Source organism: Armigeres subalbatus, chromosome 1 (assembly GCF_024139115.2).
Source record: "Armigeres subalbatus isolate Guangzhou_Male chromosome 1, GZ_Asu_2, whole genome shotgun sequence".
NCBI lineage: Eukaryota > Metazoa > Arthropoda > Insecta > Diptera > Culicidae > Armigeres > Armigeres subalbatus.
The window spans coordinates 242,146,917-242,414,597 of record NC_085139.1 but is presented as its reverse complement, the minus strand read 5'-3'; the positions used below and the strand labels follow the sequence as shown (position 1 = coordinate 242,414,597).

Genomic DNA, 267,681 nt, shown 5'->3' with positions numbered 1-267,681 from the left:
AATTGATTAGTTGGACAATAATATGCTCAGATATCTCTGAGGTTAATTCGGTTATTTTAAGTATGGAAAACATGAATGCTCAGATTTTTCTGAGGTTAAATCGGGATTAGGTTAAAACACTGCTCAGATATTTCTGAGGTTTATTCGGAAATAGTTAATAATATTACTTCATTAGTAAATTTTTAAGCTGAATGAAAGATAGTTGAATGAATTGAGTTCATAATGGCATAGTTGAAACTGTTCAATGTTAAAAAATATATATATTATTCGCTTTTTATTTCCAAAAACAAGATTTGTCGCGTAATCTGATCAATAAAAATTTTGAAATTCTATTTCAAAATTTTTATTTTTAATTCGTATAGGCGAAAATGTAACGATCAATGTTGTATTTTATTTCGGGTTTCCACCTTTGAAATTATTATCAATAAATATTCCTACATAGAATTATTTTAGCGTGCAAAAAGAAACATTACGGCTTTAAAGTTTATAAAAGCTTATGCTTCAATACGCCACCTACATATGGAAACCGTAAACTGTGATTCAAATTTGCATGAGAAACTTTCGAACTTGTATATACGGCAGGCATATATTTAGGCGACGTTTCACCTGCTAGAAAAATGATGTAATGGAAAATTCCACAAAGAAAATGCGTAGTAAAGGAAATTTGAAATGATCAAATAGCCCATTTCTCTATAATTAAATCACCAATCAAAAATATACTTCTACGCTCTCAGTACACTTTCGATTGGAAATTGCGTCGTAATTTGAAATATAATACCAATTCAGACGCGGTCGACCATTATTCTGGTGGAGTTTTGAAATAGTGAAGTTCGAAAATCAAAGTGGTGAATTTTTAAAAAAGCTTATATCGTTAGATTTTGCTATAAAGTAAAGCTTAAATAACTAAATTCGAAGTAAAGTCGCGATTTGAATTTAATTAATTTAAATAGTTCTAATTGTGAATTGAATTTCAGATCATTCTTTTTTTTTGAGTTCGGTTAGTTCTTTCTATAGTTGAAAACTATCACTCGTCCACACGTGCTTAAGTGTGTGACTTGAACCAGGTAAGCACTAAATTATGACCTGTAATGAAGACCCAATTAGTGACCAAGATCGTTGTTTAGGCCAAGCCCAAGCAACGAGGGCAGTCGGTCTGGGCTAGACCAAATCCAAAGGATAGACCACGTCGCCAAGGCTTATCTCGAGCTACTGAAACTAGTGCTTCTCCGTTAATCAACCGGAATCGGGTGCCGAGCTACAGTTTCGTCTTCGTCCGACCACGTGGACGCCATTGAACCTATTAGCAAGGCTGCGGTATTCCCGTGACCGTGAGACCTAGTCAACGGTTGGTACACTGGTCAACGGTTGAAAGCGACATCGTGGGCAATCGTGTTTCGTTGGTGTGCATTTTCACGAATTGGTACTCCGTCAGATAGAGCAGTGCGATCCGAGTCACGTCAATTGGCTCGAACTCCACCTATTCCGGGGACGTTTTACCCCGACGGCATTCGCACATACGGGACCGATTCGTTGCCTCCAGAAGCCCAAAGGTATTCCGACGTGGGAGTGGTCGTAAGTACGGAGCATGCTAGCCATCGTCAACGAAAGACTGCGTGGGAACCAAGTTTGGTGAAACAGGTCAGATAGATAGTGGATAATAGTGTTCTCTAGGGAGAGCTTACCTAAAATTAGAATAATAAATTAGTTTCATTTCCGTGACGTCACAAGAATGCAGTCAAGCGCAAATTTCAATAAAATTTTTAACTGCATTTGCTTTTCGCTGTAGTCTAAACTCATGTGAGGCTCAAAAAAAAGGTTTACTTCATTAATTAAAAATCGAAATAAAATGGAATGAGTTGAATTACTTCTAATTTAGTTGAATTCCACCGTTTTTTTCGTGCGTTTAAGCTTGTGACGATAATTGAATTGGTTGTATTTTAGCCAAGACACAATTCGTGATCGATTGAGTCTGAGGTGCATTAGTTAATGAGTTGAAACGTAACTGATTGGGCTTTTCTTGGTCTGTTCAAATTTGAAACATAGATTTCTGCAAACACTATAACCTGCCCTAGGGAAAGAAGTCTCATGCCGGGATTTGAATTCAATTTACGGTCCTTCGATTGACGGAGGTGGCGCTTAAGCCGTAGATTGTCGAAACAGAAAGAAACGTTTCACACACATCATCTATTCATCGACTTCAAAGCCGCATATAATACAATCGATCGGGACCAGCTATGGCAGCTAATGCACGAACACGGATTTCCAAATAAACTGACACGGTTGATCAAAGCGACGATGGATCGGGTGATGTGCGTAGTTCGAGTTTCAGGGGCATTCTCGAGTCCCTTCGAAACCCGCAGAGGGTTACGGCAAGGTGATGGTCTTTCGTGTTTGCTATTCAACATCGCTTTGGAAGGGTAATACGAAGAGCAGGGATTAACACGAGTGGTACAATTTTCAATAAGTCCGTCCAGCTATTTGGTTTCGCCGACGACATAGATATTATGGCACGTAACTTTGAGAAGATGGAGGAAGCCTACATCAGACTGAAGAGGGAAGCTAAGCGGATCGGACTAGTCATCAACACGTCGAAGACGAAGTACATGATAGGAAGAGGTTCAAGAGAAGACAATGTGAGCCACCCACCGCGAGTTTGCATAGGTGGTGACGAAATCGAGGTGGTAGAAGAATTTTTGTACTTGGGCTCACTGGTGACTGCACAGAAAAAACAAACATGGTTCTATTAAATATTTTGTCCTTTTGATTTAAAAATTATTTAATTTTAGTGAAAATAAAAGTAAAATTTTTAACCGTGAAAATGATATATTTATTTAAAAAGTGTTTTTTCACGATTTAGTGTGTGCGTTTAAAAGTTGTAAATTTCAGCACAAAAATTGTACACACTGAAAATATTCTACAAGTCCGTATTAATGGTTTCACACATGAATTCTCACTAATTGACATACATGTCGAAGTAACGTGTAAAACCAGTCTCAAATGTCAAAAAATGTAACGCTCAATAGACTTGGTTTGCATTATGGATCCACTTGTAAAACACGTTGAATTGCAATGGTTCGTTTGTGGAAATCTACGGCAATTTAATGTGTTTTCCACATCTATTCATCGCGCCCTTTTCGAAAATATTTGGATTCACTTTCAATCTTCAAATAGCATTCATCATAAATTGAAATTTAAAGGCTAATTTCTGAGATAGCATTATTTTATTGATATCGCTTATGGTTCGCCTGAAAATATGTGCCTAAATCGTATTGAAACATGGTTCCTCTGCGGTGACGTTAGGTATTAAATTTAGAATTTGTTTCCGGATTACAAATAGTTCTATGACACTGGAAATAAGTAAATGTATGCTTCCCCTTTACAATGTATAATTGTATTTCCCGGAGCTGCTGCAGGCACATAATGATCCTTCATAATTACAAATTTGGCAATCGAGAATGAAACACCTGCAAATTCAATTGCTATTGGAACCAATTTCTTTAAAAATACTTGATTACAGCTTACCTTTCCTTACCTTTTTATTGTAGCAACGCGTTATTATTTTTTAGCTACGCGAAAAAAAGCAAATTAAACTACGCAAAAAGCAAAACAAATCATTTTTTTTAATCTACGCAAGTATATATGAGTGCATTCTGCTTGGCGCCATATAAATACTTTCCTATTCTATTCTAGTTGAAAATGATGTTCAAAACACGTTATATTGGCAGTTTGATCTAAAGGTAATCCAACAAAGTTTCCTATAATTCCAACGTGGATTGCTAGTGAAATCAGTAGTTAAGAAAACACGTTCGATTCACGTGAATAAGAACATTAAATAGACGTTAAGATTATTTTCAGTGCAAGAGTCAGACCATTGGAAAAAATGTTTTGTTTTGTAAGTGTCAGAGTTCGTGTTTGATTTTGTCTGATATCAGGTTTTTGATCTCAGATTTTTGTTATGAAGGCCCTACAAAACGAGCTGACGTTGACGTTAGCACGGTCAGAAAGAAGAAGAAGAAGTCAGGTCAGATTTTTGTTTGCCAGCGCTGCAGCTGTAACGCGAAGTCTGGAAAGGATCACGTCTGGTCCAACATCAGTCCATGTGAAATGACTCTCGGGATGGATCTCGGTGTGGAATATTTCCTCCACTGCCTCTAGCAGAATATTGGCGCATGTAAGTTTTTCCAACATCCTATTATTTACCAGCGATTTCTTATCAGAATTCGATTTGTATACATAAGGTGCTTACGTATCTTTCTCGCATATTGTTTGCCGTTGCTAGATCCGGCCTGCCATGGATTTCTTGTTTGGTCTTGCCTGCAACCCATCATTGTCATTCCAACGTTTTTAAACATGGGTCATCTTGCTGCCATCGCGGACAGAGGTAAGTTTTCGGAACATAATATTCATTCTTGTATTCATTGGTGTTTTATTTGCACATGAGCTTTACTGATTCACCATCAAATTTTCGTCTACTTTGTGTACCAGATCCTGTACCCGTTCGCCCATTACCGGATTAGAAATGGCTCTCACGCATCTATACTGATATGTATTCGAAATTATCATCAAATTAGAGGACATCAGAATCATCGCATCGGTTGGAATGGTTCGACCAGGCTAGCTCTTCCCTAAATAAGGCTATAACAATAATCTCGATAGTAATAAATGTTTTCTAAAAAAACAATTTTTTGGCAAAAAGTTAATTGTCTGGAAAATCAGAAATATAAGCTGGGTAGGAGAAATGGGGTGGGAAAGGGGGTGGTTTTTGGGAATTCTCTTGGAAAAAATCAATCTTTATTCTAACAGTGTTATTATTTAAGTTTGACAGTTTTACAATTTATTTCAAAAGTACATAAACTTTTATTTCAGGGGTTGCGTACCGAGTGACTATCAACTAACAGTTTTCTAACTTTTGCTCTAAAAATACACAACTCTCTACGAAAAAGAACCAATGCAACTTTTTATTTTTACCAATGGTTTTTTCAATAATACCAATGAAATTTCTTTCTGTGTGCGAAAATGACACCAGCAGAGAGATTCGGAGACGCATAGTGGCTGGAAATCGTACGTACTTTGGACTCCGCAAGACGCTCCGATCGAATAGAGTTCGCCGCCGTACCAAACTGACAATCTACAAAACGCTAATTAGACCGGTAGTCCTCTACGGACACGAGACCTGGACGATGCTCGTGGAGGACCAACGCGCACTTGGAGTTTTCGAATGGAAAGTGCTGCGTACCATCTATGGTGGGGTGCAGATGGCGGACGGTACGTGGAGGAGGCGAATGAACCACGAATTGCATCAGCTGTTGGGAGAACCATCCATCGTTCACACCGCGAAAATCGGACGACTGCGATGGGCCGGGCACGTAGCCAGAATGTCGGACAGTAACCCGGTGAAAATGGTTCTCGACAACGATCCGACGGGCACAAGAAGGCGAGGTGCGCAGCGAGCAAGGTGGATCGATCAGGTGGAAGATGACTTGCGGACCCTCCGTAGACTGCGTGGTTGGCGACGTGTAGCCATGGACCGAGTCGAATGGAGAAGACTCTTATATACCGCACAGGTCACTTCGGCCTTAGTCTGAATAAATAATAATAATTGTCACACGGACGTGATTGTACCAAGTCGGAACGAAAAGTAGCCGAACCTCGTGTGATGGTAGTACAAGCATCGGGTGAACCAACTTATCAGTGGGATTAAACAATATCTTACCCCTCCCCTTTCCCTAGCTCCGTCTCCAATCGATCTTGAAGTTCCTGAGCTTCGCAAAGCAGCTGGTACTGAAGTCGGAAAGCCAAGTATGATCCGATTCGTCCCACCATTTGATCCGTCGTTACAATGAACCGGGTATCTCAGACAAACCCCTCTCGCCCCCTTAGTAATGGGCGACTTTGATGTGAAGATCAGCTCGGACAACCCGGACCATGAGCGTATCATGCAACGTCAAGGTTTCGCATTAAGAATTCAGAGAATTTTGAAGCAATCATTCGAAGCATGAAATCCAACAAGACGATTGTATGACATTTGTCAGAAAACCATTTGCCAGAATGATTTTTGCTAGAAAAGAAACTCACTTGCCAGAATGGACCATATGCCAGAAAGTCATTCCCCAGAATAGACCATTTTCCAGAATGTAATTTGTCAGAATGTACCATTCCCCAGAAAAGTAAAACTGGAAATTCCGATTATTGTTGATGGCTTAAGAACAGAAAAAGAATTATATAAAGAAGGTAATTTTGCATAACGGGGATTCGGCATTATTTATTAATGAAATTTTTTTCGGTATGATTAATTTTCATAAAAGGGTTTATTTAACATATTAGACTATGTTCAGAAAGATGGATACTATTTATCAAAAAAAATCATATTTGTCTAATACCAAACAAACTGTTTACGAATGAATATCATATTTCTTCGCCTCATTCCAGACGCAGACTTCATTTGATTGAATCATATCTACAATAAGATAATATCACTTTAAATCATACTAGACAGCTGTTCTCAACCTGGGGTACATGTACCCCTGGGGGTACCTTTACTGGTCTCAGGGGGTACCTTTGCCAAAAATGAGTAATGATGGAAAAAATATTCAAATATGTTATTGTGAACATTTAAAAATAGTCCAAAATAATTCTATTTTATTTTGGGTGGGGTAAAATGATCAGGCGGTGGGGTAAAATGAACAATCTTGTAAATAATGCGAACTACTATTCAAAATGTTACCTGATAGGTATAAACTCTTCGTTCTATCACAGACAAGCAGACGTACCGGGCTTGGGAAAAATGATTGGGCGGATTTGTTTTTCAATATTCAATTGACGCACAGAATTTTGCTAAAATCTAGCTAATAAAAAATATTTCATGGTTTAAAATAGCTCGTAGAGTACGACATGCTAAAATCATGGTGTAGCATGGAAAATAATAAGAAAAATCCATCAATATGGGATAAAGAAGCCGTTGCCCACGTTAGCCTCGCTACCCCTTCTAATTCTATAGTTCTACTATAGTCGTGATTATCTGTTTGGGCCATAATCTCCACCTAACTAATTTATGTATTATGTTTTCATTTGAGTTCACTGGCAGCCATTTGAACTATGATGAACAAATAATAAACAACGATGAAAACCTCAGAAATGATATCCAGTGACGCAAAATCCCATTTTCTGAATTCTTATTGCATTTCGATATGGAAGTGTTTTTAGTTAGGTTGTGGTCCAAACAGTTGTGGCCTAATCATATAGTGACCCGTCTATCAATATCCAAATCAGCTGCCATATAGTTGGTGGCACATAAAAATATAATGGGTTTTTCTACTTGACTATCACGTTTCGTGAAACTTCTTGATTAAACATCAGATAATTCTTGTAACAAAATCTAAAGCAATTTACTTTGCAAAGTCCAGAGAACAGTCTGAATGAGACTCTTAAAAAAATATCTTATTGAATTTATTGAAGAATCCATGAACAAATATTTGATAATTCTTTGGCTGAATCTTTGGATAAATTCCTTCAGGAGATTGAGAACCGCTGTACTAGACAGCTATTTGCCCTTATTGAAGAAGTTATATCTTCAAATTGCCATATTCAAACACGGGCACGGGCAAGCGCCTAGAGATAACAACTACCCTTGCCTTAATCAGAGCAAGCGCATTTAAAAAAATGACCATTGCTTCATTTCTGGGAAACGCCTATTTTAGAAGAAGGGATCACATTCACTATTGCCTTAATCCTGACAAGCGCCTACTTTTAAAGAAGCGGTCACATCCACCAAATGTGAGATGACCAAATCTGAGAATTGTGCATTCTGGCAAACGGCTTTTTGGGGAATGGTCCATTCTGGCAAATTGATTCTGACAAAAAGCCTTGTGGCAAATGACTTTCTGGCGAATGTCATACAACCCAACAAGACTACCGGGGTTTAACGCAGAAATGCTTAGGGGCTGTCCATATACCAAGTGTACGGTTTAAGGTTCAAATGTCATACATCAAATCGACTTCTTTTTCTTGCTGTTCGCTTCTTTTTTTTTGCGGAGAGCCTACTCATTCGCTCAGATCTGATTTTGTACAAAGTACACAAACATTTCAAAAGATATCAAACTCTATATATTTCCACAAAATATTAACGTCCTTTTCAATACCTGTACAGCGCACAGATTATAGTGATACGCATAAACAACCTCAAACATGCATCTGGCATTGATTTGTTGTGCATCCTTCTCCTAATTACACAATTTCCTACATGCATTTTACATGAATGTAAAATTATGATGTAGTTGACTACCTTCTCAAATGTTCATCCAGATTCAATATATTGTTTACATGACCATATGATCGGTCTTCTCTCTGTGTACATGAAAAGTGATGCCGTTTTAGCATTACATTATTATTTTAGCATTACATTACATTATCAACACTTGAATTATGAAAAAATAAATAACCTGCGTTGCTTATGAATGCTTGCGTTTTTACAGTTCTGGCTCACATCTAATAGGGGAACTGCTCCTTGAATTCATACCATGTACCCAAATCAATACCATTCGAAAACAAAGAATTGGAGCGCAAATTGTTTACTTTCTCATTTTTGTGATTTTTTTCAGCAGTGAGCACGCCGGATAACAACAAAACACGACACAAATTGAGCCTAAATTGCCTGTTTGGCGAATGTTATTGATATAGGAACATGTTATTAATAATGGAACAGATACCCTATTTAGTGTCAATATATTGCATGAAAAGCATCATTTTCATAGATTATTGCTTGATGTTTACGTACATATTCGAGAAAACAAGCATAACATATAGAACAAATCAACACGCAACACTGAACGATGATTTTCGAGTATCTGCAAAGTATAATGCTACGTTTAGACAAGGCAAGTGAATTGAGCAAGTCGCTTGAATCGAACGCGAACTGAACGTGTAAACACCTTAATTCAATTCACTTGAACGAAAAGAAAGTTGAACATGTTCAACTTTTGGCACGTAGCATTATGCTACGTTTTGACAGGGCAAGTGAATTGAACAACTCAGTTGAATTCAATTGACTTGCCAAAAGTTGAACATGTTCAACTTTCTTTTCGTTCAAGTGAATTGAATTAAGGTGTTTACACGTTCAGTTCGCGTTCGATTCAAGCGACTTGCTCAATTCACTTGCCTTGTCTAAACGTAGCATAAGAGAGCGTGAGAGTAAATCGACGGTTTCCCCTCCTGGAAAAATATTTTTTCAACTTTGCAATATTTTCTGCAAAAGGCAGTTTTTTCAAATAATATTACGAAATTCATCCAAATGAAGCATCCCACGGATGTATTGAAGTCACCACTATATGTTGATGTAGTTTTAAAACAAGAGTGCTTCCCCGATTCAGCTGGGGAATGCATTTTCTCCTCAGTGGGCGGATTTTTTCCTGGGGTGGTACAAGCACGTGGCTGTTTTCTTGTCAATGACTGGATTACGGTAATTTGGGCCTTAAGTGTATGGCGAAAGTCCACGGTCCATACAAATTTTTGAAAATTTATATGAGCAGTGGTCCACGCTGGGGAAGGGGGTATCTTAAACCGACCGGAACATGTCCACGTGGTTCATGAACAGACCCTTGAAGCTTTCGCGTAAGAGGGGGAAGGGTCGTTTTGTAGAAAGCCATTTGGCCGAAGCCACTAGGCCGAACAAACCATTAGGCCAAACCCATCTGGCCGAAAGTGTCATTTGGCGGAAAGGGTCATTTAGCCGAAAGGGTAATTTGCCCGAAAGGGACATTTGGACGCAAGGGTCATTTGGCCGAAAGGGTAGTTTGGCCGAAAGGGTCATTTGGCCGAATAGGACAATTGGACGAAAAAGACATTTGGCCGAAAGGGTCATTTGAATTAGAAATTGGGAGTGAGAAGAGAGACATCTCTTCATTTCTCACTTCTCACTGCAAAAAGCGAGAAGTGCGAAGTGAGTAGTGGGACGTCTCACTACTCACTTCGCGCTTCTCACTTTTACAGCGAGAAGGGATAAATGATGAGTGAGGGGTGAGACGTCTCACGTCTCACTCCTAATTTTTCACTTCTCACTGTAAAAAAGAGGAGCGCGAAGTGAGTAGTGAAACATCTCACTACTCACTTACACTTACTTCTCACTCACACACAGTGAGCAAGTATGTCAAATAGCATATGATACAGGCTTGGTTTTCAATTCTACGCTTCATGGCATTCACATGGATTGATGTATACCATAAAGAGGATTTGTTCCTGCGAATTCCGAGTTTGACGATGTATGTGGATCGCAACCGCTACATGAAAGGCAGCATGCAAGCATTATGTAACCAGGGATCGAACTTCTGGATTGGAGAGCATAAAGCAGCTTCAGTTGAAAGCAAGGATCAAAATACTTCGATGATGTCAGTTTCAAAACTTTGGCATATCAGTTTAATTTACTTGTTCGTGATAAGTTGTGTCACGGTTCATTTTATCTTACCTATAAGTGACAAATGTTTGAGTGGATTTGTGAATGTTCCATATCTGAATGTTCTGTGTTTGGGCCTGAAGATAGGCAATTAAAATTATAAATAGAGGAATTCCCAGACACAGACTTTATATTGCTGGTGCCACATGGCACAAATTAATTCGAGGATCTAATAGGATCTGAATCCTAATACAAATCCAGCTATGAATACAGCAGTTGTTTGCTGAGCATGAGCATGAGCCAGATCAGCTGTAATTAAACAGAGAACCAACAGATGATGTTTGGGACTAACATATTCTTCAATGTGTAAAAACTGGTGACCCAAAATTAAGCAATACCAGCACCGGCCGTGTCCGAATGCAGGTCAATTAGGGAGAGGGTAGGAAATTGTGATACTCGCTTTAATGGAAGCCGACGAGTCATCTGCACTTCCACGAGATCCCCCTTCATCCCTTCCAACATCCCAGTGATTATGTTGGATATATTGGGTAGGTAGTGTAGCAGGGTTCGTTTTGGTAAACGGTTTGCCGGGTGTAGCGTGTAGTTTGATCAAGGCTAAGCAAAAACACAATCGAGCGCGCACTAATTAAATTACTTACCGACCGCACAAAGCAGAACAAAGTATTCCGAAGATCGTGCGATCGTTCTGCGTGGTCAACGAAACACGATCGGACGCGCACCTTTCTTTTTTTGCTAATCACTCGCACAAAGCAGAACAAAGACACTATCGAACGCGCGCCAAATAATTTGCTTTACGACCAATTGAATGAGACAATCCGAACTTCCCGAACATTTTTTGCACATTACAGAAACACGACTGCGTAAAGCGGATAATCTAGATTCCGCAAAAATTCTGGGTCCTTACGAAAATACGATCAAACGCGAACTCTATTATATAATTCACTATTTTATAAAGAATAGAAACGAGTATTTGACTTATTTCCAGTTCTAGCAGTGCTAGAACATATGGAAAGTTACACATTTTGAATACAGTTCATACTACGCTAGAAAAAGTCATAGAGAAAGAATTTTAGAGCGATAGATATAATATATGAAACATTTGTAGATAATGGGGTTATATGAGATTTCGGAAGACACACAAGAATAAAAAATCCTTAATTTCTAACACGTTGCAGAATTGTCTTTTTTTTGCTATCAAAATTTGTGAAACTAGGACCAGTAGTAAGTACCATAAAAGTTTTAGTTTTAACAGATTGTCATGAGAATTTAAATTTAGCTTGCCGGAAACCAAAACTATTGAAAAACTGAATCAACATAATTTAGGCATGCCTTACAGTAACAAAATGTATGATTTTTTCTACTACGGATCATCTATCTAGGCCGTTGATCGGAACAAAAAAGTATGAATTACACTAGTCAACAGTGTTTTACTCCCTTCAACCATTCCTAGTGTACTTGAAAGATTTTTCTTCGCTGAATTCAGTCATGTATTCAGATTTTTTGTAACACGTCCAGTTTTTGAGAAAATTCACAAAACTACGTATTCTTATGGGAATTTGGTTTCTCTGTTCTGTAAAGCTGGTTTTCGGTTTATAACTTGAAAAAAAGGTTTGAATTATATAGAAGAAATCTTACAAGATCTAAGTAAGTTCTTGAATCTTATTTTACACGTTCAATTGTTGTGGAAAACGGAATTCACAAAAGTACGTATTTTCATAGGAATTTATTAACTATCCTACGCAAAGTTGAATTTCGGCTCCCAACTTTTAGAATAAAGTTTGAATTTTGTAGAATGGGCCTTGTAGAATGCATGTGGCTTGTTGCATTTCATTTGGCACGTACATTTGTTGTGAAAAACGGAATTTCATTCACAAAAGTACGTATTTTCATAGAAATTTGTTTTCTCTCCTCTACAAAGCTGAATTTCGGCTCCTAACTTTCAGAATAAAGTTTGAATTTTATAGAATGGGCCTTGTAGAATGCATGTGGGTTGTAGGATTTCATTTGGCAAGTTCATTTGATGTGAAAAACGGAATTTCATTCACAAAAGTACGCATTTTCATAGAAATTTGTTTTCTCTCCTCTACAAAGCTGAATTTCGGCTCCTCACTTTTAGAATAAAGTTTGAATTTTGTAGAATGGGCCTTGTAGAATGCATGTGGCTTGTTGGATTTCATTTGGCACGTACATTTGTTGTGAAAAACGGAATTTCATTCACAAAAGTACGTATTTTCATAGAAATTTGTTTTCTCTCCTCTACAAAGCTGAATTTCGGCTCCTCACTTTCAGAATAAAGTTTGAATTTTGTAGAATGGGCCTTGTAGAATGCATGTGGGTTGTTGGATTTCATTTGGCACGTACATTTGTTGTGAAAAACGGAATTTCATTCACAAAAGTACGTATTTTCATAGAAATTTGTTTTCTCTCCTCTACAAAGCTGAATTTCGGCTCCTCACTTTTAGAATAAAGTTTGAATTTTGTAGAATGGGCCTTGTAGAATGCATGTGGCTTGTTGGATTTCATTTGGCACGTACATTTGTTGTGAAAAACGGAATTTCATTCACAAAAGTACGTATTTTCATAGAAATTTGTTTTCTCTCCTCTACAAAGCTGAATTTCGGCTCCTCACTTTTAGAATAAAGTTCGAATTTTGTAGAATGGTCCTTGCCCTAGTAGCATTTTAGTTTTATGCTGGTCTTATAACACTCTTGAAGAGTAAATTATAGACTTCAAGAGCGTTATAAAACTTAAAATGTTACTTGGGTGTAGAATGCATGTGGGTTGTTGGATTTCATTTGGCACGTACATTTGTTGTGAAAAACGGAATTTCATTCACAAAAGTACGTATTTTCATAGAAATTTGTTTCCTCTCCTCTGCAAAGCTAAATTTCGGCTCCTCACTTTTGAAATAAAGTTTGAATTTTGTAGAATGGGCCTTGTAGAATGCATGTGGCTTGTTGGATTTCATTTGGCACGTACATTTGTTGTGAAAAACGAAATTTCATTCACAAAAGTACGTATTTTCATAGAAATTTGTTTCCTCTCCTCTGCAAAGCTAAATTTCGGCTCCTCACTTTTGAAATAAAGTTTGAATTTTGTAGAATGCATGTGGCTTGTTGGATTTCATTTGGCACGTACATTTGTTGCGAAAAACGGAATTTCATTCACAAAAGTACGTATTTTCATAGAAATTTGTTTTCTTTCCTCTACAAAGCTGAATTTCGGCTCCTCACTTTTAGAATAAAGTTTGAATTTGGTGAAATTGGTCTTGTAGAATGCATGTTGGTTGTTGGATTTCATTTGGCACGTTCAATTGTTGAGAAAAACGGAATTGATTTCACTAAAGTACGTCTTTTCATAGAAATTTGTTTTCTCTCCTCTACAAAGCTGAAGAAGCTACAAAGCTGAAGGTAAGAAAGGTCAGCAGTAGAAGAAAAGCTGAAAGGCAAAAAAATATGGTAAGCCTCCGAAGTGATAATATGGCAAAAAAAAAAGATAAGCTATGATTGGTGAAGGCAAAAAATAGTGGTAAGCCTCTGTCTGAAAAAATGGCAAAAAATAATGGTAAGCCATGCTATATAAAAGGCAAAAAAAATAATGGTAAGCCTAAGTTGGAAAAGAGAACGGCAAAAAAAGATAAGCCATGATATGCTAAGGGCATATAGAAAGCGAGAGAGAGAGAGAACGCGAGAAAATAATATGGCAAAAAAAAATTAAGAAGAGTCATAAAAAAAATTACACACATATGAAAAAAATAAGGAGTGTCAATAGACGAGAGAGATTTTTGACAGAATAGTGATAAAAGAAAAAAATAGATTGTGTTTCAATGAGCAAAATAAGCAATATTGATAATAAAAATAAAAATAATAAAAAAAATCATTTTAAAATCAGTTATCAGTTATGTTTGGAACTCATCCGCTATGCAGCGCGTTAGATTGACAGTTACATTGGCAGTTCGGTTGAATATCTTGACATCTGTGAGATTTGGAAAGTTGTCTTCTACAGAGTCGTTGAGAAAACCAAAATCAATGAGATGAATATTTGTTAAGTCTTAAATTTATCTGATTGACGGAGCTGTTGTTCAAGATAGTAGGTTGAGTTGAATATCTCTTTGTCGGTGAGATTTGGAAAGTTTTCGTAATCTAAAAAGTTGTGGAAAAAAAATTAAAAAAAAAGCTGAATTGAAGATGGTTTTGTTTGCAATTCATCTACTTGGTGGCATCAAATTGCATAAGTTTGCCAATTCGGTTAAGTATCTCAAAATCTTGGATTTGGATCGGATTTGGATTGAATATAGATTCTAATCTAATCTAATCTAATCGAACACAAACGCAGCCAGTACAAAGAAAGCATCCTGGAAAATTATTGAGTTAGATGACGCCCAATAATTTTTCTTGTCAATATTGAGGCTCACAACATACCAGTGGTATGACATAAACTTCAAAGCGGCCAGGCCCACTGCGTTGTGTTTGCCGCAGAGATGATTCTTCGAGATGTATCGTGTTCAAGTAGCCACTTCAACATGATACATATCACGAATCTACAGGGGTTGAAGGATGCGTGGACATACCGTACCATACGCACCGCGTTCTTTTTAAGTTCTTATTTTGGTAGTTGTATATAAATAAATATGTAGTGAAATGAATAACATTATAAGAAATTATATCAAATACAACGTCAACTAGGAGCCGAAGTTGACTCGGGATGTACATCTCTTGTAGAAGAAGCTGGAAATTGTAAAGAATTTATTTATTATTTAGAATGTTATATATCAGATAGCAGTTTATGTGCCAGGAAGTCGTCTACATAAAGGTTACATGGCAGGTTGTGAAGCTTTCCTTCCTGGGATGTTTTGTAGTGGGATATGAAAATGTTAAATCAGTATTAAGGTACATAATACAATAATATAAATATATAAAAGCATAAAAATATGATTTTTTTAAATATGAAAATAAGAAACATAAAAATATAGTGTAATAATAGAATAAAAATTGCTATATGAAAATTAAAAAAATATGAAAACATGAAAATAAAAAATGAAGATACAAAAATATGAGTACATAAAAACATGAGAATATGATAATATTGCAAATGTTAAAATATAAAATGTGATATTAAAGTATTAAATTTTGAGATCTAAAAATAAGATAATATAAAAATATTAAAACACAAAAATATAGAAGATGGAAATATGAAAGTATAAAAAAAATATAATAAAAATATAAAAATACAAAAATATGAAAACGGAAACATGAAAATATAGAAATATGTAAATATGCTAATTAAATTATAACAACATGAAAGTATGCAAATATAAGAAAGGCAAAAAAATTAAAATATGATAATTAAATATTTCAAATTACTACAACATCAAAGTATGATATGAAAAAATACAAATATATGAAAATACAAAAGTATAAAAATATGAACATATACAAGTATAAAAATGTGAAAGCCAAAAAAAGGGCATCATAATGTGTATATGAGTATAAAAATAGGAAAAATATAAGAGTAAGGAAAATATGATAATATAAAAATATTATAATATGAAGGTGTAATAACCCTCCTCCTTAGCCGTGCGGTAAGACGCGCGGCTACAAAGCAAGACCATGCTGAGGGTGGCTGGGTTCGATTCCCGATGCCGGTCTAGATAATTTTCGGATTGGAAATTGTCTCGACTTCCCTGGGCATAAAAGTATCATCGTGCTAGCCTCATGATATACGAATGCAAAAATGGTAACCTGGCTTAGAAACCTCGCAGTTAATAACTGTGGAAGTGCTTAATGAACACTAAGCTGCGAGGCGGCTTTGTCCCAGTGTGGGGATGTAATGCCAATAAGAAGAAGAAGAAGAAGAAGTGTAATAACATGAAATTATATAAATATGAAAATACAAAAAAAATAAAAAATAAAATATGAAAAATATTAAAACATAATATATCAAATTTGAAAGTGGAATGTTAAATTTAAAGAAATAAGAAAATATGATAATATTATAACATCTTAATATGAAAATTTTAAGACGCAAAAATAATAAAATGTTAAATATGAAATTATAAAAATATAGAAATTAAAAAAAATAAAATGTAAAAATATGAAAAATAAATATAATGAAATATGAAAAATAAGTATAATAAAATATGGAAAATAAATTTATTACGAATATATAAAAACACGAAAGCATGTCATTGCTCCGGTATATTTCGTGGACTGGAAACTAGTGATACTCATGTTTCCTTTGAAATCTCTATTCAGATTGCTATCAGAAATCAAGGTGGGTGTAATCCTTAATTTCAATCTGTGACAAAAATGACAAAAGCATTAGAATTACTATTCCTGGCCACGCTTGTCTGTACCGTTACTAGGGAAAGAAGGAATAAGTACCACGGAGATGGATATTGGGAAGGTATTCGTTGGGTCAGGATGTGCCTGTAGCTGGCACTGTGACCATGGTAGAACTTACCCCGTAACACACCACGAAGAGGTATCTACCCAGCATTACGGGTAGGATTTGGATTGAATATAGATTGGATTTAAATTTGATTTGGATTGGATTTGGATTGTATTTTGATTGGATTTGGATTGGATTTGGATTTGGATTTAAATTGGATATGGATTGGATTGGATTTCGATTGGATTTGGATTGGATATGGATTGGATTGGATTTGGATTGGATTTGGATTGGATTTGGATTGGATATGGATTGGATTGGGTTGGAAGGATTTGGATTGGTTTGGATTGGTTGGTTTGGTTTGGATTGGTTTGGATTGGTTTGGATTGGTTTGGATTGGTTTGGATTGGTTTGGATTGGTTTGGATTGGTTTGGATTGGTTTGGATTGGTTTGGATTGGTTTGGATTGGTTTGGATTGGTTTGGATTGGTTTGGATTGGTTGGATTGGTTTGGATTGGATATGGATTGGATTGGTTTGGATTGGATATGGATTGGATTGGTTTGGATTGGTTTGGATTGGTTTGGTTTGGTTTGGATTGGTTTGGATTGGTTTGGTTGGTTTGGATTGGTTTGGATTGGTTTGGATTGGTTTGGATTGGTTTGGATTGGTTTGGATTGGTTTGGATTGGTTTGGATTGGTTTGGATTGAATTTGGATTGGTTTGGATTGGTTTGGATTGGTTTGGATTGGTTTGGATTGGTTTGGATTGGTTTGGATTGGTTTGGATTGATTTGGATTGGATTTGGATTGGATTTGGATTGGATTTGGATTGGATTTGGATTGGATTTGGATTGGATTTGGATTGGATTTGGATTGGATTTGGATTGGATTTGGATTGGATTTGGATTGGATTTGGATTGGATTTGGATTGGATTTAGATTGGATTTGGAAGACGGATTTGCTTGGCTACGACAAAATTTACGTGCCAAATGAAATCCAACAACCCACATGCATTCTACAAGGCCCATTCTACAAAATTCAAACTTTATTCTAAAAGTGAGGAGCCGAAATTCAGCTTTGCAGAGGAGAGAAACCAAATTTCTATGAAAATACGTACTTTTGTGAATGAAATTCCGTTTTTCACAACAAATGTACGTGCCAAATGAAATCCAACAACCCACATGCATTCTACAAGGCCCATTTTACAGAATTCAAACTTTATTCTAAAAGTGAGGAGCCGAAATTCAGCTTTGCAGAGGAGCGAAACCAGATTTCTATGAAAATACGTACTTTTGGGAATGAAATTCCGTTTTACATAACAAATGTACGTGCCAAATAAAATCCAACAACCCACATGCATTCTAGAAGGCCCATTCTACAAAATTCAAACTTTATTCTAAAAGTGAGGAGTCAAAATTCAGCTTTGCAGGGGAGAGAAACCAAATTTCTATGAAAATTCGTACTTTTGTGAATGAAATTCCGTTTTTCACAACAAATGTACGTGCCAAATGAAATCCAACAGCTCACATGCATTCTACAAAATTCAAACTTTATTCTAAAAGTGAGGAACCGAAATTCAGCTTTGCAGAGGAGAGAAACCAAATTTCTATGAAAATACGTACTTTTGTGAATGAAATTCCGTTTTTCACAACAAATGTACGTGTCAAATGAAATCCAACAACCCACATGCATTCTACAAGGCCCATTCTACAAAATTCAAACTTTATTCTAAAAGTGAGGAGCCGAAATTCCGCTTTGCAGAGGAGAGAAACCAAATTTCTATGAAAATACGTACTTTTGGGAATGAAATTCCGTTTTACATAACAAATGTACGTGCCAAATAAAATCCAACAACCCACATGCATTCTACAAGGCCCATTCTACAAAATTCAAACTTAATTTCAAACGTGAGGAGTCGAAATTCAGCTTTGCAGAGGAGAGAAAACAAATTTCTATGAAAATTCGTACTTTTGTGAATGAAATTCCGTTTTTCACAACAAATGTTCAAATGTACTTTTGTGAATGAAATTCCGTTTTACATAACAAATGTACGTGCCAAATGAAATCCAACAACCCACATGCATTCTAGAAGGCCCATTCTACAAAATTCAAACTTTATTCTAAAAGTGAAGAGCCAAAATTCAGCTTTGCAGGGGAGAGAAACCAAATTTCTATGAAAATTCGTACTTTCATGAATTAAAATGCGTTTTTCTCAAAAACTGGACGTGCTACAGAAAATCTGAATACGTACCTGAATTCAGCGTAAAAAAATCTATTGAGTACATTAAATATGGTCGAAGGGAGCGAGAAAAAGTTCATTTTTGTTGGATAGTGTTATCAGTATTGAAATTTGAGATGTCGAAAACCCTGCGTGTGTAACCATAATATGCCATATAGAAAAAAAAAAAACAATAATTCACATGATAGTGTTAGGCAATAATTAAATCTATTTAATTTACTGAAGTGCCATTTTTGACCTTATCGATGTCCTTTCCAACTACACTCAAACAGCATATGTCAGATTCTTCCACAATTCCGTATAGGAATACACCGAAATCCGTACAAATATTATCTAATGCCTTACAATGTAAAAAGCTTTTTTTTTTGCAATTTACTTATATAAGCTTAGATTCCTCCAGTAGCCTTGCGAGCAAAGGCGTAGGAATGTTAATCCGGAGATGGTGAGTACGACTCTCTGTCCGGTCTAGGATGTTTACGGGTTGAAAACCCTTTCGAGACCCCGGGCACAGTGCATCCACTGCACCTGCCATACAAGATATACACTCATGCAACGGCGGGAAAAGAAAAGTTTTCAATTAATAACTGAGGAAATGCTAACAGAGTACTAAGCTGAAAAACAGGCCAAGCTACAGTTGGAATGTAGATCCATTGAAGAAGAAGCTTACATTGTTAGCTTAAAAATTTCACAATCTCTCACATGCCAAGCCTTCACACAGATTGCGGCAGGCATACAGAACCAAAAAACTAACTTCCGCTGATTGGGTATACCTTTTATAATATACGAGGAGGACATCGCCACTGCTGGATGAATTAAATTGTATTTTGTGGCAGTAAATGGATTTGGAACAGCTTTTCTTAGATTTGTTAAGTTGAGTTATCTGATCTAAATATAAATTATTTCAAGATAATTGAAGCATGAAAAAGTATGCCAGTAAAGCTGGAGCCATATGCTGTTTTAGAAATTTTGCGCAAAGCTTCCAATTTCAAATTTATGCCCAACTTAGAAATCGCGGTAGAAATTGAACATTTCTTCACTACTGAATTGGAAATAATTAGTACGTACCTGCATTTGACTAAAATCCTACCAAATTATGGATCCTGAGATATGGGCCATTCTCCGGAAGTAGAAGCGGAATGTTAAAACGTCGATGTTTACCCGTAGCTAAATGGTTAAGGTCCAGCTCCAATGACATCAAATTCTTCATCCTTCGAGTACATTTTTTATCATAACTACAAAATATTTCACAACTTTAGAAAAAAAAATAAGAAAATTTTCAAATTTTTTGGCGGATGAAACTTTTGGCGAAGACAAACAAACACGTCCACCCAACACCACGACATACTTCGATCTCTCTATGAATACAGCAGTTGGTTGCTGCAGACAAAGAGCACAAAACGCGATAAAAATATGTTTAGTATAGTGATCAGTATCCCCGCCTGTCACGCGGGAGACCGGGGTTCAATTCCCCGTCGGGGAGCCATATTACAATAAAATTATTTCACAAACATACAAAAATAAACACTTAACAAAACATTCAACAAATTAAAATATTTGGCGATCTCTCTGTGCCTGAGAGAAGCGTCCAATGTGTTTGCCCATTGCGAGATATGACGAGGTTTCCTTTTATAAAGATTTTGGTCAATCTGTCAAATCCCGTAAAATATATTTTCTCGCGTTTTGTGTTCTGCTGCATTTGTATTAGGATTCTGATCCTATTTGGGCACCTGGAATTAATTTGTGCCATGTGGCACCAGCAATATACAGTCTGTGTCTGGGAATTCCTCTGTTTATACAAACAGGCAAAACAGCTCATTGTAGTGAGCGGATCTGATCCGTTCAGCTCATTGAAAAGTGTCAACTCCTTGGATCAGCTCTTCAGTTCTTTAGTGCTACATGTATTAAAACATAATTGCTAATATTATTATTTTATTTATTGTTCAAAAATTTGAAAAATTTATGTCATTCATTAATTAATTCATTCATTCATCATTCATCTAGGGTAAATGATATATTTTGGACATGTACATATTTTGGACAAGCCTGAGCTTCTTCGATCAATTTTAGATAATGTGTAGGAAAATTTGTATCGAAAGTATGATCATTGCATACTTTTACCTCAACTCTAGCGGCTCCTAATGAGAATTCACAAATCAACTATTATTTATCTTTAAAATTACCTAAAATGTAAAGCTTTCTACCACAGTGCCTGCTGGGCGCCAGGATGCAGGAGAACATGCATTATCGGCAATCTTGAGGTCTTGCGGCCAAAGTTTGATTGTAATTGAGACACTAACATATTCCAATCGCTTAACATGAACTTGAGACGGATGAAAAAGGAGTGACCAAAATGAAGTTATGTTTTTATGCATCAGACATTTATTGGTCACCAAGTACAGTACATGGATGAACCATTAATTGCCAACTTTCAGGCTGTTTTCAATGATATCGATAAGATTGCGAAACAATGTTATTTTCGGGTTAATCTATGTCAGTTAAGCAAATAAATGCATTTAAATGAATGTGGATACGTGTAGGTAAGTCATACCATTGAGATCTGTAGGTGGCCATTTTTAAATTAGGAGAAAATGACTCTGTCCAAAATATATGCATTTTCCATGTCGAAATTATATATTTGATTGAGCTTGAGCTTGAGCTTGATGACCGCACAATTCGTAGTTGCTACTCCGTGATTGATCAGAACAATCAAAATTGCACAGGGAACCAATAGTTGGGGCTTGGGATTAGCTGTCCAACCTCAATGTGCACAGGTTGAGAGTTCAAGATATTAAAGGACCAATAACGGCGCCGGCCACGTCCTTACGGTCATCTAGGAAGGGAAGGAATGTTGGTGTGACATCCGTTGCTGCTAGAGACCGAGAACACCTCTGCATCTCCACAGTTGTCACAGGAAGGATTTTGGTTAGTTGGGACAGGGTACGTTATTACATGGATCAGGATTCACCTTGGTAAGTGATGCGATCCATGCAACTATTATTAGTTAAAATTAGAACAACCAATAAATTAATTCAACTATTTTAGAAAATTACTTACACATGTCGTCATCTTCGATGACGAACTGTACAATGTAAAATGTAATACTAATGTATATTCCAAAATATTATTATTCTTACTGAGTTCTTATGTGAATCTGATAGAAATATGTGTTACTAGTGTACGTCGACACATGTTGTGACGAACCATTCAATTTTTATAAATTAAATATGCAGTGATCTGCTTTTTCTTGTTCGTTGACACCACATAGCCATCGGAATACCACCGCCCCGCAATTCCGGTTTCCCCTTAGCAAATCCCCAATCAATAACTGCGAAGACTCTAGTTAAAGCTAAGCTACCACTGCACTATGGGGCCTCTCCATGCAAACTCGCGGAAAAAAATATTTTCTTCCTTTTTCCGAGTTTATAAGATGTTTTTCGTGTTTTCATAGCGATGAAATGTTATTAAACAACAATTCCAGTCATTTCGCGATTTAATCTTGAAAAGGGCCTAATATTTTGACTCTTTAATTAAAACTATATATAAATTTTCAAATGACATCGCATTTTTATTCGCAAAATACCAAGAACAAATAGGCGATTTTCGTTAGTAGCTCTTTTAATTATCTTTACAATGCTATATATAAACCTCGGTATCGTAACAGAAAAAAAACTCTTTAAGGTCACTCCTGACAGAATCCAAGCCTCAAAGTGCTCGCGTTTTCGGGGGCACACCACTCGACACGGAAGCAACGCACAACTGTCATTTTTGTTGATTCAGCTTTGCTACGTCGCAGCATGCGTGAAAAAACAAAAATGACAGTTGTGCGTCGCTTCCGTATCGAGTGGTGTGCCCCCGCAAACGCGAGCACCCCGAAACTTGGATTCCGTCAGAAGTGACCTTAAAAGCTGATTGAAGCGAAGCAAGATTTTGAAGAGAAAAAAAACGAGTTTTTTACCTTTTCTCAAATTTGATAACTAATATCTCAAAAACTATAACTCGTAGGGACCTGGAATTTTGGGGTTTTCTTATCCTGTGTATCAACTTTTGAAAACTTCAGCGCGGTCTTGCTCTGCAGCCTTACACACTTAACCCATTTCACAGTATTCGGTAAATTTTACCGAAATCTCAACAGCAGAACTGTTCGGTAATTATTTTACAGATTTTTTTGTAATTTTTAGTATTGATCAACTGTCTACATCACCGACAATCAGTAAAATTATTTACCAAACAGTTCCGCTATTGAGATTTCGGTAAAATTTTACCGAATTCGGCGATTTATTTTAAGTGTGTACATATTACCATAGAAGGCTACAAAACCGCTGAAAGTGCGCGCGATGCGCATCTATTCACTAATGAACCACATCAACATTTCACAACCATACCTACAAAAAACTATCTGGTTTTATGGTATTTCGCATAAAATAAGATCATGAAACTGCTGACTGATTTCGTAAGAATATAAACCGCGTAAAAACAAGCTTCGTAAATACAAATCTTAAATTTCGTCTGTTCTCCTTACTAGTGTACTACATAAAATAAGAAACAAAACCATAAGTTATCTTACCTTTGTTCCTAATAGAATGAATGAATGCGTTGAGAAATGATTCTTAGGAAATATACTTTTCATATAAATCCCCAACATTAACCAGGTATTCCGCAGCTCAGAGATAAGACATGTGGCCCCGGGCACACCATGCGAAAGGCGTTGTTTTCCAGTCCGCTACATAAAATTCCCGAGTGAAAACCCTTCATTGGGCTAATGAATGTTTGTGCCAGCCGCGCGTAATATGAATGCACAAACAACAACCTTTTCAGAGACCTCCATGATCAACAACCCACAAGGCGGCAGTATCCCAGTTGTGGAATGTGATGCAAAAAAAAGACGATATGATAAATTTCATATCAAAATCAGATTTGTCTCACCAAAATAAATGTCTCTGTTTCGGACACATTGAACGTTAGCTAATTCTTTGGGAAGTAAAGAATTGATTGTATGCAGTACTGTCAACAACTGAAATTTCTTGGAATCGAAACAGCTTCATAAATAAAGGTTATCATAAAACACCGTAAAACACTAGTATTGCATTTTGAAAAGCAAAAATACAAATAAAGGAAAAATGGCTTGATCTCACCAACTTTGCGAAACATCGTCCGTTTCCTACGAAGTTTGAAGGTTTTTTTAGGCCAAATTCGGCCATCCAAATTTATCCTTTCCGCCAATGATTAGCGACGCAAGATTTTGACACCAGATCACTTTCTCAAACACACTTTCTCACAATGACAATATTATTTTAGAACATTTCTAAGCACGCTTTACAAACTATGTAAATAGATTTTTGTTTAGGTATAATTGAGAAAAAATCGGAATTCGCAAAACTTTTAGCAGTGATGTCGAAATTATATATTTGATGTCCAAAAAGAAAATATTTCAGTTCGCAGTATATCACAGCTTACACCTAGTAAACGTAATTTACTCAAAAATTGGGCAATGGAGACACAAGACTAATCATAGGTTATGTATTTGGATGAACCTAGTGGTTTTCAATTGTTTTATACTATTCAATCTCGATATATTTTCTAATGAATGTCCTGCGCTTGTCCAAGATACATCATTTAGCATGCATGAGCATGAGCATGATTGACCGCCCACGGTTGCTACTCCGTTATCGCCAGGTCAGCTGTAATTACACAGAGAACCAACAGATGAAGTTTGGGACTAACATCATCTTCAATGTGTAAGAACTGGTGACCCAAAAATAAGCAATACCAGCGCCGGCCGTGTCCGAATGCAGGTCAATTAGGGAATAGGTAGGAAATTGTTGACGTGATACTCGCTTTGATAGAAGCCGACGAGTCATCTGCACTTCCACGAGAGATCACTGGGATGTTGGATATATGGGGTAGGGAGTGTGGCAGGGTTCGTTTTGGTAAACGGTATGCCGTGTATAGCGTGTAGTTTGATCGATGAAAAGAACACTATTTTTTTTTAAAGGCCGCACAAAGCAGAACAAAATTTCGGTGATCGGCTGATCATTCTGCTTACCGCACAAAGCAGAATAAAACTATGATGACCGGCCGATCGTTCTGCTTACTGGAGAAAACATGTCTAGACGCGATTTAAACTTTTACTTTCTAATTAGTTTACACACACGCACAAAGCAGAACAACATTTCGGTTACCGGCCGATCGTTCTGCTTACCGCACAAAGCAGGACAAAATTTCAATGACCGGCCGATCGTTCTGCTTAGTAAAGAAAACACGTCTGGACGCGATCTTCGATCGTTCTACGTCCAATGCAAAACACGAACAAATCTGCACTGCACTGATTGTTTCACTTTCCAGTTTACTCGCCCACACAGCAGAATCAGATATTTTGATAACCGCGCGACCGTACTGCGTCCAACACAGAATACGAACACACTTACACTCTTTACGATTTAGCCGTGGATTATCCCACGACGAAGAAAAATCTCACAAACCGACGCGCACTTCAACATGATCTAGCAAACACTGTACATTTTGTATCGCAACGATTGCTCCTAAATCTTACCCTTACCCACCTTCAGCATATACTAAATATTACTCCACTCATTCTTTATTTTCATCCTAATGCTCAATTACATATCTTACGCATATCATTCTTCTACTGATAAAATATCATTATTTAGTACTGATTCCGGTATTCGCACAGTTTTTTTCTAGATAAGAAGCGGAATTGAAAATAAGGAGATATTTAGCTGTTGATAGTAATCGAAAAGCTAATGTCAATCAGCAAACCTTATTTTATCTCAATTTGAGGTTAAATAAGAATGCACAGCCAGACGTATTTTGTTAATTTACGTTTCTTTTACATGTCGGTTACTTTTCATTACTTTATTTCATTTTATTTCTACTTGTCCAAGATACATCATTTACCCTATTTACCACACTTTGAATTTTTTTAAATGTTAAGCTACAGTGAGGTAATAATTTCTATTGAAAAACCGACAATTTTAAACTAATAACATTTATTACGCTTTTTCTGATCGTCTAGTTTTGAAGTCTAGGAGTTCATTTTGAACCATCACATTTATTTCCATACAAATACTAGCTCAACATTATTTTCTTTTCATAATTCTAAGTTACAATTTGTTGATAACGTTTCTCAAATCGTTAATTTGAATAATTCAGTAATTCAGTCCCTAGTCTCTGATATGTATATGAACCATGTCACGTATCATGAGTTTTCTCTACATACTGGGTGCAGTAATTCAATGCCTTGTTTGCGCGCGCTTCTAGCCTTTCTAACCATGCGTAGTTGTCATTTTCATACAAGCGAACACATGTAGCAGTATGCTGGCAGGAAAACCTGTCGCAAGTAAAAGATCCGCTCCGAGCAAGACACAGCTCCCAGTTCGGTTCGTTTGAACCACACGGTTCGCTCGCTAGAATCGGTCGCGACTGATCCGGATCGAGATCCGTGTCGCACGGATCTGAGCTGGTGGCGCAGCTCTCGCTTCCATGTCACAGCAATTTCGAGCTGTACGACGACATGTGCGGAACTGAGAGTTGATCGGATCTTCGGATCTTTTGCTTGGTACGGTTCGATCGCTACCGCACTACTACACGGAGAAAAATATATGGTAAACATAAACAAAAGTGAGGTTGCTTCAACCTAAAGTTTAGGTTGAATTTGGCCCAAACAAAACTTTGGTTTGAATCAACTGATTACTTTGTTTGAAACTAACTAAAATTGAAAGTTGTTTTTCTCGAGCTGTTTTACATAAGTTCAACAAAGGTTTGTTTGAAACAACCAAAATGTTGGTTGTTTTGTTTTGACAGCTACAAAATTAAAGCAAATTGTTCCCGAAGGGAATCCAAAATTTCTGAAGCAGCACACTTTTTTTGTGGCGATGCTCAAAACTGTAATTATTTATTTTACTCAATACAAATTTACAGCTTAATCTTATCAATGACTTACAAGTAGTGGTTTCCTTCTACCCACTAGGTTCGACTATACTTCCAGGTGTCAACTATAGGTTCACCTACCCTACTTGGATCTCGCGAATTTGGTCGGACAGTTGCTGTTCAAATGGGTTATAAATAAGCTATGTTTTTCATTGCATTTCGTTTTAGGGCTTACTTACGATTTACTCAACCGTTACAGCGATTCTACGGCGGTTTTCCAAAAACTTCCTAAGGTCGCACTCTCCAATAATCACCGAATCTACAGGTAAGTATTTACAATATCAATATTCATTCTTTCTAATCATATTCTTCTTTTTTTACAGGTCCTACTCACTTGGTTCTTTCGATACCACTAACCGACGATTTATCCGGATTATTTTGTAGTATTTTTCACTACCAAGCTCACAAATTCAATTTTGGAATAAAACTTAATTATCACCGAACTAAACACTCTCAACTTTACTTTTCGATCGCAAAATCTTTATTTACCTTTTCTGCCCTTGTTTGCGTCTTTTCTCTCTACTACTTCTACATCCTACACTCACTCTCCCTCTATCTACCACTACTATTGCGCGCAAGCTGTCATGTTGCAGCTATGTTGCGCGTTAGGCCTGTTCACCGCTAGACCTGTTCAATGCGGCGTCGCAACACCCCAGCCCGTAACATCCGGCATTTCCGGATTTACTTAATCTCTAACGCCGCTAAGTTCACTACACCTCGTCTTTGTACCTTACCGTCAGCCATCCTTACGTCCGCTTGTCGTACTCGTCCGTCCGTACCTTTAATCACCGATTCGATGACGCCTCTCTTCCAAGACTTCCGGTTCTTCCCATCGACCACGAAGACCAAGTCGCCCTCCTGGAGCGGCTTTTGCTCATCGAACCATTTCGACCGTTGGTTGATCGTTGGGAGGTACTCTTTACTCCATCGTTCCCACATTCGGTCTGCGAGAAACTGTGAGCGCTTGAACATGTTCCGCAGAGTTTTTGCGGGATCTGTTGGCCTTCCGTCCATCTTCACATCTGCACCAGACACCGTTCCCCGAATAAAATGGTTCGGCGTCAGTGCTTCCGTTTCGTCGGAGTCCTGCGGCAAGTAGGTAAGCGGGCGCGTGTTGATTATATCGGCCGCTTCTGCCAGGGTCGTCACCAGGATCTCGTCCGTCAGCTTTCTTCCATCGTCGAGTGCCCGCATTGCCTCTTTCACCGACCGCACCATTCGTTCCCAGACACCTCCCATGTGTGGGGTTCCCGGCGGAATGAAATGCCAGGTGGTAGTCGAACTGCTTACGGCTTCGGCGCACTCTTCGTTGATCTTCTCCATATTGATCATCTCATTGTTTGCTCCGCGGAAGCAAGTGGCATTGTCGGAGAATATATGACTTGGCCTGCCGAACTTACTTTGAAAACGAGTGATGGCCATTCGACACGACTCGGTCATGTGGCTGTGCAAAACTTTCAGGTGCAAGCACAGCCAAGCAAGTGAAATCTGTCACCCAACGTTTCTCTTTACGCTTTCCAACTGTAACTTCCACCGGACCCAAATTGTCGAGGCCGACGGAGCTGAATGGTCGTTGATGAGGCGTGACTCGTTCGACGGGAAGTGGAGCCATCCTCGGTGAACGTGGTCGACACTTGTTCACTCTACACCAGACGCATTTGTTCACTACCTGTTGTATCGCCGGACGCATTTTCGGAATCTGGAACCGCTGCCTCATCTCGTTAAAGACGGTCTCCGAATTGGCGTGTCCGAACTGGTCGTGGTAGTGCTGGATTAATTTGTGTGTGACGTCGTGGAACCTTGACAAAATGATCGGGTGCTTCTTATCGAAGGAACTCTCCTCGGAGTTCGCAAGCCGACCATCCATTTGCAGAACGCCTTCGTCGTCCAATACCGGCGAGCTTTTGTATACCGGGCTGCCCAACGTTTCCATCCGTTCTCCCGGTTTGCGCTTCAGGTTGTTCGTGAGCGCACTCATCTCATCCGGGAAACTATCCCATTGAGCCTGTCGCCAGAGAACCGTTTCTGCTTGCTGGAGCTCTTTTGGTCCGAGTGGAACCTTTACTGACACGTAGTTTACTGCAGTCGCTTCAATCAGTTGTCGTTGCTTCGCCGTAGCTCGTTTGGTCACTATTGGCTCTCCTCTCCCCTTTTGTCGGCTGTTGCCGGTAAACCTAAATACGCTTGCGGTCACTCGCAACAGTTTCGTACAGCTAGAAATCGGTTCGGAGTCGATCACTTCGTGGAAAAGTACAACCCCTCTCACTCCTACCTCCATCTTTTTGGTCTCCGGTTCATGCGCTGGCCACTCTTCTTGCGGCCGATATAGGAAAAACGGCCTGTTGAACCACTCACCTTCACTTTGCAACGGTGGACCACCTTTCCCCCAATTTGTCATCATGTCTGCGATGTTGAACTGAGTTTGAATCCATCGCTAATCTGCCACCTTCGTCAGCTCTTGGATTTCTGCGACCCGAAAAGCAACGAATTGCTTGTATCGGTGTTGGTCGGATTTGAGCCAGCTGCACACTGTGCTGGAATCGGTCCAGAAAACGGTTCGGCTAATACTGTAGGAGCGAGTGCCCAGCACGGTTTGGCTCATCCGGGCTCCTAGCACAGCTCCCATGAGCTCCAGACGGGGAATTGACTGGCGTTTTATCGGTGCCACTTTTGCCCGCGACATTACCAGACTGCAATGGACTTCTCCTAGGATTACCGCTCGCAGATATGCGATGCAGCCGTATCCGTGTTCGCTGGCATCGGTGAAAATATGCACTTCCAGCGAATCAACTTCGGCGTACCTCGCACCGCCGAGATAGCATCGGGGGATCCGGATCTCCTCTACTTGCGGCAACAGTTTTGTCCACCGCTTCCACAGATCCCAGGAATCTGTGTCGATTTCTTCGTCCCAGTCACATTTGGAGCGCCAGAGATGCTGGATGATTATTTTGCCGTGAATGGTGAACGGCGACAACAGTCCGAGCGGATCGAAGAATCCCATCACGCAGCTTGCGATGAGTCGTTTCGTAGGACGTTTTTCCTCATACAGGTACGGCATCATGTCTTCCCGGCTCTTTGTTGAGAACGAGAATTCGTCCATCCTCGGGTCCCAGATCACTCCCAGAACTCTTTCCTTCAACGTCTGTTTATCGCAGCCGAAATGCACCGGCGCCGCCGGTTTTTTCTCTCCAAGACTTCGTAGAACTTCGGGCGAGTTGGACACCCAATTCCGGATCTCAAAACCTGCTTTTCGGTGGACTAATCTAACCTCTTGTGCTAGGGAAACCGCCTCTTCTACGGTGTCGACACTGTCGAAGTAGTCATCTACGTAGTGTTTGTGAATGATGGCCGCCAACGCTTTAGGGTATTGTGCGGCGAACTCTTCGGCATTCCAATTCTCCATAAATTGGACCAAACAGAGCTTATCGATCCAAATGTCGTCACGTCCATGACGTAAATGCTTGAGGAATCCTCCGGCGTATTCCGGAAGATGAACCGCTGCTTCTGTTTGTCCTCTGCGCGTATCTTCAGGTGGTGGAACATCTCCTTCAAATCTTCACCGAACGCAATCCGCCGTTCGCGGAAACCCTGGAGAACCTTGATCAGCGGTACGAGCATGTCCGGTCCTGTTAGCATCTGATAGTTTAGAGAGACTCCTTGCACCGTCGCTGCGGCATCCAAGACGAGATGGATCTTCTGGGGCTTCTTTGGGCTTTGGACGACATTGATCGGGAGATACCACTCTTGGTCGGCGGCAGTGCCCGCTAATTTCTCAGCGGTAGCGAGATGTGTGTACCCTTTCTGCTGGTATTCCTTGATATGTCTGCTGATGCTTTCTATCAGCTTTGGACACTTGTCAAGCCGCATTCTCCGCAAGGCAACTGGATAGCTGTCCGGGAACCGTGGGTCGTCTGTCTTCCACACCAACCCGGTCTCATAGCGATTGCCGATACGTTTAGTGGTGCGTTCCAGTATTTTCCGGGCACGTTTTTCCTCTTCCGTTTCTTGCGGTATCATCACCACCGACTCCTCCAGCGCGTAGTGGCTTTTGAGAAGCTCATGCAGGTCATCATTGGTGATCTGTTGATGGTACCCGAGGTAGTTGCCGGCCGCCACCGTAGTGGACTGTCTGGGTCCGTAAACCGTCCAGCCGAGGTTGGTATGAACAGCAATAGGCTCCATTGGTGTCCCTACTTTTGCCTCCAGTGGCGCGAACGAATGAGTATTGTTCGCCCCGATTAGCAGCTGCGGCTGTCCATCGTAGGACTCGATCGGCAATCCTCTCATGTGGCCGTACTGCGCAGCAAGTTCCTCATGGTCCAGCTTTTGATGCGGCAACATCAGCTTTCCAACTGTATGGACCGTATGCAGCAACAATTTGTCGCCGGCCGCTGGACTTGTACCCGACGCCCACAAACTCATTCTCCGGGACTCTTCCACACGCGAGACATTTCCCGTCCATTTGATGGTCAGCCGCTCTCGTACTCCGATTGCGCCCAGGCGATCAGCGAGCCTTTTTTCCACCAACGTGACCGAAGCACCTTCGTCCAGGAACGCCAACACCGTCGCCGACTTTCCTCCGCAGTGTAACTGGACTGGAACAATCCGGAACATGACTGTGCAGTTTGTCCTTATGTGCGCACTCAACCCGACCACATTTCCCACCGGATGCATCAGTGGATTGTGGAATGCCCTACATTCGCCAATGTTGCAGCGGATGTTGAATTTGCACTGCCCTTTGTGCTCGTTGAGACAGACGTGGCACAGCTTCTCCCGATTCACCAACTTCAGCCGCTCAGCATATCGCAGCTTCCTGAACTCTGTGCAGCGCCGCAGACGATGATCGGTGGCTCGGCATTGTTGGCACGGTTTGAGCCTCCTTTCTTCGTTCAAGTTAGCCGCCGGACTGCTGCCTTCGCCATGGCAGTACAGCGCACCCTTCTTGGCTTCACAGGCGTCCACCACTATGTCCATGAGGAAATCCGTCAGCGTTCGCAGCGTGGTTTCGCCGTGGCCTCTCCGGTAATGAACCCATTCACGCTTCTCACGATCCGGAAGCTTGGCGACCAGCGACTTAATAAGCAGCGGATTGACGAGGTGTTGCTGTAGACCCGCAGCCTCCAGGTGCCCGCAAAGTTGTTCCACCGTCTTTCCGAAAGGAACAAAACTCCGGAGGTTGTCCGGTTTCGGAGGCTCCAAACGATCCACCTTGTCCAACAGACTTTGTAGAAGCTGCTCTGGGCGGCCGTAGTGCCGTTGTAGCTTCTCGATGACCCTCGGAATCGATGCCGGCAGAAGTAGCTGCCCCGACACTAGCTCGAGTGCATCCCCTTCGAGTGCTTCCTGTAACCTCATCAGGTTTTCGTGGTTCATGTAACCACAGGCATCGTTGGAGGCATTGTACGCTGCATAAAACAATGGCCACTGTGCCGGTTTGCCCGAGAATTTGGGAAGTTTGTAGGTCAACTCCTTTCTCGCTGCTAACTGGACCTTTGTCGGTCTGACCTGCTTAGGGTGGTCGGTATTGGCCATTTTTGTCAAATACCGGTTTTCGGTATTTGATGGAGTCAAAACCGGTAATACCGGTAAAATACCGGTTTTTGTGAAAATTACAGGTAGTAAAAGAAAAACTTTTGATTTGGACTTCTGGATGAAAAACAATATTTGTTGACAAATTTTAAATGTTAAAATCATTGCTTGTTGAGCTGGGCAAAGCGAAACTTAAGTAGACATTACATACTGAGCGACTCATCTCCCAATCCGCATTGGATTTTGTTAGCAGCCAACTACTGAGAATGCCCTCTCTGGTTCAACCGAAGTAGGACGAATAATTCCAAGACCGTCGAAAATCAGTGTCAAATACTTGCCCTTAATCCCTTCCGATTCATGTAGGAGAATTCTTTACGGATTAAGTGCAAGAATCCTGGAGTCAACGTATTTGCCACCAGCAACGCAAGTGTTTTGCTTTGCTACAGTCTCTTCACAAGTTGTTTTTCAACCGATAAACCAGAAACATATTCAAAGAGGCATCTTCTTCGTACCGATCGTCAGGTATGGTCGTTGTCTCAGTTTTAACGATCGCATCAGGAATGATTAGACGCTTCAAGATACCATACGCTTGCCTTATCAAAGTAGCTCTGGATGCCTTGAAGAAAATGCCAAAATCGTTTCTGATCAATTGCTTCACGGCAGAATTATTCAAAAAAGCAAAAAGATCGGCGTATTTGGATCGTCTCTCTTGGATTCATTCCTTAAAAGCATCGAAATAGTGGCGGAAATTTCTGTGGCTTGATTTGATAATAGTTCCAACGTAAATTGGAACGGCACGTCGACTTCATATAGAGAGCAGAACTCACAGAGCAGTAGTTCCACAACAGCTTGAACAGGTTCGAGGGCATGAATTATTTCAGCGTGCCTTGGCATCAGCCACTAATTCAAATTCTTTTCCGAATTCAGAACGGATATATTTTTGCAGAAAATCGTTTTTCACAGGTGATCTACGGAAAAGAACTACTACGGCTCGTACAGTTTTTATAATTTCTTACATTGCGGAAAAATTCTGGACGATATCAACAATGTTCATTGAAGAAAAAGTCAGATTTTTTATACTGACAGCAAAATTTGAAATACCGAAAATACCGGTATTTTCCGTCTCTAATACCGGTATTTTCGGTACTCAAAATTGGCCGGTAATACCGGTATTACCGGTTTCGGTACTACCGGTTAGACCACCCTAGACCTGCTGTTGCCCCAGCCCGTCTTGGCTCACGTTGTCGACCATCCTCCTGCTCGATTGCAAGGCGCCCGCCTTTGCGCTTTCTTTTGTCGCGACGGTGGCTCGTTTATTCAGCCGCTTTCCTCCATCGGACTCATCGTATTTACCCTTTTCTTCTTCGCTGCTTTCACTTTCGTCGACGTCTTCATCATCCTCGTCGCTATCGTCGTCGTCGTCCTCTAGCCGTTTGACGTTTTGCTTTGTTAGCTCCAACACTTTCCTATTAGTATTGCCGGAAGGACCCGCCCGTAATCCGCTAACTACGATCTTTGACTTCAACTCATTCGACGCCGGACTACCCGAAAGCTCCGCCAACCTTTCATCCATGGCCGCCATTTCCATCTCGAATGACTTCTGCCTCGCCTCCATCCGCTGGATCTGCTCCTTCTTCTTTCGCAGCATCTCAGCTTGCCAGGCCATCCGCTCCTCTTCTTCTTCAGCACGCATCTTCTCCTCCATCTCCATCTTCTTCCTTTCGTATGCGCGCTGTATCTCCTTCTCCTTCCTTCTCAGCTCCATTTCCGCCTCCAACTCCCCCATTTGCCGCTTTTGACGTTGTTCCAGCGCTCGCACTTTCGCATCTACGCTAGACGTCCCGGTGCGGGAAGTCGTGCTGTATTTGTCGGACTCGTCCACTTGCTTCCTGGGACGGACCGACTTTTTGGCGTCCTTCTGCTTCTGGTACTCCTGAGCCTTCTGCATACAGATTACATTTTGGCAGTACCACATCTTCGGTAGTCCCACGCAGCGTATGTGGAACCACGCGGAACGTCCATCACAACCGACCATCTTTTCGTCGCATGTTGATGGACCACAGATCCCACACGGAGTTCCCGTGAGGTCCAACAGGGTTTTGTCAACGGATTCGGAATCGGAACCCATTTTGTGGACGGACTTCTCACAAGCGACGCTTTTGTCACTACTTTTTTGAGAATGTTCCCGAAGGGAATCCAAAATTTCTGAAGCAGCACACTTTTTTTGTGGCGATGCTCAAAACTGTAATTATTTATTTTACTCAATACAAATTTACAGCTTAATCTTATCAATGACTTACAAGTAGTGGTTTCCTTCTACCCACTAGGTTCGACTATACTTCCAGGTGTCAACTATAGGTTCACCTACCCTACTTGGATCTCGCGAATTTGGTCGGACAGTTGCTGTTCAAATCTTCTTATATATAAAAATGAAATGGTCTGTGTTCGTATCCGCATAACTCGAAAACGGCTGGATGGATTTTTTTCATTTCTTCAGCACATATGTTTGTTATCGTTTCCGACGGGTTTATATGATATTTCCTCATGTAAAAATCACGAATATGGTTGAGTAAATAGTGAACAACTAAAATTAGGAATCGTAAGGAAATTTCGCATGGGCAGCTAAAACCGCGCATATTCGCCTACTATGCAGGACAACGTCTGCCGGGTCGACTAGTGGTTTATAAATAAGCTATGTTTTTCATTGCATTTCGTTTTAGGGCTTACTTACGATTTACTCAACCGTTACAGCGATTCTACGGCGGTTTTCCAAAAACTTCCTAAGGTCGCACTCTCCAATAATCACCGAATCTACAGGTAAGTATTTACAATATCAATATTCATTCTTTCTAATCATATTCTTCTTTTTTTACAGGTCCTACTCACTTGGTTCTTTCGATACCACTAACCGACGATTTATCCGGATTATTTTGTAGTATTTTTCACTACCAAGCTCACAAATTCAATTTTGGAATAAAACTTAATTATCACCGAACTAAACACTCTCAACTTTACTTTTCGATCGCAAAATCTTTATTTACCTTTTCTGCCCTTGTTTGCGTCTTTTCTCTCTACTACTTCTACATCCTACACTCACTCTCCCTCTATCTACCACTACTATTGCGCGCAAGCTGTCATGTTGCAGCTATGTTGCGCGTTAGGCCTGTTCACCGCTAGACCTGTTCAATGCGGCGTCGCAACACAAATATTAGGTTGATTCAACCAAACAGGTTCGTTTGAAACTAACAAAATCTACTTTGAAGCAACAATTAACTCTAGTTTGAATTAACCTGCATTATGGTTATAATTAATACCGGATGATTTCAGTTTCTTTTCATATCTAATAAATACATACAAAAACAAATCAATCATAATATCATAATCGAGATCATAATTTTATTCAACATCATATGAAATAATGTATGTTGTGATTTTATGAAACCACTATATAAATATTTATTTTGCCCATCGGTCGCCCGGAAAACTTGGGGGTTGAATTCCTGGTTTAGTCATACAATAATATTTGCAATTCAAATATGTTCCTATACTGTTCCGGATCGATATGATCGGGCTTTCAGTTTTAACATTCCAGGAGCTTCCGATTGTTCTCTCTAGATCATAGTTTCCCAAAGTGGTGGGTCGCGACCCCCCAGCCTGTGTAAATCTTATGGAAGGGGGTCGCGACCCCCCAACTTTGGGAAGCTATGCTCTAGATTCCTCAAATCGGGAGATCATGACATTAAAATAATATTCGTCTGTTATGATTCTAAGGCAGTTTTACTTACATTGATAGAGAGTTCCAGGAAGATGTACATGACTGCACTTTATTTTTTATGTCGTCTGAAACATTTGAAAATTTACGTACGAAACACTTACAGACCGGATTTCACGGCAAAGCTACAGACAAAATTAAATTTTCAATGCACTCTGCACGATGGTAAATAAAGAACAACCTAAAATGTAAGCTCATCTCAAACTAATCATCTGGTTCTTTTTTGATCAAACAATCATTTTGTTTGATTCAATATGTCAAATTTATTGAAATAACCTAATAACGTTGTTTGACATATAAAACACACCACATTTAAATTCAACTCGAATAATGGTTGAAACAAACTAAAATATTTGTTTGACATAAACATAATTAATGTTGTAGTAACCATACGTTTGGAGGTAGAAACAAGCTTAAAAAGTTGTTGTATCAAACTGTTCTTTGAAATTTGAATCAAACAACTCAGACTTGAAAATAACCAAAATTTTAGTTTGTAATTCAACCAACATTTTGGTTGTTTCAAACTAGATTGGTTTTTCTCCGTGTAGGTATCTTTTGTGTGTCCGTTAGTAGCGCTGAGTATGTGGGTATGGGTTAAGAAATAGACGGCAAGCTAGATTATTTTTGCTTGTGTATTTCTTATTCCTCTCTGCAGCAGAAATGATTTCTGTTGCTTGGCTAGATGGTGCTTGAGGTGCAAATAATAAACGATCAGCACGTGTGCGGTACTGGACTGGAATGCTCATACAAGCTCGCTTGTGTTGTGTACCGCGAGCGTGGTATTTTCGTTTGTGCTGTACAAAATACAACAGCGCGCGTACTCGAGTGCGTAGGCTCGAGGGAGTTTCTCTATGCGCGTGTTTGACAATGATTTCATCAATTTAAAGTGAGCTGCTGAGCTGCATGGGCTTCTTTAAAAAAGATTCATGGCTCATCAGCTCAATGTAAGGAAGCGAATCTTTGGAACAGCTCCCATCTCTAATTCAGATATGCAACATTCACAAATCCACTCAAACATTTGTCACTTATAGGTAAGATAAAATGAACCGTAACAGTTGTTATGTTACTTTTAATCAAGTATGTGTATGTGGCCATTATGTTAGATTAGGATTTAGCACTCGAGAAATTATTCGTATGTTGACGAAGGTCAAAATCTTTTGTTTGTATGTACAAACATTTCTGAAAAGGGAGAGAACTGATGTGTTCTACCTGAATGATGAATTACATTGCGCGTTTGAGAAGTGTATGTGTGTAGAGCAGACATGCTATTAATAGAGTAAACTCTAAATAAATAGTTCAGTTGACTCTGATCTGAATGCCTAACCAGGAAAGAACTCTTTACCCTTTCGATGAAGCTCAATACTATCACCGTCTTTAAGATTTATAAATATTAATAACTTTTACATATATTAAACTAGGGAAGATTAAGAATACACTTAACAGCTAATCCTGTCCATAAATGCATCAGAGGCCCATGTAGGTCTATTATGTTGATACTTGTTTTGCCTAACTTACATAAATCTAAATTTTACGTCAATTTTTTTGTGGAATGGATACGGGGAATTGACTGATATCCCATCGTTATTAGCTGGTTATGGAACAACTTCTTGCGTCCGTGTACTTAATGGAATAGTGTGGGTTCAAGTCCCACCGGCGACCGAATCTTTTTTCGCAATATCTCATAAAAAACACCTTAAATGGCAAACTTAACTATGTACATCTTTAAAAAAAATCTGACTTCCCTCACAAGTCATTAATTAAGAAAAAGTTACGTCCATCTTAATCACGGTAAATACGAAGGAATACCTAACAGGTCTTTTGCCTCGTTTTGCCAGTCATTAGACTGAAAGTGAGTATGCCTGAGTTAATTAGAATAATTTTCCAAACTAAACCATCCGCTCTTGAAAGAACACTGAGCTCATGCGACGTAGTGCAGTGGAAGATTTGGAAACCAGCTATTTCCCACTGGAGCCGGACTAGCGGGCTAACACAGTATGCCCGGCTGTAGAACGTGATTCTTACGGTAACGGTTTAACTGCTAGAGATCTTCCGTGTATTTTACGCCTGGTAAACTTGCTCGGTATCGGTCTAAAATTTGTTATTTTTATGATATTTCGGTACAAATTTTGATTTTCGATGCTTGTCCTTTTTGTTCTAATCTCAAAAAAGTTCTTTCATGTTTAGCTATTAAAGTCTTGGCTCCTGCTCGAGGTAGATATGTATGTTATTTCTCAGCCCATGAAGCCCATGAAGAACCTCACTGTTAGCTGCATTAAATTGCGGAGAGTTTCAGTAATTGCAGCAATTCGACTTATCTGATTTATTTTTACACAGATCAAACCACAGTTTACACCTTCCAGAATTTCATCATCCAGGATAATGTAGAAATGCAAATCCTAATTATGATGCATGATGATAATCTGAGTAAAATTTTGCTTTACAAGAGAGACTTTTTTGCTCTTAGAGCTTGCACCACGAATAGCACGCTATCTATCGTCAATGTTTTAAAACTGATTTTACTTTCGGTTGCAACCATTCTAGCTATTCGCTTTCAAGTGTTGCTTCTACACCCCTGCCTACCACGTGCGCGTTCACTGTACCACTCTATTTCCAGCCAGCAGAACAGCATGGTGTGCAACGACGCGCGAAAGCATTCACCTTTTGGGCGATAGACACCGCATGTCTTATGCTTTTGTTCATGTTTATTTCCAGCATGGCGATGCTGCCTTATGTTGCCCTACATTCGCGGCGTGCATTTTTCGGTTGCACATGGCAACGGCGCGAGTCAAAACAAAGTAGACGCCGTTGGAGTTGTCATTTCTCGGTGAGTTTATTTCCGTCCGCAATTTTCTGTAGATGTTATTGGCTTGAAAGTTTACTTCAACAAAACCAAAAAATATGGACGTGGATGTGGACGATTTTATACGGCGATCATCGACGAGCTACAACTTCCAGGTATGATGCTAATGCATAACTCTTCCATAACCAGTGAATGTTCAGATATGTCGTCTTTTGAATTGCAGTACATCAACGTGACCAATTTGGACCGAATAATTCGGAACGTTCAGCGAAATTCCGATGCAAAGGTCGATTTAAAATCCGTAAATGAGGTTCCTTCGATCCCGCAACAAAATGGAGCCACTCGACTGTTGTCCGAGGACGAGATCAACGATATTTTACGTGCAGCAGAAGAGGATCTGCAGGATCAAGGCACCGGATGCGTTGAATCATCGACGGCAGACGATCAAAAAGATTTGGAGCTCGATCGAGAGGATTGCGATAGTGATCATACCGTGACTTCGGTTCCTTCGCCTGTTTCCTCCATGTCTTCTATCATCATGGTGATGTCGTCCAATGAGTTGAGAGAACGCCACTCAGATGAAGCGGCCGACATTGAAGATAATTTGAGATTCGAAGACGACGAGTACACTCTGAACGAATTCGCGTTCAGTTCCAGTGAATCCCGTTTACATATTGAAGACGATAGACAAGTTCAAAATTCGATAGACACGTGTTTTGAGTTTATGGATTCGGAATCGATCATTGAAGAAGTGATATTGGATAATGACGAAGAACGAGATGGCGACTCTGAAGGATCCGTTAATGTAGCGCCGATTATTAGAGTTCGATCGCCAGTCAAACCGGCATCGGCAATGATAAAGACTTATGAACAAGAGCGCGAAGAACCCATCAATCAGGTAGAACCCGTGTTGGATTTTGCTGAGATTGAGCGGAACAATTCGAAGCGAAATAAAACGCCAATGAGACAGAAGATCCCTTCTTTAGAACGAGTACGACCTCCTTCGAGAAAATCGCTTGTGGAGGAGTTTGATACATTCATCAAAATCACTGAATTGCAGAAGAAAATTTGTTTTATGATCGATGATGTACGTCATTCTCTGGGAAAAGTTGACGAACCTGAAGATGAACTTGAGTTCAAAAAGCGGGAAAAACGAACAGCGGAATTCCTCATTCGGTTTCAACGAAATTACCTTTATCAGATCAATAGACTAGAAGAAGACGTTTGTGTGTTATCCAAAAGCTCCTCGGAATTCGCTCAAAAGGTTTACCAATTGTACAAATTGATATACCAAGGTCTCAAATTCTATTTAAAAAATATGAAGTATTTTGTGATAAGTGTCAGTCCGGAAAAATTGTGGTCGCTTGTAAAACAAATTATGAGTTCAACAAAGTTGTGTGTGCAAAAAGAAATCTTCGACGAAGATGATTTGATCGTAGAAGAAATTTTTGAAAAGTGTCATCAGCTGAGAAGAAGCCTAAAAGACGAAGCCAACAAGCTAAAGCGTAAATCCAACCGGGTTCAGTCTTCCAAATCACATCCAGTCAAACCAGCCGCCGCCATGCAAGTTCCAAAACTGTCGATGTATGGAACAAAAAATGCTACACAGAAGCGACGTGTGCCGCAGCGGAAAAGCGCACCCACGCCCACCAAAACTGCCAAAAGTCATAAATCGGACTCCCCAAAACCCCCGTCCTCCAAAGATGTTCTCAAAAAGACACCTCGAGGTCGAATAATTGCTGTTCCGATGACAAAATCCAGCTCTTCCTCGCTTGGGCAAACAAAGAGCGCAACTCGGGTTCGATCTGCTGTGCGAACGCCTGCGAAAACATTAGACGATGTCGTCACGCTGATCCAGCAGCAAACGGACCCGTTGGCCGACTCTCGCCTGTTGAAGGAAGTGTCCAGTGCGTTGACGAAGATGTCCTCCAGCCGAGATGCAGCTATAAGCCCGGAAGTGAATCAGCAGTTGCACCAACTCATCATGGAAACCATCCAGAACATCACCAAGCAGCAGCTGAAACAGCTGATCCCTTCCCTCGAGGTAAGTCATCCAAATTAGGGGTTTTTGGTTGAGTATTTAAGACTTACAGTGACCCCAAGGTCATACCAAAGATAATCATTTATTTCGTATAAATACAAATTGATGAATTAATACAAATGTTGTGGGTCTGAAAGCGGATTCAAATTAAAAATTAAAATACCGCGCACGCAGTCGGAAGCTTTCCATTGTCGTTAACCTCGTTGTTCTTGTTTAAAGATATTGTGAAGAAAGAGAGAGAGAGAATTTCCTAAATCATATAGCTATACATGCAGTGGGTTAGGATTGAGAGATGAAATCGACATCGCCCTTCAGATTCCACACTTTTCGCAGATGGGTTGCTTTTCCTTGTCCGAGCGGAATTTGGAATCAACGCCGATTGGTTCCTTACAGAGCTGCAAAAAAGGATAACTTGTTATTAAACACAGAACAACTTCATTCGAGCAAAACTAGCTACCTTGCACTTGAAGCATTCCTTGTGCCACTTGCCTTCCAGGGCGGAAATGGCCTTCTCCGAGATGGGTTTCTTACAACCGCCACACTTGGGAGCGTACAGCCGCTCGTAATCGGTCGTGCAGTACGGTTTGCCGTTGCGCTCAAAGAAAGTCTGTCCGGAGAGCTGCTGCTTGCAGGGGCCACCGCAGATGAAGTGCTCCAGATGCCAGGTTTTGCCCATCGCCTTTACCACTTTCTGGAATAGATTGGATCAAGAGATTAGGGGATTAAAAAATATTCGTTAAACATTGGAATAATGATTTGATAATTTTTTTTTTTTGGCGCCATACTTTTGACGTTGGACAACGTCATACCCGAAGGTACTGGGTGTCAAATCCAAATCTAAAATTTTGGGACCATCACGAAATCATGTAAGATTTTGAACGTTAATAGCGCTCTTATCTCTCGATGGATTTTGAGGATTTATATATCAATCGACTCGAAAACTCTCCAGAAATTTGTCAGTTTCATTAGAAATTTCAATTATTTACAGTAAACTGTATTTTGAAAATTTCAATTCTTGTCACACCTTGTAAAAATTTCAGAACCAACCAATCCCTTTCATGCATTCCCAACACGGACATCAAAATCATGTACGCTACGGTACGACCACCCATAGAAAAGGGCATAGAAAGACCCGTGTTTCGCCTCCATTCCAAGTTTGATTTTCGATCTGCGAGGACGTGTTTTTCCGAGTGGAATCGAATCGAGAATTTTCCCTAGCGCGTGTTTTTCTGACGATGACGAGTGAGTGACTTGCTTAGTGCAGTGGTTTTTTTTTCGGTTGAAGGTTGGTTTGCGGTTGTTGAAATAGTAAGACGAAGGCGATGAGTTCGGGTGGGACCCCGGATTGTCCCCACAGCGGTAGATGGAAAACCAACAGTGCCGGAATGGATGAGCGGCGTTTGCATCGGCCAGCTGCACTGCCCATGATTTCATAGTTGACGTATCAACCATTACACTTTTGCATGTATTTGAGATGATTTAGGGACAAATATCGCAAATCTGAAACATTTTAACCCGTTGACACTTGAATGAGGCTTGAAACATGCCACATATCAATATTACAAGTCAAACTCGTGAATTTTGGAATGGTTGTTACGTCAACTATGAGATCATGGGCAGGGCAGTTCCTTCGCTGTTTGCTTCCCAACTATCCTGGATAGTTCACGATGATTGTTGTGGCAGCGATCACCTCCCTCTTGTCATCTCTCTGAATCGAGCCACTCCAACGCTGTCTACTCGTCCTGGAAATACGAGTTGGCGGACTGGAACGGCTATCAAAACCAGGCATATGAGCAGTTCACAATTAAACCTCCAACCTCACCAGATGACTTTGTTTGATATTGCAAAGCCCCCGAACCAGTGGTTCACCGGGGAAACATCAATTCCATGGCAGAACCCCACCGTCCGTTCAGCCGTCAAACTCCGTCGCAAGAAATGCGTGCTCTTCAGAGAGTGGCAAAGGGGGAGCGTAAGGATTCTGTTCAACTTGCGGAGTTCAAAGTCCCCGGGAATGCATCGAGAGTTGTCATCAACAAGGCCAAATAGGATAGTTGGGATGAATTCATCTCATCCATTAATCCGGAATGCTCATCAAATGAACTGTGGGAACTGTGTCCACATATTAAATGGAAATAAAAAGCAACAACCCACCAAAATCAGAATCAATAACCAAATCACCGACAACCCATCCCTAATTTCCAAACACCTTGCTGACCACTTCTCCCTCTCTCTTCATCAGCCAACTATTCTAATCAGTTTTTGTCCCTAATAGCCTAATAGCCTTTTTTGATACTGTCAATAACCCGGACTACAACTTTGTATTTTCCCACGAAGAGTTAGAATGGGCACTGCAGAGAGTCAGTGGGTCTGCTGGCCCAGACGACGTAGGCTACCCCATTTTCAAAAACCTTCCACCCATTAGCAAATCGATTCTCCTTTCCATGTTCAACATTATTTGGGAAAAAGGTGAAATCCCACAATCCTGAAAAGAAGGTTTAGTTGTCCCTATCCCAAAACCTGACAAAAATGAATATAGCGCCGACAGTTACCGTCCCATAACCCTGCTAAACTATATTGGGAAGATTTTTGAGAAGATGGTCAACATGCGACTCATCTCTCTCCTGGAATCACAAGGACAACGATCATTCGGATTGTAGATGGCTAGTTATTGCCTAAAATGTTTTACGGTGTAGGACTTTTTAGTAGAGGTGGTGATCTTATGACCAAAAAAGCCTCTGGCCACCTCGGCCATTAGGTCTGAATGTGGTCAACTTCCTTTCGAGCACTTCCTGACGGTCGGCGTGGTGAATCCCGGCGTGGAAATCCCGTAATAGAGCAAATAACCTACTCAAATCCCTTACAAGCAACGAACTCTCTCCAATATCCATCCTCTTTAGAGCTGAAAATAGACCAAAGCCACTGTGCGTCACCGTCGGTTGTAAACAAAATTCTTGCAGCAACTCCGCCGATGTCGATGCTGGGTCCGCTCTACGGCTTCTTGAACAAAATGGCTCGCGCGCGCGGGCAAACAGCTTACTTATGCCCAATAAAGCGAACCCAGTGTCCCCGCCCCTTTGGGGAGTGTTTCGGTTGCACATAATATTTTAACCCATACCGATAACCAAAGAGGCGGGACTTCTTCACTGATTACAAGAAAGCTACTTTCCCGTACTGGCGAGCCATTTGGTTGAAGCTGTCGTGTAGAGAGGAGGTTCCAGCATCGACATCGGTGGAGTTGCTACAGGAAATATTATTCCCATCCACGGCGTGGGTCGTGTGGTCATCGTCGTCAGCATCATCAGCACTCCAGTATCACGAGCGGGCGTCAGAGGAAGATGCTTCACAGAGAACCAACAGAGAACCACAGAGAACCAACAGATGTTTACTTGGGACTAGCACTCATCTTCAAAGTACAAGTACTGGTGATCTCATTTGTTAGGTCACACTGGCGCCTCCCACGTCAGAAGTCAATGTAGGGAAGGAGGACGAAATGATTATGCAATCACTCGGCCACTGCAATCCGAATATACCTCTGCAATTTGTTGGAATTTTTGGGTTAGGTTCGAGGGGCAGAGGTTCGTCTTGGTTAACGAGCTGCTAATGTGACAGATAGGAGAAAGCAACTGATACACGCAAAAAAAAGCGTTAATGAATTCGTGAACTAACGAGTTCACGGTTTATTTTGCGGAAACAACAGTCACGGATTCGGGAATACAGTCACGTTTTCTGCAACGTTCTCGAAAATGTGACTGGTGTTCCCGAATCCAAGAGTTATATCACGGTGTATTTTTGCTGGTTCATGAAATCGGAAACCCTTTTTTTGCGTGTAGAATTTCTTATTGGATGTAGGAAACGAGCTTTTTCGTTCCTTTTCAATTCTAGCAGTTTATATTAGAATAGTCAAATTGAAGGTATAGCATAGAAAATGAAAACGGTATGGAAGTCCATTTCCAGTTGTAGCGATTGCTAGAACATGAGAAATATAGAGAAAGATACAAAGTAGGAGAATGGAACGGACCTGGGACGGACAGGCCTGGTTCCTGATAATGTATTCCTCCGAAAGTGTACCCAGAAGAATTGCTGGACAAATTCCTGAACCAAATACTAAAGGAAATCCCAGAGAACTTCCTGAAGAAATTTTACCCACGATTTCGAGAAGGATTTCCCTGCAAATTCTTCGATTATTCCCTCCAGGGATCTCTCTGAGAATGATATCAGCGAGTCTCCAAGTCGCGAATGCCTACAGCAATTCTTCCTGCGATTTCTTCGCCTATTTCTCCGAAAACAACTCCAAGATTTTTTCCGCGAGTACCCTTTTTTATGATTTTTTCTGGGAATTCTTCTGGAAATTCATTCGGAAATTTCTCCTTGGAATTCTACCGGGAGTTCCCACATACATTCCTCCAGGAGTTATTCCTGCAATTTCTCCAACAATTCCTCCGAAAATACTTCCAAGAGTTTTTCAGCGAATGTCTCCGGGAATTTCACCTGGTATTCCTCCTGGAATCTCTCTAAAAATTCCAAATAGAATTCCACCAGGAAGTATTCCGGGAGTTCGATCAGGAATTCTCCCAGAACTTTCCCCAGGAATATTTCCGAGAGTTCCCTAATTAATTATTCCATAAATTCTTCCTACTTTTATCGAGAATTCCTCCAAAAATTCCGCCGGAAATTCATGCAGTAATTCCCCGCGAAATTCCTTCCAGTTCATCCAGGAATTGCTCTGCACATTCCTCGGGGAGTTCTTACTGGAGTTACTTCACGATTCCCTCCAAGAATTCCTTCTCGATTTTTTCCACGATTTCCTCCGAATTCCTCCAAGAATTCCTCTGGAAATTCTTCCAGGGATTCATTTGGAATTTAACCTTGTAAGCCTCCTGGAATCTCTCTAAAAATTCCAAATAGAATTCCACCAGGAAGTATTCCAGGAGTTCGATCAGGAATTCTCCCGAAACTTTCCCCAGGAATATTTCCGAGAGTTCCCTAATTAATTGTTCCATAAATTCTTCCTACTTTTATCGAGAATTCCTCCAAAAATTCCCCGCGAAATTCCTTCAGGAATTCGTCCGTAAGTTCATCAAGGAATTGCTCTGGACATTCCTCGGGGAGTTCTTACTGGAGTTCCTTCACGATTCCTTCTCGAATATTTCCACGATTTCCTCCGGGAATTCCTCCAAGAATTCCTCTGGAAATTCTTCCAGGAATTCATTTGCAAATTACTCCAAAAACTCGTTAGGAACTGCTGTGGAAATACCCCCAGGATTTCCTCTGAAAATTCCTCCTGACATTCATCTGGAAATTCTCCAGGAATTCAGAAATTTCTCCAGTACTTCTTCCGGAAATTCCTCAGGACTTCTTCCATAAATTTCTTCAGGAATTCCTCCAGAAATCTAGAATACCTCAGGGAATTCCTCCAGGAGTTACTTCCGTAAACCCCTTGAGCATTTCTTCCAGAAATCCTCTGAGAATTTCTTCCGAAAACCCTCGGTAATTCGTTCCGGTAATTCTTCGGAAAATTCCTCCACGATTTTTTTCAAAAACTCTTCCACGATTTCCCCCGGGAATTCCTCTAGGAATTCCTCTGGAAATTCATCCAGGAATTCCTTTCGAAAACCCTCCGAGCATTCCTTCCAAAAACCCTCCGAGAGCTTCGTCCGGAAATCATTAGAGCATTCCTTCCGAGAATTCTTCGAAGAATTCCCCCATGAATTTCCTCCAAGATTTTCTCTAGCAATTCCTCCAGGAACTCCTCCAAAATCCTCCAAAAATTTTTACAGGAATTCCTTCAAAAATTCTTTCAGGAATTTCTACGAAAATTCCTCCAGGAATTCCTCAGAGAATTCCTCAAAAACTTTCTCCTGCAATTCTGGAAACTCCTCCAGGATTTCTTCTGGAAATATCTCTAGGAATTCTTCCGTAAAAAAAATATTCCACCAGGAATTTATCCTGGATTTTTTCCAGAATTACCTGGAATCTCCGGAAACCAGAAACCCTCCAGGATTTTCTCTCGAAAATTCTCCAAAAATTCTTCCCAGAAACAATCCATGAATTCTTTCCGCAGCCTTTCGGGATTTTTTTTCCGGAGATCTTCCAGGAAGAATTCCTGGATTAATTTCGGAGGAATTTCTGCCCGGAAGAATTCCCGGAGAAATTCCCAGAGAAACTCTAGGAGGAATTTCCAGAGAAATTTCCGAAGGAAATGACGGAGGAATGCCCGGAGGAATTTCTGGTGGTATTCCCGAAGAAATTCCCGAATAAATTTCCGGAGGATATACTGAAGGATTTCCCTGAGAAATTTCCAAAGAATTTCCCAGAGTAATTCTCGAGAGAATTCACAGAAGAATTCCCGAAGTAGCTCCCAGAGGAATTTTGAGAGGAATTCTCGCTTAACTTTTCAAAAGGACCTTAGTAACATTTTTTTCAAGAATTAATTTTTGTACTGCAATCGAAAGCTTTCATGTTTATCTGTTGATTGCGCTATTCAAATTAATTCATGAAAAAATGTTACTTAGGTCCTTTTGAAAAGTTAAGCGAAAATTCCTGGAGGAATAGCAGGAGGATTTCTTGTAGAAATTTGCGAAGAAATTCTTGGAGGAATTTCCAGAGCAACACCTGGGGGAATTCCCTGTATTAGCGACGAAACTCCTGGCAGAATTCACAGAATTATTTGTGGATTTCTCGCAATAATTCAAAGAATTCACAAATATATCGGAAATATTTCCTGAATTCTGACATTTTTTCAATAATTTCGAAGTTATTCCTAATAGTCAATCTGCTACTACCACAATTCTTTACGGCTATGGTTTACTTGTCGTAACACTTGGATAACAGAATATCTCGGAGAATGCATTAAAATAAATGCAAATTAACGCTATTTTGACCTTTTCTCATTGCGTGAGAAATTACAATTGTCGTTAGGTGCATTAATGCTGTCTATTCGTCTGTTCGAACATTATAAGTGTGCGTGCGAGTGTGCCTGTATTCAATTTAGCTGGCCGTTTCCGGCCCGGCTCGGGCACAATGAGAATAGTCCTTAAGACGGGATTGGTCTGTGCAGTAAATAAAAGTCTTCTCCATTCAACTCGGTCCATGGCTGCACGACGCCAACCGCGCTGTCTGGGGAGGGTCCGCAAATCGTTTTCCACCTTATTGATCCTCCTTGCTCGCTGCGCACCTTGCCTTCTTATGCCCGTCGGATCGTTGTCGTGAACCATTTTCAGCGGGTTATTGTCCGACATTCTGGCTACGTGCCCGGCCAACCGCAGTCTTCCGATTTTCGCGGTTTGAACGATGGATGGTTCTCCCAACAGCTGTTGCAATTCGTGGTTCATTCGCCTCCTCCATGTAAAGTAAGTTGAAATCAAATGCGCCAGCTTATGCTCCAAGGCTGAAATTTTCCGAGATTGATCTGCACCTCGCCATAGATAGTGCGCAACATTTCTGAACACCCCAAGTACACGTTGATCCACGAGCATTGTCCAGGTATAGTATCCATAGAGGACTACCGGTCTAATAAGCATTTTGTGGATAGTCAGTTTGGTACGGTTGCAAAGTACGTACGATTTCCTGTCATGATGCGTCTCCGAATTTCTCTGCTGGTATCGTTATCGGAGGTCACCAGTGAGCCCAAGTACACGAATTTTTCAACCACCTCAATTTCGTCACCACCGATACAAACTCGTGGTGGGTGGCTTGCGTTGTCCTTTTTTGAGCCTCTTCCTATCATGTACTTCGTCTCCGACGTGGTGATGGCTAGTCCAATCCGTTTAGTTTCGCTTTTCAGTCTGATGTAGGCTTCCTCCATCCTCTCAATGTTACGTGCCATAATGTTCAACTCATAGAGGGATCGGTTCCCCCCGATATGTGGATCAAGTCTCCCGCAAGTTTTGAAAATGTCAAATTTTTGACCTCATTAAGCACTTCCACAGTTATTAACTGCGAGGTTTCTAAGCCAAGTTACCATTTTTGCATTCGTTTCGTATAGCATGAGGCTAACACGATGATACTTTTATGCCCAAGGAAGTCGAGACAATTTCCAAACCGAAAATGGTCTAGACCGGCACCGGGAATCAAACCCAGCCACCCTCAGGCCAAGGAGGGTCCTCATAAGCTGAAATTATAGACAGTTATTATCCAGGTTGATGACATATTCTGTTGAAATATTTCTGAAAATGTATCAAACAAAATAATATGGCCAAAGTTTGAATGCGTCCGAAACATCAATTTTCACTAAACAAACTGTAGAGTTCCTTGATCCGAAACATTTGCTCGAAGCCATAACAATGCGTTTTGTTGTTCTAATGTTGAACGCCATCCAAATTAGTTAGATACATTTTCACATCTTTGGCATGTGCCATTCACATTTCTACTGAGTAAAGCAATCCACCTGTTGGTTTTTATTTATACGCTTTCCATTGAGCTCGTGCGTGGCATTATGGTAGCTATGCCACGTAATAATTGGCAGCTCGCTTGATGAGGTTACGAACCTTCTGACACTGATCAGCAGTGCTGATCACTAGTCGGTTCCTTTATGATCCGGTATTTAGTAATATTGCACGAGCACGATTGATTTAAAGGCTCCCCCAGACCTAAGCGATTTCATCGCCGCGACGGCGACAACTAGTCGCCGCGATTCTATCGCTGGGTCGCTGCAGGCAATGTTCCATTTATTCTTCCATACCAGCGACGACAGAATCGCAGTCGCCAAGCGATAGAATCGCGTCGCGACTGTCGCGTCGCGTGTGTTTGGGGGAACCTTAATGCATGACTCACCAACCCACAACCAACTTGTCTGTCGATTATTGTCGGTCGGAAATTTCAAACAGTTCATAAACTTTTTGGTTTAGTGTATCGGATTGAACATTTCCTTTCTGCAATTACGAAATTCAAACATTTGGATGAAATTTAAGAGCCTAGTGTTTCGTTTGTCGGTGTGTAATAAATATTTAGGAAATATTTGGAATGAAGCGGAGTGGCCGTAAATGGATTCTGTTATATTTATTTCATCTAATATTCAGGTTGTTGCGTGAATCTATTTGCATTCAATTTAATATAATATTATGAAATTAGGACTGAAATTAATGTTGATGTTGATTTGATCAGATTTAAGGAAGATAATTCCATACCAGTTATAATTTCTCACATAGACACATACGCATCCATTAGGGCTTAGGGCTCCCCTGATAAAAATACATAATTCCTTAATGTCACTTTTTGTCCGAATCTAATTTTAAAACCCCCACTTTATGGCGTTAAACTTTTGTTCACGAGGAACAGAGCTCTTTGCTGAAGGAATTCAAAACAACTAAACCGCATATTATACGGCGGCAAAGATATCGCATTGATTCTATTTCTGGAATCACTACGACGCGAAATGTCCAACCGGTAGATGTTTTCTCCCACCTCGCGCTGAGACACTATTCGTGGGTGGGGGCGGCAGCGTGTAAAAGATGCACACGGTTCTCAAGTCGAAATCACGCTTTTTATTGCCGTTTGCAGCCTGATTCACGCGACCCGTTCCGCTCCACTGACCGTACAAGCCAGTTTGATGGATCGCGTCAAATGTTGTGTTTGTTTTCTTCGCCATCTGTAAGAAACCCACTCACTGACATCTTGTTTTGATGTCGACGTAGAATATTTTCATATTTTGGAACACCTGTGTAACGGTTCCATTTGGACATGCTGCAGCTTACCTCGGTTACCATCTTCCGGCAGGCGGCGCAGATGGCCTGGAACTTGGATTCAAAGCACTTGGAGCATACCGGAAGGCCTTCGCTTTCGTGGAATTTGTTTTCGACGATGCGCTTTTTGCACTCCTTGCAGGCAAAATGTTCCGGATGCCAGGACTTATCCAAGGCCTCCAGCATCTTGTCCTTGATCTCCTCCTTGCAGCCAAAGCAGGTCGACTAGATGGAAAGAAATAAAAACATGTGATCAGATTTTCAAGTTGAACAATTGTTTAGACAAGTTGCAAAAAAACATAGTTATAAAAAACAAAACGTCCAAAAATTCATTGCGTATAAAATTGATCAGAGGCCAACAAAACACCCCCCACGATTGTCTACGACAACGCGTGAGCAATAATTTCCTCTGAACGGTTGTGTTTCCAACTGTGCAGCAGTGGATAACTTTCTTCAAGTGCCGTGTGAAAAAATGGCCCGCGCCAATGTATTAATCATAACAATCTGCCACTGTTGAGTGTTGATCATATTGGTTTGTATTTAAGTGGCCATGGAGTATCGGATTTGAACGGACAAGATTTCCAGATTTATGATGTTTTGTGTTATTTATACGATCGGATGTGTTCATATTTCGATTTGGATTCTGAGTAATTCTCCTATAAGATACACGGGCATGTAGCTGGTGTGACATGGATTGAATGCTAATTTTGTATTTTGGTACTATAAATATGTATATGAATGCTTGAGAATTAGTACCTAGTGAAAGTATTATCCATCTCAGCTTATTAAAGTAAGAGAAAAAATAGTTTTTTTTGCAATCAACTTGGTGTGTAAAAATGATCAAAACGCAGATTAGCGGACTAAGCTCAGAATACAGATGATTCACTGCGCAAAACTTGACCCTAGAAGTGGCGACATTTTCTACGATGGTATTAAATGAATAACATGAACCAGTTCAGTTCCATGGGAAAAAGAACCTCATAAGGTGTTCAGTTGTTCTTAAAGAAATGATGTACAATTATGCAGCTCCAAAAACTAAATCCTCACCCCTGTTTAGCTGTTCTAAATCATGTTGCTGGAACCGGAACAGCATAAAACAAGCATCGGGAAGTGACACTGCTCCCCGACTCGGTCGCGGGCAGAGATGGCTTTCGACATGCTTCTCCTGACAAGGATATGTGATCAAATTAATGAAAGTTCGATATCTGATAATTACTTGCCTTCCAGCCATTGTCAAACGATGCCGGATGAAAGTAACTAAGAGTGAAATCAGTAGTGATTCAGTTTTGTTGCAAATTTTCGAATACTATTCTATTTTGAATATGAGCCAAAATAGAACAAACTCACAGGCTTCCTCAGCAATGTTCTATTCATGTTTGATTGTTTTTCCATTAAATTAAATGATTATGTTGATGCTGAGGAGGTGGTGCGGTAAATGCAAAGTGGATTGATCCGTACATAAAATGACGCATTCATGCACCAAATCAATTGAAAAATATTTAAATCTCGTGATTCATTCGTGGTTCAAATCTGCAGAAAATAGAACTGAGCGATATAACAGTTTTAAACTTTTGAATCTCAACTGTTATAAAAAATGAATCTTGAGCCACTGCTGGGAAAGTGCATCATTCAGATTCATATTCAAACTGACAGCTCCGAACGATTTGAATCACTGCTGATTTTACTCTTAAGATTGACAGTCTGTTTTAGGCGGTAACGGGAAGTAACTACGATGTGATTATGCCAACAGGATTTTTCGATACGTTACTTATTTGCACTGATGGAATTAAACTGGGGTACGATGACCACGTAGAGCACGTGGCCCTCCAAATCGAATATTTTCACTGAAATTTAATTATATACGCTAAAAACTTCCTAAAGTAAATTCCAATGAAATTCATAAAGAAATTTATAAAAGAATTTATTAATCATTGTTAAAGAATACTCGAAGGAATAGCTAGACAAATTGCTAAAGGAAATTCTGAAGGAATATTTGAAAAAAAAAAATCGAAAGGAATTTCCGGAAATAATTGAACTTTTCAAAGGAATTTTTGAAAAGAATCCTAAAGTCATATCGCCAGGCTCGGTACGACACTGAAGCTGACAATATGACGCCCCCAACCACTAATCCCAAGGTGTCATGTGACCCGTGCCGAGGGGATGAAACAATTAGCCAGGCAGTTAACGGAGCCTGTAATGCTGGATAGACACTTTTTCGTGGTGCATTACGGAGTAAGATTTACCACACTGTGGTCTAGTTCTTACTAATCTTGTTAATACTTATGAGTGATGGTCGGAAGAGTATAGAACGACTATAATTTGCTTTTAGATGACCCATCTTTTCCTCTCTTTGGATGGAGTCAATGGAGTAAATTATAAAAACGTAACTCAATCTTAGGCTGGTTTCGAAGCCGACGACATGAATCTTCAAGCTCCAGAGCGCTGATTAATTAGGAAAGAAGCGGATACGAATTTGGTGGATCTGCTGAACCCTCTGACTGATTAGAACTCTGTGTAAAGGTGAGATTCAGAAATGCCAAAACGCAATGAAATCAGATCTCTGTACAAAAACGAATTCGGAACTCATAAGAAGAAGCAAAAATATGTTTGAACTTCAGTACCGATGCATGGCCAAAATCAGTATTATCCCACCTATTGTTCACAGAAATAAATAATGAAAAGTAAACAGCGCGTAAAACTTGAGATGCGGAAATTTACACTATTCTACGCGGAAATGGACCTCTTCGTAACAATTTTGCTTACAACTTGCAAGCAATATTGACGATTCACGTCAAATATTGTATACATTTAGGCTAAATCACGCGTGGAATTAAGCTAATAATGGTGTTCCATTTATGTGCATCATCTTTAGCGTAAATTTCAGTGAATTTTTCTATCTGTGTTGAGCCGAAACTGATTGAGGTATAAGGTTGGTATAAGCCATTTCTCAAAGGGTATAAATAGCGGAACCCTAATCTAAAGAGGCCTTACCTTAAGCTTGAGAAAATAAAAAACGACTGCTTCATTTCTTCTCAATAGCAATGGAGCAGAAAGACATGCACTAAACAAATGACACGGGTATACTACAAATGTTCAATGAAATGGACGCAGTGGTTCATCCCGAACAAAAAAAAATACTGTACTACAGAGACAAATACAGAAATTCCTTTGAAAACCCGTTCAGTTATATTCCTTCGCAAATTCAAAGAAAGAATTATAAAAAATAGAAAACTCATTAGGAAATTCCTTTACGATTTTTTTTTACGAATTTTTTCAGAAATTCTTTAAGAAAATCTTAAAATTGGGGTCAATTAGTTGTTCAATCGGCAGTTGTTCAATACCATCATACTGCTTCGGATATTCTCAAGAATTCCGTTAGAACTGTTCTTCAGGGATTGCTTCGAGAAATTTCTTCTAAGAGTTTGGATAGTTCTCCAGACATTTTTTAGTAAAAAATACCCCAAGGTATTAATTCGATAAGTTATCCAAACATTCATTCAGGCGTACCTTCAAAAACTCCTACAAAAATTCTATCGGAAATTCCTCCTGTAAATCATTACCAAATTTTATGAGGAATTTCTTCGCAAATGAATCTAGAAATACCTTTAAAAAGGTTTCTATGAATTCTTTTAGAAACTCCTCTGGAATTTCCTTCAAGAATTCCTGTAGCAATACTTTCAGAAATTCTTCCAGGTGTTCCCTCGGCTCCCTTATTTCCTCCGGAATTTCATTCTTGAATTTCTCTGGGCATTCCTTCAAAAATTTCTTCCTCCAAGAATTTCTTCAAAATTTTCTCCAAAGATTATTTCGGAAAATTCTCAGGAAAATACTTTGCAGATATTCTTTAGATATTCCTTAGGAAATTTCTCTAGGGATTCCTTCAAAGAATACTTAACAAATTCTCTAAAGAATTTCCTTGAAAATTCTTTTAAAAATTCCTTCTTAAATACCTTCAGGAATTCCTTTGGAAATTCAGTTGGAATTCCTACGGAACACTCTTTAAAAATACCTATAAGGTACACTGGGGGAAGTGGAAAAGGAAAAATCGATAGTGCATGTTTGAATTAATGTAAAATTAGTTTAAATTATTTAAATGCGTTCAATCAAAATGGACTATCAAAAACAGTCAATTTTGCACCAACTGTGCGATAATTCATACCATTTTGGTCGCTTGAAATTTATGGAAATAGATTTTAAAGTTAGAAGTTGTTTTTCCACTTACCCTAGTGGGATGGGGTAAGTGGAAAACCCATGTTAACTTGACCTTCAATAGTGATGAGTAGTTGCATATAACTAAAATCAAGACGATAATTGCTCTGAGTATCTTTTGTGGAATAATTTGGTTTTGCTGGTTTTTCCTTTTCGAACACTTAGTGCACGTAAAGTCTGGTTTGCTGGTTTGCTGGTTTTGCCTTCTCGAACACTTAGTGCACGTAAAGTCTATATGTTTGCCCCAAAGATGAACTTTTTAAAGGAAAAATGGGACTTACAGGGTTATAAACTAATCAACTTGGTTTAACGAATTAAGATGATGGGTGTATATGCGTATTTGTATGTTTGTGTGTGCGCAAAGCACGTACAAAATTATCAGCTATTCTTAAGCTCTTGTCCTCAAACAAATTTGTTCGCAAAAAAATGCATTCAACGGCGAAACTTGTTATGAATAAAAATTAATGTGAATTGTACAATATGTTTACCTATAAGTGCTATTTTTAACTTTCTTATACATTTTTTTCATATGTAAAACATGAGAAAGGCATCAATACCGATAGGTGGATTTATCAGGCATTTCTGGAATCACAATGATAACAAAGAAGGAACATATTAAGATTTACAGATATCGAAATAAACCCTAGAGAGAAGAATAAATTGCGTGATTAGAACATTATCCACTTCCCCCGCAGTGTTTGATACCTGGGGTAAGTGTAAAATCTTTGAATTATTTGCTTTCTTGGTACAAACCACTACCAATTGAATTGGATTAGTTTAATTGTATTAGAATGGTCACCTGTGATATAAATTCACTTGAAAAAAGAACAATTGGTGCAAATAAGAATTGATTTTATGAATGCAAAAATCAACTTTTCGCGAAACCTAAAATTACAGTTCAAGCGTTAACCGTGTTAGTGTATGTATTATACAAATTTCAACATAGTATTAGTGTGAGCATCAAAGTATATTCTTGCATAATGTTATGATGTGGTAAAAACTGTAAAGTATGTACAATTCCATTTTTTCGAGTCGATTTTTACACTTACCCCCTTTTTCCACTTCCCCCAGTGTACCTTATATATTTTGTTCCAGAAAAACCTTCCGAAATTCTTTCCTTCGGAAATTTCTATGAGAATTCCTATTGAAAATTGCCTTCGAGATTCCTGCGAAAATTGGTTTATGAACTCTTTCGATATTTCTTTGAAAAATTGCTTCAGTTATTATTTCAGGATTTTCTTAAAGAAACTCTTCCAGTGATTCCCTAAAAAGTCCCTTTGGAAACTAGGAAGAAATTCTCGAAGCTTCTTCGATTTTTTTTTTAATTTTCATCCATGCTTCCGATTTTTGAGGAATTCCTTCGGACATTTCTTCGGAAATTCTTTAAAACCTTTGGAGATTCCTATAACATTTTTTTGAGTATCACTTTAGAAATTCTTTTTGGGATTGTTCGGAGATTACTTCAATAGTGTTTCCGGATAGTTCATCAGGAAATTCGTCCACCGAAATTTCTAGAAAAAATTCTGCAGAGAAATTCACGATGGCCTTTTCCGAGAGTTTTCCGAAGGAATTCCTAGACGATTGTCAAAAGGAATTCGTGTAGTAATTTTCCTGCAGTGAACTCCTGGAGTGTTTCCAAAAAGATTTTCCGAAGGATTTCCTAAAACATATCCCGAAGAAATTTCTAGCTCATTTTCCGAAGGATTGCTCCTAAAGAAATTTCGGAAGGTATTCCGAGAACAATATGTGTATGTATTTTTAAGGGAACTTCCAAAGGATTTTCTTCAGGTATTTCCGAAAAAAAACTTTAATTACTTTCAAAGGAATTCCTGACGAAATTTCTCAAGGACTTTCTAAAAGAAGAAGAAATTCCCAAAAGAATTCCAAAAAACCCCAAGTTTTCAAAGAATTCCTTATATGAATTTAAAAAAAGTCTTGAGGTAGATTCCTTAAGAATTCTTGGAGATATGTATTCTAGGAGAAATTTTAGAATGCAAAAAAATCTTTCAGGAGTTTCAGGAGTTTGAAAATTCTTTACATTTTGTCCTGGAATTCTGGAAAGATTTTTTGGAGGAAATTCAGGAAACATCTGAAAAATTCTAGATAGTAGGGGAAGTGCATCGGTTTTGTCCACCTTAGTGCCTAATTCGGCCAACCCTGAAATGAATATTTTCAAAAACTTTTAATATGGGACGCACATGACTTGGTGGTTTTTTCACTGATGGGCATACAAAATCGCAATATTTATTATAATTTATGAATGTATATTAGAAATGAACCCTGTTCATTGGCTTAACACAAAAGTGACGAAAAGTCAAATGGGACTGTTATGGAGTGGAGTGAACAGCTGTGACAGCTAATAAATCCCTCGAAAATTGCTTGATTTTTTGAGGAATGCGAGAAACTGGCCAAATTAGAAACATGGTGTCACAAGTGTTCAGCTTCTGATAAATCGCACATTATCATTCGTAATAAATTTAAGATTTGTTTTAGTGCAATCGATTTTTTTCTGTTTCGCTATGTCGCAGCATGCGTGAAATAATAAAAATGACAGTTGAGCGTTGCTTCCGTATTGAGTTGTGTGGCCTTGAAAACGTGAATAATTTTAGGTTTGGATTCTGTGAGGAGTGTCCTTAAACATAAGGCTATCTGACGTTTATCATCTTTCTCTTGCACGCGCACAGCCGAGATAGGGTTTGTTTTCATACGGAAACGCTTCGGAAGCGTTCCGTATAAAAACAAATCCTATCCTTTCCGTGCGCGTGCAAGAGAGAGATGATAAAACGTCAGATAGCCTTATGGTCAAAGCTTCCATTTACAGGGTGTCTGCAAATTATCCGTACAGATTTTGGAAGTTTGCTTCTACAGAGCAAAAAAAGATAATAATTGACTCACTCAGTAGTTATATGGGTTCTACAGCTCAGCAAGTTATAACAAATGTATTTTTTTTGGCCTCTGCTACACTGTTTCATTCGGTGCAAGAAAAATGCTACACTGGTGTAGCACGAAAATCAAAAACGAACATTTTCGGTGCAAAAGTGTAGCACGAGTGTAGCTACACCGTAAAAACGAAAACGACATAAGTGTCAGCTCATAGGCAATAAGGACTATGTATTAGTATTTATGGATTCTTTTTCCAGGATTTTTGAATAAAAAGACAAGACCTTCCAACTCGTAGGTTTGAAGCAAATTTATCATTCGGTATGGTCCCTCCTTAGCCGTGCGATAAAACTCGCGGCTACATCGGATTGGAAATTGTCTCGACTTCCCTGGGCAAAAAAGTATCATCGTGTTAGCCTCAAGATATGCGAAATAGTAACTTGGCTTAGAAACCTCGCAGTAAACCCTTGTGTGACCGGCTGGGTATTCAGGTACCTTTTTGGAATTCAATTCGCGATATCTGAATGAATTTTCATAGTAGGAGGTTGAAACTCTGTTACATCCACAATAATGACGGTCAAAATCGATTGTACGGGTTAACTGAAATTTTGATTAAGGAGGGTGGAGGGAGGAGTTCCGACATTGTTTTACCCTTTAAATGGCCGGAAGGGTACCCGGGTACCCACGATACTAATGTGCTTATATCTTAGGCAATTTTTAATCGTTTTCTACCAAGTGGGGCTCATTCGGTTGGCCAAAAACATTTCTCATTGGAACCCCAACAAAATGGGTGTCAAAATTCTTGAAACTTCCACAGCAGGCTGTTGTTTATTATCTTGGGTCCAACAGATGTGTGAAAATTTGAGTGGCCATTTCGGAACAGGTTCCCAGTGGGGCCAAGAATGGTCATAAACATTTTTCAATGGAACCTCAACAATATGGGCATCAAACTTCTTGAAATTGCCTCAGCAGTTTGTTTCTGATTGTTTTAGGCCCACCAGACGTGCTGACCTTATAGTTTCCATTCCAGGACAGCTTCCCTGTAGAGTATTAAGTGGCCATAAATGGCCCTAGCATAATGGGTATCAATTTTTATAATAAAATATAAATAAAGGAATTTAGAAAGTGGCAGTTTTTTGTAACCCGTTTGTTGAGAGCAAAATCATTGCAAGGACAACCCTTTGACCTCAGAAGGCAACTAAGTAGTGAATCGAAAGCTCCGAAACATCCGGAGAAGTTGCCGATTCTGAAAGTTTATCCTAGAAAGCTTAGAATTTTTAGAATTTTAGTGTTGTAGCAATGAGCGAGCAAAATCAGTACAAGGACTACTCATTCATCCCGGATGGCCACTAAGTGGATTTTAGAAAGTTCTGGAACATTAGGAGAAATGACCAGATGTAGAAGATTGTATTTTGACGCCGCGATTTTTTTTTATAAATCTATTGTTGGCGTAATGCTAATTCTGGAAATCCGTCCTAGAAACTATTACTTACGGAACACCCAGAGTAAAGACAAATTCTTGAAAATCGTCCTAGAATACAGTGGTTTGTTATGAATGTGAGAGTAAAACTCCGCTAAATGGTCCTCCGGGAACTCCGGAACATTCAGAGAAAAGTGCCAATTTTCAAATTCATCCTCGTAAACCGTACTGTTTCACAAAACGATTTATGCATCAAAATGAGAGCAATATCATTGCAAGAACCAAATGTTGACACTGGGGGGCCATTAAGTGGTGCTCCAGAAGCTCCGGAATAGTCGAAAAGGTAATCAATTCTAGAAAGTTGCGACTTTTTTTTGTTTTGTTTTTGTTTTTAACCTAGCTTAGAAACCTCGCAGTTAATAACTTTAGAAGTGCTTAATGAACACTAAGCTGCGATGCGGCTCTGTCTCAGTGTGGGGATGTAATGCCAATAAGAAGAAGAAGAAGAAGCTCTAAATAACCTACGACTGACGTATTGTAGAGCTCCATAATTGCCAATCTTGGGCGATGTTCCTCCAGATTTCCTAAACGTTTAGGGTTCCCAGGTCCGATTCCACCGCGTGCAGCAGCCAGTGTGCTCGTGACCTTCCCACGAAGTCGCTGGCCTCTATCCGGATTTCTGGTGAATATTGCTTTTGCTATTCTTTCTTCCGACCTCCGCACTAAGTGACCAGCCCACTGGAGTTTCCCGTATTTTATTCGATTCACAATATTTTCTTCTTTATACACTTGATCCAACAAACATCGGAAGCTGATAGATCGCTTATTCAGCTTTAATTGTTTGTTGGGGATACAGCTCTTGATCCATGGGTCTGCGCCACACATATTTTTCTAGTTTTCCATCGAGAATTGTACGTAGCACTTTTCGCTCGAAAATCCCAAAAGCTTTCCGGTACGCTTCTTTTTACATCGTTACAAATCAAAGCAAATTTCGCTTCCAATATTCGAGGAAGCCCCTTTTTGCAGCAGCAATACGTCTTTTCAATTCACAGGATACATCATTGTCACATGTCACAAGTGTTCAAAGATAAATAAATTCTTCAACAGCTTCCCCATCAAGCACTACCTCAGCACTAACACCTTTATCTTTATCCGCAACCATGTACTCCGTCTTGGTAGAGTCGATGGTTTAGCCTATCCTCGCCGGCTCCCTCTTCATTAGGGCAAAAGCCTCCACTACTGCGATCGTTACCAATGTAGTCAACGTCGTCCCAAAGATCAGGAGCATATGCGACCATGTGATGATTAGGGTGGTCGGTATTGGCCATTTTTATCAAATACCGGTATTCGGTATTTGATGGAGTCAATACCGGTAATACCGGTAGAATACCGGTTTTTGTGAAAATTTCAATTTGGACTTTTGGATGAAAAACAATATTTGTTGACAAACTTCAAATGTTTAAATCATTGCTTGTTGAGCTGGACAAAGCGAAACTTAAGTAGACATTACATATTGAGCGACTCATCTCCCAATCCGCATTGGAATTTGTTAGCAATGTTGTCAACTACAGAGAATGCCCTTTCTGGTTCAACCAAAGTAGGACGAATGGTTCCACGACTGTCGTAAATCAGTGATTCATAGAAGGAGAATTCCTTACGGATTGTATGCAAGGATCCTGGCGTCAACGTATTTGCCACCAGCAACGTTTAGTGTTTTGCTCTGCTACAGTCTCTTCACAAGTTGTTCTTTAACCGATAAAGCAGAAAAAATCCATAAAGACATCTTCTTCGTACCGATCGTCAGGTATGATCGTTGTCTAAGATCCCATACGCTTGCTTAATCAAAGTAGCTCTGGATGCCTCGAAGAAAATGCCAAAATCGTTTTTGCCAAAATCGTTTTCACTGCATAATTATCCAAAAAGGAAAAAGATCGGCGTATTTGGATCGTCTCTCTTGGATTTATTCCTTAAAAGTTTAAAGCATCGAAATAGTGGCGGAAATTTCTGTGACTTGATTTGATAATTGTTCCAACGTGAATTGGAACGCCACGTCGGCTTCATATGAGTGCAGAACTCATAGAGCAGTAGTTACACAACAGCTTGAGCAGGCAGTCACTAATTCAAATATTTTTCCGAATCCAAAACGGACATATTTTTTGCAGAACAGGAGGTCTCCGGAAAACAACTTCTACGGCTCGTCCCTTTTTCACAATTCCATACATTATATATCAACAATGTTCATTGGAGAGAAAGTCATTCGCAGTTTGACAGATGGCTAAGAGAATAAAGCAACAGGTATGATTAATGACGATGTTGATCGATTTTTGTTGTAGCGTAAACTTCGGAAATGATGCTTACTTGGGCAAAGTTACTCATTGTTGTATTTTATGCTCGATGAGTCTTGTTACCGAATATTTGTCCCATCTATGCTGGATTTCCTGTTTATATGGGACAGATATGCAATTACAGGCAGTTGAGCTGATAAAAGTAGGTGAAAATTATTCGAGATTTTTTATACTGACAGCAAAATTTGAAATACCGAAAATACCGGTATTTTCCGACACTAATACCGGTATTTTCGGTACCCAAAATTGGCCGGTAATACCGGTATTACCGGTTTCGGTACTACCGGTTAGACCACCCTAGTGATGATAGTGCCATTCTTCTGCATGCCCTCGAGTGCAATATTTACAATAAATTTGAAAGCGCATCACTCTGCTTCAATCTCTCCACGGTCACAAACGCGGTTGATACGTCGTCTGTAACCCAAATACTTTATTTCGAGCCATCAAGCGTTGCACGTATCACCGTAAGTAGCTTCGTAGGAGAACCATGTTCAGACATTATCTGCCACAGCTAATTTATTTTCCCTAAACCGTACGCTGCTTTGAAATCAATGAACAGATTGTGGGACTGCAAGTTGTACTCCCGGAATTCATAATTCATTTTCAGGCCAAACATCCAATCCGTCATTGATCGGCCTTCACGGACAGACAGGTAGATTTTGAAACTGGAACGACAAAACTGATTAGACTAGCCAGTTTCTTCATCTACTGAGGGAGCGCATCTAGTTACAGTTTTTTTTCACACAGATTATCAGTGGATTCAGATTGCTATAAAAAAAATCAAAAATTGAACGCTTCTCCGGATGTTCCGGAACTTCCGAAGGTCCACATGGTGGCTACCCGGAATCAATTAGTGGTCCTTGCATTAATTTTGCTCTCACAACAAATGACAAATTTCAAGAATTGACCACTGCCCCGGATGATCCGGAGCTTCCCAAGGATAACTTAGTGTCCACCTAGAGTCGATTAGTGACCCTGGACATTACTTTACAATGGAGTAAATTTCTAGAACAAACTTTCGTAGTATCAGATAGAGGCCACCTAGGATCGAAGAGTAGTGCATGTATTGGTTTTAATGTGCCAATGTTAAAACAAACGGTTTGTAAAAAGTCACATCTGTCTAGAAGAATTTCTGGAATTTATCATATCTCCGAGTGTCCGGAATCTTATGGTGGGTCTCCTTCTGGTCACCCGGCGTCAATGAGTGGTGCTTGCATTAATTTTGCACTCACATTGCTAGAAAAATTGATTTAAAACCACGAAATTGGAAATCCGTGGTGAACTTGTTTGATGAGCCCAAATAGATCAGAAATAAACACTTGAAATAATTTCAAGAAGTTTGACACCCATATTGTTGGGGTTCCAATAAGAAATGTTTTTGGGCAACCCCGGCTCCCGGGGAACCTGTTCTAAAATGGCCACTCCGGAGTCAACTTGTCTGGTGAGCATAGGAGCATTAAGGACATGCGCAAGAGTTAATTTCAAGAAGTTTGATACCCATACTGTTGATGTTCCATTGAACAATGTTCATGTCCACCTATGACCCCTCGAGGAACCTGTTCTGGAATGGCCATCCGAAAGTCTGCACTTCTGATGGACCCAAATTAATAAAAATCAATCTTCTGATGAAATTTCAAGAAGTTTGATACCCAAATTGCTGATTAGCTACCGAAATCCACGATCAGTATCATTTATGCAGGACATGTTCTTGGAATTGGAAGCACCGCAACCGCTGCACTAGGCGCTGTGGCTCCGGATCAGAGAAACGACTGGTATGACGGCGAATGTGAGGAGTTAGTTGAGGAGAAGAATGCAGCATGGACGATATTGCTGCAACACCGCACGAGGGTGAACGAGGCACGATACAAACGGGCGCGGAACAGACAAAACTCGATTTTCCGGAGGAAAAAGCGCCAGCAGGAAGATCGAGACCGTGAAGAGACGGAGGAACTGTACCGCGCTAATAACGCACGAAAGTTCTATGAGAAGTTGAACCGTTCACGTAAGGGCCATGTGCCACAGCCCGATATGTGTAGGAACATAAACGGGAACCTTCTTACAAACGAGCGTGAGGTGATCCAAAGGTGGCGGCAGCACTACGAAGAACACCTGAATGGCGATATGGCAGACAACGGTGGTGGTATGGTAATGAACCTAGGAGCACGCGCGCAGGACATGCGACTTCCGGCTCCGAATCACCAGGAAATACAGGAGGAGATCGGCCGGCTGAAAAACAACAAAGCCCCTGGAGTTGACCAACTACCAGGAGAGCTGTTTAAACACGGTGGTGAGGCACTGGCCAGAGCGCTGCACTGGGTGATTACCAAGGTTTGGGTGGATGAGGCTTTGCCGCAGGAGTGGATGGAAGGTGTCCCATCTACAAAAAGGGCGATAAGCTGGATTGTAGCAACTACTGCGCAATCACATTGCTGAACGCCGCCTACAAGGTACTATCCCATATGTTATGCTGCCGACTAACACCAATTGCAAGAAAGTTCGTGGGGCAGTACCAGGCGGGATTTATGGGTGAACGCTCTATCACAGACCAGGTGTTCGCCATACGTCAGTTATTGCAGAAATGCCGCGAATACAACGTGCCCACATATGTATAGTCTATTTATCGACTTCAAAGCCGCATATGATACAATCGATCGTGACCAGATATGGCAGCTAATGCACGAAAACGGACTTCCGGATAAACTGATACGGTTGATCAAGGCGACGATGGATCGGGTGATGTGCGTAGTTCAAGTTTCAGGGGCATTCTCGTGTCCTTTCGAAACGCGTAGAGGGTTACGGCAAGGTGATGGTCTTTCGTGTCTGCTATTCAACATCGCTTTGGAGGGAGTAATACGAAGGGCAGGGATTGACACGAGTGGTACGATTTTCACGAAGTCCGTCCAGGTATTTGGTTTCGCCGACGACATTGATATCATGGCACGTAACTTTGAGAGGATGGAGGAAGCCTACATCAGACTGAAAAGCGAAGCTAAACGGATTGGACTAGTCATCAACACGTCGAAGACGAAGTACATGATAGGAAGAGGCTCAAGAGAGGTCAATGTAAGCCACCCACCACGACTTCCTTTGGGGGGTGACGAAATCGAGGTGGTTGAAGAATTCGTGTACTTGGGCTCACTGGTGACCGCTGATAATGATACCAGCAGAGAAATTCGGAGGCGCATAGTGGCTGGAAATCGCACGTACTTTGGACTTCGCAAGTTCGCCGCCGTACCAAACTGACTATCTACAAAACGCTTATAAGACCGGTAGTTCTCTACGGACACGAGACCTGGACGATGCTCGTGGAGGACCAACGCACACTGGGAGTTTTTGAAAGAAAAGTGTTGCGTACCATCTATGGTGGAGTGCAGATGGCGGACGGTACGTAAAGCAGGCGAATGAACCACGAGTTGCATGAGCTGTTGGGCCGTCGTTCGCACCGCGAAATTCGGAAGACTGCGGTGGGCCGGGCACGTAGTCAGAATGTCGGACAGTAATCCGGTGAAAATGGTTCTCGACAACGATCCGACGGGAACAAGAAGGCGAGGTGCACAGCGGGCAAGGTGGATCGATCAGGTTGAGGACGATTTGCGGACCCTCCACAGACTGCGTGGTTGGCGAAGTGCAGCCATGGACCGAGCTGAATGGAGAAGACTTTTATGTGCAGCACAGGTCACTTCGGCCTTAGTCTGATAATAAATAAATAATGTTCCTGGTTATCCGGATTTTCCAGGTATCGACCGGATCGGTTTATCTTGATAGAAGAGAAAATTATGAATCGAATAAGCCCATCATTGTTGAAATCGGTTGTAAATTTCCAGAGATATAAGCATTTCAGTTTCGTGGATACCGGGTACCCTGCCGGCCTGTTAATGGTGTTTTTGCCGGCCACACAACGGTTCAAGTATTTTTTTTCCAATTTTCATATACCACTGTTTCCAAGTCCACTGGTTAGGGTCAGCTATATTGAGCAGATGGGGTTGCATTCTTCATGAGGATCAGTTGCTCAAAGAAAGTATAGAAAATTGACCAAGGTACTCGGATCGATACTTAGGACATCGCGGATACTTCCCGGTACATTAAAAATGTTACGGGTGTCTTGATACTGAGACCAGTCGCATGTAAAATTTTCTGCTGAATTGGGGGATGTTGCATATCATGTAAGTTAATGGGGAAAATTTCTTGCTAGAGATGCTGTGGGACACTCGAATTTGAGAGCGATTATTGCCTGGGTAATCTTTTATTTTTTGAATGTAGAGTTCATTGATTTCAACCATCTCGCTCCAAGCCTCTTGACCTGGATTTTGTAATTGTGTGTATTCTATTATTAATAAGAAAATTATTTTAAGATTTTAGTGGAATGTCTTTGATTGTCTTTACTTGATCAACTGGTGGAATAAAATGGAATTGTACGAACTCGTCTTATGGACACCCCTCACGGAATCCTAGTTTCAAAGTACTCGCGTTTTCGGGGGCACACCACTCGATACGGAGGCGGCAAAAACTGTTATTTTGGTTGATTTGACTTTGCTGCGTCGCAGCATGCGTGAAATTATGAAAATGACAGTTGTGCGTTGCTTCCGTATAGAGTGGTGTGCTCCCGAAAACGCGAGCACTTTGAAACTTGGATTCCGTAAGGAGTGACCTTATGACAAGTGTATCTACTTTTTCTCGCAGTGGCAGAACAGACATACCAAGCAAAATGACAGTGATTTCAACAATACTATTCTTATAACTGGCCCTCTGCTAAAATTTCAATTTCTTCATACTGGTCGCTGGCTTGCGATACCTATACCAATTATCCATACTGTTTTTCATTACTGCGGTAGCTCTCTACTTGATATTGTACTTACCGATAAATACCAACAAATCAATTATGATCAGGGTTTCGACTTTTCGTTTCGATAATACCAAAACAAGCGTTTTTCGGACCCAGGGAGAATTAATTTTCGTTGTTTATATAACAAAGAAGATAATTCACCTATAAATCTAATAAATTAATTAGAAAAAAATGGGCTTGGACGCGTAAGAACATTATTCACAAGCGACGGTTCTTCAAAAATGTTCCATCTTCTGGAAGGGAACAAAGCAGACATTTAGAAAGTGAATATTCAACTCTGTTAAAAACATGCGTATTCTGTAGGTGCCTTCTTAGGTACTGCAACCATTTTCCTAGGGTAATCACATCTGGATTTTCCAAATTTTAAACTATGATCCATTTGAGGATCAGGAGATGACCCTGCGTCGGGCTGAAAGTCTTGGTGATGAAGATAAATGAAACTAATTCATTAACAGTAAAGAAAAGTAAAGAAATTTCGTATTCATGTTTCTTATTATTGTAAACATAAAATCTTCAATCCTTTCCCTGGATCAAAATAAATAGTAAAGGAAAGCGTATATTAGCATTTGGTATGGTTATTGTTTTGAATTTTCATTTCATAGATCCCATATCCATTATATGGAAAGCAAAAAAAAGAAAAAGTTTGCCAATTTTCATTATTTCAATATTTGTAATTGAAATGGACCCCCTTCCCTGAATTTTGAAACCATCGAACTTCTTCATACACTTTCTTGAAACACAATTAACGCAGATTAAAATATAATGCTTATGAGATGATCTGTAATATTTTCTACCACAAACTTATATACAGGAAATTATGTAGAAAAATTTGTATCTCAGTTTTTTTAATCATTTTTATAGGGTTTCCAAGAAATATTAAATTTTGGTATCAACTTGGGGCACCTGCTCTTCTACTTTATCGAACTTAAATTCATATTAACACATACCATTTTGTAATGATTTGATATCACAATGCCTTTCCAAGAACTAATCAAATTTCACTGTTCACTAATTTTCACCCAAGCGTGCTACTGCTGCCAAGTCTAGTAATCACAATCACCAAAACGATCGAGCCGGCACGACCGGAGAGGAACCATCCGTAGCGACCGAAGTTACGGGTGCAACTGACCAGACCAACCGTGTGGAAAAACGCTTTTCCGACCAGAAACCTAGCTCCGCCGATCGGAGGAAAAGCAAAGACGACAACGGCAACGGCCACGGAGATGGGACAGGCAGAGGAAAACGCGCGCAGTGCACCCCGATCCGTGATTGCGTGGGCGACAGTCAGAGTAGCGATTCCGGTAAGATGGTGACGCCGGCTGCAGTTCCAGCCATCCCGCCCAAAGGTGTTGATTTGGAGATTAGCGGTGGAAAAATGTTCGCCAATGAAATGCAAAATGAACTAGCGACGAATAACTACCGCAAGACTGTCGGAAGTATCGTGTCGTCGGAGACCGTTAGCAGGTTGACCGGATCCGGGGAGACGCGCAGTGGGCGGCTCGAGGATCGGAAACGAAGGTGAGGTTTTGTTGTTTTCTGATGTAGGTGGTATTTTTGCAGGAACAACTCACGATATGGACGGTTTCGCTCGTGGTGTGGGTGGGCACACTTTCACGATGGTGGACAGTTGATGCCAAAATATTGGGATGGTGTGCTGAAAGATAGATGTAAAATGCAACTTTGGCACATTGCTGTCAAATGTTGGGAATCAGATCTGGTTCAGATGCGCTGCATTTGCATTGGGACATTTGGAGAAATGATTTTGTTCGCAACTTCTAGCGCAGCAGTTTTCAATCTGAAGTACATGTGCCATATGTTGTATTTTTACTCACTTTTACTCAAATTTACTTGAATCACCCAATCACTTGTTATTTAGTCGATTTATCTAAAGTAATTGCATGATATTGGAGAAGCGGACACGTGCCAAGGCATGCATTTTAGTTACGAACTTTTTTACTACTTGGTGTTTGCTCTCTCACAGTACGCATTGAAGATAATTTATTGCTTCATCACTGGAATTGCATCTTACAACTGAGGGGTCGCTGCTTCTGTCAGACATCCATGTCGAACCCTTCTCAGTTTAATAGATGTCTAGATGACACTGACCAATATTTGTCATCATAACAAAAAGTGGACTACGGGCATTACTATTCGTTATTCTCTTCTTCAGTTATTAACTGCAAGGTTCCCAGCTACTACGTTAAACAGATCACCGTGAAAATGTCGCTGAGATGAGATAATAATACGCAGAATTTTTCAAAGAGTCAGAGCATCACGGAAGTGAAGTGTTGAAAACCGCTGTTTTAGTCCATTTGGCGGTGATGTATGATGCCTCGTGCAAGCGGGTAAACTCAAATACATAAATGAAGCTACTTTGAAACAGCTGAAACGAATTTAATTGGAATTATAGAAGCTCAGAGCATATTTGCTTACACAATATCTTGACAAACGGGAAAACATTCAGCTTGGGAGAAGAAGGGTTTGTTAATTCCGTCAATAACGTTGCTGATATATCTCTCGCGAATCAAACAGAAGGATGCACGTAATTAAAGCGGCGCTCACGAATTACCGCTCTTGATCCAGATTATTAGGCACATCGATCAAACATTACGTGACGATTGTTGGCATACGATCTATAGCACTTTGAAACCTCCATTAGGGTAAGACCACTATTTCCAAATCGCAAATTTACTATGCAAAAATAAAAATGAATAATTGAAAAAACACTGTAGCAATCTTGTATCAATTAAAGGTGGAAAAAACATCATATTTTACATTATTACAAACAGAATTACAGTTGGGACTGTTATGCTGCAATTGATAAGATGGGACAAAATGACTTGATATTTTTTCAGAGTTTTGTAGAACAAACTTCCCCTTTTTATTAATTTCTTATAAAGTTTAGCATAAGTTCTGATGATTCCAACAAATAACTCAAAATCAATGGAAAATCGAATGGGACAATTATGCCGCACACAGCAGACTAGTAATACACAATATTATTAATAAATATGAGTAATTTTCGTTCGAATACTTTTTGACTTGACCCCAAATTGCGCATCTATTTTATAACGCCATGAACACAATTAGAAGGCGCGAAGTAAACCATCCATGCCGAAGATAGAATACGACGACGCCCGCGATGTTAATTGCTATTTTCTACACTTTTCCTCGTTTTCCCCGTTTTTAGTTGGGTGGAAAACAAATCTTTGTTGCAATTAACCGTTTTGTTCGTAGGTGGGTAATAGATTTGAATTGAGTGTCGTGCCAGGTTGGATTGGATGAGTGTTGTGAACTAGGTGGACGCCATTATTCCGATACACGTCCCTCCATGCTAAAGCATTTACTTTGGCGGTGATTCAGAAAAGGGTGCGGTTGAATTTCATCGTACACAGACAGGTGGTTCGTGTGCCGTGATGCATGATTCGATATGATCAATTTAGGTTCACAATGGCATAATGCTTAACTAAGAATATCTATCTCCATGACTGATCAGAATCAGTAAAATTTTATTGAATCTTATTGGAATTGATCATTCATTCTTGCTGTTCAAGTTTCAGTGGCTCCAATAGCTTAGCTTAGCTAAGCTTTGACTGACTACACATATAAGGTTGCTACTCCGTGGTTGACCAGAATTAATGAAATTGCACAAAGAATCAACTGAATGATTGACTGGGATTGTTCAAGCATTCTCAGTGTCCATGTTTCAGTGACCCAAATGTTCAATCGATCAATAATCTCCCCAGGCCATCTGCGAGTTGTGGGGCTTGCCTAGGATGTGGTGGGGTTTGACAGTGGGCCCTGTTAAATTCCTATAAAAAGCTGCATGTATCCGCAAGTAAGCCCACCAAAGCGACCGTGTGCCGCTCAAAGCGCACAAGCCCAAGTCTTGGTGTTAGGTGAGACGCTAAACAGCCCTGACACGACGGCCCTGCGACGAGACAGAAGGTTTGCGCAGGCCCAATAAGCCGCCTGGAAAACCAATAATTACGAACAATATAAGAGATAATGCGACTCGATATAATCGGCAAAGACCTACGCGACGAATAAAGGATCACGATTGGAAGCTTGGAACATGGAACTGCAAGTCGCTAGGTTTCGCAGGTTGCGACAGGATGATCTACGATGAATTACATCCCCGCAACTTCGACGTCATGGCGCTGCAGGAGATTTGCTGGACAGGACAGAAAGTGTGGAAAAGCGGGCATCGGGTGGCTACCTTCTACCAAAGCTGTGGCACCACCAACGAGCTGAGAACCGGCTTCATAGTGCTGGGTAAGATGCGCCTACGCGTGATTGTGTAGCAGCCAATCAACGCAAGGATGTGCAAGCTGAGGATTAAAGGTCGTTTCTTCAACTATAGCATCATCAACGTGCACTGCCCACACGAAGGGAGACACGACGACGAGAAAGAAGCGTTCTACGCACAGCTGGAGCAGACATACGATGGATGCCCACTGCGGTACGTCAAAATCGCCATTGGTGACATGAACGCACAGATAGGAAGGGAGTAAATGTATAGACCGGTCATCGGACCGGATAGTCTGCACACCGTATCGAATGACAACGGCCAACGATGCATAAACTTCGCAGCCTCCCGCGGAATGGTAGTCCGGAGCACCTTCTTTCCCCTTAATAATATCCACAAGGCCGCATGGAGATCACCTAACCAAGAAAGGGAAAACCAAATCGACGACGTTCTAATCGACGGTAAATTCTTCTCCGACATCACGAACGTTCGCACTTACCGCAGTGCGAATATCGAATCCAACAACTCCCTCGTTGCAGTATGCCTGCGCTCAAAACTCTCGACGGTGTACAACAAGCGTCGAAGTCAAACGCCGCGGCTTAACATTGGACGGCTACACGACGGTAGTTGATCCGTTCACGTAAGGGCCACGTGTCACAGCCTGATATGTGTAAGGACATAAACGGGAACCTTCTTACGAACGAGCGTGAGGTGATCCAAAGGTGGCGGCAGCACTACGAAGAGCACGTGAATGGCGATGTGGCAGACGAAGATGGCGGTATGGTGATGGACCCGGGGGAACGCGCGCAGGACATAATTCTACCGGCTCCGGATCTCCAGGAAGAGGAGATTGGCCGGCTGAAGAACAACAAAGCCCCTGGGGTTGACCAACTACCAGGAGAGCTATTTAAACACGGTGATAAGGCACTAATAGGACCCTCCTTAGCCGTGCGGTAAGACGCGCGGCTACAAAGCAAGACCATGCTGAGGGTGGCTGGGTTCGATTCCCGGTGCCGGTCTAGGCAATTTTCGGATTGGAAATTGTCTCGACTTCCCTGGGTATAAAAGTATCATCGTGCTAGCCTCATGATATACGAATGCAAAAATGGTAACCTGGCTTAGAAACCTCGCAGTTAAAAACTGTGGAAGTGCTTAATGAACACTAAGCTGCGAGGCGGCTCTGTCCCAGTGTGGGGATGTAATGCCAAGAAAAAGAAGAAGAAGAAGAAGGTGAGGCACTGGCTAGAGCGCTGCACTGGGTCATTAGCAAGATTTGGGAGGAGGAAGTTTTGCCGCAAGAGTGGATGGAAGGTGTCGTGTGTCCCATCTACAAAAAGGGCGATAAGCTGGATTGTAGCAACTACTGCGCAACCACATTGCTGAACGCCGCCTACAAGGTACTCTCCCAAATTTTATGCCGTCGACTAGCACCAATTGCAAGAGAGTTCGGGGGGCAGTACCAGACAGGTTACAGTGCCCACGCATCATCTATTCATCGACTTCAAAGCCGCATATGATACAATCGATCGGGACCAGTTATGGCAGCTAATGCACGAAAACGGATTTCCGGATAAACTGACACGGTTGATCAAAGCGACGATGGGTCGGGTGATGTGCGTAGTTCGAGTTTCAGGGGCATTCTCGAGTCCCTTCGAAACCCGCAGAGGGTTACGGCAAGGTGATGGTTTTTCGTGTCTGCTATTCAACATCGCTTTGGAAGGGTAATACGAAGAGCAGGGATTAACACGAGTGGTACAATTTTCAATAAGTCCGTCCAGCTATTTGGTTGCACCGACGACATAGATATTATGGCACGTAACTTTGAGAAGATGGAGAAACCCTATATCAGACTGAAGAGGGAAGCCAAGTGGCTCGGACTAGTCATCAACACGTCGAAGACGAAGTACATGATAGGTAGAGGTTCAAGAGAAGACAATGTGAGCCACCCACCGCGAGTTTGCATCGAGGAAATGGTAGAAGCTCACTGGTGACTGCCGAAAATGATACCAGCAGAGAAATTCGGAGACGCATAGTGGCTGTAAATCGTACATACTTTGGACTCCGCAAGAGCGATCAAATAGAGTTCGCCGCCGTACCAAACTGACAATCTACAAAACGCTTATTAAACCGGTGGTCATCTACGGCCACGAGACGATGCTCGTGGAGGACCAACGCGCACCTGAAGTTTTTGAAAGGAAAGTGCTGCGTACCATCTATGGTGGTGTGCAGATGGCGGACGGTACGTAGAGGAGGGTCTTCCACGAAAGGCTGAAAAGTGAAAATCTCACATAATGCTGAAATAACAAAAGGCTGAAACTCGAAAGGCTAAAAAATCGTGAGAAAACAATATTAGTGGAAAAAATTACATTTGACGTTAAAAGGGGCACAAACTAAAATGATCCGCAACCTTCTTGTGACTTCCTGTTGTCTTTAAATTTTTAAACGGAATTTTTATTTTTTAGTTTATACAAAATTTTGAGATACTGTCGTCGGGGGTGAGAATGGGTCACTGTTTCAACTACTTAGAATGCTTGTAGAATACATTGAATGTATCTGAGGGCAAGAAGACTAAAATATAAGAGACCTTTTTGAACTATTTTTCTCTACGACCTCCAGACTGCCGGTGAGAGCGATGACCCATTCTCACCCCCAGACCCATTGTCACTCCCGATGGCGGTAACATAGAAGGGAACAAGACTTAATTGTTCTTGGTTCTTGTATTTAGTTTTTGATTCTTGCTAAATTGCTTTCTATTTTTTTATTCTTTATTCTTCTCTCTTCTGTCTTATTCTTTTTTCTTCTGTATTCTTTCTTCTTTCTTCCTACTCCTGTTTTCTTCTTCCTCCATTTTCCTTTTTACCTTTTTCCTTTTTCTTTCTTTTTTCTTCATTCTTGTTCCTTCTTCTTTCTTCCTTCTTCATTCTTCCATCTTTATCCTTCCTTCTTCCTTGTTTCTTCTTGCTTCATCATTATTCCTTCTTCCATCTTTATCTTACTTTTTCCTTCTTCCTTCTTCTATGTTCTTTCTTCAATCTTTCATCTTTTTTCCTTCTCCCTTCTTCCGTCTTCTTTCTCTCTTCTTCCATCTTCTTCCTTCTTCTTTCCTCCTTCCTTCGTCTCTGTGAAATTTTTATTCTTTATTCTTTATTCTTTATTATTTATACTTTATTCTTTATTCTTTATTCTTTATTCTTTATTCTTTATTCTTTATTCTTTATTCTTTATTCTTTATTCTTTATTCTTTATTCTTTATTCTTTATTTTTATTCTTTATTCTTTATTCTTTATTCTTTATTCTTTATTCTTTATTCTTTATTCTTTATTCCTTATTCTTTATTCTTTATTCTTTATTCTTTATTCTTTATTCTTTATTCTTTATTCTTTATTCTTTATTCTTTATTCTTTATTCTTTATTCTTTATTCTTTATTCTTTATTCTTTATTCTTTATTCTTTATTCTTTATTCTTTATTCTTTATTCTTTATTCTTTATTCTTTATTCTTTATTCTTTATTCTTTATTCTTTATTCTTTATTCTTTATTCTTTATTCCTTTATTCTTTATTCTTTATTATTTATTCTTTATTCTTTATTATTTATTCTTTATTCTTTATTCTTTATTCTTTATTCTTTTATTATTTATTCTTTATTCTTTGTTTTTTATTCTTTATTCTTTATTTTTTATTCTTTATTTTTTATTCTTTTATTCTTTATTCTTTTTTCTTTATTCTTTATTCTTTATTCTTTATTCTTTATTCTTTATTCTTTATTCTTTATTCTTTATTCTTTATTCTTTATTCTTTATTCTTTATTCTTTATTCTTTATTCTTTATTCTTTATTCTTTATTCTTTATTCTTTATTCTTTATTCTTTATTCTTTATTCTTTTATTCTTTATTCTTTATTCTTTATTCTTTATTCTTTATTCTTTATTCTTTATTCTTTTATTCTTTATTCTTTATTCTTTATTCTTTATTCTTTATTCTTTATTCTTTATTCTTTATTCTTTATTCTTTATTCTTTATTCTTTATTCTTTATTCTTTATTCTTTATTCTTTATTCTTTATTCTTTATTCTTTATTCTTTATTCTTTATTCTTTATTCTTTATTCTTTATTCTTTATTCTTTATTCTTTTATTCTTTATTCTTTATTCTTTATTCTTTATTCTTTATTCTTTATTCTTTATTCTTTATTCTTTTATTCTTTATTCTTTATTCTTTATTCTTTATTCTTTATTCTTTATTCTTTATTCTTTTATTCTTTATTCTTTATTCTTTATTCTTTATTCTTTATTCTTGTTCTTTATTCTTTATTCGTTATTCTTTATTCTTTATTCTGGATGATTTATTCTTCATTCTTTATTCTTTATTATTTATTATTCACTCTTTATTCTTTATTTATTTGTTCTTTATTCTTTATTCTTTATTCTTTATTCTTTATTCTTTATTCTTTATTCTTTATTCTTTATTCTTTATTCTTTATTCTTTATTCTTTATTCTTTATTCTTTATTCTTTATTCTTTATTCTTTATTCTTTATTCTTTATTCTTTATTCTTTATTCTTTATTCTTTATTCTTTATTCTTTATTCTTTATTCTTTATTCTTTATTCTTTATTCTTTATTCTTTATTCTTTATTCTTTATTCTCTATTATTTATTCTTTATTCTTTGTTCTTCATTCTTTATTCTTTATTCTTTATACTTTATTCTTTATTCTTTATACTTTATTCTTTATTCTTTATTCTATACTAGTTTATTGTGGACGCAATAGCGCCCGTGGCAAGTGTTTTTTTTTAATTTTTATAAGTGATAGGGGGAAATACGGCTTTGGCAGGTTTTGTTCTATTATTGGCAGGGGGGTTTTTGTCGACCAAATTTTATGAAATTTGGCCACAATATTCTTTGATATGCAAAGAATGTATAGGCCAAATTTGAGCATAGCCAGATATAAAAAAAACCTTTGCCAATAATATAACAAAACCTATATTCTTTTCTGCATTTGAATCAAAATTTTCAACGTCTGTTGTCTGTGGATTTTTTCATCAAATGCTGTGTCTGGTTGTCACTGGTTTTGTTTTCTGCATATTATAGTAAAAAAGAATTGACGTGACGTACGAGATATGACGTATAAAAATCGCTTCCGTTTTTTTCTTCTGTCATTTACTAAAAAAAAAGTTTTAAGTTTATTCAAATTAAGTTTAAGTGAAACAACCTAAATTTAAGCCCTTTCAAGAATTAGTTAAATACTCTGAGTCTGGATTGAGTAGAAGCTGAACATTTGCCTAGATACGAGAAGAACTGGACCAAATTTTTAAGCGGTAGAGTTACAACGTGCTCCAGAGCTTTCAACGGCGGCCGAAGGAAGAACCCAGGATCTGCTGTGAGTAATCAGTGGTGCACCATCAACGACGACAACATCGGACGCTCGGACCGATCGAGATTGGATCATAGCAAAAGTCACATCGCGTGACTCAGTCAAATTTAGACGATAGATAAGCGTCATTTCAAGGTAAGGGCCCCTGCGTAGCGGAGTTTGAGGTAAGAAGTTTTGTTTTTTCTCTTTAAGATTATTGAGCTAAAAGTTATACTTATACCATTTCACGATCCCAGAATTTTCATATGTATCGCAAATAGAGCAAACATAGTATAAAACATTAATGCTTTTATTGACTCTTTTATTACACACTACTTTACCGATACATATTATTAGCCGTTTATTACTCCTACGCGTATGAAAGTTTCGTTTTTGAGCTCCTGCTAAAGGCTGCCTTACACCTTGGGAAAATTTTCCGCCGGAATTTGGTCCCCGTGTATTTTAAAGGGGGCCGGGATTTTGATTTTCCGTGTCCAAATTCCAAAAACATCCCATATGCAAAAATGCATGGGGGAAAAATCCGCGGATCAAATTCCCGAGGTGTGAGGCTACCTTAAGTAGGTCTGAAAGGCATTTTACAATTTAAAAATATTCACTAGAACGTGGTCAAATAAATAGAAAAGCTCTATTCTCAGAGGTAAACCAGCCGGTGAAGTTGAGCCAGTGTTAAAACCCATTATATAATAAGAATAATTGAAAGAAAGATGACTGTGGATGAGTTCCACCGGTCGAATTATTTCTATATTTTATGGCAATTATGGGACGATGCTTTCTAGTGTACATTTATATTTTTTATCCCTCTTAAGTCCTAATAAGGATTCTAAGACCTCTTGAAAAACCGACTTTTAATCCGAAGCTCGAAGAGTCGAGTGTTAATCGACTCAGCTGAACAAACTGACCACTTTGTATGTGCGTGTGTTTTACGGTAAATATGTTTTATCAAGATCTCAACAGAATGTGAACCGATTTGAGCGCTTTTATCTTTAAAATATAGCATTGTCATTAATTATTTTGCAATCGAACATTGGGTTAAGCAAATCAATTCTGGAAATGAATAGGGGGAAGGGACATTAAATTCAAATTATTTTCTTTCTCGTTTCGAAGAGCGAACAATGGCACTTAAACCTATGCTGATTAACCAAGGCAAGTTTAAAAGCTTCCCCCCATCCTACAATAGGAAAAAAGGAGTTATTTTTGGCCAAAATTTTGACCAATTTTTGGCATAGTATCGATTTTTGTCATATTCTACAAAACCAACGGAATTTGATCACTTTTCGGCTTCCAATACTTATGGTCATATGAAGGTTTTATCATTATATTTAAGTCACAATTTGATGCAACACATTTCCTAAAATGATAAAAAAGCACTATTAGCTTTTGGTGTTGAAAATTCACTAGGTAGAACTTCTTAAACCAATAAGGAATTTCTTTTATTTGATATTTCGTTAAGATTTGTTTTATAATTATATAATGTATTTTGGCAAGGAGTTATCCAACACACTATTCATCCAACACGTTATGGTCAAATATACATTTCGCTTCTATTATGTAGTAATGCAAAATTGTAAATATAATAAATTGTAAATATAATAATAAATATAACGGGAATGGTTTTCGATTTATCATTTATTCATCCACTTAGAATTCATTTGTTGATCAAAATCATTATCATATCAGGGGGGAAGGGGAATTTAATTTCTTTTTGCTCTTTTTTCGTTTCAGAGAGCGAGCAAAGGCGCTTAAACCTAGGCTATTAGCCAGGGCAAGGCTAATACCTTCGCCCCATCCGAGGAAAATCATCGGCAAGGATAATGGAGTGACATAAATTTCTTAGCAAAGTCACTCCCAACGTATTTCCACAAATTTTCTATCATTTGCTTATAATGATACTCCTAAACCACATACCCTACCAACTATCAAACTCCTTGAAATCTATGAGGGCGTCGGTGGGTCGCTGGCCTCTCGTTAATTGGATGTCATATCATCATTTCCTTCCCTTCCCTAGTAACGGAGAAGATGGGCGTGGCCGGCAATGGTAGCTTCCATGCTTTATCATTTTGAACTCCCAATTGGATTGCAAGCCGGTAGTCCTCTACTGACATGAAACATGGACAATGCTATAGGAGGACTTACAAGTACTCGGAGTATCCGGGAGACGGGTGCTTAGGGCTATCTTTGGCAGCATGCAAGAAGACGGTGTGTGGCGGCGAAGAATGAACCACGAGCTCGCCCAACTCTTCGGCGAGTCCAGTATACAGAAGATAGCTAAAGCAAGAATGCCGGCCTTCCGATCCGGAATGTACGAAACGGCGTGGAGCGCAGCGAGCGAGGTGAGCTGACCAGGTACAAAACGACTAGGCGAGTGTGGGGCGCATTCGAGGATGGAGAGATGCGGCCTCGAACCGTGTATTGTGGCGTCAGATGTAAACTAAATAAATTAAATGAGCTTTGTGCTTGCGCTTTTGGTTTTGTGGCATCCCCACGATCGCCGACTTCGCTGACAAGAAGGTGTGTGAAGCAAGTGCTCACGTGCACGTGCTCAAAATGCAGCGAGTTCCGTTCCCGAAAGTGTCCGACTCCAAGACGTCGACAGTAATGAACCTCGTTTACACCGATATATGTGGTCCAATGCGGTCGAAAACCATTTTTCCTGGTGTTTATTGACGACTCTAGCAAAGATATAGTCGCTTACGTTATGCTGTATAAATCCGAACCACTGCAGAAGCTGGAAGAAGAAAAAAAGCATCCTCATTCCCGATAAACGACGAGAAGGACAAGCTGGCCAGCACCCTGAACAGGAGTTGAAAATGGGCATCCTGACTATCTGCCGGAAATCGGTGGAAGAATCGTTTTTATTGACGCCCCCGGCTGGATGAGGGGTAGAGGAAGACGCACACACACAGCACTGCAGAAGCTGGAAGAATAAGTGGAGACTGCGAAAACCCCATTCCACCAGAAACCGAAAATCCTCCGATCCAACAATGGAGAGTACACTGGCAAGCGTGTGAAAGCGTATCTGAAGCGGAATGGGATTGTTGACCAGTTTACTGTTCCGTATGCTCCGTAGCAACACGGATTCTCTCTGTGGAAAGGCAGTGGTTACAGCCAACTACTTTCGATATCGACTGCCTTCTCACCGCATGAACGATGGGCTGGTAAGAAACTGGGTCATGCACAACGATTCTGAGTGAATGTGTCCTGCCATGTGCCTAACGAAGCAAAGAAGTAACGCTCAAGTTCGTTGGATACAGTGATGTTTTGAAAGCGTATCGTTTGCTAGATCCAATCCGAAGGTCTGAAAGGATCGATCGAGGTAAGCCACCGGACAGGGGTCAGTGCGTTGCTGGATCGCTGGTTCAGGAGGAGCCGAAGAGTTTCAAAGAAGCAATGTCCAGTTCTCAAATCCAAAGCAACCAGAGAAAGAAGGCGATGTTGGTCGAGATAGACTAAATTAAATCCAACGGTTGTATTTGGTTTTTTTTAGATTAAACGGGACCAGAACGGCTTAGTAATCCGGTACAATGCGCGATTGGTAGCTCAAGGTTTTAGCCAACGCTATTAAACCGACTATGACGAGGCGTTCGCGCCGGTCGGTGGTCCGTCAAACTACCTTCCGGACCTTGATGTCTGTTGCGGCGAAACGAAAAATGATGATGTTTATGGTGTTTTTTATGAGACAGCACCTGAATTTGCAGTTGCTGGTATGAGAGCGTGGAATCATTGTCTTCAAGAGGACCTCAAATCTCCTCCCTAGCCCCTTAGCCGTGAGGTAAGACGCGCGGCTACAAAGCAAAACCATGCTGAGGGTGGCTGGGTTCGATTCCCGGTGTCGGTCTAGGCAATTTTCGGATTGGAAATTATCTCGACTTCCCTGGGTATAAAAGTATCATCGTATTAGTCTTATGATATACGAATGCAAAAATGGTAACCTGGCTTAGAAACCTCGCAGTTAACAACTGTGGAAGTGCTTAATGAAAACTAAGCTGCGAAGCGGCTCTGTCCCAGTGTGGGGATGTAATGCCAATAAAAAGATTTTTTTTGTGTGTCTTTATTAAGGAGACTTTCGCATAAGAAGAAGAAGAAGGTCCTCAAACTAGCTGGTTTACAATAGTGTGATGCGGATCCTTGCTTGTATCGAAAGCAGTTTACAGGAATGTGGTGTTACTTTCTCGTTTACGTTGATGACCTTCCTGCAACCCACATGGTAGACACAATTGTGTTCCACAATTAATGGTCCGTTTGTGGATCACACCATCAATTCCACACTTAGGGTTCGACAAGATATGGTTCTAAAAATCCCGGCGTTCTACGATGAAATTTACGAACTGTTCATTTTTACGGATGTTTTGGATCTTCCATAGGACCGCCCGTATGCCAAAATGGTCCGTGTGCGGGTCACAACATCAATCCCATATTCAGTGTTCAACAAGAAATGCTTCTAAAAATCCCGGTGCTTTACGATGAAATTTTTGGATTGATGGATTTTCCGGATCTTCCAGTGGACCACCCAGTGGCCAAACTGATCCGTGTGTGGGTCACGACATCAATTCCGTACTCAAGGTTTGACAATAAATGGTTCTAAAAAATCCCCCCGCTCTACAATAAAATGTTCGAATTGACCACCCAATGGCCTATAAATACAAACATTCCTCTAAAACATGTATATACAGAGCGACACACACAAATATACACACATACAAACGCCCACATCTTTATAATTCAATCAGTATTATTTATTTTATAGTAAAATAATAAAATGAATAAGACAATGCATTTTATCATTTTGTACTGCCATGGGTCTCTGGGCTTTCTACGGAAAGACAAAAACTCTCTTTTTGCTCCTGGATATTGGAAGTGGAAACCAGAAGAGTTGAAAGCAACAGTGTTGTACAACAACACTAAACACAATGCAACTTGGTTGTACAACATTTGACTCCGCGCACCAGAAGTCTGAGCAAAACCAAACAGTTTTGATTTCATCCGACAAACTTTACAACTTTGAAACCGTCTGTCCTACAGTCGTATAACTTGCCCACAGACGGTCCAACTTTACTTCGACTGAACCAAATTTGCTGGGGGCGCAGTCAAAGTTGTACAACATGTCGGAACGTTGAACGCCCCAACTTCCACTCTTTAAGTAACTTAACACTAGGATTCATTCGTTCAGAAAATCGTTTTCAATTTTCAAATGGCCATATCTCAGTGATTTTTCAACCGATTCCTCAAGTTTTTCACCAATATCTTAGCCAATCTCTCTTAGGGTAACTCAATGAGGGTAGCATAGGCGTAGAGCAGTAGAGCACCCGTCTAGCGTATTGGATGGTGTGGGTTCGAATCCTACCTGTAGGAAGTGGATATTTTTGCATATTTCATTAATATTCTCCTCCTCAAAACCATGATTTGATCCTCAGACTTTAGACAGAAAGTAAATTTTCGAGCAACAGGATGACAAAACAGACACATGGGGAAACGTCTTTTTGAAGTCATTGTTTCCATTGATCAAACGTAAGTCGTCATTGTTCCTTGTTAAATAAGCCTACTGTCTGCAAGCAGATAAGGCTTCCCGTGACCCAATTCGGTATGCCGAAAGAGTTGCGCTAAAACCAATTACTATAAACCACAACGCGATCAAAACAATTTCTTACGAATGATCATTATCCCCTCTCCCAGGACAATAACAATCGAGTTCTACCACCAAGATATCAGACAGCTTAAGGGCCCGTTGTGTGGCTTATGTCCGGCTCATGCCCTGAATGCTTATTCTATACAAGCTTATCATTCTTTTATTGCAAATATTAGTGTTATTAATTAACGACTGGAATTAGGAAATCTTATGTCGAGGATAGTTTTCTCAGTCGCTGGGTTGATCAACCCAATTGACTTTCAAAATATGGCCGTTTTTTGACAAACTTGTGATATTTTGTTTGTAGCATGAAAACCAAAAGTAATTCATATCATTTAATAATTAATTATTCGTGCATTTGTTGTTGGATATCCTCGGTTACAATTATTCCACTACCGCATCAAATATCGAAGTTTCATGCATCAAATGGATCTGCTACACTAAAATTTGTGGAAGAACATTGGTAATTTTTCATTGGTGCTTGGTGCGATTTGGCTGAACCTCAAACAAATATTAGCGTAAATAATTTTCAAATTCTATTTCTAAGGAATCTAAAGGAGTCCAAAAAATACAAACTCCTCAGTTATGTATTTTTTCAGAAAGCCTTCTGAATCAAAAATAATCTTGCACTTATTCGCAATTAAACTATCACTAATATGTTTGAGTTTAGCAAAATTCTTAAACGATGCTATTTCGGCCAATTGACTATAAATAAACTGTAAAATATTTAATTCGCTTCCTCGATGGATATTTCCTTTCATCACGATTCCATTTTGTAATGCCGCAAGCAAACAAGATTCAAACGACGTACTCGCAAATTTGTCAGGCTCAGGCACCGTTTACTATTAATTAAAGTAGTAAATTCCTCCCAAGTAATTTTCCCCAACGAAAACCGATTTCTCTTAGCTGCTGAGTCTTGTACACTTTCGTGCATCTTCGACATCTGCCAAATGGATCACCATTAGGCCTTGTATAGTGGAGGTAATTAATGATCCGAACAACTTGTTTCTTCCTTTCCTCCCGACAGCACGACTGGTGGCGACGCCCGTCAGCAGAAAATAAACTACTCCCATAATTTGCAATATCTGGAGATCGTTTCGCCACCGGAGGACGAACGGGCCGTGCACGCCAAGCCGGGCAGCATTCCGGAGGTCCAGTCGCACATGAATCTGGCCGAAGAGGTGGCCCGGAGGGAACGTTACCAGCGGAGACGGGAGCTGTACGGACAGCTCAAGAAGCAAGTATGTCGCGATCGGATGCGCACACTACGGCGAATGGCAGAAAACCCTATCTATGTGAACGGTCACTTCGATAAACCTTGGCAGACGGTTTCGCACATTTCCGATCAGTTGGTCGACGAGCTAACGGAGGAAACGGTCCGCCAGGGGTTGGATTTTGGGGAATCGTCGTTCGTGGAGGAGTTTCTGCGTATGCAGCTTGATGGATGACGGCAGCGGTGAAGGGTGTGCGAGGCCGATGGTGATAGAATGTGGGAGTATTTATTTTGGTAGTTGTTTTCTTGTCATAGGAATTGTTAATTGAATAAAATAGCAAAAACTATTATGTTTTAAGTTTAATATTTCGGAATGTACTTCGTAATCGTAGTCTTTACAGCCGCCTGTGTCGAGTGTGTAATGTGTATAGTGCCCCTCTTCGCATGTCCGTACCATAGCGCAAAACAACAAGCGGAGAAAATGGCGCTTGAAATATTTTCTAAATTTTCCGTCATTTCACGTCGGCAAATAATTTTCAACTTGTTACTCGTTACTAGTTGGTTTGAATAAGCCAGTTTGATTGAATTGCGTTGAAAAAAGTAACAGATTTTATTTTCCACCACCAAAAACAGCAATGTTACATACATGTCAATAATTTTCGATCAAATCACCTAAACATTCGCATATCCGTCTTGCGATCAATTTTTTTTTCTCCATTATTTCCTGTGTCCTTATTCACCCTGTATCTTGACTATAATTTGAAAAGCAGGCCATGCGTAAACTTTGCTTGTTTGGTGCGTGTGTTTAGTTTTGGAGTACCGTTCCGGGAACACAATAACTCAAGTATTTCGGCAATATGGCAATGTCTGCGTTGGAATTATTGAAAGAATACGGTAGTGACGTTAGTGTGAAGGATTCCGAAGAAGAATTTATCGGATTCGATGATGAACCCATGGTTACAATTTTCCATTGAAAAAGTTCCTTTTGGACAAATATGGTGAAGAGGTGATTCAGACACCAAACGGGAACTCTGTAGATGAGACGGAGAGTGCGGAGAAGTGTTCTTTTTCTGAAGAGGAAGTGCTGGACTCAGACGGAAGTTTTTTTGAAATCCAAACCAGAAAGCGGAAACGAACAAAAAAAGTAATTTTGAAAGCAAAGATCGCGAAGAACCGGCGCCTGGCTCACAAATTGATCATCGAAAAATGTGGTTGCAAGAAGAATTGTGACCAGATTGTGTCGAAGGACGAACGGGTAATTATACATGATCAGTTCTGGAAGCACGATAAAACGGGTCAAACCAATTATATTAGAGGAACCGTCCATCGAAGCTCAAAGCCACTCCGACGTAAAAATCGATTCACTGCAAATGATCCGAAAAAGACCTGTTCGTACATTTTCTGCCTCCGTTTGTTAAATGGAAGCGATGAACGAGTATGCCGGAAGTTCTTCTTGAACACTATCGGATATGGAGAAAACTGCGGGTAAGCTGTGTATAACAGTATGTGTAAACAATGATATTGATTGTTGTCTATTGTTAGGAACCTTGTGTATCGTTGCCTCGATAGCGATTTCGAAGGGAATCCAAAGCCTTCCAAGCGTGGTAAATACGAGCGAAACAAACTGAAACAGGAAGCTGTTAAATCGCACATCTTGTCATACAACCCAACTGTATCGCACTATCGACGAGCTCACGCTCCGAACCGATATTATCTACCATCTGATCTAACAGGAGTTTCCATGTATACAAACTATCAAGATTCGGCTCAACCAGACTTAAAGGTCAATTATTCGTTTTATTCCAATGTAATGTTACGCATGAATATTTCACTGGTAAAGCTTGGCCACGAGCAATGCGAGGCATGCGTTGCGGCAACATTACATCAGAGTGCATCCGGACACATCGACGAAGACAATTTCATTGCAATATGTTCATTATGCAAATCGCATATGGAACATTTACGTTTGGCATCTTCCTCCAGATTGATGTACCGTGCTGATGGCGACAACATTCGAACCAAAGAAATCGTTTTCGCTGTTGATCTTCAGAAGGTACAATTTACTTGGAATGTTATTTTCAAAAATATAAAATCATTGAATCTGCTTTATTTTGCATTTATGCATTTATTTTTGATTACAGGTCATTCAGCTTCCTCGCTTAGAAAGTCTGAAGTCCATCGTTTTTGCCCAGCGCTTATTAGCATTTAACGAGACGTTCGCCCCGGTCGGCAGCTATGCCAAAGCATTCCCCGTTATAGCCTGCGTCTGGGACGAGTCTACTTCTGGAAGGTCAGCCGCGGACATTACAAGTTGCTTTGACAAAGTTGTCAACTGGTGCTGTAGCAACGGAGTGGAACAAATTACTTTCTGGCTAGACAACTGTTCTAGTAGAACAAAAACTGGAACTTGTTCCTGTACCTAATACTTTTGTTGAATGCAAACACTACTAAAGTAAAAAAAAATCATTCTTAAGTTTTTTGAGTCCGGCCATACATTTATGGCAGCCGACTCCTTCCACGCGGCTGTAGAGAAAGCCATGCGACATGGTGATCCCACAACAACGTTTCCTGAATTTAAGCAGGTGGTCAAAAAAGCTAAACAGAATGTTTTTGTGGTAGACATGGTTGCGAATGATTTCTTCGAGATGAAGATGACTGTGTCGCAGTACACATTAAACCACTGCAAACCACGTCCATACATCGAAGACATCAGAAAGATTGTTTTCAATAAAGGCAGCTTTGAAATGAACTACAGCAGCTCAGTAGATGAGAGCGGGGAAATGCTGTCTTGCTGCATCATGTCCAAGAAACAAATGAAGACGATTGGTGACAAGAGTTTCAGTTTAACTGACATTTTGTCCTGTCATAAGACGAGTTTAAACAATCCCATTGAATTCCACCACTTAATTGTATCCTGACAGATACGTATTTCGACCTCAACAGTAAGGCCGTCTTCAGTGTCTCGTACTTGACTCGACTACGACTAAGTACTAAGTACTAAGTACGAGACACTGAAGACGGCCTTACTGTTGAGGTCGAAATACGTATCTGTCAGGATACAATTAAGTGGTGGAATTCAATGGGATTGTTTAAACTCGTCTTATGACAGGTGAAAACATTCCACTAAAAAGCTCAAAATAATTTTCTTATCAAAATGACATTTTGTGTCGCAAACATCCAATCGGTATAAGTTCCGATCGTAAGCAGGCGCTCCTGAATGTTATTTTTCCGGTCATCAAAGAGGAACAGAAGCAGTTCTGGAATGATCTACCTGAGCAAAAGGGATCGTAATATGGTAATTGATGAAGCATTTTAAAATAAATATCAATAAAACAAATTAAACGAGCAAAATATGTTTTATTCTGATTTAAGATTCAAAAACACATGAAGGACCAAAAATTTTGTTTTTTTTTCTATTGAAGTTATGATTGAATAGAGGAGGGGGTTGAACCCCATCGCTACGCTTGTACTGTTCGATACACATTTATGCAAAACATGCATATTCTTGAACAGTTAACCTGGACGATGTAACGAAGTCACGTGACTGTTATGTGAATATTTTCGACATGGGACAAAACAAACGGGTTTTGATTTTCCATATGTAAGGAACAAAGTTCACTTTTTTATCAGTTTTTCTTAAACTACAGATAGTTTAAAGCTAATTCCCACAAGAAAACCAAAATCACCAAAAATCGATATGGGACGGACATGCGAAGAGGGGCAGTATAGTGCTTGACTCTTCTACAAATCAATATGCAGAAAAGCTGACAACATGTCTATATTTAAAGATAACAATCTCGATCAATATGAATTCTATTTAGCTAATATTTTCCTTTCAGTTGGCCCTAGTCAAATTTAAGCCTAATCGTTATGAATCAGCATTACCATACCACCCATAGCATTTTTTTTGTAGTCTAGTCGTGCATCGAATGGCACTGGCGTTTGGATTAAATTAAATTTTACAGTTAATTAGTAGTCCACTTTTGGAAATATTTAGAAATGCCTTAATATTGTTTGGTCACATAATTGACTTTGTACCAATCCTGGGTTCGCCGCTTGAAATTATTGATTTGAAGCCATTGAGGTCACTTACATGCTCCACTAGGCTTCGCTGAAAATTCTTACGAACTCGAACGGGCGGCTCGTGGTTGAAAATATTGTGGAACTTGTAAGCGGTGTAGTGAGTCAGTAATAGCTGCCCAGCTTGCGTTATTAAAAGCATTTCTTACGTCTAATGTACCTAATACCTCTTCTGTTCTATCCACGCGCTATCCTAGCCGTATCCATTACCAATAGAATTGCTTCAACGGTAGAACGACCTTTACAAAACCCATACTAGTTGTTTGATAAGCCGCCAGCACATTCCGTATAAACCGACAATCTATTCAGGATCACCCTCTCCAACAACTTACCAGTTGTGTCGAGCAGGCAGATTGGTCTGTATGCCGAAGGGTCTCCCGGGGGCTTCCCGGGCTTAGGCAACAGCACCAGTTTCTGCCGTTTCCAACGATCTGGAAAGTTTCCATCATCCAGGCATCGTTGGAAGCAACTCCTGAACATATCTGGATTAGCAAGAATCGCATGTTTAAGGACCAGGTTTGGGAATCCATCCGGACCGGGTGCCTTGTTCATTTTATTTTTTTTTTGCAGCGACGATACGCTCGTCGTTAATCACTAACGATACCACGTCAACTGACTCGTACGGTGTAACGGGTCAGTCCGATGAGTCATGCTTCGGAAACAACCCTTCGACGATCCTGGCTAACATCTCCGGGACTTTTCAGAAGGTGTTCTATTAGTCCTAGCCATCACTATCCTGTATGCATTCCCCCATGGAGTATCATCCTACACAGCACCTCAAAGCAGGCTCTCTTACTACGATGGATCTTGTAATTCAGAGCTCTGCATGCTGTCACCTGAACAGCTGGAGTCTTTCGATCCTGTCCGCCTCGGTTCTAGCATATGTCGCAATCTTCTTTTAGTCCTAAGACAGGTGCTGCGAAGATCAGCAATCGTGTTCGTCCACCAATAAACCGGTTTGCGGTTGCCGGTTGGCTTAGTCCTCCTTGGCATTGTTACGTCACAAGCTCGTATCAGGACATCGGATAACTCGTCGCTGCTCAGGCCAAGAGTCCGATTTTCTCATCGTAATGATTCCTCTAACAGTTCCGGATTGAACTGCGAGATACGCCATCCTTGGTCAACTGTATTGGCCCGCCTTGTGGTTCTATTGGGGGTATAATTGACCCAAACCGTACTTCCTGATGCTCGAAATATACCCTTCATGAACCTTATTATAAGTTATTTCGTTGCTTCGTGTTTTGACGTAGGACTACGTCTGTGTTTTCTATATTGGGGTACACTTTACGATTGCGAAAATCGGGGACCGTCACGAAAATATGATAGACTTTAAACTTTAATATCTAAGCCGTTTCTCGATGGATTTTCAATTTTTTTGGACCATTCGATCAAGGATGAGTCAACGCTTCTTTGTATTTATTTGAAAATACTGATTTTAAACTATTTATTATTGATAATTGATATAAAGTTTAGAAATAGGTAAACTAACCAATCACGTACATGCATCACTAGCACAGACATCAAAAATCAATCACTTGCGGGTTTGGATCTAATCCTCAGTTTGAACAAGATTTTACGCATAGCAGACGCATCAAAGCGATCGTAGCGGAGCGGACACAGCATCACGGAGGCGCTAATAACATTTATAAAGGAAAACCATCGCATTAGTGGTGGTGGTGCTCGATGTGTTGCTGCCGATCATTCAACCTCAACGAACCAGAACCAGAAAGAAAGAGTTAATTGCGAAAATGGACTGTTTCGGTGGCATTGGGTTTGGCGTGGTAGCTTGGTTGCTGTTAGTGATTCCATCCATTAAAATTCACTACATCATCTCCCTCCGACACGCTATCAAATTCGCTATTTACGAATGAGTTTTGCACTTGAAAAAAGTTTTTTTCGGATAGTCGAACCAACCTTCTTTTGTATAAAATCAATGAAGCCACCTCAGTGGAAACTATCTACAGCAACCACCCATCGGTGAACGTCGCTCGGACAGACAGATGCCGAAAAATAATGTTTGGTAATATGAAGAAACTTCGTCTTGAGTCAAATTTCTGTTGTCATTCCTCGCAACAATACGCATCTCAGATAAACAACATCTCATAACCAAATTCAGAATCTTGCGAGAAAGTTTCATTGGATTCTTGGAATTTGTCTGCGCGCCGACAATCGGGTCTGCGGAAACCCGATCGAAATGGCTCGCGCGCGCCGGAAAGCAGCTTTCTTATATCTAATGAAGTATTTCCATTAGCCCCGCCCCTTCATTAATCGTTATGAGTGCGCATTTTATTTACACCCATATCAGATCACAAAGGGGCGGGGCTAACGGGCTTAATCTATTGAATACAAGAAAGCTGCTGTCTAGCGCGCGCGAGCCATTTTGATTCGAGCGGTTCGACATTCGATGCAGCGGAGCGGACACAGCAGCACGAAGGAGTGGGTGGCAGTGTGGCAATGCTGAAAATTTATTTCAACTTTTGGAGGCTTGGCGAAAAATCATCAAGTGGTGGTCGGACAGTTTCAACGCAAGGTGCCGGCAAGTGTTTGGATACAGTTAGCTATTGGAAAGTCGCATTGAGGAATGAAAAATGGTTCTGCTCAGGACCAACGTTTTATGGAAAGAAAGAGTTAATTGCGAAAATGGATTGCTTCGGTGGCATCGGGTTTGGCGTGGTAGCTTGGTTGCTGTTAGTGATCCCCTCTATTCAAATTTACTGCATCATCTCCCTCCGCTGCGCTGTCAAATTTGCTAGTTACGATTGAGTTTTGCACTTTGAAGAAAGTTCATATCGGATTGTCGGATCAACCTTCTTTTGTATAAAGACCTTTTTGGAGGACACCATCCTCAAAAATTGCCGAATCAGAAGTGGCGTGAAACCAAACGCAAATATATTTATTTGCAACGTTCGGTTTTCGCCCGCGATGTAAGCGTACGTGGCAAAGTAAGGATTGTGATGTCCCCGACTGAAAGCCAGTCGATTGGCTTCAGCGGCCGATGAGTCATGTTAATTCCACTCAAAGTCCATCTAACTGGGAACAACTATTCGACTTCTTGATTCAGTTGGCCTCCGAGCAGTTTGCTCAATGTTAATAAAACGACACAAGTTATTATGGCAAATAAATTTCGAATAGCTATGTAGTCCTACGTCACCTTTGCGTACAACCCGATTGGGCTGCACCTTTGAGTTTTTGGCCTTAAGATCGACCTTTGTATTGTGGGCAGCAGGGACTATGTCCAAGGGCTTGACGATCCCTTCCCAGGCCATCTGCGAGTTGTGGGGCTCGCCTAGGATGTGGTGGGGTTTGACAGTGGGCCCTGTTAAACCTCTATAAAAAGCTGCATGTATCCGCAAGTAGGCCCCACCAAAGCGACCGTGTGCCGCTCAAAGCGCACAAGCCCAAGTCCTGGTGTTAGGTGGGACGCTAAACAGCCCTGACACGACGGCCCTCCGACGAGACAGGAGGTTTGCGCAGGCCCAATAAGCCGCCTAGAAAACCAATCATTACGAACAATATAAGAGATAATGCGACTCGATATAATCGGCAAAGACCTAGGCGACGAATACAGGATCACGATTGGAAGCTTGGAACATGGAATTGCAAGTCGCTAGGTTTCGCAGGTTGCGACAGGATGATCTACGATGAATTACATCCCCGCAACTTCGACGTCGTGGCGCTGCAGGAGATTTGCTGGACAGGACAGAAAGTGTGGAAAAGCGGGCATCGAGCGGCTACCTTCTACCAGAGCTGTGGCACCACCAACGAGCTGGGAACCGGCTTCATAGTGCTGGGTAAGATGCGCCAACGCGTGATTGGGTGGCAGCCAATCAACGCAAGGATGTGCAAGCTGAGGATTAAAGGTCGTTTCTTCAACTATAGCATCATCAACGTGCACTGCCCACACGAAGGAGACACCCAACGACGAGAAAGAAGCGTTCTACGCACAGCTGGAGAAGACATACGATGGATGCCCACTGCGGGACGTTAAAATCGTCATCGGTGACATGAACGCACAGGTAGGAAGGGAGGAAATGTATAGACCGGTCATCGGACCGGATAGTCTGCACACCGTATCGAATGACAACGGCCAACGATGCATAAACTTCGCAGCCTCTCGCGGAATGTTAGTCCGAAGCACCTTCTTTCCCCGCAAAAATATCCACAAGGCCACATGGAAATCACCTAACCAAGAAACGGAAAACCAAATCGACCACGTTCTAATCGACGGTAAATTCTTCTCCGACATCACGAACGTCCGCACTTACCGCAGTGCGAATATTGAATCCGACCACTACCTCGTTGCAGTATGTCTGCGCTCAAAACTCTCGACGGTGTACAACACGCGTCGAAGTCGGACGCCGCGGCTTAATATCGGGCGGCAACAAGACGGTAGACTAGCCCAAGACTACGCACTGGAAGTGGCACTACCAACATAAGAGCAACTAGGCGCAGCGTCTCTTGAAGATGGCTAGAGAGATATTTGATCCGACATTGGAAGCATCGGAACCGCTGCACTAGGTACGGTGCTCCCGGATCAGAGAAACGACTGGTATGACGGCGAATGTGAGCAGTTAGTTGAAGAGAAGAATGAAGCATGGGCGAGATTGCTGCAACACCGCACGAGGGCGAACGAGGCACGATATAAACAGGCGCGGAACAGACAAAACTCGATTTTCCGGAGGAAAAAGCGCCAGCAGGAAGATCGAGACCGTGAAGAAACGGAGCAACTGTACCGCGCTAATAACACACGAAAGTTCTATGAGAAGTTAAACCGTTCACGTAAGGGCCACGTGCCACAGCCTGATATGTGTAAGGACATAAACGGGAACCTTCTTACGAACGAGCGTGAGGTGATCCAAAGGTGGCGGCAGCACTACGAAGAACGCCTGAATGGCGATGTGGCAGACGAAGATGGCGGTATGGTGATGGACCTGGGAGAACGCGCGCAGGACATAATTTTACCGGCTCCGGATCTCCAGGAAATCCAGGAGGAGATTGGCCGGCTGAAGAACAACAAAGCCCCTGGGGTTGACCAACTACCAGGAGAGCTATTTAAACACGGTGGTGAGGCACTGGCTGCACTGGGTCATTACCAAGATTTGGGAGGAGGAAGTTTTGCCGCAGGAGTGGATGGAAGGTGTCGTGTGTCCCATCTACAAAAAGGGCGATAAGCTGGATTGTAGCAACTACCGCGCAATCACATTGCTGAACGCCGCCTACAAGGTACTCTCCCAAATTTTATGCCGTCGACTAGCACCAATTGCAAGGGAGTTCGTGGGGCAGTACCAGGCGGGTTTTATGGGCGAACGCTCCACCACGGACCAGGTGTTCGCCATTCGCCAAGTACTGCAGAAATGCCGCGAATACAACGTGCCCACACATCATCTATTCATCGACTTCAAAGCCGCATATGATACAATCGATCGGGAACAGCTACGGCAGCGAATGCTCGAACACGGTTTTCCGGATAAACTGATACGGTTGATCAAGGCGACGATGGATCGGGTGATGTGCGTAGTTCGAGTTTCAGGGGCATTCTCGAGTCCCTTCGAAACCCGCAGAGGGTTACGGCAAGGTGATGGTCTTTCGTGTTTGCTATTCAACATCGCTTTGGGAGGGGGAATACGAAGAGCAGGGATTAACACGAGGGGGACAATTTTCAATAAGTCCGTCCAGCTATTTGGTTTCGCCGACGACATAGATATTAATGCACGTAACTTTGAGAAGATGGAGGAAGCCTACATCAGACTGAAGAGGGAAGCTAAGCGGATCGGACTAGTCATCAACACGTCGAAGACGAAGTACATGATAGGAAGAGGTTCAAGAGAAGACAATGTGAGCCACCCACCGCGAGTTTGCATCGGTGGTGACGAAATCGAGGTGGTAGAAGAATTTGTGTACTTGGGCTCACTGGTGACTGCCGAAAATGGCACCAGCAGAGAAATTCGGAGACGCATAGTGACTGGAAATCGTACGTACTTTGGACACCGCAAGACGCTCCGATCGAATAGAGTTCGCCGCCGTACCAAACTGACAATCTACAAAACGCTCATTAGACCGGTAGTCCTCTACGGACACGAGACCTGGACGATGCTCGTGGAGGACCAACGCGCACTTGGAGTTTTCGAAAGGAAAGTGCTGCGTACCATCTATGGTGGGGTGCAGATGGCGGACGGTACGTGGAGGAGGCGAATGAACCACGAATTGCATCAGCTGTTGGGAGAACCATCCATCGTTCACACCGCGAAAATCGGACGACTGCGATGGGCCGGGCACGTAGTCAGAATGTCGGACAGTAACCCGGTGAAAATGGTTCTCGACAACGATCCGACGGGCACAAGAAGGCGAGGTGCGCAGCGGGCAAGGTGGATCGATCAGGTGGAAGATGACTTGCGGACCCTCCGTAGACTGCGTGGTTGGCGACGTGTAGCCATGGACCGAGCCGAATGGAGGAGACTCTTATATACCGCACAGGCCACTTCGGCCTTAGTCTGAATAAATAATAATAATAATCAACCTTTGTATACCATTGAGCTCAGTAGCAAAAAAATGCTATGACAGTTTTCGAAACATTTTCACGCGTAAAATAATCGACCGAGTACTTTTCCCATAATCTTTGTTTGCTTGAAAAATTTACAATGCTCACCGCAGTATTTCATGTTTCCATTGCATTTTGTAAGCCTTGTTGGAGTCAAAGTGTGTGTGCGACAATTCTAAGGATTCATTCACATAAAGTAATATTTCTATGAAAGCGTTATTAGTCTGATAGAAAAGTATTGCAAGGTGTGCAAGAAGACGGTGTGTGGCGGCGAAGAATGAACCATGAGCTCGCCCAACTCTACGGCGAACCCAGTATCCAGAAGGTAGCTAAAGCCGGAATGGTACGATGGGCAGGACATGTTGCAAGAATACCGGACAGCAACCCTGCAAAATGGTGTTCGCTTCCGATCCGGCAGGTACGAGACGGCGTGGAGCGTAGCGAGCGAGATGGGCAGACCAGGTGCAGAACGACTTGGCGAGCGTGGGGCGTATCCGAGGATGGAGAGATGCGGCCTCGAACCGTGCATTGTGGCGTCAAATTGTTGATTCAGTGTTATCTGTTTAGATGTTAACTAAATAAATGAATGAGAAAAGTATTGAAGTATTTAATTCCAATTTTTCTTTGCCTCGGCTTTAACAATAGTTGCCTTCCCTTTGTCCCCTCAACTAAGGAAGAAAGATGCGCCCTTTCGCATACGGGCGTTAACCTTCTTGGCAACCGCTCCATTCTCTCTTTCAGCCGTTTTGTTTGCGGCTTCCTTTTCCACTCGTTTCTCTTTTTTGGGTTCACGACCTCCCTCCATGAAAGGTTTTCCTCAATGTGAACTTCAGAAGGTCTTCCTCCATGCGAACTTTAAGTGAGGACACTTGCCCCCGACGCTTCTTGGGGTCAGCCGTTTTCCTGACCTTCTCCCGACGTATCCTTCCTCTCTCGTGGTACTGGCTTGGCGCTAGCTTTTTTCTGATCGGCTTCCAACCCGACCTTACTGACACAGACTTTTCTGAGCTTAGGAGTTGCACCAGTGACAGCCATGCGTCTTCGGAGTTCTGCAGTCTCCGTCAGTTGTTTTTCCTCAGTAAGGAGCCGAATCTTCAAATCGGCTTCCTTCCTGGCCTCCGTAGCCTGGCTCACTACCAACCCCTTCTCCATAGTAAGTAGGCGGATCTTACTTGCCTCCAGCAGGGACCTCCATTCCTGCTTTGCCTCTATAACGATGTTGCAGAGGGTCATCACAGACATCTTCAGATCCCTGCTGTATTTCTCGCGTTTATCCAGAAAGGACATGATCACGTCCGAGATGTTCGTGATCAGCTCCATTTTCTCCCGAATGACCTTGGTCAGAGTGGCGCAAACCATTTTGATCTCTACTGACGCTTCCTCTACCTCACCACGCTTCTCTGTCGGCTAACCCTGGCGACCTAAGGGGCGACCGGTTGAGGTCACTAACAAGGATTCACCTTGTTGTCGGACGCTACACTTAATGTGTGGTAGTGTTTAGACTTCATAGCGATTGGGTCCCCCTTGCCGCTGTCGTCGAATCCAATCCAATTCAGAGCCAGATCAGGGCTAGTCAGGAATTACCATCTGAGCCTACTCCAACCCAGTTGGCAAAACTGGGTGGCATGATTGGACGGCGTGCTACAAGACCCGCCAAGGTTTTACGGGACGGAAGACAGCATAGCCAGCAGGCCGACCCGCCGTTTCAAGTCGTTGTCACTCGGCCTTACTAAGAGAGTAGAATGTCTCGACTGCCAGCCCTTGCATCCAAAATAATCGAATCAAAGTCCATTAACGCGTGCTGCCAGAACCATAATTGAGACATAACTGGAATCATTCTCAATGCAATTCCGTGGTGGGACGTCATATTGTCAGCTGCAGTATTAAACCGAGCCTGATGATATGACCAGATTTACACCACTACACACTACTACAGAGTATATATCCCAACCAAGGCTGATAATACAAAACTGTATGCGAAAAACAATCGTTTTGGATTTGAATATGAATCGACGGCTACAAACACATGAATTCAGAAGCGACTAACATATAAATAACTAATGAAGTCCTGATGATAAATTTTGAACAAACCAAACTGTGTTATACGAAATACAATGTGTGTATGCCCCTGTAATGCGAGTTTGTGAACGCCGCAAAAACTGTTACACAAATCACAAACACGGTCCCGACGCATTGCATCATACGAAAGATAACTTTAGTATCTTCGTATATGGACAACGCCACGTATCCTTGGAAACTACCGAGTCATAACATATGACTTTCCAACAGGAGTCACGCAATCGACCGAACACCTATGACGTGGTACGGCACTAACTGCTGGCTCACTAGCTGCACCGGACGTATTAAGATTGATTGACAGTTGCATCAGTTCTGAAGTCGGTGAAATTTCGGACGAAATTCAATTTTAAATTGTTTACCGTGCAAAACAATGAAGCACCAACAGGTGGTTCCGGATTATTCCGCTATGGTGCAAACTTCCGGCACCGTACTGTGTTTGGTGTTTTCCGGCTGGGTTCTTTTCAGGTACGTGTTCATTCGGTGTGGGAAAAACGGAGAACAGACATTGACTGTTATTTGTATCTTGCAGGCTAGTGCAGGCAGTTTTCTGGTTACCGGGATATCTCGAACAAACCCAGGGAAAATTGTATGAAAAGATAGAGAGGAAGCCAGCGTCGGAAAAATCGAGCAAAAAAGCCAAGGCCAAAGATTCGGATGTCGAGGAAGACGATGGCTTAATAGAAAACGAAGAAAAGGGAAATGACGACGCAAATCAGCGTGAGAAAACAACGAATGTCGATTCGGACAAAAAGAAGCAAAACTAGAATTTATACTTTTCTATTGGTCATTGTTGTTCCGTTTATTTACATAAGGAAAAGTTAGTCTAGCTCTATTCCGCTAATATCTATTCGCACTACTAAAGAGTACACAGGCCTCAACTAGATTCCACTTCTTTCTACTATCTATCTATATGTCTTTGATAGGTTTGCATTAAATCTGTGCTGGTGCTCTTTACTATGAATCACAAATTAAAATAAACTAACGTCAGAACTGATGCCTAGTTTCTACAGCTTACTGATGCTGAGTTTGTAATACAAACGCACAAAGTTAAAATCTTTAATCGTTAGGGTAACACAATTCGAACAACATCGAAACGAAAAATGCAATAGAAATGAATTCAATGGGTGAATATTGAACAAAACAAAAATACTTAACAGATAGAACCAGGTAAGAACTTAACTACTTGAACTGCTGAGGATTATGGTTTCCCTAATACGAAAATCTTTTCAGTTTGGCATGCAGCATGTCGGCCACATTCATGGATTTGGGTGTACTGCTCGCTACGGGTGAGGATGATTCCGGCCGTTGAGATGGTGTAGATGGAGATGATTTTTCCTTGGGCGTTGCGACGCCATTTTGCTCCTGCAAGTAGATGACAAGAAAAAAAAACTATTAATACAATGAAGACCTCTTAGATGGTATTTTAGTTTGACATTTTATAAGGAAAGAAATATTCCATATTGCATGATATGCAGAATACACCAATGATACACAAATTAAAAACAAATTATTGAGAAGCGGCTTTAATGTCCGGTAAAATACGGGACACTGAAGACAACTTTACTGTTGAGGTCGAAAAACGTGATGAAATGCCCTTTTTTTGATACAGCAACAAACACATCCTAGCGATGAATAAGCAACTAACCATCAACGTAGAAAAATTAATTACCTGCATGCGTTTGGTGCGATTTTCCTGCAGACGCTGCATCAGGGTGATGCGCTTCCTCGGTGAAACCGCTTCCAGTTCGGAGGCCAACATCGCTGCTGCCGCTGCCTTCGATGCCGCACTGCTCACATCGTCAACGGTGGTACCGTTCGGATTGGCCAACGACATCGTCTGCCGGTGGTCCTTCAGGTTTGCCTCGATGAGCCGCCGGAACTCCACCTCGGTTGGGCACTTAACCATTACCGGGGATTCAACCGTTCGCACCACCTCCAATCCGGCGGCCGTTCGCGATGCATTCAGCTTGTTGAGAATTTCGACGGAAGCGGACAGCCTCTGCCGCATGGGAATGACACTGTTCCGCCGGGGAATGGTTTTGCGTTTTTCGCGGATCAATTCCGGAAGCAAAGTATTCGTCATCGAAGACACTCGTTTCGCGTAGCGATGCTTAATCTGAATGTCCGATTGATGTTTGGTAATCGATCCAATTTTCCGGTCTTTTTTGATCACTGGCCAATCGTGGATAGTGGTTATTCGGCGAGGCGGTGTTACTTGCGATGGAATAAAGGAACGCTCTTGGGGAAGCTCCGGTGGACGATGGAAGGCGGCCCGTCCCAGCTCGACCTGTCGGGTAGCCATTTTCAATGCGGAACCCCTGACTAGATGCACTGGAATGGACTTGGGAGCGTGCGATCGTAGGGATTCCCGTTTGCTGGGAGAGATGGTATTCACCGGTGGAACACGACTAGATTCGGTTTTGGGTTTACTCGGTGGCGGTGGCTTTTCCTGGACTAACTCCGGCAGAGGGAAGTCATCGAGATCCTCCTCTTTATGGAGGAGGTGGGTAAGGTCATACACGAAATCTTTGTCCACAGGTTTCACGCGATTCCGTATCGGTCGCTTTGAGGTAGGGCAAGTACTGTCCCCGAGTAGGTCATCGCTAGGAGGTAATGGCTTCCTGTTGATTTCTTCTGGAGGCATGACACAGATAGATTGGCGAAGAGCGCGAGATGGTCTACTTCGCTTCTTGGGGGAGTCATGTGAAAGTGGCTCGGGTGTTGGCACTCTGGTGGAAGAACTATTTTCCAGCGATATATTTACCGACGATGTTCTGCTTTCTAGCGTTACAGTGCTGGCACTGACTTCCATGAAGGATATATCAGTCGAGCTGGTATCACAGTTTCGATTCATAGCCTCGATGATTGAATTGATTTGTACGTTGCTACCAGGAACATTTGAAGAAGCGGCGGAAGTTTTCTTCACCTTTTCTACCGGTTGCAAATTGATCAACGAGCTAATGTCCTCCACATCGCCTTGGTATTTGTGTTCCTAAAAAAATCACAAAAAAGTCAATGTGATACTAATTTATGACCGTCGATAAGAAAATTGGTAATTTTTGGGAGTGGGAACCCAAAGTAAAAAATAATCATATCGATCGCTTTTAAAAAATCTTCATAATAAAACTATCCCCCTCATATTTACCTGCATCAAATGATTTATGGTGTCCACCTTCCGGTAGCCCTTGAATTCACAAACAGCACACCAGAACCGCCTTTGCCGGCTGTGGAAAACTTTCAAATGATGTTTGTACTTCTCAGGATCATTGTACTTTTTGAGACAGCGGCAAACTATCTCCTCTCCCAGTTCTAACTTCTCAATCAGTTCCCGATCGAGCAGATCTTCTTTCTCGTCGCACTTCTTTTTACGACTCCGCGGCGCTTTCTTTCCCTTCAATGCTTCTACTACTTCACTACTTTCGAGCACTTCCTGTTTGATTGGCACATTTGGCGAGACACTTACTTCAAAGACACTCTCTTCCACCACTTCTTCCGTTTCCCAGCATATATCGTCAGTAGCGTTTCGTAGCAAAATCATCGGCTTCTTTCGCTTTCGCCTGTTGCTCGATTCTAAATCATCATGCAACGCAAGCTCCTCCGGTTTGATCGTTACAACTCTTTCTACCACTTTTTGTTGCTGCTGCCTTTCGGAACCCTTCCCTTCCTGAGTGATGCGTGCCTGCAGCGTCGACAATGGCACATCATAAGAATTCGAGTCGTCACTGGCCACCGGTTCGACCGGTTCCAGCTTGATCTTTGCCACCGCTGTTGATGGCTCATCTTTGGTCCTGCTCCGCCTACTGCTGGATGACGTAGTCGATGCCGCCGCTGGTGGAACTGAACCATTTTCAGTCTGTCGCAGCTTGTGCACACACGTCTGCATGTGGGTGCTGAGAACGGCCTTGCGCTCGAACGTTTTCCCACAATACGAGCACATGGGTCCCTGGTCGAAGTGTTCCAGATTTTCCATCCAGGCACGGGTGGCAGCCGCTTCGTCGTGATCCATCATACCGGAAGATGAGTTGCCACCGTCCTGAGATGAGCCGGTGGTGGACATACCGGAAGCTGCCTGCAGAAGACGGGATACTTCCCGCGAAGGACCCTTGACGACCACTTCATCCGCCCGGACCCGTCGTTTGAGAATGGAGTCGCGCATCAGTTTGATGCGACGCATGGATTTTCTGAAAATATAAATTAAATATGTTTAGATTATGAAATACAATTTTACAGTGCGCAAGGAAGAAAAATTTAAATTACTTAAATTAAGATGAATCGGATATTCAATTAATGAAGATCGTTGATGACGTTTCACTTCGGTAACGGGACAAACATACAGCTTATCTGGAGACAACAACGAGAGGAACACATACGAGAGGGGTTACTGGCAGACGTTGACATTCACAACGAGAGAAAGACATTCGTGAGGGAATACGACAGAAAATTGGCCGGGTGGACCGCGGACAATGATTACTGTCTAACATAAGAAACTTTCAAGAATGTATGGACAAAGGACAAGTAACATTGGAGATCAAGACTCACTTCCCCAATCAGAACGTAAATATCCCCTTCCGCAGCACCCACTTTAGAGAGTCCGCTTCCTCATTTCTCGGGATCGAGCAATGTGGACTCAATTCCGACAGTGGAATTGACGGTTTTTCGTATAAGCCCAACCGGAGAGAAGAACTTTGTCCCTAGCAATTGTTAGGCAAGTTGTTTCCGTAGTGATGAAGTGCTCTCTCGTGAAAATTTCCCTACCACAGTCCACTGTATGATTTCGACGGAGGAACCAACCTCCGTAAGCTATGAAACCTGTACGTTTTTCGGATTCGCCGAGTGGGAAGCAACGATGGATTAGGAACCAAGAAGCAGTACGAGAAAGCAATTCGGCAGCACAAGTTAAAATAAAGCTGGTTAGGATCAAACGTACCTACATTGATCGGTAACCAGTCGAATAGGTTGGCACAATTGAATGTGTTGTCCGGAGGAGGACACTTACACTGAGTACCGTCAACTGCACACCAAGGTTGTTGGATTAGTGCGGGATGAAGCGACGGAGGATCAGGAACACGAATATACAGATAACGACGAACTGATTTTAGCGTGTCTAACATTGTTGAAGAAATGACACGGGCCACAAGAGCTTCCAATAGCAAAATTAGCTACTCCGCCAAATCGTGTTATCCCGCAAGTGGTTATTACGAAGTTTCTTTTTTCAGACACAGTGCATAAAATTCTTCTCCATTCAGCTCGGTGCCCATGGCTGCACGTCGCCAACCACGCAGTCTGCGTAGAGTCCGCAAGTCGTTCTCGACTTGATCGATCCACTTTGCCCGCTGTGCACCTCGCCTTCTTGTGCCCGTCAGATCGTTGTCGAGAACAATTTTCACCGGATTGCTGTCCGACATTCTGGCTACGTGCCCGGCCCACCGCAGTCTTCCGATTGTCGCGGTGTAAACGATGGATGGTTCTCTCAACAGTTCATGCAACTCGCGGATCATTCACCTCTTCTACGTACCGTCCGCCTTCTGCACCCCACCATAGATGGTACACAGCACTTTCTTTTCGAAAACTCCCAGTGGGCTTTGGTCCTCCACGATCATCGTCCAGGTCTCGTGTCCGTAGAGGACTACCGGTCTAAAATACGTTTTGTAGATTGTCAGTTTGGTACGGCGGCGTACTCTGTTCGATCGGAGCGTCTTGCGGAGTCCAAAGTACGTACGATTTCCTGCCATGATGCGTCTCCGAATTTCTCTGCTAGTATCGTTATCAGCGGTCAACAGTGAGCCCAAGTACACGAATTCTTCAACCACCTCGATTTCGTCACGACCGATAGAAACTCGTGGTGGGTAGCTCACATTGACCTCTCTTGAGCCTCTTCCTATCATGTACTTCGTCTTCGACGTGTTGATGACTAGTCCAATCCGTTTAGCTTCGCTTTTCAGTCTGATGTAGGCTTCCTCCATCCTCTCAAAGTTTCGTGCCATAACATCAATGTCGTCGGCGAAACCAAATAACTGGACGGACTTCGTGAAAATCGTACCACTCGTGTCAATCCCTGCCCTTCGTATTACTCCCTCCAAAGCGGTGTTGAATAGCAGACACGAAAGACCACCACCTTGCCGTAACCCTCTGCGCATTTCGAAGGGACTCGAGAATGCCCCTGAAACTCGAGCTACGCACATCACCCGTAACAGTTTATCCGGAAATCCGTGTTCGTGCATTAGCTGCCATGGTCCCGATCGATTATATCATATGTGGCTTTGAAGTCGATAAATAGATTATGTGTGGGCACGTTGTATTCGCGGAATTTCTGTAATACCTGACGTACGGCGAAGGTCTGTGGTAGAGCGTTCATTCATAAATCCCGCCTGGTACTGCCCCACGAACTCTCTTGCAGTTAGTGTTAGTCGGCGGCATAAAATTTGGGAAAGTACCTTGTAAGCGGCGTTCAGCAATGTGATTGCGCGGTAGTTGCTATAATCCAGCTTATTGCCCTTTTGTAGATGGGCTACACGACACCTTCCATCCACTCCTGCGGCAAAACTTCCTCCTCCCAAATCTTGGTAATGACCCAGTGCAGCGCTCTAGCCAGTGCCTCACCACCGTGTTTAAACAACTCTCCTGGTAGTTGGTCAACTCCAGGGGCTTTGCCTGGGTTTCCTGGAGATTCAGAGCCGGAAGTCGCATGTCCTGCGCGCGTGCTCCCTGGTGCATTACCATACCGCCACCGTTGTCTGCCATATCGCCATTCAGGTGCTCTTCGTAGTGCTGCCGCCACCTTTGGATCACCTCACGCTCGTTTGTAAGAAGTTTCCCGTTTATGTCCTTACACATATCGGGCTGTGGCACGTGGCCCTTACGTGAACGGTTCAACTTCTCATAGAACTTTCGTGCGTTATTACCGGTTCTAGAGATAGACACCCGATATTGGCCAATTCCATCCGGACTAAGATTTGCTGATCCTCTATTTTCTTCACCTGGTGAAATAGACATGATCATCGGAAACGAATTGTTTTTCGACATAGTCAAAAACGGCCGATTGAAGCTCGGCATCGACAACGAAACGTTAGCGGAAACGGAATTAGGATGGATCGTGGCAGGATCAGCCCAGTCGTCTCGTTGTGTTTGTCAACTTAATCGGAATGAGGAGTTACTCAACCGCACAATGTCAAGATTCTGGAAACTGGAAAGTGTACACATGGAGACCGCTACAACTGCAGCTGAAGATTTAGTTGAGCAGCATTTCAAAGACACTCATTACCGCGAAGAATCTGGGCGATATGTCGTGCGACTACCATTTAATGGTATGGAACATCAACTTGGTGATTCCTTTGAAGTGGCCAGAAAGCGGCTAACTAGACTGATGGTCCAACTTGCTAAGTATCCAACTAAGCGTGGTGAGTACTACAATTTTCTATCCGTTTTCTATCAGTTATATCGACGATTTTTTGACTGGTGGTTCGTCTGTCGAAGAAGTTATTCGTATCTTTTCGGAGCTATCGGAATTGTTGCGTCGTGGTGGCTTCGAAGTACACAAATTTTGTTCAAACAGTGTGGATGTGTTGAATGCAATTCCCAAGCAGCTCCAAGAGCAGCAGATTCGCTTTGACGAAGCCGATCTCAGCAACAGCATCAAGACTTTGGGATTGATATTGAACCCTCAGTATCGTGCGAAGCTCCTGGCGGAATTGATGCAGAAGGTAATAGCTGCAACAAAGATGAGTTTTGATCATGTGAAACTGTGGTGTGATTCCCAAATAGTTCTGTGCTGGCTTAAGAAATCGCCTCTAGCACTAAATCCGTTCGTAGCTAACCGTGTTGCTGCAATTTTGGAGATCACGCAATCTTATCAATGGGGTTACATACGATCCGAAGATAATCCTGCTGATGTAATATCAAGGGGTGAGCTGCCAGAAGATCTGCTGCAAAAACAATTGTGGTGGTGCGGTGCACAAATTCTTTGGGAAATACAGCTTACGTCATGTGAACCTGAATTGTTGTGAAGGTGAAACCGACGATAGTGCTCAACAGACTCAGCAGTTATAGAAGGATCCAGAGAGCATGGGCGTATGTTCATCGGTATATCGATTGTAAGGTGTACAAGAGCCTGGTGTCTGGTGATATTACTGTCGACGAAATTATGAGGGCTGAGAAATTTATATTATTGCTTGTCCAACGCGAATCTTACGGAGATGTTTTGAAGTCACTTAAATCTAATAGCAACACCCGTACCGAAACCTGACACTCTTTGTGGACGACGATGGGTTAATACGAGTTGGTGGTCGTTTGGAATATTCTTCTATTCCGTATGATGGCAAGCACCAGGTGCTCCTACCACAGAAGCATCCATCACATCACGAATCCATTGTTCGTGGGCTGCATCAAGAACATTTTCACGCCGGCCAGAACGGGCTTTTGGCAATCGTTCGTTAACGTTATTGGCCTGTCCATGCTAAACAGTTGATTAAAAAGGTGGTTACGTCGTGTCAGGTGTGTGCACGCCATCGTCCCATATCGGGCATCCAGTACATGGGCAACCTTCCCGGCTGTAGAGTATATCCGTCACCGCCATTCTCCATGGTAGGAATAGACTATGCCGGTCCATTTATGCTGAAACTTGGAGGACGTAGTACGAAGCTGTACAAAGGGTACGTAGTTGTGTTTGTTTCCCTGGTCGTTAAGGCCATCCATTCCAGTTTGTCGACCGACAACTTCATTGCGGCGCTAAAGCGATTTTCCAGTCGTCGTTACTTACGAGGAGATGACACCTTCCTCGCTCAAACGGAGGCCATTCTCAACTCGCGACCATTGTGTCCAATGTCAGACGATCCCAGCGACTACTCCGTTTTGACTCCGTCTCATTTCTTGATCGGTCGTTCTGGGGTAGCTTTACCAGAACCGTCTTACATAGATGAGAAGGTGTGACGACTTGATCGGTATGAACACGTTCAACAAATGCAGCAGCACTTCTGGCGCAAATGGTCACGCGAATATCTACATCCTCTGCAAGGCCGCCAAAAGTGGAACACGAAGGTGAACTCAAGTTTTAAGGTCGGTGCATCGGTCTTATTGATCGAGGAAAATCAGCCGCCGCAGCAATGGAAACTTGGACAAATTGCAGCTGACCATCCGGGTGACGACGATGTTGTTCGTGTGGTGACAGTTGTAACCGATGGTTTCAAAAATGGAACTTGTGACTTGATCACAAGATATGATTATTCCGCCTCGCGGATACAACCCTGGGTTATGCTCACGCAGCGGAAGAGAATGGTACTCTTTCTCCCAAATCCTACCCGACTCCCACGGTGGCACTCTCTCCGGATGTATTTATTTCCAGCGGTTTGAGCGACGGCAAAAGAAACTCAGCCGAAAGCAGCTATAGGTAGGGCCAGGGGCGATGGTATGCACAAATAGGATAAAAATACAAATACGGCAAAATCGGAATTGTTCGTATTTCTTGTGGGTTTTTAGAGGAACGAGCTTGGCATTCTAGCAGCACCAAGTCTGTTCTGTCCCGACAACATCAGCGAGCAGATAGTGCGCGCCGTGAAGTAGATGTTAATTTAAAAACGGTAGTCGGAAAAATCATACCAAAATATCCATATCGCTAGTGTTAGTTGTGTGCTGAAAAAGTTGTTCAAAAGTTGGTAAAGTGATCTTTTCGGTCATCTGTATATCAACACTGCGATAAAAGTTCAATTGCTCAGAAAAAGCTTTTGTCGGGGACACACACAACGTCACGAAAAGCGCTCCGACAAAGACACGGGACAGACAGAGACGACGCAAACCGTTCAAACCCATAGCGGGCAGGCCGCCATTTTGGAGAATACCCGGTGGCAAGAAACGTGAGCATTACGCGTTCGCGGGCCTCGAAGCAGTTTCGGGAGAATTTGGAGACGTGGACGTCATTACACTTTCGGCGCAAGCATTCCAGCGGCCCGAGGGAAATCTTTAAGCCCCACCCGACGATAATACTCCACTAGGGCTTCGTGCCCATTTTCGGCACCAGCGGACGCTCTCTATTACTCCGTCTTCTGGAAGGAATACCCTAATCCATTTCCGCCGAGGAAAATCGAGTCGATTAATTCGCGAGAACAACTTTGGAAACCAGCAGGCCGCCAACCCATCATCTGCATAAAAAACCGCAAGTAGAAGAAAATCTGTGACGTCACATGTTAGGTTAAGCCATGGCAAACAAAACCAATACCCTTATAGTACATTGTTAAAATTAAGTGTCCTCAATACAATGTTGCGCATGTTAAAATAGAGCATAAAATCGTTTATAGATGTTAAAAATTTCACTATTTATTCTTGATTTTTCATTCGTTACTACCGGACTCAAACGAGAGTCTCCAGGCCTTCCTCACTGTGTTGTTGGTTCAGAACATAATTTGTGTTGCGGCTTTTGAGCATTGGTACCCATAAGGTTCTATTTGTGAGTGCTATCAAACATAGGTTTGCTTATGGATATGCTCTAACATAGTGAGTTCCCATTGGAGGTGAGTGTACCGGTTGAACTGAGTTGCCGTGGATGTTGTACCGTTTCACCCGATTCCGACCCTGTTGATCCCCTTTCCGATGAGCATAGCCTAGGGGGTTATACAGTCAAAACCGCAGGAGGTGAATATAAACGAGCTGTGTCGAAGATTGCTTTGATGCCTTCTGTTCAGCGCCGGATTTATGGGGGCCGGGGGGCGCCGTGGCCCCGGGTCCCCACAAATCTTATGTACCAAACCCAACCTTTTTTGTAAATTTTGGGGCCCCCACATACCGTCGGCCCCGGGGCCCCCTTCCGACTAAATCCGGCCCTGCTTCTGTTGAAAGTGAATTTATCAACGGGGGTGAATGAACGGTAAAACATTGGGTTAATTTTAATTTGTTACTTTAATCTTCTTTTTTTGTTGTGTAAAATTACATTTTTTTTAATCATTACCAGCAACACTACCAATTCAAATCGAGTAATAAAGTAAACCTTAATCAAATCGGAAGTGTTTTTTGTGAGCCGTTTCAAAACGTCGAACCATCCGAATCACCGGCCGAATTCACCCTGTCTGAGCTATCGGTGGACAGGTCCAATTCCCGGTTTTTCCCCGCTTTTCCCGGTTTTAACGACTGTATGAACAACCTGAAGCCACTCACCCATTCAGAACCATGATCATGGTTCTGCTTCATCTTGTAAATATAGTGTAATTTCCTTTCAAAGAGACAAAAAAATCTCAAGCTAAGTACCACGGGTTAACCAACAAACTTCGCAATAAAACAGCAAATCTACGTATTCTGCTTCCATTTTTGTCAACATAATTTGGAATTAGTGGAGGTTGAGCTAGGTAAAATGATTTTCTTTATAATGAGCGTAGTCGTTTTCCTTCATTGGAATCAAAGCTGCAATTTCTCGGTGATTTGAAGATGATCATCTATTCCCCTTATGAATACAGCTACCTGTGCCATGTTTTTTACATAATTAAGTATTTTCATCGATTGCGAGCAGGTACACAAGATATCACCAACAGCCGATATGCATTCTCTAACAAGTTCTACGTCCTGGAAAGCTTTCACCCGTATTGCCATAATCTCATTAACAGCATTATTCGTACAGCATTATTCGAATCCGTGCTTGATTTAATGTTTTAATCAGTAATAACCCACAGTATTTATTAATAAAAAATGAATGAACTTCTCGAGCCAGATAGGAAAGCTTTCGAGCCAGTTATGAAGTATTTTTTCTTCCACAAAAAAAATAAGGCGGGAGCCGTTCGTTAGACCTATAGATAGATGATTATTTATAATGCATAAATAAATAAAATAAAAATAACACTAAACATTCTTTAAAAACGCTTGAATTACAGATTTTTTTTTTTAATTTTACGTCCGTTTCAAAATAGGTTTTCTATACAAAAATAGGCTACGAATGTGTATATTTTTAATTTCGAGGTTATTTTGCTGAGGTTTATCCATTGTCTTTTCATACGGTAAATTTGAGAAGAAAATCGCCAATGAAATATTTTGAAACACCCTTTTCCTTATTTCTAATAACCTTGTGAAAAAAATCGGAGGTACATGAAACTACGATAGTATGTAATACCGTGCTGTGCCCTTATTCCAATCAGCGCCTAATTCCGTTCACGTAAAACAAAATAATAAATAATGAAGAATTTTTGTCTAAAAATAACAGCCAAATATTCTTGTACTTTTCTATGGTTATGTATGCATAAAATGCAATGGAAAGCAGCGTCAGTTTTAGCGATTATCAGTAAAAATTTGAACAAAATTTGTTGGTCGTCACTACAGGCGCCATTTTGACTGTTTTTATTAAACCACTTGCTAAACACGTCTGACTATAGATAGTAGAATCTATAGATGAGCGAAAGCATGGCTGAGTCGATTTTTTTGCCCGTGCACACGCACATATGACGTCACAGCCCTTAACGTTTCCATTGAAATCGTGACGTCATGCTCGTTTGGAGACACGTTTGACAGTTCGTTTGGAGACAGAGGATTTATCTTCGCTCATCTATATATTCAACTATCTATACGTCTGACATAATATTTAGGCATTTTTAGGTGAAACAGGATAACAAGACATAACAGGTAACATAATAGTGTATTACCAAATCGTTGTCTATATTTTACCGATATAAAATGCTGAAAAGTGAGAAATGTGTTGACCGGAATAAGGGTACCTTTCTCGGTACTCGTTCCTCATTCCGCTCTCTAGGTTTGGAGGTTAAATTCCGAAAATTCCGTTTGTGAGAATATAATTTATGAAGAAGAAAAATGACACCGTACACGTGTGAGGTGCATACCGGTCTTATTACGTCAGTTTCCTTACCCGTGGGGAAAAAACACAAAGTCAACTTTATTATGTTGGTATCACTGACTGTCGCAAGTCGATCGCGAGCAAGCCGAGGATAACCATATCGCCGGCCGGCTTCGTCCGACCCGGCATCAGCAGCCAGGGAACGCAAGCGACGCGTCCCGACCAGTCATAGCAATTCGGTGCGCAAATAGTGAATTATAATTTGTAGCGCATCTACAACACGAGTCCATATAAATGGTGGACTTTAGAAATTATACCCCGCACGCTACCAGACCGAAAGGAATTCCGTTTACGATTCTACGTGAAAAGGTTATGGGGCCGTTTTGCAACTCATGCCAGGAAAACACAGTTTTTTTTTGTTGATGGTGTATAACAAATATATGGTCATGTGGTTGCTGGACAAGAAAGGGTTTCCGAAAAACACGAACAGTTTCAAACAGCACAACCTATTTTATTGTAACGTTCTTGTTCTTAAAGCTTTATTTGGAAATTTCTTAGCGAGTTTCGAGTCCCAATCAAAACACTGCCGTCTCTGAGCTACAAATAAGATTATGTTTTGCCGAAATCCGAGAATGATTTGTAAAATTTGGGTTATCCGGTGTTTTAAAGAACCCTGTACAAATATTCATATTGAACAAAACATCGGTACGAACAATTCCAAACAAACAAACAGAGACATTAGTGCTGTCCAATGAGCAACTCGAAGTAGCTCGAAGTTCTTCTCGCCCTGCTCGTTCTTTTTGTCAACAAATGGGCATGAGCAGGACAGGGAGAAACTTCGAGCTACTTCAACTGTCATTGGACAGCACTATATGTTGTAAGGTCCAAACAAAATTAAAGGTCTAGCCAAGATGAATGCACCACTAGGTGTGCTAACCTGACAAATTCACGATTCCGCTATCTTGGATTTTCGTATGGGATAGCCAGCCGGTTTGTTTTCGTTTTGTACTGAAAATGAACTTTTCACCCCCGCCGTCTTCTCTTACATAAACTTGGCAGATTGGAGCACCTAGTAGTGTATTCATCTTGGGCCTAGGATCCAGGCTCTAGTCAAAATTACGTTGAGGATAAGATGAAAAACTCCGATAGGGAATCATATTTGTCTTTTCTATGGTACTTAATACTACAGGGCAGCTATAGGGCACTGCACGGACTGCTTTGTCTCTTTCTCGCTGCAAAGAAATTAGAAAACAACAAGGCCAGTAAACGTCAAAATTTATGAGGAACGAAAGAGAAAGAGATGTTTCCGTGCAGTGCCCTATAGCATCAATGTCCATGTAGATTTCGTACAAAATCTCGAATGGTAAGTGAAACAAACGAAAAAAAAGCCAACTTGGCCAAACTAAGGAAGTATCATTTTAGTTTAAATTTGAAAGAAAATAAAATTTCTAGCTTTTTATTTGCAATCAAAATGAATAAAAACATGAATTTGTGAGAAAAATGTTGTCTGGCATTAACATCTCCAAGAAATTTGTTTTTCGGGTGATTGGAATTAGGAACACGAATGAACGGAATTAGGAACAATGCCATTTTAGATGATTGGAATTATGACCATATAATTGCTCAAGTTTGTTCTGACTATTGGAACCAACTATAGTCCTATGACTATATGACTATGACTATAGTCCCAACATATTTTATCCCCGTAACGCTGGGTAGACACCTTTGCGTGGTGTTCTACAGTGTAAGATCTACCACGGTGACATTGTCAGCTACAGGCAAATCCTGACCCAACGAAAACCCTCCCTATATCCAACTCCGTAGTAATTATGAGGGTGTCGCTGAGTCAGGGCCTCTCGTTAAGTAAGTACTACATGAACACTTCCCTCCCCTCCCAAGTTACGGTGAAGATGGGCGTGGCCAGGAGTAGTAATCCTCATGCTTTTGTGATTTTTATTCTAGATTTAAATCAAGGACCACACCCACCTTGATTTCTGATAGCAATCTGAATAAGGATTTCAAAAGAAAAACATGAGTATCACTAGTGTCCAATCTACGAAGTACACCGTAACTATGATATGCTATGCTATGCTAAGTCCCAACATATTTTATTTTCAATTGTTTTTTAGAAAATGACACTCTGTAGCGAAATTGTGGTTTCAAAATACTAAACGGGTATTTTTTAGAGTTTTAAGACATAGTGCATTGTCTTAGGTGAACGGCATAGGGGCACAGCACGGTACATTTTTTTACAACGTGCGCTGTTTACAATAATATGAGTAAGATCAGGACAATTACAGTAGCAACACTGTACGCATTATCACTTCTGCTATCGCACAACAAAAGTGCAAACAGCTTGAACGTAAGGGTTCACGGCTGGTCGTTCCACTATCACTACTAATAATCTGCCATGTATCTTTCACCACGAGAAACGTAGCTGGGAAAGCGCAAACGAACAATAGCCATCGACTTGAAGTAGCTTCCGGCAAAACTGCTTTAAACCAGAACCAAACTAGAGGTACATTTATAATGAATTATAAAATCATTAACCAAGTTGAGGTAAATATTTGTAATAAATCTTGACTAGGTACATTATTAATATCACAATCGTGATTGGCTTAATTTTTCTACAAAAAAAATGAAAGAATTCGTAGAATACATCTCGTTTCCGGGAAGAATCTGTGTTTGGACCCACTTTGTATTTAAGCTATATGAAAAATCTGACGAAGATCAAGAATCATTTTCTGGCAGGTAACTCCACGAAAACAGATTCACATTGTTAAATGTTTTTTGGAGATTTATAGAGCTAGAAATTTCCAAACCCTTAGAACATCAAAGGTTCATACTCACTTGTGATCATTGCAGAGATGTCGAATAACAGCTCCTGGTTGTAAAAATGTCTTAGGGCACGAGGGGCACGTATACACGTAGGTCGACGGTGTATGCTTCATATCGCTGTGCAGCTTCAATGTCTTCTCCGTATCGAATTGGAGATTACCTTTAGAAGAAATTTAAAAAAACAGTAAATAACCCATCCTCATGACTCACATTTCTTGACCATACTCACATTCCTGACAACTATAAACCGCCGTCTTATCCATGCTCTCATCATCTCCCTTCGTCTCTTTCTCCAACTCGATTGGCTTGAAGTACTGTTCCGATGGTGCCCTGATGACAGGAAGGGTAGACTGCGGCCGGGACTGAGGTTCCACCACCTTCCCATCCGGTCCCAGCACCGTGTTGTTGTTGTTATGGTGCAAATTGTCGAGCTCGCCCACCTGCGTCCGCATGCAGTCCACCACACCCAGTCGAACGGTTTGGAAAACAGCTGCCTCCGAGGTTGGTACCCGATCCAGTTGCAGTACGTGCTGCTGCCGGCTGAGATCGTCCTGTGTTAGCTTATGGTTAACCTTATCGTAATAATCAGTCATGCTCAGTTCGGCGCTGAGCTTGTGCTGCTTCCGCCTCAGTCGTTCGATAATGCTGGAGAGGTCCTTGTTGAGGATGTCGGCGTGCACCTTCTTCGCCTTGTTTTGGCTGTCCTGCTCGGCCTGCAGGATCGTCGCAATGTCCTGATCCAGGAAGCCATCGTTTTGGAAGTGAAAGTGTTGGGCCGCGTTGAACAGCTTCCGGCAGTAGACCCGCTTGTGCGATATGAAGTTGGTCAAGCTACGGAAAATATTGCGACAAACCCGACATTCGTACAGCACGTCACACTCGCTGGTCAGGAGTTTCCGGATTTCCTCGGTGCCCGCTTCGTATGCTTTGAAAGCTTCCACGAAACCGGTGACGGCGGTTAGGATCGGTTTTCGCAGCACACTCAGGTCGATGTGGCGCTGGGCGGTGGCACTGGATCCTCCACCCGAGGAAGACCGCGTGGCATCATCATCCGACTCGGCAATTGACTTGCGAATGGAGCGCATTTCAAAGGCAAAGTCCGTTGTCTCTCCGGTTATTTATGTTACTAAGGTACGTTTGTGATAGCGTATCGTATAGATAGTTTGATTAGCTGCTAAACAAATTTGCCATTTCTTTCAGCCGAGTAGTGACCGCTCCGGAAGCCATGGTTACGATGGGACATCGTTTGAACTGAATTTAATTACCCATCGTTGCGACTCAAAAGCGAATCTGGAAAGAGTGAAACAAGCAAAAATCGATATTAGTTTGACTATATAATGATGAATCATGCTTTGCGTCTTAGGCAAAATATAGAATGAAATTGTTGAAAGTCGAGTCAGACCTTAAAGTTGAGGTCGAGATACTTATTTGTAAAGTTTACAAAGTGGTGTAGTTAAATGGAATAGTACTAATTTGTTTTACGACAAGTATATTAAATATTACGCTGAGCCTAGCTGGAAATTTGACTCGATCGGAAGATACCATAGGTTAGCTCGCGGCATAGAAACGGATGAAATAAACGAGTCGGGATACATGAAACAGGACCAATTCAGCAGCTCTCGAATGGTGATATTAATTGGTTCCCCGCAATTTGATATATGACAGTGAAAAATAACATATATGTAAAACATCGTAGTCTGTATCATAATAAGTTATTTGACGATAAAAGAGAGTCACAGCTTTTACGAAATTATGAGAAGCAAAGAAATCAAATGAATTGCAGGTTTGCAGTCTGATACAAGTGTGATTAAAACAGAAACCAAAAAGCACCCCCCAAACTAGGCTTTGATAAACGACTTTTTGCACAGCTGTGTAAAATAACTTGAAATACATCATCAGCACCGGTGCCTTCTTTATTTGAAGCGTTTCTACCGGATTTTCTCATGGAGTATTGTTCCCCAAAAAAAATTTTTTTTGTTTCAATTTTAGATAGATGTTTGTCATGCTATCTATAGTAAGTGTTTTCAGAATTATGATGATCACCAGATTAGAATCATGATATCGAATGGTAGAAATTTTATATGGTAAAATTTATAAAATCAATCTTCAACTTACTATTGAATAGCTAATATAGTTTCGTTGAAAATTTATTTTCAAAATTTTTCAACCAATGCATCCCACTCTACATATTTTAATCACAATCAGGGAACAATAGTGGTCAGGACTATAAATCAGAGCATGCGACTATATGCCGCAGATGCACATTACCTTATGTAGGTATGCGATTGTCGATGTCGAATATGTGCACATTTTACCCCACCAATTGTGGCAACTATAATTCGTTCAGTAGTTTGCTGCATTTAGTACCTATAGATTTATTTTAACAAGCACTCTCAACTGACCATTACCATCTGTCAACCACTAGTGTACGGTTTGCCACGAGGGCACAGCCTAATGAACACGTGTTCGTCCTTCTGTATGAGCGCTAATAGTGGTTATTGAGAGAGGTATGTATTTATGCAGCTGGGAATGAAGAACATTGATTGACCTAGAAAAAGTTGGCAACATTTTAGTTAAATAGTATGTACACGTGAAAAAATTTAATGTTGTTTATTATTAATATTTCTAATACTTTTTTGCCAAAGCAGGCGCTTAATGACATGAATAAGAAAAAACTTATACATCGCATTAGCCACATACATTCGGAAACTTATACTTTTCATTAACTTATGAATGATATTAGCTTTTTGATATGGGACCATTCATTAGGTGGCATAATGAAGAGTATAAGTATTTTCGAATGGTTTTTTGCCATAACATATAAGGTTATTTTTTTACGTGTACGTATCAGGGTTTGGAGAAATCTCTCTCAATAGATAACGAGCAACGACAGAAGGAAGGCAAAAACTGTTCCGTATTATAACAAGCCATGATAACAAATTTGTCAAATTTGTATACAAGTGCGAAAAAACATAATCGGTTAGGCAGCATACAGCTGTGTAAAACAAGTTGAAATCAGAGCGAGTGTCATTTATAGTAGCAACCCTATAACCAGAGACCAGCGGAGTGAAAAACTGACGAAAATGGCAACGTATGAAAATGCATGAAATCGTTTAAATTATACTGGCAGCACTTGAACTTTTGCTTGCTCCTTGTGGAAGATGGATATGAAGGTGGCTGGAGAGATATTCGATCCGCATTTGGTAGCATCGCAACCACTGCACTTGGCACGGCGCCCCCGGATCAAAGAAACGACTAGTATGACGACGAATGTGAGCAGTTAGTAGAAGAGAAGAATACAGCATGGGCAAGATTGCTGCAACACCGCACGTGGGCGAACAAGGCGCGATATAAACGGGCGCGGAACAGACAAAACTCGATTTTCCGGAGGAAAAGTGCCAGCAGGAAGATCGAGACCGTGAAGAGACGGAGCAACTGTACCGCGCTAATAACACACGAAAGTTCTATGAGAAGTTAAACCGTTCACGTAAGGGCCACGTGCCACAGCCTGATATGTGTAAGGACATAAACGGGAACCTTCTTACGAACGAGCGTGAGGTGACCCAAAGGTGGCGGCAGCACTACGAAGAACACCTGAATGGCGATGTGGCAGACGAAGATGGCGGTATGGTGATGGACCTGGGAGAACGCGCGCAGGACATAATTCTACCGGCTCCGGATCTCCAGGAAATCCAGGAGGAGATTGGCCGGCTGAAGAACAACAAAGCCCCTGGGGTTGACCAACTACCAGGAGAGCTATTTAAACACGGTGGTGAGGCACTGGCTAGAGCGCTGCACTGGGTCATTACCAAGATTTGGGAGGAGGAAGTTTTGCCGCAGGAGTGGATGGAAGGTGTCGTGTGTCCCATCTACAAAAAGGGCGATAAGCTGGATTGTAGCAACTACCGCGTAATCACATTGCTGAACGCCGCCTACAAGGTACTCTCCCAAATTTTATGCCGTCGACTAGCACCAACTGCAAGGGAGTTCGTGGGGCAGTACCAGGCGGGTTTTATGGGCGAACGCTCCACCACGGACCAGGTGTTCGCCATTCGCCAAGTACTGCAGAAATGCCGCGAATACAACGTGCCCACACATCATCTATTCATCGACTTCAAAGCCGCATATGATACAATCGATCGGGACCAGCTATGGCAGCTAATGCACGAACACGGTTTTCCGGATAAACTGACACGGTTGATCAAAGCGACGATGGATCGGGTGATGTGCGTAGTTCGAGTTTCAGGGGCATTCTCGAGTCCCTTCGAAACCCGCAGAGGGTTACGGCAAGGTGATGGTCTTTCGTGTTTGCTATTCAACATCGCTTTGGAAGGGGTAATACGAAGAGCAGGGATTAACACGAGTGGTACAATTTTCAATAAGTCCGTCCAGCTATTTGGTTTCGCCGACGACATAGATATTATGGCACGTAACTTTGAGAAGATGGAGGAAGCCTACATCAGACTGAAGAGGGAAGCTAAGCGGATCGGACTAGTCATCAACACGTCGAAGACGAAGTACATGATAGGAAGAGGTTCAAGAGAAGACCATGTGAGCCACCCACCGCGAGTTTGCATCGGTGGTGACAAAATCGAGGTGGTAGAAGAATTTGTGTACTTGGGCTCACTGGTGACTGCCGAAAATGACACCAGCAGAGAAATTCGGAGACGCATAGTGGCTGGAAATCGTACGTACTTTGGACTCCGCAAGACGCTCCGATCGAATAGAGTTCGCCGCCGTACCAAACTGACAATCTACAAAACGCTAATTAGACCGGTAGTCCTCTACGGACACGAGACCTGGACGATGCTCGTGGAGGACCAACGCGCACTGGGAGTTTTCGAAAGGAAAGTGCTGCGTACCATCTATGGTGGGGTGCAGATGGCGGACGGTACGTGGAGGAGGCGAATGAACCACGAATTGCATCAGCTGTTGGGAGAACCATCCATCGTTCACACCGCGAAAATCGGACGACTGCGATGGGCCGGGCACGTTGCCAGAATGTCGGACAGTAACCCGGTGAAAATGGTTCTCGATAACGATCCGACGGGCACAAGAAGGCGAGGTGCGCAGCGGGCAAGGTGGATCGATCAGGTGGAAGATGACTTGCGGACCCTCCGTAGACTGCGTGGTTGGCGACGTGTAGCCATGGACCGAGCCGAATGGAGAAGACTCTTATATACCGCACAGGCCACTTCGGCCTTAGTCTGATTAAATAATAATAATTATGGAAGCAAAAGTAAACAAGTCGAATTGGAACCGCTTCTGACGGTTCGATTGGAAACAAGATGGCGTCTTCGCCGATCTCTTATTCTAGTATTTCTAATTTATAGGAATATTTTGGGGATGGGGGGATGTCCAAAATAGGGAATATGAACATCCTGAAACGGAACATGGAAATCAAATACAGGGCTGTTACAAACTGAGAAAATTTCAATCCGCGAAATCCGCGACGAACATGAATAATGGCCGAATTACAGGTAATCTTCGATATAACGTACCCCCGATATAGCGTACATTTTGTTATCATAGTGAGCGTTGTATTTTTGTACATAAATTATCTTAACTCATTCGTTGCTAATCACTGTACCTGTTCAGACGTTACATTTCTATTAGGTTATGAGCCCAGGATAGCTCCTAGTCAGGGTTCATAATGCTCACTCAATCTCAGGAGCACATGATTTTCCCTCACGAAAGTTTTCGAGGAGAAATCGCTTTTCGGGAAAGAAAAACAGCCTGGAGAGTGATAACAATTTTTCGCTCACTTCGATTGCCGCTAAACGTTGGTTTGCTCTTTTTCTTTCATATTCGAGTCTTTTCGTGGCATCATCAATGCAAATGGTAGTAGTTTGTGGAACAAATAACTTAACGCTTTCATACAGACAGCGTGGTGGTGTGGCTAAAGTAAGCGCATCCCCACAGCTATTATTGTTACTATTCTGGGTTCGAATCCCGGCGCGGCCATACAATTTTGTAATTGTTCTGCGATAATTCTCGCGAAAAGTGAGTGAGAGGTGAAAGTAATGAAACGAAAAAGGATTTTCATCTAATAGGCAAGATTTTCGTTCATCTTCCAATACAAATTCTAGAGAAAAGATTGATGAGTGAAAGATGATCCTCAACATAAACAACGAAACAAGATTTTCCCTTGGCCCGAAAAACGCTTGCTTTGGTCTCATTGAAATGAAAAGTCGAAACCCTGCTCATAGCAACCGGCCGATAATAAGCTGAAAGTGAAAATTTGTTTATCAAGAAGTTTTTTTGTTTCTGGAACATGTCGGTAAGAAGAACGGGAGATGGAGTATTACCAACTCAAGACGACGTAGCGATTGAAAATGTTTGTGATTCTGCTCAAGTCAACGGTTCTGGCAACCAGAGGAATGTGAACGGTGGAGGAATTCAGCAAGCAAGAATATGCGAGCAGAGAGTTCCATTCAACAGCGTGTCCCAACAATCTCTGGAGAAGCTAAAATGCCGTGACGACTATGCGGCGTGGGCGTTCGGATTGCGGATGGTAATGATAAAGGAAGAAACCTGGCGTGCCATTGATTCTCCGGACAACGTTCAGATCAGTGACGACCTCTCGGACCGAGCCTTAGCGACGATTTGCCTGAGTATCGAAGGGTACAATTACAGTCTGGTTCAGAACGCTCGAACAGCCAAACAAGCTTGGACAAGTCTCCGAACGGCGTTCCAGGACAGCGGGAAGTATAGGAATATTAGCCTGCTGCGGAAGCTGATGAGATTACAACTTGAAGACTGTTCATCCGTTGAAGAGTGGGTGGACGAAATTTTTACAACGAGCCAGAAACTTCAAGAAATTGGTTTCCCGCTCGACGACGAGCGGAGGTCGTTGAGTCTCATGATGGGACTACCGAAAAGATAGGAGCCAATGGTCATGGGCATGGACTAAGGATATTTTAGTTACTAGATAAAGATTGTCGCTTCGGTTCCCTTTGTTCTGCTGTCCGGAACATGTTGGGTACCAAGCTGTCAAATCGTATGGATTTTCCTTCTTTGACATTAAGCTCCCCTATCCTCGCCAGCAAAAGATGTTCCGGACAGCGACGACAGCGACAATCTTTATCTAGTAACTAAAATATCTTTTGCATGGACGCGTCAGGAGTCAAGTGGACGGCAGATTGGGTAAAATCGAAGATTCTGCAGGACGTGTCGATCGAGTCTGGTTCTAGGGCTGGCGGATCAAGTGGAGCACTGGCAACGTCGTGTCCGAAACCAGTGGTCAAGAAAAAGGACAAATCAAACATGAAATGTTTCAAGTGCGAGAAACTTGGGCGCTACGCGTTGGAATGCCCACAGAAACCGAGTTTCAACAACGAAAAGAACTTCCGAGGCGTGAAGAAGAAGGCACTGCTAGCATGTAAGAAGCAGAATGGACTAGATTCTGGAACTGGAAACCATATGTGTAGGGACAAGGCTGCTCTTGTAGGCGCAAAGCAGGTGTCGCAGTATATCTACGTGGCAGACGCATCCGAGATAGCGGTTGTGGCCGTAGGCAATGTCGAACTAAACGCTGAAGTAGATGGTGAGTAGACCTCTTCATGTTTTCAAAAAGTATCAAAAATTCATCCGGTCAGCCCAGAATCACAATTCTTATGCTAAAATAAGGCTCCTGTCAAATTTTCAGCTAATTCGGATAAAATTTTGAGGTGGCTCAAGTCGATTTAGTGTTTTTGGGCTATTTTCAATTTTGAAAAAAATCTAACGAGAGATATAAATGCCGAAAACTATCGCAACAACCTCTATACGGAAGCTTTAGGTGTGCTCTACAAGTCTTGTGAACAATGCGATTCGTTTCGTTCATGTTTTGACCATGTTAAAGTGATTTTCGAGCTTTTAAGTGCATAAAACACTGTTTCCTCTAAAAGTCGTTGTTCTATGAAATTCTTGAATTCATGACAAATCATTGCTAATTTATTATATTATTATTCCTCTATTTTCCCTGGACATTTGAGTAATATAATTGCCAATGTGCGATTTACCGTTAAATTCCTAAAAATCAGAAGCAGAACATTTGTCATAAATATGCACGTTAGGATTTCTTCCTAAAGCTTCCGTATAGAGGTTGTTGCGATAGTTTTCGGCATTTATATCTCTCGTTAGATTTTTTTCAAAATTGAAAATAGCCCAAAAACACTAAATCGACTTGAGCCACCTCGAAATGTTATCCGAATTAGCTGAAAATTTGACAGGAGGCTTATTTAAGCATAAGAATTTTGATTCTGGGCTGACTGGTTGAATTTTTAATACTTTTTAAAACATGAAGAGGTCTAATGGTGAGTGCTGTAGCCTAGATGTCACTAACGTTTTATGTGTTCCAGAACTTGCAGTGAACCTTCTATCTGTAAGTCGCATCTGTCAGAAAGGCTATTGCATCAATTTCACCAAAGATTTTTTTTTTTAATCTTTATTAACGTGATTTTTTTAAATTATAAAGTTCATCACGAGTTTCACCAAAGATGCGTGTGAAGTCAAACACGAGTCTACGGGAGAAGTTATCGCTACGGGGCGTGAGAAGGATGGCTTATACCAACTGAATCAGGTTGGTCAATCAAGTGCATGTGTGGCACGTCCTGCCACCAATCTGGAGCTTTGGCATCGACGGTTGGGCCACTTAAACGTAGACAGCGTGAAGCGATTACCTGCCATGGTGACAGGAATGGAAACTCCGAATGGAAAGATGTCAACCTGTGTTCCATGTGTCGAAGGGAAGCATCAACGGTCACCATTCAAGTCCAGCGGCTCAAAAGCGAGAGAGGTCCTCGAGGTGATCCACTCGGACGTGTGCGGAGCAATGGAGAAGCCTTCGCTCGGTGCAGGGCTGGTAGCGACCGAAGCCACTCAAAATAGTGACTTTAGTGACCAAAGCTGACGAAAAAAGGGACCAAATAGTGACTTTCAGTTGCAGAAAAAGTGACCAAATAGTGACTTCCAATTTCAGTTGCAAGTCCGATGAGACAAAATCAAGCGTTTTTGGGTCGAAGGAGAGTATTTTTTTCGTAATTTGTGGCGGAAAACATCTATCACTCACCACTCTTTTCTCTTAGAATGAGCTCAGAAGAAAAATTAAAATCCTACTCGGTTACTTTTATCTACTCAGTGACTAAGTAAAATTATTGCCCTCTCTTCTAACCCCACGGAAATTTTACTCCAGTAAAAAGCAGGACAACTCAAAACTATGAGTAGTCTGCAAGCAAATCAAATGTTTACGCCACTGGAAGTGATCGAAATATGGTTATCACTCTGTTTTTCTTTCCTGAAAATTATTTCTCGGCGAATATCTGTGTGAATGAGCATTCTCTTCTCGTGATAATAAGTGAAAATTACGATGATTGGATTAGCTGCCTACTTAAGAACGAGGCAGAGAACTCTAACGATTTGTCATAGGTGCCACGGATGTTTTTGGAATTTTTAGTGCGACAGGAACAGTAGGATCGTTTTGGTAGAAAACGATATAAAAATTATGAAGATTCATGTACAACAAGCCTGGGATTTAACGCTCGACCTGACCTCCTGCTTGTAATGAGGACCATGCTCTCTGCATTTTTAAATATTTTTACTTCTTACCAAAAATAAGCAAAATAATAAATCCTATTTTACTGTTGTGGGGTTAGATCCATCAAATTTAGCATTCTGAACGATTCACAGGCTTTTTACAAAATGAACAAAAATGAGAGTGTTACAAATATGCGATCATGGGCAGTTTAGTTCTTGGTAAAACAAGGGACAATCAAGTTTCCCAAGGAATCAAGTCTTCCCACTTTCCCCTACTGCATAAAGCTTGAGTTAAAAAAAACTCCAAATCGACAGGTCTCCTGCTTCCATGACTGTATAACAATTTATAAACTGTGACATAAAACACCTTCAATTAGCTACTGGTGAAATGCCAATAGGAGCAGCGAATTAAATTAAATGGCTGGCGATGTTTCAGAGTGATCATTTTTCCAAGATCCGTAATTTAATTTCCGCCATAAACAAAACATCATACATAAAGATACATAAAGCTTTATAAAAAAATCTTAGTCGATAGTTTCAAAATAGTTGAAAATAGTGACTTTTTGCGAGAAAAGGTGACTTTAGTGACTTGAGGTCGAAAAAAGAGACTTTTTAGTGACTAGCCCGAAAAAAGTGACCAAGTCACTAAAAAGTGACCCGCTACCAGGCCTGCATGGTGGGAACAAGTATTTCGTCACCTTTATCAATGATGCAAGTCGAATGACCTTCGTCTATTTTCTGAAATCCAAGAAGGACGTGTTTGAAGCGTTCAAGGAGTTCAAGACCTATTCCGAAACCCAGACCGGAAGAAAATTGAAGTGCCTGCGGACTGACAACGACGGAGCGTATGTTGGTAAACATGTTGTCGAATTTCTTAAAACGCATGGCATTCGTCACGAGACAACAGTGTCTCACAATCCGGAGTAAAACGGGCTAGCTGAACGCATGAACCGGACGATTCAGGAGCTAGCTAGATGTCTACTGTTCGAAGGAAATATGGACAAACGGTTTTGGGCAGAAGCACCATCGATAGCTGTCTACCTCATCAATCGTTCGCCGAAGAAGGGCATCCCGATAACCCCCTTTGAGAAATTTACGGGAAGAAAACCGGACTTATCAAATCTACGTGTCTTTGGAGCAAGAGCAATGTCATATGTTCCGAAGGTCAAGCGTGCGAAGTGGGACTCCATGTCAATACCATGCATTCTGATTGGCTATTCGGAGTGTTCTAAGGCCTATCGAATGTACAACCCTGAAAGCAAGCAAGTTTTTGAGAGCCGTGATGTGGTGATTCTTGATGAGCGCTCGCGATCGAAGGTATCGATTGCGGAAGAAACAGACAAACTAATGATTTTCTGGGAAACTGATCAGCCAGAAATCATGGATGGTGATCACCATGGAGGAGTCGACTACGATAAAGGTGCAAGCCGCACTGAAAGGGAGAATTACTGTTCGCCGGCGGGTAGTGTACTAGAAGAGTCACTAGACTCGCAACAGCCGCTTGCGCTCCCCTCGCATTTTTCTCAACAACCTACGATGAGGCGCAGCGGGAGGGAGCGCAGATTTCCAGGCAAGTATGATGATTTTAAAGTTACATACAGTATCTTGCCTCAAGTTTTCGCAATTTGGATTGATAGACAGTGCCAACGCAGCCATGGGGGACGTAATTTGTTGTTCGAGAGCTTGGATAGCACCGCGCTCCCGTCACATTCAAAAGAAGTAGCTGTTGAAATGCAACATGATACTGTGCACAGTGATTGGGAGCGCCAAGGCAAGTTGAATTGTTCCATCGATATCAGAAACTATCTCTCGCCGGAATTTATTCCACAGATAACCAAGGATCCTAGGGGGCAGCAGGGACTATATCCAAGGGCTTGACGATCCCTCCCCAGGCCATCTGCAAGTTGTGGGGCTTGCTTAGGATATGATGGGGTTTGACAGTGGGCCCTGTTAAACCTCTATAAAAGCTGCATGTATCCGCAAGTAGGCCCCACCAAAGCGACCGTGTGCCGCTCAAAGCGCACAAGCCCAAGTCCTGGCGTTAGGTGGGACGCTAAACAGCCCTGACACGACGGCCCTCCGACGAGACAGGAGGTTTGCGCAGGCCCAATAAGCCACCTAGAAAACCAATCATTAGGAACAATATAAGAGATAATGCGACTCGATATAATCGGCAAAGACCTAGGCGACGAATACAGGATCACGATTGGAAGCTTGGAACATGGAATTGCAAGTCGCTAGGTTTCGCAGGTTGCGACAGGATAATCTACGATGAATTACATCCCCGCAACTTCGACGTCGTGGCGCTGCAGGAGATTTGCTGGACAGGACAGGAAGTGTGGAAAAGCGGGCATCGAGCGGCTACCTTCTACCAAAGCTGTGGCACCATCAACGAGCTGGGAACCGGCTTCATAGTGCTGGGTAAGATGCGCCAACGCGTGATTGAGTGGCAGCCAATCAACGCAAGGATGTGCAAGCTGAGGATTAAAGGCCGTTTCTTCAACTATAGCATCATCAACGTGCACTGCCCACACGAAGGGAGACCCGACGACATGACATGAACGCACAGGTAGGAAGGGAGGAAATGTATAGACCGGTCATCGGACCGGATAGTCTGCACACCGTATCGAATGACAACGGCCAACGATGCATAAACTTCGCAGCCTCCCGCGGAATGGTAGTCCGAAGCACCTTCTTTCCCCGCAAAAATATCCACAAGGCCACATGGAGATCACCTAAACAAGTAACGGAAAACCAAATCGACGGTAAATTCTTCTCCGACATCACGAACGTCCGCACTTACCGCAGTGCGAATATTGAATCCGACCACTATCTCGTTGCAGTATGCCTGCGCTCAAAACTCTCGACGGTGTACAACACGCGTCGAAGTCAGACGCCGCGGCTTAACATTGGGCGGATACAAAACGGTGGACTAGCCCAAGAATACGCGCAGCAGCTGGAAGTGGCACTCCCAACGGAAGAGCAGCTAGGCGCAGCGTCTCTTGAATATGGCTGGAGAGATATTCGATCCGCCATTGGTAGCACCGCAACCGCTGCACTTGGCACGGTGCCCCCGGATCAGAGAAACGACTGGTATGACGGCGAATGTGAGCAGTTAGTGGAAGAGAAGAATGCAGCCGCACGAGGGCGAACGAGGCACGATATAAACAGGCGCGGAACAGACAAAACTCGATTTTCCGGAGGAAAAAGCGTCAGCAGGAAGATCGGGACCCTGAAGAGACGGAGCAACTGTACCTCGCTATTACAACGCACGAATGTTTTATGAGAAGCTGAACCGTTCACGTAAGGACCACATGCCACAGCTTGATATGGACATAAACGGAAACCTTCTTACGGACGATCGTAAGATGATCCAAAAGTGGCGGCAGCACTACGAAGAACACCTGAATGGCGATGTGGCAGACGAAGATGGCGATATGGTGATAAACCTGGGAGAACGCGCGCAGGACCTAATCTTACCGGCTCCGAATCTCCAGGAAATCCAGAAGGATATTGGCCGGCTGAAGAACAACAAAGCCCCTGGTGTTGACCAACTACAAGAAGAGCTGTTTAAACACGGTGGTGAGGCACTGGCTAGAGCGCTGCACTGGGTCATTACTAAGATTTGGGAGGAGGAAGTTTTGCCGCAGGAGTAGATGGAAGGTGTCGTGTGTCCCATCTACAAAAAGGGCGATAAGCTGGATTGTAGCAACTACCGCGCAATCACATTGCTGAACGCCGCCTACAAGGTACTCTCCCAAATTTTATGCCGTCGACTAGCACCAACTGCAAGGGAGTTCGTGGGGCAGTACCAGGCGGGTTTTATGGGCGAACGCTCCACCTCGGACCAGGTGTTCGCCATTCGCCAAGTACTGCAGAAATGCCGCGAATACAACGTGCCCACACATCATCTATTCATCGACTTCAAAGCCGCATATGATACAATCGATCGGGACCAGCTATGGCAGCTAATGCACGAGCACGGTTTTCCGGATAAACTGACACGGTTGATCAAAGCGACGATGGATCGGGTGATGTGGGTAGTTCGAGTTTCAGGGGCATTCTCGAGTCCCTTCAAAACCCGCAGAGGGTTACGGCAAGGTGATGGTATTTCGTGTCTGCTATTCAACATCGCTTTGGAAGGGGTAATACGAAGAGCAGGGATTAACACGATGAGTACAATTTTCAATAAGTCCGTCTAGCTATTTGGCTTCGCCGACGACATAGATATTATGGCACGTAACTTTGAGAAGATGGAGGAAGCCTACATCAGACTGAAGAAGGAAGCTAAGCGGATCGGACTAGTCATCAACACGTCGAAGACGAAGTACATGATAGGAAGAGGTTCAAGAGAAGATAATGTGAGCCACCCACCGCGAATGAACCACGAGTTGCATCAGCTGTTGGGAGAACCATCCATCGTTCACACCGCGAAAATCGGATGACTGCGGTGGGCCGGGCACGTAGCCAGAATGTCGGACAGTAACCCGGTGAAAATGGTTCTCGACAACGATCCGACGGGCACAAGAAGGCGAGGTGCGCAGCGGGCAAGGTGGATCGATCAGGTGGAAGATGACTTGCGGACCCTCCGTAGACTGCGTGGTTGGCGACGTGTAGCCATGGACCGAGCCGAATGGAGAAGACTCTTATATACCGCACAGGCCACTTCGGCCTTAGTCTGAATAAATAAATAAATAATAATAAATAACCAACGATCCTGAAACAGTGAAAGAAGCGTAAGAACGAGAGGATCGTGATCGATGGAATGGAGCAATGGAATCCGAATACCACGCATTGTGTGCTAACGAGACATGGTGTCTTGTGGATCTTCCAAAGGGACGGAAGGCTTTGAAAAATAAATGGGTATTCAAGATCAAAACCAACCCGGACGGCACTATCGACCGGTACAAGGCAAGACTGGTGATAAAGGGTTACTCACAGGTGAAAGGAGTGGACTACAGCGAAACTTACTCGCCTGTTGTTCGCTTCGCCACGATTCGTCATCTGCTTGCGTTGGCCGCGCAGTTGAACCTCATCGTTTACCAAATGGACGCTGTGACAGCATTTCTCCAGGGCAATCTGGACGACGAGGAGATATTCATGGAACAACCTGAGGGATTCCAGTGCAAGACAGCGTCAAAGAAAGTTTGCCGATTGAAGAAAGCTTTGTACGGGCTTAAGCAGGCAAGCAGAGTTTGGAATATCAAACTGGATAAGGAATATCAAATTGGAATATCAAACTGGAATTTCTAAAAAAATTCTAGAATAAAATTCAAAGAAACTTCAAAGGAAATCCTAATCGAATTTGACGTGTTTTCGAACCGAATTTGACTCGTCTTTATGTTTAGGTTTTCCCAGTACTTTACCCTATAAGACCGCATCCAACCACTCACCATAGTCCTCCAACCCAACACCAGAGGGCCCGAAGCACCTTTGTTAAGTAGTCATTAAGGGGTAGCGTAATTGAGTTGATACTATGAGACGAGGTGACTGACCTGGAAAAAGAGGTCATGACCCTGGGTTGCGGTAACTATTCTAAAGTATTTCGAAGCGAACGGATGTTACAAGTTACCAAAGTTGGAAATTGAAGAATAGAGAAGTTTGTGGAATAAGAGGGGCCCTCCTTAGCCGCGCGGTAAGACGCGAGAGAGAGAGAGAGAGAGAGAGAGAGAGAGAGAGAGAGAGAGAGAGAGAGAGAGAGAGAGAGAGAGAGAGAGAATTCCTTCAGGAATTACACCGCATATCTATATGGAGATGCTCTCACCTTACCTTAAGAAATTTTCTTCAGAAATTCATGCTAGCGTTGAACTAAATTAAAAAAAGACGTTAATAAAAATTAAAAAATAAATCTGGATTTTCTAAAAAGTCCTCCAGAAATTCCTTTAGAACTTTCTCCAGGAAATCTTTCAGAACTTTCTTGCAGGAAATTACTTGGGATATTCCTCAGTTTTTTTAGCAACTCTTAAAGAAGTTTCTTTGAAAACGCCTCTGGAGTTTTCTTCAGAGTTTCCAGAATTGCTTTAAATATTTCTGAGGAAAAAAAAAATTTCGCATGGGCAGATCATAACGCGCATTTTTGCCTACTATGCAGGACAACGTCTGCCGGGTCGACTAGTATTATAATAATATGCATAGGAATTTCTAATTCCCGAAGGAGTTCCAAAAGGAATGATTTTTTTATTGGAATCCCGAAGGAATTCCAAAAGAAATTTCTATAAACGTCGTAAAGGAATTTTAAATGGAACGCCTGGAGGATTTCGGAATCGAAACGCCTGGAGGAATCTTCTTAAGGATTTTCTATACATTTTCCAAACACTTCAAAGGAATATCCGATGGAATTCTCAAAAAATTCAAAGGATTTTCCAATGAAATTTCCGAGTAAGAAGAAATTTTCGAAGGAGTCCATTAAAAAACCAAGGGTTTCTTTCTCTTCCATTTTTTCGATATTTTCGTTGTTAATAGTTTGTCTCTCTTATATTTTGGGTTTCTTAATAATAAATGGGATGTGCGGTATAATGCGATAAAGCAAGACCATGCTGAGGGTGGCTGGGCTCGATACCCGGTGCCGGTCTAGGAGTTTTCGGTTTGGAAAATGTCTCGACTTCCCTGGGCCAATGCCAATAAGAAGAAGCTATAATGCAAGATATCATGCAAATAACACGAAACGCAAAGGATAATATCTACTTGGGCAGCAAGTCTGGTCTTTATTTACATTGGTACCATATAAATACATTGCTTGTACATGACTAGAATCCTACAGATACTAACCTTGTTATACTAAAACGCATATGAGTAATGAGTTTTTAGGACGAGAATAAAGGCAAATAGAATTGTATCTTAAAATGTCGGAGTCATACGAAAATGTCATACAGTCACAGTCATAGTCATACGAGAATGTTGTGCTTTCTAAAACACTCGAGTAGTTAAATTTCAAATCTCCCGAGTAGTGCATGTATAAAAACATTGGTCATATTCTAAGAACTCTGCGAAACTGATTTACCAAGCATTCTGGGTTCTTCCCTCTCCAGTAATTCCGGTGTATTCCTTACTCAGGAGTTCTGAGGGATTAACTTTTCAGGAAATATGAGCTATTATTGTACCAAAAATCTAAAGAATTGCAGCCTACCATCCCCCTCAAACCTTTTTCTCGAATTCTCTGGAAATCTTACCCCCAGATATTTTGGAAAAAATATTGTTCGGGAGTTCTGGGAACTCGTTATACAAGAATTATGGAATATTCTTACTTCAAGATATTAGGAGATTTTTTTCTTCAAAATTTTGGGAAATTTATTCTTCCTGAAAATCTTTTACAGAAATTCTACGGAATACGCATTCAGAAATTGTCGCTAGTCGAGTTGAAAACCGGAATAAGGGACTATCGAAGTTGAATTTTTCTCGCAATTCTTACGTTAAACCTAACTTCACTAATAGTGCACTAGTCTAATTAGGCCCTTTTATTAGACTAGCGTGCCACTAGCGAAGTTAGGTATAACGTACGGATTGCGAAAAAATTCAACTTCGATAGTCCCCTATTCCGATTTTAACCTAATTTTGAATATAACTGTGGTAGTACAACACTCCTTAAGCACTTCCACAGTTATTAACTGCGAAAATTCTATGTCGATTCACCATTTTCGCATTTTTGTTTTTCTAAACTCACACGATGGTGTTCATAGGCATAGGAAAGTACCAAAAAAACCTACAACATATCATGAATTGTGAATCAGTCAACATCTGCATGGCCTTGCTTTGTAGCTTTGTATTTCCTGGAGAAATCGCTAGAAGAGATCGTAAAGAAATTTCTGGTTTTCAGAACTCTCGGGTGAATCATTTTATGGTATTCCTGAAGGAATACTTGACAGTGTACAATATAAGTTATGCTTATCGTCATTAGTACTAGAGAAATGCAAACAAAACGTATGCACCGGCTCCATGTTTGAAGGATAATTTTGAACCGCGTCGCAATTAGAAAGTTGCATTTACGCCGTCGCCGGTTCAAAGTATATTGACGCACAGGTCTAGTACGGCCCTTTATGACAATCTTTGCATGGAATTCATACACTAATTACGTAAGCAATCTAAGTCTACTTCTACTAGAGTGGGAATTAAAATTCATCCTGAACTGCAAAGCTGCACAGAATATACTACAAAAAATCCTTCTCTAAAGCTCGATCTAGAATAACATAAATGCTAGTCATCGTCGTCATATTGAAGGCGATTTTTTACTGGAAAATTTGAAAATCATAAAATTTGAATGCTGATACTGCATTGCCCAGTCAATTTGATTCGTTTCAATGTTTTATTGGCAAAAATGATCAACAGATTTGCATTCCTCATCTGCTTCGTTCCACACATGTGCAATGCTATAGAAGCACGCAATATCATCCGATCACAATGGCACGCGGCCGGCCAGTTCGCGGCATGGGGCAAACAGAAGGTGCGAGTCACATTCCCATGCTCTCTACTTTTAAACTCGGGGTGGGAGAGCCCTCAACACGCGGTTCAGAACCGTTTAGTAAATAACATTTGAACAGACATTCCCGCATGATATCGCTTCGTGCCCTAAACCATGCGGTGAGCTGAGCATCACAGCAACGATAGCACACACACAAAAATGACCGTCCAGAAATTACGTATGTTGAAAATGAAGCAGTAGGTCTGAAACATACATGAAACAAAGCGGATTGCGAAATTATGCATCACCCAAATATTGGATGCTACCAAAGAGAGAAATGCATTGGCAGAAAGTCAGAGAGCGAAATTTATTCCTCCAACTAATCTCGCTCGGGAAAGCCACCACTGTCAACACACGTTGGCAATTTCATGATAACAACAGCTATGTTCAACAATCAGCACGGATTTATGTGCTGAATGGGCGAAGGAGGCAGCCATGTAGCTTCCCACACTGAGCAAGAAATTCAGACGGTATTGTTCGCATTTCATGCTCAACTACATTCGGCCGGAGGCTGAGTTACTCAAGAGGAAACCATTTATGTAAAAACCCGATTCAAGGAGTTTCGGTTGAGATGGAAGGAGCACCAAAACCAATGAAAACTTAGCAATTATATGGTTCTTACGGCACATCTGCTAAAATTTATGTAATGCAAAAACTGTAGCTTTGCTGCGTCGCAGCATACGTAAAATAATAAAAATAACAGTTGTGCGTTCCTTCCGTATTGAATAAGGGGCCCTAAAAAACGCGAGTGAAATTAGTTTTGAATTCCAGGAAGCTTGTCGCCCTTGTGACCTTTCGAAGACCAGTAGGTCATAATTTTGACTAAATGTTTGTAACGGTATTATTGTTGTTTTGAGTACTTGGCGTAACAACTAAAAGTAAACCGTCTGGTAACATAATTTTAGTTAGAGCTTCAACGTATGTAGATTTGCAACAATAAATGAGCTCAACCACAGCACAATTGGCTAAAGTTTGAGCCATATACCATATTTTTCAATTTTCAGAACAAAATATATTGGGGGTCCCGTAGCGTAGTTAGCTACTCGTTCGCCTTACAAACGAGTGGTCATAGGTTCGATAAACAGCCCCACCACCAAACCCTTGTCAGTCGCCGGACTAGAGAAGTCGCAAATTAATCGATTACTTCAATTAATCGATTCATCGCACAGTGGCGGAAAGCAGGACAAAACATCAATTTTTTTCGTGATTTTCCCATATTTTTTAATTTAACATATGGTCGGGGTTCAGCCAAAACGCACCAATTCAATTCAAGCGTACATTTGCAATAGGATATCCTCATTTATTGGATTGAGGGATATCCGATACGATTTGCGATCAATTTAATCTGTAAAACGAAAGTTTGGGTAGAAAAATGGGTAATTTTTTCGTTGGCGCTTGGTGCGTTTTGGCTGAACCCCGACCATATATATTGAATGAGCTAGTTCCAATTTTTTGTGATTGTAGCTTGCAAATTAAATTTTTGGTGTCTTGTCGAAGTTCATTCCGTAAAGTGTCTCCCGAACAAATATATAACCATAATATAACCACAGACAAGCAGACATAACATATTGAACAATCACTCATCAAATTCATCGTCGTACAAACACTAACGAAATCTATCGTTTCCACTTAGTTGGGCAAATCACGAATCAGATGGCGTTAGTGGGTAAACGTCAAACTCGAGCAAATCCGATGCGAGCGCCACTTGTGACCGATTGGCCAACTAATTATTATTTAAATTGACCAGTAAATCAGTGAACGATGAGGATTTCACGAGTGTTATGTCTGTTTGTCTGTGATATAACTGTTCACACTTATTTAATTGGAGGTGAATTGATTCTGAATATTGAACAGGAAATAACATCCAGGCAAAAGTCAGTATAGAAGAGGAACATCGGAGACAATATACTTAAAAGAAGAAAAAAAAACCAGCGTGGTGTAATACTTTTTTTCAAACTGAAAACATAGCAAAAGGATAGGACTTTGATATATGCTATTGCTGTTGCTACTGCAATAATTGTTGTAGCCTATCACATACATGCTTCCTTCTCATGACTAATAATGCGATCAAGTTTAATTTCCTTTCGCTGCTTGTGATGAGTTGTTTTCCACTGAGCGGGGTATTGCATTGATGGAGGGTCCTGTCATCTCAATGTTGGATGATGAATGATGGCATTAATATCAATTTTATGCATGCAAGGGGTTCGGAACTTTTTGAATGGGCCTTCATAATAGGAGATGCATAAATATTAGATCGTGGCGGTGCGAATTTCGTGAGCAACGATCAGAAAGCGGGGTCCTTCAACAATGACGTCCAAGGTTTTACGGGGGAGGAGGTCTATGCACTATAAAATATACAAAAAAGCGTGATAGAGGAGGGGGGGGGTAAAAAAAATCAAAAAGTTGTGGACGTCATATTTGAGTCGCCAACTAAAATACTATGGACTACGGAATCACTACGGTCACCATAGAAGCAAATATAACTTGATATAAACGGTCTCCAGTTAGCCTTGCGAGCAAAGGCGTAGAATTATTGTGCATTTAGACCTGTTTGAATGATGCTGATGCACTGGCAGCAAGGCCCACTTCCGGCAAAATTCACACGGAAAAATAAAATAAATATGCAGCACTGCACGGTGTTACCTGTCACCAAATCGAACTTGTTTTGTCGCTGACAACGTCGCTGGCACCAAATTGAAGTTCGGAAGTCAATTTCCACACTTCCGAACACTCTTCCGACAATGTGTTAGCATTAGCATTGAGCAATTCGCACAAATTCGTAGGTGGTACAACGTACAAGCCAAGATTATTATATGAGAATATCATCACTTTCATCCATTACCACAGATATTAATTTGGGACTAATCACTATCTCTTAGATGGAAGCAGGGACGGGAACGGTTGACATTTCTTTTTGTCATTCAATCTGCCACGAAGTAAAAGAAAAACAAAAACACGGCAGCCGCTGCAGCCACGACCAAGCAGACGACAGTCAGCACACGATTTTTTTTATTTTCTCTCCCCACAATTAATGTTTCTGTACGCTCATTTCACGACGTATGACCGTTTTTGGTGTGAATGATTATTTCTTTACTCCTTGCTCATTTTGGAGACTAGAACTAATGAATTCGTACCAACGGCTAGCATTCTTGCGCCACAGGCAATTAAGCTGCGCACGAACCGAAACAAGAAATCTGCTGACCGCACCGACGGCTCGACTCTCACGCAACAGCAGGCAAGATCATACAAACAAATGCCTCATCGGTAAAAAAAATGTCACAATGAAGCGTACATTTTTTTTTGAAAACTGTTTCAGTTTGTGCGGTGCGTTAAATTTGACCGGATAAAATATAAACATTCGCATAATCACAGTGTTTTACTGTACATTTCCCAACACTGGATGGAAGCAATGCATTCTCCAATAGTCGAGATCTGTCCTGGCCACGTCCTTGCGAATGCTGAGGAGTGGGAAAGATGATTAGTTGGACACCTACTTAAGAAAGATGCAGAGAACTCTACGACCTCTCATAGGTGCGCGCACAGGTGGTTTTGGGATTGTGGGAAGGTTATAACAGTAGAGAATAGTTTTGGTAGAACGTGAAAACCAGAAAGAACTAAGATAGAAATACAAAGTAGGAAAGGGACGAGCCTGGAATTGAACCCACGACCTCCTGCTTATAAGGCAGAAGCGGTAGCCACTAGACCACCGAGCTCGTCAACGCTCTTCCGACAATGTGTTGGTAGCAAATTCAAATTTTGTCCTGACGTTCATGATGTCGGAAGTAAGTTCGGAAGTAAAACGTCGGAAGTCGGAATATAATTTAATGCTGCCGACACAATACCGAACCGGAGATGGTGAGTACGATTCTCGAACTGGTCAAGGATGCTTCCGGGTGGGAAACATTCTCGACCCCTTGGGCATTATGTAATCATTGTACTTGCCACACAATATACATACTCATGCAATGGCGGACATATCAAAGCTTTCAATAAATTACTGAAGTAATGCTTAAAGCATACTTAGTTGAAAAGCAGACCAAGTTTTAGTTGGAATGTATTGTAGAGCCATATAAAACAAAGAAGAAGATAATCGCCCTACATGTTCAAAAAAGAATCCCGATTAGAAGCTTGGAACATGGACGTGCTAGTCGGTACTGGAAATTTGCGGGTAGGGCAGAAAGTGTGGAAAAGCTACATCGAGTGGCCCTCAAAGCTGTGATACCGATTCTCAACGAGTTGAGAATCGGTTTTTACTTCTGGAAAAGATACGCCAGCGCGTGAAAGGATGGACGATGATAGCTTATTAACGCAAGGAAATGCATGCATTCTGCATACGAAAGATGGCAATCTTTATCATAAAACAACATTGCTGAAAACGGTATCGGATAATTGCAGATGCAGATAACCTCCCATCCGTAATGTCATACTAACGAGCCTCAATAAAGAAATAAAAGAAACCGATCGAAATCGAACCTGACAACAGGTTAAAGCGATAGCTGGACATCGCTCAGGATGGAGACCTTCAAGTCGGCCCTTTGCACCACCGCAGGTGTACAGGACCCATAAATAAGTATCTTTTTAAATGTCCAGGACATCTGCTATAGACTTTTCTGGAATGCTATAAAGTATGCTTACGTTGAATATTACAGGAATACAAATATTTGCATAGTTTCTGATAGTCAAGCAGTGTTGAATGCTTTGAAATCAGCAATCGTACTGTCTGACCCTGTCTGACTATGAATTTACTTAAATATTACAAAGAGAATAAATCTCAATGCGGTGGTACGATTTATCAGGACCATAATACCGAATTGGGGAAACAGTCAAGCGATGCGATTGCCCTACATAGCAGTAATGCATCAACATGACAAAGTTTTATCAATTGGGGCTTATATCACAATAGATCTAACAAATGTTTCCAGTGATTGAAATATGCAGCAAGAAAAAAAAATCTGCTAGGGCAGTGTCCAGTTATCAGGCCAATGTTAAAACCTACTAGTTTTTCGGTTTGATTCGAATTAGTTTGGAAATTGAAATGAAATAGGAAATTAATAATTATAGAAATGGTTACCATCATAACAACAGGCGACTTTCACACCTATTTTGAAACTATGCATAATTGATAACATTGAAAGCTTAAATTCTTTCTTTGCTAATTTTATGTAGTTTCGAACATTTCGATCTTTTAATTGTATTTTATCGTCTAGAAATTGGTAAGTAAATTACTGGGAAGCTTCTAGAATTCTTTAAAATATTTTTCTAGAAAATTTTTCGGATATTGTCTTCAATATTCCAGGAATTCCTTGGTTCAGGAGTTCCTTCAGAAACTACTATTGAAATTTCTTGGAAAAATCGTCAAGATATTATCTCAGAAATTCTTCCAGAAATTCCAACGGAAAATCCTCCAGACATTTTTCGTAAAATCCTTAGAGAATTCTTTGGGACATTCATTCAAAAAATCTTTTAGGCATTCTTGCCGGAATTTTTGAGAAATTCATTTTAAAATTCCTCCGGAACTTCCTTCAGATATTATATCAGAAATTTCTTCGAAAATTCCTTTAGACAAACCTTAGGTAATTTCTTAAAGAATTCGTCTAGCAATTTCTCAAGAAACTATTTTAGAAATTATTTGAAAAAAAAAACGCTATGTTGTTGTCCAACTTTAGTTCACCCTTGAAAAAAAAGGCCAAATATACAGGCCGAAACGTTGGGCAAAACAAAACTAATCGTTTTAACTAAATCAGACTGAGAAAGCCATACAACATAGCATCAAATCATCCAGTCGTAACTATTTTGTATGATCCCTTAAAAAAAAACCCTAAGGAAAAAAATCCTTCGAAATTTCCGTTAGGAATTTTGTCTGAAATTATTTTAGAAACTCTTTCAAATAAACATTCGGTTTTTTTACTGGAAACTCGTATATCAATTTTTTTCCGTTGGAAATTCCATTCCTTGGAAAATTCGGAAAATCCATTCCCTCGAAAATCTGTCCATTAAATTATTTAAAATTTCCTCCGGAAACTCCTTCAAATATTTAAGGATAAAATTCTAAGAACTTCCAAAAATCCTAAAGGAATTTCCGAATGAATTTCTAAGAGAATGACACAAGAATTCCAGAGGAAATTTATGACATTATTATTTTTTCCAGTAACTCTCCCAGAAATTTCTCCAGGAATTCCTTCAAATATGCCTCAAGAGTCGCTTCAGAAATCGTTTTTAAAAATATTTTTTTTCGGAAAATCCATCGAAAATTCCATTAGGATTTTTCTAATATTTACTTCCGGAATTCCTTTAGAAGTTCTTTTAGGAATTTCTTCGAAAATTATTTCAGTTGGAATTTTCAGAGGAAATTATGAATGAAGGGTTTTTAAAGTAATTTTGGAATGAATTTCCAGTGAAATTTTAGAAGGATTTTTTAAAAGAATATCCGAAGGATTTTACAATTTACGATTTGGTATCGGAATTTCCGATGAAATTTCTAAATACTTACAGGAATTCCTCCGGAAATTCTCGCAAGAACTTCTTCAAACATTTATCCAGAAATTTATTACATTGAAAAATCTGATTCAAAATTCACAGAAATTTTGACGTATACAGGGTGTTCAATAAGTTCGAATACACTTTCTAAAAATGTTTAAAAATTGAAATTAAATTATTTCTTTTCCCGGTTGCATTTCACTGAAAGTATTGTTTATAAGGAACGTTTGTAACATTTTTTGGAATGACCTCTATTTTGTACTTCTTCACGAGCTTTAAACGTTTCTAAAACCCATCGCAAGCGGCACGCACGGTCTGCATGGGCATTTCGTTCCGGATTTTGAGAATTACGTCTTGAACTGGTCCAAGTTACTGACCTTGTATTCGTACAGTTTTAGCATAATAAAGGACCACATAAAAAAGTTAAGAGGGTTCAGATCCGGGAAACTGTGAGGTCGCAAAGTTTTGTTAAAAAAGTCGATGAAATTGTCCCCATATCAATTTCCGTGTATAAAGGGTTATCGTCGTATTGGAACACGTAGAGCTCATCTCCGTCTAAGCACCGGGCCACAGTTTTGTAGTACGTTAATACGTACTACCTCAGTTTTGTAGTACGCCGCAATGATTTTGAAATTCAAAAATGGCTATTTATGATACCCAATCCATTTTCAACGCACGTAATAAACAAACAACAAGTGACAGAATGTCAACACCACACACATCCTATAGCGTATAAATACCGCTAACACTGACACCAATACTAATACAGAATATATACATTGGGCTTACAAACACAATGATCAAACATTTGTATTCGAACTTATTGAACACCCTGTACATATGTTCAAATTTAATAAACAATATTCCAGTGTTCAAGTCCAAAATCTATCCTTCTTAAGTTATAAGGCGAGTTGTTTGATAGCTTGTTTTTGGCTCATTGTCATATGGCATATGTCCCATTTATTCTAACATTAAGACGTGTTTTTGTCTCTTATTTTGAACTACAACATGTTCACTTTCCTCTTGCTAATTTCCCTGATTGACCCAAGAATTTCCTGATTTTTCCAGGTAGTCGACACCCTGGAAATGGTTATACGTCCGAGTACGCAATTATCAAGCAAAACTGGCTTTCAAATCCAGCCAATGTTCTTAAAGGCTATTTGACAGTTAATTGTAGAGTTCCATATCTGTTGGCGACTCAGAAGTAATGTTGGAACCAAAGTGAGGAGGTCTCCGTTTATATACTACACACTTGAACTGACATCCATGCGAAGTGTTATAAATAATTTGTTCAGATGGTGTTTAATCACACGTATATCACAAATTGAGTTATAAAGCATACTTTTTGAGCAATATCTGTTATGTTGTCCTTACGATTATTTTACAGAATCTTGAAGAGCTACGAATAAATAATCTTGGGATTAAAAAACTATTCTCACTGTACATGCTATAAAGTTTCATTAATTCAAGACTAATAACGATGCCGGCCACGTCCTAACAGTCAATTTAGAATTAGGAGAGGAAAATCTATATAGGAAGTTATGTCAAAGTAATTTACTCAACCGCACAAAGCAGAACCAAGGATTTCGATGATCGTGCGATCGTTCTGCGTCCGATAGAAAACACGAAAATGCGCACCCTTTACTGCCCGACTGCACAAAAAAGAACTAAACACCCGGAGCCGCGTCCGATACGAAACACGTTCAATCGCGAGGTCTCTGTTATGCGTTTTGATTCCAAAGTATTACAGTCGACTCTCCATATCTCGATGTTCTATGTCTCGATATCTCCCTATGTCGATGGTTTCCTCAGTCCCTTCGATTTACAAATATTTGGGCTTTAATATTGAATAAACCATCGAATCAACAATATATCGTGATGTAGAACACATGAGAATATTTTAAGTACAGAACATCGACCCATGGTAATCAAGCACGAAAGCAGGCAACCTAGGAGCACTGGATGTGTGACAGATAGAGCATGTATTGTAATATATTAATAAAGAGGGAAAAGGTGTTCAAATATATCTTGATTACTTAATAAACTACTTCCCGAAACTAGCCAAGACAATGTCTTCATATGAAATTATAAACGCTGATGTACAAGAATTTCATTGTACGCAATTCCGTTAACCTGTATTTACCATGACTGCCGTACTCCGTTTCAATCAAATAGTAGTAGATTACGCACTGATAAACTGCTCAAGTCGCTCTTTTTCTTCCTCTTCGCCAATTGCCGTCCCACATACACTATTGTACAGCACTATCCACTTATTGCGCAGACAGTTGATATTCGTTCCGTCACTTCAGCGAGCGAGCATAACCAAATAACGTCAAACGTATACTGACTCTGACTACTACTAGGCAGCAGCCAGCCAGCGGTACTTGATGTTTCTCGATTCCGCCTGCCAAGATCCAACGAAGAACGAGTCGTTGAGTTGTTTCTTCTTTTCTCACGGATTCCGAGGTGGCTATTCTAATCTAGTCGCTGACTGCTTGCCTGCCACATGCCGCAATTATAGCACTCATGTTATAAATAGCTCCCCAATCACTCCGAATCACACGTCCATATTGGCACATTCCGGACGTTGTGGGTAAGAACTGAGTTGCAGATATTTCAATGCCAATTTAGTAGAACTCTTTGGGAATCTATTATTTTTCATATTCGAGAACCGGTATTTGTATGGCTACAATTGGTTGCTACCTGGCCCATTCGATTATGCTACACGATGATTCATCACTCTTGTGGAACGACTATTAGTTAGCACTAAATCAGCACTGCTCAGCAATTTATACGTCACCACCATCTTGGCGGGTATGAGTTGGTATCACTACACTTTCCAGCAAACTCATGTGATTTAACGCATTAATTACACTCTCTGAGCTCCGTGCATATAATTAACCCCGTTAACCGGATCATCGGAAGTGGCACACACTGTCACTGAAAGCACTGATCAGACACTTCGTGTCTGATGGATACTTCTTCTTAGCGGCGAACTTGTTATGAGGCACTGTTTTTCACTGGAAAATTCCCAAGTTATTCACAATTGTCGTAACCTTTCCGAAACAAGTGAAACTTCATCTCGTTCAAACTTTCGAGCACTGAAGGTCGAAATAAAGGAAATTGGGACCACAACGTCACTGCTTGTACCGCCCACAACGGATGCTCATTAAGCTAAAATCTTCCGGCAGGATGGGCAATGTGGCTGAATTGGGCTTCACGTAACACTGACTGGGGAAAGATTATCCCCGCTCGTAGGTGTGAGTGCGACTTGGATTTTCCTTCTTCCATACAGATAACTACATCATTATAACTCCGGTAAAACCGAACAAGCTTGCCATCAAAAAACTTGATGTATAGAATATCATACAGTTTTTTTTTGCGATCCTTCGATGTGGGACGCAAAGCTAAACATCATCAACTAACATTGCACTGCTAACAACGGCAACTCCCGCAGAATGGGCAATTCTCACTTGAACGGAATGGGGAATATTGTTGCTGGTAATATGGCGATGCAACAGTATTGTCCCTGTTTTATCAACAGTCTCTTAAATTTGCGAAATATAGAAATGGTTTTGTTTGATAATTGCGACTATGGACTTTAAACACATACCGAGCTAGGCAGAATATTCAGATTTGTTTATTTTTTGTGATTTTTGATTTAATAGCAATTCTTCACTATGAGAAAATTGGAACCAATTTTTAAAACTAATTAGTACTATTCCATTTAAATCCACCATTGATTGTACCTTCACAGTAAGTGAAATTCTGTTGGAAATTCGAATGAATTTCCGTTGGAAGTTCGAATAAGATTTCGTTGGAAATTCGAATGAAATTCCGTTGGAAATTCAAATGAATTTCTATTGGAAATTCAAATGCCTTTCCGTGAGAAATTCGAATGAATTTCCGTTGGAAATTGGAATGAATTTCCGTTGGAAATTGGAATGAATTTCCGTTGGAAATTCGAATGAATTTCCGTTGGATATTCGAATGAATTTCCGCTAGAAATTCGAATGAATTTCCGTTGGAAAAACAAATGAACTTCCGTTGGAAGTTCGAATAAGATTTCGTTGGAAATTTGAATGCATTTCCGATGAAAATTTGAATGAATTTTCGATGTAAATTCAAATGAATTTCCGATGGAAATTCGAATTAATTTCCGATGGAAATTCGAATCATTTTGAATCATTTTCCGTTGGAAGTGCGAAAGAATTTCCGTTGGAAGTTCAAATGAATTTCCGTTGAAAGTTAAAATGAATTTCCGTTGGAAGTTCAAATGAATTGGAATCGAATGAATTTCCGATGGAAATTTGAATGAATTTCCGATGGAAATTCGAATGATTATCCGTTGGAAGTTCGAATGATTTTCCGTTGGAAGTTCGAATGATTTTCCGTTGGAAGTTCGAATGATTTTCCTTTGGAAGTTCAAATAAGATCCCGTTGGAAATTCGAATGAATTCCCATTGGAAAGTCGAATGAATTTCCGTTGGAAATTCGAATGAATTTCCGTTGAAAATTCGAATGAATATCCGTTGGAAATTTGAATGAATTTCCGTTGGAAATTCGAATGAATTTCCGTTGGAAATTCGAATGAATTTCCGTTGGAAATTCGAATGAATTTCCGTTGGAAATTCGAATGAATTTCCGTTCCGTTGGAAATTCGAATGAATTTCCGTTGGAAACTCGAATGAATCTCCGTTGGAAATTCGAATGAATTTCCGTTGGAAACTCGAATGAATCTCCGTTGGAAATTCGAATGAATTTCCGTTGGAAATTCGAATGAATTTCCGTTGGAAATTCGAATGAATGTCCGTTGAAAATTTGAATGAATTTCCGTTAGAAATTCAAATGAATTTCCGTTGGAATTTGGAATGAATTTCCGTTGGAATTTGGAATGAATTTCCGTTGGAAATTCGAATGAATTTCCGTTGGAAATTCGAATGAATTTCCGTTGGAAATTCGAATGAATTTCCGTTGGAAATTCGAATGAATTTCCGTTGGAAATTCGAATGAATTTCCGTTGGAAATTCGAATGGATTTCCGTTGGAAATTCGAATGGATTTCTGTTGGAAATGCGAATGAATTTCCGTTGGAAATTCGAATGAATTTCTGTTGGAAATTCGAATGAATTTCCGTTGGAAATACGAATGAATTTCCGTTGGAAATACGAATGAATTTCCGTTGGAAATACGAATGAATTTCCGTTGGAAATACGAATGAATTTCCGTTGGAAATTTGAATGAATTTCCGTTGGAAATTCGAATGAATTTCCGTTGGAAATTCGAATGAATTTCCGTTGGAAATTCGAATGAATTTCCGTTGGAAATTCGAATGAATTTCCGTTGGAAATTCGAATGAATTTCCGTTGGAAATTCGAATGGATTTCCGTTGGAAATTCGAATGGATTTCTGTTGGAAATGCGAATGAATTTCCGTTGGAAATTCGAATGAATTTCTGTTGGAAATTCGAATGAATTTCCGTTCCGTTGGAAATTCGAATGAATTTCCGTTGGAAATACGAATGAATTTCCGTTGGAAATTTGAATGAATTTCCGTTGGAAATTTGAATGAATTTCCGTTGGAAATTTGAATGAATTTCCGTTGAAAATTCGAATGAATTTCCGTTGGAAATTCGGATGAATTTCCGTTGGAAATTCGAATGAATTTCCGTTGGAAATTCGAATGAATTTCCGTTGGAAATTCGAATGAATTTCCGTTGGAAATTCGAATGAATTTCCGTTGGAAATTCGAATGAATTTCCGTTGGAAATTCGAATGGATTTCCGTTGGAAATTCGAATGGATTTCTGTTGGAAATGCGAATGAATTTCCGTTGAAAATTCGAATGAATTTCTGTTGGAAATTCGAATGAATTTCCGTTGGAAATACGAATGAATTTCCGTTGGAAATACGAATGAATTTCCGTTGGAAATTTGAATGAATTTCCGTTGGAAATTCGAATGAATTTCCGTTGGAAATTCGAATGAATTTCCGTTGGAAATTCGAATGAATTTCCGTTGGAAATTCGAATGAATTTCCGTTGGAAATTCGAATGAATTTCCGTTGGAAATTCGAATGAATTTCCGTTGGAAATTCGAATGAATTTCCGTTGGAAATTCGAATGAATTTCCGTTGGAAATTCGAATGAATTTCCGTTGGAAATTCGAATGAATTTCCGTTGGAAATTCGAATGAATTTCCGTTGGAAATTCGAATGAATTTCCGGTGAAAATTCGAATTAGTCTTCGGTGGAAATGCGAATGAATTTTCGTTGGACATTCGAATGAATTTCTGATGGAAATTTGAATAAATTTCCGTTGGAAATTCGAATGAGTTTTTGTTCAAAATTCAACTGAATCTCCGTTGGAAAATTGAATGAATTTCCGTTGGAAAATTGAATGGATTTCCGTTGGAAACTTGAATGAATTTAGGTTGGAAATTAGAAAGAATTTCGGTTGGAAATTCGAAAGAATTTCAGTTTGAATTTCGAATGAATTTCCATTGGAAATTCGAATGAATTATTGTTGGAAATTCGAATGAATTTTCGTTGGAAATTCGAATGAATTACAGTTGGAAATTCGAATGAATTTCCGTTGGAAATTCGAATGAATTTTCGTTGGAAATTCGAATGAATTTGCTTTGGAAATTCGAATGAATTTCCGTTGGAAATTCGAATGAATTTTCGTTGAAAATTCAAATGAATTTCCGATGGAAAATCGAATGAATTTTCGTTGGAAATTCAATTGAAATTCTGCTGGAAAATCGAATGAATTTCCGTTAGATATTCGAATGAATTTCCTTTAGAAATTCGAATGAATTTCTGTTAGAAATTTGAATGAATTTCTGTTGGAAATTCTAATGAATTCTAATGAATTTCCGGTGAAAATTCGAATTAGTCTTCGGTGGAAATGCGAATGAATTTCCGGTGGAAATTTGAATGAATTTCCGTCAGAAATTCAAATGAATTTTCGTAGGAAATTCAAAAGAATTTTCAGTGGAAATTCGAATGAATTTCCGTTGGACATTCGAATGAATTTCAGTTGGAAATTCGGATGAATTTCAATTGGAAATTTGGATGAATTTCCGTTGGAAATTCGGATGAATTTCCGTTGGAAATTCAAATTAATTTCCGTTGGAAGTTCGAATGAATTTTCGTTCGAAATTCGAATGAATTTTCGTTGGAAATGTGGATGAAACGTCATTGGAAATTCGGATGAATTTCCGTAGGCAACTTCGATGAATTTGCCTTGAAAATTCTAATGATTTACGGTTGGAATTTTAAACAAATTTCAGTTAATAATATACATGATTGACCATTGAAAATTCGGATGATTTTATCTTGGAAATTCGGATGAATTCCGTTAAAAATTCAAAACAAGTTTTCCGTTGGAAATTCATCCGAGGTTCTAACAAAAATTCATCCAAATTTCCAACGAAACTTCATTTAAAGTTTCAAAAAGAATTCAGGCATCAGGATTTCCAAAGAAAATTTATTAGGAATTCCAACGGAAATCCAATATTCATTTGAATTTCTCATAAATGTCCAATGAACAAGCATCCGAATTTTAATGGAAATTCATCCAATAGAAATTCATTCGTATTTTCAACGAAGATTCATTTAAAGTCACAAAGCAAATTCATCCGAAAATCCAACGGTGTTTCAACAGAAATTGATCCAAAATCAAAAACTTCAAATTCTTTCGAAATTCCAGTAGAAATTTTTCTGAATTTCTAGGGGGAAATGTTTCGGAATTTCAAGAAGAAAATTGTTCGATAATTCCGGAAGAATGAAGTTCCGAATTTTTGGAAGGAAATTGATCGGAATTTCCGGAGGGAGATCGTTACAAATTTCCGGAAGAAAATTGTTCCGAAGGAACGAATCTAATTATTCCGAATTTCTGCAGGAAAATGGTTCGAACTCCCCAAGGAAAATTGTACCGAAATTCCCGAGGGAAAATGTTTTGAAGGGATTATTTTCTGTAATTCCAATACTCAAAGAAAATTAAAGTGGAAATTTTTTTTCAAAAAACGAGGCTAATTTTTTTTAATTTCTGTAGAAAATCTTTCGAACTTTCCGAAAAAATATATTCGAATTTCTGAGAAATCTCTCAGATTTCAATGCGAAATTCAGTTCTATTTTTTAGGGAAATGCTCCCGAATCATTGAATTTCTTCGTACTTCTGGAGAAAACTCTTTCGAACTTCAAGGGCAAAATTCTTCTGAACAATCAAAGATAATTCTCCCCAATTCTAGAAAGAAATTCTTTCGAAATTCAGAAAAAAAAAATTTCTTTGTAATTTTCCTTTGTAAATTTTTCATTGTGAATTTCTCCGGTATTCCAGAGGAAATTTTTATTATGTTTTTATCCAAAGAAATCAAAAGAAATTTTAGTTGGATATCTCTCCCTCTTAAATTAGGAAGAATTTTCCCTTTTAATTCAGAAGGATGTCTTCTGGAAACTCGAAAAGAAATCATCGTAAATTCGTGAGACTTTTCCACGGAAAAACGAAAGAATCAACAAATTTTGAAAAATCCAACTAAATTTTACATTTCGAACTTGTTGTTTCGATTTAGAACATAAACATTTTGTGATTTAAACCAATTTTCACGCAATTTTTGCTTGATGAGATGAAAGATTTTCAGAACTAAAGTAACCTCGAAAGTGTTACGTAATCATTGAGATTTACAAATGAAATTCAATAAACATTATTTCTCTGCAAAAGGGTGTAAATTTAATGTTCTTCAGACGTGTAGCAGAACTGTAATGATACTTTTTCAGTACCAATCCATGACAAGTATTTCCAAAATGGGAAGCTACTGTAAAACTGATTCGAATAGCGTTGATTCTGTTTCTAGATCGACTGATTCAAATAATCGTTCCAAATCAAAAGCATAAACAAAGTATTTTCCGGTAAAACTCAAGTGTCGGGTAAAATACACGATTGCCAAACCTCTTGGTCATCTGACCATAATGTCAATGCCAAGCGGAGACTCTCACTTTACCGAGCAGCAAAGCGAGTTGACGTAGCAAGAGCATTGCTTCAGCGCGTGACATTTCTAGAAAAGCCACTAGATATAGATACTTATTGCCCGTATGGCAGCATTTTCAACCCCTACATATGCTACCAACACCGTTCCACGGTTTGGTTACTGTACTGTTATAATATCGCTTCCAACAACAGTCGACGAGAAACTGCTTCACTGAACGATTGATATCGGTTGTTAAACAAGTTAAGTAAGCACAAATGAATTACCACTAGCACAACTACACTCGGAAAGCGTACCACGTTTCGATGATTTGTGCAGGAAAGAAAATGGTTTGAAAATCATCGAATATTCAACTTAAACCACTCATAACTGGTGAAATACTAACAATTCTCGAGGCGTTTATTATACAACAGATGTGAAGAATGATTATACACGACAGCAGCGGAACACAATTTAACGGCACGGTAACTGTTTAGCGCCACGCGCCTCTATCTCTTCCCCTGCCAGCGGAATATGCACTGCACTTGTACAACAGACGGTCGCGATAATATCCGTCAGCCCCCAGCCAGCCTTGGATTGAAGAACCAACTTTGAACGGTCGGTCACTTTAGAGTCTTGAACGCAGCAGGCTGTGTGTGGTGTGGGGAGAACGATACACACCGATGAAAACGAAACCTAAACCAACCACAACGGCAGTAACCGTGACAACCGACACGAACGAAAGCAACCGAGAGACTATCGTGGCAGCAGAGGCCGATTCCTGCTCAAAGCATGCGGTGAACCGGTGAACGCATAACAACTGGCGGAACTCATGAAATGAATCACAGACGCTAAAAATACTCAACAATCAATTGTTCATGGAAAAGAAGCCAACAATTATACGTTTTTCTTAAGAAATTGTAATAATTTCTTATAAAGCAAAAATCAGTGAAGAAAATTTAAGATGTTTTGTAATCGCTTCTCAAATTTTAATACAGTTTAGTGACAAACAAATTCCTTACTTCTGTGTAATAAAAACTAAGCGTGAGTGAGAGAGCATAACTTTTTTTTTCAAAAAAAATGTGTCCTACGAAGTCAAAGATCTTTGTTGCTGTGTTTGGTGTGCTGCTTTTTCAGCATACTGACTGACTGAACTATTAATGCAAAGCGAACGCGCGCAAAGCAAGCGGAAGAAATTGACATCGTTGAATCGCAGTATCAGACGAAAAAATGGAAGTTAATGTCGCTTTCTTTTGGAAGAATCGAATCATTTCGTAATCAATTATGAAAGTTTATTTTGTATGAGGTATACTATTTATAAAGCAGTTGCTGCGGTGTGGTACGGCGAAGTAATTGGCCAAAGAATTTTAGTTAAGTTTGGTTTTGGTGTTAAATTTATAATATGATTCTACTTTTTCTCTAATGTCAACGTTCATTCGTTTCCCTATCCGCTTGTATCAGTGGTGAATCTGCCACGCATTACTAAAAAGCGGGGATGAAATCTGTAAGTGCTGAATTGAAATCTGACAGGACATTACAGCAGAGAAAAAAAAAAAGTCAAGCCCAAAACGATCAGCCGTCCCGGATGGACATCTTTTATATTTTCCTTTGTACCCCTAGGGGTCTCCAGTACCCTTGCGAGCGTAGGATTGCCAATGCGGAGATGGCGAGTTTGTTACCAAATGCGTCAACAATAAGACCTCCCTGCTTATAACCCTTAACATGTTAATAAAACTCAATATTTGTGAGACTGTGCATGAAGTACCCAAAAGGCGGAATACATGGGTAAATTGCCAACTATCGGTGGGCTGCGAAATGGTGAGTTGACATCCGGGAAGGGGCGCCTAACATGGTCTTCCGATGACAATTGACCGCCAGCTAAGGGTTGCGTACTTAGCTGGTAGTGCAGCCTGGGCACTGTTGTCCTTCTGACATCAGCTAGAGTGAGAGGGCGCGTCCTATGGGGTCTGCCTAGGATGTGGTGGGGTTCGACAGTGGGCTCTGTTGAACTTCTATAAAAAGCTGCATGTGTCCCCAAGCAGGTCCTATCAAAGCGACCGTGTGCCGCTCAAAGCGCACTAGCCTAGTCCTGGTGTTGGGTGGGACTTTAAACAAATTTGACCCGACTGATCGAGCGTCTGTCCACCAAGGATGTGCGGCTCCAACACCGTCTGTTCTGGCATCCAGCGGCTGTGTATGAAATGCTATTCCCCGGAAGCTATACCTAAGATGGCAGCCCCATCCCGGTGGATAGGGAACCTTGGGCCAACAACCTACTGTTCCCGAAACATCAATTTGTTCGAGAATCCGATAATGAAAGAATACGGACTGACTTTACGGCGACGACTCTTAGCGCGAAACAACGGATACGAATAGGAACATGGAACGTTTTAACCCTAGCCCAGCAGGGTAAATTGGCACAACTTGCCAATGATGCACGCAGCATGAAGCTTGAGATCCTGGGACTGAGTGAAGTTCGTTGGCCAAACTTTGGAGAACACAGAACACCGTCGGGACGATTTCTGCTATACTCTGGTTTACGAGGTGAACACGCTCCCCGGCATCGCGGATTTGGCTTTCTACTAAGCGCTCAGGCACACTCTGCGCTTATGAAGTGGGAACCTATAAGTGAAAGGATAATCGTTGCCAGATTTAGAACACGGGTCCGAAACCTTACTATAATCCAATGTTATGCGCCAACAGATGCTGCCGATCTGCAAGACAAAGAGAACTTCTACAGTCAACTCAATGCCGTCGTAGATAGAATTCCGAAGGGTGATATCCAGATCTGTTTGGGCGACTTCAATGCGAAGATCGGATCCGACAACTCGAACCATGAGCGCATTATGGGACGCCATGGTCTCGGAGAAATGAGCGAAAACGGAGAGCTGTTCGCAGATTTTTGTGGTAATAACGACATGGTGATCGGGGGATCGCTCTTCCCTCATCGACCGGTTCACAAGGTCACGTGGGTCTCCCGTGACGGCTTTACGGAAAATCAATCGACCACATCTGCATCAGCCGAAAATGGAAACGGAGCCTTCTTGATGTACGAAATAAACGTAGTGCCGATATCGCGTCTGATCATCACCTCCTCATCGGCGAAATACGCCTGCGCATTGCGCGGATTCGTCGGCAGGAGAAAAGAGTTGTACGACGATTCAAACACACGCCGACTGCAAGATGCCACGGTCCTTCGTTGAAGAACTGGAGACGCGTGCTGCAGATATTCCGGAAGGTGGCAGCGTGGAAGACCAATGGACCGCCATCAAGAATGCCTTCATCGCCACCAGCGAGAACAATCTGGGCGAACTGCGCACCCAGAGAAAACAATGGATCACTGATGAGACCTGGAGGAAGATAGAGGAGCGAAGAGAAGCGAAAGCAACTATAGAGCGATCGAAAACCAGATGAGCTAAAGTCCTAGCCCGTCAACGATACGCGGCTCTTGAGAAGGAAGTAAAACGCTCATGTCGACGGGACAAGCGAGCGTGGGCAGACTCTCTGGCCGACGAAGGAGAGAGAGCCGCCGCAACCGGGGGCATTCGCCTCCTCTACGATATCTCACGACGCTTAAGCGGGGCGAAGATGAATGCAACGATGCCTGTGAAAGACGGGAATGATCAGTTATTGACCGACCCAACTGACCAGCTGAAACGTTGGTTCGAGCACTTCGAACAACTTTTTCAAGTGCCAGCCAGGCCATCACCACCTCGGCATGATCTGCCTAGGATCCGACGTATAACACGCGTCAATACCGAAGCTCCATCTCTGCTAGAGATTCAAACAGTCATCCAAAGCATGAAATTGAATAAAGCCCCAAGGGATCGACCGCATATCAGCCGAGATGCTCAAAGCTGACCCCATGACATCCGCTCAACTACTGCATCGTTTATTTCGTAATATCTGGGACACCGCAACTTTCCCGGTCGACTGGATGCAAGGTATCTTAGTGAAGGTGCCCAAAAAGGGTGACCTGACTGTATGCGATAACTAGCGAGGCATTATGTTGCTGTGTACCGTTCTCAAAGTTCTGTGCATAATAATCCTAGCCCGGATTCTGAAGAAGATCGATGCGACTCTCCGGCGGCAGCAAGCCGGATTCCGTGCCGGAAGATCCTGTGTGGACCATATTGTCACGCTCCGCATCATTCTGGAGCAGGTCAACGAATTCCAAGAGTCCCTTTACTTAGTATTCATTGACTACGAAAAAGCTTTCAACCGTCTCAATCACGAGAATATGTGGGCCCCCTGAGACGCAAGGGGATTCCTGAGAAAATCATCTGCCTCATCAAAACACAGTACGAGGCCTTTTCGTGTAGAGTGCTGCACAATGGGGTCCTGTCCGACCCTATCCGGGTCGTAGCCGGTGTGAGGCAAGGATATATTCTATCACCGTTACTGTTCCTCATCGTAATCGACGAGATTCTGGTAGATGCGATTGACCGTGAACCAAACTGCGGGCTGTTATGGCAGCCTATAACCATGGAGCACCTAAACGACTTCGAATTGGCGGATGACGTTGCACTCCTCGCGCAACGGCGCTCTGATATGCAGAGTAAGCTCAACGACCTTGCCGAACGCTCCTCCTCGGCAGGTTTAGTCATCAACGTCAACAAAACCAAATCGTTGGATGTAAACACGGTGACTCCTTCCAGTTTCACAGTAGCCGGGCAACCAGTAGAGAATGTTGAAAGCTTCCAATATCTTGGTAGCCAAATGGCGTCAGACGGCGGTACCAAGATTGACATAGGCGCACGGATCAAGAAAGCAAGGGCTGCCTTTGCGACTTTAAGAAATATCTGGAAACAGGCAGATAAGTGAACGTACCAAAATACGAATGTTCAACTCTAACATGAAATCTGCGCTGTTATACGCTAGCAAAACATGGTGTGTATCAGTGGAGAACACTCAACGGCTGCAGATGTTCATTAACAGATGCCTGCGGTATATACTTCGGGCCTGGTGGCCTCACAACTGGATCTATCTCAAACTCCATCGTCGTTGTCACCAGAGGCCGATAGCAACAGAAATTCGGGATCGGAAGTGGGACTGGGTCGGCCACACTCTACGTAGGGGCGGAAACGAAATCTGTAAACAAGCATTAGACTGGAACCCAGCGGGACATCGCAGCAAAGGTAGACCCAGAGGCCCATGGCGGCGCAGCCTCAATAAAGAAATAAAAGAAGTCGACCAAAATCTAACCTGGCAACAGGTTGAAGCGATAGCCAGGCAACGCTCAGGATGGAGATCTTTCAAGTCGGCCCTTTGCACCACTGGAGGTGTACAGGATCCATAAGTAAGTAAGTAAGTAGGTGTATTCCGTCTCAATCGTGTATGCACTAACGCTGATGCCACCCCTACCTTCGAGGCGAGTGGAATATTAGTGCTGTCCAATGAGCAGCTCGAAGTAGCTCGAAGTTGTTCCCGTCTTGCTCGTTCTTTTTTGTCAACAAATGGGCATGAGCAGAACAGGGAGAAACTTTGAGCTATTTCAAGCTCTAATTGGATAGCACTATTGAAAGTACATCCGGAGCGAAAAGAAGGAAAGAAAGAGAGGAGAAAAAAAGCAAGACTGAAGACGGGGTATTTGGTCGGTGAACGCTGGATAGGAAAGTTGTTTTCGCGAGTGTCTAAGCAAAATTAAAAAAAAAACGTGGTGAAAGTAGACACCTGAAGACCTCAAAATACTTAGTCCGGACGGGAAATATTACCATCCGGTCCCCCCAATCGAAGCTGGTTAAAGGGATACCGGGAAGGCTTCCTCGACCGAGCGAAAGCGATCCTTGTAGCGGCCGTGCCTACAGCGGCTTAAGTGCATGGTCATAGTGTAGTGGACCCCTAGTGACGGTTCCGAGCCCGGCGTGGTACATAGGCGGACAGACCTTTGTAGGGAAAGCACAACAATCTTCGCCCCCTCAACGCCCGCGAAGGACAATCCGGAAGTGGGCAGTTCCGATATTCGTGGCCACACGTGTCCGTACCCGTTAAATTTTGGCAAGCTACATCCATCTCGGTCCCGCATCAAATAGAGGACAAACACCGGAAAGCCCATTTTGTCACGCTCGCGGCAGGCTGGCCTCTCGTGAAATCGCCGAAGGCAAGAAAACCCTTCCTCGTGCGGTCAGAGGAGTTCGGCACAGGACGCTCATATTCCGTCACTACGGTGACAACCCGTCCCGGCGTGGACCGCACGACAATTCCAGAAACATCGTCAAGAACATCGTCGACCGGGCGCCAAGCGACCAAGAAAACCCTTCCTCGTGCTGTCAGAGGAGTTCGGCATAGGACGGTCACATTCCGTCACTACGGTGGCAACCAGTCCCGATGTGGACCGCACGACAATTCCAGTATCATCATCGACCGGGTGCCAAGCGACCCGAAAACCTGTATCAAAATCGGCCCTCCCCTTTCGGATGTCAAGCAACCTGGAGTTCCCGCGGTTTCTTTCTTTAAGCTACAAACCCTGAATTGCATGGTATGGTCTTGGATCATTGTTGTTGTCCGCTGCTCCACTTTTGTCTTTGTGCGTCCCCTAAGCAGGTTCAAGCTGACCCTGAGAACCCCGAAACGAGGTGAGCTAGTTAGGGACGTTAGGACGTCCGCTCCACAGACGTGAGGACGTCGAAGGAGTTTGTTTCAAGTTTAATTCTCGGTCCGGTCAAGGATGTTTTCAGGTTGGAAACTTTCTCGACACCATGGGTATAGTGTATCCATTGTACTTGCCACACAAGATACATTCTCATGCAATGGCGGGCATAGAAAAGCTTTCAATTAATAACTGAGGAAATGCTAATAGAATACTAAGTTGAAAAGCAGGCCAATTTCCAATTGGAATGTAGAGCTATACAAGAAGAAGAAGAACCCCTAGGGGTGGGAGGACCCATGGGTGAGTGATCTCTTCCAATGGAACAGTTCCGTCTTCATTAGTCATCGCCAAATCACGAGGAGCTCCGCTTGAAGACCTAGAGAAGAAGCGAAAGCAAATTTCGATTCCCCAGCTCTCGTCTGCACTCGCCGGTGCACAGCACATTTATTCGAAAAGGTTGTCAAAAATCTGAACTGTGGTCCTGAAATTCAGACCAATTTTCGAACCGCTTCAACGATCGTTTTGCACGGCACCTCCATTACGCTGGAACAGATTTGTGGCCAACACGTGATAGTATCTATCAAGATTATCACCAAAGGTGACGATTTCCAGATGTAGTAACAAAGGCCACCTTGAGTACGGTTAGATTTAGATAAAACCTCCTGGCCGACAACGGCTAACCGCTAACATCAATCACGCGATGGGCACAACGAGGCTCAGACCGGACCGAACGAATCGGTAGACGGTAATTGATTGAGCTTGATTGACTACCCGTAGTTGCTACTAGGTGGCTGGGTTCGATTCCCGGTGCCGGTCTAGGCAATTTTCGGATTGGAAATTGTCTTGACTTCCCTGAGCATAAAAGTATCATCGTGTTAGCCTCATGATATACGAATGCAAAAATGGTGTGAACGATGGATGGTTCTGCCAACAGCTGATGCAACTCGTGGTTCATTCGCCTCCTCCACGTACCGTCCGCCATCTGCACCCCACCATAGATAGTACGCAACACTTTCCTTTCGAAAACTCCCAGTGCGCGTTGGTCCTCCACGAGCATCGTCCAGGTCTCGTGTCCGTAGAGAACTACCTGTCTAATGAGCGTTTTGTAGATAGTCGGTTTGGTACGGCGGCGAACTTTATTCGATTGGAGCGTCTTGCGGAGTCCAAAGTACGTACGATTTCCAGCCACTATGCGTTTTCGAATTTCTCTACTGGTATCGTTATCGGCGGTCACCAGTGAGCCCAAGTACACGAATTCTTCAACCACCTCGATTTCCACACCACCGATAGAAACTCGTGGTGGGTGGCTTACATTGACCTCTCTTGAGCCTCTTCCTATCATGTACTTCGTCTTGGACGTGTTGATGACTAGTCCAATCCGTTTGGCTTCGCTTTTCAGTCTGATGTAGGCTTCCTCCATCCTCTCAAAGTTACGTGCCATGATATCAATGTCGTCGGCGAAACCAAATAACTGGACGGTCTTCGTGAAAATCGTGTCAATCCCTGCCTTTTGTATTACTCCCTTCAAAGGGATGTTAAATAGCAGACACGAAGGACCATCGCCTTGCCGTAACCCTCTGCGCGTTTCGAAGGGACTCGAGAATGCCCCTGAAGCTCGAACTTCGCACATCACCCGATGCATCGTCACTTTGCTCAACCGTATCAGTTTATCCGGAAATCCGTTTCGTGCATTAGCTGCCATAGCTGGTCCCGATCGATTGTATCATATGCGGCTTTGAAGTCGATGAATACATTATGTGTGAGCACGTTGCATTCGCGGCATTTCTGCAATACCTGACGTATGGCGAACACCTGGTCTGTGGTAAAGCGTTCATCCATAAATCCCGCCTGGTACTGTCCCACGAACTTGTAATTGGTGTTAGTCGGCGACATAAAATTTAGGACAGTACCTTGTAGGCGGCGTTCAGCAATGTGATTGCGCGGTAGATGCTACAATCCAGCTTTTCGCCCTTTTTGTAGATGGGACACACGACACCTTCCATTCACTCCTGCGGCAGAACTTCATCCTCCCAAACCATGGTAATCACCCAGTGCAGCACTCTAGCCAGTGTCTCACCACCGTGTTTAAACAGCTCTCCTGGAAGTTGGTCAACTCCAGGGGCTTTGTTGTTTTTCAGCCGACCGATCTCCTCCTGGATTTCCTGGAGATTCGGAGCCGGAAAACGCATGTCCTACGCGCATGCTCCTAGGTTCATTACCAAACCGCCACCGTTGTCTGCCATATCGCCATTCAGGTGCTCTTCGTAGTGCTGCGGCCACCTTTAGATCACCTCACGCTCATTTGTAAGAAAGTTCCCGTTTATGTCCTTACACATATCGGGCTGTGGCACGTGGCCCTTACGTGAACAGTTCAATATCTCATTGAACTTTCGTGCATTATTAGCGTGGTACAGTTCCTCCGTTTCTTCAGTCTCGATCTTCCTGCTGGCGCTTTTTCCTCCGGAATATCGAGTTTTGTCTGTTCCGCGCCCGTTTGTATAGTACCTAGTTCACCCTTGTGCAGTGTTGCAGCAATCTCGCCCATGCTGCATTCTTCTCCTCAACTAACTGCTAACATTCGCCGTCATACCAGTCGTTTCTCTGATCCAGAGCCACCGTGCCTAGTGCAGCGGTTGCGGTGCTTCCAATGGCGGATCGAATATCCTTCCAGCCATCTTCAAGAGATACTGCGCCTAGCTGCTCTTCCGTTGGGAGTGCCACTTCCAGCTACTGTCTGCGCGTAGTCTTGGGCTAGTCTACCGTCTTGTAGCCGCCCAATGTTTAGCTGTGGTGGACGACTCCGACGCGTGTTGTACACCGTCGAGAGTTTTGAGCGCAGACATACTGCAACTAGGTAGTGGTCGGATTCAATATTCGCACTGCGGTAAGTGCGTACGTTCGTGATGTCGGAGAAGAATTTACCGTCGATTAGAACGTGGTCGATTTGGTTTTCCGTTACTTGTTTAGGTGATCTCCATGTGGCCGTAAAGATATTCTTGCGGGAGAAGAAAGTGCTTCGGACTACCATTCCGCGGGAGGCTGCAAAGTTTATGCATCGTTGACCGTTGTCGTTCGATACGGTATGCACACTATCCGGTCCGATGGCCGGTCTGTACATTTCCTCCCTTCCTACCTGTGCGTTCATGTCACCGATGACGATTTTGACGTCCCGCAGTGGGCATCCATCGTATGTCTGCTCCAGCTGTGCATAGAACGCTTCTTTCTCGTCGTCGGGTCTCCCTTCGTGTGGGCAGTGCACGTTGATGATACTATAGTTGAAGAAACGGCCTTTTATCCTCAGCTTGCACATCCTTGCGTTAATTGGCTACCACCCAATCACGCGTTGGCGCATCTTTCCCAGCACTCGTTGGTAGTGCCACAGCTTTGGCAGAAGGTAGCCGCTTGATGCCCGCTTTTCCACACTTTCTGTCCTGTCCAGCAGATTTTCTGCAGCGCTACGACGTCGAAGTTGCGGGGATGTAATTCATCGTAGATTATCCTGTCGCAACCTGCGAAGCCTAGCGACTTGCAGTTCCATCTTACAAGCTTCCAATCGTGATCCTTTATTCGTCGCCTAGGTCGATACTATTATACATTGTGATACTAAGATACTTCTTCTCTCGAACTTAATTGACAACTGGAATGCACGCGTTTTTGATATTCTCTTGATTTCAGTTAACGACCGCGCACGACCACTCCGTTATTTTTTATGCAAGGTTTTTGTAGCGCTTATGCGATCAATCACCCCGAACTAACTATCGTACGGGATCTACCCACAATTCTCTGTCGCAATTTCGTAAGCCAACTTGCACCGATTATGTAGCCGTAGGATACGTTGTTTTTCATCAGGACTCGTCTCCGACACACGGTGCATTTATCTTTCCTCGTCGAGCTCAATCAAAACAATAGTGCTGTCCAATGAGAGCTTGAAGTATAGCTCGAAGTTTCTACCTGTCCTGCTCATGCCCATTTGTTGACAAAAAAGAACGAGCAGAACGGGAACAACTTCGAGCTACTTCGAGCTGCTCATTGGACAGCACTAATACCACTGATTAATCTGTCAATGAGTGTTGAGTAAATTGTTGCAAGGGACCACTGCAATTCGGACATTTCCTACTTGACAACAATAGGAGTAATTGAAATTTCTCTCAGTTTTTGTATAATAATTATGAAATGATAAGTCTTCTACCAAATCTAAAAGAAAGTTTCACGATTTCGTTTATATCACGCGTTAGTTTTATATTTTGGTAAAAAATATGCAGTTAGACGAATATTTTTTGGATCCACTGTGTCTAGCTTTGGTGTACCCATTTTTATACACGACAAAGCACACCATAATGTAATTAGTTACATAGCCTAAATGATGTTACTTCCTATCCCTAAACACCTGTGGTAAACCCCATTTTAACAGAGTTCAAAATCGAGCCAGAGATCTTATCGGGCTATCGAAGCCAAGCTTCATAGTTGAGTACATTATCAAATGGATGCTATAGGGGGCTTACGATAAGAATAAGCGAAAATCTAATCTTCTTTCACATTTGAACAGACGTGATAAGCAGGAAAAAACTATGTAGGTAGGTATGGCCTCGTTGTATTGGATGTGAGTGAACATGAAGATGAGAGACGGAAACTTACCCTTCTGCATAATATTAATATCGTCCGACCAACCAGGAAGTGGAACACCGCCGAGAACGATACTATTTTCGATTGAGTTCTTGTTTGGATTGTCACTTTCACGAACATTTCATGATCGCCACGACTTTCAAATTTCCTCAATTCACTTTGCAGGCAGGCACGGTTTCTAAACAATCTGATAATGTTTCAATTATTAACCATGTGTTAAACTAAAACCTCGTGAAACCATACACATATAGGTGGAAGATGATAAAAAATCCCTTCCAATATTTGCTTGGAAGAAACTCACAACTTCATTCCGAAGTAGAGGAACACGTCGTGAATAGCACACAATACATATATTGCTTCCATGCTGTATGGCAGGGGAGATAAAATGAACAGAGTGTATAATATTGACGGATTTCTTGTTTTGGAAAAGGTAATGTGTATGTGATTTTGATTTGTAACAGCGTCCCTATGAGTCCATGACAGCTTTTTTTTCACGGCTAATAAAATATAACTGAAATTTTTGGAGTTGTTGGTTTTTCAAATAAATGTTTGAAGGATTCTTAAAAAGTCAAATATTTTTTTCAATGATTAAACGATTAACGTCCCAATCGAAGTTGTATTCTGAAACATTTTTTGCCTTATATCTTTAACATGGCCGTATTACCCCCATCCCTCTACTCTCGTTTTCTTCTTATAGCTGACAGACAGACCAACGAATGCACGACTCGGTATCAGCTCCGCAATCCACAGTCTATCTTCTCTGTGAGGATAGTGAGTAAAACGGACGTTGCGAAATATTCATCCACCGGTAGATTCGCTTTCCAGCCACACTTCGATGAATCAAGCTTCAGTCAAGCTTTGGCTCTCGACTTTGGAACTTTGGATGATGTCAGTAGGCCGCTCTTGTCTCGCACTCTTGTTCACTATGAACGAAGTGCGTAGCCAGACGTTGTCTGCTTTGTATCTAAACAGCATTGGTATAGCAATGTATAAAAAGTATCAGAGGTATCAGAGACCAGAGTATACATAAAAGTAGACATTTGAATCGTTTTTCATTACATCTGTTTCTCCACAAGTGACACGGGAAAAGTTTTTGTTGATAAGGTTTACAAACCGATCATCATTTTGTATGGAATATGCATCGAAAAACAAAGCACATTTGCTATGATTATTTGTTCAACCTATGATGATTAATATTTAATCCCAATTTTATCAAGTTATGTCACACGTTTCTCTACGCTAGCTACGGCACTTAAAACACTCATTCTCATTTTGAAGGATGAATGAATTCGAACCTTTTCGCTCTGAGTACACTTTTTCTTCTTCCTCCTATACACGGGGCACTGTTGTTCATTCAGACAAGCCTCTACGAAATGATTTTGTCCGAGAATTCGGAAACTCGAGCGAATGGAAATAGGAAGAGCAAAATAATCCGTAGGAGGCAAATCATTACTTCTTACGATATTATCTGCTGGCAATCATAGTTTATCACATAAATTTTATTCAAGAAACAACAACAGCGGCAACAGAATGGCGATAAAATTGGCTGCCAGTTGTTGCGGCGGGACCATGTGTGAGTGTGTACGTGTCCCAAATGTAATCAAAAGGAGCTTGAATGATCGCCTACATATACGGGTATCGTCGTCACATAATAAAGGGGCCGATTCCTCTAGCGTGGCATTGAAATCAAGCAGAAGTGCTGGGTGGCAAATTATATACGTGACACGAAACACGAGATCACCACCCTATTATTGTATGCTCATTATTTCACGCTATAGCAATGAAGTCACGTTGTTGCTATGTACAATATCAGTGTGTCTACTCATCAGTGAAAACTAAATTCCCTGATTTTCCAGTTTTTTTTTCCAGATGCTTCACTTTAATTCCAGGTTAAGGTGATTATAGAATGAAGCCCGTGGTGAATTTCAAATTCACCACGCGTTTATCTACATACATTTCCAAAAGCCCAAATCTAGCGTAATAGTTTTCGTACAGTGCAGAAAATAAAATTACGATTGTTCAGCATTACTAAGCAAACGATCTACCACTATTTCAGCCCCATACGCGTTATGGTTCTTTCATCTCGTGCTCTTGAAAAAAATATTGGAAAAGCACGTGGTTTACAAAATGGCCGATTTCTGGCTTTATTGTATAATCACCTTAAAACAAACGTGGCATATTTAGATTTTTATACAGTCGCCTCTCCACATCTCGATATTTGGAAGGAAAATTTAAGGTGATTATAGAATGAAGCCCGTGGTGAATTTCAAATTCACCACGCGTTTATCTACATACATTTCCAAAAGCCCAAATCTAGCGTAATAGTTTTCGTACAGTGCAGAAAATAAAATTACGATTGTTCAGCAGTACTAAGCAAACGATCTACCACTATTTCAGCCCCATACGCGTTATGGTTCTTTCATCTCGTGCTCTTGAAAAAAATATTGGAAAAGCACGTGGTTTACAAAATGGCCGATTTCTGGCTTTATTGTATAATCACCTTAAGTGGTTACTAGATCAGGAAAAGCTCGTTGCTATGAAAAACGACAACAAAACAAATGTCATTCCTTGTTTTTAATGTGTTTGTTATTGTTTAAAGATGATCTAGTAAAAAGATATTTTAGTTACTAGATAAAGATTGTCGCTGTCGTCGCTGTTCGGTACATCTTTTGCTGGCGAGGATACACGGAAGAAAAAAAGTACCCAAAATTGAGTATTTTTAAACTTACTTTTGAGTTATTTTTTCTCTTCTCTTTCATCCACTCTTTCTTTTGTTGTCAAAAACAAAAGAGCCAAACAATCCAACGACGCCAGTTTAATACGGGAAGCCAATTTTAAGTTTTATTACCTGAGGTCGAAATTGAGTGAATTAAACTTAAATTTGGGTCAATAAATTTTCCGTTGGGTACTTTTTTAACATGGGAGTAAAGGCAAACTACTACGACCCTACTTACTCAATTTTGGCTTCCCGTACGGATGTACGAGGTTGGGTGAATTAAACTCACTATTGGGTAGTTTATTTCTTCCGTGTAGGGGAGCTAAATGTCAAAGAAGGAAAATCCATACGATTTGACAGGTATGTACCACACATGTTCCGGACAGCAGAACAAAGGGAACCGAAGCGACAATCTTCATCTAGTAACTAAAATATCTTTTATCTAGTAGCCTAGAAATTTGAATATATCTACATAGAGAGAAATAATTCTGAACAAGTAAATATTAGGAAACATTTTCAAGAACTCCTTCGCAAGTTCATACAGAAATTGCTTCAGCCATTCTATCAAAAGTTCTATCAGAAGTTCCTTCAAAGGTTCTTCTGAAGAAATCTTCCAGAAATAAATTCAGAAATTCCTTCAAATAGGAAGTTTTGGAGTTTCCCTCAGGAATTCATTTGAAACTTCCTCTGGTATTTCATTCGGAAATTTCTTTATAAAAACTCCAAACAACAACTTAACGAATTATTCCGGAACATTTTTGAGAGATTTCCTTGGCATTTTCTTTACGAGATTTTTTGGAAATTCCTCTCGGGGCTTCTTTCGAAATATCCTAATAAAATCATTTAGAAATACCTTCGTAAAATTCTTTGACAATTTCTTCATAAATTCTTTTAAAATTTCTTCGAAAATTCTTTCAGGATTTTTTTCAGAAATTTATTTAAAAATCCTTTCGGATATTTTTTTATACTTTATTTTGGATTTTGATTCGGTAATTTCTTAAGAAAAACATTAAAAAACTTCTTTAGAGATTGTTCCGAAAATTCGTTTTGGAATTTCTTCGGGAACTCCTTTAGAAAATATCATATGAGGATTTCTTTAAATTTCTTTACTAATTCCTTCAAAAATTCTTTTGGTAATATTCTCGGCAATGTTTAGAAACTCTTTTGGAGTGAAACTCCTCCAGGAGTTTCTTCGAAAATTCGTCTAAAAATTTGGAAACACAGTTGATGATAAAGTATAACAAATAGCCAGTGGTTACAGCACCACTTTGCATTCTAGTACTTATGCTTCACTGGAAGTAAAAAATGCTTCAGTAAAACTTTTTGTAAATTCCTTGGAATTTTTTAAGAACACATTCGAAAATTTCTTCAGAAAAAAATTTGAAAACACATTAACGAAGTGTTCCGGATACTCCCACGAACATTTCTTTAAAGATTCCTTCGGAAATTCCTTCACGATTAAAAAAAAAACAATTCTTTTGGAATTTTTTTGGAAATTATTTCTGGAAATTCTAAAGAAAATTGTTCCAGATATTCTTATGAAATTTCTCCAGAATCTTCTTCTGACATTTCTTGAGAATTTCTTTCAGCCAATCTTCCAGAAATTCTTTTGAACGTCCGGAAATTCTTTTGGATGTTTGTAAATTCCATCAAAATTACCATAGAACTTTTTTCGAGAAACTATTAAGATTTTTTGGAAATTTATTCTAGAATCCATTTGAAGATTTTCCTCAAGAAATTATTTTGGAAAATCCCTTCGGAATTTCTTCGGAAATTCTTTCAAAAATTCTTTAAGCTAAAATTCTTTACAATTTTTTTTTAGATTTTTTTTTCGAATATCTCTTTAAAAATTTCTAAAATTAATTTCCACAGAAATTCTTTTTTCTTTTACGAAATTCTTTATCTTGAAAATTCCTCCAGGAATAATTGATAAAATAACGCACATAGTTGGCACGGCAAATGCTGGGTAAAGCGTACCATTGGTACTTCGCGTACCTGAAGGAATAAAATAGACCCCATCTCGCGGTCCTTAGCCTCTTACCCAGCAACTCCTATCCCTACCTCCCCGCGGTGCTGGCCGGGATACGAGCAACCTTAGGGAAGATCGGGTAACCAATTCCGGTGGGAACTATGGTCGTATGCTGACAGGGAAGGGGGGGTTTGCTCCTCTCCGGAGGTGCAAATCTTATTGAGCGTCTGTTCTCCATGTCAGGATCGGCTCACAACAGCGTCTGTTCTCCATGTTAGGGGCGGCTGATCATCGTCCGAGTGCCAGCGAGGGACTTTAAGTGAAACTGTGCACCATGGTCCACCGGAAATAAGGAGGAATGGTCCTCCGGAAATTTAGGGGGTCTGGTGTCAGGCCCTGCAAGCCAGCCTTTAAAAAACATACGCAACGAACAATCAACAAGAGAGTACGGACCGGAACCATCGGCGAAGACCACTGCGACGAAAAGGGACTAGCGATTGGAAACTCGGTTCGTGGAACTGCAAATCTCTCAACTTCATCGGGAGCACACGCATACTTGCCGATGTGCTCAAGGACCGTGGATTCGGCATCGTAGCGCTGCAGGAGGTTTGTTGGAAGGGATCAATGGTGCGAACGTTTAGAGGTAATCATACCATCTACCAGAGCTGCGGCAATACACACGAGCTGGGAACAGCTTTCATAGTGATGGGCGATATGCAAAGGCGCGTGATCGGGTGGTGGCCGATCAATGAAAGAATGTGCAAGTTGAGGATCAAAGGCCGGTTCTTCAACTTCAGCATAATCAACGTCCATAGCCCACACTCCGGGAGCACTGATGATGATAAGGACGCATTCTACGCGCAGCTGGAACGTGAGTACGACAGCTGCCCAAACCACGACGTCAAAATCATCATAGGAGATTTGAACGCTCAGGTTCGCCAAGAGGAGGAGTTTAGACCGACTATTGGAAAGTTCAGCGCTCACCGGCTGACGAACGAAAACGGCCTACGACTAATTGATTTCGCCGCCTCCAAGAATATGGCCATTCGCAGCACCTATTTCCAACACAGCCTCCCGTATCGGTACACCTGGAGATCACCACTGCAGACAGAATCACAAATCGACCACGTTCTGATTGATGGACGGCACTTCTCCGACATTATCGACGTCAGGACATATCGTGGCGCTAACATCGACTCTGACCACTATCTGGTGATGGTTAAACTGCGTCCAAAACTATCCGTCATCAACAATGTTCGGTACCGACGACCGCCGCGGTACGACCTAGAGCGACTGAAGCAACCTGATGTCGCCACTGCATACGCGCAGCATCTCGAGGCAGCGTTGCCGGAAGAGGGTGAGCTCGATGGGGCCCCTCTTGAGGACTGCTGGAATACAGTCAAAGCAGCCATTAACGAAGCAGCGGAGAACAACGTCGGGTATATGGGTCGAAGTCGACGGAACGATTGGTTCGACGAAGAGTGCAGACAGATTCTGGAGGAGAAGGACGCAGCGCGGGCGGTCGCGCTGCAGCAAGGTACCCGGCAGAACGTGGAACGTTATAGACGGAAGCGGAGACAGCAGACCCGCCTTTTTCAGGAGAAGAAACGCCGCCTGGAAGAAGCGGAGTGCGAGGAGATAAAACAGCTGTGCCGTTCTCAAGATACACGCAAGTTCTATCAGAAGCTCAACGCATCCCGCAAAGGCTTCGTGCCGCGAGCCGAAATGTGCCGGGATAAGGATGGGAGCATCTTGACGGACGAACGTGTGGTGATCGAAAGATGGAAGCAGCACTACGAGGAACATCTGAAAGGCGCTGTGAGTACAGGCAGTGAAAGTCAAGGCAGCGGAGGAGATGACAACGTCAGTTCAGCGGACGATGGAAGCCAACCAGCCCCCCCCCCCCCTTGAGGGAAGTTAAGGATGCCATTCAACAGCTAAAGACCAATAAAGCAGCTGGTAAGGATGGTATCGGAGCTGAGCTCATCAAGATGGGCCCGGAAAAGCTGGCCACTTGCCTGCACAAACTGATAGTCAGAATCTGGGAAACCGAACAGCTACCGGAGGAGTGGAAGGAAGGGGTTATATGCCCCATCTACAAGAAAGGCGACAAACTGGAGTGTGAGAACTTTCGACCGATCACCATCCTTAATGCCGCCTACAAAGTGATATCCCAGATCATCTTCCGTCGCCTGTCACCATTAGTGAACGAGTTCGTGGGAAGTTATCAAGCCGGCTTCGTTGACGGCCGCTCGACAACGGACCAGATCTTTACTGTACGGCAAATCCTTCAAAAATGCCGTGAATACTAGGTCCCAACGCACCATATGTTCGTTGATTTCAAGGCAGCATACGACAGTATAGACCGCGTAGAGCTATGGAAAATTATGGACGAGAACAGCTTCCCTGGGAAGCTTACCACACTGATCAAAGCAACGGTGGATGGTGTGCAAAACTGTGTGAAGATTTCGGGCGAACACTCCAGTTCGTTCGAATCGCGCCGGGGACTAAGACAAGGTGATGGACTTTCGTGCCTGTTGTTCAACATTGTGCTAGAAGGTGTCATGCGGAGAGCCGGGTGTAACAGCCGGGGTACGATTTTCAACAGGTCCAGTCAATTTATTTGCTTCGTGGATGACATGGACATTGTCGGCCGAACATTTGCAAAGGTGGCAGAACGGTGAAGCAACAAAAGTTGGACTGGTGGTGAATGCGTCAAAGATAAAGTACATGCTTGTGGGCGGAACCGAGCGCGACAGGGCCCGCCTGGGAAGCAGTGTTACGATAGAAGGGGATACCTTCGAGGTGGTCGAGGAATTCGTCTACCTCGGATCCTTGCTAACGGCTGACAACAACGTTAGTCGTGAAATACGAAGGCGCATCATCTGTGGAAGTCGGGCCTACTACGGGCTCCAGAAGAAACTGCGGTCGAAAAAGATTCGCCACCGCACCAAATGTGTCATGTACAAGACCCTTATAAGACCGGTTGTCCTCTACGGACATGTAACATGGACAATGCTCGAGGAGGACTTGCAAGCACTCGGAGTATTCGAGAGACGGGTGCTTAGGACCATCTTTGGCGGTGTGCAAGAAGACGGTGTGTGGCGGTGTAGAATGAACCATGAGCTCGCCCAACTCTACGGCGAACCCAGTATCCAGAAGGTAGCTAAAGCCGGAAGAGTACGATGGGCAGGACATGTTGCAAGAATGCCGGACAACAACCCTGCAAAGATGGTGTTCGCTTCAAATCCGGCAGGTACGAGACGGCGTGGAGCGCAGCGAGCGAGATGGGCAGACCAGGTGCAAAACGACTTGGCGAGCGTGGGGCGTATCCGAGGATGGAGAGATGCGGCCTCGAACCGTGTATTGTGGCGTCAAATTGTTGATTCAGTGTTATCTGTTTAGATGTTAACTAAATAAATAATAATAATAACTCACATAGTTCTTATGGACACCACTTCTTCAGTGATTCCTTTAAAAATCCTTCTGAAATTCCTTTGAAAATGATTTAACTTGGCAACAGGTTAAGGCTGTGAACCATTCCACCGATTTGTTTAGCTTTGACAATTCGATGGTTGTTTCTCTGTGATAAAAACCAACCCTGCTACGGAGCATGGTGAATCGATGGAATGGTTCACAGCCTAAGGCGGTAGCAGGGTGTCCATTTAAAATCGATTTTCAGATTCCCGTTTTTCCCCGGTTGGAGGAACTTATACTAAAATATCATAATAGCGGATCTAAGCAAGAAATTAGCTATTTTTCATGTTTGTTTTATTAGAGGGAGAACTAGGAATCTCTTAGACCCATTCAATATGAATCAATCCCAGTTTTGTCACATGCGGAATCGAAGGAATTATAATCTACAATAATTTCTTGTGGATTCTAATTCTAGAACAGACAATCTTCACTGCTCAAAAACACTTTCTTTTGAATTATTAGAATTTTGTTTTTCAATATTGTTCATTCATGCCGATTTTTCACCACATTTAAAATTTTCACCCAATATTGCAATATTAGAATTTTCAAAGTTATGGAACTTATTATTTATTTTATATGTAAAAAGTTGGAGAAATAATAAGGGTAAAAAAAAAAATCTCAAAATTTTCTAAATTATAAAACATTCTTTCAGAACCACAGATTTTTTTGAGCAAAATAATCAAAAATCATTTATAAGCTGTTAAATTTTACCCACAGTCTTCTCCTAAATCATTCTAATTCCGCTCAGATTAATCGGTTTCCATGAAAAAATCATCTGAAATTATTTATCAAAATTTTGTACCATAGCTTACCAAAGTTGTGGGGTTGCGACCACCTTCCATAAGATTTACACAGGCTAGGGGGTCGCGACCCACCGCTTTGGGAAACTATGTTTTACACATGTTGTGTCATTATTACCGATATGCGATTTTTTTTGTGTGGCTCACATTATTGTTAGAAATATTATTTTTAGATGATAGTTATTTAAGACATATCAAGAAAAAATAGTTCATAAATTTGGTTATTAATGTGTTTGATTTGATCGATAGTTCAATTTCCCGATTGGTTTCATGATTTCCCGCATTTTTCCCGGTCGAGTCCAATTCCCGTTTTTTCCCGCTTTTCCCGGTTTTCCAGACTGGATGGACACCCTGCGGTAGCTTGATATCGCTCAGGATGGAGATCTTTAAAGTCAGCCCTTTACAGCCCTTGTTCAGGACAGAGGTGTGCGCCGGTCCGATATTCGTCGGCGGCGGCGTTGATCAGAATTTTGGTCGGCGGCGGCGTGGCGATTTTTCGATTACGTTTCTTTAAGTTTTTTTTGTCTTTTTTCGGGATATTTTCAAGGCATTAAGGTCACTTCTCACGGAATCCAAGTTTCAAAGTGCTCGCGTTTTTGGGGGCACACCACTCGATACGGAGGCGACGCACGACTGTCATTTTTGTCGATTTAGCTTTGTTGCGTCGCAGAATGCGTGAAATAATAAAAATGACAGTTGTGCGTTGCTTCCATATCGAGTGGTTTGCCCCCGAAAACGCGAGCACTTTGAAACTCTTGGATTCCGTGAGGAGCGACCTTAACGGAAGAATCTTCGAATTTTGCCTAAAAAATCTGATGAAGTTCTTCAAAAAGTTCTTCAAGTTTTTCCAAAATTTTCATTTGAAAACTATTTTCGGATTTTCCACGGAAACTAGGGTTTCTTACCCCATTCCCGGCCTAACATGCGCACGACTGCATTATTTAAGGTCACTCCTGACGGAATCCAAGTTCCAAAGTGCTCGCGTTTTCGGGGGCACACCACTCGATTCAGAGGCGGCGCACAACTGTCATTTTTGTTGATTTAGCTTTGCTGCGTCGCAGCATGCGTAAAATAATAAAAATGACAGTTGTGCGTTGCTTCCGTATCGAGTGATGTGCCCCCGAAAACGCGAGCACTTTCAAACTTGGATTCCGTCAGGAGTGACCTTAATGGATATTTATGACTAGGAGCTACTTTTCCTGAATTTTGTGGGCCGTGTAATATTGCGATGGGGTTCACCTCTGCTTAAAAAAATAGTTATTCTTGCTAAAACCGCTCGAATAAGCTTTTATTTCATTTAAATTAACATGGTGCAGCACTCATTTCAGTCATAGGCGATTGCTCATCCGGCATACCCCAAGTCTCTTCGGCATACGCAATATTTTACTCAATCTCTCAACATCTTACTCTCATTCTCTCTCTCGGGACGGTAGAAAATGCGACGTAAACAAAAATATGCACGTTCCACGATAACGTGATGCCAGATGGTATTATTCATAATAATTTTTATTTGGTTGAGAAGATATCTAGACCAACATTTGAAAAGGGCGTAACAGTCAAAATTTATTCCTGCTGATTCTTTGCCCTCATATATAGCTTTATATGTAGACGAAGAATCAGAAGTAATAAATTTTGGCTGTTACGCCCTTTTCAAATGTTGGTCTAGATATATGCACTCATCCAGATTCCTTCAAAATACTTGAAAAAATATTGTTTTTAGTCTTTGAAATTGAGATAATTATAAATAACATAAAAGCGTCAACGTTTTAGACAGTTTTCCTATTAACGACGAAGAATTATCTTCATACTAAAATAAGACTCATGGCCTTTTGGCAGCACTGTACAGCTAGAAGTTCTTGGGCCGAGGTGATTTTTTGTTCGGTTTGAGGATACATTTTTAAATGTATTCTAATATGTTTATATAAGATCTAGTGATACGAACAATTAGTAAAGATTGAAGTGCGTGATTTTAGCATTATTGTGTGGTGATAAACAGCCTGAAGCAATGGTTGTATCGAGCACTGTGACGATTTTCAGGTAGGTGTGTATTTGATGATACCGTTTTGTAAAAGTGGAAAGAATCACTCCGGCTCAGTGGTGTTGCAATGAAGAGCAAAAGTTCGAAATCTACATTTTTATTTTCTATAATTGGATCGATTAGGAGTGAAATAAATGGTTGAAAAATATTGAGTATTGTGCGCGATAAATAGGAGACTTTTTCAAAATTATCAATCATAAACCTACGGCTACCAAACAGTATAAATCATTAGTTTTCTATGCAGTGAGCCGGGAATGGGGTCCATAGGCCCAAGTCGTGATTTACCCTACTTTGAAGTTTCGAGATTTTTTTGGAATTAACAGCAGAAGCTCTTGGAATTTTGTACAGTAGACGTTCGATAGCTGCAAGTCATTTAACTGCAATGCAATGTATTTTAACGGCAATTTGATAGTTGCAAGTTTGCAACAGTTTTACACCAGAGTCTATTATATAGAGTTACGCAAAGAGGATCTTCTTACACTTATTCTGTATGATGCTCTTGTTATTCTGTTGCCAACTTTCACTTTTGTTCAACCCTTCAAGTGACTTCACGGGAGCGTTCACTTCTAAAGCTTTTTAATTCGATAACCAAGTCACCCACAGAGTGCAAACACGTGAGTTTCTTGTTGCTACTTTATTGGGGAATGTATTGATGTTTTTTGAAGCTGTTTATAGATCAAATCTAATACATTTAAATTTATGCGTTTTAATTCGCCATAATAATCATTAGGCGATAACAATACTTCCGCCTCACCAACAAGCATTTGTTTACTTTGCTCGATAGGTAGACGGTTTGACAGTTCAATAGGTAGATTTGGCTTCACTCTTTGCGCAACTCTATATATAATAGACTCTGTTTTACACTTATCGGACCGCTGAACATTGAAACTCTGCACAATCAGGTGCACTTCTATTGCATCTGACGTCGACTGACAACCGTTTGAAGTCTAGAATGCGTTGCAGTTATCGAACGGCATTCGCCAACTGAAACGTAAATATGTAAATATGTTATATATATATATACTAACAACTAGTGTATTAGGTTCTGCAGCGTCTGCACGTAACCTCAATTTGGTGACAGATTAGTGGTACTTCTTGTTGGACTCAGGGGCAGCCAACCAATCACGAACTCGACCCTTGTCGGAGTCAGTGGCAAGTACTACTGAACTGTCAAAAAAGTTCATTCGACGGGGACCGAATTCATTCGTTACGTCATGCTGCAGAGCCTAATTGTCCATGCGAAATTCTTGGGAAATTTACAGCCGTACTGGTGATTTGGCCGAAAAAGTAATTTTTCCTAACAGGTCGTATGGCCGATATTGGCCATTTGGCCGAATAGGCCATCAGCCCGAAATGCCGTGTCGCCGAAATAGTCGTTTGTCAGAATTGGCCATATGGCTAAATGTCAATTATTGAACGGATAATATGGTCAAAAATTGCCAGGTCCACTCGTTTGGCCAAATGACATTTATGGCTAAATGGCCTTATTGTCAAAAGATCATTGAACGAAACTTCGTAACCTCTCTACTTTGTAAGTCGATTTAAGCCGAAATTCGTCTAACCAAATCCCATGAAGCCGAATTTAACGTATAGATCAAAACTGTTATCAGGTCGAAAATGGTTTGTCCGCAAATGTAGTTTGGCCGAAAGCGACATACAGACGAAAGGGACATTCGACCGAACTGGTAGTTTGGTCGAAAAAATCGTTAGACCGAATAGTTCATTCGATCGAAATTGCCGTTTGGTAGGAATGGTGTTTTGACAGAAAGTGCATTTTGGCCCGGAAATGTCCTCTCTGCAAAACAACCCTTTCGGCTAAACGGCATTTTTGCCAAATGACCTATTCTGCTAAATGACTTCTTAGCAAATAGTGCATTCAGCCGAACGACACTTTTCGCAGAAAATGCCATTTGACCAAAATGGTTGTTTTGCAAAAAGGACACTTTGGGCTAAATGGCTCTTTCTGCCAAATGACCATTCTTACCAAATTGCATTTTTGGTCGAATGATCTATTCGTTCAAACGACTTTTTCAGCCGAACGGCATATTCAGTCGTATGTTCCTTTCGGCTGTATGTCGCTTTCGGTCAAACTATATTATCGGTCAAACCATTTTCGACCTGATAACAGTTTCAAATAAACGTTCAGTCGGTTCGGCCAAATGGAATTTGGCTAGGTGATTTTTGGCTTATAGGCAAGTATCGACTTAAAAGTAGAAAAGTTACGGAATTTTGTTCAATTATCATTTGACAAAAAAAGTGGCCATTTCGCCAAACGAGTGGCCATTTTTGACCATATTATTCATTCGATAATTGACATTTAGCTGTATGTATTTTCAATCTTTCGCAAAAATTTGTTTCGGTCCGGTCTAGGATGTTTTCGGGTTGGAAACATTCTCGACACCCTGGGCATAGTGTATCCATTGTACTTGCCACATAAAATACATACTTATGCAATGGCGGGCATAGAAAAGCTTTCAATCAATAACTGAGGAAATGCTAATATAATACTAAATTGAAAAGCAGGCAAAGTTTCAGTTGGATTGGAATGTAGAGCCGTTAAAGAAGAAGAATGTTTCACCTGACAAAGATCCAGGTCGAAATTCACAATACAGTTATATACTGATTTTATCACCCCCCTGGTGAATTTAGGTGAAAAAATAGGAAATGTGACATAATCGAATAATATTATTTTCAATTTTTTGAACTGTATCACAAATATTAATCATTTTATGCAAACCGGAGACCATTATTTCGCAAACCATTATTTCTAATTGAAAAGGCTTACAATATTCTTGACAGGAATTCATAAATGATTCATAATAACCCACAGGCGGTGAATGTTATTTCATGAAAATCTATGAAAATCATTGTTGTTTGCGGTATTACATATTCGTATTTCAGAATTTGACGATACAGGCCGGATTCGATTATCCGGAGTGTTGAAAAAAAAATTCACTCCGGATAATCGAGCCATTTTTTTGTTCTTGCTGAAAATTTAACTTTTGCTCAAATCTTTATTTTGGTTATATAACATCTAATGAAATATCCCGTTGGTCCGTTCATGGATTCTGACTACCGTTAAAGGTCAGCGTCGATCCGAAAATTGTTGGCGGCTACGTTTGTCATAATTTTGGACGACGATTTTTTTTTATTACGTTCGTAACGTAAAGTTTTTTTAAGGATATTTTAAGACATTAACGGAAGAATCCTTTTATTTTTTACGGAAATTCTAATGAGCTGTCCCAGGAGATTCTTCCAAGTTTTTCGAATTTTCAACAGGAATTGCTCTAAAGTTTTCACGGAATACTGATTATTGATCGACTGTACGTTTTAAATATTAAATAATTATTGATAATAATTGCAAGGCTGAGTAGCCGTTCAATAAATATAAGTTTTTACGGGAATTTGTTTGAAGTTTTCACGTGAAATTGTTTGGAGTTTGCCTATGCTACCGGGAATGCATGCTTCGAATTTAACAGAATTTCCTTGTGATTTTTTTTTAAAGTTTCACAAAAACTGTTTCCAACAGAATTTCAACTGGATTTTTTTACGGAATTTCTTTGGATTTCTACGTGAAATTCTTTATGTTGTCTATTAGTAATTCTTCTGAAATTCCACGAGAAAATTTTCAAAAGGCGAAGGGTCTTTTGGTTGAAAGTCATTTGACCGAATACCACATGGCCGAATAATACGTTAAGCGGAAAGCTATCTATCTAGCCGGATTCCATTTGTCCGATACGGTTATTATGTGGAAAATGGTTTGGCGGTACCACCAAACTAGTCATTTGGCCGGAAACGCCGTATGTCCTAACAGGTCGCTTGGTCGAATAGGCCTTGTTATCGAAAATTCCATTGGACCGAAACGTCTTTTTCGGCCAAATTATCAGTTCGGCCGTATGATATTCACCCATTCGTCGCAAACCGTTTTCGACCTTATGTCACCTCGTCCGGCCAAGCAGCATTTTCGGGTCAAACCATTTTTTTTTTCGGCAGCTCGGGCAAACAACACCGTATGTTCATTTCGGCCAAATGGCCCTTTTCTACCAAACGACCATCTAGGCCTTTTTGGCTAAATGACCTATTCGATTAGACGACTTTTCAGTCAAATGACCTGTTCAGCCGAACGACATTATCGACCACATGTCTATTTCGGCCAAATGATTTTATGCCAGTCGAGTTTCGGATTAATGACATATTCGGCCAAACAACAAACGGCCCTTCCCCGTCAAAACATTTGATTTCAACGTGAAATTCTGTGGATTTCAACAGGAAATCCTTGGAAATTTACGCAGGTAATTCTTCGAGATTCCTAAAGGAAATTCTTTATAATTTACCCGGGAAATTTCTGGAACTTGCATTGTTAGTGGCGTCAGTCGTCTAAGCGTATTTGCAAGCCAAGGAGTGTGAGTTTGATTCCCGCCCTAGTAAGGAGAAAACATTTCGTGAAGCGGAAAACCGCTCACTAGCTGTGCTGTGTGAATGTCCTGTCCGTTGTCTAATGCTAAGTTTTATAAGTATTCAGTCTGTGCGACCTCTAATCAAAGATGGTGATCCTGTCTTTCTTTCTTTTAAACTTTACAAAAAGATCTTCCTAATTTTTAAGGAAATTAACTCAGAATTTCAACGGTAGTATTTTTGAGATTCCGAAGGATATTTTTCAGAATATTCATTAAAAGTTCTTAGTATTTACGAGAAGCTTTTTAGATTTTTGAACGAAAAAATGAAAGGAATTTTCAAGAGAAATAGCCTGATCACGAGAAATCCTCTGGAGTTTCAACGGGATTGCCATAAATTGTCGGCGGCGACAGCGCACACCTTTAACCACAGTGTGATTCTTTAGAAAATGAAAATATTCATTTCATAATTAAGAGAAGATCCATTAGTTACGTAACACAAAAAATGGCTATTCTAAATCCCCCTCCCCCCTATGTCACACTTTTTGTATGAGGTATCTAAAAAAAATTGTTTGGATTTGTCACACTTGTTGCTACTATGTGTACAGCAGTTCCAGTGTTTGAATGGACCACCGTTGGCGAAATCATTTTTTCACATAACTATTGAGGCTGTTCACAAATTACGAAACGCTGGAAGGAGAGGCAGCTGGTCAGACCGTGCGTTACGATTCATACAAACCTATTAAACTTCCATACATAAAGCATTACGAGGGGGAGGATGGAGGTTCAAAATCGTCAAATTCAGCGTTACGTAATTTGTGAACGAACCAATTCCGGATATTCCGGAGGATAATTTAATAGCATGAGTCACAATGTCAATGCTGTACTCAGAATGTACATACGAATGCTAAAAAAAAAAATCTGCTTTGAATTGAAATTCATAAATTGGCCATTTTTATTAATGTTCTTGATTTCCATTCCCTTAGGGTTCTTTCACAAAATTCGTAACGCTGGATTTGATAATTTTTATACCTCACTCTCCCTTTCGCAACGTTTTTTATGGAAGGATTTTTTTTTGTACGGACCTTAACGCTTGATCTGACTTCCTCCCTCCCCCTAAAGCGTTGCGTGATTTGTGAACAATCCCTTAGGAAAGCGAGAAAGGCACTATCATTAAATACTAGGTTTTTTGCCATATTGGATACGTTACGGATACACACTGATAATTCTATTTTTGTAATATGAGTAAAAATAATTCTCCGGATAATCGAGCCTCCGGTTAATCGAGCCTCCGGATAATCGAGTTCGGCCTGTATTTCGAAAAATTCATATAAATGCATAAAGTTGTCCTGCTGAAACACACAAAACTAATCCATTCTTATCGACGCATGTAGAAAGATAAAATCCTAAATAATCACAAAAATGTCGAAGTTTCTTTGTATAGTCAAAAAATTAAAACGTCGTTTCTGGAAATTTACAGATTTTGAGTTGTGTATGTATTTAACGAAACCGTTGATACAATACACACTATGTAAAACGTACGTAGTTCCAAATTCAACTGAAATTAAAAAAAAAACTCTACAAATCGAGACGAGCCAGCCTCGGGCTGAAAGTCTCGATAATAAAGACAAAACTCTGCAAACGTGTAATACATAAAACAATACAAATATTATTTAAGTTGGTATTACCTATATTGCAACTTTGAAACGAGAAGAGTATCAGTGAGAATTATGGGCAATTTTGGCTCAATTTACGTAGTTTTTTTATAATTACTGCAAAATAAAGAAACAAAACAAATGGTGTTCCAATTCATTGTTTTGGATTGTGTTGATTCAAATTCCGAACATGATTCATATTCCAAACACTCACTTATTCGTTTTATTTTCTCCACAGGAGCTCGAATTTGTTTGTAATCTTGATCTTCAGTACGGAAAACCAATGAAAGTTTTAGTTTTAGGGCGCTAAAGCTCCAGTGTTCGGAATATGAGTCATGTTCGGGATCTGAGTCAAAACGGTACATACTTTGGCTCGAGCCGAATTCCAGGAGTAGTTACCCCACTTCCCTAAAATTTGTGTCACATTGGGAAATATTTTCTGGGTTATTGTTATTATTATTTCGATCAGCACTCAAAAATTTTGTGTTTGACTCAATATTTTTTGCAATATTCACTCATGAAGGGTACAATAAACAGTTCTACATTACTTTTAAATATTCAATCTGATTCGTCAAAGTTGGCTATTTCTTTACGAACATGGCCGAAGAACAAATTAGCGAAAGCCATTCGTTGGACATTTTCAAAGTTCGAAATGATTTAACATGGATTCACAAAAGAAGTAGATATCCACTTCTATCTGCTTCGATTAGCGAATGCCTATAACACAAAAAGCTGTGGCACTTATTTTTTCACCTTCTTCCCGTTCATTACACTGAAATGTTACGTCAGAAAAATGAAATAAACGAGACAAGGCACCGATGAATCAACGAGGAATCGAACTACGGTTCGTAGAATGTTTGAATTGGTTTGACTTACCCTATTTTCCAACAAAGCAACCCGTTTGATGTTGATTGAGCCGAACTAAATATGTTTGTTCCACGCACTTCACAGCACCAATAAAATCCAATGCAAACCTCTATGCTGAAACACCAAAATCAGAACAAAACAGCTCACACTGCACTTCTGGTAATGAATCCAATTCAAATCCGCTAAATTGTTTATTCACTGTCACCGATTCACAGTAATTGCACTTTATTGCGGTGGTTGTCCTATCGTATTTAATATCTGGTAATCTTCCTGTAGTACGTGATCTCTTTCAACTATTAACACCAATCTCTTTCCGGCGGAGGATTGAATGCCATCCAGCAAGCAAAAACTCATCACATCGCTGCCCAGCGCAAATTTACAAAAGGACACCATGAAATAATCGGCTCGGCATCAAACTCACACAAAACACTCCCTCCCCAGCCAAGATGAACACCAAAATGAAACTGCACGACGACCGACCGAACAGCGCAGCAACGAGAGAAATACGGGAGAATGTGGCACGATTGAATCGAACTCAGCTCTCGAGCGTGTATAAACTTTAATTGTGTTAGCTTATTTAATCTATATGTAGACAGTAAAGATGATCTCAACGCTTAATTAAAGTTTTTTATCAATCACTAAGCAAAATACAAATTCTCATTGTACTGAGTATACAAAATATATAAGTATACAAAATCAATAATTCAATTATTATTCAATATGTAATCTCCACACCACATACGACAGCACGAGAGTACATCACCTTACGAATGAATTGTGAGCGCCATTCTTCGTAAAATGAATGTAGCTTGAAATAAATGATGAAGCATTCGAAAGGTTCGAAAAGCTTGAAAAAGCGTGTAGAACGATGGTTGGTTTGAAGAGGTGTGGTTACTTGTTGTATAGTGGTTGTTGCATGCAATGAATCATAATTAACCTGTATGATTCATTAGTCCTAGTGGGATTTTATTTTGCGGATCATCGCGAAGTTATTAAGCTTATCAGTCAAAGCGTCAAAGTATGGGTTTTACGATATAATTTCATGTTTCGCACAGCACATGTTCCGAAATGGACAAATTGATATGAAATTTGCGAAAAACAATCCACGTGTCTTGGAGGGATATTTATCAAAAAAAATTAATCAAAGATATGACGAGAAGAATCATCAGGACCATCATTTTCATTGTGAGATCTAGAAGGAATACTTATCACATTTTGTGTTTGCAATTTGATCCCACGCATTTATAAACAGTTTTCAATAACAGAATGAAAAAGTTTTCCAGACGAAGTTCATTTTAACTGATAGTGTAACTCATACGCCGTTGGACTATACTCCATTGCACAGTGACGTCACACACGACTTTTAACAGGTACTGGTCCTGTTGTTTACAGACGACTTTTTTTGATTTTGAGATACTTCTATCATTCTTTGGATTTTCTGATCGTTGATTACCTAAAGCTTATCGATAATTACCAATATTTGAATACGGAATATACGGAATGTCTTCAACATAGTGAAATATGCAGATTTAATTTGGATCAAAAAATTTCTAAGTCCGAAACGTAAACAACAGGACCAGTACCTGTCAAAATAGTGAGGTTAGGTTTGCCGCGCGCAATGACCTATTCAGTTGAAGCTACCGAAATAGGAATTCTCGCTTAACTTTTCAAATGGACCTAAGTAACATGGAACATGGTTTTCCGGCAAAACTGATACGGCTGATTCGTATAACGTTGGACGGATCGAAATCAAGTGTAAAGCCCCAAACGCAATACAACGGAACGGCGACGGAAACGGAAAATTTGACAGTTAGCCCATATATTTTCTGTCAAATTTGCCGTTTCCGTCGCCGTTCCGTTGTATTGCGTTTAGACGATCCCCACCAGTGCGTAAATAAAGCCAAAATAGCAACCTCTATCATGACGCGAACTCGCACCGGTCGTTGGTAAACGGGTTTGGGAAATGTAAACGCAACCTTCGGTGAATAGCGAGTTGGCAAATTTGGCGACCCGCTCCAACCGTTGCCAAACCATCACACGGAAATATAGAGTAACGCATAAATAAAAAATGTGCCGATTTCTGAAAAATTGTTCGGTTATTCATCATCAAAACCATTGTGATGGAGGTCAGTTTAGTTTGAATTTCAACTGCTTGGCGGCGCTAGTGCATATGAAATAATCTGATAGGTTAGATATCTCGAAATCTGGATTTTTTAGAATATTGGCGTCTTCTGCAAAGTTGGTCGGATGGCCAAAACCATCATGACGAAAACAAGTTTAATTTGAAATACAACCGCTTGGCGGCGCTAGTGATTTGGAAATAATCTTAAAGGATAGATATTTCGATAGTTGAAATCTTAAGAATATTGCCGTATTCTACAAAGTTGTTCGGACGATTAAAACCATCATGACGAAAGCAAGTTTAGTTAATAATACAACCGCTTGGCGGCGCTAGTGTATTGGAAATAACCTGATAGGTCAGGTATCTCAAAATATGTAATTTTTAGAATATTGCCGCCTTCTACAAAGTTGTTCGGGTGTATAATGTATAATGTGTATAATGTATAAGTGTATAATGTATAAGTGTATAATGTATGTGTATAATGTATAATGTATAAGAAATAACCTGCTAGGTTAGATATTTCGAAAACTGAAATTTTTAGAATATTGCGATATTCCACAAAGTTGTTCGGGCGGTGAAAACCGTCATGATGCAAGCAAGTTTAGTTTTAAACACAATCGCTTGGCGGCGCTAGTGTATAATAAATAAACTGATAGGTTAAATATCTCAAAATCTGGAATTTTCAGAATATTGCCGTGTTCTACAAAGTTACTTGACATAAGACGAGTTCGTAAAATTCCATTTAATTCCACCACTTGGTTGTACCTTTGACAGATACTTATTTCGACTTCTACAGTAAGTGTCTCGTACTTGACTCGATTCGACTCAACTCGAGCGCCAACGAGTATTGCGGTTTCAAACTAAACTACTGGTTTTGACTACCCTTTTAAATCTTACATAATAACCAACCTGAAAGATAATTCGGATAACTTTGTAGAAGATGGCCACTTTCTAACTCTAACGGATTTAGAAATATTTAACCTAACAGGTTATTTCTCATACACTAGCGCCACTGTGCGTATGAATTCCAAACTAAACTAGTCTCCATCATCCACCTCACTAAATTATTGCATATAAGCTAGCGCCACCTAGCAGATGTGTGTCTAGCTAATCTGATAATCACAAAATGCATTACGCACATACTTATATTACAAAAGTTGGAGCGCGTTCTGAAAGATTTGAAAATAAATAATAATTTTTTCCTGATTTTATTTATTTCCGTGTTTGCCTCAATAGCAACCGGATATTCACCACCGGTGCGAAGCATGATTGCACTTCAACAACCTTGATAGAAACAACCGGTGCGAGAACAAGTGCATAAATAAAATATGAACGCATTTCGTTCCTATACTAGACACTCATTTGGATACACATCGGTGGGGATCGTCTTAGGGCTTAAGGGTTGCGGATGAAATATCGACGTCATTTGACGTGATTAAAGCAGGGTGATGCACTTTCGAATCTACTGTTCAATATAGCGCTCGAGGGAGCGATTAGGAGAGCTGGCGTGCAAAGAAGCGGTACCATTATCACAAGATCGCATATGCTCCTGGGTTTTGCGGACGATATCGATATTATCGGAATTGATCGTCGTGCCGTGGAAGAGGCTTTTGTGCCTTTTAAGAGGGAGACAGCGAGGATTGGACTCACGATCAATACCAGCAAAACGAAGTACATGGTCGCTGGCAATCAACGTTGGTTCATTAGTGGTGGTGGTAGTGAAATGGTGTTGGATGGCGAAAAATATGAAGTGGTAGAAGAAGGCCACGTACACGATGGCTTTTTGCGGTTGAAGAGGACTTAAGGGCGACTGGAAGCGATTGACCCAGGTTCGAGTCCAGTGGAGAAGGATACTCCATTCGGCGTAGGTTCATCGAAGAGCTGTAGCCCATCAAGTATCAAGTAAGTAAGTTAGGACAGAATAGTCAGATAAATTTAAGATTTATGTGTTTATTTGTGACCTAAGAAAATAGTGCGTGCCAAGTCTTACAAATATTGTTAGCGGGTATATATATTATATGTCTATCAATGCAAACCCAACAGGGTTGCTGGTCGTCCTTGTTAACATCGGTAACACATCGTGCGACACGGTACGGTACGCGCTCGCAACTCTTAGGCAACTCTATACGTACTTTCTAACTTCGTTCTGTAGCAGTTAATACGCAGGGCCGTGCCCCAAGCTGGCCGCCCATACATCAGTATGAACATAGCGACACTAGCCAGAAGCTTGCGCTTGCTGGCATAAGCCGCAGAGCTATTGGACATCATCCTGGACAATGCCACTATAGCTGTGGAGGGACGCTTGCAGGCGAAATTGACGTGGATACCCAAGGGGGAGCTTATCGTCGATAATTACCCCCAAGAGTTTGATGGAGCATTCAGAGGTGACCGTGCAGTTGCCTGCCCTTATAACCGCTTGTTTCTCCGACTTTCGGTTGTTCACAACAACCACCTCAGTCTTGTGGTGAGCCAGTTCTAACTTCCTGGAACTCATCCACTCCTCCACAATTGCGATCGAGTGGGCTGCAGTCAACTCCACCTCTTCGATCGATTCGCCGTAGACCTCCAGCGTAATATCGTCAGCGAAGCCGACGATTACCACGCCCACCGGGAACTTCAACCTCAAGACACCGTCGTACATGACGTTCCATAACACCGGACCCAGTATGGAACCTTGCGGAACCCCTGAGGTTATGTCAACGCACTTCCGACCCGCCTCCGTGTCGTATACCAGTACTCGATTCTGGAAGTAGCTTCCGAGAATCTTGTACAGGTTCTCGGGAATTCAAAGACGCAGGAGCACATCTGCAATAGCTGCCCAACTGGCACTATTGAAAGCATTCCTCACGTCGAGAGTCACTACTGCACAATAGCGAACTCCCCTCCTCTTGCGCTGGATAGCTATCTCCGCGGATTTGGTAACCGACAAGATAGCATCTACGGTCGACTTACCCTTTCGGAAGCCAAACTGGTTACTCGATAGACCATCCGCACCCTCCGTGCGTATCAACAGCCTGTTGAGGATGATCTTCTCGAGCACCTTCCCCCCGTATCAAGCAGGCATATTGGTCTATATGCCGACGGATCCCCCGGAGGTTTTCCCGCCTTTGGCAATAGAACCAAGCTCTGCCTTTTCCATGCTTCAGGGAAGACTCCCTCGTCCAGGCATCTCTGCATGACAGATCTGAACATCTCGGGAGCCTCAGCAATGGCCGCTTTGATGGCCAGGTTCGGAATAACATCCGGTCCTGGCGCCTTACCTACACTAAGGGTCTGTGCAATCCCCGCAAGTTCCGCCACGGCTACTCTTCCCTCGTCGGCCACCCTGGCCCGTGGCAGCTCCACAAAGGGAGGCCAGGGACTTGGGTCGCGACGTGGGCAAGGCCCGCGATGATCCTCTCCAGCATCTCTGGAGATCGCTCTGTAGGGGCCATCGCCCCACGTGTCTTGGCCATTACGACCCTATAGGCCTAACCCCATGGATTCACGTTGGCACTTTGACACAGGCCCTCGAAGCAGGCTTTTCTGCTTGATCTAATCTCAGTTTTCAGAGCGGCTCTAGCAGCCACGAACGCCACCCGTCGTTCAACACGCTCCTCTTCTGTGCGTGCTCGCTGCATCCGCTCGCTGCATCGCATGCACGCCAGAGTACTGTTACCAGCTGCTCGCCGCTCAAACCAAGAGTATTGTGCTTGTTGCGGTTCTTGCGCTTCCTTAAACACCTCGTCGTCGAAGTATGATGTCTTCCACATACGAATCGCCAGGTGGTCGCTGTGAGTGTAGCCATCATCTACCCTCCAGTTCGAACTACTCGTTTGGCCAGGGCTCCAGAACGTAACGTCGGTAATCGACTCGGCCCCGTTCCAGCTGTAGGTACTTTTGGTACCGACATTAGCCAAGTCGACATCCAACATGGCCAGTGATTCCAGCAGGATCTGCCACCGTTGATTCGTGGATCGGCTTCCCCATTCCACGGCCCAAGCGTTGAAGTCCCCCGCTATTACCACCGGCCTACGCCTCATCAAGTTAGCCGTTAAACAATCTAGCATACGACCGAACTGCTCGATCGACCATCGAGGAGGCGCATAGCAGCTGCAGAAGAAGACCCCGTTGATTTTGGCAATGACGAAGCCCTCGTGTGTCCAAGACACCAACTCTTGGACTGGGTATTTCCCCGTTGTCCATATCGCCGCCATTTCAGACCCATCGGTGTCCCAATTACCGTTCCTGGCAGGTACCCGGTAAGGGTGATGGCGATATCTGTCGCCCATTCAGCAACTGTCTGACACAGCAGTTGCTAGGCTGCATCACAGTGGTTCAGATTTGGCGGCGTTACCTGCACTGTGATTTTGCAGCACGCTTAAACGCCGGGCACTTTGAACCCCCCATGGGGTGCTTGCTGTTCACAGCTTTGCTGGAACAAATAAAAAAATTGGGAGGGTTCTGTCGTGACGTTTATTCACCATTCGGCTGGATAATATGGACAATATGGCTTGCGTGCTATTGCAAGAACAATTACCAACAGACTGTCTGTTCCATAACTAGACCAAATATCACATAGCTGAACCTAGCTGAACCAAACTTCTTCATCATTCTGTCTTCCTCTAGCGCACGTATTATATCAACTGCAGGTTCGTGCTTGCTTCTGTCAGGGCCTTTGCAGTCCCATTGCTTGTGCCCCGGTTCCAGGCACTTGAACTCGAATTACTCGTATATGCCCACAGGTCACACCGACCATCCCACCTTGACGCTCCCTAACTTGACTACCTTGGAGGCGTCCGCTACAGATAGCCGAACCAATGCTACGTGCGTCTCTACCGGACCTTTCCGTAGCTGCGGTGGGCGTCTCCACTTCACACTGTTGCCGCAGTGCCGTGACGAGCTCTTCGACTTCGGTGATCTCGTCCAGGTCTTTAACCCTTAGATTCACCTCCGCCGTGAGTGCCCTCACCTTGACCGTCTCGCCTAGGACTTCCTCCGCCAACTTCTTGTAGACGGCGCCCTTTGCGAGACGCCTTGCTTTAGCTCGAGGATCATCTCGCCCATCCGGGTAAGTCTTATTCGACGTACGTCGGCGCCGAGTTCACCGAGCTTGACGTCACTCCTCATCGCCTTCAAGACGTCCGAGTACTTAGCCTCGTCCGTTTTGATGACTAGGGCATCGCCCCTGGAGCGATTGGCGCCTACCCTAGACTTCTTGCTACCCTCATTCGCCTGGGCCTTCTTTTCGGCCCTTGACGTCTTCGGTTTCCTCTTGTTCTTGACCAGGGTCCAGGAGGCGTCATCCCCCTCTATTTCCCTGGTCTGGGGCGGCTGAGAGCTCTCAGCCTGCCGTAACCCCTTACCACCGTATTTCCTGGGTGGACGGACCTTTCCAGGTCCTTCCTCCCCCGGTTTTGGAGGTACCTGACCGGGGTTCAGCTTTCCAGCCCCACTACCCTTGTTCGGGGTAGTAACTCTCAGCGTTTTGGAGCGGCCCCCAGGGAGCTCATCCCCTGGAGACTGTCTCCCCCGTTTTTGTGTCTGCTCCGTTGGGTTTACACTTGGCCGTCCCGACAGCCCTCTCCAGCTTGGCGTCCAGCATCGACTTTCGAAGTTTCTGCAAGCTCCTCTTGAGGTCCTTGCTGATATTATGCTTCGATGACGCAAAGTCGATGATGGCGTCCAGCTGTTCCGTCGCCACCTCGAAGGCCGAAAGCCCATCGCGTTTGCGGTTCATCGCCTCCACAAGCCATGGGCCGTCAATAACCCCTACCGGCGTTTTTATAGCCGAGAGGAAGGTTGAGTGACCCACGCTGGCGCTGCGCACTGAGCTGCCGACTATTGCCTCTGGCCTCCTAGGCGGAGACCTGAACAACCCACCTCTTGCGGAGGGGTTGTCGCCTACACTACTACCACTAATTGAAGAATTGACTTGGTTTTCCATTTTGGTCCCACGAGTTGCTCGGGAAAAGAGGTCCACCACGCCAGAGCCCAGCATGACGCGGTAAGGGACAATTACTGTGGAGGGTGCCCAGGTACCCCACAGGCTCCGTTAAAGGCCAAGCTTATTATTTCACCCCCCTGGCCATGCATCCCCTCGGCACGGGTCGCTTGACGCCTTGGGATTAGGGGTTAGGGACGATGGTCCCGGTCTAACTCGCAGTGGCCATGGGGAGGGGTCGTCAAGCCCTTGGACAAAGTCCCTGCTGCCCCCTGAGTGAGAGTGAGTGAGAGAGAGTCAGTATGAGTGACTGAGTGAGTGGCTGTGAGTGGGTAAGAATTAGTGAGTGAGTGAGAATGAGTGTATGTGTGAGACTGAGTGAGTGAGTGAGAATGAGTGGGTGTGAGATTGAGTGAGTGAGTAAGAGTGAGTGATTGAGTCGGAGTGAGTGAGAGTAAGTGAGTGAGTAAGAATGAGTGAGTGAGAGAGAGTGAGTGAGAGTAAGTGAGTGAGTAAGAATGAGTGAGTGAGAGAGAGTGAGTAAGAGTTAGTGATTGAGTGGGAGTGAGTGAGTGAGGGAGTGAATGAGTGAGCGAGAATGAGTGAGTGAGTGAATGACTCCTGAGAATGAGTGTGCGTGTGAGATGGAGTGAGTGAGTGAGAGAGAGTGAATGTATGAAAGTTAGTGAATGAGTGAAAGTGAGTGAGTGAATGATAGTGAGTGAGTGAGTGAGTGAGTGAGTGAAAGAGTGAGAGTGAGACTGAGTTAGAGCGAGTGAGTAAGTAAGCGAAATTTATCACACACTTCCTGGATCGAAACGGACACCCAATGAATTCAGCCAGTGGAAATACACCAGTCTTCAGTGATGTCTTCGTGTGGATGGTTAATCAGGTTCAACGCCGAAGCGTCATTTGCCATTGATGCCCAATCATCATTGCAACCACGATTACCGAACTCTTCAGCACTTGATCGCTCATCATCGCTCTTATACAAAAGCAGGCAATTGTAATTCGTTTTTTCTATAAGCTTTGTACCCGCCTTGTCGTAAACGTGTCGCTCTTCCATCATGTAGTATTTTAGTGTAAATAAAGTCTACGTTTTAATTTGTTACTCGTTACACCTGTGAGTCTCATTACCCGTCATGTGTCTCGACCACTTCGAACTCCAGGATGTAACAGGCATACTAGGAGTTAACTTTCGGAAATCAGTATGGCAAAAGGTATCTATAAAGTTCAATATCTCGAAAGTAATCACCTTAATCGAAAAAATATTTGGTATGCGTAGTAGCAGACACCTTCCTACATAACTGGTACCAAATAGATTTTCGTGAAAAGTTGTTGCTGTTGAGAAAACCTGCGTTATTATCTTTCACCATACAAACAGGTGGTTAACTCATGCTGGCTATTTTTACATATACGTTAGTGCCTGGATACGGCAGTGGCCGTCCGTCAAAGATTACGCATTTCCGGTGCGGAATAAATTCAAACGTAATTGTTTCCCCGCGGGATTTGCACTTCTACACATGGGATTTTTAACCGTACACTTTTCCCGCGATTGGGTTTACACTACGGAAAAATATTTTCTCATGCAGACTTCTTCTCCTGTCACGGGAAACGCAAATCCCGCTCCCATTTAAATTACATGGGAGACCAAATCCCGGGACACGTGTACGTACGTTTTCCGAACTTCAAACCAGCGTTTAGATCGAGTAGATTATGTATTTGAAGTGATATAAAAAAACCAAGGGGTTTCCAACATCATTGATTACTTGTCACTACTGTCAAAATTACCATGATTACTTTTGATTACTCAGTGTACTTTGATTAAAGTGATTATCACGTTTATTGCTGATTACTCATCGATTACTCCTGATTACTTACTGATTCCGAAGAATTACTCATGATTATTTGATTATTTTGGGAGAATTTGACATTTCTACTCTCATGGAACTCTTCGTCTCTCAACGGCTATCGAAAACTATTCAAAGGATACCGATTTGAGTTCTTTGGTCTGGCAAATGCATTAAAATAATGTAAGAATCATTGTAATTTTTAGTAATCCGTAATAAATCAGCGTAATTTTTAATAATCAATTTGATTAAAATAATCAATGTAATCAGAATAATCCATAGTAATCATAAATAATCAATGGTAATCAATTATTAATCATAATAACCTAAATAATCAATTTGATTAATGTAATCAATGTAACCAGAGCAATCCATAATAATCGACTATCTTTCTATATAATAAAAATTGAGTTGAATAAAGGAAAACAGAAGATTTTTCCCTAACCGATTCGTTTTGGGATCCGTAAGGTTTGTAAATACCAACAGTTGGTGAATTTAACGGGGAAAGGAAAAAAATATTAGAATACAATGTTGGGCCAGCTGTTGAGGAACAAACGCACTCTAGATCAAGAGTGCGGTGCTGTTAGTGCATTGTGGCATTTGCAACACCCGGGCAAAGCTGGGATTCTTTCGCTAGTAATTAATAGTTATGAGATGTGTAACCATTCTAACTTTTGGTGTGCTATGAACAATAGACCTGTCTCTTAAAAATTAAATTCTCGTTTTATTGTTTTATATTGTCAGTCTCTCTTTGACTAATTTATAGTCAACTTTCCCAAAGAACCCATATTTTTGAAACATCTAACTAATTTTGAAAATAAAAAATAAAAACCGATGTAAGCTCTCACGACAATTCAATTTTCTGCCATTTCCATATATCGTAACTACATCGGGGCTAGTGCTCACGATGACTCACAGCGGCAATATAAATGCGCACAAATCGCGATGCAGTTTCGACATCGACAAAAAAAAAGAAAAATCGCTAGAGTTCACTTCAGTTTTAAACTGGAAGTACAATAATATAAAAGATATTTTTGTTACTAGATAAAGATTGTCGCTTCGGTGCTTCGGTTCCCTTTGTTCTGCTGTCCGAAACATGTGTGGTATCAAACTTTCAAATCGTATGTATTTTTCCTTCATTGACATTTAGATCCCCTATCCTCGCCAGCTAAAGATGTTCCGGACAGCGACAATCTTTATCTAGTAACTAAAATATCTTTCAATAATATCAATGATTACTACGAATTGATTACTAAAACCCAGATTAATCCACCTAGCGTTGGTGATGCCTTTCTCACGCATTAAAAAATTAAAAAAAAAAACACATAAGAGAGGTCGAAATAGCACTTTAGGGGGATAGATTTTACTTTTTCCATCATTTCATATGCATTTGCGGTCAATTGAATGCATTGCTGCAATTTTTCGAAAAAAAAAATCGTTTTTAATTTTTTTTTCCAAGGGGGGACCCTTGGCAGAAAAACAATGTTTTTTCAATAACTTTGGAACGCAATGACCGATCGGGCCAATTTTCAATAGGAAACAACTAGACCGCAATCCGCGTCGACTGAAACTTGTTGCGAGCTAATCGAATAATGCTAAGTACCAAAAAGTGTGTCTCACATTTTTGTACACACACACACACACACACACACACACACACACACACACACACACACACACACACACACACACACACACACACACACACACACACACACACACATACACACACATACATACACACATACAGACATCACCTCAATTCGTCGAGCTAAGTCGATTGGTATATAACACTATGGGTCTCCGAGCCTTCTATCAAAAGTTCGGTTTAGGAGTGATCCTATAGCCTTTACGTATACTTTGTATACGAGAAAGGCAAAAATATAATAATTAATAACTGATTACCACTGATTATCAATGATTACTTGTGATTACTATGGGCACAGAGAAACAGACGTCTCACTTGGAACAAAATGCAATCAAAATCTTTGTTGCGGAAACATTGCCGCCCAATGCTAAAATCACTGTGTGTGGCCAAGCGGCAACCAGATGGCGGTAGTGAGCAAACGTCAAACACAAGCGAAACCGATGGAAGCGCCATCGGTGGCCGATTGACCAGCTACAAAAATTCAAATAATTCGTTAAAATGGTGAACTATGGAACATGTGTTGAGTGAGACGTCTGTTTGTCTGTGCTATGGGTTACTTTGATTACCTCGATTACCTTGATTACTCACAATATTGTCGGCGTAGCACCAACTTAGAATTCGGAAGTCGGGACTTCCGAACCGAACTTTCTTCCGAAGTTTTATCTGTCAAACTAATTGATGCGTTATTTAGCGCATCTTTAGGCGAATCTAGCGCACTATTTCCGAAGTTAGGAAAGTTTCCTGTATCTGGAGAAAAATCCAACTTCGGTATAAAAAGCGGTCTAGCTTTTATCCGGATAGACAATAATATGATTACTTTGCGAAAAATGAAGTAATCTTGGATTACTTGTCACCAAAAGATATTTTAGTTACTAGATAAAGATTGTCGCTTCGGTTCCCTTTGTTCTGCTGTCCGAAACATGTGTGGTACATACCTGTCAAATCGTATGGATTTTCCTTCTTTGACATTTAGCTTCCCTATCCTCGCCAGCAAAAGATGTTCCGGACAGCGACGACAGCGACAATCTTTATCTAGTAACTAAAATATCTTTTTTGTCACCTCAAAGCATCTTGGAAACCCCTTGAAAAAAACTTTCGTCCTTCACTGTTGTCTACAACGCCACCTCTTGGCGAACTTTTTCCACACGACCTGTCTGGCGCAGCATCAGCCGTCATTGATTGGTGTGTGAAATTTTCTACTGGAGGGCGTAGATTCGTGTCCAGGTAAACTATTTTGCTTTTATTTGCGTGAAAATCGTAAAAGTTCCCGTGAAAAGTTTGTTCGCCGTGTAGTGCCAGTGTCCTGCTATCGGTGAAATGCAAATTCGATTGATTCAGTTGTCGTTTTGGTCCGTGAAGTGCAAAACAAGTTCACATTTTCGATGGGAGTTTCATTTGTCATCCATTTTTTCCTGTCTCTGGCTGTCTCCCGTATTCGCACCGCACCGCGCCGCTCCACCCACCCAACACCGCCGACAACAACGTGACCGCTGATGCGATGGGATGCGGGTTTGTTTACCACCCATCTGCTAATGGCACGGTTGGTTGGATGTAAACAAAATTCAATTTAATCTCGTAGAGTGTAATAAATAATAAGTGAGACGATCTTGGGCGAAGTTGTTATCTACGTTTTGTGTATTATAGCAATGCAATCTGCATTTTTCTTCATTTGTTTTGTTTGCGCATGTGAATCGCGTTTCCTCGGGAAAAATGTTTGAGCACAAGTGGTCACTGATTTTCTCCTATAATCCGATCGTTTGGCTCTGATTACGATGTGTCTCGCATGAGGGATTCATTAAATGAAGTTTTTCTTACGGTTTTTCTAGAAACAAACATTGGTTGATGCGGTACAAGTTTGGCTAAAAGTGAGTCCTCCGATTAACCTAGCTTGTAAAAGTGCGGACGGAAATGGCGCAGGAGAAGATTACCCTGGCCGATGCACTTTCCAACGTGGAAGTGTTGGATGAGTTGCCCTTGCCGGATGAACAACCCTGTATCGAAGCGCAGCCCTGTTCGGTGGTCTACCAGGCCAATTTTGACACGAATTTTGAAGATCGAAATGGCTTCGTCACCGGAATTGCGAAGTATATCGAGGAAGCAACTACTCATGCAAATTTGGTAAGATTGTTTGAAACTTGTTCTGTTACTCAATGTTAATATTTGTTACCGTTCTAGAATCAACTGTTGGACGAAGGTCAGAAGCATGCCGTCATGTTGTACACTTGGAGATGTTGTTCTCGGGCGATTCCGCAGCCCAAGTCCAACGAACAACCGAACCGTGTGGAGATTTACGAAAAGACAGTGGAGGTGCTGGCGCCGGAGGTCAAAAAGCTGCTCAACTTCATGTACTTCCAACGTAAGGCAATCGAAGCGTTTTCCGGTGAGGTCAAACGACTGTGCCACACCGAAAAGCGTAAGGATTTCGTTTCCGAGGCGTACCTCCTAACGCTGGGCAAATTCATCAACATGTTTGCCGTGCTGGACGAGCTGAAAAATATGAAATCGAGTGTCAAAAACGATTACAGTACCTACCGGCGTGCGGCTCAGTTTCTGAAGGTGATGAGCGATTCTCACACCTTGCAGGAGTCGCAAAATCTGTCCATGTTTTTGGCCACGCAGAACAAGATACGGGACACCGTCAAAGACACGTTGGAGAAGATTATGGGCTATGAAGAGCTGCTCTCGGATGTTGTGAACATTTGCGTGCATATGTACGAATCGAAGATGTATATGACCCCAGAGGAGAAGCATATGCTTGTTAAGGTCATGGGTTTCGGATTGTTTCTGATGGATTCGGAGATTTGCAACATCAATAAGCTGGATCAGAAGAAGAAACTGCGACTGGACAGAATCGATAGGATTTTCAAAAACTTGGAGGTAGTTCCACTGTTTGGTGATATGCAAATTGCCCCTTTCAACTACATTAAGCGGAGCAAGCACTTTGATCCGAGCAAGTGGCCACTGTCCAGCTCGCAGGCGATCAGTCCGCAGGCAGACTTGATGGTGCATTTGCCCACGATTCGGGAGGACCACGTGAAGTACATATCGGAGCTGTCGCGCTACAGCAACGAAGTCACGACGACCTATAAGGTTGGTAATCACTGTTTTAGGCTTCCGGGAGACTGGAATCAAAATTCAAATTCTTGATTTATTGTAAAAAATATGCCTGCGCGATGATTTCAAAATTCTGATTTGTTTCAGGACAACGCAACCGATGCGGAAAACAAGGCTACGGCCGATCTTGCCCTGCGCGGCCTCCAACTACTCTCCGAGTGGACATCGGTCGTTACGGAGCTGTATTCGTGGAAGCTGCTGCATCCAACCGATCATCACCAAAACAAGGAATGCCCAGTGGAAGCCGAAGAGTACGAACGGGCCACCCGCTACAATTATTCCGACGACGAGAAGTTCGCCCTCATTGAGGTGATCGCCATGATCAAGGGCCTCCAGGTGTTGATGGCTCGCATCGAAACCGTTCTGTGCGAAGCGATTCGTCGCAGCATCTACGCCGAACTGCAAGATTTCGTACAGCTGATGTTGCGCGAACCGCTGAGAAAAGCGGTCAAGAACAAGAAAGACTTGATCCGATCGATCGTGATGTCGGTCCGAGAGACGTGCGCCGATTGGCAGAAGGGAACTGAACCGGCACATGATCCGGCACTCAAGGGTAAGAAAGATCCGGATGGAGGGTTCCAAATCAGTGTACCACGACTGAACGTGGGCCCATCGTCAACTCAGCTGTACATGGTACGGACCATGTTGGAGTCTTTGATTGCCGATAAATCTGGAGGCAAGCGGACTCTGCGGAAGGATATTGATGGATCTTGCTTGCTGCAGATTGATGCTTTCCACAAGCTCTCGTTTTACTGGACGTTCTTGTTAAGCTTCAGCGAGACTTTACAGAAATGTTGCGACTTGTCACAGTTGTGGTACCGCGAGTTCTATCTAGAAATGACAATGGGACGCAAAGTCAACGTAAGTTTGTTATAATGACTGATATTCAATCATGGTAGCGGATATAATTAATCAAATCTTTTCAGAAATGTACCGTTCGTCACCAGCACAACGAGGAATGCAATGACCTCATAACGATGGAGAAGCGAATTCAATTCCCCATCGAGATGTCGATGCCCTGGATCCTGACCGATCACATCCTCCGCACGAAGGAACCTTCGATGATGGAGTACGTGCTCTACCCACTGGATCTCTACAATGATTCGGCCCTCTACGCCCTAACCATCTTCCGGAAGCAATTCCTTTACGACGAGGTAGAGGCCGAAGTCAATCTGTGCTTCGATCAGTTCGTATACAAACTAAGCGAACAGGTCTTCGCCCACTACAAACAACTAGCCGGCAGTATCTATCTGGACAAACGCTTCCGCGTCGAATGTGAGGTTCTCGGAATTAACTTCCAATCGCACCCGAGAAACAACCGGTACGAAACTCTCCTCAAGCAGCGGCACGTCCAACTGCTCGGACGCTCCATCGATTTGAACAAACTCATCACCCAGCGTATCAACGCCGACATGCAGAAAAGCTTGGAATTGGCGATCTGTCGTTTCGAAGCCAGTGACATAACCGGAGTGGTCGAACTGGAAGCCCTGCTCGCAGTTAACAAGCTCTGTCACAAACTCCTCTCCAGATTCCTCGCCCTGGATGATTTCGACGCCATGCTGAAGGAGGCCAACCACAACGTACTCGCTCCATACGGTCGCATCACGTTGCATGTCTTTGTTGAACTGAACTATGATTTTCTATCAAACTATTGCTACAATGCAGCTACTAATCGCTTTGTTCGCAACAAACTCCAGATCCCATTTTCGGGAGCGATCACTCGCGAGAAAGCTCCGGTCATGTCCCACTATTACCTGTGGGGTTCCAAACCACTTAATGCAGCCTTCTCCACTCAGTACGGCCAGTACACGGGTTTCGTCGGATCGTTCCACTTCCACGCAATGTGCCGCTTGCTGGGATATCAAGGAATCGCCGTTGTGATGGACATCATTCTGAAAGATATCGTCAAACCGTTGATTCAAGGCAATCTTCTCCAGTTCACCAAAACACTCATGTCCGCAATGCCAAAATCGTGCAAACTTCCACGCTGCGACTACGGGTCGCCCGGTGTGTTGAGCTACTACCAAGCCCATCTCGTCGACATCGTACAATATCCGGATGCGAAAACTGAGCTGTTTCAACTGTTTCGAGAATTGGGAAATTCGCTGCTATTTTGTTTGTTGATCGAACAAGCTCTTTCGCAGGAGGAGGTGTGCGATCTTTTGCATGCGGCCCCATTCCAGAACATTTTGCCGAGACCGTACTGCAAGGAGGGCGAGAAGCCGGAAACCAAGCAGAAACGCCTGGAGACGAAGTATGCATCACTGCAGATCGTGCCAAACATTGAGAAGTTGGGAACGGCTAAGGTAAGTAGGAGTTGTTGTGTTTAGTAGCTTGTGTGGTAGGGGAAATATGGGCATTATTAGAGGCAACACGCGGAGCAGATAGGACATCCCAGAAAATATTGAATAATTTGGGGCGATTCAAATATGACGTCCACTACTTTTTGAAATTTCTAGACCCCTCCCCCTTTCCTTAAGTCACGCTTTTTTTAGGTATACATAACATATGTAGTATCACAAAATCTTAGACCCCCTCCCCCTAAAACTTGTCACATCATTGTTGAACGACATTCATTATTTTATAGAAACAACGGATCATTCACTAAAGTTGGAACGATCTTTCGAAGCAAAAGAAATTTCACTTGCAGCGTTCCTTGACATTGAATGAGCATTCGATAACACATCTCAAAGTTCAATGAACAATGCTATGTTGAAACGAGGCATCGATGTAGGGGGACAAGGGGCAATATGGACACCCTAAGGTTTTAATCCATTTTAGGTGATTTAAATTGAATATAATTCGGATTTCTAGCAATTACATGATACTATTACTCGTTAACTACCAGTTCTGCTTTGAATCGTATTGAAAATAAGGCAATTTCAATCAAATAGGACGATTTTGTAATAGTTAATTTTTCACTACTCTCGGGAAGGTAGCGGGGTAGATTGGACACCCCCATGGGGCAGTATGGACACCCTTATAAAATATGAAGAAAATTATCTTACTTGTGATTATATGCCATTGTAACCTATTTTATGGATCATCCAACATAAATATTACCCAATTGTTCATCTTCCTGTCATGATTTTGTATGAGACACCTAAAATTGTGTTTGGATCATCAACATCCGAAAATCTATTTCCCTCTTCTTAAGCGAGGTCATGTATGGTCGTTTTCTATATTAATTCCATGACGAATAGAAGAAGATTGATTACGTACCGCAAAAATATGCCACTTTCAGCCGGCCTCATACATGTATGTCGAACTTTTTGTATGAAGCATATGATTGTTTTTATATGGATCCTCTACTCTAAGCATTGCATAATCTATGCATACTCTTATTCACTCTACTGGCATCGCCAATCCTTCCAATGGGTTGTACCGATCAACTTGCCAACGAGATTGTCAAATCTATACAAAACACTTCCTTTTTTTGTTGCACTTACAGCGACTGTTATGGTATATATATGCTTCTATGGTATATATGTATGTCATGTACTGGAACTTTTATAGCGATTTATAATTCCGCACCATAATAACACGAAAATAACACGATATGAAAGCCAAGTTCGATGAGTTTGAGGTTATGTTTTTAATTTTTAAGGTGTCAGTTCTACCCCCATATAGAGTGTTCAGGTTGCCCCAACAGGTGAACAAATTTAAAAACTGTTGGAAATTTTGTAAAATTAAAGGAAACTTGTCACAAATGCAGGCCAGGGCACTGTAAATAACAGAATTTTGCTATGGGATGACCAATAATTGAAAAATCATCTTCTGTGGTAAAGTAAAGCTTATTTTATGGGAGGTGAAACTTATAATTTTTAACCATTTGGAAGACATTCTAACTTTTTTGTCAAATTTATGCGCTAAGAAAATAAAACAATGGCTTCTACGCTATAAATTAGTTGTTTATGAAAGGATTATAGAGTTCGCTGCATTGAAAGTAGAAAAATGATTGAATTAACAAGAATATTGGGGGTGTCCAATCTGCCCCGGGTGTTCATAATGCCCCCTGGTCCCCTATGCATTGTTAATTGGATTGGCGAGATGTTAACAAAAATAGAAATATCGCTAACCTTGGAAGCTCATAAATTAGTGGGTGAGCAGTTAAAGAAGGCGTTTTTTCACCTCTATTGTGGTCTTTAATCGTCGATAATCTTCCCAAGCATCTGGAGGTCGAGGCCTCGAAATTATTGACTTCGCGGATAAAGTGATATTGGTTAGAGGAGAATATGGCTATATTATTTCTAACCGAATGCAAATTGCTCTAAATTTCATCACATAATGGTGTGAGAAAGAAGGAGTAAATATAAATCCTTCAGAGACCACATTAGTGACATGCACAAAGGAAAGAAATACCGTGGAAGTACCATATTTGATGCAGGTCCAAACTTGGCGCACTTTCATATCAAATGATTTATAAAACTTGTTTTCGCCAAAAATATATCAAAGAATCAAGCTAGATGGCTTTATTTGCTCTTCTTCTTTGCATATATGGCTTAAGGCCTAAATTACCGTAATCCAGTCATTGACAAGAAAACAGCCACGTGCTTGTACCACCCCCAGGAAAAAATCCGCCCACTGAGGAGAAAATGCATTCTCCAGCTGAATCGGGGAAGTACTCTTGTTTTAAAACTACATCAACATATAGTGGTGACTTCAATACATCCGTGGGATGCTACATTTGGATGAATTTCGTAATATTATTTGAAAAAACTGCCTTTTGTAGAAAATATTGCAAAGTTGAAAAAATATTTTTCCAGGAGGGGAAACCGTCGATTTACTCTCACGCTCTCTTATACTTTGCAGATACTCGAAAATCATCGTTCAGTGTTGCGTGTTGATTTGTTTTATATGTTATGCTTGTTTTCTCGAATATGTACGTAAACATTAGACTGGCCCAGGAAACAAAAAGTTGTCTGACTCCACGGGGCACCCCCCAGGATTGTGCCTTTGGGTGAGAAAATCAATCTCTGAAAATTTCAGCTCAATCGCTTGTTGCATAAGCTGGCGCATTTGATTTGAAGTTTGTATGGGGATTTCAGCCAAAATGTATAGGAAAATACACCTCCATCACTCTTTCGATCTGGAAATTGGTTCTGATTGCTCAATTGGCCTCAGAATTGCAAAACGGCAGTTGTTGGTCGAATTAATTGATTGTTCGTGCCGCTGTTGATAAAACTTGTTGGATGTTTGAATAAACGAGAGGTGTAGTCAATGTTGGTCAAACTGCTTGACCGTGTGTACGTTCCATAACTTTCAAACTCAATCAAGCATCTGGAGTTAGACTTGACAGTAAGCTGAATTGGAACTTACATCTCGAAGAAGTACCCAGCAAAGCTTCAAATGCTCTATGGATAAGTAAGGCGACGTTCGGTAAAAAATGGGGATTAAAGCCACAAATGATTCAGTGGATTTATACGGCGATTGTAAAAACCCAGATTCTCATATGCTGCATTAATATAATGGCCCCAAAAACGGAAGAGAGTAGTTGGTGTAGTACTTAAGTCGTTGGAAAAACTTTAAAGATTAGCTACTCGTGCAATAGATAGAGATAACTACTTTGAAGATCAGAAGAGATTCAAACTTCCTCGGAGGTGACCTAAAAGGTCATCTTAGTATTCTAAACAAAATAAGTATCAACTCACTGATCACAAACAATGATGACGGGATGAGGAAAAGATACAACTTCCAACAATGTTTGATGTAATTGAACTTGAACGAAGTATATGGACTAACAGCGGACCAACTCTTCAATCAGGATTAATTGTATTTTATATCGATGGTTCTTAGATGAATAATCAAGTTGGAGCAGGCGTTACTGGCCCATAGATAAATATGTCGATTTCCATGGGCTAGTGGCCAACTGTTTTCCAAGCTGAAGTTCAGGCTATTCTGGAATGCTCCAATTTTTGCTTAAATCGAAATTATAGGCATTCAAATATTTGCATAATGTCTGATAGTCAGGAGAGGAGTCGCGTTTCAATGCATGCAATGTAGGAATCGTGAAGGAAAAATATGGATCCGCGTAGGTACATTCTATTATTCCAGCGGGAATTCAGTGGAAATGCACATGACGCTTGCCGGTAGCAATGTTCAATACATCCGAGTGTTTGACTTGCACCCAAAATTGCCAGACAATGAACTAAAGCAGCGTCTTTCGGAGTACGGGTAAGTGAATCGTGTGGTGCGGGAAAAAATCCCGCCTAGCTTAGGCCTGAATCATTTGTACACCGGCGTGCGAGGTTTCTATATTGATGTCAAAAAGGAAATTCCGATCAAAATTGAATAACTTTCAAACTGTTAGTTTTGGATACTTGGTATCTTCTACAAACTTTCTAGACATGCAAAGACGCACATTTTGATGTAATGAGTTTGATTATTAATCCACCTAAAAGTGAGATGAAAATTTTCTTTTTACCAAAAAAATAAATAGTGAATTTGATTTTTCAGAAAAAGGTGTAGTTTTCGGTATTACGAGAAACTGCGTAGAACATTCCGAAGCTCTATCTAATAAACATATCGAAATATAAGCGTTATCTGAGGATGACCCCCTTAAAACAGTTTTTTCAATATAACCTTTCAATCAAATTTTTTACATTTTCGTAGTCTTCTACAAAATTATTCGGGCAAACAAAATATGCGTTTTTGATTACTATAGAAAGTTTTTACTTTTTAAATTAACAAATTTATTCAAGTTTTTCCATTATTTTTCCTTAAGTAATTCCTTCCGGCGCAAAATGGCGCAGTAGGTTCAAATGGTATCTGAAAGTCCTAGCTTTCTTCTATAAGTGACATGTCAAACCCTTTGAAGGCAAGCATAGGCAGGGTATGTTACATTCAGAAGAAGTTGTCAATGTATTGGTACTACAATGGTAAAATGTACTTTTAAACCTTTTATTTTAAAGGTTAAGTGTAAGATGCTACGTCACAGAAAAAGAGAATTTGCCTACCATATATTTGTAACCCCTGTGGGCCCTCCTTAGCCGTGCGGTAAGACGCGCGGCTACAAAGCAAGACCATGCTGAGGGTGGCTGGGTTCGATTCCCGGTGCCGGTCTAGGCAATTTTCGGATTGGAAATTGTCTCGACTTCCCTGGGCATAAAAGTATCATCGTGCTAGCCTCATGATATACGAATGCAAAAATGGTAACCTGGCTTAGAAACCTCGCAGTTAATAACTGTGGAAGTGCTTAGCGAACACTAAGCTGCGAGGCGGCTCTGTCCCAGTGTGGGGATGTAATGCCAATAAGAAGAAGAAGAAGAAGAAGATATTTGTAACCCTTTTAAAAAAGATGTAGAGCGAAAGAGGAAATAAAAAGTCAGTTCTTGTTTGAAGGCCAATGAAACGAGTTGTATTTTTCTTGACTCGATTCCCCGGGTTCTCGGTCCGATTCCCCGGGTTCTCGTTTTGATATTCACTTCCCGGCATGGTGACAATATAAGAATTTTCATTAGTGGTCCTTCGAGACGAAAGAAAAAAAAATCAAGGGTTGTGTACAAGACACGACCGCCCGTCGTAAACTACGTGAAACAGTTTGGTGAAATGAAGAATCTAGTGCCAGTGCAAGAATACATATTTGCAGCAGCTCTCTGCAATACGCGCTCGTTATTCTGCTTCTGCTTCCTGAGAAGAACCGATTTTTCCAATATCCCATATGTATTTGGAATAAAATTTGCTCAGCAACTCCACCGATGCTTAGAGATGTCATAAAATCTCGATTAATCGATTAGTAACTAATCGATTACTCTCGATTCTTGTCGATTATTGAATCGATTAATCGTTGGGAAGTAATCGATTCAAAATTAATCGATTATCACAACAAATAATCGATTAATCGAAGTAATCGATTAATTTGCGATATCTATGGTTGTCAGTAATCGAATCTCCGCGATATTTCAAATGAAATGCCACGCGCGCGGGGGAAAGTAGTTTTCTTATAATCAATAAAGATGGCCCATTGGTCTTGCCTCTTTGTTGTCCGGTATGACTGTAAATATTGTGTACCCGTCACACACTCACTAAAGGGGCGTGGCTAGAGGTTCAACTTTATTGATTACAAGAAAGCAGCTCTTCCGCGCGCGCGAGCCATTTCGTTCGAGATGTCGCGAAAAGCAGATCGTAGTCCCACCATCGGCATCGGCGGAGCTCCTACCGGAAATCTTATTCTCACTGATGGTGTGAGTCGTGCGGTCGTCATCATCAGCATCAGCAGCGCTCAGATTAAAATTTTCTGAAGTACTAACGATTGGCTACCAAAGTAAAACTTAATTTCTTGGTGATGGCAGATTGTTTTTCATCGGTAGCATGATCACGAGCTCGCGTCAGAGAAAGACGCTGCCGAAAATTATTCGCGTGGATAGCAGTGGCAGTCAAGTGAAATTTCAAAAATTATAATTTTGGTAGATAATCTGATATTTGTTTCCGGTTTTATTTCCATTCATTCGAATACGTTTTTGCAGCTTCTCCTTCTGACACGTGCTCGTGATATTACTACCGACGGCAATATTCTGCTGTCGCCAAGCGATTATAATTTGCACTTTAGGAAAAATTCGTCTAGGTTTAACCTTCGCTTCCATAAAATTGTGATCTATCGATCGATTGTTAATAATCTGCCTTCCCAATCACAAACTGCAACAAAACCAATTAAGAAGCTTGATTAAATTTCACTTGGCTGTCACTGATCCATACATTATGGCGTCGCCAAACGGTTAATTTGCCCTTTGAATAATATTCGCCTCGCCTCAATCTTCCTTTGTATAAAATAGTGGCCCTGAGAAGAACCGAATCACTGAATGACTAATCACTAACAGCTGTTGACTACGACCACACGATCCACTCCACAAAAAATATAAATTGCATAGTAACTCCGCCGATGCTAAGACCGCTCTCCGCGACATTTCAAATGAAATGCCTCGCGCGCGGGGGAAAGCAGTTTTCTTGTAATCAATAAAGATGGATCATTGGTCCCGCCTCTTTGTGGATCGGTATGAGTGCAAATATTGTGTAACCGTAACACTCACCAAAGGGGCGTGGCTACAGTTTTAACTTTATTGATTACAAGAAAGCAGTTTTTACGCGCGCGCGAGCCGTTTCGTTCGTTAGAGATGCCAGGAAGAGCGGATCGTGGTCCCACCAACGGCTTCGGCGGAGCTACTACCGGAAGTCATCCGATGATTCGGCCCTACGCACGCCGTTAATTTCCAGATCCAAAAATGCTGCTTGTAACACGGATTTAAAGATGTACTGCTGTTGCCACGACCGCCACCACCAAACGAAAAATTTTCATCCGCACCACCACAGCCGGACCGCTTCTGGACGCCTTGGTCCGCTTTCCATGAAATCCAAAATGAAAATGACGCGCGCACGCGAAACACGGGGCTTTTTATACACAGGGAAAACCAAGCAGTGGATCAAAAGGCCCGTACCTTACTGCAATCTGATGTCCGTGTTGAGGATTTATGAACGGGATTGATTATTTCTGAATTTTTCACCCGGTTTGGAAAGAAATAACATTTTCAATAGTTTGCCGTTGATAATGAATAGTTTTAATACAATTAGCAAATTGGTGGAAAGTTTCCGAATCTATTAATAAGAAAATCTCTAAAATCCGTCGAGCTTGCTTGAGCTTGAGCTTGATTGACTGCTCGTAGTTGCTACTCCATTATGACCAGATCAGCTGTTCTTGCACAGGGAACCAACAGATGTTTGCTTGGGAGTAGCACACATCTTCAATGTACAATGTACAATGTACAGGAAATGATGATGCAATCACTCGCCCACTGCAAGCCGAATATACCTCTGCACTTGCCACGAGTTCATGCGGAATTTGTTGGAATTTCTGGGTTAGGTTGGAGAGGCAGGGGTCCGTCTTGGTTAACGAGCTGCCAATGTGATAGATAGGAGAAGGTAACTGATGGAATTTCTAATTGGATGTAGGAAACGAGCTCTATAGTTCATTTCCAATTCTAGCAGATTACTGTTAGAATACTCAAGTTGAAGGTATAGGAATAGTAATAGAAACGGTATGGAAGTCCATTTCCAGTTCTAGCGATTGCTAGAACATAAGAAATAAAGAGAAAGATAAAAAGTAGGAGAATGGAACGGACCTGGGATTGAACCCATGACCTCCTGCGTATGAGGCAGAAGCAGTAGCCCGCTTCGAAACAAGAGAGATCACGCACAGAACTGATTAATTTTATTACCGGCCGCGCAATGCAGAACACAATAATTCGGCCGACCGCGCGATCGTTCTGCTGTCCGAAACAAGAGAGATCACGCACTGAACTGATTAATTTTATTACCGGCCGCGCAATGCAGAACACAATAATTCGGCCGACCGCGCGATCGTTCTGCTGTCCGAAACATGAGAGATCACGCACTGAACTGATTAATTTTATTACCGGCCGCGCAATGCAGAACACAATAATTCGGCCGACCGCGCGATCGTTCTGCTGTCCGAAACATGAGAGATCACGCACTGAACTGATTAATTTTATTACCGGCCGCGCAATGCAGAACACAATAATTCGGCCGACCGCGCGATCGTTCTGTTGTCCGAAACAAGAGAGATCACGCACTGAACTGATTAATTTTATTACCGGCCGCGCAATGCAGAACACAATAATTCGGCCGACCGCGCGATCGTTCTGCTGTCCGAAACAAGAGAGATCACGCACTGAACTGATTAATTTTATTACCGGCCGCGTAATGCAGAACACAATAATTCGGCCGACCGCGCGATCGTTCTGCTGTCCGAAACAAGAGAGATCACGCACTGAACTGATTAATTTTATTACCGGCCGCGTAATGCAGAACACAATAATTCGGCCGACCGCGCGATCGTTCTGCTGTCCGAAACAAGAGAGATCACGCACTGAACTGATTAATTTTATTACCGGCCGCGCAATGCAGAACACAATAATTCGGCCGACTGCGCGATCGTTCTGCTGTCCGAAACAAGAGAGATCACGCACAAAACTGATTAATTTTTTTTACCGGCCGCGCAATGCAGAACACAATAATTCGGCCGACCGCGCGATCGTTCTGCTGTCCGAAACATGAGAGATCACGCACAGAACTGTTCAATTTTATCACCAGCCGCGCAACGCAGAACACAATAATTCGGTCGCACGCGCGATCGTTGTGCTGTCCGAAACAAGAGATCACGCACAGAACTGATAAATTTTATTACCGGCCGCGCAATGCAGAACACAATAATTCGGCCGACCGCGCGATCGTTCTGCTGTCCGAAACAAGAGAGATCACGCACTGAACTGATTAATTTTATTACCGGCCGCGCAATGCAGAACACAATAATTCGGCCGACCGCGCGATCGTTCTGTTGTCCGAAACAAGAGAGATCACGCACTGAACTGATTAATTTAATTACCGGCCGCGCAATGCAGAACACAATAACTCGGCCGACCGCGCGTTCGTTCTGCTGGCCGAAACAAGAGAGATCACGCACAGAACTGATTAATTTTATTACCGGCCGCGCAATGCAGAACACAATAATTCGGCCGACCGCGCGATCGTTCTGCTGTCCGAAACATGAGAGATCACGCACAGAACTGATTAATTTTATCACCGGCCGCGCAACGCAGAACACAATAATTCGGCCGACCGCGCGATCGTTCTGTTGTCCGAAACAAGAGAGATCACGCACTGAATTCCTATTAATAAGAAAATCTCTAAAATCTGTCGAAAGATAAAGTCGCTATTACCGTTTGAAATCTTACATGATTTCGTGACGGTCCCCAATTTGGAAATTTTCATTTTGCATCCTGTATCCGAGTCTTCCCCTTAGACGTAGTTTACGTCAAAAAAATTAAGCATTAATGATAATCAATAGTATCAATAGAATTGGCAAATTGCTGAAGGGTTTCCGAATCGATTGATAAGCAAATGTCGAAAATAAGACGATGTCGAAATTAAAGACGCTATTAGCGTTTGAAATCTATCCTAATTTTTGTGACAGTCTCGAATTTGGAAATTTCCGTTTTAAACCCTGTATCTGAGTCTTCCCCGTAGACAAAGTTTACGTCAAAAAATCTGTAGCAAACATCAATACTGACGCCATACATTTTTTTCAGTCATAATGCGAATCAATTGTTTGCATGGTCTCCTTCCGATACTTGCTTGGGATTCAACTACCGACGTTAGCGTTGCGCTTTGAATAAAGTTCATCTCGGAACCGATTTCTTTTTCAATCATCAACAGGAAAAATACAAAATTAGATTCTCGCGGGAAAATTTCATGTTGTGCCGACAACATCCAAATCGTTGCAAACGCCACATTAGTGAATAAATTGCTGTAGCAATCTTCCGATGACAGCCTATGCTCGGACCGGCACTAATGCTATGATTCCGCTACCGATGCCACACAATTATGCTTTGTTCTATGAAGAAAGTCCGTCTAATATCAACATTCTCAATCACTAAAATCATACAACTCCGAATTACGAATTTCACCGAAGAATTTTCCAGTTCCTAACGGTTGCATTTTAGGAAAATTATTTCAACTTAACCTTCCTCCCAAATATACTGATGGTCCTCAAAAGAACCGATTAATTGCCACTTATGTGCCTTATTAACAGCAGCCACTGGGCTGCGCGACCGCCATCCGATGATTCGGCTCAACGAACGCCGTCGATTGCCAGATCCACCGAAGATGGGACACGGATGAAAATGATGTGCTGCTGCTTCCACGACCGCCACCACCACCGACCGAAAAAATTTCATCCGCACCACTGAGACAGCCGTTGTCACTGGGACCGCTTCTGGACGCCCTGGTCCGCTCGCCGTGACATCCAGAATGAAAATGACGCGCGCACGCGAAACACGGGGCTTTTTATACACAGGGAAAACGAAGCAGTGGATCAAAAGGCCCGTACCTTACTGCAATTTGATGTCCGTGTTGGGGATTTATGAACGGAATTGAATTTTTCACCCGGTTTGGAAAGAAACAACATTTTCAATAGTTTAACGTTGATAATCAATAGTATCAATAGAATTGGCAAATTGCTGGAGAGTTTCTGAATCGATTGATAAGCAAATGTCGAAAATCTATCGAAAGATAAAGACGCTATTAGCGTTTGAAATCTATCCTAATTTCGTGACGGTCTCGAATTTGGAAATTTCGGTTTTACACCCTGTATCTGAGTCTTCCCCTTAGACGTAGTTTACGTCAAAAACAGTGCGTGGAAAAACCGGAAAAACAGTTTGAAAATTAGACATTACGAATTGACAAAATGGCGGAGAGAGTGACGACAAAAACTCTCGGTGCTTACGTGCACAGTATTCGATTCAAATTTGCAACAAAGCAAGTTGTTCAGAAGTTAAACGTGTTATTGTACGGTGTTGAAGGTCGTTTGAACAGATATCGTGCCAACGTGATAAATTTTCGTGGTTTTCGAAGTAAGGAAGAACTGGAGAAATTCCGCCTTCGGTTGCAGCAGTTACCTCAGGAAGATGTAGTTATTATCGCCGAGTTGTTGAACGGTGACGCGACGACAGTTACGAAAAAGGATTTGTATGACCTAGTGGCGAACCTGGGCTCCACCATGGACGACGAACCTATAAAGAAAATGGAAAGAAATCGGCAGGCTTCAGAGCTGGAAGCTAAAGGTGCTATCAGTGCGTCAGGATCGGTTTCTATGCATACACTGAGGATACTGGCCGTAAGACTATCATACGATTCTCTTTTGAAATTTCGCCACAAGAAAATGTATTGATTTTCATACGATTCACTAATGAAATGCATTTCATACGACAATATTATGAAAAATTTTAAGTTCGTTTAAAAAAAATGTAACCTGGTTTCGAGCCATGGACGTCGTGATTAGGAGGCGTGTGATCACACCACACGTCCACCGACGCTTCGAGGAATTGTTTTGTTGGATATCCAATAAAAAGACAGATTTGACTGAAATAAGATCTTAAGATTTGCATAGTTCAATTCTTATGAAACATTATCATAAGTTTTGTCGTATGAAAATCTTACGACCAGTATCCTCAGTGTAGTGTTCGATCGACGTTTAGTTCGGCCGTTGAAGAGGCAGAAAAGGAACTGGAACTAACGAAAAAAATACTGAAGCTAGAAAGAGCCAAGATGGAAGCGGAACATAACCTCAAATTGAAAGAAATTGAGAACAAAATTCTCCAAGCAAGGTTAGATGATCAGGACCTGCAATCCGAAGCGAGCTCCTTGTACAGTGTGAAGAATACGTTGAGAAATGAGTTCAAGACAGTAAAAGACTGGGTTGATAGAAGTGTTTCGTATGCGAAAGAAGAAATCCCAAGTTTCCCGAAGATCCCCGATGAGGTAGTGTCACATGAACGTCGATTGCTTCCCCCCATGAACAATCCTGCTTCAAATCGACTTGAGAAGTTGTTAACTCGCTAATTATTAGGATTAAAAAAGTTATTAAGATAAAAAAGAAACAACAAATATGCAGAAAATCATTCTCACTGTACACGTTTTGGATGAAACTCGAGACCAATAATGATGATAACCAAGATGAATACAGTACTAGGTGCTCCAATCTACCAAGTCTGTGGAAGAGAAGAAGGCAGTGAAAAATTCATTTTCAGTGCAAAACTAAAACCAACCGGCTGGTTCTCTCATACTAAAATCCAAGATGGCTGAATCGTGGATTTGGTAGATTGGAACACCTAGTGGTGTATTCATCTTGATGACGGCCACTACCTTTAGGATTAGAAGAGGAAAATTATTTTGAAACTCATTGCTACAAGAGACCGAGGAATCCTCTGCACCTCCAGGAACGCCACGGGAAAGGAACAGTTGGTTAATTTTCTTAACGTATTCGGGTCAATATGATCCGCATCGCACTTTCAAATTGTAATAACTCATTAACGAAAAAATGTGAAGTTCTTTTGGCCAAGATGCAGGAACTTGCCAATGGCCTCAAGGTTAACGATGACTTGCTAAAAATGCTGTTTTTACAACGGCCTATTCTGACCATCAGCGATGGAACACTGGCTAAGTTAGCGGAAATGACTGACAAGATGTGGAAATCTCCGCAAGCATCTGCGGTATCGTCTTCGTTAAATGCTAATGAGGAGATGGAAAAGATGAAGGAGCAACTGGAAGTGCTGAGTGCAGAATTCCGGCGTCTCAAATCCGGTCCATCACACAGTATGGGTCAACGTCGCGGTCGTTCGGCTTCGCGCTCCAGGAGTGGATCGGCAATGAACGATCAAGTGTGCTGGTATCATCGTAAATTCGGTCAACTCGCCGACCGCTGCAAGGAGCCTTGCAAGTACAGTCAGCCAAAAAACTAAATAACCCCCCACCTGAGTCGGCTGAGGTGGGCAGCATGTTTTCCAGCCGACGACTGAAACTATTCGACAAGACTAGTGGCATACGATTCCTGATTGACACCGCTTCAGACGTGTCCATCGTCCCAGCATCGAGAACTGACGAAACTATCAGCACCGATTCCATTTGTGTTACATGCCGCGAACGGGTCGGAGATAAAGACATTTTCTACCAAATTCATTGCAACGGATCTTGGTCTCAGGAGGCGGTTTACGTGGAATTTCCTGGTTTCTGACGTTAACCATGCGATTATCGGAGCCGATTTCCTAGCTCATTTCGGCTTACTCATCGACATGAAGAACAGAAACCTCATTGACGCCAGGACAAACTTGCGATCCGCTGGCGAAATGACAGTAGCTGACATCCACACCATAACAACCGTTAGTCTAGACCATCCATTCCACGAGTTGCTAAAACAATATCGCGAAATAACACTTCCGGCTACGATGCAGGCAAAAGCCCAGCCTGACGTCACACACCATATTGTTACGAAGGGATCGCCGGTTTCATCGAAAGCAAGGAGAATGCATCCGGAAAAACTGAAAGCGGCCAAGGAGAAATTCAATGTAATGAGCGAACTCGGTATATGTCGACCGTCTAGTAGCAGTTGGGCTAGTCCCCTACACTGTGTCATGAAAAAGAATGGACAGTTCAGGTTTGTTGGGGACTATCGAGCAATGAACAAAGCAACTGTTCCTGACCGGTATCCGGTGCCACACGTCCACGATATTTTGAACTCCCTGCAAGGTAAGAAAATTTTTACTACATTAGACTTGGAAAGGGCCTACCATCAGATTCCCGTGGAGGAAGCTGACATACCCAAGACAGCAGTTATTACACCATTTGGACTTTACGAGTTTACCAGGATGCAATTTGGTTTGTGCAACGCTAGTCAAACTTTTCAGCGCTTCATGAACAAGTGGGCTTATTCTACGAGTGGAGTGACGTGAGATTGCTCGAATGACGTGAGAAGAGTCGTATAGCCCCATTTGAATAACATGGTCACCTCACGTGAGAATTTCTAAAATCGACTCACCTCACGTCACTCGACTCGTAGAATAAGCTTAAAGATCTTGGGTGACTTGGACGAAGAAGACCATAGAGAACACGTACGAATTGTTTTTGAGCGATTGAAGCAGAACGGTCTTGTAATCAACGTAGCGAAAAGTACGTTTGCACAGCCCGAAGTGCAGTTTATCGGTTACTTGGTGAACAGTGACGGTATTAAACCTTCTACCATCTAGGGTGCAAGCAATCTACGATTATGAGCGACCATCCACGGTCAAAGAGCTTCGACGATTTTTAGCGTTGATTAATGTGTATAAGAGATTTATTTCTAAGGCAGCATCGGCAAATCGACTGGAAATCTTATAATCCAGGCTCCGCGCATAGGCCAGCAGGCAGGAACTGTACAGTGAAGCAGGTTCCTTAACCATCCTTCCCAACGTTTCTTGCTATGTTACTCTCTTTTAACTAACACAAAATCATGGCTCGGGACCAGACACTTCCGCGACTCGACCGAAGACAAAATAATCACACTATCTATTCATGTACATGAGCACAATTTGGTTATACAAACAAACGAGAAATAAAACCGATTTAACCGCTATCCGATTCGGATTCGACTGCAGCGGGGAGAATTTGTTTTGCGCAATTGGACTGCCTGGAGACGGAGGATTGTCAGCACACAAATTTCACACTTTTCGATGGAAACTTTTTTTCCGGCTGCTTCGCGGACACCCAACTGACAAAATTGCGTTATGCTGATTTCAGAATTTTTTGACATATTTCCATGATACTGAGTCATGTTTTCAAGACTCAGCGTCGTTTTTCTTGACTCAGCGTCATGGTTTCATTACTCAAAGTCATGAAAACGTGACTCCGAGTCGTGATATTTTATTTATGAAAATGGGAATAGCATTTTGATAACGCCTCTGGAGGTTACTACCTTACTTTAAGACAAAAATGCTATTATTATTCATGGTTATCGTAGTTTAGACATATACAGCTATATATGTGGACGAAGAATCAGAAGAAATAATTTTTGGCTGTTACGCCCTTTTCAAATGTTGGTCTAGATATATAGTATAGGGTGTCAGGCCATTAGGCCGAAGGTCATTTGGCCGAAGGTCATTAGGCCGAATGGTCATTAGGCCGAATTAGCAAAAAGAAGCAAAAATGGAAAAACGAGAAGTGCTGTCTTCTTTTTCCTTCTTCTTTCTTTTTTTCGCTCTTCCTTCTTGCTCCTTCCTATTTCCTTCTTCTATGCTACTTATTTCTTCTCCCTTCTTTCTTCTTCTTTCTGCATTCCCTTTCCTTCTTTCTTCCTTCATTCTTCTTCTTTCTTGGTTCTTCCTTCTTCCTTTCCCTTCTTTCTTCTTCCTCCTTCCTTCTTCTTTCTTTTTTTTTCTTCTTTTTCCCACGCTTCTTCTTTCTTCTTATTGTTTTCTTCTTCTTTCTCCTTTCTTCTTTCTTCCTTCTCTCCGTCTTTTTTATTCTTCTTTCTTTTTCTTTCTTCCTTTTTCCTTCTTCCTTCTACATTTTCTCTTCTTCCTTCTCAATTATTCCTTCTTTCTTCTTCATTTTTCCTTCATCGGTTTTTCTCCCTTTAACTTCTTCCTTCTTTCTTCTTCGCTTTTTTCTCCCTTTTATGGTGATTATATAATAAAGCCCGTGGTGAATTTCAAATTCACCACACGATTATCTACATACACTTCCAAAAGCCCAAATCTGACGTAATAGTTTTCGTACAGTGCCGAAACTCAAATTATGATTGTTCAGCATAACTAAGCAAACGATCTATCATTATTTCAGCCCCATACGGGTTATGTTCTTTCATCTCGTGCTCTTGAAAAAAATATTGGAAAAGCACGTGGTTTACAAAATGGACGATTTCTGGCATTATTGTATAATCACCTTAACTTCTTCGTTCTTCCTTATTGTTTATTCCTTTTTCCTTCTTCTTTCTTTCTATCTTCGTCCTTCCACCTTTTTCCTTCTTCCTTCTTTCTTCCTTCTTCCTACTTCCTTCTTCCTTCTTCCTTTTTCCTTCTTCCTTCTTTCATCTGCCTTCTTCCTTCTTCCTTCTTCCTTCTTCCTTCTTCCTTCTTCCTTCTTCCTTTTTCTATCTTCCTTCTTCTATCTTCCTTCTTCCTTTTTCCGTCTTCCTTCTTCCTTCTTCCATCTTCCTTCTTCCCTTCTTCCTTCTCCCTTCTTCCTTTTTCCTTCTTCGTTCTTCCTTTTCCCTTATCCCTTCTTCCTTCTTTCTTCTTCTTTCTTCCTTCATTCTTCTTCCTTCTTCCTTTTTCCTTCTTCCTTCTTCCATCTTCCTTCTTTTTTCTTCCTTCTTCCTTCTTCTTTCTTCCTCCTTCCTCCTTCTTCCTTCTTATTTCTTCCTTCTTCCTTTTTCCTTTTTCCTTCTTCCTTTTTCCTTTTTCCTTCTTCCTTCTTTCTTCTTCCATCTTCCTTTTTCCTTCTTCCTTCTTCCTTCTTCCTTCTTCCTTCTTCCTTCATTCATCTTCCTACTTTCTTCTTCTTTCTTCCTTTCTCCTTCTTCCTTCTTGCTTTTTTCTTCTCTCTTTCCACCTTCTTTCACCAGCGGGCTTGGTAGTCATATGGCTACTGCTTCTGCCTCATACGCAGGAGGTCGTGGGTTCAATCCCAGGTCCGTTCCATTCTTCTACTTTGTATCTTTCTCTATATTTCTCATGTTCTAGCAATCGCTAGAACTGGAAATGAATTCCATACCCGTTTCCATTACTATTCCTATACCTTCAACTTGAGTATTCTAACAGTAATCTGCTAGAATTGGAAGTGAACTATAGAGCTCGTTTCCTACATCCAATTAGAAATTCCATCAGTTGCCTTCTCCTATCTATCACATTGGCAGCTCGTTAACCAAGACGAACCTCTGCCTCTCGGAACCTAACCAAATAATTCCAAACAAATTCCGCATGAACTCGTGGCAAGTGCAGAGGTATATTCGGCTTGCAGTGGGCGAGTGATTGCATCATCATTTTCTCCCACTTCCCTACATTGACTTGCATTCTGACGTGGCAGGCGCCAGTATGACCTAACAAATGAGATCACCAGTACTTGTGAAAAAAGAGTACACAAACAGTGATTTTTTATGCTTATTTTACTTATATCTGAAAATCCTACCCATTTTGAACTGCACCTTTTCAAAAATGTTATGCAGGGAGGCATTAATTAGTTTAGAACTTGACCACTAGATGGTGGTATATTTGAATTGAATTTTTTTTCACATTGTAAATATTCTTATCACACAAATTTAAAATTTGTTAAAATGATATTTTAAGCAAAGGACGTCTGTTGGGTGAACTGTCTTGTGACGGAAAAATAATTAGGAATTTTACAAATAGGTGGTTACGCGTGTAGACCCAATGGCCTTGTATCCAGGGTTTTCTTGGATGACCTAAGACATATTCTGTGAACGCATTCTATTTGCATCGCTGGAGAAGGTTGAATATAAAGAAAACTTTTGGTGGACTCTACCACACATTCATTTTTGTCAAAAATACTACGAACCAAAATATACTAGATCTCACATGGAACAATATAGGTACTCAAATATAACAGCTCACTAGCACCGCATCCTGGGAAAAGTGATGATTATAATGAGCACTTTTGTGTAGTCTCGGTTATCCACCAAATAATCACTTCTCAACTTTCACCAACTACAAACAGTGATGATCTTCAAATCATTTAAAAGATTTTACCTAATTGTTTACCCAACAGCAAGCGATGATTGCCCGCGAAGGAGATCTGCTGACCCGCGAGCGCCTGTGCTGTGGTCTGAGCATCTTTGAAGTCATTCTCGGTCGTGTCAAATCATTCCTGGACGATCCGGTGTGGGCGGGCCCTCCGCCGGTTAACGGCGTAATGCACATTGACGAGTGCTCCGAGTTCCATCGGCTGTGGTCGGCGCTGCAATTCGTGTATTGCATCCCCGTGGCCGGAACCGAGTATACTGTGGAGTGAGTTTGAGATGATGAATAATGCTTTGGGATAACATTGGTAATTTGATTTCGGTTTGTTTCTTCTAGAGAACTGTTTGGCGAAGGACTTCATTGGGCCGGTTGTGCAATCATCATGCTGCTGAATCAGCAGCGAAAGTTCGAAGCGTTGGACTTTTGCTACCATATTTTACGCGTGCAACGCGTCGATGGCAAGGATGATACCGTGAAAGGAATTGTAAGTTAAACAATTTTTAAATCGTGTAACAAAATCGTGATCGTAGTTCCTATCATCGTAGAATCTGAAACGCATGGTCGACCGCATCCGGCGCTTCCAGGTGCTGAACTCGCAAATTTTCGCGATCCTGAATAAGTATCTGAAGAGCAACGATGTGGAGGGTTCGAACGTGGAACACGTGCGATGTTTTCCGCCACCGCCACATCCGACGATGGTACCGTCGCACTATCACGATCCGAATAAACTGCGGGCGCAGTAAAAAAAGAACCTAATTAGGATAACAAAGCTATATAGTATGAAAATTATTCTCGATTCGCCTATCATAGGAGACAGAAATCATAACAATGATTTTTATAGTACTGTATTCCAGTAGGCTAAGGTGTAGTACTCCAATGACCAAACATTTATTTCGATCGGAATCGATTATAATACGGAAAGTTATAGGCATTTTATAACGATGAATGTTTCTGCGTTTACGTTTTAGTTTTTATTTTATATAAATATTTATTTTTGTATTGAAATTCGTATTATGTGTATTTAGTTGCGTTAGATACGTATGTTTAAAATTTAAGTAATCGATTGCTGAGCGGATCAGAAAGAATATAAATTATCTACACTGATGAATATAGTCGCTTTACAAAAAATCGAATGTTAGGCTGAGATAAAAAAGCGAAACTGAATTAGCATTTTAAATGCGTTATTACTCAAAGCACTTTCAAAGACATCATCAAGGTATGACATAGATAACTTAGCAATGAGTAGAAGCAGCATGGAAGGATTGAAACTTAACGAACGGCCAAATCGATCTTTGGTATCGTTGTCTACAACTCAGAATAAACTATATACTAAATCGCTAAATCACCCGCCCACAATTTCATTTCATGGAGACCAAATACTATTTACCATATTCATAGCAAATTTTCAATCTTATTTGGTGGAATGTAATTTGAAAATCGTCAGCGGTGACATAAACACTCAGGTAGGAAGGGAGAAAATTTACAAACTGGTGATCAGACCGGATAGTCTACACACCGTATCGAATGACAGCGGATAATGATACGTAAACCATGCAGCCTCCAGCGGAATGGTAGTCCAAAGCTTGACAAGAATACCCACACGCCACATGAAAGCGATTACCTAACCAGGAAAGGGAAAGCCAATGGACGATAAATTCTTGCGAATATAGAATCCGATCACTACCGTTGGCTGAACCCCAGAACGTTTCGGAGCATCTCGTATTTAAGAAAATTGATCTTGCTTGATGCGTATATGCCTTTTGAACCGGATTGGGTGTATACCGACGTTGAGGATATTGCAAAAACCTTGGTTGATCCGGTAGATACCGTAGGCTGAAGTCCAGAACGTTTCGTAGTACCTTGAGCATCTGCGTATTTGGTGTATACCGACGATGAGTACATTGGCCAAAGCCTTGATTGATGTGGTAGATACCGTGGGATGATTTTTAGAACGTTTTGAAGTACTTTGAACATCTGGTTTTAAAGAAAATTGGATTTGCATGATGCGTATATGCTTATTGAACCGGATTTGGTGTATACCGGTGATAAGGACATTGCAAAAACTTTGGTTGATACGGTAGATACCGTGGGTGGAACTCCAAAACGTTTTGTAGTACCTTGAACATATCGTATTCATGAAAATTAATCACATGCATAACGTTCAGGATGGCTCAACTTGTCTGAGCCTTCAGAACTATCAAACCATGTGATTTCGGATTCAAACATGCCAGATTTATTTGTAGGATCTCAGAAGCGAAATCTTCTCAAGGTTTCGAAAATCTGGATCTTCAGAGTATAGCCAAACTTGAGCCCTGGTATTTTTCCTGCAAAGTCAACATACTGGTGAACAGTTTTGCTGAAGAAAGTGGGGACCTATCTCTTGTCTGTGATTTTACTCAGCCAATGTGAAACGCTGGGTTTAATGACGGGATAGGGCTTTTGGCCGAAAGTCTTTGACCGAACCGAAATATACAACTAGTTCTTCGGCTAAAACAATCGTTCAGCCGAATAATGGGGCGAACACAATGTTGCGTCATCGCAGACTTCAACTTCATCGCATATGGCCGGATCCATATGCGATGAAGTTGAAGTCTGCGATGACGCAGCATTGTGTTTGACCCTTAAGTCATTTATTGAAAAATGCCGTTTGGCCGAAATGTCGCACAAAGCGAACGTTAGGGAAAATTACTAGTTCGGCTTGAAAACGTTTTCGGCCAAACCGTTACGGTCTAACGTTCAGTTCGCCAATGCGGAATTCGGCTAGAAGTCTTTCGGCTTTCGGCTCATCGTGTTATTCGGTCCAATTGCTTTTCGCCGAATAACTTTCATCCAAATGACCCTTCGCCTTTTTGAACAAGATTTGTTATGGACAATACAAATAGTTTTCCGTGGAAATTCCTCCAGAATACTCACAAATTAAAAGAAATGCAGTGCAAGTTTCAAAGAATTTTTCTATGGAATTTCCGAAAAGTGTTCTGTGGAGCTTTTGAAGAATTTTCCTGAGAAACATTTTCACGGAAATACAAAAAAAAATCCAGTGGGATCTTTATTGGGGATTTCGAATGATTTTATGTAAATGTTCCAGGGAGTTGGGGAATTCTGAATACGCTTTCATTAATATTCGGAAAAAAATTCCGTGGAAATTCTGAAGAATCTCACATGGAAATTATGAAAACTTTTCCGCGGAAATTGCGAATAATTGCCAGTGGAAGTTTTACAAATATTTTGATAAAATTTAGAAGAAATGTCCTGAGAAAGCTAATATTTTTCCGGCGAAATCCAAATGATTCTCTTTTTCTTATCGGCATTACATCCCCACACTGGGACAGAGCCGCCACGCAGCTTACTGTTCATTAAGCATAAGCACTTCCACAGTTATTAACTGTGAGGTTTCTAAGCCAAGTTACCATTTTTGCATCCGTATCATGAGGCTAACGCGATGATACTTTTATGCTCAGGGAAGTCGAGACCATTTCCAATCTAAAATTGCCTAGACCGGCACCGGGAATCGAACCCAGCCACCCTGATCAAGAGAACCAGTGCGAGGGGTCGGAAGGTCCCAGGCAAACGATAGCCAGGAAATCGAAAAAGGAGAATGCGGAAACCATGCGCCAGGTGACATCCAGGGAGAAGAGACAAGCGCTACTTATGAAAACATAGAAAAAGCGCTACGTCGACGTGCTAAAAAAGATGAGCGGCGCTGAGAAGCTGGAGTACCTTGGTAAAGAGGTTCGCAGCATAAAGGTTCCCCCAAACACACGCGACGCGACAGTCGCGGCGCGATTCTATCTCTTGGCGACAGCGATTCTGTCGCCTTTGGTATGGAAGCGTAAATCAAACATTGCCTGCAGCGACCCAACGATAGAATCGCGGCGACTAGTTGTCGCCGTCGCGGCGATGAAATCGCTTAGGTCTGGGGGAGCCTTAAGGCAGACAAAAGCGGATAAGATGATATTTGTCTTAAGGAAGTGCTCACAGGCGGGTGGCACCTCATATGGAGCGCTAGCCCATGAAGTCCTAAGTGCGGGTGTAGAAGTGGAGACGCTACACGACGAGGTGACTTCAATGTGAACAGCTGGATAAGGTCACGTCAGCGGAAGAGATCGCATCGGTCATCAGAAACCAAGATGGAGTGCACTCGAGTGGTGGTAACACAAGCGTCCATCCGCCTTCGAAGAGGACCACAGTTACCAGCCACCGACGCCGACATGATGTTGATCATGGATGTCGGTAAGCAAAAAATTGGCAGGACAGTATGTCCTGTTAGCCTCTACCAACCCCATATAGTCGACAAGTGGTTCCGCTGCCTCGAAGCGGGGCGCAAATCGTTGATGTGCAAAGGGTCGGATAGGAATAACCTATAGGTAAGCGGTATACTGGTAAAGCAAGCAAATTTTTGCCCTTGCAGTAACCTGCACAGGACTAAAAGAAGATTGCAAAAAGCCCGCTCAGCGGAAGTTAGGAAGGAACGCATCGAGCTATTCAAAATGCTAAGATGACGGCTAAGGAGCTACTGGCGGTAGCAATTTCCGAGTAAAGCACTTGGTTTAGACGGGATCCCGAACATGGCGTTAAAATGGTATTATGTAATGTAGTAATGACAAATTCGGACATGTCCAGGACAGCCATGCAGAGGTGACTGGACGAGCGAATATTCCCGGATATATGTAAGAGACTGTTACCAAAACCTGGTAAGCCACCAGGTGAACCCGGTCTAATAGATACTGTAGTTCAGCGGTTCTCAACCTGGGGTACATGTACCCCTGGGGGTACCTTCGCTGGCCCCATGGGGTACCTCGGGCAAAAATCCGTAATGGCGGACGAATTACAATTCCAATCAAAACTCATTTATAAAATTTTTGGTACTTGTGCATTTTTTTATTTCATAACTTTGTCTTTAACTTGTAAATAATATGCATGGCGATCAATAAATCAAAGTCAATTGAATTCTGCCTTCAGCAATCAGTGTATGACAGGCTGTGGAACAAAAGATCGAAAGGACAAAATTTCAAATTAACAAATTAACAAAAAAAAAACTCTTCATGCAATCTACCTGATCGAAACAAAATGTTTAATAATATGTTAACAATATGCTTCTGAACTAAATCTAGAGTCTAAAGGTTCGGAAGCCTCCGTTTTCGAATAGCTCGGTTACCACGTTGCAAGAGGATTGGAACATTGTTCTACGTTTCTCGGAAGCCTTCTTCCAAGTAGCTCGGAAGCATTCACAGATAAAAATATGTTGTGGTTTTAAATGTATTTTCATGCACATATTTCGAGCATGAAATTAAGCGTACTGTTGTTTTAAATCGAAATACATTATACAAGAATAACTAAAGTTCTTGCGTGTAAAATACAGTCAAACTTATTTGAATATCCATTGCAATAAGAAAATTATTTTGAGCTTTTTAGTGGAATGTCTTCACTTGTCATAAGACGAGTTTATACCATCCCATTGAATTCCACCACTTAATTGTATCTTGACAGATACGTATTTCGACCTCAACAGTAAGGCCGTCTTCAGTGTCTCGTACTTGACTCTGTCAAGATACAATTAAGTGGTGGAATTCAATGGGATTGTATTAACTCGTCTTATGACAAGTATCCATTGCAATTTAACACGTCGTTGAAATTTCAAAACTATTTGTTATGTTCTTTCAAGCAGCTCAGAAGATTCCTATCAAGATACTCGGAAGCCTCATTTCAAGAGGTTCGAAGGACTCCTTTCCTGAGGTTCGGAATCCTTCTTTCAAGAGGGTTTAAAGCCCTTTTTCAAAAGGTTCAAAAGGTTATTTTCAAGAGGTCCGGAAGCCTACTTTCAAGGGTTCCGGAAGCCTCCTTTCAAGAGGCCCGGAAGTTTCCTTTCAAGAGGCCCGGAAGCCTCCTTTCAAGAGGCCCGGAAGCCTCCTTTCAAGAGGCCCGGAAGCCTCCTTTCAAGAGGCCCGGAAGCCTCCTTTCAAGAGGCCCGGAAGCCTCCTTTCAAGAGGCCCGGAAGCCTCCTTTCAAGAGGCCCGGAAGCCTCCTTTCAAGAGGCCCGGAAGCCTCCTTTCAAGAGGCCCGGACGCCCCCTTTCACGCGGCCCACGCGCCTCCTTCCAAGAGGCCCGCAAGCCCCCTTTCAAAAGGCCCGGAAGCCTCCTTTCAAGAGGCCCGGAAGCCTCCTTTCAAGAGGCCGGAAGCCTCCTTTCAAGAGGCCCGGAAGCCTCCTTTCAAGAGGCCCGGAAGCCTTCTTTCAAGAGGCCCGGAAGCCTCCTTTCAAGAGGCCCGGAAGCCTCCTTTCAAGAGGCCCGGAAGCCTCCTTTCAAGAGGCCCGGAAGCCTCCTTTCAAGCCTCCTTTCAAGAGGCCCGGAAGCCTCCTTTCAAGAGGCCCGGAAGCCTCCTTTCAAGAGGCCCGGAAGCCTCCTTTCAAGAGGCCCGGAAGCCTCCTTTCAAGAGGCCCGGAAGCCTCCTTTCAAGAGGCCCTGAAGCCTCCTTTCAAGAGGCCCGGAAGCCTCCTTTCAAGAGGCCCGGAAGCCTCCTTTCAAGAGGCCCGGAAGCCTCCTTTCAAGAGGCCCGGAAGCCTCCTTTCAAGAGGCCCGGAAGCCTCCTTTCAAGAGGCCCGGAAGCCTCCTTTCAAGAGGCCCGGAAGCCTCCTTTCAAGAGGCCCGGAAGCCTCTTCCAAGAGGCCCAAAGCCTCCTTTCAAGAGGCCCGGAAGCCTCCTTTCAAGAGGCCCGGAAGCCTCCTTTCAAGAGGTCCGTAAGCCTCCTTTCAAGAGGCCCGGAAGCCTCCTTTCAAGAGGCCCGGAAGCCTCCTTTCGAGCGGCCCGGAAGACGCCTTTCAAGAGGCCCCGTAGCCTCCTTTCAAAAGCCCCGTAAGCCTCCCTTCAAGCGGCCCGGAAGCCTCCTTTCAAGATGCCCGGAAGCCTCCTTTCAAGAGGTTCAAGCCTCCTTTCAAGAGGCCCGGAAGCCTCCTTTCAAGAGGCCCGGAAGCCTCCTTTCAAGAGGCCCGGACGCCCCCTTCCAAGAGGCCCGAAGGGATCCTTTCAGGAGGCCCGAATGCAGCCTTTCACGAGGCCCAGCAGCCTCCTTTCAAGAGGCCCGGAAGCCTCCTTTCAAGAGGCCCGGAAGCCTCCTTTCAAGAGGCCCGGAAGCCTCCTTTCAAGAGGCCCGGAAGCCTCCTTTCAAGAGGCCCGGAAGCCTCCTTTCAAGAGGCCCGGAAGCCTCCTTTCAAGAGGCCCGGAAGCCTCCTTTCAAGGTGCCCGGAAGCCTCCTTTCAAGGTGCCCGGAAGCCTCCTTTCAAGAGGCCCGGAAGCCTCCTTTCAAGAGGCCCGGAAGCCTCCTTCCAAGAGGCCCGAAAGCCTCCTTTCAAGAGGCCCGAGAGCCTCCTTTTAAGAGGCCCGAAAGCTTCCTTTCAAGAGGTTCGGAAGCCTCCTTTCAAGAGGCCCGGAAACCTCCTTTCAAGGGGCCCGGAAGCCCCTTTCAAGAGGCCCGGAAGCCCCTTTCAAGAGGCCCGGAAGCCTCCTTTCAAGAGGCCCAGAAGCCTCTTTTCAAGAGGCCCGAGAGCCTCCTTTTAAGAGTCCCGGAAGCCTCCTTTCAAGAGGCCCGAAGCCTCCTTTCAAGAGGCCCAAGCCTCCTTTCAAGAGGCCCGAAGCCCCTTTCAAGAGGCCCGGAAGCCTCCTTTCAAGAGGCCCGGAAGCTTCCTTTCAAGAGGCCCGGAAGCATCTTTTCAAGAGGCTCGGAAGCCCCATTTCAAGAGGCCCGGAAGCCTCCTTTTAAGAGCCCCCGAAGCCTCCTTACAAGAAGCCCGTAAGCCTCCTTACAAGAAGCTCGTAAGCCTCCTTTCAAGAGGCTGGGAAGCCTCCCATCAAGAAGCTAGGAATTCTTCTTTCAAGAGACTTGGAAGCGTTCTTTCAAGTGTCTCATAAGCGTCCTTTCAACATTCTAGGAAGATTCCTTTTAAGTGGCTCAAAAGCCGCCATTAAAGAGCCTCGGAAGCCTCCTATCAAGAGGAGAGGCGTGGAAGCAAACTTTTAAGAGATTCGAAAACTCCTTTCAAGAGGTTCGAAAGCCCCCTTCCAAGAGGCTCGGCAACCTCCCTTCAAAGGGCTCGGAATTAGCCTACTTTAAAGAAGTTCAGAGGCGTCCTTTCAAGGGCCTCGTAACCCTCCCTTCAAGAGGTTCAGAAACCTTCCTTCAAGAAGCTCGGAAACCTACTTTCAAGATATTCGGAAGCTTGATGTATAAACTTATTTCAATTGGAAAGTTTCACGGAATAATGAAAATTTCTTACATGGGGAGAGGGGGTTGAAAAACCGAGAAAAAGGCTTATGTAATTAGTGTATGGCCCCTTAGTTTTCAGGTCAATTTTTCAAGGATCTCGTGGGTTACGCTTATTTTCATTTACAGCAAAAAATAGGGGGTACCTCAATTAATGCAAAAGTTCGAAGAGATACCTCTCAAGAAAAAGGTTGAGAACCGCTGCTGTAGTTGAACCTGAACAGGCTGTCGCCGTACATGGAGGATGCGGGATCCGTTACTGCATAGTGAGGGGCTGTTCACACGTTGGGGAGGAAGGGGGTCTAAAATTGTCCAAATTTGCGTTACGTAATTTGTGAATGGCCTGTAATAACACTCGACGTGCGGAATGCATTCATCAGTGCGTGCTGGATCTACGAGTGTGCGAGCTGCGATGTGTACCGCAGGGATCGATCCTGAGTCCACTGCTGTAGAACTTGATGTAGGATGGCGTGCTGAAGTTGAAGCTCCCGCCAGGAGTCAGCTAAGGGGTTTCGCCGATGACGTAACGATGACCGTGTACGGAGAATGCATCGAGAATTCACTGAAGCAACTGTCGTAACTATGGAAATTATTCCCTGGGCCCATAACGGACATCAACGCTTACTATGTTTAAACTCACGAACGCTACTAATTGTGCTGGAGAGAGCACGACCCAAGGCTCAACCCTTTGAGTACGTAGTCAATTGTATAACATGGTACCGAATTGGAACCGGCGGTAAAGCGGGGACCTTTGGATACGTTTCCGTACGTTTTGACAGTTTTTCATGGGAAATTTGTCAAATCGTACGCAAACGTATCCATTGTGCGTGGACAAGCCTCTCGGATTCCAAAACTATTTTCACTCGCGTTTTCAAGGGCACTGCACTCCATATGGAAGCAACGCACAACTGTCATTTTTAGTATTCCAGTCTTTCTGCGTCGCAGCATGCGTGAAATAATAAAAATCGGCATCAACATTTCAAAAGGGCGAAACTGCTTTTGTGAGCAAGAGCTTCTTACGTCTCTGGTGGGCTAATTTGTGCTCACCCACGTAATCCAGCACCATTAGATGAAAGAAGAGGATTCGATGCTTTCATCAGTGGTATTGGATTGCGTACACGGAAGAAAAAAAGTACCCAAAATTGAGTACTTTTAAACTTACTTTTGAGTTATTTTTTCTCTTCGCTTTCATCCACTCTTTCTTTTGTTGTCAAAAACAAAAGAGCCAAACAATCCAACGACGCCAGTTCAATACGGGAAGCCAATGTTGAGTTTTATTACCTGAGGTCGAAATTGAGTGAATTAAACTTAAATTTGGGTCAATAAATTTTCCGTTGGGTACTTTTTTAACATGGGAGTAAAGGCAAACTACTTCGACCCTACTTACTCAATTTTGGCTTCCCGTACGGATGTTCGAGGTTGGGTGAATTAAACTCACTATTGGGTAGTTTATTTCTTCCGTGTAGGTGGGCTCAAATTAACCCTCCAGCGATGTGAGAAGCTTTTGTTTACAAATGTTGGTGCCGAAATGACAGTTGAGCGTTGCTTCCGTATTGATTGTGATGCCCTTGAAAACGCGAGTGGAATTAGTTTTGGGTTCCTGGAGGCCTGTCCTTAAGGGGATCCATTTCATCTCGGGCGGTCAAAGCAAAAACAAAGTAGGCAGAGCCGTGTGATGATACGTTGGCACCTGGTTAGCATTTGTCCGGAAATGATAATCAACTCAAAAAGCACATTCATTGCAATTGTCTCGAACAAATCGGAGGCCATTTGCACCCATCGTCATCAAGAACAGCTTCGCCGTTATTGCCACGAACCTAATCACCAGTCATCAAGTCGACGAAGAGACAACCCTGCGCAAATATTTTAGAAAATAGGTACAAATGGCCATGTTCTAAAAGAGTTGCATTTCAATCCAAATCCGAATTTTGTTCAACACGAAACTAACAAACCAAAGAAATATTGCAAAGTAAATCGCGTAGATAGTTCCGTTTTAGTTTCTTGAGCAATCGTAGGAGGGCTATTCCATCCGAGTGTCTTCTGAGGAGATATGTCAAGAATTGTTTGGGCAGATAGAACTCGACCGTTGGTCTTTCGAATGCGTTAAGGCCACCGGTTATGGGAACACCCCGAGCAGAAGATAGAAAGACAAATAACAGGCTTTGCAAATCTTGAATCAGTCAACGATAGCAAGGCTTTGATTGTTTTTGTCAATTATTCACATTGAATGTAAAGTAGCCGTCTGTTAGGTTATCAGAACCGCCAGAAGCTGGACGAGAGGATAGGATGTGCTAACGCATTTGACGACATCAGTGAAAGAGTGACATCGCCAGAAGCCCGAGCACACTTGTCACATGTCACTCACTGTGACTCTTATGCGACCAAATCCAATCACATTGGGTTGCTGCAACCAAATCGATCTGAACTGTGCTACTAGGGAGTGGCATGTATTGAACACTAACGGTAAAATCTGTAGTGCAGAACGGCATGAATCGGAACGATATGCCGAGGTTTTATCCGATTGTCAATGGCACGCAGCCCGTTATGTGTAATGTTCGGTCAAACTGTAGAACTATCAACACTGTATGAGGCTAAGAGGGCCTCGAATGAATTGAAAAAGAATAAAACTAATGGGAAAGATGGGTGCAGCTTATCAAATGAGCATCCATTGATCCAACATGGCAATTGAGAAGATGAAGAACTGCCTACCGCCTGGTTAGATTACGTATTGATAATGTGGATTGAGCCTTCAATAGCTTAAGCAACCAGGTTACGTACTGCAACATTCAGACGAAAATCAAATTTGCTTTGTTACCAATATAATTATTTGGAAGACCCTTCACGGATGAACAGCGTGAACTCTAAAAGATGGATCATAATCGATGGGAAAAAGTCTATTCCGAAGTATTGCATTTCTAGAAAGGTTTTCAAGATTATATCATGCTTGTCATCAATCAAATAACGACTTGAAGAATGTTGTTTTATGAAGTTTTATTGCACTGAATAGTTTTATTTCGGTGTGGTACGAACTGTAGCAGCGAATATAATCCAAACAACACTTTCAACCGCAACGCTGCTTTCTTCCTTCCACTCTCTCTTTCATCCGTCATTATCACCATTATTATTCATAATCAAAATATACAAACTCAATGAACATTATGTCATGAAAACACAAAACGTATAGAGCCTAAAATTAAAAACCTTAATAAGAAAAAAAACAAATAAAGAATGATACTCTCGAACGCAATGTGTTCACTCCCGCCGACTGATCTTTATCCGTAAGCCATCCTTGGGCCGCAGAATAAGCTCACCCAGCAGCGTCAAATTTTCCCGCCGGTCTACCGCCTCGATCCGGTACTTCCGCAGCACTGCCGAAATAATCGATTTCTCCTCTAGCACGGCAAACTTCTGCCCAATACAGTTCCGTGGACCGGCGCTGAACGGGATGTACGCGTACGGGTGCCGTCCGCGGCAATTCTCCGGCAAAAAGTGGTCCGGGTTGAACCTATCCGGATTGGGGAAAACGGCCGGGTCCCGATGCAGCTGGTAGACCACAATCATCGCTGTCGTGCCGGCAGGGATGGTGTAGTCCTCGATCTGGACGTCCTCGACCAGCTTGCGGGCAATCAACGGAACACTCGGGTACAGCCGGAGGCCTTCCTTGATGCAACACTCCAGGTACTTCATGTCGTTCAGCTCCTTCATCGTGGGGAACCGATCCCGATCGCCGCCCATGATATGATCGATCTCTTCGACGATGCGATCCTGGATCGCTGGTTCCGCACCCAGCAACAGCAAGATCCACGAGATGGCTGCCGACGTTGTGTCGTGACCTTCGAACATGAACGTGTCCACCTCTTCGCGAATGTCCTCGTTGGAGAGGACGGTTCCATCCTGCGATGCTTCGATTAACAGATCCAAGAATGCCAACCGCTTTTTGCGACCGAACTCTTCGGCGTTGTTGTTTCCGTCGACACTAGTTGCTGCCTCTGCCGACTTGTAGTTGTTGTTGGTAAGCTTCTGCCTCTGGATCTCTTCCTTGCGCTCTCGGATCACCCGGTTGGAGAACTCATGCAAGATTGACAGGCATCGCTGGTGGTTCCGGTAGTCTTCGGTACGCTTGAAAATGAAATCTGGCTGCAGCCAGATCTTCTGCTGGCGATTCTGAACGATAGCGCCGATTCTGCGATAAAATATATCTCAATTAAAAATTAGCAAGGTCAGTTTACCCAACTGAAACTTACTGATAAACAGCTTTTACATATTCCGAGTCGGAGTTCTTCTGAGCGTGTATGAGGCGTCCCATCGCAGTTTCTGAAAAGTTAAACGACCGATTACTTTCTTACACAAGTTTCCACGTGCTCAAGAAACACTAAATTCACCGCAAACGACATCCAGGGCGCACAGGGTCACATACGGAAAACAGTTGAACCCCTCTTCGTTGCCCAGTTCCTGCTCCAGGCGTTGAACCAGCACGGCACTCTGCTCCTGGAAGATGTCCACGAAGTCATCGAGGATTTTGAAGTGGAAAGCAGGCGTTAGAATTTTTCTTCGGGGATGCCACTTTTTGCCCTGGCTGGTGAGTAGGCCGGTGCCAAGCCATGGTTTCAGGAATTCGTAGTCGTGACTTTTTTCGATGTGTCGTGGACTGCCGAGAATGGGCTGGAATGAGAATTAGTGTTCGATGAGTTATAAATTCGACATCAGATTTGCGGCTCCGAATAATGTGGTTCAGGAGGAAATTGGCCACGAGAGCTGTTAACATATAGTGACAGCGAGGGTTTTGCTGCGGTTTTATAGCATACTTAAAGAGCAGATCGCTTTCTCCTGGAGCGCTATGAACCCATCAATTGTTACTTAGGATGTAGCAGAGCTACTTCTAACGGCGTTGTAGTCTTAGATAGTCTTAGGTAGTCTTTTTTTTTTACAAGGGAGAATGCATTTACATACTAACCCAGTACACGTGCATTGTAGTTGCCAAACTACCACACGGAAGTGTACTGGAGTGTCGGACTCGACCATACCGGTAATACCGACTAAACTCCCTTGGGCTCCACCATCGTTTCCCCCAGGAACTACCTCCCAGTACTACTTCTGGGGGATGGCAGTACTAAACGTATTCGCTCATTCTCGCTCACACAGGCACCCGTCCCATGCGAGTCTGACTTGGGTGCTCGGCCTATCGCACCCTCAAACACACCCTACATACTCTGTTGCACCTCTGTCATGACGTGTGGGTCTGACTTATGTGCCCACCCTTCTCATGCCATGTGGGACTAACTTGTATGCCCACCTTTATCGTGCCATGTGAGACTGCTCACCTCTTTCATTCAGTTCGCGCTGACACATACTACTCGAGTCATTCGACCTAACACTCCCTCTGGCATCCCTTGTGGGACGTTTCGCTTAGGTTCCCACTTCTGACATACCATGTGAGTCTGACTCACCTCGTTCATGCCATATGAGACTAGCTCAACTCGACTCAACTCATTCCTTTCTGTACCATGTGAGACTTGGATGCTCACCCACACTCCTCTGCCACGCCGCGGGTATCAGTAGTCACAGGAACCTACATTCCTGCGCTACTCCCAGCGCGTCGTGTGCAGTCCATACATACACCTATTCATTCACACTTCTGCCATGCTTCGAGGTGACGATCTCGGTTGCCACCCACTGCGCCAATACCTCTGCATGGACAGACCATTCACACACTTCTCCGCGTTCGGCACTTTCGCACTAACTAACCAATCACATGTTAGTCATGTTTGTCTATTGTTGCTCGGCGCGCCAGATTCTCTGAAAGCTGCAGGCAATCTGAGTGGTTGCAGTCGAGACTGCGTTCCACTTATCCACCGCTTGACACATCCTCTGAATAAGATTATCCGGAGTTGTGTCCCGGCCGCAAACGTCTAGCATTGCTCTTCTTTTGACGTCGAAACGAGGACATACGAGCAGTATGTGCTCTGCAGTTTCGTCAACACCTGGGTAGTCAGGGCAGACGGGGACCTCCGCGTGCCCAAACCTGTGGTGGTACTGTCGGAAACAGCCATGGCCTGACAGGAATTGTGTCAGATGGAAGTGAACCTCCCCATGGGGTCTCCCCACCCAGCTTGATATGTTAGGAATCAGCCGGTGGGTCCACCTACCTTTCGAGGTAGGTGGAAGTCACCCTGGTACGCTCGCGGGCTCCTCTGGTGCCACGTAGGTCAAAACACTCCTCGTCTTCCCGGATGACCAGCCCGACTGGCACCATACTCGCTATCACGCAGGATGCGTCGCGCGATACCGTGCGGTAGGCCGATATCACTCTGAGACACATCAAGCGGTAGGTGCTCTCCAGTTTCTGCAGGTAACTGGTTACCCCCAGTGCTTTTGCCCAGGACGGGCCGCCGTACCTAAGAATAGATGCGGCAACGCCTGCCAGTAGCCTACGTCTACTGGCGCACACCTTGGAGCTGTTGGACATCATCCTCGATAATGCCGCCACAGCAGTTGAAGCCTTCTTGCACGCATATTCGACATGGCTACCGAAGGTAAGCTTGTCGTCTATGATGACCCCAAGAATCTTCAGACTCCGCTTTGAAGTGATCGCGACGTCTCCCACGTGTACAACTGCATGTTGTGCCGACTTACGGTTGCTGACGATAACCACCTCCGTCTTATGTTGAGCGAGCTCAAGGCCTCTCGCACTCATCCAGTCCGCCACAGTGCTGATCGCATGTTCTGCGGTTAGCTCTACTTCGGGGATTGACTCCCCGTAGACCTCTAGGGTTACATCGTCAGCAAAGCCGACGATCTTCACACCAGGAGGGAACTTTAGCTTCAGAACCCCGTCATACATCAGGTTCCATAGTACCGGGCCCAGGATTGACCCTTGCGGGACACCTGCGGTAATAGGAACACTTTTCTGACCGGCATCGGTCTCGTTTAGCAGCACACGGTTCTGGAAGTAGCTTTCCAAGATCATCCGGTACAGTCCCACCGGCAAGCCAAGCCGGTGTAACGAGAGCGCGATGGCATCCCAGCTTGCGCTGTTGAATGCGTTCTTCACGTCCAGTGTCACCAACGCACAGTATCGAATTCCTCGCGTTTTCCGTTGGATCGCTACCTCTGCAGTCTTGAGGACTGAATTGATAGCGTCCACCGTGGACTTACCCTTCCGAAAGCCAAACTGGTTACTCGACAGGCCATCCGTACCCTCTGTGTAGGGGTGAGCCTGTTGAGGATGATCCTCTCGAGCAGTTTACCCGTCGTGTCGATCAGGCAAATTGGTCTGTACGCCGATGGGTCACCCGGAGGCTTCCGGCCTTCGGCAGCAGTACCAACTTCTGCCTTTTCCATCTCTCAGGGAAACAACACTCATCCAGGCATCTCTGCATAGCTAGCCTGAACATGTTCGGGTTCGCTATGATCGCTGCCTTAAGTGTACTGTTTGGAACTCCATCGGGGCCTGGAGCTTTGTTCATCGCAAGAGTGTTAGCCACTGCGAGTAACTCTTCGTTCGTCACCGGAGCCACCATTTCGGCCACACTCTCAGCGCCTTGCAGCACAGGAGGAGGCCAGGGACTTGTGGCTCGGGACGGAAAGAGTACTTCGATAATCCTCGCCAACCGGTCCGGTGACCGTTCGGGGGGTGAAGAGCCCCCTTTGGTCTTGGCCATCACGATCCTATAGGCGTCACCCCACGGATTCGCATTGGCATTCTCGCACAGGTTGTCGAAGCACGCTCTCTTGCTGCTCTTAATGGCCTTGTTAAGGGCCAGTCTCGCAGCTTGAAACACTTCCCGGCGGACCGCTCTTTCCTCCTCGGTGCGGGCTCGTTGCGTCTTACGTCTAGCCTTGAGGCAGGCTGATCGTAGGGCTGCAATTTCGGCACTCCACCAGTATACCGGCCGTCTGCCATTTCTTGGCAGGGCTGTCCTCGGCATAGTAGCGTCGCATGCGCGTGATAGGACAGCTACCAGCGCATCCCCGCTTAGACTGTCGGTGTTGGCCTCCAGTCCCAGGGCCGCGGTGAAAACTTCGCTGTCGAAGTGATTGGTCTTCCACCCACGGACCTGACAGGGATCACCCGCTCTCGGACGCTGCACACCATAGTTGATCTTGAAGCGAATTGCTAGGTGATCACTATGGGTGTAGCCCTCGTCTACCCTCCAGTCCAGGTCCGAGACCAGACTGGGGCTGACAAACGATACATCTATCCATGACTCGGCCCCATTCCTACGGAATTTGCTACTGGCTCCGTCATTGACAAGCACTGCGTCGAGTTTTGCAAATGCCTCGAGTAACGCTTGTCCCCTCTGATTAGTGCAGCGGCTGCCCCATTCCACTGCCCAAGCATCAAAGTCTCCCGCTATAACGAACGGGCTCCGAACTACTAGGTCGGCCGATAGCCTGTCGAACATCTGGTTGAATTGTTCCATTGGCCACCTTGGTGGGGCGTAGCAGCTACAATAGAACACCCCATTGATCTTGGCTATCGCGACACCCTCCGCGGAGGAGTGTACAACCTCTTGAACGGGGTACCTTCCCGTTGTGCAGATTGCCGCCGACATAGACCCGTCCGCCACCCAGTTGCCATTGTCGGCAGGGACGTTGTACGGGTCGGACAGGAGGCGACATCGATCCTTGACTCCGAGACCGCCTGCCACAGCAGTTGCTGGGCAGGTGCACAGTGATTCAGATTCAGCTGTGTTACTTGCACGGCTTTTTCCGATTGGCTTCTCCGAAGGCACACGCAGGCCCGCCCATAGCATGGTTCCGGGCCTTACTGGCGCAGATAAGGCGCAGATAAGGCACCTAGGTGCCTTGTCGCATTCCTGCGCCTTGTGTCCCTCCTCGCCGCAGCGACGACACATCTTGCTTCGTTCTGGACCCTTGCAGTCATAAGACTTGTGCCCGGACTCAAGGCACTGTTAGCACCTGTCCACTGAAGGTGGTTGGAGCACGCTTACTGGGCATACTGACCAGCCGATCTTCAGCTTCCCTTTCTCAGTGACCTTTTTGGCGTCAGCCTCCGGTAGGCTACCTGCGTACCAAAGAATCCCCCTCTTAGACGTACAGAGGACCGCTCAACCTCTGTGCCGCACTGCTCTTTGACGGCAGAGACGACGTCTTCCGCGGTCGTGACCTCGTCTGGAGGGTCACTTCCGCATCCAACGACCTGACCTAAGCGGCGTCACCCAGGACCTCCTGGGCAAGCTTTTTGTAAGCCACCCCGCTGGATTGCGCGCCACGCTTCAGTACCAAGATCATTACACCGTTCTTGGTACGTCTAACGCTGCGCACGTCCTGGCCCAGGGCCGATGGGCTATCGGCTGCTCGCAGCGATTTCAGGACATCGGCGTATTTGGCCTTGTCGGTATTCACCAACAAGGCCTCGCCTCTGTCTCTCACCTTCTTCGTAGGTCGAGGGGTGTTTGACTTCCGTACCCTACTGACTAGTTGCCAAGGATTCGCATCCCCTTCGGCGAGTACCGATGGCTGGCTGGGGTCAGCTTGTGGCTCAGAAACTTGTGCCTGTCTAGTGCCTTTTGCCTTCTTGGGCACACGCCCTTCAGGCTCCGGTGCACCATCCAGGCGACGCTTCGCCTAAATGTTAGCGCGTTTGGGTCGCTTCGAACTTGGCGTTTTCTTGCCCTCACTGGCCGTAAGGGCGGTCGCCTCTTTCACCGCAGTAACACCGCTAGGGGAGGAGAGGGCCTTGGTCTGCGTACATTTGGCTACCTTCTCTGCTGCCGCTACACGCCTGATATAAGCGTCCTGTTCTTGTCTTGCGACACGAACAGCTTGCCGGAGCACCAACAGGCTCTGCTTAAGCTCCTTGTTGGTGTTCTGCCTGCCGCTTACGAACTTGATGATCTCGTCGAGTTGCTCGGGCACCACCCGTATCCCTGGTAGTGGCTCGTCAGGCGTGCAGGCAGGGCTACTCCCCACCACCACTGGAGACTTTTCGGTGCTGCCAATAGCAGCAGCCGTCACTCCACTCGCCCCCTCTTTAATAGGGGACCTCGCTAGACCCCTTTTGGCAAAGGGGTCCGTCACCTCCAACTCCAAAGACTGATTACGTTCAATGCTCATTGCTGTATGCTGTAAGCAGGGAGGCCATGCGAGGGTTGACACTTGCGTGTTCAGAGCCAGATCAGCGCAAGTCAGGAAAGGGCATCTGAGCCTACTCCCACCCAGTAGGCAAAACTGGATGGCAGGATTGGGCAAGGCGCGGGCCACGGTTTTATGAGACGGAAGACAGCCTAGCCATTAGCCCACTCGCCGTTTCGAGTCGGTGTCACCCGGCCCTACTAAGAGAGTAGAATGTCAGACTGCCAGCCCTCGCTTCACAATATAACAATATCCAAATACAAGACCAATACACGCAACCAGTATGCCATAATCAGGGTCTTACTGGTATCAACCCTGATGTGCCAGTAGCACTCCCTGGGCTTGTGCTTTTGAAGCGGCACACAGTCGCTTTGATAGAGTCTGATTACGGGCACTTGTGGTTTTTTGGGAGGGATTTTAGCAGAGCCCACTGCTAAATCCCACCACGCCCTAGGCAGTTTTCCCTGACTCACAGACAGCTGGGGAGGGGTCGTCAAGCCCTTGGACATGGTCCCTGCTGCCCCGGTAGTCTAGTGAGAATAATGGTAGTCTAGTGAGAATAATTTTACACACGTTTAATCATATGACCCCGAAGCTAATTTTCCAAGGCAGACCTAATTTCTCGTTGAAATTTACTTCCTTATGGTGTAGCGTTACGCTGTAGTGTCGATTGGCTTTCGCGATACCACTTTTAAAAATTCAGCCGTTGTAGAATTCAAACTCTCTTGGAAAACACTGTACTCTGATATCTGGGAATTGGTTTTCGGGGAATTGTCTTTACAATCGTTTAGTGCCGCTAACCACAAGTCAGTCCCAACTGTAAATGGATGCCATATACAGATGGGAATCGACGTTTACCTACGCGTCTTCTGTACGTTACTCTCCATTACATCACATCCCATGAGCTGGAGATGGCTGAGGTCCAGCCCAATAGTCCGGTTCCCAGTTTAGAAGGTCGTACACACACATGGTCGGCACGGCAAATGCTGGGTAAAGCGTACCATTGGTACTTCGCGTACCTGAAGGAATAAAATAGACCCCATCTCGCGGTCCTTAGCCTCTTACCCAGCAACTTCTATCCCTACCTCCTCGTGGCGCTGGCCGGGATACGAGCAACCTTAGGGAAGATCGGGTAACCAATCCCGGTGGGAGCTAAGGTTGTATGCTGACAGGGAAGGGGGCGGGTTTGCTCCTCTCCGGAGGAGGTGCAAATATTACTGAGCGTCTGTGTATGAATAAATAAAATGAAATGTTCTCCATATTAGGAGCGCCTCACAACATCGTCTGCTCTCCATATTAGGGAGAGGGCGGCTGAACATCGTCCGAGTGCCAGCGAGGGACTCTAAGTGAAAATGTGCACCATGGTCCTCCGGAAATTTAGGGGGTTTGGTGTCAGGCCCTGCAAGCCAGCCTTAAAAAACTTACGCAACGAATAATCAACAAGAGAATACGGACCGGAACCATCTGTGAAGATCACAGCGACGAAAAGTGACGAGCCATGGGAAACTCAGTTCGGATAACTTCAAATTGCTCAACGTCATCTGGAGCACCCGCATACTCGCCGATGTGCTCACGGACCGTGGATTCGACATCGTAGCGCTGCAGGAGGTTTGTTGGAAGGGATCAATGGTGCGAACGTTTACAGGTAATCATACCATCTACCAGAGCTGCGGCAACACACATGAGCTGGGAACAGCTTTCATAGTGATGGGCGATATGCAAAGGCGCGTGATCGGGTGGTGGCCGATCAACGAGAGAATGTGCAGGTTGAGGATTAAAGGCCGGTTCATCAACTTCAGCATAATCAACGCCCATAGCCCACACTCCGGAAGCACTGATGATGATAAGGACGCATTCTACGCGGAGCTGGAACGTGAGTAGGACAGCTGCCCAAGTCACGACGTCAAAATCATCATAGCAGATTTGAACGCTCAGGTTGGCCAAGAGGAGGAGTTTAGACCGACTGTTGGGAAGTTCAGCGCTCACCGGCTGACGAACGAAAACGGCCTACGACTAATTGATTTCGCCGCCTCCAAGAATATGGCCATTCGCAGCACCTACTTTCAACCCAGCCTTCCGTATCGGTACACCTGGAGATCACCACTGAAGACAGAATCACAAATCGACCACGTTCTGATTGATGGACGGCACTTCTCCGACATTATCGACGTCAGGACATATCGTGGCGCTAACATCGACTCTGACCACTATCTGGTGATGGTTAAACTGCGCCCAAGACTATCCGTCATCATCAATGTTCGGTACCGACGACCGCCGCGGTACGACCTAGAGCGACTGAAGCAACCGGATGTCGCCACTGCATATGCGCAGCATCTCGAGGCAGCGTTGCCGGAAGAGGGTGAGCTCGATGGGGCCCCTCTTGAGGACTGCTGGAATACAGTTAATGCAGCCATTAACGACGCAGCGGAGAACAACGTCGGGTATGTGGGACGAAGTCGACGGAACGATTGGTTCGACGAAGAGTGCAGACAGATTCTGGAGGAGAAGGACGCAGCGCTGGCGGTCGCGCTGCAGCAAGGTACCCGGCAGAATGTGGAACGTTATAGACGGAAGCGGAGACAGCAGACACGCCTTTTTTAGGAGAAAAAAACGCTGCCTGGAAGAAGCGGAGTGCGAGGAGATGGAACAGCTGTGCCGTTCTCAGGAAACTCACTAGTTCTATCAGAAGCTCAACGCATCCCATAAAGACTTCGTGCCGCGAGCCGAAATGTGCCGGGATAAGGATGGGAGCATCTTGACGGACGAACGTGTGGTGATCGAAAGGTGGAAGCAGCACTAAGAAGAGCATTTGAATGGCGCTGAGAGTACAGGCAGTGAAAGTCAAGGCAGCAGAGGAGATGACTACGTCAGTTCAGCGAACGATTGAAGCCAACCAGCCCCCACCTTGAGGATGAGTTAAGGATGCCATCCACCAGCTAAAGACCAATACAACAGCTGGTAAGGATGGTATCGGAGCTGAGCTCATCAAGATGGGCCCGGAAAAGCTAGCCACTTACCTGCACAAATTGATAGTCAGAATCTGGGAAACTGAACAGCTACCGGAGGAGTGGAAGGAAGGGGTTATATGCCCCATCTACAAGAAAGGCTATAAGCTGGAGTGTGAGAACTTTCGAGCGATCACCATCCTTAATGCCGCCTACAAAGTGATATCCCAGATCATCTTCCGTCGCCTGTCACCATTAGTAAATGAGTTCGTGGGAAGTTATCAAGCCGGTTTCGTTGACGGCCGCTCGACAACGGACCAAATCTTTTCTGTACGGCATCATCTGTTCTTTGATTTCAAGGCGGCATACGACAGTATAAACCGCGTAGAGCTATGGAAAATTATGGACGAGAACAGCTTCCCTGGGAAGCTTACCAGACTGATCAAAGCAACGGTGGATGGTGTGCAAAACTGTGTGAAGATTTCGGGCGAACACTCCAGTTCGTTCGAATCGCGCCGGGGACTAAGACAAGGTGATGGACTTTCGTGCCTGTTGTTCAACATTGCGCTTGAAGGTGTCATGCGGAGAGCAGGGTGTAACAGCCGGTGTACGATTTTCAACAGATCCAGTCAATTTATTTGTTTCGCGGATGACATGGACCGTGCCTTCGTGTCGCAACTTGCGAAGCCTAGCGACTTGCAGTTCCATGTTCCAAGCTTCCAATCGTGATACTTTATTCGTCGAGAAAGCTTAATCAACTGCAAAGAATGACGAGGAGCAACACAAAACGAGTTTGGATTTTTTTTATAGCCACCGTTCAAAGGCCTCTTCTAAGAAACCGTTCCAAGCATGTCAGTAAAGACAACACATAGGAGTCGTACACTAATTACGTAAGTACTTAGGGAGGGATGAGGTTTTTGCCATTTTCATGCGTTCCATATAACCCGAGCAGCACACATGTTGCACATAGATCATAGTAACTTATATGGTGACCAGATTCAGTCACAACAAGGTTGCCGCAACCAGTTTCGCTTGACTTGTGCTCCTTTAGAAATAAAAAAATATTTGTATGTGAAAAATCCTATAGAGGGGAGGGGGGGGGGGTTGTTGTGAGCATGAGCATGATTGACCGCCCACGGTTGCTATCCGTTATTGCCAGGTCAGCTGTAGTTACACAGAGAACCAACAGATGAAGTTTGGGACTAACATCATCTTCATTGTGTAAGAACTGGTGACCCAAATATAAGCAATACCAGCGCCGGCCGTGTCCGAATGCAGGTCAATTAGGGAATAGGTAGGAAATTGTTGATGTGATACTCGCTTTGATAGAAGCCGACGAGTCATCTGCACTTCCACGAGAAATCACTGGGATGTTGGATATATGGGGTAGGGAGTGTGGCAGGGTTCGTTTTGGTAAACGGTGTGCCGTGTATAGCGTGTAGTTTGATCGATGAAAACAAATATAAAAAAACAATGAAAAAAAAATATTAAAGGCCACACAATGCAGAACAAAATTTCGGTGATCGGCTGATCGTTCTGCTTACCGCACTTTTCAATAAATTCACTTTTCAATAAATTTACTCACACGCACGAAGCAGAACAAAATTTTGATTACCGGCCGAGCGTTCTGCTTACCGCACAAAGCAGAACAAAACTTTGATGACCGGCCGATCGTTCTGCTTACTGAAAAAAAAACACGTCTGGACGCGATCTTCGATCGTTCTACGTCCAATACAAAATACGAACAAATCTGCACTGAACTGATTTTTTTCACTATCCAATTTACTCGCCCACTCAGTATCATACATTTTGATAACCGCGCGACCGTACTGCGTCCAACACAAAACACGAACAAACTTGCACACAAACTTCATGGTTCTGCGACGAAGAGAAAAGAAAAACTAATACAATGCAGGCTCGGTCGCTTCTGCATACTGAATTGTGTTACTCCAACCGAATCGACGCGCACTAATGAAGCACGATTTATCAACTTATATTTATTCCGTGAATTATCTTGCGATGAAGGAAAATCTCACAAACCGACGTGCACTTCAACACGATTTCTACATTTCGTACTGCAACGATTACTCCTAGATCTTACCCTCACCCACCTTTAAAATATTCCAAAGATTCTCCAGATAATTCTACCAAATGTTCCACATAATATTCTAAATGAATTGAATTTCGAAATAATACCTTTACTACATTTCAAATTGATTTGAATTTTATTGTCCTGTCTTGAGGGAGGGGGGGGGTGGTGGTTGTGTTGAAAAACCCAGAAAAAATGCTTACGTAATTAGTGTACGGCCTCATACTGATATAGAATGCCTCATGCAACAAAGCAAGTCCATACTGAAGGTGACTGGGTTAGATTCCTTATTCATTCTGGGAAATTTACGGTTTGGCAATTGTCTTTACTTCTCGTGACACTCTTGATATACGAATGGAAAAATGAAGACTTGAATTACAATTTTTTGCATTTGACAACTGTAAATGGGCTTGAGCTTGATGAGTATCAGCAATTGAGCATGTCTATTTATTGAGTCGCTTCGATAATCAATTATCACTCACAAGGGACTTTAAGTATTTATTGACTTGCTCCAGAGTGTGAAAATATGAAAAGCACTCATCATCTACTATCTAACACAAAACTCTGAAATCAATACGGAGCAGCATGATATTCTGACAAATATCGCAAAATATATTTTGCTTTTGGGTTGATATCCAAAAATGTATCAGCTTTAGTGGAATTTGTTTATAAAAACTATTATTGGGAAAGTGTACTGGTTTTGGCTACCTTAGTGTCTAATTTGGCCAACCCCGAAAAATGTATATTTTATATATCATAGACCCGTGCCTTCGTTTTACGTTGGACCCGTTTGCGGAAGTAAAATTCCGACAAGCGGTGGTAATCCTGCAGGGACACCATTCTGGGAAAAAACCTCTTTGAAGGTCACGTCTCCACGCTCAGTAATGAGTATTAACAAAAACAAGAGGAAGGGGGAGTCTCTGAATTCTCCACTTCCTTCAAAGAATCCAGGTTTCAAGAACGTCCTGCCAAAGCCCGGAAAAAACAGATGGAAGCTCGAGAATTCAGATATTCCTTCTAACTCTAATATCGGAAATAATTTTCTCCAATCGAACTGAGCAATCAGTTCGATTTGATTAATGATGAAATTGAGCAAATCGAATATACCCCTAGCCCAGGTGATTCGATTCATGCGAAAAAGCAAAGGATTCCGCCAATTGTGGTATCTGTTGCCGAGTTTTCTGGCTTTCGGAATGAAATCTTGAGTAACCTTCAGGGGATCAAGGTTTCATTTCAGATAGCTAGGAAGGGTGACTGCCGCGTTTTGCCGGGATCCTTTGACGATCGCAAACGTCTTCTTCAGTATTTAACTGAGAAGCGCCATAAGTTCTTCACATACGACGACAAAACTGAGCGATTGTTCAAAGTCGTTTTGAAAGGTCTCCCCAGTGATGACAAATCACTGGATGAGATTAAAATTGAAATTTCTGAATTACTTGGATTTTCACCAGTTTGACAGTGTTTGGCATGAAGGTTTGATTGTAAAATTGATGAATTTTAATTTTCCTCTGTACATCATTAAACTGATCCAAGATTATTTATCAGATCACTCACTGCAGGTAAACTATCAGAATTCTAAATCTGATAGATTACCTGTAAGGGCTGGTGTCCCCCAAGGCAGCATATCGGGGCCCATATTGTATAACATTTTCACTTCTGACTTACCTAATTTACCACCAGGGTGTCAAAAATCTTTGTTTGCAGATGACACGGGCCTCTCAGCCAAAGGGCGAAGCCTTCGTGTCATTTGTAGTAGATTGGAAAAAAGTTTGGATATTTTCTCCACTTACTTGCAAAAATGGAAAATTTCCCCGAATGCTTCCAAAACGCAGCATATAATTTTCCCACATAAGCCGAGAGCTTCTTATTTGAAACCTTCTAGCAGACATATTGTCACTATGAATGGGGTTCCAATTAATTGGTCTAGCGAAGCAAAATATTTAGGACTTCTGCTAGATCAAAAATTAACTTTTAAAAATCACATTGAAGGCCTTCAAGCCAAATGTAACAAATATATTAAGTGTCTATATCCACTTATAAACAGATAATCAAAGCTTTGTCTTAAGAACAAACTTTTGATTTACAAACAAATTTTTAGACCAGCCGCAGCCATGTTGTATGCTGTGGACTTGTTGCTGCAATACCAGAAAGAAGGCACTTCAGAAGATTCAAAATGAATTTTTGAAAATGATTCTGGAGTTGCCTCCGTGGTATAGTACCAAGGAACTTTATAGAATGGTATAATATCTAATATTGAGACAACAAATGTCCAACAAAATAATTTCCAATTGTGCCACTTGACTGAATTTCTTTAGAGGACATCACAACCCTAGAGAACACCATCCTCAAAAATGTGCGGAATAAAGGAGAAATAAATAAAGTCAATAGTAGCGTCAAACCAAACCTAAAAATATTTATTTGAAACGTTTGGTTTTCACCAGCAATGTAAGCGTACGTACGTGGCAAAGTGAGGAGAGCTTCAAGAATTAATTACAGACAGTCCTCGATGTTTTTTCGCTAAGCATCCACCATTTGGATTTTTGGAATACATTTTACAGCATTGCCACTACTACACACGCCTCCGTACTGCTGTGTCCGCTCCGCTGCATCAAATTTTGTCGAACCGCTCTTTGTGGAATCGCGATCAAAATGGCTCACGCGCGCCGGACAGTAGCTTTCTTGTATTTTATAAATTAAGTCCGTTAGCCCCGCCCCTTTGTGATCTGATATGGGTGTAAATATAATGTGCACTCATAACGATTAATGAAGGGGCGAGGCTAATGGAATTACTTCATTAGATATAAGAAGCTGCTTTCCGGCGCGCGCGAGCCATTTTGATCGGGATTCCGCAGAAAACGGACCGTTTGGAGAATGACTAATTCTTAGAATCGTATGAAATTTTCTCGCAAAATTCTTAATTTGGTTATGAGCTGTTGGTTATCTAAGATGCGTATTGTTGTGAAGAATAACAACAGAAATTTGACTCAAGACGAAGTTTCTTCAAACAACAAAACATTATCTCTTGGCATCTGTCTGTCCGAGCGACCTTCGCCGATGGGTGGTTGCTGTAGATAGTTTCCATTGAGGTCATCGATTTTATACAAAAGTCACCATTTTATACAAAAGAAGGTTGATCCGACTATGCGAAATAAACTTTCTCAAAGTACAAAACGCAATCGTAAATAGCGAATTTGATAGCGCGTCGGAGGGAGATGATGCAGTAAATTTGAATGGATGCAATCACTAACAGAAACGAACGCTTCCACGCCAAACGCCGATGCCACCGAAACAGTTCATTTTTGCAATTAAACCTTTATTTTCAGAAAATGCTGGTCCAACGGAAGAACCAATTTTCTTTCCCCAATGCGCCTTTCCAATAACAAACTGCATTCAAACGCTTGTCGACACCTTGCGTTGAAACTGTCCGACCGCCACTTGATGATTTTTCGCTAAGCCTCCAAAATTTGGAATAAAGCTTCAGCATTGCCTGCCACTGCTACCCACGCCTTCGTGCTGCTGTGTCTGCTCCGCTGCATCGAATGTCGAACCGCTCTTTGTGGAATCCCGATCAAAATGGCTCGCGCGCGCCGGAGAGCAGCTTTATTGTATTCAATACATTAAGCTCGTTAGCTCCGCCCCTTTGTGATCTGATGATGTGATGGATGTAAATATAATGTGCACTAATAACGATTAATGAAGGGGCGGAGCTAATGGAATTACTTTATTGTATATAAGAAAGCTGCTTACCGGGGCGCGCGAGCCATTTTGATCGGGATTCCGCTGACAATGTCGGAGAATGTTATTTGTACTTTTTTTCCCAAGCAATTTTGTTAAAAATCCAAAAACCAAATATACAAGAAAGGCAAAGTATTTTTCACGCTAATCACGCCATGATCTAACACATGAGATTCAAAATAATTATTACCAATGGGAAAAAGTATATCTTTGTCTTCATTTTTCAACGAATTATAACTGAAAATCCATCTTCCACTCGAAACATACGATCTGTTCGTAGAAACCGTTCTCAAATTAACATTTCAATTTCTATGACTCACATTCATCTGGGGGATTACAAGGTTGTAAATATAGTCACTACATGAGAAATAATAAGTAGAGCTCTTATTATTAAACAGAAAAACATATAATTTGTTGGTGACATAATAGCTGCCACTGCCTTATAAATGGTTAAACCGCTCTTTGCGGAATCCCGATCCCGATCCCGGAAAGCAGCTTTCTTGTATTCAATAAATTAAGCCCGGAAATTTGAATGGATGGAATTACTAACAGCAAAACCAAGCTTCCATGCCAAACGCCGATGTCACCGAAACAGTCCATTTTCGCAATTACATAAACCTGTTCAGAAAATGCTAGTCCTGAGAAGAACCAATTTTCTTTCCCCAATGCGCTTTCCTAATAATAAATCAAAAGCATTACCCCTGGCGGCACGGGATCGCAACAGTACTATTTTCATAGTAAACCCATTCTTCATATGAAATGGCCGCCAGCTTGCCTGCGGTTTAGTATCTGATTTGAAATTTCTGGAGGTCAACTGCACCCACCGCTCCAAGCATTCTGACCAATGTGGCATATAAGAAGGTGCTGATCAAGTGAATTCAAGCCTTCTTATATACCACATTGATCAAAATGCTCGAACTGTGGGTGCAGTTGACCTCCACACACGTCAAATCAGAGACTAAGCCGCAGGCAAGCTGGCGGCCATTACCGCTCGCGGAAAACTGGATTGCTTTGATGCGTCTGCTCTGCGTGAAATCTAGTTCAAACTGTGGATTAGATCTAAACCCGCAAGTGATTGATTTTTGATGTCTGTGCTAGTGATGCATGTACGTGATTGGTTGGTTTACCTATTTCTATACTTTTTTATCAATTATCAATAATAAATAATTAAAAATCTAATAAAGTATTGACTCATCCTTGATCGAATGGTCCAAAAAAATTAAAAATCCATCGAGAAACGGCTGAGATATTCAAGTTTATTTTCGTGACGGTCCCCGTTTTTCGCAATCGTAAAGTGTACCCCAATATACAGCTTTACGCGAGCGGTAATGGCCGCCAGCTTGCCTGCGGGTTAGTCTCTGATTTCACGTTTGTGGAGGTCAACTGTACCCACCGTTCCGAGCATTTTGATCGATGTGGTATATGAGAAGGCTTGAATTCATTTCATCAGCACCTTCCTATATGCCACATTGGTCAGAATGCTCGGAACGGTTGGTACAGTTGACCTCCACAAACCTCAAATCAGAGTCAAACCCGCAGGCAAGCTGGCGGCCATTACCGCTCGTGGAAAAGCTGGATAGAAAAGACAGACGTAGCCCTACCTAAAAAAAATCCAGTGCCTTCAAAAAGTTTCACGGTTCAAAAATGATTAAGAATCAAAATTGCAAATTTGATTTCTTTGCGAAGTTATTATTTGATTTCTTTACACACATGAATTAAACCAAAATTTAATGTTATGAAAACTCATATGTGGATATGTACGTTATGTGGAAGATATTGATTTGGAAAATGTATTGGAGGTAACCACTTTCCCTTCAATGGGACTCGAACCCATGACCCTACAGTACGCTAGACTGGTGCTTTAACCAACTAAGCTACGAAGGACCTCCGTCGGCCTTCGCAACCTAGCGGCTACTGAACGAGCTCGAGATTCCCAAAAATTGGACGCATAGTCAAATCACTCGCAATCCATTTCTCAAGCCATCACTTCCACATGTGTATGGTACACGTCCACATTAGAGGAGCGTGAGTATTTAGAATGTCTGGCGGCTGTACACACACTTAATTTTATTTAACGGGCTCGGTTAATGAATTACCGATTTCTCAACAGCTGAGCTCTCGGTGGTCAGCTCAGTAAAAAGTTCAACAGTTTACCGAGTCCTCGGTTCTGCCCTTCCGATAACGAAATGTCAAATATTACTGAGCTAATTTGTAATAATTACTGAACACTCGGTAAAAAAATACAGGGCGATTTGTAAAAAGATACGGACCTCCGTAGTACCAATTACCGAATTAAATGTAGTTTCACGTTTTTTTGGTAAGAGGGAAAAAGAAAAACAATATATTTTTTCATTGTAACTTATTTATTTATTGATTTCGATTTGAGAATAACGAGGAGTTATATTGGCAGGGCGTTTTCCTTACAAAAAACATCTTGTGCTACTTAACTGTAGAATTTTTCAACCTGAGGCAAAAAATGGACCGAACTCAGCAGATGCTGTCGATTTCCTGAAAATTCAAATCGTTTTTATTTTTTGTTGGTAGCGAGCAAGGTTGCGAGTGTTTAGCTTCAACTTACCGAAATATTAAATTAAATTTGAAGAGGACGAACTATCAGCGCACAATAAACGAATTCCTGGAACATGAGAGAAAATTAGAGGAATTAAAATACAAATACATCATGCCAAAGAAGGCTATCAGAACAAAATGTTCATTCTGAATTCAATTTCATATTCTATTTATGAAAACTGACGAATAAAATACTCATATTATTATCGAAACTTACCGGAAGAGTTGATCTAATGCAATTGTTTCCATTACAACTGGATGAAATTTGCAAATTTTGATGAACGAAAAGCGCTGAAACCACTAGCTCGAAGAAAACTTTTGTGGACAAATATGGCGGCACATCAAGCGTCACGAAAGCCTTTCGGAAACAGAGAGGTCGATTAATAAGCTACCGTATGATCAGTAAAATTTATTTTTTTTACCGAGTGCTCCGTAGAATTATTTGACAGAATTGGAAGTTTCAAAAAAACCGAATAATTCGGTAATTTACATTACCGAGTCTAGTATTTTACTTTAGAGTTCTGAGGCATCAGTATATATTACTACGGAACTCGGTAAATTGTGAATTTCTTTACTGAGCTTCCGGTTCAAATTAAGAATTACTGGACAAACTCGGTAAAAATCATTACCGAGGTGAAATTTGGGATTTAAGTGTGCATTCTTCATCAGCAACTGTACTGATCAAGTGAGGTTGTGTAAGCTATTTGCCAGTCGGTCGTCAAGCTCAGACCCGACCGCATTTCGTAGGCAAGAGCACGCAACTCAGGTTCAGTTCAATCAAAGTTAATTGCCTATTTCCGGGGATTAAACCACCCGACTTGGACGTTAATTTACAATGTTATGAAAAAGTTGCTTACTTTATATGGAGCCGCCCCATAGTGCATTGCCACCTCCCCCACCCCGTATTATCATTCTCATCAATGTCTCCGGTAACTTTCCAGTATTATATATTTTCTTAAAAATTGCTAGATCGTTCATTCCCATTACTAATATCATAAAAGATTGGAGCTTTTTTTGGGCTGGTAGTGTTAAAAGTAACGATAATCGTCTAGACAGTTTTGTCAATAAGATGTCAAAGCGGAAATTCTCTTATTTTTGATCACCTATCGATGATGCGTTTTTGGCATCAAACTGTTTTTGTTCAGATAAGCCACCGTTAACGGATCGGCAACAGTGCTAATCAGCGATAAGTGGTGATCGATTTTACGTCTGAAAATTACCTGCCTGAAATGCATTCCAAAACCTGCTAATTTGGTGAGTCACATCCGTAAACAAGCGTCTAAAAATATTTGCCAGGTTTTGAACCTTTTTTTTCTCATAAATATGAAAATAATACTAAATGCTTTTGTTGATTCGTTTGGTGGAAAAAGCATTTTGATTATTTGATGAACGGTTGTAGTTAGACTACTTTCCATTTACCATTTTAGTGTTTGACTTTTAGTTTCAATTTTGAAATTCGATAGTGATATCTGTTGGTTGATCAATCGGTTTTTCAAATACTAATAAACTGCCCATGATTTAATAGTTTCATAGTATCAACCATTCGAATTTTCAGCGAATTTGATCAGTTACGCGTTTACTGAAGTAGTTCAACCGCTGCAATATCGATGCGATGCATGTTCCAAATCTCATTTGAGTGCGTATGGGTTGAAATGCTTTTAATTTGCGATATTTGTCCTTAAATCATTCGAAATACATGCGAAGTGCAATGGTTGTTAAGTCAACTATAAAAACATGGAAAGTAAACGAAAAAGCAGATTAACCAAAAATTTTGGGACAATATTGGGAGCACTCGTTGCCATTTTACCTCTTACGATACCTATATTATTATATCAAAGTAGCACATTATAATTGTCTACATTGAGACTTTTACAAACGATTTATAGTGAATAATGCATCAAAATATCATGGGCTGAGAAAGCATCAACCACCAGAGCTAAGATTAGGAAAATTTTCTGAACACTTTTAATTGATTAAATAAGAGATTGTGCTCAATTATTGCTGTTTTTGATTACTTGGCGTAATAACCAAAAGCAAGTAAGCCGTCTGGTGGCATAATATGGTTTGAGCCATATACCCTACTCCCACTTTTACTCTTTTTTTGTATCATCTTCTTCTTCTTCTTGGCATTACTTCCCCCACTAGGACGTTGCCGCCTAGATTAGTATTCATCGAGAACTTCCACATTTGTTACCTGCGAGGTTTCTAAGCCAAGTTACCATTTTTGTATTCGTTCATCATGAGACTAACACGATGATCATTTTATGCTCAGGGAAGTCGAGAAAATTTTCAACTCGAAATGTTCCTCCTAGATCGAACCGGGAATCGAACCCAACCACCTTCAGCATGGTCTTGCTTTGTAGCCGCGCATCTTACCGCTAAGGAAGGCTCCTTTTGTGGATCAACAAAATTTTGTTCTACTTCTTCCACTTTTTTTCATCATTATTTAATTTATTTATTCAGACTAAGGCCGAAGTGGCCTGTGCGGTATATAAGAGTCTTTTCCATTCGGCTCGGTCCATGGCTACACGTCGCCAACCACGCAGTCTACGGAGGGTCCGCAAGTCATCTTCCACCTGATCGATCCACCTTGCCCGCTGCGCACCTCGCCTTCTTGTGCCCGTCGGATCGTTGTCGAGAACCATTTTCACCGGGTTACTGTCCGACATTCTGGCTACGTGCCCGGCCCATCGCAGTCGTCCGATTTTCGCGGTGTGAACGATCGATGGTTCTCCCAACAGCTGATACAACTCGTGGTTCATTCGCCTCCTCCACGTACCGTCCGCCATCTGCACCCCACCATAGATGGTACGCAGCACTTTCCTTTCGAAAACTCCAAGTGCGCGTTGGTCCTCCACGAGCATCGTCCAGGTCTCGTGTCCGTAGAGGACTACCGGTCTAATTAGCGTTTTGTAGATTGTCAGTTTGGTATGGCGGCGAACTCTATTCGATCGGAGCGTCTTGCGGAGTCCAGTACGTACGATTTCCAGCCACTATGCGTCTCCGAATTTCTCTGCTGGTGTCATTTTCGGCAGTCACCAGTGAGCCCAAGTACACAAATTCTTCTACCACCTCGATTTCGTCACCACCGATGCAAACTCGCGGTGGGTGGCTCACATTGTCTTCTCTTGAACCTCTTCCTATCATGTAATTCGTCTTCGACGTGTTGATGACTAGTCCGATCCGCTTAGCTTCCCTCTTCAGTCTGATGTAGGCTTCCTCCATCTTCTCAAAGTTACGTGCCATAATATCTATGTCGTCGGCGAAACCAAATAGCTGGACGGACTTATTGAAAATGGTACCACTCGTGTTAATCCCTGCTCTTCGTATTACACCTTCCAAAGCGATGTTGAATAGCAAACACGAAAGACCATCACCTTGCCATAACCCTCTGCGGGTTTCGAAGGGACTCGAGAATGCCTCTGAAACTCGAACTACGCACATCACCCGATCCATCGTCGCTTTGATCAACCGTGTCAGTTTATCCGGAAAACCGTGTTCGTGCATTAGCTGCCATAGCTGGTCCCGATCGATTGTATCATATGCGGCCTTGAAGTCGATGAATAGATGATGTGTGGGCACGTTGTATTCGCGGCATTTCTGCAGTACTTGGCGAATGGCAAACACCTGGTCCGTGGTGGAGCGTTCGCCCATAAAACCCGCCTGGTACTGCCCCACGAACTCCCTTGCAGTTGGTGCTAGTCGACGGCATAAAATTTGGGAGAGTATCTTGTAGGCGGCGTTCAGCAATGTGATTGCGCGGTAGTTGCTACAATCCAGCTTATCGCCCATTTGTAGATGGGACACACGACACCTTCCATCCACTCCTGCGGCAAAACTTCCTCCTCCCAAATCTTGGTAATGGCCCAGTGCAGCGCTCTAGCCAGTGCCTCACCACCGTGTTTAAATAGCTCTCCTGGTAGTTGGTCAACCCCAGGGGCTTTGTTGTTCTTGAGCCGGCCAATCTCCTCCTGGATTTCCTGGAGATCCGGAGCTGGTAGAATTATGTCCTGCGCGCGTTTTTCATCAACAGATACGTATTTGGTTTCCTTCCAGTTCTTCTTCTTCTTCTTCTTCTTATTGGCATTACATCCCCACACTGGGACAGAGCCGCCTCGCAGCTTAGTGTTCATTGAGCACTTCCACAGTTATTAACTGCGAGGTTTCTAAGCCAAGTTACCATTTCTGCATTCGTATATCATGAGGCTAGCACGATGATACTTTTTATGCCCAGGGAAGTCGAAACAATTTCCAATCCGAAAATTGCCTAGACTGGCAACGGGAATCGAACCCAGCCACCCTCAGCATGGTCTTGCTTTGTAGCCGCGCATCTTACCGCACGGCTAAGGAGGGCCCCTCGCAGGTAAGAAAATTATTTAGTGCTTTTCATTGGAATTTCTATCGACTAAAGTAACCAATCACATAAAAGCGGGGCAAACGGATGGAATCGATGAGCAACGGATCCGATTGGAAACCATAAGAAAGTCGATTTTTGAACGATGAGAAGTTTGAATGAACCCGCACGTGTTGGTTGATGAAGCGAGTTAATCAGCAGAAACCGGTTACCGACCAAATCTGCATATTGCGAATTGAGAGCCAATTCTTCAACTCCAATCGATGACGCGAAGGATGTGCTCAATGAAAGTCGTTAATAGAACATCAGATATTCATAGGGTATTTATTTGATGATAAGTAACTTGATATGTGTGTGTGCTTCATCCTCTATCCCTCACCCAGCTGGGGGTGTTGATCAAGTAGTACTACGAATAATTTGATCAGATCTCATGCTCCGTAATGGTGCCCTTTTTGTTATGAAGACTAGTACTGCAAAAAGGATTCACTTCTGAAGCAAGATAGATTTCATCAGAAAGTGTAGGGAATAGGATGTACTAGTTATTCATAACAGGTACAGCAAAACTTCACAAGGACGCCCTTATTCGCACTAACTACTCAGGGAATAGAAGGTCGAGAAGAGCCACCGTTGCTAACTAAAGCGTGAACCGGATACCTGGGACTCCCACAATATCCGCGGCAATAGCAGCAAATGATGCCCTGTACGTATTTAGTGTTCAGTTTCATAAATTTATATATTGGTGAAGCAATTAGAGAAAGAAAAGTAGAGAACTGGAACGTGCTCACCAATTTAGTTCGTCCAGAGTTTTGAATTCATGATCCTCCTTTGTTTCCATTTAAAACGTGGTCGCAAAGCCAGCAGATAGCCTTTGTCCCAACTGTGGCTGGTTTGGCGGTTGTGAAAGTAGAAGTTCCGGTTGCTGTTACTGTCATGGCTGCTTGGTTTTAGCCGTGTTCACGATTGAGTCAAAATCTTTGAACATTTGAAAATAGGAAGCGTTCAAATATTGAAAATCAGAATTCTTGAATCCTGAAAAGATTAAATGAAAAGAAGACGGCAGTATCAAACATTACAATGTGAGTGCTTTGTTTGATAATCAATATGTTCTATGGTTTTCTTCATTATCGCCGGGTGATTATGATTAAGTTGAACTAATTAATCTAAACTTTAAATCTAACCATTTTTTGAAAGATGCAGTGGAAATAGAAATAATGGTAGAACATTTAAATTATTCTTATTGAAGTCTTTATAAAGTAAATAGAAAACTAATGATGGTTCAAATCCTTAATTTTTTTATAGAATAGGAGCCATTTTAGACATTTTTAAATTAAATTTTACAGAAAATATTCCAAAATATTCTAATTGGAATTATCACGTTTTTAAGAAGTATCGTTACGTATTTAAAAATAGTTAAATTCAACTACACAAAAAAGTAACCAGAAAAGGCTCACCAAACTATTTTTGAAAAACGATTGCATTCCAATGTCTGAACAGGAGGATTGGGTTGATTATTGAAAAACAAATGGCAATCTATATATTCTCGTCGCACATCATTACGAATTTCGGAGGTGCTCAAATGCTTCTCTGAATTAGAACTTAACATGATAATTGTAATTTGTCAAGATGAGGTTTTTTTTTAATTCCTCATACCTAATATGATGATAAACATTTCGAAACGTTTATACGGTGGTGTTGGAAGAGATTCATCTTCCAAAGAAAATTGAGAATAACCATTAACTAGAATTGTAAAAATAAAGTAAAAATATGTATACGAATATGGGTATTCAACACTAGATAGGTAGGTATGTATTAAAAGAAGAAATGGATAACTGTAAATTATACTTAAACTCTTGTAAGGAAGAGTTCTTTATTGCAATCAACCAAAATCCTTAATCCTCTGCAAAAGTCACGAGATATCAAATTGGAGCTTCACTCATTTATACACTTTCTTATTTTTTTTATCACAAATTACACAGGTTATTCTTTTTTAAGTGAATTCTACAGCAAAATCAGCGAAAAAAGCAGCAGCAAAAAACACCAGGAAGCGGATTTGGTGAATTGTTAAACATAATATTTTCAGACGCTCTACTACATTTTTTTAACTGGACGATGGGTTGAAATTGGCAATTTCCATACATTATTTCACAATACTTATCTCATCAATCCAGTATATTATCAGCCAGTACCGTTTCCTCTATTCTTCATTCCTTCAGCTACTCCTTTCCAGGCTCCGGAGAGAAGATGTGCTGGAGCAAGGGACTCGGTGATGTTCCACAGGAAGGCCGACCAGCGCCCGGACGTTAGCATGCTATTTGACTTCAGGTTATTCATAGCATTGCCCATTTCGATTAGAAGGTTTTTGATAACCTCTTTTGTGATGTTAGCATTAGCATTAGCATTAGCATTAAGCAATTCGCACAAATTCGTAGGTGGTACAAGCCAAGACTATTGTATGAGAGTAGCATCACTTTCATCCGTTACCACAGATATTGATTTGGGACTAATCACTATCTCTTAGATGGAAGTAATGCACTCTCCAATAGTCCAGATCTGTCCTGGCCACGTCCTTGCGAATGCTGAGGAAGGGGAAGGATGGTTAGTTGGACACCTAATTAAGAAAGATGCAGAGAACTCTACGACCTCTCATAGGTGCCACGGGAGGTTTGGGATTGTGTGGAAGGTTATAACAGTAGGAATTGTTTTGGTAGAACGTGAAACACAGAAAGAACTAAGATAGAAATACAAAGTAGGAATAGGGCGAGCCTGGAAGTGAACCCACGACCTCCTGCTTATGAGGCAGAAGCGGTAGCAACTAGACCACCGAGCTCGTCTCTTTGATAACCTCTTTTGTGATGTTGTCACCAAATCGGAAATTTCGAGAAAAAATTGACACACGACACAGCAGGAAAAATTCTTGATGATAAGTAACTTGATATGAAGACTAATACATGTATACTATTTCTAGTGTAAATTTGGTGTTTGTAAATTGTTACTTAAATTGTTAATGTTAATAGAACTAGTTCCAAAAACAATATTTTCTATTTGAAATCGCCAGACATCAACCACGCCTGAAATGTGTTAATTGCACATAGCAGAGTCATTTTTCCCAGAATATCATATTCCAATGGTGGAGCAATCTCCTTAACGTAATTAAGCTACCTAAGATTAGACGCCACCGAGCCTAATTACACCAAGTCTACGCGTCAATGAATCCAAATTACCTCGGTTTATAGCCGGCTAATGCTCAACGTGAATGAAAAAGATTATCACATTAATTTGGGCACTTACAACCGTAAGTGCAATTGAACACGGACGGACGACCCGCCGCGGTTCATTCATTGTCGATTGAGAACTGGCTTTTCGGCACCACCTCTGTACATTGACGAGTACAGTAGGTAAGTGCGGTAATAACAACAAACATCGAGTCATAATTTCATGAGCAGGTTGAGGTAGGTCAGCGAAACACGAATGTACGAGGACCGGTAATAGTTGATTGAACTTTACGATCGTTTAGTTTACGATTAGTAGGGGAATTATGTGATTGTTTGTACATTTGCTTAGTTATTTGGTAGCAGTGATGATAAATTTCGTCTCATTAAACGCCGAATAGTAAATCTAAACAGACATTTTTTGCCCCTTTTGTGTTACATGCCGTTTGATCAGTGCCTCTTTTCAATTGGAAGATTCTATTCTGTCAATTGAGATACCTACATGTCATTCGAATGACTGGTGGTCGGAAGAATGGAAAATTGCGAGAACATAATTTCTTATTTCACTCCATTTCGCGGTCCTTAGCCTCTTACCCAGCAACTCCTATCCCTACCTCCTCGTGGCGCTGTCCGGGATACGAGCAACATTAGAAAAGATCGGGTAATCAACTCCGGTGGGAACTATGTTCGTATGCTGACATGGAAGGGGCATTTGTTCCCCTTCCGAGGTGCAAATCTGTTCGAGCTTCTGTTCCCCATGTTAGGGACGGCTGATCATCGCCCGAGTGTCAGCAAGGGACTCCACGCAAAACTGTGCATCTTGTCAACATTGAGAAGGCAGCCCCTTCAGCGCGATGTAGCTAGCGCAACCCTGGTAAGGTAGCCAATCGAAGTAGAGCAAACGGATTAATCCAACGGCAGCAGACCAGGCAACGAATAAAGGACAACGATTGGAATGTTGGATCTTGGAACGTGAGAACTTTGAATGAACCCGCACGTGTTGGGCTCCTTGCTCGTGAGTTGCAGAAGGTTGGCGTGAGTGTGGCAGCAATCCAAGAAATACAGTGGCCCAGACCTGGAGAACGTGTATTCCCTGTGGTGGATCCTATAGCTAACACTTTATTCAAGTACCACATCTACTATAGTGGCGGTGACGGAGCAGAACGAGGAGTTGGCTTCATGGTGATCGCGGTGCAAATAAAGCTTCATGTATAGCCTGATATAAATTCTTCAGGGTGTCGAGAAAGTTTCCAACCCGAAAACATCCTAGACCAGACTGAGAATCGAACTTGCCACCTCCAGATTGGCAATCCTACGCCTTTGCTCGCAGGGCTACTGGAGACCTACGATAATTTATTTATTTATTTATTTATTTCGTCAACCGACGTAGACTAGTACATATACAATATACATGTTTTTCGTTATTTTCTTAGTGCTATAAATACGGTATTATAGTGTATAAAAATAAAAATAGTTTGGTTAAGTAGTGTTTAATTTTGCGATTTAATGTAAATTTAGATGTGTAGGTTTCGAATTGTGACAAAATATTTTTTTAGGTTCTGCCGAGACATTGTAAAGTCAATAGTTTCGCAGTGTTGATTATAGATGGCCATCATCTGATTGAGAGGTCCGAATTTTGCATAATTTGTACGGCAGTGATTAATTAAAAATGTATGTCGATGACGCAGTTGTCGAGATGGTATGTAGAAATTTAATTTAATTTAATAAAATTCAAGCCATTTGGATAGTCCCGGCTCAATTCCAGTTTTTTTCAATTTGAATAGAAGCATGGGTATTAGAGTGATTCAAATTTTGACTTTTTTGCTCCCCCATGCTTAAACGATTGCATTTGCCTTTTTATTAACCCACCTAAATTTTTAGCTAATTTGGAAGTAAATTGAGTGAGCACGCGCGGTTTGAAGTTTGTATGAAAATTGCTATGAAAACAGTAACATTCTTGGAAAACCGTTCCTCAACGCTTGTCTTTAAACTCTAAAAACCAGCCCCCTGAAACGGCTGTCATCTGCATACAATGTGATTGAAGCCGAAAACTTGGTGCTAAACTTGGTGCTAGCTGTCAAGCGGTGGCTTTAAGCACGACACACAGTGACGCATGCGACAATATCGCTCAAGGGCAGATTTAATCCGAATAAAAAAAATAAACAATATTTTTTTTAAATTCTAGGCTCGATTTTAAGCTGTTGTTAAAAGAAAATGTGCACCATCTAACATATGTTTCATCGTTCGTTCATTCGTTATTTTCAGATACAAATGTTTCGCTATAGCGAAAAGTTATCAGCACTGTCTTTGTCACAATAACAAATACCAAATTAATAATAATAACAAATTTGTCAAGTCTGCCTGATACCCATGTCGATATCTATACAGTTTGAGTGGGCCTTTAATTCCTAATGCATCTTTCTATTTGAAAACCAAATTTTTGCAGTAGCAAAAAATAAGACTGCGAACCAATTAAGTGATTCATTTTTCCTTCAAATTTTAGAACACTATTCTCGTTGGAATCTGAAGCAAAATAATGTTTTAATTTTGTTTAAATAAATAAAATAATTATCTTGCTGCTCAGAAATGCCGGGTAATTGCAAAGTGCATTGATATAAATTCCGTAGTTAAAATAACGCGTTCAATCGTCAAAACATAAAAGAAATAATTTAATCTTGTGATTCAATCTGCAGAAAAAAAGAAGAAAACTGTGCAACAGTTTTGAGCTTTTGAATCTGAGCTTAAACTAGTCTAGGGCAGCTGCTGGGAGATGTATGTCCTAGATTCATATTAAAATTAAATGCACCAATTTGAATCACTACTAAACGGATTTAATTCTTAGGTTACTTAAGATTCTAAAGATTTACTCGATATCATCATCATCATTGACAGCTCGATAGTTATTATTTTTAATCTCCTGATGCTTACGCTAAGTCCATTATGCTCCCAAAAACTATCATTCTGTCAATACACAAATGATCCGGAGTTAAACAAAATTTTATCCACAATGCGACATCCACTTCCAGTTGAATCAGATCAAATGTTAAGGAAAAAGGCTCTAATAGTGTTTTATAAAACACCTGTCGATGACACGTACAATGACTAAATAGATTAATTTATCTTAGTTTCGAAACTCACATTATAGTGAGCTCAAGTTTGTAACCAAAGAGTTTATGCGTCAAGATCAAATAGATGAATTGATTTCGTCAACTGAAAAGTAGGTGTTCTGTCTCATATCTCATAGAGGCAGTTCAATAATTATCGAATAACCCTGCTTGCAGAGCAAGATTACTTTTGATAGATTTATGTTTTAATGGTTTTGGGGGGTGCACCAGCCATTTTTAAGACTGGGTATTTATTAAATATTTGAACTGGCACTTTCAAGTTTAATTGAATAAATGAGATGGACCTAAATGTGTGTTTTCAATCGGATTCTGATAAACTTATTTTACAGAGAACAGACGTGCTCGAACAAAATTTCGTTGAAATCTTGTGTAAAGATTTAAATCGCGCCACAGTGCCGCGAACGCAGGCTGCCCGACATAAAAGCTCAATCTTACTAAGCGATGGTGTATTGGAATACACTACATAAACAGTGGGTCGTATGAATAAAAAGTAGCAAAACTCAACGCTTGTAAATAGTATCTACTCAAAAATAAAGTCCACAGAGAAAACTACATGTTTGATATGAATAAAAACATTTTCGAGCTTATGGCATTTGCTACATTCGAACTTAGCCTTTACTACAGTTTACTACCATTTACTACACGTCAAAACGTCAAAACAAAATAGATCCCAAGATGACGATGATGATTTCATCATTTTTTTGCGGCTAATCATCAAAAGATATGTCTGTTTCGTTTGTTTTCCCAAAATTGGACTTCTATTTTTAAGAACAAGGCCGATTCGCTTCGATTTTGATGAATAATCTCCATTTGAAACTTGAGTAGCAACGTCTTGAGCAGACTACAAGAAATCAGTAGTAAACTCTTGTTTTATTCATACCGAATCAGTTGTTTCTAGTATGTTCGAAATGTGTAGTGTAGTAAAGTCTCTTTTATTCATAGGAACATGTTCCAAATGTAGTAAAGTTGAACTTACTACTTTTTATTCATACGACCCAGTGTGATGCTACCACCTAGGGGCAATTTGGAATGAACATTGGCGCTAAAAAGTACAACACGGTAAATTTGAACCGGAGGCATAACGACATAGTTCAAAATGACGAGTACAAACTTTTACACAACCACGCGATTGAAGATGAACGTCTGTTCTCTGTACTTATTTCTCGAAGGACCTTAGCCGGCCCGGGGTCTCCAGTAGCATTGCGAGCAAAAGCGTAGGATTTCGGGTTGAAAATTTTCTCGACACTCTGGGCATAGTGTATCCATTGTACTTGCCACACAAGATACATACTAATGCTTTGTGGCCATAGAAAGCTTTCAATTATTAACTGAGGAAATGCTAATAGAATACTAAGTTCAAAAGCAGGCCAAGTTCCAGTTGGAATGTAGATCCATTGAAGAAGAAGAAGAAGAAGAAGGTCCTATAAACATACTGTGGAACAATATTAAATCTTCGGTTCAGCCATCCCTAAATTATCAAAATCAGATGATGAATGACACAGTTACAATATATTTATTTATTTTCTCTCAATATTTGCTTATCACAGTTAATTTGTTCATGTACAGCGTTTTACAGTTAGAGTTTTACAGGAAGAGACAGTTTGAAGTTTGACTTGTGTGGTTTGACACAAAAACGACAAGTTTCCATCAGCATGGACTTAACCACGATGACGTCATGCGCCGATTTTAAGTAAGAAGAAAACATCCGCTGCGGCTAATGTTTACAAAAAATAAACCTCGACATGAATATCCGGTGAACTAAAATGCTCCGAGTTCACAGAAATATTCATCGGCCCGCAGCGAATGTCACTTTTCCGACCGATAAGAAGAAAAATCGTGGAAAAAGAAGACGCTCGTGCTTCAGTCCATTGGCGATTAAAAGTTGGAAAAAGAAGAGGAGCTTAAGGATGATATTTGAAAAAAACATTGTACCGGGAGGCAAACGGAATTTTTTTAAAAACTTTTCTTAAAAATTTCAGAAGTATACGAAAATTATTTGAAGCTTTTTTGGTGGAATGTCTAAAAGTAATTTGATTAAAAACGGAAAGTAGTACGGGGTTGGACGGTACAGCCCCGTACTGATAACCGTTTTTAATTAAATTGCTTCTAAAAGTTTTGAGAAGAGTTTCAAAAAACTTCCCGTATGCTTCCCCGTGCATTGTTTTTCAAATATAATCCTTTAACTTCTTTTTTTTTTTCTTCATGCAACCTTTATTCGTCAATAATGATAAATTCATGAGGATTATGATGATCGCTGCGATATCAAACGACACAAGACAATCGTTAAATGCAGTGCACCTTACCAGAACATGTTAAATAGTGGCGGCTATCGAAATTAATTTATTGGCTTTTTCGGTGATAATTTCGGTTGATTTCAATGATAATTATATTGTGGCGGCTATTACCGTACGTAAATTGCTGGATAAATGACGAAAACAGAACAATATAACTTAAGTTATTGAAATTTAAATTTTTACGGTAGAAAATCATTTTGCGATCATTGAATACCCGCGCGAAATGTAATCGGTGCAATATGAACGGAGCTTTAAACATCAAAAATAGCACTAGCGCCACACCAACAAACGGTGGCTTCAAGAACTAGTGCTTGTTTCATGGGGTTGCTAAATACATATGAGTACATCGGCAACATAAGAAATTTCACAAGGAAACAGGCCGTCTTTGTTGCGAAACGATTTGATGATCACAAGAAAAGTTATTGGGGAAATACTGAATCGTGGGAAATTCAATTTAACACGTAAAAGAATAACATCAATATCAATAATGAGCATTTTTGTTTTCTTCATAACTTTGCTTCCAAACGAGAAATCGCTTCGCAACAACAACTGCCTTTCAGCTTGAGAAGTATTCTGTGTAGGCAATGTGTTGATTATATTTAAATAGTTCATGGGCCACCTCACGTAACGGTCTTCCACATAAGGGTCAGTTTTCACAGTAATTTCCATACAAACTTCAAATGACGCGTGCACAGTCAAATTCCATCCAAAATTGCTAAAAATTTGGGAGGATTATTAAAATAGCAAATGCAATCGTTTAAGCATCGGGGAGCAAAAAAGTCAAAATTTGAATCACTATTGGGTATATCTATGCGATCAAATGCTTTACTGAAGTCAGCATAAAAAGCTTCTACATGGTTTCCTTTATCCATAGCATTCAGGGTATAGTCAACAAATTCAAGAAGATTAGTTGAACTTGAACGCCCTTTACAGAAGCCATGCTGTTATTCGGTTTTTTACTTGTTTGAATAATTTTTCGTTTACTATGGCCTCAAAAAGTTTTGGAATGCAAGAGATAATGGCTATTCCACGATAATTACGTATGTCTGATTTTTTTTCCAGATTTGAAAATGGGTATCAAAATGAGTTTTTCCATATATTTGGGAATTTTCCTGATTCTAGTGACATATTAAATAGCCAAAATAATGGAGTGGTTAGTTCCACTGCTAGGGTTTTCATAAATATAGGAGGGATTCCATCAGGACCAGGACCTTTCGAAGCATCTAAATTACGTAGGGCCTGCAAAATGTCATGGACATGAAGTTGATTCACTCCAATATCATTTGAAAAGTCTGGAAAAAATGCAAAATAGTCGCGGTCACGATCATTTTCAGAAAATGTAGAATAGGTTTCCTGGAAAAAATCTGCAAAAAGATTACAGTTCTTTTCCGAGCTATCCCCCGCGTTTTCGTCAAGATGCATAATTGATGGAAAGTTATTAGATTTCAGTTTAGTTTTTACGTAATTAAAGAAGTTCTTTGGACAGGACTTTATTTCGCTCTCAGTTTTTGAATTGTAATCTTCCAATGCGTTACTGATAGCGTAATTCAATTGATCGCATACGTCCAAGTAATATACTAAATTTTCATTACTGTTATGACTTTTGTAAATTTTGTGTGCCTTTTGCTTGCGATTTCTTAAATTCTTGATTTGCCGGTTATACCAAATTGGGTCTTTATTATTATTATGACGTCGTTTTCGTTTTATTGGAGTTTCTTGTGAGATTATGTCAGATAATAATCTGTAAAAAGTGTTAACAGATGCTTCGACATTTTCTTCATTTCTTAAAACTATTTGCCAGTTTACACTACTTAACCTACCTCGAATATTTTCATAGTTAGCTAAATTGTATTCAAAAACCCAGATTAATCCACCTAGCGGTGATGGTGCCTTTCTCGACCTTCGTAAAATGTGTGTTCTTGAAAAAAGATGAGCTAGAGGCTAGGAGTAAAAAAGACAAATTTCTTTGTCCGTTCTATGAAAATCAGATTATTTATGGCAAAGATATTGTAGATCCAGTTGAAAACCGAAAATCATATTTTGTCCCATTTCCGGATGTCGCAACTGCATCGCGAGTGGTGCCCGACTATGGCACAGTTGCGCACTACTCGCGATGCAGTTGCAACATCCGGAAATGCGAGAAAATGCGATTTCGCGGGACCTCGGTTCGGTTTTCAGCTTGATCTACAATATGCTAATAAGAATTTCGACATTTTTGTTTCCTTTTCCAATCTTTTTGACGTACATAACCCTGTTAAATTTCACACAGTCATATATTTTAAGGATATCACTATTGCGTGTTAGTTGAACTGAAGCACCGACACAAAAAGAAAACAAAATGTCATTCCCATCACGCGAGCGGAGGGCAATATTTGTTATGATATAAATCTCATGACCGTCTTTCTGCCAAACTCCCGTATGAAGTGGGAGAGACAGAGACATCATCTCAGTTCGTCGAGCTGAATCGATTGGTATATAACACTATGGGTCTCCAGGCCTTCTGTAAAAGTTTGGTTTTTGGAGCGAACATACAGCCTTTTCGTATAAAAAGGCTAAAATGGTATTTTGGTCATAACTTCCAATCCCATAGTCCGACCTGTCCAATTTTCAATAGGAAACAATGGGAAAGGATTTTGCGTCGAATGCAATTTGTTGCGAGCAAATCGGTTGAGAATAAGTGCCTGAAAAATGAGTGACATTTCTTACGCAATATTTTCGTATGAATTTGTATTTTGGCCATAACTCTCGATCCCATAGTCCGATCTGGCCAATTTCAAATAGGAAATAATGGGACAGGATTCTGCGTCGAATGCAACTTGTTGCGAACAAATCGGTTGAGGATAAGTGTCCGAAAATGAGTGACATTTTTTACGCGATTTGTTTGTATGAATTTGTATTTTGGCCATAACTTTCGATCCCATAGCCCGATCTGGCCAATTTCAAATAGGAAACAATGGGACAGGATTCTGCGTCGAATGCAACTTGTTGCGAGCAAATCGGTTGAGGATAAGTGCCCGAAAAATGAGTGACATTTTTTACACGATTTTTTCGTATGATTTTGTGTTTTGGCCATAACTTTTGATCCCATAGTCCGATCGGGCCAATTTCAAATAGGAAACAATGGGACAGGACTCTGCGTCGAATGCAACTTGTTGCGAGCAAATCGGTTGAGGATAAGTGCCCGAAAAATGAGTGACATTTTTTACACGATTTTTTCGTATGATTTTGTATTTTGGCCATAACTTTTGATCCCATAGTCCGATCTGGCCAATTTCAAATAGGAAACAATGGGACAGGATTCTGCGTCGAATGCAACTTGTTGCGAGCAAATCGGTTGAAGATAAGTGCCCGAAAAATGAGTGACATTTTTACGCGATTTTTTCGTATGATTTTGTATTTTGGCCATAACTTTTGATCCCATAGTCCGATCTGGCCAATTTCAAATAGGAAACAATGGGACAGGATTCTGCGTCGAATGCAACTTGTTGCGAGCAAATCGGTTGAGGATAAGTGCCCGAAAAATGAGTGACATTTCTTACGCGATTTTTTCAAATGAATTTGTATTTTGGCCATCACTCTCGATCCCATAGTCCGATCTGGCCAATTTCAAATAGGAAACAATGGGACAGGATTCTGCGTCGAATGCAACTTGTTGCGAGCAAATCGGTTGAGGATAAGTGCCCGAAAAATGAGTGACATTTTGTTGAGTAGTTTTGCGCACACACACACACACACATACACACACACATACACACACACACACACACACACAGACATCACCTCGATTCGTCGAACTGAGTCGATTGGTATATAACACTATGGGTCTCCGGGCCTTCTATAAAAAGTTTGTTTTTGGAGCGATCATATAGCCTTTACCGTATACTTAGTATACGAGAAAGGCAAAACATCCTCATACTCACTATCGTTGGGTCTTTGTTGTTCATGAATGAATAACGAGTATTCGATTGCAGTGTGGAACGCTTCATTTTTCCACAATGGATTGATAGATTCTGTTACACAGAAATCTTCATAGATATTTGTCAGCAAGAGGTCCAAATAGCAATTTTGATTGTTTTTTATATTAATTATTTGATTCAATCCTAAACTTGCAGACTTGTCAAAAATTAATTCCAAAGTTTCGTTATCCCCAACGACTGGCAGTAGGATACATTCGTTTTCTGAGTCTAGAATAAAGTCAGCATTGCGTTGGTTAAAGTCCCCATAGATGTGAACTTTAACCTCCGGTGGATGTTCTGATAGTATTTGTTCAGCGCACTCAAAAAAAGATTCATAGTTGTGCTTACAAGCATGATTAGGTGGGAAATATACTGATGCGAATATATGCATGTCTCCAGCTATATGGGTTTTTACCCAGACATGCTCAAATTCATTGAATTTATTTATTGTGATGATTTCTGAATTAAAGTTTGCTGAAATAGCTATTAGAACCACCGGACTTTTTCTGAGACGTTAGAAAACTCCTGTCATCTCTAAATAAATTAAAGTTACTTCCAAAAATTTCTTCACTCCTAGCGCTTTCATCCCAGCTTGTTTCAGTTGCCAGAATAATCGAAAAGGATAAGCTTAATAAATTTTTAAATATATCCTTCATTTTGGCTGGACTTTTCATTCGAAATTCTGACAATAAATTAAAACTTCAGTCGAATTCTGTTTCTGCGAAGAAGTTTTTGGAAGTATGACGGTCGACTAAATATTTACCTCTTCTGATGTTTCATGTAGCGTGTTATCTTCACTTGTTAATGTTACTTCCGGAGAGTGCGTCATTGCCGATGAAAATTTGGTGGGCTGTAGAATTTATATGCGGCCTCCCTAGTGCGTTGAAGTTGTTGAGTACGTTCACTGGAAAGGAACGAACGGTGTGATTGAAGGTCTGCCAAGGCGTCGTTGCGAGATATTCCTAGATCCTCGTGTACACCCAGGAAAATTTGACGCAATAGTTGTAAGTCTGTTGGTAGTCCTTCAGATGCTAGCATTACAGTGGCGCTGGTTTTGGTGGTTCCACGAATGCATACTGTAGGTGGCTGGTCGTGCAAGTATGACAGGAACATCCCTAGCAGCACAATCCAGACGGATTTGGTTGCAGCAACTCAAATGTGACAAAATTTGGTTGCATATGGGTCACAGAAACTTTTGTGCAACATGTGTGCTGCTCGGGATACGCACAATGTCCATAATTTTTGGGTCCCGTAGTCGTGCTTTTAAAAAACGTCGATCACCAGACGCTGATTGCTCTGTGAGTCTTACTATAGGTGGTCGCATTGGGTCCAGCAGAGGAGGGTGCTCGATGTCCATTTGAAGTCAGCTTTCACTGTTGCAAGAAAGATGTGCTGGCTGTTGCTGTATTTGTTAGCTTTGTGACTGTTGATAGTTTTCTGGTTGATGTTGTTCTTTTTTTGAATAGGTGGTTCTGCTCGATATGGGTTGATAGTTTCACCCTTTCTAAAATTAATTAGTTTTGGGACCGATAGACCAGGGATAGGATGGTCGGTGATAGAGGGTGGACCGGCAAATTTAACTTTAGCAATAGCAAGTAGTTCCTTGTCTTTACCCATGTGTCCTTGAGTATGATCTTTGAAAGTTGCAGGTGGTTTGTTGCTAATACGAACGGATTGTTGTTTTCTTCGTTTCCTTCGTTGTCTAGCCTTATCAACTGCTTTTTCTTGGAGCTTTTGCCTATTCAGCTTCTTGTCGTATGTCGACCAGTCTGGCCTCCAATACCATTTATTTCCCAGCATTCGCCAACCAGCGGAGGAAAGGTCTTTTTTCGATTGAGCTTCGTTGCTCAATTTAGAGAATTTGGCTCGACGCTCAGCAAACAGGTCCATGATTGCATTATTGGTCACGTCTTGCTGGGATTGTTGATTTTGTTGTTGTTGTAGATGTTCTGATGCCTTTTGCCGTTCATTGGAGTCTTGGAAAGATTGTTGTTGATGTTGTTGGTGTTGATGCAGTTCTTGTTGTTGTTGAGACAGCTCAGTAGTCGAAAGGTCATATAGCTCGTCTGCCAAAGTGTTGTGTAAAGGAGGTGAATTTATTTCTGCACTGTTACTTAAGTTGGAAACAGCAGCAGAAACATGTTTCACTTCATCCAATAATTCATCCAATTTTTTGATTCAGTGAGGACTAGGGAAGATGGCACCAGGTCGCTTCTGAGGTCATTTATTAGTTGTGGAATAAGGCCCATTGAAATTGTTGTTGTTTCCATCGCCTCCACTGCTGCTGCTGTAGCTGATTTAACCGCCTTTTCTAATATGAGGTCGTCCGGAGGAGGTGTGTCCAAAAATGCTGATAGCTTGTTTTTAATTTCTGTAGCGTATGCACTGTTGTTGTTGGTGACATTGATGACGCCCCGCTCAATGTTGGTAAGCATTGTTTCGACGTGAGCATTCGCCTCGTCGTGTGTGTTGTTTAAGGTCTCAAAATTTGTGAGCACCTTATGATTTGCCACTAATGTGTGTTCAATGTTCTCAGAAATGTTTTTCAGAGACATTGATAATTTATTTAGATTGAGTTCTTGCGCGAACTTTTCTTGGCAATCATTACAGAGAGGCAGCATAAAAGTGCGTAGCACTTCTTCGTGATTCCTTTGGACGCCTATGCATGCTGCATGAAAGGTGCGTTTGCAGGATCCATAACAGCGCCATAAAAAGTGATTGTCACTTTGCGCACAATTTCTTATTCCACACTTCATGGCACAATTAAACGCGAAATGCGCGCGGGTCAGGTCAAAATATTTAAAAGATTGAACGCGAGAAGACGCGCGGGTATGTAAAATAAAAAATATTTATCACGTCAAGTTTAAATGTTTAAAAATTGTTAAGACGCGGGATACGAGTGGCTACACGACGAGAAAAAAAATAAATACTTGCGGAGCGCAACGACACACAACCGCCTTCGTCAACCACTCGTGATGGAAAAAAAATGGTCTGTGACTTGTGACCTTTGCTGATGTTAGAGGGATTCCCGCTACACTGGGGATATATATACTTTTGAGCAGTGTGTAGCGGTGTAAATCTGGTCATATTATCAGGAGCACTTCAGTGCAGCTAATAATATAACGTCCCCTAACCCCAAATCCTACGGTATCAAGCGACCCGTGCCAAGGGGATGCATGGTCTGAGGGGTGAAATAAATAGCAGGCCGCTAACGAAACCTGTGGGGTACCTGGGCACCCCCCACAGTATAACGTCCCCTTACCAGGTTATTACGGAGCTCTGACATGGCGGACCTATTTTCATGCACGACTCATGGGACCAAAATGTCGATCAAACTAAAAAATATCAAATTTGAGTGAGAGAGAGAAGCGTCTGACGAAAGGATGGATCCCTTAAGCCTTAACAGGTCGCCCCACCGATCGTCAGGGGCAGGCAATACAGAAGAGCGTGGCAGGTCTGAGGAGCCGCCCATTGAGCGTCATCACGGAAGTGATGACCAGTCACAGTGGAGGCCAGAAAATAGAGATGATTACAGACGTAATCATGTCCTTTCTGGACAACTGCGGGAAGTACAGCAAGGACCTTAAGACGTCCGTGCTAATCCTCTGCAACATGGTTGTAGAGGCAAAGCAGGAGTGGAAAAAGAAGTCCTTGCTGCAGACAAGTAAGGAGGCGGAACCGAGAAAGAGTTGGCAGTGAGCCAAGCGGTGGCCAAGAAGGAAGCCGAGTCGAAGATTTGAGTTCTTGCGGACGAAAAGTAGCTAGCAGAAAGCCGGACTGCAGAACTGCACAGACGCATGGCTGTTACTGAAAAAAATCCCAAATCTTAGTAAAGTCATTATGGCAATCGACTTGAAGGCCGGTATTGTACGAGAAGAAGGCTTCTAAGATCCGTCGGGCAGGTTGCCGACCCTAAGGAACGATGGAAACCAATTCTACTAGATTCTCATTTCATTTATTTAGTTTACATCTAAACAGATAACACTGAATCAACAATTTGACGCCACAATACACGGTTCGAGGCCGCATCTCTCCACCCTCGGATACGCCCCACGCTCGCCAAGTCGTTTTGCACCTGGTCTGCCCATCTCGCTCGCTGCGCTCCACGCCGTCTCGTACCTGCCGGATCGGAAGCGAACACCATCTTTGCAGGGTTGCTGTCCGGCATTCTTGCAACATGTCCTGCCCATCGTACCCTTCCGGCTTTATCTACCTTCTGGATACTGGGTTGACCGTAGAGCTGGGCGAGCTCGTGGTTTATTCTTCGCCGCCACACCGTCTTCTTGCACACCGCCAAAGATGGTCCTAAGCACCCGTCTCTCGAATACTCCGAGTGCTTGCAAGTCCTCCTCGAGCATTGTCTATGTTTCATGTCCGTAGAGGACAACCGGTCTTATAAGCGTCTTGTACATGACACATTTGGTGCGGTGGCGAATCTTTTTCGACCGCAGTTTCTTCTGGAGCCCGTAGTAGGCCCGACTTCCACAGATGTTGCGCCTTCGTATTTCACGACTAACGTTGTTGTCAGCCGTTAGCAAGGATCCGAGGTAGACGAATTCCTCGACCACCTCGAAGGTATCCCCGTCTATCGTAACACTGCTTCCCAGGCGGGCCCTGTCGCGCTCGGTTCCGCCCATAAGCATGTACTTTGTCTTTGACGCATTCACCACCAGTCCAACTTTTTTTGCTTCACGTTTCAGGCGGGTGTACAGTTCTGCCACCTTTGCAAATGTTCGGCCGACAATGTCCATGTCATCCGCGAAGCAAATAAATTGACTGGATCTGTTTAAAATCGTACCCCGGCTGTTACACCCGGCTCTCCGCATGACACCTTCTAGCGCAATGTTGAACAACAGGCACGAAAGTCCATCACCTTGTCTTAGTCCCCGGCGCGATTCGAACGAACTGGAGTGTTCGCCCGAAATCTTCACACAGTTTTGCACACCATTCACCGTTGCTTTGATCAGTCTGGTAAGCTTCCCAGGGAAGCTGTTCTCGTCCATAATTTTCCATAGCTCTACGCGGTCTATACTGTCGTATGCCGCCTTGAAATCAACGAACAGATGGTGCGTTGGGACCTGGTATTCACGGCATTTTTGAAGGATTTGCCGTACAGTTAAGATCTGGTCCGTTGTCGAGCGGCCGTCAACGAAGCCGGCTTGATAACTTCCCACGAACTCGTTCGCTAATGGTGACAGACGACGGAAGATGATCTGGGATATCACTTTGTTCTCACACTCCAGTTTGTCGCCTTTCTTGTAGATGGGGCATATAACCCCTTCCTTCCACTCCTCCGGTAGCTGTTCGGTTTCCCAGATTCTGACTATCAGTTTGTGCAGGCAAGTGGCCAGCTTCTCCGGGGCCATCTTGATGAGCTCAGCTCCGATACCATCCTTACGAGCTGCTTTATTGGTCTTTAGCTGTTGAATGGCATCCTTAACTTCCCTCAAGGTGGGGGCTGGTTGGCTTCCATCGTCCGCTGAACTGACGTAGTCATCTCCTCCGCTGCCTTGACTTTCACTGCCTGTAGTCTCAGCGCCATTCAGATGTTCCTCGTAGTGCTGCTTCCACCTTTCGATCACCACACGTTCGTCCGTCAAGATGCTTCCATCTTTATCCCGGCACATTTCGGCTCGCGGCACGAAGCCTTTGCGGGATGCGTTGAGCTTCTGATAGAACTTGCGTGTATCTTGAGAACGGCACAGCTGTTCCATCTCCTCACACTCCGCTTCTTCCAGGTGGCGTTTCTTCTCCTTAAAAAGGCGGGTCTGCTGTCTCCGCTTCCGTCTATAACGCTCCATGTTCTGCCGGGTACCTTGTTGCAGCGCGACCGCCCGCCCGCCGTCTACTAGATTCTTCTTCTTCTTTGAACTTCAAAATTCTTGAAATAATTCATAATAAGCATTAATTGTTTTGAGTATTATTTTATTGTGTACAACTCTGTGCAAAACGGAGACGAGCCAGCCTCGGGCTGAAAGTCCTCCTTAATAAAGAAACAAAAAAAAAACACTGTGTACAAAAAATGTGGCAAACGTGAAAAAATCATATAAAAACTAGCATAAAATCAGGTGAAGACGAAATCAGAGGCTGTCAAAATTTGAACATGATAAACATCGGATCATCAATTTATCTTGTACAGATTAATTTATGGAATGATGCTATGGCAATCTCATTGCAAAAGATTACAATGAATCATATTTGACGTTAAATTGTAAACAAAAAATAAATTACAAACCTAAATCCGTACATTTTTAAAAGAACAGACTCCAAAAATAGTGAAGCAATTGAATTTCAAGCTATAAATCTCGTAATCTAAACAGATGTGTGTTGAACTTAAGATCTATTTAAAAACACATCAATAAAGAAATAATAAAAAGTCTAAACAGATTATAAACATCCTTATTACTTTCATTGCCATTACTTTAAAAAATGTTTAAACGTAGTAGAATGCATTGTTGACAAACTGTCAAGACCCAAACATTCTGCTTACATCATAATTTGGATCTTCTTTGCCATAATCAGATAAGGGTCTGTTCACAAATTACGTAACGCTTCTGAGGGGAGGGGGATGTCCAACTTGCGTTATACTTTGTTACACTAAAAGGTGGGGGAGGGGATGGGTACTACCAAATGTTACGCATAACGCAAATAAAAATGTATTTGAATGTCTTTTTTTAATTACTGATTGAAGTAATTGCTGTTTATCGTTATCGTATATTAGTCATTATCGAAATCAAGCATGCTGATATGCGTAAAAATACCAAGCGAATATTGTATTTCTCGACACCACAGTTCCGCAAAACTATGCAAATGGTTATAATCGCAAATTCTATTTTCGTTCCTACTATCTGCATTCTTGATATCCTTGATTTTTGAACATATGCCGTCCCTATTCTATCAGTGTTGAAAAAATACCAAAACCCAAATGCTTCAGAGAAGGGAAAAAATGCCTTTAAAATTTTCACAGTTACGCGTTACATGGGGGAGGGAGGGGTACCAAAAATGTTACTTTTTGTTACGAGGGGGAGGGAGGCGGTCAAAAATTCGGATTTTTGCGTTACGTAATTTGTGAACAGACCCTAACAGCATAACAGCTGGGGGATCTCCCCACCTCCCAACACCGGACACTTATCAAAAAGACACTTGCAGAGGTCCTTCCACCATCTAATGTAGTGCAAAGGAAAGCTATTCCAAAGTCGTTTACTTGCAGGGAAAATTAGATCCTTAGGTTGAGAGCTCTGTTCAAGAAATTCGATTGAAAAAAAAAATGATCAAAATTTGATGTTTTACCTTACTTTAGAAGGTTTGAATCAACAAGATCAAATTCGATCAGAAGCATTCTTATCATGTAGAGATAGCCAAAATCAACCATTTTGTGCATATTGATAATGATTTATTAGATATATCGTTTAATTGTGGTGCAAAATCAATTTTGTCTATCCGGCAGCTGTTTCCTTGGCTGTCCGGACAGTGAGATTCTTATGTAAGCAAATAGTCATTTTTTGTTAGAAAGCCACAGAAATAAGTAGAACTTGAAAATTTGAGGATGGCACTGAAAAAGGTGGGAATGTAGAGTATGATGTAAGGAATTTAGCTGGACAACCGAATAAGCTCTTCTAACACATTTTAATGTCCACAACTCAACAGAAAACAAATAAATATGAACATGATGCAATAGTGGCCGGTACTAGGGTACGCTTTTCTGAAAGGTGAAATTTTCCACCAAAATTCATCATTAAAATACATCGTCGCATCGTTAAAATGCTCATATATAGTTTGTATGAATCATCAATGATCATATTTTGTGTATATGCTATAACAGTTAACATAATTCGTATAGTTAGTCAGATTTTCGTTGTATGACTTATGTGTCCGTCACTGGGGTCCCCTCTAAGAGAAGAAAATTGGATTTCCTGATAACTTTTCCCTAAAACCACGAATGCTCATTATTGATTAGATTTATTCGTTTAACGATAATTCATACTACGGACAAATTAACTCAAATCCCATCCATGCTTGCGTATGAGGAGATAGTGGTAGATAGATGTGGGTTAAGTCGGAAACTAACCGGGTGACTAGATACTTTGAACTGCTCTGATTAAAGCGAAACTCGTCATCTCCCAACTCACATTTTATTATATTTTTAGAAAGTCGACTATGAACATGAACCGCTTACATCGATGTATGAACAATTAGTCCTAAAAACGGTTTAAAAATTCCACATCCGAGCTACCGATTTCTAAATTTGTGAATTTGAGCTAGTTGTTGAAATAATAATTTAATTTTGTCCACGGTTACCACTTCTGTCGGCACAATCACGTTCATCGCGGCTTACTGCCCAACTCAAGTCAAATCCGGCGATGGTTCATGGGCCGCCCTTCGGAGGGACATCGCTCCTCGGTCAATCGGCATCACTAGTCCCGGCGAAAATACCATCCTGTCGACTGGGGCCGGTTCTAAAGGTGCGTGGACGACAACATCAACGACCAGCGACATCCGACCACACCCGAAGAAATCGATGAGCCACATGTGCCAACTGCTCGACTGGTAAGCAACACCCTAACCATTGATACACTCATCAAAGATTTGAGCCGTTTACGAAATGTAACGCGAAGGCAGTACCAGCGTATTGCACTGCCTGTCCTTAATAATGGAACGTACACACGGTCAAGTAGTTTGACCAACAATGACCCCACCTCTCGTTTATTCAAACATCCATCAAGTTTTACCAACAGCGACACGAACAATCAATTTATTCGACCAACAATATCACACACGATCGACCAAAGCACCAACTCGAGCAACAACCATCAAAAAATATATGGGAGTTTGTGCAACTTCACTACAAACGCTCAAACATGTTCGGCGAACCTTGACTCCACCCCCGACAACTCAAACCAAAATCAAACCGTTTTAATTTTTTCCAACCGAGCCGCCAACTGTCAAATGGTTGTTCGAACAACGTCACACACGTTCAAACAAAGCAGCATCCGAAGCGTTTTCTTGGGGGCGGAGTCAATGTTCGTCAAACTGCTTGACTGGTGTGTACGTTGCATAAGACACTTTGCAATCACTTCATAAAAAAATATCCAGGCCAGAATTTTGAACCTCAAGAATAGTGATTTCTCCAATAAGATCAGCGTTATTCCAGAATGTGCTAAGCCGCTCTGGAAAATAACCAAAATTCTAAAATCTAAGCCTCGGCCCATTGCACCCTTGATTCCATTAGACAGCAATGGCTCTAAGGATCGCTTGATAACTCCTGCAGAGAAGGTCACCGAAATCACGGGACTGACACTTGTATACCTTCACCACAGTTTGTTTCGTAGCCAACATTGGAAATTCCGCACTGACGGTAATCATGGGAAGAAAGAGATAGGTGCGTCCAACAAGCATCCGAAAAAGTTTTTTAAACTCTTCTAAAACATTCTCAAAGCAATTCAATTGAAAACGGTAAGCAGTACGGAGTTGGACTTTTCTTCTACTGTATAATTAACACAATATTTCTATTCGAAATTTTATTTTGCGATATTACACTTAATACACAGTATAAGAAAAATCCAACCCGTACTGCTTACTGTTTTTAATTAAATTGCTTTTAGAATTTTTGAGAAGAGTTTTAAAAACTTCTCCTTATGCTTTCCCGTGGAGATTTTTTTTTGATTATCATCTTTTTGATTCTTCTACTTCATGCAATATCAAAGCGCCAATTGCGTTTGAGGATTTATACTTTGTCATTTAGTACACTGCTGCTACTCCCATATCAGTCCCATTTCGGTTTTCGTCACTTTTGAGTTAACACTGTGAATAACATTTAATTTTATCATACTTCCGCATAACATGATAAAAAATAAGACTTTGTTCGGGAGAAATGTGAAAAAATACCAAACCAACCTTGTCCCATATTGAATGTACCCGCATACCAGTCCCATTAAGAATTTACATAAGTGGATTGCTCAAAATTCAATTATTTTTCCATTGATTTGAATCGTTTTGCATTAACTCATTGAATGAGGAATGACTCTGTAAAATTTCAACCAGATCGCAGAATGTTTGAATTTATTAGATTTTTCTAAAGTTTTGCATGGAAAATGCGTTTTGAGACTTCATCGGCTATTATCTCAGTATGCGAAAAACCAATATGGGACTGATATGAAAGTACCGGCAGTACATTAAAAGTACTTTTTGGTGTGATATTCCAGTAAAATGCTTATGTCGTGTAAATATGCAGTGTAGTGTACCGTGAGCAGCTGCTATTTCTAATTCTGCCTAATTTCGATTATATGTCTAACGCACTCATGCTTAACATCGCGCACCAGATTCGAAGACATTTTCAACCTCACATGTTCAATATATTCATAAGATTTGCATACACCAACCGTCAAAAAATCTTAACAAATTTGCTTAATTTACCGCTTCATTGTGGTCACGTGTAGGGAAGGGCATTGCAAATTAGGTTCTTAATGAAACAAGTTTTGTTTCTTGGTTCAAAAAGAACGATCAAATTTTCCAGGTGTTCTCAAAACCTGTTTCTTTTCGAAACTTTGTGTTCTTTGCCAAGTTCAATGTTGAATTCCTGTTAAGTCACAGCTTCATCGTTCTTGTTTTGCATATCCGCAAAGTTGTCTTGGTTTTATGACCCAGATCAGGTTTGATTCAAAAAGGTAAGGTTAGACTGTTTGTGGTAAGATCTTTTGCAATTGAACACGTGTAAAAAAATTGAAAATAGTTTTTAAAGGGCTAGAGCAACTGATTCCACTTTCATCTCACTGAGCATATATTCATCTCATCGCAAAAGAAATTAACAGCACCAATGTCTTCGCTTATTTTATTGGTGTTCACTGCTGAACAAATAAAAAAAACAAGAAATTCCTTTCTCATTGCTTTGCTTTTTACGGGATGAGAAGAAGTTCGAGAGCAGTAGCCCTATATGTATGTATGTTTTTGAGCAAAAAAAATCATTCATTTGAAGGACATTATGCTTAATTCATATAAAAACACGACTAACTCTTAGTGACTGCATCGATAAGGAAACACTCATCCAAGATCGGGCATTGATCGTAACCTACCTCCACTGCACTGGCTTTGGAGATCATCACGTACGGCATGGGGCCGTTCCACGCTCGGCTGAATCCTTGCTGTCGGCCGTAGAGCTTGCGAATCGAAATGATGCGGTTGAAGATTTCTGGTAAAGGGGAACAAAAAATAAATAAATTAAAGATAAATGCATTTGATTTCAAATTCAAATTTTTGTGTCATAACAGATTTTGCGATCACGCAAGGTCTGGTGTGATGTGTTGTTTTTTGAAAAAGATAATGTTTTTGGCTTATTTTTTTTCGCGTTTCTGCACGTTCAAGTGATAACCATTGAGCTTAGTCATATAACCTTGATTAACTGAAATGGCAACATTGAAAAAGGGAAAATTTGATAAAATAACGTAATATTAAAAATTATATTTCTTCCACACTTTTTTGTACTTTCTTTTCTATTAAAACCAAAGTTTTATTTTCGGAACTTGGCAACTTCATTCACAGGGATACAAAATACATCACTGAATCTGGCAATTTTGCTATGATCTTCCATCTAACTTCACTGAAATGTGTTTGTATTATTCGATTATTCCAAAGCCATACTAACATTCCCATTAGATTGGCACAGATCTGAAGAAAACAGCTTTGTCTAGTATGCAGCGGGGAAAATATTGCAACAAATTGAAAATTAACCTAGATACAAGCAAAGAGCAAAAGAGAGCGTAATGAAAGAGAATCTCTCATTTGGACATACGACGTTTTCACAAATCATGCTAGAAATGGCCTCTGTATTTTTAGACATTAAGGGGGCTTTTGATTCAGTTGGCGTCAATGTTTTGTCCAATAAACTTCACCTCAATTTTAAACAACTTTTTGTACCTATGGTTGTCAGAGAAGCCTATTGATTTATTCACGGTGACTTGACAACATCACGAATTAGCTACATATGTCTCCCCCAGGGCTCATGTTAAAGCAAATTAAATTGACACAAGAAAATCAGTGCTTATCTTTTATTTACATGTTTGAGCACATATTTCTCTCTTCCATATCTTCTGAGAAAAAGAATGTTATTAGTGAGCGGGAGCTTTTTACCTTGTTTAAAAGTCTAAATATAGTCTAAAATATAGTTTAAAAGTCTAAAAAGTCTAATATTGAAAAACAATGTTTTTTTTAGAAGTACACTTCAAAAATTGGAACAAAAATCAATGAGCCTTATCAGACCCAACTGAGCTATAGCCACTACTGGCTTCATCTATATAAAATAAGCTTTCAGAATAACGCAAATCTAGCTGTCAAAATGTGCTTATAAGGCAGATCTTTAATCGTGAAATTGGCCTATTTTTTCAATAAAACTGTTTCAATGTTTTGTGATAGAAAACGGGTCCATATGTTGTATATTTAGTTTACAAATATTGAAAATCGATTTGTACATTAGTTCTGGATTGCAATATCGAAAAACAAAGATTCAACCCTTCAATAATATAGGAGGAAAACATAAAGTATC

The 267,681-nt window shown here is 41.9% G+C and overlaps 8 protein-coding genes and 1 long non-coding RNA gene across 13 annotated transcripts; 4 read left to right on the top strand and 5 right to left on the bottom strand.

Moving 5' to 3' along the window:
- Positions 1–29,416: 29,416 nt before the first annotated feature.
- LOC134207155 (uncharacterized) lies at positions 29,417–32,514 on the bottom strand. Its single transcript, XM_062682876.1, has 2 exons — positions 30,363–32,514; positions 29,417–30,306 (listed from the first exon to the last, which is right to left on the bottom strand). Exons 1-2 carry the CDS (start codon positions 32,512–32,514, stop codon positions 29,417–29,419), a joined length of 3,042 nt encoding a protein of 1,013 aa, XP_062538860.1.
- Positions 32,515–39,011: 6,497 nt separating this feature from the next.
- LOC134206144 (uncharacterized) lies at positions 39,012–83,290 on the top strand. The gene is made up of 4 exons (XM_062681834.1): positions 39,012–39,238; positions 39,307–41,127; positions 67,526–68,019; positions 82,770–83,290. The coding sequence occupies exons 1-4, from the start codon at positions 39,182–39,184 to the stop codon at positions 83,188–83,190; spliced, it is 2,793 nt and encodes a 930-aa protein (XP_062537818.1). The 5' UTR covers positions 39,012–39,181; the 3' UTR covers positions 83,191–83,290.
- On the bottom strand, positions 41,163–67,620 carry LOC134206145 (transforming growth factor beta-1-induced transcript 1 protein). The gene is made up of 4 exons (XM_062681835.1): positions 67,449–67,620; positions 50,817–51,029; positions 41,582–41,815; positions 41,163–41,519 (listed from the first exon to the last, which is right to left on the bottom strand). The coding sequence occupies exons 1-4, from the start codon at positions 67,449–67,451 to the stop codon at positions 41,436–41,438; spliced, it is 534 nt and encodes a 177-aa protein (XP_062537819.1). The 5' UTR covers positions 67,452–67,620; the 3' UTR covers positions 41,163–41,435.
- Positions 83,291–84,056: 766 nt separating the features above from the next.
- Positions 84,057–85,378, top strand: LOC134207154 (uncharacterized). The gene is made up of 2 exons (XM_062682874.1): positions 84,057–85,008; positions 85,097–85,378. The coding sequence occupies exons 1-2, from the start codon at positions 84,697–84,699 to the stop codon at positions 85,376–85,378; spliced, it is 594 nt and encodes a 197-aa protein (XP_062538858.1). The 5' UTR covers positions 84,057–84,696.
- A 9,978-nt stretch (positions 85,379–95,356) lies between these two features.
- LOC134206140 (uncharacterized) lies at positions 95,357–96,420 on the top strand. Its single transcript, XM_062681831.1, has 2 exons — positions 95,357–96,117; positions 96,182–96,420. The coding sequence occupies exons 1-2, from the start codon at positions 96,023–96,025 to the stop codon at positions 96,414–96,416; spliced, it is 330 nt and encodes a 109-aa protein (XP_062537815.1). The 5' UTR covers positions 95,357–96,022; the 3' UTR covers positions 96,417–96,420.
- Positions 96,419–174,224, bottom strand: LOC134206139 (uncharacterized). Of its 5 annotated transcripts, none has more exons than XM_062681826.1 (6): positions 173,796–174,224; positions 111,477–112,537; positions 111,260–111,407; positions 98,798–99,833; positions 97,322–98,644; positions 96,419–97,014 (listed from the first exon to the last, which is right to left on the bottom strand). In XM_062681826.1, exons 2-6 carry the CDS (start codon positions 112,330–112,332, stop codon positions 96,862–96,864), a joined length of 3,516 nt encoding a protein of 1,171 aa, XP_062537810.1. In that variant the 5' UTR covers positions 112,333–112,537; positions 173,796–174,224; the 3' UTR covers positions 96,419–96,861. The 5 variants fall into 5 exon arrangements, with proteins under 5 accessions (XP_062537810.1, XP_062537814.1, XP_062537812.1 ...); XM_062681830.1 differs by lacking the exon at positions 173,796–174,224 and adding an exon at positions 155,883–156,060; XM_062681828.1 differs by lacking the exon at positions 173,796–174,224 and adding an exon at positions 144,946–145,410.
- A 12,279-nt stretch (positions 174,225–186,503) lies between these two features.
- Positions 186,504–209,626, top strand: LOC134206132 (cytoplasmic FMR1-interacting protein). Its single transcript, XM_062681820.1, has 8 exons — positions 186,504–186,553; positions 187,156–187,447; positions 187,505–188,419; positions 188,531–189,304; positions 189,370–190,749; positions 208,547–208,785; positions 208,855–209,002; positions 209,064–209,626. The coding sequence occupies exons 2-8, from the start codon at positions 187,238–187,240 to the stop codon at positions 209,259–209,261; spliced, it is 3,864 nt and encodes a 1,287-aa protein (XP_062537804.1). The 5' UTR covers positions 186,504–186,553; positions 187,156–187,237; the 3' UTR covers positions 209,262–209,626.
- Positions 209,627–219,749: 10,123 nt separating this feature from the next.
- Positions 219,750–266,338, bottom strand: LOC134207153 (cytochrome P450 4c3; the record flags this gene model as incomplete). The annotated part of the gene is made up of 4 exons (XM_062682873.1): positions 219,750–220,956; positions 221,018–221,087; positions 221,156–221,435; positions 266,216–266,338. Coding segments are annotated over 4 exons (1,404 nt in total), but the record flags the coding sequence as incomplete, so codon positions are not given.
- Positions 238,023–238,566, bottom strand: LOC134212136 (uncharacterized). The gene is made up of 3 exons (XR_009979197.1): positions 238,426–238,566; positions 238,219–238,275; positions 238,023–238,148 (listed from the first exon to the last, which is right to left on the bottom strand). It is a non-coding gene; the product is annotated as an uncharacterized LOC134212136 (long non-coding RNA).
- Positions 266,339–267,681: the final 1,343 nt, after the last annotated feature.

What these genes read in the sequence shown, in the direction of transcription:
- LOC134207155 (XM_062682876.1), bottom strand. Translation starts at nt 32,514, where the DNA reads ATGGCCAATACCGACCACCCTAAGCAGGTCAGACCGACAAAGGTCCAG. An exon ending in GAGAATTGGAATGCCGAAGA is followed by an intron (nt 30,307 to 30,362) that starts GTTCGCCGCACA and finishes AACACTACGTAG; the next exon opens with ATGACTACTTCGACAGTGTC.
- LOC134206144 (XM_062681834.1), top strand. Translation starts at nt 39,182, where the DNA reads ATGGACGTGGATGTGGACGATTTTATACGGCGATCATCGACGAGCTAC. An exon ending in AGCTGATCCCTTCCCTCGAG is followed by an intron (nt 41,128 to 67,525) that starts GTAAGTCATCCA and finishes TTTTCACCCAAG; the next exon opens with CGTGCTACTGCTGCCAAGTC. An exon ending in CTCGAGGATCGGAAACGAAG is followed by an intron (nt 68,020 to 82,769) that starts GTGAGGTTTTGT and finishes TCCTCCCGACAG; the next exon opens with CACGACTGGTGGCGACGCCC.
- LOC134206145 (XM_062681835.1), bottom strand. An exon ending in GCCGGAAGATGGTAACCGAG is followed by an intron (nt 41,816 to 50,816) that starts GTAAGCTGCAGC and finishes AATCTATTCCAG; the next exon opens with AAAGTGGTAAAGGCGATGGG. An exon ending in AGGAATGCTTCAAGTGCAAG is followed by an intron (nt 41,520 to 41,581) that starts GTAGCTAGTTTT and finishes CCTTTTTTGCAG; the next exon opens with CTCTGTAAGGAACCAATCGG.
- LOC134207154 (XM_062682874.1), top strand. Translation starts at nt 84,697, where the DNA reads ATGTATACAAACTATCAAGATTCGGCTCAACCAGACTTAAAGGTCAAT. An exon ending in TCGCTGTTGATCTTCAGAAG is followed by an intron (nt 85,009 to 85,096) that starts GTACAATTTACT and finishes TTTTGATTACAG; the next exon opens with GTCATTCAGCTTCCTCGCTT.
- LOC134206140 (XM_062681831.1), top strand. Translation starts at nt 96,023, where the DNA reads ATGAAGCACCAACAGGTGGTTCCGGATTATTCCGCTATGGTGCAAACT. An exon ending in TCCGGCTGGGTTCTTTTCAG is followed by an intron (nt 96,118 to 96,181) that starts GTACGTGTTCAT and finishes TGTATCTTGCAG; the next exon opens with GCTAGTGCAGGCAGTTTTCT.
- LOC134206139 (XM_062681826.1), bottom strand. Translation starts at nt 112,332, where the DNA reads ATGCGCTCCATTCGCAAGTCAATTGCCGAGTCGGATGATGATGCCACG. An exon ending in CATCTCTGCAATGATCACAA is followed by an intron (nt 99,834 to 111,259) that starts GTGAGTATGAAC and finishes TTATATTTTCAG; the next exon opens with AAAATCCATGCGTCGCATCA. An exon ending in CCATAAATCATTTGATGCAG is followed by an intron (nt 98,645 to 98,797) that starts GTAAATATGAGG and finishes TGATTTTTTTAG; the next exon opens with GAACACAAATACCAAGGCGA.
- LOC134206132 (XM_062681820.1), top strand. Translation starts at nt 187,238, where the DNA reads ATGGCGCAGGAGAAGATTACCCTGGCCGATGCACTTTCCAACGTGGAA. An exon ending in CAACTACTCATGCAAATTTG is followed by an intron (nt 187,448 to 187,504) that starts GTAAGATTGTTT and finishes TTACCGTTCTAG; the next exon opens with AATCAACTGTTGGACGAAGG. An exon ending in AGAAGTTGGGAACGGCTAAG is followed by an intron (nt 190,750 to 208,546) that starts GTAAGTAGGAGT and finishes TTTACCCAACAG; the next exon opens with CAAGCGATGATTGCCCGCGA.